This window comes from Neltuma alba, unplaced genomic scaffold, assembly GCF_004799145.2.
Source record: "Neltuma alba isolate B1F8T4 unplaced genomic scaffold, ASM479914v2 tig00003123_pilon, whole genome shotgun sequence".
In the NCBI taxonomy this organism is placed as follows: Eukaryota; Viridiplantae; Streptophyta; class Magnoliopsida; order Fabales; family Fabaceae; genus Neltuma; species Neltuma alba.
Genome location: NW_021633147.1, coordinates 211,910 through 470,169, shown reverse-complemented (window position 1 = coordinate 470,169; position 258,260 = coordinate 211,910). Strand labels below are relative to the sequence as shown.

Sequence of the window (258,260 nt, the reverse complement as noted above, 5' to 3'; positions counted from 1 at the left end):
GATAAAAAAAAAAGTAAAAAAAAATAAGGTGCTAAAAATCAGAGTCTGGTCTAAAGTTTAAAGATAAAATCGTAGTGAATTATTACAAGTGAATTAAAAATTAAAAGATTGATTTAAAAAAAATTAAAATTATTGTACTGTTCTGTGTTCTTTGATTGTGAGGTCCAGCATGCAAGTTTGATCCCGCATGATGAAATTTCCTTGTTCTTATTTCTCAGCTAATTAGTTGGAAGATTCGTTGTGAAGAATTTTCACTTCTTAATCTTATTACAATCTTTGGTGGGGATTCCCACACTAGTTTACTTGTGGTTTATTAGTACTATTAGCAAACGGTTTTAAACTTAAGGTCTACATCCTCACATTTTAGGTCATAATAATTTATCCAGTTGTGTTCAGAAATATTTAATCTATATTCCTATTTACATAGATAACTTTATATTTTGGTTTGAGATTGAGATTGGACTAATATAATTTTTGGTCGCTCAAATATGTTTTTATTTTGATTTTTGTTTCTCAAGTTTCAAATAATAGGTTTTGATCTTGAAGAGGCATAATGATCTAAATTTTTATTGGATTATAAGAACCAATATTTTAAATGAAAAGAAATTTGACGAATCAAAACTTATAGTGTGTAACTTAGAAAATCAAAATTAAAATGAAAATAAAATTGAAGGAACATAATTTATATTAACCTTTTGAGATTTCATCTTTACTACATGATTTTTCTCTATGCGTCAGTAGTGTCATTATAGTCTTTTTATTTTGAGCTCTTTTGCAATTCTATTTATACTTTTAACTTACTGTGGATCATAAAATTCTCTTTTTTAAATTTTATTTTGTCTTACTCCAAAAAGAAAAACCTAAATGGATGCATTGTAAAACTGAGACTTCATATCCTTCTCATAGCCCCTTCTGGCTCTGCTTATATAACTTTTTTTTTGTTTTCACCAGGCTATTCATCGGAGCGAGCCCAATAACTAATCCATTGGATACTATTGGGCCCAAGATGAGAGCAATCCTCCTAGGCACGCTTGTTCCATTCCCATCCCTCCAGGAATCGAACCCCAAAAGGGATGGTTAAGGGACACAACTCCTTTACCAGTTGTGCCAACGCGCGCTAGTTGCTTATATAACTTTCATTCTTCAAATTATGATAGAGGTTTTTTTCCCCAGAGTGGACCAAAAAAAGGCATGGACTGAGAACGGAATAAATGGGCCCAAAAGGACCACCTACTTAGTTTTCTTTGTTTTGGGCGATTTTTGCCCTCTTCTGTAACAAAAAAAAAAAAAACAGTTATATGAGCCGAATAAAGAAATTTGCACCGGCTATAAGAAGATGGTGGGTGGATTTTACGAAGTTTCTTCTTCTTCTTCCTTTTGGTCATCATTTCAGACTCATTGTGACCGAGGATCTTCTCTTCTGCTGCTCTCTTGTTCTGTGTTTTCTTATGCGTATTATGTCTAGCTTGGAGCTCTTTTTGGGCAAAATGATATACACAGAAAACAACATTACCAACATATTACATAATAAAACTTATTTACTTAAATACTACAGTCAAAATCGTTCTTACCTTTTTGGCAACCGTGAGTTTGAGATATTCTGAATTATTTAAAAAAAAATTTGAATTAAACAGTGGCAGAATACTCCTGCCACCTATTTCATAAGTTAAAAATCCTCCCCATTCCCTGAAAAGTGGGGGCAGGTTTAGGGAGGGGGTGAGGATTTCTAGCCTATAAAATAGATGGCATGCCACCTTTTTTATTAAAAAATTTCAAAAAAATAATAATGCAAAACCCATTGTAATAAATAACAAGTTGCATGTCATTTCAAAATCGTAATTGTCAAGAACAATTTACGATTTTGACTATAATATTTGGGTAACTAATTTTCGTTTTGTAGTATGTTGATAATATTGTTTATTGTGTATGGCATTTTGCTCGCAAAGACTTAGCTTGTCTTTTACTCTTCCGGTTCTTAATATAGGACTTAATTTTTGAGTTGGTTTTGGCCCTAAATATAAGACCCATTTTTCATATTATCAATTTTTTCTAAATTACTCTTATAGATACTCTCTCAACCATAATCAAGTAGAAAAAAGAGATATAGTAAAAAAAGATGATTATAGTGTTTTAGGAAAAATGTGTCACTTTTCTTATAATTAACTAACTTATCTAACTTCTTTAATCTAATCAAATTAGTTAAATGGCTCTTATATTAAGGACTGGAGGAGTACTATGTTTAGACCTATCAAATATAAATAAGGTTGGAAATTTTCATTAGAAATGACTCAATATTATTACATGATGTTGAAGGTGTTCTACTATCTAGCAATATTTTGTAGAACTCGTGACAAATGCTTCTTCCATTGAAAGATATGGCTTTTATGAAACAACATCAATTATCCTATAATTCCTTTTCTTTTTTTGGCCAACGATCCTATGATTCTTCTCACCATAATCGAACTGAGGTTGCCATTATTGCAGTGAAGAATTATTCTTGTCTTGACCTTATTAAGGCTATAATTGATGTTATTAATTGTCAATTAGGGTTAAGTAATGAGCCTTCATTTTCAAATACTTCAAGTTAAGTCATTCATCCACCATCTTCTCATTGTCGCCTCTACTTATATAATTTCAAACTATTTAACATCAAAAGAAAATTTATTAGTAGCATAAAATTTTAAAATTACCTGTATTAATAATGTTAAATGTATTGGGCCGTGGGTATTAGACATCTGCCCATATATTTGTGTGGCTCTGTACGGTTCAATATTATGTCAAGTGTGGTTGTATTTTGAGTAGCTTATAAATAGAAGATTTACTAATCAATAGTTGTTGACTAAGTTTAATATTTCATCTCTTAGTCTCTAGTTTTCATGATATCAGAGTCAGATTGCAATACTGGGACTTGTGATTTATGAGTTCATACTTGGAAAATAGTTGACTCCCCAAGAGTAAGCATGATTCCAATGATAATATTGATAGATACAAAGCAAGACTTGTGGCAAAGGATTATAATCAGAAGAAGGGATAGATTACTTTGAAACCCTTTCCCTGTTGTTAAAATGGCAACTATGCGGGCTATTCTGACACTTGCAATGATATATGGTGGGCATCTCTTTCAAATGGTTATCAACAATGTATTTCTACAAGGTGACTTGCATGAGGAAGTATTTATAAAAGTCCCACAAAGATTTGATTTTTTGAAGAAAAGAAAATAAAGTAAGCAGACTTAATAAATCCTTACATGGACTCAAACAAGCATCTCGTCAATGGAATGGAATGCTAAACTTATAATACTTTAATTCGATGGGGTTGAGATAAAGTAAATATGACTATTCTTTATTTATTAAACAAAACAATGATGAGATAACCTTGTCTTGGCTTATGTAAATGATTTAGTTTTTGCTAGAAATAATATGCAGTAAATAAATGAAGTAAAGGCACATTTGCATCATAGATTCAAAATCAAAGATCTAGGACAACTTAAATACTTCTTAGGTCTTGAGTTGGCCAGGTCATCCTAAAGAATCATTCTTGGTCAAAGCAAATGCACTCTGGACTTGATTTTTGATATGGGATAGAGTAGTACAAGGCCCTTAAAGGTGCCTATGGAACATAGTACCAGGTTGAGCCTTACAGGAATGGCAACAAGCAAGAATGTGCAAAGCCAAAATAAGAAGAAAAGGTCATTTAAACAAGAGGATCCTCTCATTCAAGAGTCGAGCATGTACAAGAGAATTATATATAGGTAAGTTGTGTTATCTTACGATTACAAGACCTGACATTTGTTTTACTGTGCAGGCTTTAAGTCAATATATAAGTGCTCCTAGAAAGTCCCACATGGCAACAGCTATTAGAGTAGTGAGATATCTTAAAGAAAATCTTGGCCTAGGTATTCTTTTGGGAAATTCCAAGCAAAATAGATTGGAATGCTATGTTGACTCGGATTGAGCTGCATGCCATGACACAAGGAGGTCTATTACTGGCTACATAATTAAATATGATGGGTCCTTATGTGCTAGAAATATAAGAAACAGCACACAATGTCAAAGTTTTCTGTAGAGGCTGAGTACAAAGCATTGAGCACAGCAACTTTAGAGCTTGTTTGTTGACTAGGATGCTTAAAGACCTTAATATGGGAGATCCGGGACATGTTAAAGTGTTTTTTTGTTATAGCAAAGGAACTATCCACATAGCAAGCAACCCAATCTTTCATAAAAGAACAAAGCACAGTGAGATAGACGGCCACTTCGTTAAAGAAAAGTTACAATAGGGTGTTATAAAGCTACATCACTTGTCCTCTAAAGAGCAATTGGCATATTTGCCTACAGAACCTCTTGGCAGAGAAGATTATGAAATATTACTGAGTAAGTTGGGTACCACAAATCTATATGGCATTCCACTTGAAGAGACGGTCAAGTGTATTGGGCTGTGGGTATTGGGCCACTGCCCATGTACTCCTGTGACTATGTACAGTAAGTATCATGTTAAATGTGGTTGTGTTTTGAGTAGCTTATAAATAGAAGATTTACCAGTCAACACTGGTTGAATGTGTTTTTGTCCCTTAAAATCTGATTTTCAAGCAGCACTAGCAATTATTTTAAAATTTATACAAACTACTGTTATATTGAAATTTTGGCCCCATAAAAAAAAAAAAAAGAGTAGGTAATGTGGCAGTTGACCAACTGTTATCGAATTCATGAGATCACGATGATATTTATGTGGTTGGTTTGAAAAAAAATTATTGAAGTTGACGGAGGGTGTGATAACTGATAAGCAATCTCAATTATTCATGTGCTATTGATTTGGCCAAAAAAAAAAAAAGTGCTATTGAGACAATCCTAAAATAACTTGTGCGTTATCAAATGACCAATAATCTGAAAAAAAAAAAAGGAATTGCAGCTAATTAGTCTAATCATTTTACTATTAAAAGATCAAAAAAAAAATCCAACAATCAGTTTTGCTTTTTTTTTTAAACAGCTTATAATAAAAAGTCTTATGCTTTTCACAATACACATTTTTTTAAACTACTCATAATAAGGGTAGGCACTGGAGGATCAGGTGACATCCAACTTAGACGAGAGCATTTTATGTCATTAAGTTACAATGAAATAAGCATTTTTCATGGTATGCCTTTGATTTTGATGAGAGAGAATAACCAAATTCTAGTTTTTTCCTTCTATTTTAGTTTTTAATGTATCTTTTTTTCTGTAAATTTTGCATATAATATATGCATCGAATGGTCTTAGTGTAATTTGTTGACAAATGAGTGGACTTTAAGGTATTTTTCCTTACCCACATTGGCCTTACAATTTTGAAAGATTTCCCTAAATATTGAATATTTATGAAAAGCTCCAATCCTAAATATGAGAACTAATTTTGTAGTTTATTTTAGTTCCAAATATAATACTACTTCTACTTCTTATGTCTTATTATAAGATCCAATTTTTTGAAATGGTTTGTCCTTATTTACAAGATTCTTGTTAGATCTGTCTAAATAATAAATGTATTTTTACCCACTTTATCTTCAATTAATATACTTTGTCTCATTATCTTTTTTTCCCCATACATTCTCTCCCATTTCCTCACTTACACCTACCCACTTATAAATAAGGGTATAATTGAGAAAAAAAAGTACATTTCTAACGTATTTATTATTTTTAACTAATTTTAACAGTTTTTTAAACCATATAATATAGTTAATTGGATTTTATAATGGCGGATGGAATGATTACTTCTTAATATCAAATTTAGTTTGTAGTTCAAATTCAAATTGAATTATAAATTACATCTTATATTAATGACCAAAGTTATTAATTAATACTTAATTTATTTCATCTTTCAAATTTATACTCCTCTAGTCCTATTTATAATGTATTTTCAACATATTTCACACAAACGAAGAAAAACCTTAATAACTCTCTATTAAAATATAACAACTTTTCAACTCTATCCCTATTTAATATATATATCTTAAAAAAAATATCTACACTATAATAAATAAAACATAATTTAATGAAATGATTTATAAATGGGACCAACAAAAAATTTCTTTCTCTCTATCCTATAAATAAAATCAGAAAAGTACTTTTTCTCAAACTATCCCTATGTAAATGGTAAAAGAGTTTTTATCAAGAGATGGTTTCAATATAAATGATAATTAAAGAGGGTATTTAAAAAAAAATAGCATACAACTTTGCCATATATATAACTAACTAAAACTTATTTTTTGATTTGCTTGCCCACTTCGGCCAAATATGAAATAAGGAAGTTCTATCACCTGACCTTTGAGAATCAGCTAGAAGCCATGGCTCCTCGATGTTTTGAATAGTTTGAAATTTTAATTATATTTTATTTTCTCGAAAAATATAAAAAAACTCATCTAAGTGTCCAAAATTTGAAAAGCCGTCCTTATCTTAGTGTATTTTTCATGCACCATACCTTTGTCTGTTTTTTTTAAGGAAAATTTGTGAATCATTACGTTGGAGCAAAAGAAGCCGTTTGAAATGAAAAGTGAAATGTTGCTTTCAGTGGTTCCAAATCGACATAAATGAGGGACATGTAAGAGCATTGTCGTATTTAAGAGGGGCAACAATTTAAAATACAAAGTCACTTTCTAAATAATTAAATATTAAAACTCCGAGAGAAGATGATAACCCGTGACTTCCATTATTAACGGCGTCCCCAGCCTATGGGCTTTCGCCCCCACGCTACTTACTTATTAATTTCTTATATATTCAAAATTAAATTACATGAGAAAAAATTAATTATTTTATAATATGATGGACTAAAGTTTGAATTCATATTGAGAAAAGTGCTCCCATTTAGTTTTAATAATACCTCAAATAGGAATACTTCTGATAAATTTCTATGATATGAATATTTATTGATAAAACATAATTTTTTAAATAAAATACCACCTCCACTTTTTAATATAAGATATACCACCTCTTGTCATAATTATAAGATCTTGTTTATAATCTACAAATAAGGTCTTATAATTAATAACATAGGCAGTACTTAACTAATTTAAACAGATTAAGAAAACTAGTTGAATTAGTTATTTTGTCAAAAATATGCGTTACTTTCTTTAAAATACCATATTAAATTATTTGCACTGAAATTGTCTCTTAATATAAACTCTCTTGACATGTGCAATCTATATGAACAATATGGAAAAAAAATATAAATATGAGAAACAAAATATATTAAAATTCTATATGTAAAACTAAATTTTACTTTTAACTAGTTTTTATATTAAGAATCAGAAGTAACAAAATATAAACATCTTAATTTAAATTGAAATTATCATCATTCATGGCATGTTACTTCATTAGGTCCTTAATATAATGGCTACTTAATTAATTTGGATAAATTAAATAAGTCAAATAAATAAGCTAATTATAACAAATGCAACATGATTTACATAAAATGATTTATATGTTAGCTTATAAGTTAAGAAAATTAGTTTGAAAAAAGATAATAAATATAAGAGATAAAATTAATTAATATATATTATATTTAAAACCAAATCAAACCTATTAACTAGTTTTTATGTTAGAAAATGAGGGGAATACTGTGCTACCTCATATTCACAATATAAGTCGTTTTTAAAAGAATGGATCAGCTCAAAATAAAAGTCATTTGAAGAATAATTGATACTTATTTGTCAATGCTGTCCCTGAAATTAATATTTAATGCGACTCCTTATATTTTTCCTTTTTCACATCCTCATCAGGTCATTTAATATGGGTAAAATTGAAAAAATATTTTAATTTGAGACAGATTTAATGAGTTAATTATTATTTATTGTTTCTAATGAATTTGTTAAAGTGAGTTATATTATTCACTAAAAAAAAGTCACTTCCATTATAAAAGAGAGTAAATAAAACTATAGTACCAATATAAAAACATTCACTGTTTAGTGGGTCTTTGCATATACTTTCTCTGTCACTTTTTATAAATAACTTTAGACTCTATTACGTAGGTAAAACAAATTAGTTAAAGATAATAAATAGATAAAAATTAGGAGTTTTTTTTCTTCCAAAATACTCTTATTTATGAGAAGAGAGAGCATAAAAAAGATGATAAAAAATTATTATAATAAAAATATTATGAAAGAGAGAGAATATATGATGGAGATAGATGATAATTTAAGAAATAAGATAATAAATATACTAGGTATTAAAATAAGTAATTAATTGGGATAAAATAGAAAATTTGCTACAAAAAATTTGCAAATGTTACTTATATTTAGAGATAAGAGGAGGATGGTAGTTATTGATTATAAAAAAAGATGGAGGGAGTAACTTCTAACTAAGAAATGCATTTACCATAAACCTCATTTGCCCAAATCACCGTTTGGTTATAAAGCACCATTTTCAAAGGTTGTTAAACGGACCTATAAGGCTAGGGGTTACTCTTGGACTTTTTTTTCGGGGTGGGGGGAAGAGAGTTACTCTTGAGTTTCTTTTAATAAAGAGACATATTTTATATATATATATATATATATATATATATTAAAAAAAGGTCATACGACTAAAGTAGGTATTCTGAATATAGACGATTGGGGAATGAATAAAACATCAATTTTGTAGATGAATGAGTGGAAAAGGGTTTAAGCAGAAAGTTGACATCCTTTCCTAGATGCTATTATACTTAGAATGGATAAGAAGGCTATAAAGCAAAATATTCTTGCACATAACGATATTGATGTAGTTCAGGGGTGCAGAGAATGTTAGAGCAACTTGAGTAATCTAGAACAGGATCAATCTCAAACAAGAGATGCATAGAGTATGAGAATTAGAAGGTTGTTTCATCCATATGAGTGTCTGAATTTTATCATGATCAAAGAAAATTGTAACAACACAAGATGTATGCCTTCGGATTTTAACATTTCTCATGTAAATAGTCAAGCCTTGTTCTGACGTAAGAATGTTGTGAATATCACATCTTGATTATATAGAGGTATAGATTGTATTTATTGAATTAGAATTGAAAGAAAACCTTTGCCATTGACAAATCTTTGCGAGGTATTTGTTTTGGTTTGTTGATGAATCTTGTGTGAAGAGCCTCATTTCGCTTAGTCCATGTGAGATTTAGTAAGATGATGATACCTTTTAATTTTTTTAAGTTGCCATTAGAACATGAACCCCATTGCAATAATTAATTCTTTTATCACATTTCATTTTGACAAATATACTTTCAATAAACAAACTTTTAACAAATTCAAAACTTAATACATTAGTCAGGGGTGCTGATGACATAAGATGAAATTGAGATAGGTCAGTCTTGGTCATGTCAGTGACGGGTGTGTCCCATCCTATTTTTATTTCGAGGGCGTCTTGATCCTGAACAAGATAAGATAAGACTAGACACCCGGTGTAGAATATTTTTTTAAGAAAAAATTGGACATGAAAACTTATTTGGATAGATAGTCACCGTATTCTCACTAATAAAATAAACCCACGCTAAACATACAATTAAAAAACGAATTTTCAACAAAATCAATTGTTGAAGGCAAATTGATAAGTTTCAAAATAAGATAATGCACAGATTTTAGCCACCATGTGAAGCACAAAAGTAAATTCACATATCCAAAGCTTTGCCTCTTTTTTTAATGCGAAACGAAACCAAAAACCCATAGAGGAAAATAAATAACGAGAAGCTTTGCTTTTTGCGGAATGCGAAAGAGGTAAAGATGAGAAGAGAAGAAAGAAATTAAGGAGAGTAATTAGAGTGAGGAGAGAAAGGTGTGAGGCAAAAAATGATTAATCAATCACCAGGAGACATTAAAGCCACCCATGGAGAGAGTCGCCTCTGCCTTTCGTTGAGGTGCCATATCATAAGCATAGAGGACTGAGACAGGAGCAAGATTGTGGGCATCCAGGAGGAAGAGTGATTAGCCTAAAAGAGGCGACTGCGAGCACAGTATAATGCATATCTGAGTTATTTTTGTGGGGCAATGTGTTTAAAAATAAATTAATAATTGTTTTTAAAAATAATACTCCTCCGGTCCTTAATATAGGACCCAATTTTTGGTCCTAAATATAAAACCCCTTTCTCATATTTATCAATTTTCTCTAAATTACCCTTATGAATACTCCCTCAACTACAATCAAGTAAAAGAAGGAGAGGGAGTATTAAAAAAGATGATTATGGTGTTTTAGGAAAAATGTGTCACTTTTCTTATAATTAACTAACTTACCTAACTTCCTTAATCTAATCAAATTAGTTAAATGGATATTATATTAAGGACTGGAGGAGTAATATTTAAGAGGAGATTGGGATGTATCATTAGTTGGCCATCCACTTCTTTTCTAATAATTTCAAATACTCTGACTTTTTTTTCAAAATCCTTTTTATCTTTTTCTTGTAGTATTCTTTTGGCTATCGGTCTCTCACTATTATTTAGTTTTAGATAAAATTTATCGCCAGATTGAAACTGCATTACCAAATAACCTAGTGCCTTAGAACACCCGTATGGGGTCTTTTTCTTCTCATCTCAACAAATTTTGAGATGACCTCATCCCGGTAGGACGGATCGGAGCGGGACCCACTAGAACAGTCCAAACATTAGTGACCAGCATACAACACTGGCAACAAAAATAGTAGTGTGGGCTCGTTTTATTGGGTTTTTAATAATGGCTCTTGAATTTTTTTCCATTTCCCTTTTTTTTTAATTATTACCTCTCTCTTCTTAAAACAAGGAAGATGAGTAGTTATTTAAATATTTAAATATTATTCAAAAGTTAACATTATTTATTGTGCTTTTATTGTTTAGGGTAAAGAATGGGATTGTACTTTATTTTTCTCTTTGACATTTGAATCCAGTGAATTTCAAAATTTTTTTTACCACCGCAAATGAAATTCAAATTTAAAATGAGCTAGGAAGATAAAAGTCACCCTCTACACCAATGAGCTTAATAAGATATTTTCTTTTTCCATTGAAAAATATTCAAGAGTGGGTCCACCAGCTAATGTTGCTGTTGTCTTCTTCTTTGTAGTCAAATTTCAGAAATTATTAAATTTTATAATATTGAAAGGTGACCTATAATTTCCTAAAATTAAATACGATTGATCAACTTATACTAATTGTTTGCTTTTCATTAATTTTTCTTAAAATATTAGATTAATTGAATATTTTCAGTTTTTTGAATTATTTTAAATTTATTGTTCTTTAATTAATTTCCCTTTTTTGAAAATCTAATATTAATGTAATATTAATCATTATTAACAATTTTATATAATATATTTTGAATCTCATTCTTATTTTCATTTTTTATTACAAAAAATTTATTATTTTTTAAGTGAAATTTTTTATTATCTATACTCTATGCTAATAAATAATTTTTATTTTAAAAAATATTTTATCATAAATTATAACATACTTATATTATTTTTAAAATTAAGATAAATCTGTATTAATAATTATATGTTATATATTTTCAATCTCATGATTATTTTTACTTTAAATTATAAATATTTATACCTTTTTTACTTCTTACTATCATTATCCTTATTTTTCATAATTAATTTTATAATTTTATTAATATTTTATTTTCTTATTTAATATATTTAATAGAGTACTGAATCACTAAAATATCAGATTCTAATCTATTTTCTGACCACACTTTTATATTTATTTATTATGCTTAGTTGAATATTAGACGGCATTAGAATGTGAATGCGGTGACTTGACTGAGTTTAATTTTAATACATAAACCTTGTTTTGAAGTTTGAACATAAAAAGCGCAAGCAGCCGTTTTTCTCTTTTATTTTCTCGAGAAAAGCCTCTCTCCTCCTTCTCCTCTTTCATACGCTCCCCTCTCTCTCTTCTCTCTCTTTAATTTGAAGTTCTTCTCCCACTCGGAACGCGCACTCGTGCCTGCTCTTATTAATTATTACAGTGTGTCCTCATCCAAAGGCCGCGGGGTCGTCTACCAACTTCGCTCCTTTCTTTTTCGTTGTCTCTCTTCACCCAATCTCCTGCGTTTCGTTTCATATTCTCTCTGCAATGGCCTTTTGATCAAGTCATCATTTTAGGTATTTGTCTCTTCTGCTTCTCTCGTATATTCCAGGCGCGCTTCTGTTCCCCACCTCGTTTTCCTGTCTTTGGTTCTTCATGAGCCTTGCTCTGATTTCCGGTGGTTACGAGTTTCCTTTTATTTTTCATTTTATTTTGTTTTTCTACCCCTGCTTGATTTGTTCCGGTTTTGACTTTCTATTTCGTAGATCTGTTGCTGGTTTGGTCGGAATTACTGTGCATTTTTGGCCACAAGGTTAGGGTTTAAGTCTGGCATGTGATTGGTTAGAACAGTTTGTTCTTTTGAAGCAGTTTAATCTACTTCATTGCTTCTATTTCGTTTTTTGTTTGCTTGGTAAATTGAACGTCTGGTGGAGCGCGATTCGGTCAATGTTCATCTATATGGCTGCTTTTGTCTTTGCCACTTCAATTTGACGGAACCGGTTGTGTTCATGCATTTTAGGACGATTGTGTGGTCTTCATTGTGTACGTGCTTTTTCATGAAATGGATTGCCACAGTGTTTTATTATTTGACTGGCTGCAATGATTTAAAGTGTGCGTTTTTTTTCCCCATAGCCATTGTGAAATTGATGAGTGCTGGTCGTTTCGCTCACTACTCCTTTGTCAGAATATCATGATTTGTAGTTTCGATTCCTAAACTTAGCTTGTTTGGGCTTTAGACTACAGTTTGAAATTTTCTATGCATCTGAGAGAGGGGTTCTTCTTGCTTTACACCTCTCCATGCAATATCTTTTCTGTAATTGCATAAGGACATGGATAGAGACCATGTCATGTTTTTCCAAACGGTATTTACATTGCTGTGATGGTGTCCACACCTGTTTTTGCTAATCTGCATGATAATGTGTTCCGATTCACATGTCTTGTTGTGTCATCACAATTAAAAAATTATCTCTTTTGTGCTGATTTATGGGAGATATGAAGTCACTAGTACACTACTAAATTTATTTCTGGCCTGTTTGTGTTTTTGTTGCACCCCTGGACCAAATACGTACTCTATGTTTACTCTGAGTTCTTTTTAGTATTCATACACTTTGGATTTGTAGTAATAGTTTGATGATGCTTTTCTGACCTGAAGAATGCTTTTTTGTATTGAACATGTATGCTAGGAATTTAGAATTTGAAATTGAAACTTGGCATGGGACTTGAGTTTTGATGGGTGTTGGACAACTTTTTGAAGTGCTTGTGTTTTGTGTGTGATTTAACTCCATTAATCACGCTTTTGGCAATAAATATTGGAAATTATAAAATTGAACTCTGACTTTCTTTTGTATGATTGCATTTTGAATTGGTACTGTTTGGTTGATTCCTCTTCCCCTGGAAGAAGGATATATTGCAATACACTGCCAAAATTCCTCAGGTTTGGTAGTAAAAGTTGAAAATTGTGGAGAACTTTTGAATGGCTGATAGAAGGAAAGACTGTTGAATAATGGAAAAAGTTATTAGTCTATACTAAGAGCTGGTTAAATGTGTTTCACAACTAGATCTAACGGTTATCGATGTCCCTAGTTAATGATGTATCCTTGGTTCCATTTCTGGGATAGCCTTAGGATTATTGATGGTTCAGGCTTTTCTTGTGAAAATAATTTTGCTTGGAGGCACAAAAATGTTGACAGAATATGCTACTGGCTTATGCCTTGTGATGAATGTTGTTTTGCTTATGAGTCATGGACCCAGCTTGTGTTAGGATATTAATTTTAACGAGGATGAGGATGAAGGTTATATGGATTTTGGTTGAATCACTAATTTCCTTTTACTTTTGTTTCTTTTTTTCAACGTAGGCCTGGTGGTTGCCTGTACTGGCATGGCTTCTAGCAATCCATTCTTTGATGATATACAAAGCAAATCTGATGTTGATCCTCCTTCAAATGAAGAGCCAATGGATATCATTGAGCTTGTGAATGATCCTGCACAAACTGCACTAAAATCTAATGTGGCTGTTACAAGCAGTGTTCATGAACTTTTAGAGTGTCCCGTGTGTTTGAATGCAATGTACCCTCCAATCCACCAGGTTGTCTATACAATTGATGTTCATTGTTGATATCTTGAATTCTATATATAGTATGTGATTGCAATTTAAAAATGTTGGTTCGAGAGAATTACTACATCCGTTCTTCTCAAATTTAAAAAATTAGGTACAAGAAAAAACCAGATTAAGAAGGGAATGCGTAGCCTAAACTAAACTCAAACTGTTTTTGAGGCATTTTATAATCATGAGCAACACATGATTGTAAAAGTATCCATTCTATAGTTCACTGGACAAAAGTGTTCTTTATTTTTCTAAATCAGAAATCCTGTTTTGTTGGGACTGCAGTATTGGCTGGATAAAATTATTTCTGAAAGGGGGATCGTACACGAATGAATGATCAGACTTGGGGTGGTCTTCATTTTGAAAAGTGGTATCTAATGCCTTTTAAATGTGCTAGTCATTGAAAGTAAAATACTTCCATTGTTTATATTTTAATATAGAACATGACTACTGTTGTATGTTGAATATTTTGGTCATGATAAAGAATCCTTACCTTCTTGAATGCAAACTTCTTTGTAATCATTTTCTTTGTTGGGGTTTGCGGATTGCTGGTTCACTGATGTCTCTATGAACATCTGAGTTTCCTAAACTTGAAGAGACTGAGCTTGTTTATTTTTCTGTTTACATGGTAGTTCTGCTAATTTTTGATTGTTGACAGCTTTCTGTCAAATACCTATGCCCAAGAAAAGATTTTCTTTTTAAGGAAGTTTACTAATAACTTGTAAAAAATCTTCCTTGTTGCAGTGTTCAAATGGCCATACTTTGTGTTCAGGTTGCAAACCCAGGGTCCACAACCGGTGTCCTACCTGTAGACATGAGCTCGGCAATATTAGATGCTTGGCATTGGAGAAGGTGGCTGCATCTTTGGAACTTCCCTGTAAATACCAGGCCTTTGGGTGCATGGGCATATATCCTTATTACTGCAAGCTGAAGCATGAATCTCAATGTGCATATAGACCATATAACTGTCCATATGCTGGTTCAGAATGCAGTGTCATTGGTGATATTCCTTTTCTGGTGGCCCATTTGAAAGATGATCACAAAGTGGACATGCATAATGGGAGCACTTTTAATCATCGTTATGTCAAATCAAACCCACAAGAAGTTGAAAACGCCACGTGGATGCTTACGGTACAGTATTCTTTCCCAACTCCAAGTCTGTTCTTCCCTAGCCCTGCCTTCTGTTGGCCTTGTAAGTTCACGAGCATAACGATGAGTTGTGTAATTTTCCTTTGTGGTTGGATGTGCACTTGTCTTAATTGGTGATAAAAAAAGAATTTGAGATAATTAGCCTTGCACCTTTCTAGCACTTGGTAAATTAACACCCATTATGTGGAATTGCCATAACATTGTAAAATTAAGGTGCAATAAATTTTAGCTTCCTAAAAAATTAAAATCCGAGGTTCCTGTACAAGTGCATTATTGATGCACTTTATAAATTGATACTTGGATTGGCGCATTTATTATTGTGTAAAGTTTGTGTTAATTGAATGTTGGATTTCACCTTGGTTTTATAGGTCTTCAGTTGCTTTGGTCAATATTTTTGTCTACACTTCGAAGCTTTTCAGCTGGGGATGGCTCCAGTCTACATAGCCTTCTTGCGATTTATGGGTGATGATAATGAGGCAAAGAACTATAGCTACAGTCTCGAGGTTGGTGGTAATGGGAGGAAGATGACATGGCAGGGCGTGCCTAGAAGCATCAGGGACAGCCACCGCAAAGTTCGTGACAGTTTTGACGGGCTTATCATCCAAAGGAACATGGCCCTCTTCTTTTCCGGGGGAGACAGGAAGGAATTGAAGCTAAGAGTTACGGGGAGAATTTGGAAAGAACAGTGATTGGGATATGGGTATTCTTTATGTTGCTAGCAGATCAAAGATAGTTTGTAGTGCAGCCTATTTCTCGTAGTAAGTGGTATGAATGAATGTTCTGCTCATGTACTGTCTTTTTTGGGTAAGTTAGGAGGCGAGGCAAAGACTCTTTGCTTTTCCTTTTGTCAAACACATGAACAGGATAGTGTCTGTAATATGGATCTCATTATGATGATATTCATGAATAGAGACGTAGATTTTAGCTGCTTTGGGTGTGTTTGGGATAGCGGTGGCAGGAGTAACTTTTTTCCAATATGATTTTTACAGAAGTCAGATTGAGTAAAAGTTAGATAGTGTAAAGTGATTTGTGTTTGGATTGGGTTTTGTAAAAAAGTCAGTTTGAGAAGCTAAAACTTGTTTGGATGATAAAAGTAATTTAGATATAAAATGACTTAAAAAGACATAAATTTTATTAAATAGTACATATCTAATATTAGATATATATAATGTGACTTTTTTAAGAAGTAAGGAAAATAAAATTATTAAAAGTAAAGAAATTTAATTTATTATTAGAAAGAAATTATATATATAATGTGATCATTTTTAAAGAAGTAATGAAAATAAAATTATTAAAAATAAGGAAATTTAATTTAGTTGCTTCTTTGGCCTTGCCTCCTCACCCTCAAAGACATTTGATATTTGTCGCAAAATTCATGAAGTTACGCCTGTAATATATTAGAGAAAGAGTCCACTAACATTAGTATGTTAATATTAAGATGTTGGGCTACGTGTGCCGCACAATTAATAAATTAACACCTAATCCTCTAACGGTATTCTGCAACGCACACCCTCACCGAAAAGTAGCTTCTTTCAACTTATGGCAGAAGTGCATTTGGGTGGCAGAAGTCAGATTGCGTGAACGTGCTCCCCAAACACCCATTTTCAGCTTGCCTGTTGCTTCTCCGTTGGGGATGCATGTTTGGAGGCCCAAACGTAATCCCAAACAGGCCTTTATGTGTTGCCTTCTGTTCTGTGACCTGTTTAGATGTCCTGTGATGGTAGGCCCCTGGGGACTTTATCCCCCCTGAGTGAATAGGAATTTCATTAATTAGAAAATATGTACTAAAGAGTCATTACAAAAAGAGTCAAAACAAAAGCGAAGAGAAACAGGGATCAGCCTATGCGTATCGTCCTGTACAGGACTCCTGTGCTCTAACAGTGGAGGGTTCGGGTTCCTGGAGCGAAGGTTCTTTTTGAGCCAAGTATCAAAGGGGCAATTATAGAAGTGCTCTTGGAGGTGGCTTGGCACTATGAGATTCCGGCCATTTCCATACAAGGTCCCAGTCTGGGTTTTCATCATAAGATGCCGAACACACCTATGTGCAGCATTCGAGGTCGTTGGGACTTGTGCAATCTATGGCGGTATGTTTTTTGTGGCAGCAATTGCTTTAACTCACCCCCTTTCCAATTCCCATATCCGTCAAGGAAGTTCTTCATCAGGAATTGGCCCGTATGGAAAGTTGTGCAGTGGCCCCAACTCTCCCGCCCAGTAGTCTGTCCAGAAACGGGCTTGCAATCCAGAGATTACGGGCACTCCTCCCAGTGAGAATTGAACTTTGATTCACCGTATTGAGAAGAATTATTCCACATCGACAGGAATTAAACCCTTCCGCTCTCCATCATCTCTATGTTATTCAGTTAAGTCATAATGACTTGGATGTATTTTTTTTTCCTCCTTTTTGTTTTTGGTACTTTCCTTTTGAAAAAAAAAATGGGAAAAGATGTGGTCTAATTGGATTGCTTGATTGGGTTCGGCATTGCTTTGGGTGTACTGGCCAGATTAGGTCGGTGGGCTGGACCAAAGACAAATGATCGAGCGTTGGTATTTTGTATTTCTAGTAAAATATAGGGAAAATGGTAATAAAAGACCCATCAGTTATTAAAATTACGAGACGCACACTTGAAGAAGTTAAATTGTATGGAGAGACCAGGTCTTAAATTGCAATTAGCAAATTATACCTAAGACTAAAATACCCCTCAGTTACTCAGATTCAATAATGAAGCTAGAGATTGGCGGGAGAGCTTTTAGAAAAAGAAGATTAGACAATATCTGCATTGCACAAACTTGAGAATCAAGTGAGTAGTGCTTCTAACTAAACTCTTCTTCTTCTCTACCTACAAAGATGAGGAATGTGATTTTGTTCTCAACGTGGTGAGTTGTATTGTGGGTTGCTGGGTTATGGGTATAGAATGAGTGAGAGGTGAAGTTGATGATGGAATATGGTAGTTTGAGGAGCTTTTGATTAGTTGGAGGTTGATATTTCTGATTTTGTAGTTAGATTGTTAAACTCCGATTTTGGTAGGGTTAGTTGCAATGGATAGGGGTGAGGTATGTCACGAATGACAGAGTGTAGGAGGAAAAATGGATGGATGTAATGGTTGTTACTTTGAGTGTGAAGCCTCAAGTGGTGTAGTGGAGGGAGGGAATCAGGATCTTATCATTTTGAATGTTAAAGTTGTAAAACACTAACGTCAAGGTAGAAAGAGAAGAGGTTGTTGGTGTTGATTTCTCTATGTAAATGATTCATTTGATTGAATAAAATTATATTGAAGCTGATTGCAAAATTTGGGTGTTGTCAAAGCACCTATGGTTTTTTTGTTATTTGGCTTACTATTATTGTAATTTTTCATGGTAATGTAATTGAAGATTGATTAGTTTGATCGCAGCAACATGACATGATGATATGAAAATATTGGTATTTTGTTTATGGGTAGAGCAATGTTAACATTCAGTATTTATCAGTTGTAAATAGCATCAATATAAATCCATTTAGTGTTCTGAAATTTATGACGAACCCATTCACAGACTTATGATTTCACTTACCATAGTTGTTATTTGGCTTTTTACTATTGTCAATTGCTTTTGATAACTTGTTATTTGGCTTACTCAACTTGTCATTGGCCAAAAAAATCTAGAAATATTATCATTTGAACACAAAAAAATGAACTTCATATACATTTTTTTCATAACTTATTATTTGACTTACTCAACTTGTCATTTAGCAATAAAATTTGAAAATAATGTCATTTGAACAAAAAAAAATAAATTTCATATAAATTACTTGTCATAACTTATTGTTTGGCTTACTCAACTTGTCATTTGCCAAAGAAATATGAAAATAATGTCATTTGAACACAAAAAATAAACTTCATATAAATTGCTTTTTATAACTTGTTATTTGGCTTACTCAACTTGTCAATCGCGAAAGAAATCTGAAACTAATGTCATTTGAACATAAAAAATAAGCTTCATATAAATTGCTTTTTATAACTTGTTGTTTGGCTGAATCAACTTGTCATTTGCCAATAAAATGTGGAAATAACGTCATTTAAGCACAAAAAATGAACTTCATATAAATTGCTTTTCATAACTTGTTATTTGGCCTAGTCAACTTGTCAATAAATTGGATGAGTGCATAATTAACAACTCAATGTGGACATGTACAAATTATATATTATTTATAATGTTTTCTCAATAGATTGGATACAAGGTTTCACATTGTGATTTTTTTTTGGGGGGAAAATTTATATAATTGTACACGTTATTATATAACATCCTTAAGTTATAAAATTATTAATAAAAAACAATTATGATGAATATTTAATTTGAAAACTGAACAATATATATTGTCAACAACTTGATCCCTCGCTCCTCTAGTTTCTTGCTGATTCCGCATTGTGCTCTTCGATTTTTGACATGATGGTCATGTTCATCATGAGTGGATCAAATTTTTTATCTCTCCTTTCGTCAAATATCTGACGAGAAGACATCTGTTCAAATGTTAATTTTCTTGCAAAATATCCTTTCCATTTTTAGAATTCTATAGCAAAATCCATAATTTCATGTGCATAAACATATAAAAACAAATATAATTAGGAAAAATTGTTCAAAAGTCTCTATTTAAAAGTTTTTTCCCCCTCAAGAAGATTTGAATTGAGACAATGTAACCGTTCTTTAATTGTGTGGAATATATATTCATCTATATTAAAATTCTTCTATTTTACATATAGTTGAATATAAGTTGCACATACAGTTGAAAAAGAGTTATACTTGTTGAAGTAGACACGAGCTCTTAGACAGATTTTAAGTACTTTTGAGCAATAAATATTTCAATAGGAGATTTCTCAAACCTCAAACAAAGAATTAATGGGAAAGAAATCGTTAACATATGTTATATTGTTAATTTTTAAATCACACATATTCCACGATTAAAAGTCTCAATAACCTTTTAATCTTATAAATAACAGCAAAAAGCAGTGTGAAAAAAGACGCAAAGGCAATTGAAGTGGTGTGAGACAAGTGAAGAAAAAAAGGATTATTATCCAAGGAAGAAGTGTGAAGAATTTTTAATTTTTAGCCTGAAATTAAACAAAATATAAAAACCCATAATATAAACATAAGATGCATACAACAAATTTGTGACATGCATCAAAACATATATGATATGTATATTAAAATCAAATAATGTATAGAAATATGTTCAAAAAATTTGGTGGTATCGATGTTATTGTTCAAGATTGTTGGGGGTAATTAATTAATTGTACACACACACACACGATATTGTGCGTGGACATAGTATTGGCCATAAAATAAAGATAGTTTTTGGGCGGGGGGGATTATCCTCATGATGCATGGCACATAGATTAGTCTTTGATCACTCTGTAAGAGTGAAGTGAAAAGTCATTTTCATTTGGTGTGGAAAATGACAGAGAAATGAAAAACATGTGCAAGACATTGATGTGAAAGAATGAAAGTGTGCATTGAATTTTTTTGCCTGGGTAGTTTTGGGACTCACATCGTACACCATTGAGCTAAAAAGACTTCTCAGGTGAGGAACAGAGCCATGAATTTTGAGATATTTAGATATGGTGGGCCCATTACAAAGCAAAGCATGGACTATAGTAATTGAAGGAAAATCTATTTATTCACCTAAATTATGAAGCAATAGTTTTTAATTATAACACTGGTAATCTGAAATAATATTTCGGGATAAGGTGCTTTTAAATATGCTGAAAGTATTAATGAAGGAGCACCTATCACCTGAAAGTTTTTTTAGCTCTTATATGTCCTAATTTTTTTTACCAAAAATATCCTGACCGTTATCCGCCTAACAGTTCTATCATTAGATTATGTGATTTGACTGGTGTTTTTAACAGTCAAACTTAAAGGTGGAGAACAGTTTAGGATATAAATGCTATGGAATAAAATTTTCAAGACATATAAGAGCAAAAAAAATTCTAGGTGTTGGGTGCTCCTTCATGAATATTTCTGGGATATTTAAACCCCTTGTCTCTATTTTTTTTTAATATCAGCCATTGTTATTTTCAAAAGTTAAACTTAACATGTTAGCATTTGATAATAATTTTTTTTCAATATTTAAAATTCAATGTTGATATTTTTTTTGTTTTATAAAACAATGTTACAAGAGTAAAGAACGTTTTGTGTGAAGTTGAACGTGATCAAAATGAAATTTTGTGTGAAGTTGAATGAATATTAAAGATGCACTTCTGCCAACAAATTGTATGTATGCATGTCTGTCTGTCTAAATTAAAACATACCATGCTATAGCTATGAGATATCCATATTCAATTTTTGAAATTATATAACTAAAAGAATATGTTCCTTTATTTTTTAAAGTTATATCTGTCAATGGCTCATTCTGTTAGTAAATTCTTCAACAATTTCTTATTCAACACAAACCTTGATCAAATCATTGATAAACTTATCTTCTACCTTATTGTGAAAATTTCAAACGAAATTTGAAAGAAAAAACTCGTAAGCAAATTTCCTTAGGATTAAAAGAAATTAATTAGAAAAAGCACATCTTTAGATCCTAAATATGCATTAAAGTCATTTAAAGTTAGAAATTTTACTTTTTAAATTCTTTCTAACCAAAAAAATCAATTATAATATAATATTTTTTTGGGGCCTGAATTAGAATATAATATGAATAACAACATTATGAACTTTATTTGTTCAAAAATTCAAAATTTTGAAGCTTGATGGCTATAGTCTAGACTCAAGAGGTAAATTATATAAAAATATTTGTAAGTGTTATAAAATCTAGATTTATTCATTCTTTGACATATTACTATACGTACATCTTGTATTGTTTCTTTTAATATTAATCACAACCACCAAGAAAAACTTTTTAAGCTAATGTAAAACTTTAATAAATTTTTTTGGGTGCGAAATGTATAATGGCATCATAATAATATTGAGAAAAATTAAAGTAACAAGTGTTTGAAAGTGATGGCGACAAACTTTAATTTGCCATAAAAAGGGGGACCATGTAGAGGAATATAAGAAGTATGCAAGGTTTCTGAACTTTGTTCATTGTGAAGTACTAAGAATCTCTTAATAATTGTTGAACCTTTAGCTTTCTCTCTCCCCCTATTAGTCTAGAGCGAGAATGAACTTGGCTTCAGTGTTGCACACGAATGGAGGCGTTGGAGAAACAAATTATGCTCACAATTCTGTTACAGGTAACACACACCCACACACCCACCCGCACACCCCTTAGCTTCATCGAACCATTTCTAGATTCAAATTACGTGCATATTTCCAAGAAGCTATTGAAAATTCATGCATTATATATACTACTAGTACACTCACTTGCAGCAAAAGGTGATTTCTTCAACAAAGGTCATAAGGGAGGAAGCCATGACTTGCTTTTACAAAGAAAGACATCCGAAAAAACTAGCAATTGCAGACTTGGGTTGTTCTTGTGGACCAAACACTTTGTTTGTGGTTTTTGATCTGACTGAAACTGTGGATGTACTTTGCAAAGCTCTAAACCATGAATCCCCTGAATACATCATCTTCTTGAATGATCTTCCTGGCAATGACTTCAACAACATCTTCAAGTCTCTTGATTGCTTCAAAAAGAAGCTAACATCAAATCCATTGGTTGATGGGATTGATCATCAATATTGCTGCATCACTGGGGTTCCTGGTTCTTTCTATGGCAGGATTCTTCCTACTAGTTCTCTATATTTTGTTCATTCCTCCTACAGCCTTCATTATACATCTCAAGTAAGTTTGCTTAGTCACTATATTTTAAAGATAACTACATGATATTTTTGCTACTATTAAGATTATTGATTTTACTTTTGGCCACATAACATGCCCCTATATATGTGGAAGAGTTGGCGTGACACTGAAGAGAAAATAGTATAAAATCATTGAAGTGATTTGGATATGTATAAAGAGTTTGTTGGATAAGGAGTCCTTTAAAAACTAGTAGAGAAAAATGAAAGAGAATGTTCAATAAAGTTATTGATTAGAACCGTTTGGCTAACATTAATGATATCGTATGATTTATATAACCAACTCTACCTAGAATGGTAAGACTTGTTATGCCTCCCTAAAATTTCCTTCCCCCTTTACTTTTAATTAGTTTTATTTAAAGTTGCTTGTTTTGCATTTGCACATAATGTAAAATTATTTGCATTATTCACAACAAGTCTCTAGACTTTTTGTTATATTTTATACTTATATTGATATAATATTGATTATTAAAATTTTATTTGTCGAGAAAATATTCATATATTATTATAGCTAGGTATAAATTTTTCCTGTTCTAAACTAAATTTTCTGGTCTCATTCCTACGTACAGGTTCCTGACTAGGAGCAATATTTGCATGGCAAGCACAAGCTCTTTAAATGTCCAAAAAGCATACTTCCACCAATTTCAAAGGGATTTCTCAATCCTACGTACTGTTGGTTTGGTGGGGACTCGTGAGAATCTCATCCCAGTGTTGCTCAAAAGCAAAAAAGTTCAACGGTTGAGGAGGGCCCATGTCTACTTTCAAGGAATTTATAAAATTCCCATTTAATTAATATCCTTTTTTATAAAGCAATTTTAATTATTAATTAATACTATCTTGAATATTTAATATATGAACTAGTTTGATATTCAATTTGGTTGTAAATATAAGACTTCAATTTACTCTATCTCTCATATTTATCTATTTTTCTCAAAATAGTCCTATAGTAGTTGCATATATTAAAAGTTTCATTAAATAGTAGTTTTAGCTAATACATATAATTAGTAAAGATATTTTAAAAAAATAACACTTATTAATTATAAATAACCAATTTAACAAATTTCTTAATCTAATCAAATTAATTAATTAATTGTTAAGTTAAGAATCGCAGTATCTAAAATGCGTGAAAAAGTGAGGGAAGGGGGCCGCCTTATTAGTTATGCGAAGAGAAGCTTGGTTAACACAAACATGGACTCGAAAATTGGAGCGACGACTTCGGCTGTTTGCTTTCACACCATGTTTAGTTTAGCATCGGATGATTAATTAACTGAGTCGGTTATTGCAAATACATGCTAGATGGAATGTAAACTTGAGTTTTAATCCATATTGTTATGAGCAAGGAGGGACCTGCGAGCTCATTTGATTTCTACATGGTCTCCGTCGTATATACATTATTATGCATATTTTAATTTCTACACCGGTTGTTAATTTAATCAGTGTTGAAAATCATTTTACTCTAATTAATTACTCCCTAAAAAAGAACGAATCCACTTTGGGTGCTTATCAAGGTAAAGAACACCGTAAACTTATCAAATCTGGACCATCTAGATCTGACTTGGATGGTTTGGGTTTAAAATTTTTAATTAATTATTTTTAAATAAATTTTTTTTGAAAACATAATTAAAAATTATTTTTATTTGAGATTTTATTCCAATTAAAACAATTATTTCAAAAAAATAAAAAAATAAAATATGGACCATCGAAATCAGATATGAAAACAATTTATTCTGATTATTTATTAATTACTAAATGATTATATTAATTATTTTGTCCAATTATATAATTATTAATTTAAAAATGAAATTAATTTTAAAGAATAAAGTTAATAAATAATTTTTCAAAAAATACAAAACACCTAATTAAAAAATAAGTGAAATTATAAGGACCTGATAAAAAGAAAAAAATAAGATAAAAGGACCTAATTAAAAACACACGAAAGTAAAAGGATCTGATAAAAAGAAAAAATTTTATAAGGACCTAACTAAAAATCATATGAAACTATAAGGACCTGGAAATTAATTATCCCAAATATCATCGTACACACTTTTTACACCAGTTTCTTTCTACACGGTGCAAGATCTCAGCGTAAAAAGCCTTCTGTTTTTGAGTGTTGACAATTTTCTTTGAAATATATACAAAAAATAAAGATTTATGACAAAAGATTTTGTTTTGGTATGGGGTGTATAGGGAATAATAAAGGAAGATCAGCTAGATTCATTCAACATTCCTATTTACACTCCATCATATCCCCGTCTGAACTGGAATTAGAGATTTTAAAGAAAGGATCGTTCACTTTGAATCATTTGGAAGTATTTGAAGTAAGTTGGAAGGCAGCATGTGGTGAAGAACTCAATGATCAGAGTGGATACAAAGTTTCACAGCTTGTAAGAGCTGCCATTGAACCTATGCTTGTGAGCCACTTCGGAGAAGCTATCATTGACGATGTTTTTCATCGTTACCAATATATTTTAGCAGATCGTATGTTCAAGCTATCAATATTGTCGTATCTTTAACCAAAACAATTTGAAGCTATCATTGACGATGTTTTTCATCGTTACCAATATATTTTAGCAGATCGTATGTTCAAGCTATCAATATTGTCGTATCTTTAACCAAAACAATTTGAAGATCAGAAGGCAGCCTATATTTTTCTAATATAAATATTGGGGAATGGGTATCGAATAATGCATTATATATCTCTCTCAGTTAGTGTTTATTGTTTTTCTTTCTTTTGAGAGAATTGTGTGTGCTTGATTTTAATTAATCTAGTGTTTAATTTAAGTAATGTTGTAATAAGTTGTGACATGTCTAGAATGTTAAAGGAGTTTTCTGTGTTACTGTGTGTATCAATGTAAGATTTTAAATAAAGAAGCACAAGAAATTAAAGTAGAAATAAATATGGTTTTGTTTCTTAATTAAAGAAAATAAATGAAAAATCAATTACTATCTCCAGTCTTAAATATAAGAGTTAATTTGTAGTGTAAATTGCGCTATAAACTAATTCTTATATTTATGACTAGAAAGATGGGATTAGAATTCCCCCCCTTAATGTTAAGGGTCATAGCCAAATCAAATTGTTCAGTCAATGTTAATTTCAAGCCAATATATCAAATTGTTGAATCAATCTGATTTTAATTAGTCCACCAAATTAATGCACGCCTCATAGATATTGACATAATAACAAAATAAAGAACCTAAATCCTGTGCTAGCCTCTTTCTAATTGTAAGGTTCAAAAATTAATCTGGACGCGGCAAATATGCACTTCACGGCGGCCAAATCAGCAAAATGGGAACAAAATAAAACTGATAAATTTTCCTAACTTGCAAGGTTCAAGTTCCTAAAATAAGATCTATCTATGGAGGCTGTAAGCAAATAATGGAAGGGGATTGAGAGAGAACGTACGTAGAGGGTGCAGATTTGGGAGTTTACACTACTAGGGTTTTGATGCAGATCCAGGGCTTTAGATTACTTGAAGCTAAATCAGAGTGAGATAAGATATGCACCACACAGAGAAAAGAGAGAGAGAGAGCAAAAGATAGTTGGGAAAAAAAAAAAACAAACTCTAACTATCTTTTTATTTTGCATTAATTACATAGACCTTTCTTTTATTTTAATAATATATTTTAGTCCAAACTATTAACACTGTTAAAGAATATTTTAAAAGGATTCTATGAGTATATTTTTAATTAAAAACATATTACAGTAAATCTTGTTTATTACTTTACCCTCATTATATTAAATCTCTAGTTTATCCTTTAATATTAATATTTATTGATAATCTATTTAATATTTTTACTAAATTTACTAAATTAACACATAACTTTATAATTTAATTAAAAAAATATATAATTACAAAATATTTTCAGATAATATATATTTAAAAAATTACATTACAAGTAAGTTTTAATAAATAAATGATATTAAACATTTAAATTTATTATAAAATAAAAATTGATATTTATAAACTTAATTAAGTTTATAATATGGTAATCGATTTAATAGTGTAGCAAAAAATTCTAAAATATGTATTAAAGTTATTTTTTAATTTGAAATAAAGATATATCATATGTGACTAAATAATAATTATTAAGTAATATTTGCTTTAAGAAGGGGTATTTTGGTCAAAATAATATATCAATATTATGATTTAATGGTTAACTAATAGTTCGGTAGACAGAATTTGAATCTCAAAACAAAAAGGAAGGTTTGTATAATATATATTTTGACGTATTTTAGTCTTGAAAAAATCAACGGTTGGGTTGGGGTGAGACACATCTTATTTATAGTGTTAGATGGACGATATTAAAAAGATGGAAACTCTCATATTATAGAAAACTTTGCCCATTCTATAATTTAGGAAATTGACATACTCCAAAGTTTAGGAAATATTTATTGCTTACCCCTTAATTAACAATCCTGCAATTAATATGATGTGATAGTAAATTAAATTCTGATTTCATTTATATATAATTAGGTAGAAAAACCTAATTAAATAGCCTGGGCCATTAAGGGTGAATTGAAGTCCAACCCAACCAATAACACCAGTTCCGCCCAAAATTCATGCTGTTTAGGCCTCCGAGGAGTGATGAAACTATATGCAACTACCACACCCTCAGCCCAAACCATTAAAATCCAACCAAGCTTTGGTATCCTAAAGCAAGAAGGAAAAACAAGTATCCAAGGATCAAATATGACTCTCCAAAACCTCGAATCTCAATATTAATTATTACCAACAATTCAAATATGAAATGATACCATTTGCAACATATGAGAGCATGCTATATTCGCACATTGCAGAAATATATGCTCTATTCAAATATTTCATGAACATGTAACTTAGCAAATGATGTCCTTTTGACACATGTGGGGAATGATTGTGTTTATATGGGGGTGTGTCAAAAGAAAAAAGTACTCTCACATTGGAAAAATAGCCTCATTTAACATGGAGCTATGTGCGGGTGTGAGATAAAGTCCTACATCAATTAATTCTCAAGAAATTTGAGTGACTACTGCCTATAAATAGGTAGCGCCTGGAGTTAGCCAAAAATGCACCAAGCTCTTGAATTTTTGAGCTCTTCTTTCCCCCTTCATTTAATCTTCTGCTTATTACATCTTTTTTATATTTTTGATGTGTTGTTCCCTTGCTGCTAGTAGGAAGGGCTTGTTCAATTATAAGGAGTTGCTGCTGTTTTGATGTGTGCTAGAATAACTCTTAAAAATAATGTTCAGGGGCATGACTCAACCAATTTTATTATTCTATTTGTATATTATCTTTCGTTAGGTGATTCCGACACTATTGAAATGTGAAATGAAGCTTGTGCAACATATGAGAGCATATGCTATATTCAAATATTTCATCATGCACATCGCAGAAATATTTGCGCGCTCTCTTGTTTGATCTACCACTCCCGTTCTCTCTTCAAATAAAGCATAAGTTACATAAGAGCGAGTGTATAGGTCCGTACACATATGTATATATGGATTTAAAAAATCAAGAGGATATATAACCACTGTTATGAATCCCACACGTCAGGAAGGTTGTTTTGAAAGAGGACCCATATAAGGCTTTCGGCTCTTCAACTTCAGAACTAACTTTTGGCCTGTGGTTCTCCTAAATACTTTTGCTCATTACAAGCTCTTTCACCTCATATCTCATCCACTCATTTCTCTCATCCCTTCTCCCTGTCATTTGTTTATCAAACTTTTTCTGCTAGCCTGGCAAATATCTTATATAAATTTCTTTTTCCTAATTGTTGTTGACCAGAACTAACAAGTAACCCCTTTTTAATGCTTCTTTGAGTTAAACAAATGGTGGTTGTGTTTATTGGTCGGATATTTGTTTCATTTTTTTTTGGTGACGTGATAATTGTTTCATTTTATTTTAATGAAATTGATTACATCCTACCAACAAATTAAAGAGGCTGCCAAAACCCATGCAAAACAATTAATGACACATGTATCAAACCAACGCTCGCGGACGCTGATTCATTGTCCCCAACACCAGATGCTTCCTAAAGGGTATGTCCGTAAGTTGTCAATTCCTCACATCAGCTACTACTCTCATCCTGTGTACAAAACAGAGAGATAAGATTTTTCTTGATCCTATTTATAAGTCACGTCATTAAATTTTTAGTATGAATATATTTTTTTTTTCATTTATTATAATATAGATTGTTATAGAAAGTGCATATATTAAATAGGGGTAAAGTTTAAAAAGTTAGATATTTTAAAATAAAGTTAATACAATTTAAGGTTTTTTTTAATGGGTATGAGATATACCAGAAATGCCAATAGGACCAGAGGAGTATACTGTTAATAGTATGAATATGACTACACCGCTTACTTTTCTATTACAAGTCACTTTCATCAACTAATTTTCACGAATTGAAAAAATAACAGTTAAATTATTAAATATATCTTAAATTGATGAAAGTTTTTGAGCTTGGTGTCATAAAAGAATGTGTACAGGAAAAATTTTTTAAACATATTATCTCACCTTTTTCCTTGCTCTTTATGTACAATCAGAATTTACAAATCATTTTCAGTCCTCTCTTTTTTCCCTCTTTTCAACGTGTCCAGCAAAGAGAGGAAAAATTGCGAAAGCATAACCATTAATAATAACCTGAATTAAATTATTTTTCAGGAAGAATTGAGAAAAATTTTTGCATCGAAAATTTTATTAATAAGAAGGATCTAAATTAAAGTAGTTGCACTCGATATGTACAAAATTTGCAAATCATTTTTACCACGCACTCTCTCTCTCTCCTTCAATTCTCCCTTTACAACCAATACATGCAAGAAAAAACAGTGAAAGGTTAACAATTGATAATAAAATGAAATAAATTATTTTTTGGGGAAAATTGAGAAAAAGTCCCCTCATTAAGATTTTGTAACTGACAAGACATGCCTAACCAAGTTTTGTCTACGTACGAAACCCAGAGAGTACCGGAACCTTCTATATCTAGAAATTTTTCCAAAAAAAAAAAAAGACAGTGGGTACAATTTTCACTTTTATTAAATATGATTAATTTATTCAATCTATTTTGTAATAAACTACTCCTCCGGTTCTTAATATAAGACCTATTTAACTAATTTGATTAGATTAAGAAAGTTAGGTAAGTTAGTTAATTATAAGAAATATGACATGCTTTTCATAAAACACCATAATTATCTTCCTTAATATCCTCTTTTTCTCTTCTACTTGATTATGGTTGAGGGAGTATCTATATGGTAAATTTAGGAAAAATTGATAAATATAAGAAATAAGTCTTATATTTAGGATCAAAATCAACTTAATAATTAGATCCTATATTAAGGATTGGAGGAGTACTTGATTCTTTTTATTTTCTAGTTGGTTAACTTTTGATTATTCTGAATAAAATAGACCTTAAAATCAAGAAAAATGTGCAGCCCATTTTTTCAGTTATTTCACATTTAAGGGTTTATAGCAGGATATGTGGATTCTTGGGCATAGAAACAAAAGAATGGCGGCAGCCAACAACTGTACGACTGATGTTATGCTCAATCACCGCCCTCCCTTATCGCAGAAGAAGAATTCGCAATGGGAAATAACAAGAACCACTCATTTTATGGACTCTCAATCACCGCTCTCCCTTATGTATATCTCCACCTGTTTTGGCGTAGTCACTACAAATAACATTGAAGATTGGAAGAATTATAAACAAGTCCTAAAGAAGAGAAATAATTACTAAAAAGTCCTAATAACAACTTGAGCAGCTTATAATGACAAATCTTATAGTGGAAATGACAACCTTTGAGACTTGTTTTTCAATTGTTTTCCTTGCTTGGAACCTCATTGTAATTCTCCCTTAACCATTTGACCCTGCGAGTAACATATATTATATAGTTATATATATACAGAAGCACATAAATCTGAGAAGAATATGGATGTGGGTTAAGTGTTGCGCATGAATGGAAGCACCGGAGATGCAAGTTATGCCAACAATTCCTTGTTACAGGTATGTGTGCGTAAGCTTCCACAAATGCATAAGAAGATTCATAAAATATACTATTCCCTTCTATCTTTAATACAATACCTTAATCTTTTTATCTCTCAAATTTGTAATTTTTTTCCTTAAATTATTCCTAGTAATTGTACATATTAAAGATGGGTTCTCATACATTGAGACATTTTTCATTTCAAATAATTAAAACGAAACTAGCATTTTTTTTTACACAAATAACTAAATCATCTTATTTCTTTAATTTTTGTAAATTAGTTATTTAGCTCTTAAATTTAATATTCAGCAGACTACCACATATACTACTGAAAATTGGTTTTCGTGATTGGTGTGGGAACAGCAAAAGGTGCTTTCCATAACAAAGCCCATTAGAGATGAAGCTGTAAGGAGTTTCTACAAAGAAAAGCTCCATAAAAGCCTAGCAATTGCAGACTTGGGATGCTCTTCAGGACCAAACACTTTGCTTATGACTTGTGAACTCATCGAAACTGTGAAGTTGCTTTGTAGAGAGCTAAGCCATGAATCTCCAGAATACATCATCTTCTTGAATGATCTTCCCGGAAATGACTTCAAAAACATTTTCAAGTCTCTTGACTGCTTCAAACAAAAGCTAAGCAGTCATGTTTTAAGTGGTGGGATTGGTCAGTGCTACATCACTGGCCACATCACTGGCCTTCCTGCTTCTTTTTATGGCAGGATTCTTCCTTCTAATTCTCTGCATTTTGTTCATTCCTCCTACAGTCTTCACGGGATTTCTCAAGTATGTATATCAAATCACTTTCTTTTCAATACCGGTTATTAATTTTTGTTACTGATTTTTATCATTTCATTCGCATATAGGTTCCCAAAGGTGTAGAAAACAATGAGGGAAATATTTGCATGGGAAGGACAAGCCCTTATAATGTTCATAAAGCTTACTACAACCAATTTCAAAGAGAATTTTCTTTGTTTCTGAAATGTCGTGCTAGAGAGCTTGTTGAAGGAGGTTGTATGGCTCTTACACTCCAAGGAAGAAGAAGCAGTGCTCCATCAAGCAACGTATGTTGCTACGCTTGGGAACTTTTAGCTCAGGCACTCAATGGCATGGTTTTGGAGGTACACACACATGTTTTCTATTTTGACCATTTATATTTTGGGGAAATTAATTTCTAGACCCCAATAAGCTCCCCATTGTTTTAAGGTCTTGCTGTTTTTTTTTCCTTTTTTTTTTTTTGAATCAAGTCCTTATATTCATCTAATTTTTAATAAGATCCTGTTACTTTTACATGATTAATAAAAATGGAAAAAAAATTACAAGTAACTAATTTAAAATTAGGTGAAGTTATGAGGATCTGATAAAAGGAAAACAATTAAAGAGAATTACAATAAAATCCCAATGAAAGAAAATAATTACCAGTAAGTCTTAATGACAAGTGTCATTTATTATTTTGAAACTTGTTATTACAAGCTATTCTGGTATCATTAAAACTTTTTAGTAATTACATTCCTTACTTAGAACTTCATTCCAACTCTCCCAAAAAAATTACAGGGACCTAATTAAAAATAGATTCAAGTATAAAGGCCTGATAAAAAAAATAAAAATTACAAAACTTAATTAAACATTAGATAAAATTACAGGGACTTATTGATTAATTTTTCCCTATATTTTTAAACATACACTTTTCCTCGAAATGCATGCAAAAAAAAATTCATGATAAAAGAATTTGTTTTGGTGAGTGGTGTAGGGAATCATAAAGGAAGATCAGATTGATTCATTCAACATTCCTATGTACTATCCATCCCCATCTGAATTGAAATTAGAGATTGAAAAAGAAGGCTCGCTCCTTCAGTTTGAATCACTTGGAGGTATTTGAAGTTTGAAGGCAGCTTGTGGTGAAGATGAACTCGACATTAATAGTGATGGATACAAAGTCGCACAATTAGTGAGAGCTGTGGCTGAACCACTTCTTGTGAGCCACTTTGGAGAAGCTATCATCGATGAAGTTTTTCATCGTTACCAACGTATATTAGCTGATCGTATGTCTAAGGAAAAACCCATTTTGCTCAATGTCGCAATATCTTTGACCAAAACGACGACTTGAAGCAACCAAGGGATAAATGTTTCCATGATATATTGGTGATTATATGTGAGTGAATAAATTACTCCCTCTATTCTGTAAGACCTATTTTATAATACAATTACGATATAAAATAAGTCTTGCATTTAAGATCGGAGGAATACTATTTTTTAGTCTTCTTGTGTGTTTTTGTTTTATCAGTAATCTTGAGTTTAAATTAATTTTGCATCCTTATAATTTTTGATGATAGTGCAGCGTCAAGAGATTTTTCCGGTGTGGGTCGATTGTAAGAGTTTAGATGAAGAAGCATGAAAAGGGCGAAATCATATCTGTGAGCCCCACATTTGAGATTTATGAGTATTTTGGGTTAAATTTAAATAGGCTCCAAAGAGGGGGTCATTTTCATGCAACCTTTTTTTTTTGGTGCAAATAAGAACAAAGGGTCGTCTAGCTTTTCATGTCCTTCAAGGGATATATTGTTTTTCCCTTCTTTTCAGTCCGTCAGTGGCATAAATCTTATATGTTGCCAATATTTAAATTTGGCACTTATCATCAATTTACACTCATTAATTATCCAATTTTTTATTTTTAGCTTTGTAAACTGAAATGATAATTATTTTTAATGATGATAATAATGAAAAAAGTAATATTAATAATCTAGTATTTTAATTATTATATATAAAATAAGTATTAAAATAAACTTTTATTAGATGCAAATGTACATATGAAATTTTTTGAAATGGTGCAAAAATATCATACGCATCAAGTTAAATCGTTTAACATTTGGCTTTAAAGGGGATGGGCCATGGAACCTGTCTCTCACAATGTCAAACACAACTACAATTTTCAAGCCTACATTCTGGCCCTTCGATGAAACAGACAAAGAAATTTTTAATTTTCTTCTAAATTAAAAAGAGAAAGCCACACTGCCAACAAATAGGAAATTAGTGATAAAATTGTACTCTGACACTAATTCATCATACACTTTGTTGTTAATATTAGTAATGGAATTTAGTAACAAAATATGATTAATGATGAAATTTTATTTTGTCACTAATTTGATGACAGATTTACTAAATTCTGTCACTAATTTGTAGGATTGGGAATGTAAATTAATGAAAAAAAAATTTTGTTACTAATTTTTATTGTTCATTTGTCACTAACTCCTACAGCAAAACATTTGGTGCTAGAATTAGTGACAGAATAATTCTGTCATTAACTTCCATCACTATTGTGTGACTAATTTGTCACACAAATTATAATATAAATATATAAAGATTGTTTTTAAGTATTTAATATTAAAATTAAAATATAATATATGATAACTTTTCAACAATATATTATTTATAAATAAAAATGCAAATATTATAAATACAAATAAAAAATAAGATACACAATATACCCACTAGTTTATTAAATTCTTTGAATAAAACATATTAATTATTGATAAGTTTTTTTCCTAAAATAAAAAATTAAATAGAAATATATAACAATATACCAACTTACATATATTTATCTGTGTTTTTTATTTGAAATATTATGTATATACACACTTTTGCATTAAAAGTTCAATTTGTACATATTTCTCAACTCAGTTAGCAAAAGCTTCTGTATGTGTGCTTGAGGTCAAGGATTTGAACTTGGCAATGACGCTGCAGCTCATGATGATGGGCACGCGGTGAACCAACAACTACCATGTGATATTTTAAATTTATAAAATAAAAAATTTACTGACAGTGAAATTAGTAATGCAAAAAATCCTGTCACTACAAAAAAAAGAGTACTTTGCAGCGGTTATTTTGATGCGTTTACAGCGGTTTTCAAAACCGCTACTAAAATGGGTGTCGCAAATGTAATTTGCAGCGGTTCTGGTAAACTGCCATAAATGAGGTCAAATCGTTGCAAAAATTTGCAGTGGTTTTGTCAGAACTGCGGCAAATATTTGCCGCAGTTGTTAGAACCGCTGCAACTATTTTTAGAAGTACGATTATTTGCCGCGGTTTTTTTAAATTTGGTGCGGTTCTTCACTGTAGCAAGTGTGGAGCCAAAAATTCCCCGGAAATAAAATTTTGCGGCGGTTTTGAAAACCGTCGCAAATTTAGGATGACTTCAAATTTGCAGCAGTTTTTCATAACTACTACAAATTCTTGCTGGTTTCAAATTTGCAGCGGTTTTTGATAACTACTGCAAATTCTTGCTAATTCGATTTTGCAGTGGTTATATAGAACCGCTGCAGATGTTTTTAATTTCAAATTTGTATAAATTATCAGTTAAGAAATATTAATTTATTTATTTTTGTAATTGATTTTTTCGTTTGCATAATTTAGATTTCCATTCACCAAATATTTAAAAATTATGACTAGTTTAAAAATATAAATAATATATAGCCTTTTTGTAATTTGTATATTTTATTAGAAATTTAGATCCTAATGTGCTATCATTAATTAATAAATATTATTTTCGTCTGTAATAAATAATTTATACTCCCTCCGTTCCTTATTATAAGAGACATTTGATGTTTATAGTATGTTCCTAAATATAAGAGACATTTAAAAGTTGTCTTTACTTTTTTATGTTGATTTCCTATTTTACCCATATTTATTGTCTCCAACTAACACTCTCACTCCTTTCCACTTCTCTTTCTTTTAAGAATTTACTATTGTTCTCTCTCATGCTCTCTCTCCTTATTAATGAGGGTATTTTTGGAAAAAAAATTATACTTTTTACATATTAATTGTTCTTAACTAATTTTAACTGTTTTTTTGATCAACGTAATTCAGTTATTTGTCTCTTATAATAAGGAACGGAGGGAGTATAAGATAAAAATATGTTATGATCTAAGCCTGCAAAGAAGAGGAAAAAAAGTTAAAAAAATGGATAAAATTGATAAAAGTAAAACAATAGAAATATATTAAATTAATATTTAATAATTTACCTGATGAAATGAGTGAAACAGAAAGCAAAGTGAAACAAGAAGGAGGGAAGTTGGAAGAAGAAGAGAAAAAGAAGGGAGCAAATGGCATGTAGATTGGGGTGTATTTATAAGAAAGATGTGAATTTTGCAGCGCTTACGGTAGTGGTTATGAAACCGCTACAAAAATTTTAAATTTGCCATGGTTAAGATGATAACCGCTGCAAAAGTTTTAAATTTGTGGTGGTTACAATAGCAGTTATCAAGAGCCGCTGCAAGTTTTAAACCTTTGTGCAACAGTTCAGGAAAAAAACCGCTGCAAAACTCATGCATTTGCAGCGATTGTGACAAAACCGCTGCAAATATTTAAATTTGCAGTGGTTTTTTGAACCGCTACAAAGGTCATTTTGAGTAATTTATTTTCTAATAATGTATAAAATAAATAAAATTTCATATACTTATATTTTAGCTGAAATACATTCATATTTATGGTAAGAAAATGACATATAAATATAAAGATTCTTGAACATTTCAGTCTTCATCATCATCCCTAAAAAAATAAATAAAAAGAAAGGGTAAAAACAAACTTATTTTAAACATATATAAGAAATATAGTTAATAAAAATTTAAGTTGAATAATATGTACCTGAGAAGGGTTAAATTCTCATCTCCATCAGCGAAATAATTATCCAAGTTAACTGGTTGGAACGGCTCACTGTCGTAGTTGATCTCATCACCATCACCCATATCATAAAGGTTTCGAGGCTTGAGATGAATGACCATATTCCAATCTTTATGTTTTCCATCTTCCACATAATAAACCTGACATGCCTCTGAAGCAAGTATATATGGCTCATCAGCCTCTGATTCACAAGTGTGAATAAGCCTTGAGAAATTGACAGATGTTATGCCCAATTCATCAGTCATGATACCACGTGAAGTTGTGGTGTTTGCCCAGGAGCACTTGAATAGAGTTACAGTGAAAGAGCCATTATAATTTAATTCAATAATGTCTACCAGCTTCCCATATTATGGGACACCCCCAAAAGTCATATTGTTATCACTGTTGCTTGCATAACTCCTAGTTCCAAAGGTGCCAAAAACTCCACAATTCTGGGCAAGCAAACCCTGATCACGTGCAATTATGCAAAACTTAAATCCGTTGACATTATACGGTGTAAACCTACGTGCATGATCAATTGGACAAAGTGTAAGAATAGAAAGATAAGATGGGTGGGAGATGTTGTCATTTGCTATTTGGCATGCAAACTAATCAGGAAATTCCCTATGGACTCGTTTGTCCACCTTTGCAGATATGTTCACACGACTTCGTATTTATCGCTTCACATGACTTCTGAACTCTTTATAAAAGATGAGTATAGAATGAATAATTTTACTTTATGTGTCAAAATTTGAAAGGTAAATATGAGATTATAATGATTATCTTACTGAATGAAAGGATCAACTTCACTGCAATTTATTAACATGTGTCTATGTGCCTGTAAATTTTTCCTTGGAGTAAGCTTTATATTTTCATATCCTCCAACAGGTTTACCAATAGAACAGAATAAAATGCTTGTTGTGGATGAAGCATGTTGAGGGTGTTCATCAACTCGAGGTGGACGATTGTACGATGTCTCGATATCATCAAAGTACCTTGAACAAAAATTGAGAACCTCATCCCATGAATATCCTTCCGCTATTGAACCCTCTGGCCAAGCTTTATTTCTAACATAGGATTTTAGTTTATCCAAAAACCTTAAAGAATAATTAAAAAATGAGTTATAAATTAAGTAAACATTATATAAATAAAAAATCCAATAAACTAAAGTATAAGATGATAAATAAAGCTAAAAAAATTTATACCTTTCCATAGGATACATCCAATGATATTGGACCAGGCCACCTAGTTTTACTTCATGAACAAGGTGAACAGTCAGGTGAACCATGACAGTAAAAAATGATGGAGGAAAAATCATTTCCATGTGACATAGGGTATGGATGATTTTTTGTTGCAGCTGATCCAACTCTTCAGTAGTCAAAACTTTTGAACATAACTTCCTAAAAAATGTGTAGAGCTCAACCAAGACTGTTGAAACATTCTGAGGCAATGTACTCTTTATTGCTAATGGCAAAAACTGTTGCATGAGAATGTATGAATCATGACTTTTCAACCCTGTAAGCTTTTGAGCTTGCAAATCAACACATCTTGAAATATTGCTTGAGTATCCATCAGGAACTTTGATATTCTTCAATATCATCAAGAAGATATCCTTATTCTGTTTTGTCAATGTGAATTTAACTGGCTGGAGTTTACCATTTTCATTTGGCCAATGATCCTCACGAATTCCCATTACTTGTAAATCTTTTCGTGCTTAAAGGTGATCCTTTGAATTTCCAGGATCGCTAAGCAATGTGTATATGACATTATCGCATACATTTTTTTTTCAATATGCATAACATCAAGACAATGCCATAACAAATTATCTTTCCAATAAGAAAGAGTGAAAAAAATGCTTCTCTTATGCCACTGCATAGGCTCAGCTGCTGTGAAAGTCCCCCGTGATCTTCTGCTAATTCCTTTAGCATCATCACTTTTTCCAAACTCAATATCAACACCATGTAGCTGTTGAAATATATCATCACCAGTCAAAATCAAAGGAGGACCTCTTTTTTCTTGTTTTCGGTCAAAGCGGTTATGTTGTAACCTAAATCTGTCTTTGATCAAGATATCGTTTATGTCCCATGAAGCTCCATTTCTAACTATACAGAAGTCGAATGGACTGCACGTCAAAGTTGCACACTGGACATGCGAGATCGGTATGAACATTCCAACCAGATAATGTTCCCAATCCAGGAAAGTCACTGATTGTTGACATAAGGGATGCACGCAAGTTGAAAAGTTTTTTTTTTTCATAAGAGTCATAAGTCTGTATTCCAGAAGTCCATAATTCTTGTAATTTCTCAATTAATGGCTGCAAGTACATGTCAATATCATTACCTAGTGCTCTCCTTCCTAGAATAATCATGGAAAATATGAAGGAACTCTGTTTCATGCACATCCAAGGTGGGAAGTTGTACGGAATCAAGACAACAGGGCAAATGCTATATCTGATACTAAGATTCCCGAATGGATTGAACTCATCAGTTGATAAAGCAGCACGAACATTTCTTGGGTCAGCTGCAAAATTTGGAAATTTCAAATCAAAAGCTTTCCACGCTTCTGAATCTTGTGGATGTCTTAACTTGCAGTTAGTGTTCTTTTTCACATTATGCCATCTCATGTGCTCTGCTGTCTTGGATGACATATATAGTCATTATAACTGCGGCTTTAGAGGGAAATATCTTAGAATCTTTGCAGGTTTCTCTTTTTGTTTTTTCCCTTTTTGTACTGACTTCCACCTAGAGGCTTAACATCGCTTACAAATCTCCTGGTCCGTATCATCTCCCCAATACAACATGCAATCATTTGGACATGCATGAATTTTACTATAATTCAACCCCAACTTGTTGATCATTTTTTTTGCCTCATAGAATGAATTCGGAATATCCGCATTGGTAAATGTATCACTCAATAATTCAAGCAACATTGACATTGCCTTATCAGTAATTCCACATAAACACTTGATGTGATACAATTTAATCAAGAAAGACAATTTAGAATATTTTGCACCTGTGAATAAATTTTTTTCATCATTTATAATCTAATTTATTAAAGTGAACACTTAATTAAAAAATATTCATACTTGGAAATAAAGGTTTTTTTCCATCATTCATGAGCTCAAAAAAACCTCCAGCGTTGTCATTTCTTATAAACTCTGGATCTGGACCTTAAACCTCATTGTCTTGTAAGTTGTCTGCATGTACCCCAAAAGCATCACTCACTACATCATTGATGGGATCAGGATCTTCTACATGCATTGCTGCCTGAGAATTTGCTGGAGGCAAATTATTATTGCTTCTTTCACCATGGATCGCCCAAAATGTATATCTTGAGGGGAAGGGTTTAACTATTAAGTGCTCCCTAACTACCGCCCTCACATGCCACTTCCTAAAGTTGCATTTAGGACATGGACAAATAATATTACCACTTGCACTTGCATGGGCTATAGCAAAATTGAGGAAAGAATCTAAGCCAGCTAAATATTATGGTGAAGTTCGAGGAATGCCTACCCATGATTTATCCATTGCTATGAAACTCTATGGAAGATGAAAATAAACTGAGTATGGGAGGGAATTCATAGAGCCTGGAGATTGTATTTTGTAGCGGTTACAAAAAAATCGCTACAAATTTTAATATTTTGTAGTGGTTTTTCTGAAAACCGCTGCAAAATTAAAACTTTTGCAATGGTTTGAAGAAATAATTGCTGCAAATAAAAAGCGATGCAAAATTTACAGCGGTTTTTGTTATAACCGCTACATATTCACTTATTTGCAGTGGTTTTTTAAAAACCGCTGCAAATGTGACGATGCAATATTTTTAATATTTGTGCCATGTTTATCTTCTTTTTTTCCAGAACTTATGTTAATTTCTTTTTTAACATAACTATTAAACTAGACATAAATAAATTGGACAGAATGAAACATTAAAGTTCTATGGAATAAAACTATAGTCATAATAAAATATTTAAATATAAGTCTGAAAATGCTAATACAATGAAGTCTATGAGTGGACTTCATCATCGTCGCCGTCATCATCACTACCATCATCATTGTCATCATCTTACCTTCCTGTTGACTTGCGTGTTGTCTGGCCTGGTCAACATTAAATGGGGGACGACGTGTAGGATCAAAAGGAATATTCATATGAGGCATCTGCATGTCTTGCATAGGGCCACCACGGTTATATGCACTAAACATCTTCTGAAATATTTTGGATGCAACCACCTCTATTTCTTCCCGTATCTCCTATCAGACCTCTTTCTTCAGTTCTTCTCTCAGCTCCTCTCTCAGCTGCTGCAATTCTAAATCATTACGGGCATTTGTGCCCACCCCTCGTGATGTCACTGATAGGGACTGGGATGATGAAGCCTCGCCTCTACACCTACCATAAATCTTACTAGGCTTGGCACCAAAACCAAGGCCACGAACTCAACCAGGATGCTCGTGTTGATTTAGAGCTGCCTTGAGGGAAGCCGTTGCATCCACTGAGCCCTGTGACTCACGATGCTCAGTCTGGTAATGCTTAATTTTACCCTACCAAATTATATAAAATACATTAGTAGTTAAAATGTTGATTCAGAAATCATACATAATAATAAGAAAATGTAATCTAATACTTACAATAACATTCTCAGCATCTTGCGAGCTGGGAGTGTCATCCCTGCGCCTGTGAATTTCAATATACAGATCACCAAAATTGACCTACCTCTCTTCCTTTCTAGCTCGTGCTTCCTGCATAGCAACACAAACAAAAATTCTATAATTATAGTACAATAATTAATTATTCAAACACTATATAATTATATTAACTATATTATGCATGCACCGTCTCACTCATGGTCACAGCAAAAGTCTTCGATCCATTAGTATGAAGGATCATCTGGCATGCCTAACTCCTCCTGTTTTTTCGAGAAACCGCCTATATCTCACATGCAAAATAACTAAAATAATTACTTGTAATTTCATACAAATTAATACAAAAATAAAAAATATACAGATTACCATCTGCTCAGGTGATCTCCTAAAGTATACAAATATTGCCCAATCCTCAGCCAGGACGTTCTTCAGCACATCCCTCATCACTTCATCTATAGGTCTTGTCCTGTCTGCATTTCTAGCAGTATACAGCCGCCCTCTCGTATTCTTCCACGCATCGCCCATTTTTTGAAGTGCATAATTCTTATGGTCATCCATCATAGCAAATCTTTTCTGTACCATCAAAATACGACAAAATTTACATTTACTTTTAAATTAAATATAATATTTAAACATGACAAATAATACTTGCAGTCACATTATTTACCTTTACAATGTTAGTCCAAATCAAGTTCTTCCTGTTCGTTTCCATCTTATGCCAGTTCTCATAATATCTGGGAAAATTAACATAATTGTGCCCCCATTCAGCAAGGTATCTGTTAAAATAGTGTCACCAGCACCAATTGACTGGTTCGTCCTTTCGTCTCACTCTACAAGTATTCTATGGTCTGGATCCAACACATATACTTGTCTCATGACCAATATGGCTTCATATATATGTCCTTCAGGGTCTGTAAAGTTAAAGACCACAATTACATTAAATAATTATTAAAAATATAATAAATTTGACATACGCATAATTCAAATGTGAAATCCCCTCCCCTATGTAGTAGAATGACAAGGGATAGTTCGGTCCCTCTCCACTTGTTGTATCATCTCCACATCAAAATCATCTAAATCTAAATTAATATCTATGCTCTGCTCGTCATCATCAACATGCAGGGGTGATGAAGGGCCCTCATCATGAGCTCAACCTCGACCTCGACCTCGACGAGGCGGCTCTGAATATTCCATTGGTGCCTTTTCATGATGTCGAGACATAATTATAACTATATATTAAAAAAATACGGAATTACAATTTAATTAATATCCAATTTAATCAATTAATTACATAATCCAAATTATTAAATAATTATGTAAAAAATACATTTTTATAAATTTTATATGAATAATTATTATTAGTACAAATCAATATGTAAAGTACAACAAACTCAAATTATTTATAAATAGTTAATGTTAAACAATTATTTAAATCAATATTGAAATAATTAAATGTTTATAAAATAAATATATAAATTATCACATTAACATAGAAAAACAAATGTATACAGTAATAAAAAAATAAATTATAACAATTACTAAAAAGGTTTATATGTTCAGTTCTTAAAACGCACGTAACAATCTTTATATATATAATAAATTAATTACAATTAATATTACATCAACAGTTAATTTAACCAGTTCAATTCGTATATGCACTACATTTATAATCTATAACTACACAAAAATAAAAACAAATTAATTATGCAGTAATAGTTAAAAATACAAAGATAAATAAATAAACATATTCAAATGCAAACAGATAATTTCTAAACATCAACATAAAATGCATTCTTAATTAAATAAATTTTATATACAAAATTTTAATAAGCTTATACTAAAAATACTAACCTGGAGAAAGATCTTCAGAGTGAGACTCCCCTTAAAACTTGTCAAGATAAGTACTAACGCAACAAAAAAAAAACTAAGCACATACAAATATATAAAGAGCCTCCCTTCCAAAGGTAGAAACCGTGCTTTTGCACCGGTTTCTGCCGTGGTCTGTGAACCACTGCAGATTTTGAAGATTTTGCAGCGGTTTGTCAGAACCGCTGCAAAATCTCATATTTTGTGGCGGTTCTATTAGAGCCGCTGCAAAATATGTTACCATTTTGCAGTGGTTATTCGGAACCAATAATGTTCCTAGCAGTTTTTACCTCCAAATCGCTGCCAAATTTCGCTGCAAATATCCCGGCCATGCGGTGCCAAATTTTGGCGCCATTCTTTTGTTGCAGTTTTATTATAACCGCGGCTAACGCATAATTAACCACTGCAAACTTAAATTTTTGAGTCAAACCATTGTATATTTGTAGCAATTTTTTTTAATCGCTGCAAATTTTTGGATTAGTAGCGGTTATTTATAATCACTGCAAAATAATCGCTACAAAACACTGTTTTTTTTGTAGTATGTTGTTAATTGAATTCTATCACTAATTCATTGCTAATAAAATTTTAATAAGCCCCACATAAAAAAGATATTATAAAACCTATCCTGTCTTTTTTCTGATCCTTAAAAATGGAACCCTACTTTCTTTATTTGACAGAAGCACCACCTTCTTAAATATCATATCATAACTTGTGTCTTTTCCGTAACTTACACATAAAAATTTATTTTCATAATAATCATTCAAATATTTTCAGTTTGATCAATATCACTTTTCAAAATACGTGATTCAAACATTATTACCAGTTTTATAACAAATTCTATATTCAAACGTCACTGCACGAGCTTTGGTTTTGGTTTCTGAGCTGCACTGTTGTTGGATCGTCCAGTAGCTTTTTCACTATCCGATGGAATGCCCATGTCCTTCGTAATGTACTCGAATGGTTTCTACTCTTGCCTTTTATTGGCATTATGAGTACTTGTGGTCATCTCTTTCTACCTTGCGATGGTCTTCCAAGCTCTCAGTATCTCCGCTAGTGTAACGACTTTGAATCATCAATGTCTTCAAGAAGCTCTTTGATTAGTTGTTAGATCGTGTTACTCTAAAAGGAGTTGCATTATTATATTGGCTTCATATGGTCGTAGTGCCATCTTTCTAGTTTCGGCGTTATGCTCTAATAGATGGCCTATCAACTTTTTTTTATATTGGTTTCATTATTATATTACCACTGTTATGAATCCCACACGTACGTCAGGAAGGTTGCTTTGAAAGAGGACCCATATAAGGCTTTTGGCTCTTCAACTTCAGTAACTAACTTTTGGCCTGTGGTTCTCCTTAATACTTTGCTCATTACAATCTCTTTCACCTCATATCTCATCCACTCATTTCTCTCACCCCTTCTCCCTGTCATTTGTTTATCAAACTTTTTCTGCTAGCCAGGCAAATATCTTATGTAAATTTCTTTTTCCTAATTGTTGTTGACCAAAAATAACAACTAACCCCTCTTTAATGCTTCTCTGAGTTAAACAAATGGTGGTTGTGTTTATTGGTCGGATATTTGTTTAATTTTCTTTTCGGTGACGTGATATTTGTTTCATTTTATTTTAATGAAATCGATTACATCCTACCAAAAAATTAAGGTTGCTGCCAAAACCTATGCAAAATAATTAATGACATTTAGGTGTCAAACCAACGTTCGTGGACACTGATTCATTGTCCCCAACACCAGATGCTACCTAAAGGGGATGTACCAGAGTTGTCAATTCCCCATATCAACTGCTACTCTCATCCTGCGTACATTAAATTTTTTTTATCCTATTTATAAATCACGTCATTAAAGTTTTAGTATGAATGTATTATTTTTGTTTTTCATTTATTATAATATACTCCTCCGGTCCTTAATATAAGACCCATCTAACTAATTTGATTAGATTAAAGAAGTTAGGTAAGTTAGTTAATTATAAGAAATGTGACACATTTTTCCTAAAACACCATAATCATCTTTCTTAATACCTCATCTCCCTCTTCTACTTGATTATGGTTGAGGGAATACCCATAGGGGTAATTTAGAGAAAAATGATAAATATAAGAAATAGGTCTTATATTTAGGACCAAAACCAACTCAACAATTGAGTCTTATATTAAGGACCGGAGGAGTAGATTGTTATAAAAAGTGTATATATTAAATAGGGGTAAAATTTGAAAAGTTGGTATATTTTAAAATAAAGTTAATGCAAGTTAAGATTTTTCTTAATGGGTTTGACATATGCCAGAAATGCCAATAGGACCAGAGGAGTATACTTTTAATAGTATGAATATGACTACACCGCTTACTTTTCTATTACAAGTCACTTTCATCAACTAATTTTCACGAATTGAAAAAATAACAGTTAAATTATTAAATATATCTTAAATTGATGAAAGTTGTTAAGCTTGGTGTCATAAAAGAATGTGTACAGAAAAAAATATTTTAAACATATTATCTCATTTCCTTTCTCTTTATATACAATCAGAATTTACAAATCATTTTCAGTCCTTCCTTTTTTTTCCTCTTTTCAACGGGTCCAACTAAGAGAGGAAAAATTGCAAAGGATAATCATTAATAATAACCTGAATTAAATTATTTTTCAGGAAAAATTGAGAAAATTTTTTGCATCGAGAATTTTATTAATAAGGAGGATCTAAATTAAAGTAGTGGCACTCCATATGTACAAAATTAGCAAATCATTTTTACCACGCACTCTCTCCCCTCTTCAATTCCCCCTTTACAACCAATACAAGAAAAAACAGTGAAAGGTTAACCATTAATAATAAAATGAAATAAATTATTTTTTCGGGAAAATTGAGAAAAAGTCCGCTCATTAAAAATTTTTATTGACAAGACATACGTAACCAAGATTTTGTAATTGAGAAGACATACCTAACCAGGTTTTGTACAAAATCTACAAAGTACCCGAATCTTCCATATCTAGAAATTTTTCAAATCTTTCTTACAAATAACATTTCTAATTGTGAACTTTATCCCAATTCTTTTTTGGTTATATTCAACAGGTACTGGAGTGGTGTGCTAAAAAAAAAAAAAGACAGTGGGTACAATTTTCACTTTTATTAAATATGATTAATTTATTCAATCTATTTTGTAATCAACTGCTCATACGGTTTTTAATATAAGACCTATTTAACAAATTTGATTATATTAAGAAAGTTAGATAAGTTAGCTAATTATAAGAAATATGACATGTTTTTCATAAAATACCATAACCATCTTCCTTAATATCATCTCTCCCTCTTTTACTTGATTATGGTTGAGGGAGCATCCATAAGATAAATTTAGAAAAAATTAATAAATATCAGAAATAAGTTTTATATTTAGGACTAAAATCAACTTAACAATTAAGGCCTACATTAAAGACTGGAGGGGTACTTAATTCTTTTTATTTTCTAGTTGGTTAACTATTGATTATTCTGAATAAGAAAAAACCTTAAAATCAAGAAAAACGTGCGACCCATTTTTTCAGTTATTTCACATTTAAGGGTTTATAGCAGGATGGCGGCATAGAAACAAAAGGATGGCGGCGATAGAAGAATTCACAATGGGAAATAACAAGAACCACTCATTTTATGGACTCTCAATCACCACTCTCCCCTATATATATCTCCACCTGTTTTGGTGTAGTCACTACAAATAAAATTAAAGATTTGACTCTACGAGTGAGTAACATATATACTATAGTTATATATATACAGAAGCACACAAATCTGAGAAGAATATGGATGTGGCTTCAGTGTTGCGCATGAATGGAGGCACCGGAGATGCAAGTTATGCTAACAATTCCTTGTTACAGGTATGTGTGCGTAAGCTTCCACAAATGTATAAGAAAATTCATAAAATATAATATTTTCTTCTATCTTTAATACAAGACCTTAATCTTTTTATCTCTCAAATTTGTAATTTTCTTAAATTATTCCTAGTAATTGCACATATTAAAGATGGGTTCTCATACATTGGGACATTTTTCATTTCAAATAATTAAAACGAAACTAGCATTTTTTTACACAAATAACTAAATCATCTTATTTATTTAATTTTCATAAATTAGTTATTTAGCTCTTAAATTTTGTACTCAATAGACTACTACATATATAATTGGTTTTGGTAATTGGTGTGGGGACAGCAAAAGGTGCTTTCCAGAACAAAGCCCATTAGAGATGAAGCTATAAGGAGTTTCTACAAAGAAAAGCTCCCTAAAAGCCTAGCAATTGCAGACTTGGGATGCTCTTCAGGACCAAACACTTTGTTTATGACCTGTGAACTCATCGAAACTGTGGAGATGCTTTGTAGAGAGCTAAGCCATGAATCTCTAGAATACATCATCTTCTTGAATGATCTTCCCGGAAATGACTTCAACAACATTTTCAAGACTCTTGACTGCTTCAAACAAAAGCTAAGCAGTCATGTTTTAGGTGGTGGGATTGGTCAGTGCTACATCACTGGCCTTCCTGCTTCTTTTTATGGCAGGATTCTTCCTGATAATTCTCTGCATTTTGTTCATTCCTCCTACGGTCTTCACTGGATTTCTCAAGTATGTATATCAAATCACTTTCTTTTCAATACCGGTTATTAATTTTTATTACTGATTTTTATCATTTCATTCCCATATAGGTTCCCAAAGGTGTAGAAAACAATAAGGGAAATATTTGCATGGGAAGGACAAGCCCTTATAATGTTCATAAAGCTTACTACAACCAATTTCAAAGAGATTTTTCTTTGTTTCTGAAATGTCGTGCTAGAGAGCTTGTTGAAGGAGGTCGTATGGTTCTTACACTCCAAGGAAGAAGAAGCAATGCTCCATCAAGCAATGTATGTTGCTACGCTTGGGAGCTTTTAGCTCAGGCACTCAATGGCATGGTTTTGGAGGTACACACACATGTTTTCTATTTTGACCATATATATTTTGGGGAAATTAATTTCTAAACCCCAATAAGCTCCCCATTGTTTTCAGGTCTTGCTGTTTTTTTTTTCCGTTTTTTTTTTGAATCAAGTCCTTATATTTTCATCTAATTTTTAATCGGATCCTATTACTTTTACATGACTAATAAAAATGGAAAAAAATTACAAGTAACTAATTTAAAATTAGGTGAAGCCATGAGGATCTGATTAAAGGAAAACAATTAAAGAGAATTACAACAAGATCCCAATAAAAGAAAATAATTACAAGTAATTCTTAATGACAAGTGTCATTTATTGCTTTGAAACTTGTTATTGCAAACTATTCTGGTGTCATTAAATCTTTTTAGTAATTACGTTCTTTACTTGGGATTTCATTCCAATTCTCCTAAAAAATTACAGGGACCTAATTAAAAATGGATTCAACTATAAAGACCTGATTAAAAAAAATAAAAACTACAAAAAATTAATTAAAAATTAGATAAAATTACAGGGATTTATTGATGATTTTTTCCATATATTTTTAAACATACACTTTTCTTCGAAATACATGCAAAAAAAAAAAATCATGATCAAAGAATTTGTTTTGGCGAATGGTGCAGGGAATCATAAAGGAAGATCAGATTGATTCATTCAACATTCCAATGTACCATCCATCCCCATCTGAATTGGAATTAGAGATTGAAAAAGAAGGCTCCTTCACTTTGAATCACTTGGAGGTATTTGAAGTAAGTTTGAAGGCAGCTTGTGGTGAAGATAAACTCGACATTAATAACAGTGATGGATACAAAGTCGCACAATTAGTGAGAGCTGTGGCTGAACCTCTTCTTGTGAGCCACTTTGGAGAAGCTATCATTGATGAAGTTTTTCATCGTTACCAACATGTGTTAGCTGATCGTATGTCTAAGGAAAAACCCATTTTGCTCAATTTCGCAATATCTTTGACCAAAACAACGACTTGAAGCAACCAAGGGATAAATGTTTCCATGATATATTGGTGATTATATGTGTATGAATAAATTACTCCCTTCAGTTTGTAAGACCCATTTTGCAGTGCAATTATAGTATAAAATAGGTCTTGCATTTAAGATCGGAGGAATACTATTTGTTAGTCTTCTTGTGTGTTTTTGTTTTATCATTAATCTTGAGTTTAAGTTAATTTTGCATCCTCATAATTTATGATGATAGTGCAGCGTCAAGAGATTTTTATGGTGTGGGTTGTCACATTCTGAATTTTGGGTCTAGAAGTACCCAAATTAACCTAAAATGAGTAGGCTACCAGAATTTTTTTTAGTAGAGGTCCCAGAAATTCCCTGGAAGGACAATATGATTCATAGGGACTAAATCGCAAAGGAAAAGTTTTTTGAGACGAGAAAAGAGGAAGTTAGAGACTCGGAAGAAGTCTCAAGGCCCAAGAATGAGAAATATAGATAAATGTAGGCCAAAGGTTATGTTAGAGGCTTCAATGAGGTGAATTTTGAGGTTAAGCCAAACTAGGGACAAAATTGTAATTTTGTAAAGTTTCAAGCTGGTAGGGGTAAAAATGGAAATTATGCCCGAAAATCCGAGAAAAATCTCAAAAAATGGGAAATGGTAGGTTAAGGCCTGAACACTTCAGAAAAATTCCAGAAAAATGAGAATAAGGTTCAGAGGCCTGTCTGATACTAAAAATGATGAAAATGTCCCTAAGGAATTTGTGGAATTCCCAGGGTTTTGATTGATTTTGAATATTATTAAAAATGAATTATTTAAAGTATAGGGAGGCCTTAGATAATTGGAAGGAAATAGGGGAAGATACTTGAGAAATTATCGCAGGTTTTCAAAATAGTTTCATCCCCAGAAAGTGAAGAGGTTGGTTTTAATAGAATTTAAAGCCTATTTACATACTATCCAGGAAAAGTCAAAGTCAAATGTCTAGAGGTTGACTTTGGACTTAAGAAAAAGTAGAGGAATTTCCTGTGATGAATAAATAGTATTGGTACCCGGAGATAGATTCTCGGAGTTGTGGACCGGTAGAAAGAATTTGGTTAAGATCACTCTGAAATAAATATTATTAATTATTTTAATTATTTTAATGGAAGAACAAGGGAAGAGTGTCACTTTATCTTTGGACATGTTATATAATGCCATATGGATTTAGTTGAGGTGAGAAAATGGTGCCATAACATGTCCCAGTAGTTCCGGGAAGGTCAGGACCCAAAAAAGTACCCTATACGATGCATGATAACAAGATAGGTGGAGAAATACCTAAGGGTTGTATTTTGCACGATTTTATATTAATTTTCTCCCTATTTTAATGCCCTAATGATGAAGGAAAATGGAAGAGACAAGTGTACGGTTAGATGACAAAAGAAGATATTACGTGTACGGCTAGACGCAAGATATGTGTATGGTCGAATGCAAGACACGTGTACAGTTAGATTAAAAGCAAGTTGATTGATGATGTAAGCATGATGTCATCATGATGAGGTAAGCATGATGTCATGGGACATTTGTTATCATAAGATTAAAAGAGAAAATGGACGGTCCAGATCAAGCCACATGTTTTTAAGATCAACGGCCCAAATTCAGTTTTATTTTCTATAAATAGCCCCTCCCCTCCATCATTTTCATCCAAGCTCATGGACCTATGGGACAACTCTTGCAAAATGGTTTCTAGAGAGAGAAAGAAGAGGGAGAAAGAAAGGCCAAGTGGTCATATACAAGATCAAGCTCTAAAACAAGGTATGTTCATGGTTTTTGATGTAGTTTTCACTATCCTTGTTGTTGTTGAGATTGGTTATGGATTTTAATGATTTTTGGGAGCTTGGAACCCTGAGGAGGTATTGTACAAAATTCTTAAGATTAGGGGAAGATGAAATTGATTTTAGAATAATGTTCAGGCTTTAATGGAACACGAAGTGAACACGAATTGGTTTTATGCTGAAATTGGTTGAATTTCATGATTGTGTAACTTGAGAAAATGTTTCAGCCAGACCTGGTTCTTATGCCTAGGATGTGATTTTGATGATTCCAATGGATTCTACATGCAAAATTGTGTAGGGATAAGATGAAAGAATGAAGTTGGAAGCATTAGAATCAAAACTGAAAATTAAGTGACAGATTTCGGTTTTGGCCTAGGACTATCTAAACTCATATTTGGATTCCTTGGGCAAAATTGTGTAGGATTGGCCTAAGGGAACAATTTTTACAAAGCTAGAACACTACATTATAAATTAAGGAAAAATGGATTAAGTTTGAGGACATAAGTCTTCCATGTTGTGTAATTCTTGGTCCTAATAAGTAATGTTACCCTTGTGCCTGTGATTAGGACCTTGATGCATCCAAGAGAAAGTTTGGATGTGGTTGAGAACCCAACCTTAATAGTTGGAAGCAAAAGGGAGTAAGAAGAAAGCTTAAGGATAAAAGGTAGCGAACTTATCTTTCTTGTGTGCTTGATGTGTATGCGTGTATGTGCTATGAATGCCATGATGTGACTAAGCTATGTTATTGAATTATGATTTCTATATTTATGTTAAGCATGCCTTGGCATTATGTTATGTGAATATGAATGAATTGGCTTACTTTCCATGACATTTCACTATGCATGAATGATGAAGTTATGTGCACAAAAGCATGTCATACACTTACATCCATCTTGCATGCATAAATGGTAATATTTGCTACTGAGATTCTCCCAAGTCTCACCTTCCTTAACCAACCATAGTAGGTCAAATGATAAAAAGAAGGCATGCATGACGAAGAGCAAGAAGATGGAAGCAAAGAAAGTGGAGAATTTACATGCGTTTCAATGTAATGATTGACACGCTAATTGTGTAATTAATTGTGGATATGTCAAGCATGAAATATGATGTAATGTTTGATGTATAATGTAATGGCATGCAACTCAAAGTATATGAATGATAGGAATCCATAAAGCTAGTTGTTGCATGTTTAAATGAGGGAGAATTAGAGTAAGAATTGTTTGATGGATAAAACGTAGGTCTTAGAGCAGTCAGTTTCTAGCTCCTGTTTGACCTATCAAATGAATGAGTTAAGGAATGAAATTTGGCATGATTAAGGTACACATCCTGAGCTTTAAAACAAGTGGTACATCACTTAAAAGATGTATGTGGTATGAGTTATGATTGCTCAAAGTTGGATTGAAAATCTGGAATTTAACTAGTAAACAGTAACCCGTGTAATTATGTTAAAATTTTCAATCTACGGGCTTGTTTCATGAATTGCTTAAATCATAACGCTTCCAAATGCGTACTCTAAGGGGTTAAATCTAGGATTTTTCATGGGTCAATTGTAAGAATTTAGATGAAGAAGCATGAAAAGGGCGAAATTCATATGTGTGAGCCCCACTTTTGAGATTTATGGTATTTTGGGTTAATTTTAAATAGGCTCAAAGAGAGGGTCATTTTCATCCCACTTTTTTCCCCCCCCCAAATAAGAACAAAGGGTCATCTAGCTTTTCATGTCCTTCAAGGGATATATTGTTTTTTCCCTTTTTTTCGATCCTTCAGTAGCACAACTCTCGTATGTTGCCAATATTAAATTTGCTGCTTATCATCAATTTACACTAATAAATTATCCAATTTTTTTATTTTTAGCTTTTTAAACTGACATGATAATTATTTTTAATGATGATAATGATGAAAAAAGTAATATTAATAATAATACAACAATAACAACAACAAAGCCTTATTCTACTAAGTGGGGTCGACTACATAGATCGCATGACGCCATTGAGCCCTATCCAAAGCCAAATCTTTGGATAGGTTGTTAATTGAAAGATCTCTCTCAATGACTTCCTTAAGCGTTATCTTCAGCCTTCCTCTACTCCTTTTTAGAGGACTCCATACTATTTAAACAACTCTTTTTACTAGTGCGTCCCAAGGCCTTCTTTGCACGTGACCAAACCATCTCAATCGGTTTTCTACCATTTTCTCATCAATATTAGCCACTCCAACTTTTCTTCTTATCTGTTCATTACGGATCTTGTCTTTTCTTGAATGACCACACATCCATCTCAACATTCTCATCTCAGCAACTGCCACTTTATGTTCATGTTGTCCCTTTAAAGCCCAACACTCACTGCCATATGGCATTATCGGTCTTATAGCAATGCTATAAAACTTTCCTTTGACCTTATTTGGTACTTTCTGATCACAAATAACTCCTATTACTTTTCTCCATTTAAACCACTCAGCTTGAATTCTATGATCAACATCTCCATCAATTTCCCTATCTTTTTGTATAATTGATCCCAAATATTTAACCTTTTCCACTTGTTGAATGACCTGGTCTCCCAATCTGACCTCCAACTCTGTACTAACTTGTCCCTTATCAAAACTACAATGCATATATTGTCTTGCTACTACTCAAACAGAAACCCTTTGATTCCAAGGTTCTTCTCCATGTCTCAAGTTTAGTGATAATCTCTTCTTTTGACTCAGGCGATAGAAATATCATCAGCAAAAAGCATGCACTTTGGGATTTATTCTTTGATATGCTTAGTTAGAACATCGAGAACTAGGTTAAATATAAGGGCTTAGAGATGATCCCTGATGTAGGCCAATCCTTATAGAAAGTCTTTTGTCTCGCCGCCTGGTGTTCTAACACTAGTTGTGATCCCCTCATACATGTCTTGTATGATTTTAATATAAGCGACACGCACCCCTTTCTTCTCCAAGGCTCTCTAGAGCACTTCTCTAGGCACATGGTCATAAGCTTTGTCCAAATCAATAAAAATCATATGCAAGTCTCTTTTATGACTTGGTACTTTTCCATTAAGTCCCTTAGTAAATAAATTGCTTCTGTTGTCGATCTTCCTGGCATATAAACCCAAATTGGTTTTTAGAAATACAAGTCTCCAATCTCAACTTATGTTCCATCACCTTCTCCCATAATTTTATGGTATGGCTCATGAGTTTAATCCCTTTGTAACTAGCATAGTTCTAAATATCCTTTTTAGTTTTATAAATAGGTACTAAAGTACTTCTCCTCCAATCATCAGGCATTCTCGGAACGCAAAATCTCATTGAATAACTTAGTAAGCTACAGCACCCCACCTTCACCCAAACATTTCTAAACTTTAATAGAAATACCATCAGGTCCAACTGCTTTATTATTTTCCATTTTCTTGAGAGCTTCCTTAACTTCACCAACTCAAATTCTTCGATAAAAAGCAAAATTATGTTCCTCTTCTCTAATTGTCAAATATTCACGCTCATAAGTCAATCCTTCACTCCCATCATTAAATAGCTTATAAAAGTAGGCTTCCCAATGATCTTTAATATCAAAATCAGTAACCAAAACTCTACCTTCTTCGTTCTTTATACATTTTACTTGATCCAAATCTCTTGTTTTTCTTTCTTTATTCTTTGTGATCTTGTAGATCTTGCGTTCCCCAGCCTTAGTCCCTAGATCCTTATAGAACTCCTCAAAAGCTTTAGCATGAGCTTCTCCCACTGCTCTCCTAGTCTCTTTTTTAGCTACACGGTACCTTTCCCAATTTTCAACATTATTACACAAATGTAATACTTTAAAACATTCTCGTTTATGCCTAATTTTCTCTTACACGTCTCATTCCACCACCACGTCTATTCATCTCGCCAACCTCAACTTTTCAATTCACCCAAGATTGTTTTCGCAACCTTCTGGACCTCTTTAGCCATTTCTATCCACATAAGATTAGCATTTCCTTATAGCACCTAAACCCTTTCATTTAAAAGTGTCCTTTTGAAAATCTCTCGCTTCTCTCCCCTTAACAGCCATCATTTGACCCTTTGGGTTAAGACTTGTTGGCGTTTTTGTTTTATACACTTAATATGCACATCAATAACTAGTATTTTATGTTATTGGGCCTCAAGACTTCTTCTGAGTTTCTAACTTTCTTTTTTTTCAGTTATAGAAAGCTTTCTCTTTACGATTTAGTCCATAGGAATCCCTCTATCTTTTTAGGAAATCTCTGAGACTCCTGCCATAAGGGGTCTAGTAGCCTCCCAATTCAGTTTAATTTTAGTACTTCTAGGCCTAAAATCTGGGATGTGACAATCTCTACTCACGTGGTCTATTGCATCTGAGTCTACAACGCATACATGATTAACTTCTGCTATAAAAGCAGTACTAGAAACATATTAAAAATGTGAAGGGTTTAAAGTTAATACCTTTTGCTCAGTGTAGTCTTTGGCAAAGTGTCCCTTCTTGCGGTAAGCATAACACTTGACTTTTGCCAAGTTCAAGTTTCTTTCTCGACAAGCCTATTGCCTTTCTTGAAGGTTTTATTGCCTTTTTGGGCCTTTAGACCCCATTTTCCTTCTTGTTGAGACCTCTTCTCTTTTGTGTCCGATGTTTGGAGGATAAATGCTCCTTCCTTCAATTAAGTACATCCAGTTGGTGGACCTTGCAATCTCCAGCTTTTCATCCTCAAGTTTGATGTGGTATGCCACATCCCCAAAATTCACTATGCTCTTGTTGTGTGTGAGGTTGACCTTCATATGCTCCTAGCTAGCTGGGAGTGATCTTATGATGGCCTGAACTTGTTGCTCATCAATAAGAGCATGCCCTACCCCTTTCAGCTCTTGAATCATGCTCTCAAGTATTGCCTAATTAGTGTGTTGGGCCTTAACTTGTAAGTGTCAAATTTGATGGTGAGCCTTCTTCGTTTGGTAGTGGAAGTGCTATCAAACTTATCCTTCAAGGCTATGTAAATGGTTTGGGCAGTGCACAATCTTTGAACTCACACATAATATTGGATTATTATATCTACAAAACACATCATCGTTGTGGTGAGAATTAACTAAAATCGTTGTGGTTTATGATACTTGAGGTATTTCGACGTAAGGCATCATGCAGATTTCTTACATATTTGTAGTCACAAGCATCCCTTGTCATACCCAAATCCTGGTCATCCCGTAAAAAAGAAAGAAAGAGGAGTTGCCACCAAAAATTTTAAAAGATTAATTTTGAAAACCTAAAAATATGTAATCTACAAAATCGGATAGGGTTCAGGAATTGATTGTGTGTAAAGAAGGTGTTAGGCACCCCAAACATCCTTTCAAGAGAACAGTTATTCTAAGTCAATACTCAAATTAATATGGCCTCTTTATTGTATTTTAATTACCCTAAAAAAATAAAGATGGAAACAAAGAAAAAAAATTTTATTTACAAAAAGGAAAAAAATAAATTATTTATAAAGCTAAACTTGACCTAGGATAAAAATATCAGGCCTATGTATCCTTTAAAGGGATCAAAGCCCACATGGTTTAGGGATAAAAATGCATGTTACTTGGTTGATATTTTTAAAAAAATATTTATTCAATTAAAAAAGTTGTTTTTTGTTGGGTTTTTACTATTTATAATATGTGAAAACAAATTTTGTATTTTTATTTAGAAAATATTTTTTGAAAGAAATGTTGGATTATCCTCCCTATAGAGATTCCATAACCTCACATGGGAGAATAATCGTTCGAGCCTGCAGAGGTTCTAAAAACCTCACATGGCTCTTAAAAAACATTTTGAGATTACATGTACATATTTTAAAAATATTTTCTATTCTATTATTTATTTATAAACTTGGTGCCAAAAATTTTTTTCTTTTTATTTCAAAAGAAAATTTTGCATAACCACATTGGTATTTCTGCGAAGACTCTGATAGTCTCACATAATTTACCAATGAATTTAGATACCTGCAAAGGTACTGAAAGCGTCACATGATATAGATTTTAAAAAGAGAAACACTTTCGAAAACAAAAAGAAAGAACACTAAAAAATAAATCCACATGAAACTCAAGTTAAACATAATAGATATGAATAAAAATTCGTACTTGATGCTCCACTTATCAATTGGCTAAAAAAGGAATACATTATATAATAAGCCAATAATAAAGAACTATATACACATATTAGTAAAAAGACATGAACCAAAAATAGAATAAATGAAATAAAATTAAAAAAAGAGAGAAGAAAGTAGATATATCAAAGTGAGTACATATGGGAGATAAATACATATGGGCATATTTCGAACAAATCAAAGAGAAGGGGAATAGTGAGAATTAATTAAAATCATGTTGGATTTAACCCTCTAGCCATTACTACTCAAGCTCAAGCTTACAAATGTGATAGCAATCACAAGAGCATAGGCTTTCCTTGGGTAGAAAAAAGAAGAAGATGAACAAAGAACTTTTCTCTAATTAGGCCTCCTCTCTCTTTTCCCAACCCAACTCATTGCCATGAAATAAGATGATAGAAAAGCTCTCTACCTTGCCTCCTTTTTTCACTGGGAAATTTTGAGTACCTTTCTCTAACCCTTATCTCTTATTTATAGGCTCTACCTACGGTTTTTCAATTTTCCTCTAATTTTTGTTTTTTAATTTTTCGTAATGATGACTTATAATACTTCCTATTTAAGCACCAAATCATCATCAAATTGCGATGTTTTATTTTAATTTTTTTTATAAAATTTTCACAATTATGACTCATAATATAACTTCCTATTTAATCACCAAATCATCATCAAATTGTGATTTTTTATTTTAATTTTTTTTTAAATTTTCACAACTATGACCCTAAAAGATATTTCTAAATTGAGGAGTCAATCATCTTAAATGAGAAATCTTTTTTTTATTTTTGATTTTTCTTATTTTCCTCCCTAATGTGTCCACCTTACATTTCTAAATTAGTTTTTAATTCTTATCCTTTATTTTATTGCCATTTATTGTAAGAGGGATATTCTTATTTAATTTTTTTATGTACCATATGGTGGACTTCTCAAACGTAGCCTCCAAGATTTTTTTTTTTTTAAAAAAAGCTATTGAGAACTCATTTTGAAGCGATGTATGACATATTTGCAATGGAGGCCTCTTTTTTTAAAAAAAAAAAGTTTCAAGTTTGCCCCACTGTGTGAAGTGGCTTCCAATGCGCATTAAGAAGGGTAATGATATTATTGATGCAAAACCCAGTATCACTTACTTAGGTGAATATTCATTGTATCATTTGCTTAAGTTAATATTCATTGTAACAAGTGTAAATTTTTCTAGGTTAAGTGCAATTGGACAAGATGTCTTTATCTTCAATGCTTGCATAGCCAATGAATAAAAGCTTGTTTTGACTTCATTTAACAATACCAATATTGTGACAAAGAAGAGGTAAAAAGAGGAAGAGAGCTCAATCTCCACATTGGTTTTATTTATTGAAAGGTGATTGGAGAGAAAGAAATGCCCTATAAGTAAAGTAGTAGGGTCGGAAAAAAGCTCACATCCTATTTTAGAAGTGGTAGATGCTTGGAATGGAAAAGTTCTTTAGATTCAACCACTCAAGAAAATAACTCTGACAAAAATGCCCAGGTTACAAGTATGAATGAATATATCAATGCCTCGTTATCCAACTCATATTACCACCTTAAATTGACTAGCATCAAGGTAAAAAGGTTTAATAAGAATGCAATGTCTAATGATTTTTCTCCCACCAGGTAAGTGTTTACACTCATCACTAAGTGTTTAGAGGTTAGTGTTTTCACTCTATATCCAAATTATCCAATTCCCTTCCCATAGGCTTGGCAATAATCTAAGTTCTCCATCATTCAAAGAGCCATATACTAACATAGATCACAAGGGCTTTTTATTTGGGTGTGATGTCAGAAGAGGGCATAACAAAAAGATAAAGGATGTTTAAGAACCAAAGTGGATACTCATGATAACTAAGAGCATACGAAGTAAATATGAAACAAGCAAGTGTACACCCCAAAAGACTTTTTACAGAAGGAGAACATAAGGAAGTTTTTCCTATATTCTCTTGGTATTTGTCCATCTTTCTTTTAATCTTTTTTTTTTTTCATCTTTCTCTGCAATTCTTTTTTTTTCTTTTTCTTTTTTCTCATTTTCTCTATTTCTTCAACTTTTTGTTCTATTTTTCTTTTCTTTCTTCAACTTTTCCCCAATAAGACTAAATTGACAGCATCAACAATTATTAAAGTGTACACACACTTCTCCTAACTAACAAAATGAATGCCTTGATCATCCTTACGTCGAGTAAATGATCGTATAACTTGACCTCAAACAAGATACATGCCAAGTTTTAGATTGGGTAAGGGATAAGGGGTACACACAATAAAATGTTAATAGGCTTAAATCCTGACATGGTTGCTATAATCAGTATTACATTGTGTCTAGGTTACACAATTTATCCTTCAACTAGCCTCACCAAGGTGTGATCAAGTCATTGTCAAAACCAACCATCCTTATATTATTACCTCTAAACAAGTAACTTGCAAAAAACAAGTTTTGAAACCCTTAGTTGTTTTCTTTGATCATGAATACTCCAAGATAGTAAAAAAAGAGAGAAAATTTTGCCTCGTGTTGGGAATAAGGAAAAAATGATTAAAGAATGTATATGAAGAAACTGGATAGATGATAGTTAAGGGTGGAAACAGGCTAGGCTTGTTTAGTAACAAGCTGGCTTGAGCTTGGCCTTACAAGCCTTTTTTTTCTAGCTTGAACCTAGCCTGTGTAAAGGCCTGGCTTGGCCTGAGCTTGTTAAAAAAGCCTATAATTTTAAAATTTTCAAAATGCATAGTAAACAAATACATAAGCTAATAAGAAAAATGTAAAATATACATACTACATAATAATTATTTTTTATTATTATCTTTTATTTAAATTTTAATGTCATGAGTAATATTTTAAATCTTAATTACTGTTAATATTATTGAAAACAAGTTATAATTATATATTAAAATTTAAAATAAGACTAGATATAAATGCAAAATAAAAATTAAAAATAAGATAAAAAAATAGGCTAGGCTAAGTCTGACAGGCCTAACAGGTTTCCAAAAAGCCTAGGCTTGGTCTATTAGGCTAAATAGGCTATCTAAAAGGCCTGAGTCTTTTTCTATTTTGAAAAAGACCAGGTCAGGCCACAGGCCACCTGGCCTATTTTCGCACCTAATGATAGTGCATGACATGGACACCACTAACTAAAGTCAATTTTAATAAAAAATGGTCTATGCCAGGATTATCTACTGAAGATAAGACTCGTTATGTCTTCTTTCATTTTTTTTAATCTTATTATTTTCTTCACTTTTGTTTTGTATTCTTATTTTGTGTTTTGGATTTTACCAACTAATGAGTTGTCCTTTTTAACACTTCTTAAATGGTGTCAATGATGAGACCTGAGAACATGCTTTTCTTTGGCCGTTAAGCTATTAAATTTCTTAGTGAAATATCAAAGACTTTATCTCCTCTAGATGCCCATTACATCATAGGGAAATAAAAGTCGCATTTAACCTACGAAGGATCAAAATCCCCACACAATCAAAGCAAAGAGCATGTAATCTTAACAGGCAGATGATGACAAGTTAGTTCTTTTTCTTTTTTTTAATTTCCTTTTTTCATACAAAATAGGAGATAAATTCTTTAGCCTTAGGATACATTCGTGAAGGGTTTAGAATCCAAGCACAACTAATACGAGATGGACATAATTTCAAAAAAAAAAATGCTAAAGGGTTGGCAATGATAGATGATTGGATGGAAAGAGTTGGCACTGATAGATGGTTAGATGGAATAATATTGAATCTCTTATTAAAAAGAATCAGTATTGAATCATTTAAGTTTATGCTTCAACTAGGCAGCAAGTCATCCAACGTCATATTGGCATAGGGATTTGTAGTCACCCTTTAGCCTCCTTCAAGAATATGTTATTCCATAAAGAGGTCTAGAGTTGATCGTTAGATGAGAAGGACCTTGAATCCTATTGTAACATCCTGAGGGTTATCGGGTTTTAATAACCTCTTTTGGTTGATTTTGAGGATAGATTAGCGATTTAATGTTGATCTTGGTGTTTAGGTTGGATTTGAGGTATGTTGGAGGAATAGGTGAACGTACCCCTCTCAGGGTACGTTCGTCGCGGCGAACTGGGAGTTCCAGGGGGGATTGTCTTTCAGGAAGGTTTTGCCGCGGCGAAGGTAGGGGTATGCCGCGGCGAAGATTTTTCTGGGCAAGCGAGAGTTTCCTCTCGGGAAGCTTTCACCACGGCGAAGATTGGAGTTCGCCGTGGCGAAGTCGGGTTTTCAGGCAAGTAATCCCTCTCGGGATTAGTTTGCCGCGACGAAGTTATGGGTTCACCGCGGCAAAGGAGTCCGAATCTATATAGTCGCGGGAGGGGTTCAGTTGTGCGAAATTAGAAAAATTTGAGGCAGAGAGAGAGGCTCTGCTAGGGTTTCGATATTTTGGCTTGGAGGGGGCATTTCTAAGGATCCATTACCTCAAGTAAGTAATTTTAACCTTTAATCTACTTTTCTTCTTGGAATTTTTGAGGATTTATGGTGGAACCTTAGAGTTTTCTATGTTGTGATGGAATTGAGGTTTTTGACCGATTGTTTTGAGTTTAATTGATTGCTTTGGGTTAGTCTAAGTTTTTAATCGGTGTAGTTTCCTTGGATTTGAAGAACTTAGAGTTTTTGAAGTTAGGGTTTATGGAAAAGGGAGTTTTGTGATTGAGGATGATAATGTAGAGGTTGATTTTGAGTTTTGTGAATTGGGTTATGTTAAGGAGGGTTAAATTGGATGTTTAATCAGTTTAGATTGTTGTTAGAACTTCAATTGTTCAAATGGGATATTTGGGTGTAGAATTCCTATAGTGGGTCCTTGAGGTTTGAACCCTAATTGATGCTTGGAAGGGGGTTTGATGTTTTAATGGACTTTTATGACTTTGGAGTGTTGTTTTGATGGTTATACCCTTTGAGTTGGGTAGAGTTTTGGTTGGAGCTAAGAATTTTGTGTCCCCAAATGTTGTTTTGGCCACATTATTAGTTTGAAAGCTAATATATGTTGGTTGTGTGTTTGTGTGCTTGTGTAGACCGGTTGTGAGCCTTGTTGGTGCACGGACCGTCTTGTTGGTTGTTATTGCTTGCTCAAGCGAGAGGTAACCACTTTCCAATCCTTAGTACATGTTTCTGTGGTATTGTGAGTAGATTTATGTTTTGTGCTCCGAGTAACAATTATGTTCAAAGTGTATGTTGTATATAAAAAGGAAAACCGTCTTGTGGGGTTTCGATTGATGATGAATGAATCTTGAAATTGTGAAAGATATGCCATTGAAAGAAGTTAATTATGAAATGTTCAATTACTATTTGATTATGGTTTGAGCATGATGCATGAATTGGGAATTGGTGAGAGTTTTTGATAGTTACTACCACGTGGTAAGGCCTCCATTAATGCATGATGGTTGGCTCAGTACGTCCCCCAGAGTGAGGGATAGGCCTCTTGACTCCCTACGTCCCCCAGAGTGAGGGATAGGCCTTTTATGGCTCCTTACGTCCCCCATAGTGAGAGATAGGCCGGGTTCGACTCTTGAAAGTCCCCCAAAGTGAGGGATATGGTTGATGGAAATTGCATCATTGCACTTGCATGAATTGTTGTGGTTATCATTTATAATATTACTTGTGAAATGCCCCACTTGACACCTCACGAGCACCTATTTAGTATTACCTTGAATTGAAAAGGTTAGTTACTGGGATGTTTGTCTCACCCCGTGGTTTACAATGTTTTCAGGTGAAGGTTCCGGGCGTGTGCCTTTGGGAAGAGACGCAGAGGCTTGAGCTGGGTTAGCTTTAGGCCTCTAGCCTTTGCATATATATAGCTAGTTGTATATTGCCACGTTTAGGCTCCCTTTTGAAATATTTTGATTACCCGGCCTTGTTGTAAACTGGAGAGAATGTTATCTCCTTATTTTGGTTGGCCGGAGGCCATTTCTAGTGTCTTATGAAACTCTGTTTTATTATGTTAGAAACCATTTAGATGTGCTGTTTGTGATGTATGTTGTTACCCGGGCTGGAGGCTCGGAGGCCCAGTAGATGTTAATGAATGATTTTAGTTGCATGCAATGGAGTTTGGGTTTGACCCGAGTTTGAAAGTCAATTTCTAAAATATGCAAATTTCTTTCTACTATGGTAGTTTATGTTAACAGATTTCCTTTTCTACCATAGTAGTGATTTTATGACGAGTTATAATGTTATGGGTTAAGGGTTTTACACCTATCACACCTAAGACCTTAGGGTTAATCATTGCTACTTAATAGCCTATAAAAGGCCTCTAGCCTCCTCCAAAAGTGCGTTACTTTATAGGGAGGCTTAGAGTTAATCATCAAGTACGAAGGGCCTTGAGTTCTATCCAGCTTAAGATCTCATGATTGATTATTATAGCTCATAGAAACCCTATAATCTCCTTCAAGAATGTGTTACTCTAAAAGGAGATTTAAAATTGATTATTAAATAGGAAGGATTTAAATCATGCATGGAAGTAAAAACCAAAGCATATACTGAAATATCAAAACTCATTACATTCTTTAATTCCTTCATGATTTAGTTAAATAAATTGAGAAATTAAGAGATGTCGACTAGTGAATTTAGTGTGCTAATCATGCCTTCTGTGTGATTGAAAGTTCTAACGAGTTATGAGATATTGACATTGACAAAATTAATCAACTCTCTGTATCTCTTCATTATATTAACTTGTTCGTGATAAAGGATCTCCTACTTTGCTAAAATCTCTCTTTGTTGATTTGACTTATTCAAGAGGTTTTGAATTGTCATAGCAGTGCTTCCTAGTACAGCAATCAATTCATTTATCTTGCTCTCTAAGGGTTGAGTGAGGTTATCGATGTCTTCTTATAACTCTTTAAGAGGGCCGTCATCTTTTAAGTGACTCTTTTTCCTTGGCTGTCTTCATTAACCAAACTCTATTATTCTTCATTTGCTTTTCATGGCTTTTCTCAAGATTTTATCTTCCTTTTCTAGATTCGTGACCCTTAAGCATTCCTCTAGATCTCTTCTCTTTGTCTTTTCTGCCATTTTTTTAAGTGTACTTCAACAATCTCTTCCAACTCTCTCTCTCTCTCTTGGTTTTCAGCAACCAGCCCTTTGCTTACCATTTGGGCACCATTTCCTAACAAAGGATCTTGAGGGGCATAAACAAGATTAGCTCCTTCAATTCATTTGGTGCCTATTTTTCGTTTTCTAAGCTCAACTTTTTCCTTACATATTACCTTACCCTAAGCTTTTATATCATCCTTCGCGTAGAGGAGATGTATGGCTTGCACTTCTTTTTCAAAGAAAACACTTTGCTGGAATGCCAGTTACCTTAACACTATTGAGGGGTTATAGATAATACGCCCTCTAGGTTCTATAATTAGCAATGCCCCATAGTAATTAATGACCTCTTCATCTTCTCACCAATCTAACTTCCGTAAGAGGGAATCTTCTTCTAACTGTAACAAGGCCATCTTCTACTCATTCTGATTCATTACATTGAATTTTTGGTAGATGTTTGAATGAAGTAAGTGGATTACTATTTTTTTCATCCTTGTTTCTAAAATACAAATCCTTTCTATACGAGTGGCTCAACATCCGTACATTAAGTATTGTGAGGCAACATCTTAGCCAACCACCTTTCTTCACATGACACTGTAGGTCTCATGAATAGCCAATGCAAAGATTCTGCAGAAACTTTCTCAATCTTACTATGCAACAAAGTACATCAAGCAAGTTTCCACATCGATTCTAGAGATCTTAATGACTTGCCCTAATAGTTTTGCTATCACTTCTCAAGAAAGTGAATGTCCTTGGTATTGATAAACTTGACTATCCTTCTAAATAGATATCCTGAGAATCTCTACATACTCCTCAATAGTTGGGGTTATTTGAAAATTGGAGAAGGTGAAGCATTTTAACAAGGTACCCTAATACTGGTCCAATTCTACTAAAGCATCCTTATGTATTGGTACTTGTAATAGATCAAGGGTGTTGCCGTATTTTTTTTAAATGTCTAGCTTAATTGAACCCTTAATGAAGTGGCTTAGGTGCACTAAACTTTCAAGCAGCTCAACTTTTGCAACTAGCTTAATCCCCTTTTCTTTGTACATCTTTCCTGTGGGAGCTTGATCTAAACTCAATTCTTATGCCATCAAACCCTATGCCAACTTTTTACAATCATGAATGACTTGGCAACCCTCCCTAGAAAAAGGAAAAGAGAGGAGAGAAAATAAAGTGTCAAGATATGCTTTGAACATGTTTAATAATATGCATGTGGTATGAATGATGACATTTACTTTAATTGGTTTATGGATATCAGGAAAAAGAACTTTATCTCCTCCAAAGGTCCAATACCTCATAGGGAGAATGAAGTGCACATTAGCTTGTGAATGGTCCAAACCAATAAACAACTAAAGGTTTTATAAATAGTTATTATGTCTAAGGCTCATATCAAATGATATTAAATGACTATTCATGCTATAATGATGCGTTATGGGCCTTAAAAGGTGATCCCTTTTGGGATATTTCTAAATTGATGAATGTGATGATCTCATGATCTTATAGGGTTAGAAACCCTTAGACTAAGGTTAGTTATCTAGTGTATACACTGTCATTGTGATGTATTTATATGTGGAATGATGTGAGATACATATTCAGATAGAGCGATAGTCAGCTGCTTAATCCTAGGGCTACATTAATTATGTATGGATGATGATTATGCATTAAAAGGAAAGAGAATATGCCCTCTATTATCCTATTGTAGGAAGAATCCTAGGCTAGAGATTTATCCTAAGAAAGGAATGTACTAACCAGTTGGGTAGGTCATTAAGTTTCCTTCAATACATGCATTGATTTTAGAGTTGTTCTAATCCTCATAAGCAAAGGTCTCCTAACTGCCCTTATCATAAAGATGAAGACCCTATTTAATGAAGTTGACCTTTTGAGAACTCAAAAGTTCCATAAGGATCAACTTTGTTAAATAAGTAACAGCTAAGATGAAGTCTTCATAGTAATCACTGAGGGTTTTGAAAACCTGACAGGGAAGCTATCAAAAACTTCCACTTATTACATTACTCATTTAAAACTTGAGAGTATAATAGAACAGGGCCTCTCTGTATTCCACAGGAATGTCTTCTAGGTGCATGCTTGTGACAGCTTTCCAAAAGCTTATGGGGAAATTGCTACCACGTCTAACAAGCACCTTACGATATTGGATTATTATATCTATATAAAACACAGCATCGTTGTGGTTTTTGATACTTGAGGTGTTTTGATGTAAGGCATCATGTAGATTTCCTATATATTTATAGTCACGAGCATCCCTCTTTGCCACTTTCTTGATTAACTCTTTGTTGGTTTCTCTGTCTATCTCTTCATTGATGGCCTTGACGGGCAAGGGTTTCTCATTATCACCTTCAATATCCTTAGGAATATTAGAGCCTTGAGCAGATAGAGCTTTCTCCTTTTTGTTAGTACTTCATGCTTCTCAACTTTTCGTATTGTCAGTTTCGTTATCAAACAATAGAGACTAAGAGAGAAAAATCTTAGAGTCATGACTAGCCATGACTTACCCATAACTCATTAATTACATTGAATTTTCAATTAGGAAACTTTTTTTTTAAGAGAAGAACCCCCTAAAATTGGTCAAAAGGCATGAAAAATGTAATAAAAACATGCACATTATTTGTAAAAAAGTACAAAATTCATATCAATATGAAGCTCATGAATTCAGGAAATTTTTGGATCAAATCATGCCAAATAGGACCTCCTATGTGTGCTCACATGTCCCAAGAAACCCTAGGATTCAAAAGTTCATGAAAAATGGAAAGCTGCAACAAATCCCACCCTTAAGGGTGGCGTGTAACGTCCATGTGTCGTCTTTTAGGCGTCTGTTGCCTTCGAGAAATATTCTGTTTAACTCCACATGTCATAATAAATGCATTAGTGTTTTTATGATGACCAATAGGCTTAGGGGTGGGCCCCATGAGCCACCTAAGTATTTGGACCCACCTTCTCTCTCTATTTTTTTAAACGAAATCAAGTCTAGCTTGACTAGATCCAAGCCCTTTCTTTTTTGGAATTTTTCTTTTCTTTTTTAAAAAAAAGGATGATTGGGCCGAGGGTGGGTCCGTCATGACTTGCCACATTCTTTCTTCCATTTCTCCCTCATCTGATGTTCGTTTGACACATTTTTGGTGTCATTGGAATTGTCTTTTCATGAACTACATGTCTATGCCCTTTGTTCACGCAAAAAGACTCGATTTCGAAGACCCAAAAACTCTCTTCCATGAACATTGTGGCCATTGATTCAAAAGCTCGAGGGGTAGCATTTTAGCTTATATAAAACGTTACTTTTGGCTTGAAAACTTCTTTCTTTTGAAAAAAGCAACCCAGTTTGAAAGGTTTGAAAAAAAATTTCTTCTTGTCAAGCTTTAAACTTTCTCTTGGGTAGCATATGATAAAATAAAAGAAACCCCTTTTTTTCAGTCACAACATGTAGGGCAAAAGAAAAAAAATATATTCAAGAGCATAAATAACACATATAAAATGCACATGCAGCAAAAAAAAATGCAAGAGAAACACATGTATCAATTAAAGATTATAACAAATTTTCATGGACATACTAAAAGTGTCTTTGAACCTCACTTTCGTTTTATTTTCACTTTCACTTTCAAAATATCATTTTATATCGCTATATAGAATGATTATTAAAACTGTATTTCTTAAAAAAAATTACTCACGAACTTTTCCCCCTTTAAAATAATCTTTAGTGTTTTTAATTCATTCCTATAGGTCCTTGAAGGCGCAGAGAACAATAAGGGTAATATTTGCATAACAAAGACAAGCCCTTTAAACGTCCAAAATGCATACTGCCATCAATTTCAAAGAGACTTCTCATTGTTTCTCAAGTGCCGTGCTGAGGAACTTGTTGAAGGGGGTCGTATGGTTATGACACTCTTAGGAAGAAGTAGTGCGGACCTATCATGCAATAAATCTTGCTACATATGGGAGCTTTTAGCTAAAGCACTCAATGAAATGGTCTTGAAGGTATACATACGTATATTCTAGTTTAATCACAATACTCCTTCGGTGATAGCATAACAGGAGACATTTCATACAAAGTCCTAAAGCCCAACAGGTTATCCAAAGTGTTTATAGATGTGACATATGAAAGGCCACTTCCAAAGCCACCATAGCATATGAGCCGTTGGAATATGAACACTTGGATGGTTTATTGGGCTTTAGGACCTCTGTATGGAATATCTGCTGATATGGTATCATCTAGTCCTTAACATAGGACCTAATTGAGGAGTATGTTGATGCTATATATAAGACCTATTACATATGCTATCATCCGGTCCTTTCTTTTTTGGAGTTTTTCTTTTCTTTTTTTAAAAAAGGACAACTGGGCTGGGGTTGGGTCTATCATGACCTGCCATTTGACACGTTTTTGGTGTCGTTGGAATTGTCTTTTCATGAACTATATGTCTTTGCCCTTTGTTCATACAAAAGGACCCAATTTTGATGACCCAAAAACTCTCTTCCATGAACATTGCGACCATTAATTCAAAAACTCGAGGGTAGCATTTCAACTTATATAAAACGTTACTTTTGGTTTGAAAACAACTTTTTTCTTTTGAAAAAAGCAACCCAGTTTGAAAGGTTTGAAAAAAAATTTCTTCTTGTCAAGTTTTAAACTTTCTCTTGGGTAGCACATGATAAAATAATCCTTTTTTTTAGTCACAACATGTAGTGTGAAAGGAAAACAAAATTCAAGCACATGAATAACACATATAAAATGTCACATGCAGCTGAAAAAAATGCAAGAGAAACATAGCCATAGGAACAGGCTAGCTTTGATACCAATAAAGGAAATACAAGAAATAATTAGAGAGAGGAGAGAGAAATGTACTGGGTTGATTCCAGGTCGTGATGCTGATAGTTCATGCAATATTGAGGCTACTAGAGCCTTGGTAAGAATGGTATAGCAGATGCACCAAAGACAGAAGAAGAGATAATCGAAAAGCTTAACAGTTGGGGTGAAGAGAGAAATCAACTGAGACACCTCCTATTTATAGGGTTAGGGTGACTCTGATTTTAAAAGGTGCAATCTCCGTTATTATTACGAGATAATATTCTGATTCCTCAATCAACAATTAATGTTTGATTAATTTCTCTCCAATTTATCAAGTCTTTAATGCTTGATTGAATACTCCCCAATCAACCAATTATTGCCTCTGATTTGTGACTAATTTTCTTGATCAGAGAGATTCTCTTCTCTTAGATTAAGTAGTCTAGCCCATTAAGGGCAAACTTGGACACAATGTCTAATAGTAAAGGCAATATTTGCATAGGAAAGACAAGCCCTTATAATGTTCATAAAACTTACTACAACCAATTTCAAAGAGGATTTTCTTTGTTTTTGGAATGTCGTTCTAGAGAGCTTGTTAAAGGAGGATGTATGGTTCTTACACTCCAAGGAAGAAGAACCAGTGCCCCATTAAGTAATGAATCTTATTATGTCTCGGAGCCTTTAGCTGAGGCACTCAATGGTATGGTTTTGGAGGTACATACATATTTTGGGGATATTAGTTTCTAAACCCCAATAAGCTCCCTATTGCTTAAAGTTTTTGGAGTTTTTTTTTCTTTTTATCAAGTCCTTATAGTTTCACCTTATTTTTAATCAGATCATTTTACATCACTAATAAAATCAAAGTTCAAAAGAGCTCTTATATTAAAGATTGGAGGTAGTACAAAAGTACCTAATTTAAAATCATTGAAAAAACTATGGGGATATGATAAAATGAAAAAAAAAAACAAAAGAGAAATACAATAAGGTCCAAAAGAAAAAAATAATTACTAATAAGTCTTAATCACATGTAAACAATTATTATTTACTACTCTGAAACTTGTCATTGCAAGCTGCTCTATTGTCACTGAAATTTTTAGTAACTATGTTCCTTGGGACTTCATTGCAATTTTTTTGAAAAAAAAAAAGGGACCTAATTAAAAATAGATTAAACTATAAAGGCCTGACAAAAAACAAAAAACTACAAAAACTTAATCAAAATTTAGATAAAATTACAGACTTATTGATTAATCTTTCCATATATTGTTTAACATACACTTTTCTTCGAAATACATGCAAAAAAAATTGATGATAAAAGAATTTGTTTTGGCTAGTGGTACGGTGTAGGGAATCATAAAGGAAGATCAGATTGATTCATTCAACATTCCTATGTACTGTCCATCCCCATCTAAATTGGAATTAAGAGATTGAAAAAGAAGGCTCCTTCATCTTGAATCACTTGGACGCACAACAAAAAAATTGACTTTCAGCGGTGACTTTTATAAGTCGTCACTGAAAAGTTGTTGCCGTAGCGACCGTGGTTGAAAATTTTTGTCACTGCTGAAAGACACTTTCATTGGTGATTTTTAGAAGTTTCATTGGCAACAAAAAGCTTGTTTCGGCGGCCACCTTATTATAGCCACTGAAAGAACTGCCAAAAGTGACTTTCAGCAGCGACTTTTTTGTCGTCACTGAAAGTGATGCTTGAGAAAAATTGGCTTTATTAACGCCATGTCATCATTGGCCACCTCCACCTTATCATTGCCGGTCACCACATCATCACCAACTAGATGCCACGTTACACTACCTCCATGTCATCGTTGGCCACCTTCACGTCGTTGCCACATCACCCCTCTCATGCCACGTCACCACTCAAATATTTTCACCTTAAATGTGTCTTCTTCAGGATTCGAACTTGTGACCACCTCCTTTTGTGTCCAATCGTCTTGCCGTTGAGCTGGATTGAATTTGTTTATTATTATTGTAAAATAAAATATATACTATTAGATTATACTTTTAGCGATGACATTAGAAAGTCGTCGCTAAAAGTCAGACCTTCAGCGGTGACACTAATAGTTGCCACTGAAAGTACACCTTTTAGTAATAGAAAAAAAACCATAAAAATTGGACTTTTAGTGGTGATAAAAAAAAGTCGCTGCTGAAAGTCTTACTTTTAGTGGCGACTTTTTAGTGTCATTGCTGAAAGTCCACTTTTAGCGGTGACTTTTTTGTTGCCGCTGAAAGTCTTACCTTTATTGGCGACTTTTTATTGTCCCCGCTGAAAGTGGATTTTCAGTGGTGACTTTTTTTGTCGATACTAAAAGTTGTCGTCTAAAGTCTATTTTTTTTATAGTGACGTATTTGAAGTAACTTGGAAGGCAGGTTGTGGTGATGACAAACTCGACATTAATTACAGTGATGGAAACATAGTTGCACAATTAGTGAGAGCTGTGGCTGAACCTCTTCTTGTGTGCCACTTTGGAGAACCTATAATTGACGATGTTTTTGATCGCTACCAACATATATTAGCTGATTGTATGTCTAAGGAAAAAAACCATCCTGTACATTTTCGCAATATCTTTGACGAAAACAACTGCTTGAAGCAACCAACGCATGCATGTTTGATTGACATGTGTGTGAATAAATTACTCCCCCGGTCTATAAGCCCCATTTTGTAGTGTAAATTACACTACAAAATGGGTCTTATATTTAGGACTGGAAGAGTACTATATATTTGTTAGTCTTGTGTTTTTGTTCTCTTAGCAATCTTGAGTTTAAGTTAACGTTGTATCCTTATAATTTGTGGTGATACTACAGTGTGAAGAGATTTTTCCGTGTGGGTCAATGTATGATTCTAGATAAAGAAGTTTTAAATAGGCTCAAAAGAGAGGGTCATTTTCATCTAACTTTCTTTTTTTGTTCAGGTAAGAAGAAAGGTCGTCTAGCTTTTCATGTCCTTCAAGAGATATGGTGTTTTTTTATTACTCTCATATGTTGCCAATATTTAAATTATTGGGTGCTCATTATCAATTTACCCTCATAAATTGTCCAAGTTCTTGTTTTTAGCTTTTTAAACTGAAATGAAAATTATTTTTAATGATGATAGTAATAAAAAAGTAATATTAATAATCTTATATTTAAATTATTTTATATAAAATAAGTATTAAATTAAATTTTTATTGGGTGTAAAGTTACTCATAAAGTTTTGGAAATGGTGCAAAAATACCATACCCATTGAGTTAAATCGTTTAACATTTGGGTTTAAAGGGGATGAACCATGAAACCTGTCTCTCATAAGGGAAAACACAACTGGAGATTGTAAGAGAAAGTTCCTTCACTTTGAATCACTTGGAGGCATTTGAAGTTAGTTGGAAGACAGCATGGGAGGATGAAGAACTCAACAATAATAACAGTCGTATGTCTAAGGAAAAAAACCGTCTTCCTCAATCTCGCTGTATCTTTTGCCCAAGACAACTTGAAGCACCCTACGAATACATGCTTCTACGACATATTATTGGTGATGATGATCGATATTTGTGTAATGAAGAAATTATTATTTGTCAGTTTTTTTCCAATATTGGTATGTTTAATTTTAGTGATCTTGAGTTTAATTAATGTGGTATCCTTATAGATTGTTATGACTCCAGTGTCAGGAGATTTTTCTGTGCGGGTCAATGTAAAATTCTTGAAAGCAAACGCGAGAACTGCGAAATATATGTGTTTGAGCAGACACTTTTCTTTTTCTTTTAAGAAGAGACTAAATGGATGAAACCTGGATTTATGCTCAAAAAGTTTTAGAAAGTTTGGATATATCAAGGCCTCAGCTCCACTTCTGAGATTTCTAAGTATTGGGTTAGCTTTATATAAACACGTTATTCCTTCCGTTCATTTTTATAAGAAGCAAGTATCATTTCTACTTTGTTTATATTTATAAGAAACATTTGTAAAATGTCTCAAATTTTTTAATTGGTTTCATATTTTGCCTCCTAATTACTTATTTTAATACTCAATATATCTTTATTTTAATAATTTCTTTATTCTCTCTCTTATAAGAGATCTTATATGTAGAATAAAATATAACTTTCAACTAGTTCTCATATTAATATGGTAGTATATGTTTTATTGATGACTGGACTGTGATTTGGGACAAAGTGCCCCCTAAGCTTATGCGCGGTTTCATGTTTATGAGCCTCAAGCGTTGTTTTAGTATTGTGAAGGATATAGGGTTCCGGAAGAGGGGTTACATAACATTCCCACATGGAGAATTATTTAACTCTCTAAATTCAATCCTTAGAAGTTCATTAACCTTTATGTTTTTTGTTCAAACTTTCAATATAACCTTAAACAAACATAAACAATACATTTAATGGGAACGTAATTACTATCTCAATCTCCATTTATTGTTTAGTTCTTGATTTGCAATAATTTTGACTTTTGTATTTATAATTGTGTAAATCATTATTTGCAGCTTATCTTTTACAAGTTTTTTTGAGACCTAGCCATCATTATTTTACAAATTAGCATGCAGCTGAGTAAAGCACTCTGGTGTCGAACCTAGCGAGCACGATAGGAAGGACAAGATAGAATAAAGCCCACGTAATATTACATGACGTTGTGACTACTATGAGAGAGTTAGTATTGTAGCATTATGAGTCTGTTTGAAATTTATGTCAAACATTTGTTAATTGACGTTCGAATAATTATTGACTAAGGTTGATTATTTTGCTTTGAGTTTGGTACTCTACAGGATGCACACATAGTCATTATTCAATTTTAAGGGTTGGTTTCTTATAGATTGTGTTGTCATGGTTGTCTATTAATTTAGGCTGGCTAGGCTAAGCGGTGTTGTCTTGACGTAGTCTATGTGCCGGTGATCGTTCAGATTTTGGATAGTGACACCTAACCCATACTAGTAAATAAAAAGCCGGCCTGGTACCAATGCCCAAATATAATGAACATACAACCTTTAGGACAAAAAATAGATCAAGAATATTGAAACCCAAAGGACTTGCTATAGAACGAGAGATCGTTGTGAACACAAGAATTACCATTTTGCTTGCAATCTTTCATCCTTAATTAGCATCGAATCCTTCATATATATATATATATATATATATATAGACACACACACACATACTTGTTGTCCCTGAACCCTCCTTCTCCATTGTTGCCACTACACAATTCCATCCCCACCATAACTCACACACCCAAAAAGAAACTCTAAGCTCCCACAGCACACACCCATGCCAGGCACACCCTTCCCAACTTGGTGCAATTACATAACATACCCACATGTGCAATTAATGCATATAATCACAGCCTAATCGGTGGGAAATGTCACAATCACCTCAATCTTCATTTAACTTTAATTAATTATTGATGTGCAATTTTGAATTTTGTATTTTTAACTGTTTAAATAATTATTTGCAACTTAGTTATCTTTTACCAAAATTTTCAGGCCTAGCTGTCATTAAACGAAAATTTTGGCCCGATCTGTCATTCTCCCTTTCAATAAACCCCATACACGAGAAGACATGCATGATAAATGCTCAACCCTCCCCAATAAGTACTGACAGGGACTTTTGATGCTCCTCCACTAACAACTTCAAATTTAAATTCTCTTGATTCTTTTTATAAGATGCCGGTTGTGATTGTTTAAACATTTAATATTTTTTCTACCGTTTTTTTCAATTAATTTTATATATTGCGCTAATTAAAAAGTTGATAATTTTATATAGTACATTCTCACTCATACTTTTTGTCTTTCACTTGCCCCTTATAAATAAAGACATGCTTGGAAAAAGTTTATGTCTTCCATATTTATTACTTTTTCCTGTTTTTATAGACCACATAATTTGATTATTAGGCTCTTATAAAAAGGATTAAATGAGTAAGTTGGAAGTATTGAATAAGCGGAGGGGGCATGCACGAGGGTGGTTGCACGTTACTACAGTGGGGCCAAAGTCAATTGAATGAGTAGTGGGGAGCCATTTAATATAATTTCAGTTCAAAATGATTTTTAAGAAAATGGAATGAAAGTAAAATATAACCAGTTGGAATAACATACATGAATCATTCCATATTTAGAAGGGTCACATTAATTGAATAAAAAGAAAATCTTTTTGTTTTGACCCTTCTATAGCATCCTACCATCCTGCACTGCAGAAAGAAAGCTCAAAAAAGAGGTAGCTGGTGTGATGATGCATTAGACCGGTCACCGGTCTAGGAGCCAAACACTTCATGCATATCAAAAAATGTATTAAATTAACAAAAAATTTTAATTTTATTTTTATTAACATTTTTTCTCTTACCTTTACAAATTAAATCATTTTTATATCTCTCATTTCTTTCTCACTCTTTAGTGAGTTAAATAAAAATAAAATTAAAAAAATGATTATAAGTGACCTGCATTTAAGAGCGAAGTGGTATATATCCATAATAAAGATCTACTCCTCTGGTCCTATTTATAAGGCACTTCCAACAAGTTTCACACAGACCAAGAAAAACCTTAAACTGCATTAACTCCTCATTAAAATATAACAACTTTCCAACTTTACCCCTATTTAATATATACCTTTTTCAAAAAAGTAACTATCTACATCATAATAAATGAAGGACAATATGGTAAAGTCATAGTAAAAAGTTAATGAGGTGACTTATAAATAGGATAAAAAAAAACCTTCTCTCTCTGTCCTATAAATAGGACCAGAGGAGTATTTAGATGTGTGATGGCATTTAGATCACGTGGAATTCAGGTGGCAACCATACTGAGCAATTTTGTTGTCCTCACTCCTCAAGCAAAAGTGTCAATGGTTTCAAAAATTTGATGAAATGAATAACAGATGAAATGGAAATTAGTACCCACAATCCATAATATAAGAGCTAGATAACTAATTTGAGAAGGCTAAAAAAATTAGTTAAATTGATTAATTGTATGTTGACTTCCCTAAACTATTCCCTCTAATCATGTGCATTGGAACCCACCTCTTGGCAAGAACCCCTTACAATCAATAGGGATATTTCAGAAAGAAAGCTATAAATTTAAAAGACAAAATGGATTGAAGTAATATATTTAGAATCCAGTCCAACCCTTCAACAAACTCTTATATTAATAACTGGAGGGTGGTAAGGGGGAATATTTATACTGCTACTTGAGGAGGATTATGCATGTAACAATCTCTTTGCGAAAAATAATAAAAATGGCAATGATCACCCACAAATCCACAAAAAAAAAAAAACAAGAAGACAGAAATCCAGCACAATTACAAATACAGCCTGTTTGAAACCAACAATAATAATAAAACAAAAACACTGAAGTTGAAGAGGAGAACGAATAGTCTTTGCTAACACTAACAATTTGCTCAAAGGCGATAGATTGAACATGAACACGAAAGTGAGATTGATCTCTGAACACAAAGTCTCAGATTGAAGACGCTGAGAGTTTCTGAAGACAAAGGTGCGAGCGCGAATGAACATGGTATGTGTACACGGCAACCAATGTTAAAAGTAATTGATTTAAACAGATCAAATAATTTAAATAACTACTATTTGTAAAGGTTGTCACTTTAATTGGTGGAAAATGTATTTCTTTTTACATTGGTTACTAATGGAATTAGTATAAAAAAGTCTTAACAGTCTGGCATTTTACTTATGAAAATACCACGATCACACTTCTTACACTATTCTCACAACAACCAGCCTAGAAGTCTCATTGTGGAAATGTCTTTTTTTGTTTTTGGTACTCGTGATTAATTATGAGACTTAACTGTCATTAATTTTTTATTCGCAATTAATTGTGACTTTTGTATTTGCAACTTCTCTTTTAACAAAATTTTATGGGGATAGCTATCATTCTCCCTTCAATAAATCCTATACGAAAAGACATGGTAAAGACTCCACCTTCCACTTCCCATGGCGTTGGGGACCCTTGTGAAAAAGCTGGAGCCTAGAGATAAGTGCTCAACCCTCCACAATAATTAAGCTCTGACAGGCACTTTTGATCCTCCTTCATTAAGATCTTCAAATTTAAGTTCTCCTGATTTTTTTTTAATAAAATCCAGTTGTATTTGCTTGAACATTTAATATTTTTTTTACCATTTTTCTCAATTAATTCTACATATTACGTTAATTAAAAAGTTGATAATTTTGTATACTATATTTTCTTTCATACTTTTTTTTCTGACTTGCCCTTTATAAATAAGGACATACTTAAGAAAAAATTCATGTCTTTCATATTTATTAGTTTTTATTATTTTTTTAAACCGCATAATTTAATTACTAAGCTTTTATGAAAAAGACTGAACAGAGTAAGTTGGAAATATGGAATAAGTGGAGGAGGCAAGAGCGTAGATGCAGGTTACTACGGTGGGGCCAAAGTCAATTGAATGAGTAGTGGAGCCATTTAATACATGACCTATCCTAATGATGACGTTTACTTTAATGATTACAAGAGGACGAAATAAACTACAGGACAAACCACTTTAATAAAGCTACTTTTATAAAGCTACTTTATTAAAGTAAAAGTAGATGACGATATAAAGTGGGAATCTGGCAGGTCCCACCTTATCTTCAGAGTATCTAAAAAGGAGATTTCCTGATGATGATGTCCCTTAGTCTTTATAGATAGGCTCATGGCTAGGGGATAGGTTCATGATGCCTTCTGGGTCAGGATCATCTGAGTCATAGTGTCTCCTTGAGTAGTAGTATTCTTCGAGCTCTGGATCAGGATCTTCTTGGTTGGGGTCCTGGGATTTTTAAGAAAATGGGATGAAAGTAAAATATAACCAGTTGGAATAACATACATGAAACATTCCATATTTAGAAGGGTCGTGTTAATTGAATAAAAAGAAAATCTTTTTTGTTTTGACCCTTCTATAGCATCCTAGCTACCATCCTGCACAGCAGAAAGAAAGCTCAAAAAAGGGTAGCTGGTGTGATGATGAATTAGACCGGCCACCGATCTACGAGCCAAACACTTCATGCATATCAAAAAAATCTATTAAATTAATAAAAAAATTTAATTTTACTTTTATTAAAGTTTTTTCTCTTACCTTTACAAATTAAATCATTCTATATCTCTTATTTTTTTCTCGTTTTTCAATAAATTAAATAAAATTAAAATTAAAAAAAAGCTGGAGCCTCGAGCAGAAGATGAATGAAGAGACAGCGACTCGCACTGTCTTTCCACTTATTGCGATCCAACGATCACAAAAATTTTTGACGCCACTAATGAAATGAGGAAGATGGTCGGAAAAGAACACTCCTTTTGGTCGTTTACATAACTCTACCTCATCAAATTTTTTTAAACAAAAAAAAAAACAAGAAGCTAAAATTGCGCATTTGATCTTCTAATTCTATATAAGATTTCAGTTAATTTGTTAAAATATATTTTATATCCTTTAATTCTAACATTGTTAGTCTCAAATAATGATTTTGTTTTTGTCAATCATTGTTATTTTAAAAAATCGAACTTAATATCTTAACTTTTGATAATGTTTAGCCAGCATTTAATATTCCAATGTCAGCATTTTTGGGTTAGAATGCTAAAAGATGCTTTATAAAATTAAGAGATCAAAATGAAATTTTGTGTAAAGTTAAAGAAACAAATACACATTTATTTATTTTTCAGACACTTTATTTTCAGACACTTTATAAAATATTGTATTTATTTATTCTTCAGACATTGAAAATGCTAAATGCTTCACTTAATGACTAAATATGCATAACTACTCTTCCACCCCCCCCCCCAAAAAAAACCTAGGTGCTTGATACCAAAAGGAGAAGGAGAATGTACAGCCTGTGAGACTCAACACCCAACCAAACACATTTTTCTCAATTAAATTTGGTGGGTTCCGCAATCGTTCGTGTATGAACAAGAGCCACAGAAAGAGTCTATTTAATGCTTCTGCCACAAGGGGTAGGAAGTAGCAAGAGGCCAGAGTCACTTTCTCCACCATTAATCACTATTCTCCAGTCTCTGGCCGTAAACTTTTTAGCCGCCATACAGAGAATTTGGTTTCCCATCAAGCTAAGTGCGTGAGGAACATAGTTGTAACAAGCATAAATCCCAGGATGGACATGGCTCGAGTGTTTCACATGAATGCTGGCACTGGAGAAACAAGTTATGCTAACAATTCCTTATTACAGGCACGTATATATCTTGCTTCATCGTTGAATCTGGTTTGGAGTTTCTAATTCTAATGTGCCTCCTTCTAATAGTTTTTAGTGTCTTTTGTAATTAAACGGCAACTTCCAAATGTTTTTATTCCTTTTGTTGGTTAGATTCTATATAAAATGAGCGATGTTTTGATATCTCATATATGGGCAAGAAATTTTGGAGTATTTTTTTCCTTTGTAAAATCATAAGAAAAATTCAGAACCGCATCATTTTGTGCACATAAGATATCCAAAAAAAAAGGAAAAAGAAAAACGGTATTTGAGAGGCTGGGGTATTACAAAAAATATTAGAGGAAGGCACATTAGAGGCTCTAAACCCAGTCAAAAAGACCATTTCTATAACATTCCTGCTGCATGCATATATGTTCATATAAAGGCGTAGGAAAATTCACAAATATGGTAATACATACTCCCTCCATCCCTTATTATAAGATTCAATTTTTTGAATTGGTTTGTTTCTTTTTATAAGATCCCTTTTGAGTTTGTTTAAACAATAAATGCGTCTTTACCCATTTTACTCTTAATTAATATACTCTCTCTCTCTCACTATCTTTTTTTCATACAATGTCTCCCATTTTTTTCCTCACTCACACCTACCCACTTATAATTAAGGGTATATTTGGAGGGAAAAAGTACATTTTCAACATATTTTTTACTTTTAACTAATTTTAACAGTTTTCTTAAACCACTTAATATAGTTAAGTGGATCTTATAATAACGGACAGAGGGAGTATGTAAGTACTAAAAATATTTTTAATTTACATACAAAATTGACATGGACAGAAAAAGGTGCTTTCTTTAGTGAAGCCAATAAGAGAGGAAGCCATATCCAGCTTCTATAGAGAAAAGCTCCCTCGAAGCCTAGCAATTGCAGATTTGGGTTGTTCTTGTGGACCAAACACACTGTTTGTGACTTATGAACTGATTGAAATTGTGGAGATGCTAAGTAGAGACCTAAACCATGAATCTCCAGAATACATCATCTTCTTGAACGACCTCCCAGGCAACGATTTTAACAACATCTTCAAGTCTCTTGAATGCTTCAAGCAAAAGCTAAGGGGCCAGGTGGCAGATGATGGGATTGATCAATGCTACATCACTGGGGTTCCAAGTTCTTTCTATGGCAGAATTCTTCCTGCTTGTTCATTGCATTTTGTTCATTCGTCCTCCAGTCTTCATTGGCTATCTCAAGTATGTGTACTTAATCACTCTCTATTTGCAAGATTAATCAGTACTCTTGTCCTATTTATTGGGGAAGAGAGAGTGTGTGTGTGTGTGTGTTTTCTGTCCTTAAAGCACAATTTTACCCCTAATTTGTTGTTCTGTAGACCTTTTTTTTTTTGGAATTAAACAAGGACAAAATTGAAAATTCGTTAAATTTTATGATAGAGTTAATATAATGATATATATCTAAGGTTTTTTCTGATTTTAATAAAACATGTTACATGTGCCTTATAAATAGGATGAGAGGAGTATGTTTTTCTACTTACGTACTATGATTATTGAATATTTACTTATTGTCAATTCGTAGGTAGCTGAGATACTTTTCATGCCCCTTTTTGTAAAATTATTGGACTGGAACTCCAAAATTTTGCCTGTTTGGGTTAGCATTGATGTTTCCAAGTATGGAAGCCACCAGTTCCACCAAAACCCATGCATGGAATTCCTTCACGTTTCTCATCATGAACATTGGAGAATTATATTTAAGGCTAATTCTTGGACCTTTTTGCGCTTTGCCATCTACTTCCATCTAACCAACAATGTCATCCTCTTCTCAGCCTCTAACCTAACTTTCCCCCCTCTTCCTCTTCCCACCCCTCTCAGCCTTTACAAGTTAAGCTAACCGATTTCTAGTTTAGGGCCACTACTTGACACCTCCTCAACTCCTTTTTTTTTTTTTTTTCATTTTTTGATTTTGGTTCCAAGGGTTCTGTTGATAGTGATTTCTGATTTATAGTTTCATTTTCACCAACCGTTTCTACTTTCTAATAATTTGCTAGGGTGCTCATGGTAGCCAGCTCTTGCCTTATGATTTCATCGAGATTTTATTGTCTCTTCTTATTAGGATTTTAATTCTGAAATGTGGCTTCCCATGGTTTCTGCATTTTCTGCTATTTCTTGGTTTCATGGCTTTGATTGCTTCTTCGTTTATGGTTTCAATTACTTCTGACTGGTAGATGCTTTGTGTTGAAGGATGTCTGGGGCCTATAATGTGCCTCTCCTTAATATACTTTGTAATTTCCTAATTAATAAATTATGCATTTTTATTTATTTTCTTTTAAAAATCATTAAAAACGGCATCATTTCATTGTCATAAGATATCAAAATATTACTGATTTTTTCTAGAATCTAATTATCAAAAGAAAAATTAAAAAAAACCATTTAGGAAGTTTGTACATTTTAAAAGGCATTAGAGAGCATTAAACAAAGACATATTAGAGGCTTCAAGCCTGTTTTTGGTAGGAGATCGAGAATGATTTTTTTTTTGTTGGAAGGACATTTTAGTGTTTCATGTAACTATAAACACATATATCAATTAAAGATTATAACAAATTTTCATGGACATACTAAAAGTGTCTTTAAACCTCACTTTCGTTTTATTTTCACTTTCACTTTCAAAATATCATTTTATATCAATATATATAATGATTATTAAAATTGTATTTCTTAAAAAAAAATTATTCACGAACTTTTCCCCCTTTAAAATAATCTTTTGTGTTTTTTAATTCATTCCTATAGGTTCCTGAGGGTGCAGAGAACAATAAGGGTAATATTTGCATAACAAAGACGAGTCCCTTAAACGTCCAAAATGCATACTGCCATCAATTTCAAAGAGACTTCTCGTTGTTTCTCAAGTGCCGTGCTGAGGAACTTGGTGAAGGGGGTCGTATGGTTATTACACTCTTAGGAAGAAGCAGTGAGGACCTATCATGCGATAAATCTTGCTACATATGGGAGCTTTTAGCCAAAGCACTCAATGAAATGGTCTTGGAGGTATGCATACGTATATTCTAATTTAATTATATATTCTAATTTAATCATAATACTCCTTCGGTGATAGCATAACAGGAGACATTTCATACAAAGGTCCTGAAACCCAAGAGGTTATCCAAAGTGTTTATAGATGTGACATATGAAAGGCTACTTCCAAAGCCACTATAGCATATGAGTTGTTGAAATATGAACACTTGGATGGATTGTTGGGCTTTAGGACCTCTGTATGGAATATCTCCCGATATGCTATCATCCAGTTCTTAACATAGGACCTAATTGAGGAGTATGTTGATGCTATATATAAGATCTATTTCATATGTTTATCAATTTTTTTTCACCCTATTAATATTTCTAACAGTAATCAAATAGGAGAGGGAGGAAGGGAATTAAGGATGATACTTAGAGTATTTTAGAGAAAAACATATCATATTAACTAATTTAAATAATATTTTAATATACTCAAATTAGTTAATTAGGTCTACATTAATAATTAAAGGAGTATAAATTAAAATCCAACCTAAATCAATCAGTCAAACTAGTGAATCCATGAAACCAGTCTCCCGTACCAGTACAATCAAGTGTTATGGATGGATTGATTAAGTTTGGATTTTGTTTTTTTCTCCTCTTCCTGAATCTGAAACGGCATTGTTTTGCAGCCAATCAAATTTATACTTTAGCAATGTTTTTTTTTGTTGAATTATCTATGGTTTATATATGAATTTTTAATTAACTTTTGGAGTAATTCATTTTTTATTTAAATATTATCCTTATCATGATTATATATGATTATTTTTTTATATTTTAATTAAATCATATTATGTTAATCATAATTAGATTAATTCCATTTCTATTACATTGAATCAGTCCAGTTAAATTTTCTTTGAAACAAATATATACATAAGTTACTTGTTATATGAGATAGTGGCATTTCTCAATCCCACCTCTATGGGTTTGCCTAATCCCATATAATAAGCAATTATTTATGCTAAATACTATTTTAATGATTTTTTTCAATTACAATCACAATCTCAATACCTCATTTTCAATGCTTCTTACCGAACGGGACTTAAGAGTTTATAAAGTGGAGGACTTGCAATTTTTCGACATTCTTTGACTTTCAAACTAGTTTGGATGACTTCTCTACTAGAGTATAATGTTTTGGAGGCTTGGGAGCTTGAGGCGTTGAGTTTTGAAGATATTTGGATCTCCAATATAATATTAGCTTCTTTTCTTTTGTTTTCTTCTCTTCTTCTCAATTTCATCAATGGCTGCAATGTATGTATATATCGTGGTTATCTGATGAACGCGAATAGCTAGTTAGGTTGTTCTAGGATTACTTTGAGCTATTGTATGAATTAAGACTTTATTTATCTCTCTTTAGTGTTAATAATAAGTATGTTATTTTTACCTTGAGTTAAATTTTTCTTTATTATCGGTCATTGCTTGGATTGATTTGTTTAGTTGATTTAAGCTTGAGAAAGATAAACGAATTGTAGAACTTGGATAAAATCATACTAGACCTAAAATTTATCTATTAAATAGATGGTTTGTTGATACAATAGAGGTATATCTATTGACCTAACATTATTCAAATGAGGTTTTGATTTTCAATAGTAATCTTTTCAACTAATACAAGAGATTGTAAAAGCTAATCAAAATTGCAAAGTTTGGTTATGACTTAAAAAAGCTTAATCAACTGTTTGTGAACCTTGGGATAACATTATCATTAAAACACTAATGGAGATTTTTTTAATCAAATTTAATTTTATAAAATACAAGACTAAGAGATAATCCTAGGTTTTAAATTGTCTTGAATTCAAGTGTCGAACTCTATTTTTCTATTTGTTTTCAAACCATTTCTGTGAAAATAAATCTTATTTCCAAATGTTTTCACTTCAGATTAGAGCACAATTGTGATTTTAACTCGTTTGGCTTTAATCTTTGAAGGAACAATACTTTTATACTATTTGCGACCCCGTGCACTTGTGATTTACATTACATGGTGAATAGATAGTTACAAAAAAGGTAACATTAAGTATTAAAATTACGATAAAACACAATTTAAACTATTTATTAAATTTATCATCAAGGTTTATAGGGTATTAGTATATATATGAAACCTGTCTCTGGTCATGGCAGACACAACTGCCATTTTGAATCCTCGATGCAGGCCCTTCAACAAAGGAGACAAAAAGTTTTCAATTTTCTTCTAAATAATAAACGAGCAAGCAACTTTGTCCGTTTATAAACAAACACGCATGTAGATTTTCAATAAGCCCCAAAAAAAAAAAACATCTTAGAAAACTTATCCCACACTAAAAGGAGTGATAGATTCTCTCATGGCCAGACTGTTGAAATAAAGGAGGGATGGGTGGAGTCATGGGGAGACTGACACCCTATCTCTTTCCCTATCCTCAATTAATGAAGGGGCCCTGATTTCTTTATTTGATAGAAGCACCAACTTCTTCCTAAAAATGCAACTATTTTGTGCATGTTTGAGATCTATATGTGAAAAATTAATTTTCTATGAAAACCTCGGTTTTGATATGCAATGGAACCAAGATTTGATTATTGAATTCTCACTACATGGTAACAACATAAGTGAGGCGAGTCATTTAAAACAGAGCAGAGGAATACTGGCGAGGAGACGTTCAATGTAGTCAGTGAACGAAATCCTTTGGTTAACAACCTATCTAAAAATTTGGTTATTGATAGAATATAATAGCATTGTGTGATTCACATAATTAATCCTACCTAGTGGGATATAAGGCTAGTTGTTGGTGTTGTTAGAACTTATGTATAAAAAAGTGATTCTAACAGCAATCTCGACATTTTAATATCACTTTCCAAAACCTTATATAACAAAATCTATTATACTCAGAATCATTATTTTTTATCAATTTTGTTCCTCTACTGCTAATCCTAACACACTGAAGGTGATTTCTGAATCCCCTTTGGTTATACAAGTAATGACCTTATAATGCGAAAAGGGGACCATGAGTACGACAACAGAAGGAATACAAAGTATTGTGAGGGAACGCTGGGTGTGGTGCGTAGCAAGAATTATTGACTTTTGGGATGCTTAAAAAATAGATAAATCTATAATTAAAAAATAAATGACTCATTTGGATGCTTAATTAGCAATACCATATATTGCTATCATAAATATAGGAAATAGATAATTCATTAGAAATATTATGAACAGTAGTTGAGTTAGCTATTTATAATATATGTGTATTAGTTTTTCTAAATCAAGGTACCTCATTTACTCATTATCTCCATTGATGAATATTTTAATATTACAATTAATAGAGATAATTAGGTAAACTAATCATAAATTTGAAACGCAAGTGGATTGGGGTTTTCCATTTAAAAGTGTTAAGGATAATTTTTTTCCTCATGAGTATTCGCAAAAATGCCATGAGTATCCAAAAGTATTTGTTTCCTCAATATCGCCCTAAAAATGTTTAAAAAGAAGCAATCTCCCTTTCCATTAAAAATATTAATGATTAGTGTTAATTTTTTTAATGGTTAAAGTTTGTTTTTTAAAGGAAAGAGCGACATTGCTTTTTTTTTTTAAAAAAAAAAACATTTCTAGAGTGACTTTGAGCCAGAAAGAAAAAAACCTCAAATACCCACATCTCCTCTTAAAGGTAAAAATGACCCTTTACCCTATTTAAAATTAAAACAAACCCCTCAACTAATAGTTCCTACATTTAGAACTAGAGGTAGTATATATAACTTTATAATATCCTTATGTTTCCATGAATGCATAAGAAAATCCATAAAATAAATATACTACTACAGATACTTACGGATAATAATTGGTATGGACAGCAAAAGGTGATTTCCAAAACAAAGCCGATCAGAGATGAAGCTATGAGGAGTATCGACGAAGAAATGCTCCCTAAAAGCCTAGCAATTGCAGACTTGGGCTGCTCTTTAAGACCAAACACTTTGTTATGACTTGCAAACTAATCTAAACTGTGGAGATGTTTTGGAGAGAGCTTATAAGCCATGAATCTTCAGAATATATATATATATATATATATATATAATCTTATTTAATGATCTTGCCGGCAATGACTTTAACAACATTTTCAAGTCTCTTGAAGGCTTCAAACAAAATTTATGCACCCAAGTTGTAGGTGGGATTGGTCAGTGCTTCATCACTGGCCTTCCTGCTTCTTTCTATGACAGGATTCTTTCAGCTAGTTTTGTGCATTCTGGTCATTCCTCCTAAAGTCTTCATTGGATGTCTCGAATATGGTTATTAAATCATTCTCTTGTAAATATTATTTACCAATTTTTTTGAGTAAGATTATTGAGTAATTTATGTATTCTCCATATATATAGGGGGTTAAGGATTATTTTTGCCAAGGATGTATTCGCGAAGGGGTGGTAAGTATTTGGAATATTTTTCCGGCTTAAAAATGTTTTCTTGGAAGTGTTAAAAAAAGAGCAATATCACATTTTTCATTAAAAAATTAAAGTTAACGGTTAATATATATATATATATATTTATTGATTGATTTTTTCACCAATTTGTGGGTGTGGTTATCATCAGTTCTAGGTATACTAGGCATGGTTTTTTTTTTTGTAACATCCTGAATTTTCAGATTTTAAGAGAACCAATAAAAAAATTATTAAATTATTTAATACGTAAAAAAATTATAAAAAATCATAGAATAATATTTTGAGGAATTAGAAATTTTATGAAAAATTTTATTCCCCAAAAAGTGACTTAAATAATTTTAAAATTAATTTCGGCAATTAAGAAGACCTATTTCTTGAAAATTCAAGAAAAAAATAGTTAGAGAATTATTTTTGAGTTGAAGTTTTTAGAATAACTATTTTATGAGTTAAAGAGGTTAATTGAGGTATAAAGTTCTTAAAATGAATTAACAATTAATTTGTGAAATTAAGCTCTATTTTCTTGGAAAATTCAACAAAAATAGTTAGGAGTTGACTTTTTATCCAAAATTTTTGGAGAAATTATTTTAAGAGTCAAAGAAGCCAATGCACAAAGAAAATCCATAAACAATATAAGGGATTAATTTTTGGAGTTGTTCGAAAATTTAAGAAAAATAGAGAAGGGTTAATTAGGGACAAGAATATAAGGGCAAATGATCCAGAAATTCTTAACCACATGCCACACGTGCCTTACCACTCAATAAACAGTTAGAATCCTCTCATTTTCGGTCTGAAGCAGAGGAAGAGAGTTGAGAGAATGTTGTGGGTGACGGAGGACCGAAGAAGAAGAACAAAGGTGGAAGAGGGTGATCGGTGAAGGCTACCTTGCTTGCAAACTTGGATTCCCATCCAACTGAGGTAAACCACCTAAACTCTTTCCCATCCAACTGAGGTTGATGATGATGTGAAAATCGGAGGTTGCGGGAGAAAAGGTAAGAGCAAGCATAGTGGAGTTCAATCTAAATTGTGCAGGTGGTAAATGATATTGCATGTGAGTTTGCTTGCTTTGCTTGGTGATGGACGAAATAGGGGCTGCTATTGCTACTTTGTGTCTTTGGGGTTCTATAAAATTATGGTCCATAACAGTGTGATTGTGTGGGCTATGTTTGAAGGCTTGCATGTACTGTTTGGTTATCGTGTGAGTATTTTTGAAAATCTGGAATTTCCAGATTTTAAAAGGGGCTGTGTAAGGTATAACAAAAGCAATTAGATAATTAAAAGATCGTAAATGTGAATATACGGATATATATGTGTGTGTTATTGCTGTTTATGTGCGGTTTGATTGATATAATGTTTAAAGTTGGCCCGTTCCGGCCATATCATCCCGTCCCGAAATTTTTTCGGATGGGATAAACCAAAACGAGACAAAATATGGGACCGTGATGTGACGCCGCTTGGAACCAAATTTCATAGGACAATTGTTAGCCCCATCTTTATTGGGCTCATATTGCATATGACAATTGTTAGCCCCATCTTTATTGGGCTATATATTTCAAAAAGTGCCATTGGTCCTTTTTGATAAACATCTAAAACCCAAACAAAACAAAAGCCAGTGGGAGGTCAAAATCGTGCATATTTCTCGACGGCAAAACTGAGTTGCAGACTCGTTCGCAAAGGATGGGTTATCTAAAACCATCCTCTTGGCTACTTGTCCTTCTCACCTGAGAAGTGTTGTGTCTGAAGAGTGTTTGGGATCGATATGTTTATCAGTTCTTAGGTATACTAGGCATGGTTTTTTTTTTTTTAACATCCTGAATTTTCAGATTTTAAGAGAACCAATAAAAAATTATTAAAATTATTTAATACGTAAAAAAATTATAAAAAATCATAGAATAATATTTTGAGGAATTAGAAATTTTATGAAAAATTTTATTCCCCAAAAAGTGACTTAAATAATTTTAAAATTAATTTCGGCAATTAAGAAGACCTATTTCTTGAAAATTCAAGAAAAAAAATAGTTAGAGAATTATTTTTGAGTTGAAGTTTTTAGAATAACTATTTTATGAGTTAAAGAGGTTAATTGAGGTATAAAGTTCTTAAAATGAATTATTAACAATTAATTTGTGAAATTAAGCTCTATTTTCTTGGAAAATTCAACAAAAATAGTTAGGAGTTGACTTTTTATCCAAAATTTTGGAGAAATTATTTTAAGAGTCAAAGAAGCCAATGCACAAAGAAAATCCATAAACAATATAAGGGATTAATTTTTGGAGTTGTTCGAAAATTTAAGAAAAATAGAGAAGGGTTAAATTAGGGACAAGAATATAAGGGCAAATGATCCAGAAATTCTTAACCACATGCCACACGTGCCTTACCACTCAATAAACAGTTAGAAGGTTCTCTCCCATCCTCATTTTCGGTCTGAAGCAGAGGAAGAGAGTTGAGAGAATGTTGTGGGTGACGGAGGACCGAAGAAGAAGAACAAAGGTGGAAGAGGGTGATCGGTGAAGGCTACCTTGCTTGCAAACTTGGATTCCCATCCAACTGAGGTAAACCACCTAAACTCTTTCCCATCCAACTGAGGTTGATGATGATGTGAAAATCGGAGGTTGCGGGAGAAAAGGTAAGAGCAAGCATAGTGGAGTTCAATCTAAATTGTGCAGGTGGTAAATGATATTGCATGTGAGTTTGCTTGCTTTGCTTGGTGATGGACGAAATAGGGGCTGCTATTGCTACTTTGTGTCTTTGGGGTTCTATAAAATTATGGTCCATAACAGTGTGATTGTGTGGGCTATGTTTGAAGGCTTGCATGTACTGTTTGGTTATCGTGTGAGTATTTTTGAAAATCTGGAATTTCCAGATTTTAAAAGGGGCTGTGTAAGGTATAACAAAAGCAATTAGATAATTAAAAGATCGTAAATGTGAATATACGGATATATATGTGTGTGTTATTGCTGTTTATGCGGTTTGATTGATAGTAATGTTTAAAGTTGGCCCGTTCCGGCCATATCATCCCGTCCCGAAATTTTTTCGGATGGGATAAACCAAAACGAGACAAAATATGGGACCGTGATGTGACGCCGCTTGGAACCAAATTTCATAGGACAATTGTTAGCCCCATCTTTATTGGGCTCATATTGCATATGACAATTGTTAGCCCCATCTTTATTGGGCTATATATTTCAAAAAGTGCCATTGGTCCTTTTTGATAAACATCTAAAACCCAAACAAAACAAAAGCCAGTGGGAGGTCAAAATCGTGCATATTTCTCGACGGCAAAACTGAGTTGCAGACTCGTTCGCAAAGGATGGGTTATCTAAAACCATCCTCTTGGCTACTTGTCCTTCTCACCTGAGAAGTGTTGTGTCTGAAGAGTGTTTGGGATCGATATCCCCCCTATTTAGTTTTGTATCTGTTTTGGCTTTTGCCTCCTCTGTAACCCAAAAAAAAACCCAAACAAAATTAATTTCGAAATAAAAAAGGATTTATAACTTGGCACAACAGCATATGGCGTCTCTCAAATTGGGACTAGGAAATTCGCTGCCTTCACATGCAGTGGTTTGCTCTCCATCTTCATTATGCAGCCTTTGTGTCTTGAAACTTGATTATCTCATGCGCGTACAATGTATTGGTTTTTTTTTTTTTGTTTCTTTCTTTCTTTTCTTTATATTATATCTTTACTGGACTCTTATTCGCAGCTCCTGTTTACTTCTTGTCATTTTTTATTTTTGGTTCACTGCCTTCATCTGGTTCTATTTTCTTCACTAAAAAAATTGGTCGGGACATCCACAATCAGAATGGGATGGGACACAAGACAGAAATCCTGTTCCAAGGATGGCTGATCTCGTCCCATCCTGTAAACACCTATAATTGATAGAACTCAACTGGTTTCAACAGAGCATTAAGCAAATGAATTTGAGAAGAATATATGCATATATAGGTGTGTCTCGTTCAAGTCTGTGGGAATTGATTTTTTTTACTTAGTTGAAATACAAGTAAATGAGTTTGAAGGTGTATACATGTGTGTGAGTGAATAAACTATGGGTAATGGGAAAGGATCAATTAAGAAATGGTGATTGTGGAAGTGAGTGTGAGTGTTTGGGTGTTGACCGTATATTTTTATATTTAAAAGGTTAAATAGGAAATATAATTTTAGGGGGATTTAAGGAGAAAAACTTAGGTGCTTTAAAGTGATCAAGGATTGTTAAGGATTAGCCTTGGGTATGTGTTGGAAATCTGGAAAATTTCCAGATTTGAAGTAAAAACATTTAAAAATTGATTTCAACATTTGTATGGGTATAAAATAATTTTAGGATTTTTGAGAAGGATCCCTATGTAAATGCTTGAGGTAGTTAAGCATGATTAAAGATTTCAAAAGGTTTTAAGAGAAGATTAAGAATCAAGTTATAAATTAAAGGAGAGATTAGAGACTTCCTAAATGAAGTTAGAAGGTCATCGGTTTTAAGTTATTGGAGAGTTTTAGAAGTTATTAAATTGTAATTGCTTAATTGGAATATAATGTCAAAGGATATTCAAAGTGTTTGGCGAAAGGATATAGGAAATAAAGGAAGCTAAGAATTGATACGAATGTTGAAGTTTGGGGTTTTGAATTGATGATAAGATTCATTGAGATTTCAAAGTGATAGCTCAAAAATATTTTGGGGTTATTGTAAAAAAGCATTGAGGAAAGGATTAAGAAAAAAGTAAGGAGTAGACTAAAAGTTATATGTAGAATGAAAACAACAAGAAGTTTTGGAGATTTAATAATTGAACTTAGAATTAAATATTATTTGGATCAAAGAAATTAAGCTAGGAATTGATTTGAAATTTATTGTTGAGCTTTGTTTGAGGTTTCCAAATGGCGGATGGAAATTGTAAGTGGACAAACTGGTAGTCATGGTGTTTGGAAATTATTTAAAAGTATGCATTTGGAAAATTCTCTATGGTCACAATTAATGGTTAAGGTATGGGTTAAAACTGGCAATTGATAGAAGTTATTAGAAAGATTGTTGGAGGAATGCTAGACCAAAAGTTTAAGAAGATTAATAAATGATTAGAAATTGAAATTGCTTGGGCTGGAAATGAGACAAAATCAATTGGTGCAATTATATATATAGATAACTATTTGTGTGTCTCGGCCATGGGAGCAAAATCAGTGAAGTTGGATTTTAATTAATTTCACGTCATTGGGATTCGATGATTGATGTATGAAGGGCACCTTATTGTCCTTAAAAGTGATATGTATAATATTTTTGACCGAGATGGCTAGTTACTAAGAAAGGTAATTGTTTGGAATAACAAAGGAAAGGAAAAGATTTCAAAGCTATATATTATGAATATGAAACATTGTCTAGGATGACCAACTATTAAGTAAGAGTAGAATCTAAAGAAATTTGGGATTCAAAGAAAGTATTTAACTTAAACTATAATTGAATTAAGTGTTAATCTACCCTTACAAATATTATAGGTTTTGATATTTGTGAAAGCCCACTAAAGAAGCATAAGGGAAGGAAGACAATAAGGTTTGATTAGGAGCAGGGAGACCTATGTGGTAGTTCCTTACTACCTTACAATTGTGTTGTGATTGCTGCATATCTTTTTATGCCATATTGCTATTTTCAAGTATGAGAACATGTAATTCTTATCCCCTTTCATGTATTATTTAGCTGTGATCACTTGTAACTAATGGACATAGGGCAATATCTGCCAATTGCTTGCATATTAATTATTCAATTTGTCTATCTGTCATTGCACATAAATGCTTAACATATATTATCGTACAAAGTTATATTCCACTTTGCTTGTTTTGCATGCTTTGTGTAATTTATATATTTGTTTGATGGAAATTACTACTACAGGAATTCTCCAAAATCTTACCCTTCCTTACATGTGATACAGCCAAGGCCGGTGGTAGCAAAGGCAAGAAAGTAGCAAGGTGGGCTGTGAGAAGAGTAGGAATGCTTACTTCTTTTTGTATAAATATGCTTATTATTTTATTATATTTATATTATAATTATTTTGGCAAGTAGCAAATGCTTGTTAATATATATATATATATATATATAAATACTTTTGTATCCTCCATATGGAGGCATGCACTCTGCCTAACGCTGGTAAGTGCCTTCAATCGAGATGGCCATTATATTTAAGCATATTAATATGGTGAGCCTATGTATATAAGTTTATTATCTGGGTAGGGACCTATTAGTAAAATATCATTCCAAGTCTCTTATTATTACTAAGTTGAAGACAGGGTTTGAATGTGCATCACTAGTCAATATTTTTGAAAACTATGAATTTTTAAACAGTGAATTCTAATGTTGTTTATAGGTTCAGCACGTGTATTGAAATTTGGTTTTGATAAGTTATTTTTTTAAAAAAAATGTTTCAGTTTTTCTCGAGTCACAAACCCAGCGGTAGTAATTTACAGTCTTTGTATTAACTCTATTAGTATATATTAAAGTTGGATGTTACGTTTTTCTTCCTCTAATTAATTTGTATCATTTCATTCCCATATAGGTTCCAAAAGGTGTAGAAAATAATAAGGGCAATATTTGCATGGCAAGCACAAGCCCTTCAAGTGTTCGTGATGCTTACTACCGCCAATTTCAAAGAGATTTTTCATTGTTCCTGAATTGTCGTGCTAAAGAACTTGTTGAAGGAGATCGTATATGTGATTCTTACATTACTGTCAAGAAGCATTAGTGACCCATCAAGCAATGAATCTTGCTCTATTTGGGAGCTTTTAGGCGAGGCACTCAATGATACGGTCTTGGAAGTATGTGCCTATTTTAATTTAACTACTATTCAATTATGTTTTATGACTCCTGTGCGGAGAGTAAAATCAACATTTTAATTGCTGGTAAAACAAAATCAACATTTTATTTTTCACATTAGTACTAAGGGAAAATCCCATTTACTTCCAAATGAAATGCTCAAATCAATTGGTCCATCAAATTCAACAAATCCCTAATAAGTATATGGGGTCTTTTTCCTTAAAATATTGTGTCTTTTGCCAAGTTTCCATCCTTTGATATTTTTTTAATCTAAAATCACATTTGTCGGTAACATGCTACTAAGCTCCGCGAGCGATCTGAGTTTCATCCACCACCTTGGCGCAGTGGCCGGTGCTTCGATTTTGGCGGCAACTTATTAGAAAATTTTGTTATGAATAGCTAATGGGGACTTGTGAATTGTTAAGTCGAACCTGTTAAATTCTAGACCTATATTGCGATTAGATAATGATTGAACCCAATTGTTCTATGTTATTTCATATCATTTTAAGGGTATTTATCATAGATTTTGGCTCCTTTTGATGATAATTGTACTTAATTTAGATTAAGAGTCCTTACTTTGAGTTAGTGTCTTTTTTAGGGTAAAATTGTTATAATTAGTTATTAATTGTATTCAATTGATTTCTAGGACAATCGATACTTCAAATTGTTGTTTTTCACTATAGGACACTTGAGAATTAGAGTCAAGATTGAAGACTAAAGCATTACACAACATGAGAAGTCAAAATATTGAATATGGAATAGTTGGTTGCAGACAACTATCAAAATTTTGCTGAAGTTCCTTTCTGGAATAGTTCGCCGCGGCAAACTCTCTAAATCTCACTAAAATTCCTTTCTGGAATAGTTCACCATAGCCAACTTTTGAGTTTGCCGCTCGTATCAATAATGTCAGATTCGGATCTAGAACACAAAAATAGACCATCTACTCATATGATCCGACCCAGATTGACCTCTAAAACCCTTAGAAACCCTATTTTCTTCTAAGAACTCCATTCTATCATTTCCAACACCTCTATTCTCTCATCTTCTTGCCTCTCCACCTCCATCTTCTTCCCCATCCATTTTCTTCACCTTTCCTTTACTCCATCTCATTTTCTTCCACTCCCAACTGTCATGGTTGACAGATTCACTTCGGTTGGAGTTTTTCTTGAAGCTATGGAGGGCTAGGGTTTAACAAATCTTGAAGAATGGTGGAGTGGCATGAGTTTCCAGATTTCAAAGAGGAGTTTAGTTTCAATTTTCAATTTTTAGCTATGATTTATGGCTTTTTAGGTCTAGGAGTTGTAAATTGTTAGTTAAAAACTTGGGATTGTTACTGTAATTATTGGTTAATGATTATATTTGTTGTTGGATTGGTTAATGTAGAATTTTATGCTTAAATATATGTGGTCACATATATATTTCTTGGTAATTCTCTTGATTCTCTCTCATCTTGCATGGTTGTGTATTGATACTGAGTTGATTGTGGGTTACATTGAACCAATTGCATTAATCATTCTTAAATTGCACATTAGGGGAGCTCAAAAATATTTTCGTTAATGAAGTTCATTGATTTAAACATTGGACTCAATGAGTTATTGAGGTTGTTATTAAGAATACCTAATGGATCTGTGAAACTCCCAATATCTTAAGAGAACTATGGTTGCCATCAAAATCATTCTTAAGAGATTTCTTGTCATTCATTTCCATTCCATCATCATTATCCAAAAAAACCAAAAATATAGTATCTTAGGTTTGTTTTCATTGCATTTAGTTTAGTCACCATTCATTTAAAATATTAAAAACCAAACCCCCTGTCATCGCATTGCATGGCATTTAGTCTAGCTTAGGTCATCAATAAAAGCTCCCAAAAGTGAAATAACCCGAGTTTGCACTATACTACATAACTTGGATTTATTTTTGATTGAGAACCTTAAGGCGAACGACAAAGGTCTTCATCAGATAACAGCAAAGTTTTATTGAATAATAAAATTTTATTGCAACAGTTTTATTATGAATCGTTAATAACTTGTAAATTTGTGAATTTTTGTTGTTATTCATACATAAACCTCGTTTAGAAATTAACAAGTTTAATTTAACAATTTAAAAGTCCCTGTTTAGTATTTATAAGAAAACTTTTGCAATAAAGTTGCTGCTCGTATTGGCATTGCGGTCTGGATTATATTATATTAATTCAAAACTAGGAAACATTCGGATTCAATAATACTATAATTCATTTTCTATTAAATTTTGAATTCCTAGTTATTTAATAATACTTCTATTAAATTCTAATGTCCCCTACATTGTACGGGAGGGAAGCATTTGATTTGGCGTTAAGAAGATCAGAAGGTTTCATTCAACATTCCTCTCTACACGCCATCCCCTTCTGAATCGAAATTAGAGATTGAAAAAGAAGGTTCCTTCACTTTGAATCAATTCGAGGTATTTGAAGTAAGTTGGAAGGCAGCTTGTTGTGGTGATGAGGAACTCAACAATAATAATAACAGTGATGGATACAAATTTGCACAATTAATGAGAGCCGTGGTTGAACATCTTCCTGTGAGCCACTCTGGAGAAGCCATCGTTGACGATGTTTTTGATCGTTACCAACATATATTAGCTGATCGTATGTCTAAGGAAAAAACATTCTTCCTCAATCTCGCTGTGTCTTTACCAAAACAACTTGAAGTACCCAACGAAAACATGTTTCTACGATATATTATTGGTGATCGATATGTCTGTAATGAATAAATTATTAGTAATTTTGCGTTTACATGCAATTTTGTATCCTTATAATTTGTGATGGGCTACAGTGTCAGGAGATTTTTCTGATTGGGTTAGTGTTTCAGAAACCTCCAAGATTACGCTGAAAAAGTTTCAGAAAATTTGGATGTCTAGCTAGGCTTTAACCAAACCTTTTAGATTTATGAGTATTACTTTGGGTTAATTTTAGACAAACATTATATGTTTTATTGACGACTGCGTTGTATTTATGACTTGCGACAAAGTCCGTAAGCTGATATGTATGCAGTTTCATGTTCTGCAATCTCTAAGCGTTGCAATTGTGACTTTTCTATTCATAACCATTTGAATCATTATTTACACGACTTATGTTTTAACAAATTTTTCTGGGACCTAACCGTCATTAAATAATGAAAATTTTGGTCCTATCTGTTATTCTCCCTTCAATAAACCCTGTACGAAAACACATGATAAGGACTCTTGTATAAGATGGAGCAAAGTAGGATGAAGAGACTGCCCTTATTATAGGATCCAACAATTACAATAATTTTTGACATCACTGTTCGCACTGTGGTGATGAATAATGCAATGATGATCAATCCCAGAGAGGGTTGTGTGAAATTCAAGACGAAGCGAAGTCAATTAAGTTGAACCAAAGAAATTTTTGACGGGTAGTGTGAATTTTGAAAACTAGTTTTAAAACTAAAACGAGATAAAAATAATTGATTCTTTAACTTCAAGGATTGTAAGGGACCTACACTACTAGAAAAAAGACTTTTAACGTCGCAAACTAACGGCGGTTCAGCAGAAAAACGAAGTGGAAAAAAACGCGGTGGCATTTTTGTAAATAATTTGGGGAGGGAATTACTTTCCACGGCGGTTTTCTTAAAAACCGCCGTGGAAAGTATTTTTAACGGCGGTTCTTTAAAGAACCGCCGTCGAAAGTATTTTTAACGGCAGTTCTTTAAAGAACCGCCGTTACAAATACTTTCCACGGCGGCTTAAAAACCGCCGTGGAAAGTGTGTCATCTTAATCCCGCGGCCGCTTTCTCTCTTCACTTTCTTTCTCATTTCTTCAGTGCACCGTGGTCCCCCTCTGCCCCACCACCGTAAAACTGCCATTACCAGCCATTCCCGCCACTATCCCACCGTTTAAACTCCTCCATTGAGCTCTTGGAGCCTTGCCGCCGTGCGCCGCAGTCCGCCGTGGTCGACCGCCTCCCATTTCCGTCCGTTCTTGCTCAGCCGTGGTCCACCACCGAAACCGGTCCTACCCCCCACTATCTAACCGAAAACCGGTGCGTTGCCGCCGTCCGCCGCCATTCGCCGCCGCCTCACTTCGCGTTTGAAGCTTCTCTGCTCTGTGAGTATCCTCTTCTTTCATTCTTTTCAATTTTTCTTGGTTTGTTGAATGTTTTAGCCATGAAAATCTGTTATATATGAAATGGGGTTGTTAGTTTTACATTATGGTTGGTATTATTGTTCATTTTGCATTTTTTATGTGGTTGAACCGTTGATTGGTGTTAATTGGTAGGCATTAGATGTGAGAAAACCTTAATTCCTTTTTATATACTGTATTAGAAATATGTTTAAATGTTTGGAGTTGATTAGTTGTGAAGTTTTTAAATTTTTTTATAATTTTTTGATATTTATTTCGAATTTTTGATAATTTTTTGTAATAAATATAAGAATTTAGTGATAAATAATCTGTTAGTTATTTTGTGTTTTTTTTTCCTTCGTTATGAATTTTGATTGATAGTAAAGTATTGTTTAAATAATCTGTAGAACAATGGATCGTAGTTGGATGAAAGCTAAGAGAATTAGCAAGGAATATGAGGATGGGGTTGAAAAGTTTCTTGAGTTTGCTCAGAGAAATGCCCCTAGTAAAGGAGATGGATTGTACTATTGTCCTTGTGTCAAATGTTTAAATAATAGTCGACGGAGTATTTCTGAGATAAAAGAGCATCTTATCTGTGATGGGATAAATTTGAGGTATACAAATTGGATATGGCATGGAGAAATTAGAAAGACTACACTGTCTGCAAATGAGAAGGTTGTGAATGAAGACTTTGGTGATAGAATTTCGGATATGTTTCGTGATATAAGGTCTGAATCCTCTACACAGTTTTCTTCCACCTTTGAAACTTTGTGTAGTGATGCAGAGACACCTTTATACCCGGGGTGCAAAGATGATTACACAAGATTGACAACCGTATTGAAACTGATGAATTTGAAGGCAAGAAATGGTTGGACCGATGCTAGTTTTACGGAATTGCTTGAATTGCTGAGTGATATTCTTCCCAAAGGGAATTCACTTCCGAAACGAATGTATGAGGCAAAAAAGATTTTGTGTCCGATGGGTTTGGAATATGAGAAGATACATGCGTGTCCTAATGACTGCATATTATTCAGAAATGATTATGAAGAGTTGAATAAGTGCCCTAAATGTGGGACTTCAAGATACAAAATGAAGAAAGATGATGGTGATTATAATGAGATGACCAAAGGTTCTCCTTTAAAGGTTCTGTGGTATCTTCCAATAATACCACGATTTAAGCGTCTATTTGCTAATGCCACAGATGCAAAGAACTTGAGATGGCATTTTGATGAGAAAATATGTGATGGAAAGCTTCGTCACCCAGCAGATTCTCCTCAATGGAAAACAATAGATCAAAAATTTCCTCAATTTGGTGGCGAGCCAAGAAACCTTCGGCTAGGGCTTTGTACGGATGGAATTAACCCATATGGTAATCTTAGTAGCACACACAGTGCTTGGCCAGTGCTCCTCGTAATTTACAACTTGCCTCCTTGGTTATGTATGAAAAGAAAGTATATCATGCTATCTTTGATGATCTCGGGGCCAAAACAACCGGGAAACGATATTGATGTGTATTTGGCACCTTTGATTGAGGATCTGAAGAAATTATGGGAGGAAGGTGTTGATGTGTTTGATGCATATAAACAAGAGACCTTCAATTTACGTGCCATGATCTTCACCACGATAAATGACTTTCCAGCATATGGAAATTTGTCTGGATACAGTGTTAAGGGGCATAAAGCATGCCCGATATGTGAAGAAGGCACCCACTATATGCAACTTAAACATGGCAGGAAGACAGTATACCTTGGTCACAGAAGGTTTCTTAGTCGGTATCACCCTTACCGTAGATTGAAAAAGGCATTTAATGGCTCACAAGAATATGAAATGGCTCCAAGACCATTAACTGGAGAAGAAGTTTATCAGCGGGTGGAGGGAATTAATGTGGTCTTCGGTAAGAAGAAGAAGAAGACTGCCAGTGAGAGAAATATATGGAAAAAAAGATCTGTCTTTTTTGATCTTCCATATTGGCAAAGTCTTGATGTGAGGCATAGTCTAGACGTGATGCATGTGGAGAAGAATGTATGTGAGAGTCTTGTTGGTACACTTTTGCATATAAGTGGAAAGACTAAAGATGGAATCAATACAAGACGAGACTTAGTCGAAATTGGAATAAGAAATGTCCTTCACCCACAAGAAAGAGATGGTAAGAGGGCTTATTTACATCCAGCTGCGCACACATTATCAAAAGAAGAGAAAAGAAGTTTCTGTGGTTTTGTCAATACTATTAAGGTGCCACAAGGTTATTCTTCTAATTTAAGCAAACTTGTTTCAATGCAAGATTTGAAATAACGGGAATGAAGTCTCATGATTGTCATGTGTTGATGCAACAATTACTTCCACTTGCTATTCGAGGCATTATGAAAACCGATGTGAGAAATACTATTACAAGACTTTGTATGTTTTTTAGTGCCATTTGCAGCAAAGTCATTGATCCTGCTGAGTTGGATGAATTAGAAAATGAAGGTTATGTGATCCTCTCTCAATTGGAAATGCATTTTCCTCCATCATTTTTTGATATTATGGTCCACTTGATAGCTCATCTTGTACGAGAGATAAGACTTTGTGGCCCTGTGTATTTAAGATGGATGTACCCTTTTGAGAGATACATGAAAATCCTAAAAGGGTACTCTAAGAATCCTTATCGGCCTGAGGCATCAATTGTTGAGAGATATGTAGCTGAGGAGGCAGTTGAGTTTTGTAACGCATATCTTGACAGGGTAAAGGCAGTTGGTCTTCCTCAATCTCGACATGATCAAGGGAGAAGAAGCAAGGGAACACGGGGTGTCATAGTGAGGTCTATGTCAAGAGAAGTTGTAATGCAGGCACATCTATACATTTTAAACAACACGGATGAAGTTTTGCCGTACTTAAATGCTCACAAGAATATGCTGAGGAACTTGAATCCAAGAAAGAGTGACATGCAACTAGCTAATGAACATAATAAGTCATTTGCAGAGTGGTTCAAGCGAGAAGTGTTAAAAGATGGCAATCCTTCTGAGACAATACAGAGGCTAGCTGCAGGGCCTTCTTTTGAGGTTTTGTGTTGGGGTGGATATGATATAAATGGTTATTCTTTTTACACAAAAACCCAAGACGATAAGAGTACTATGCAGAATAGTGGGGTGATGGTAGTAGCGGAAGCCATGCATTTTGCTAGTTCTAAAGACAGAAACCCAATGTTGGCGGCAATGTCCTATTATGGAATAATAGAAGAGATATGGGAGGTTAGTTATACCAAGTTTAAAGTTCCCGTCTTCAAATGTAAGTGGGTTAATAGTAATGTTGTGCAAGTGGATGAAGAATTTGGATTTGTTTCGGTCGATCTTGAGAGGTTTGGATACGGAGACGAGCCATTTATTTTGGCAAGTCAAGCAAAACAAGTGTTCTTCGTTCCCGATCTAGCAAAAAAGAAATTGTCTATCGTGCTTCAAGGTAAAAGGCAAGGAGTTGGTGGAGATGATGGTGACTTAGAGCTTAATCTTGATGAAACCCCGCCTTTCACAGCTACTCGACCTAAAGCAGTTGAATTAGATTTGGTAGATGATGACTATGCTGTTAGAGATGATCATTGTGAAGGAATTTGGGAGGATAATCGTTGTAAGCCTCAAATGAATTTTTGATATTTTTTTTGCTAAATATACTTAATAATATAATGTTTTATATTAACTTGATATTTTTTATTCTTACATTTATTAATTCCTTGTTCTTTAAACAGGAAATAGACGGATCCGGTCAACAGGGTTCTGGTGATGACAACTCTTTTACTAGCCGGAGAAAGGGTAGAGGGCCAACCCATATGAGGCATTTAGCTTTACGTGATGAGAGCACACAGCCTATGAGGATTACAGTGGAGTTTGATGATGATCTGAAGCCTATAGGAAAGGATGGGGCTCAATTTACTAGTTATGTGGGTTATCTCGCACGCAGTAAAATTAGCATTGACATTCCTAACTGGAAGAAGGTGGACAAAGATTTGAAGAAAAACCTTTGGGAGGATATATTGGTATATTGTGCATTGTTTTCTCTACTTGTTTCAATTATAGTTGTTTATTTACTTTATAACTCTATGCTATTATTGTATTGCATGTAGCTGACATTTGATATTCCTGCCACTAAACAAATGAGAGACCGTCTATTGAAGCAAATTGCTGAACGGTGGAGGGATTTTAAGTCCATGCTTACAACACATTATATTAATGGAAAAAGAAAGGGTGAGCATCCTAAGGAACGATATGTATTTATTAGTGAAGAGGCATGGGAGAATTTTGTGAAGCAACGTGAAGACCCTGCATTTCAGGTTTGGTTTCTTCAAACTTATTTTTTAATCAGGTCATATTTTATTTAACTAAACTAATTTTGTTGATTTGGTTTCATTGTCATAGGCATTGAGTCAGAAGAACAAACAAATATCTGAGCAGAATGTATACCCACATACCATGTCTCGTGCAGGGTATGGTGGGTTGGAAAGAAGTATGATGGAGGAACGACTGAAGAATGCACAGATGGCTGCTGCTTCAGATCCTACTGGCTACATGCCATCCATTGAGTGTCCTTCTCGCCAAGAAAAATGGAAGGCAGCGAGGATTAAAAAGGGTCAATACATTACTCCACAGTCTGCTGCTGTTGCTGAGAGGATTGTAAGTAATATTTAAGAATTATACTTCATTAATTGTTTTTTTCAATTATCTTAAATTGAATTTGTTGTTTTAATGATATAGGATACACTTGAGGAGCAATTATCTCAAGGTACATTCATCCCTCAAGGACGGATGGATATCTTGGCCACTGCTATTGGAAAGGCTGACCATCCCGGAAGAGTCCGAGGGGCCCCTAAAGGGATTGGTATTAAAGAATTTTTTGGCTCTGCTTGACGAAGAAGCACCAGATCATCCTCCGCTAACATGGTATCTAAAGAGGAGCTCGACCAACGACTACAAGAAGAAACAGAGAGAGTTCAAGCTGAACTAAGTCAACAACACATGGCAGAGATGCAAAAGATACGTGATGAATTCGATGCCAAGTTTCAACAGACTTTGATGATGATGGGTACGAGCGGATTCCAGATGCCCCGAGTATCTGAACCTTCCCAGGTAGTAATCACACATCTTTTTAAATCTTCTAAAGATTCATTTGATCCATTTAAACTTATTTAATGTTTCTTAACTAATTTCATATTATGTTTTAGGGTTCACCTGTGATAAAAAGCGGAAAGGGCAGTAATAATCAGACACAGCCACTGACAGTGTCTGACCCTGACCCTAGCCCTGACCCTGTCGAAGACAATGGGATGCCGTGTTCTCTCTATGTGGATTATGAAAATTCACCTGTTCATGTTGCTAGTGGTCGAGCATTCATGGGCACAACGATTCATGGCAACAAAATTCCGAGCAATCAAGCAAGGGTGACAGTGGAGAGGATTGTTCGTGGTCAGGGGGTACACCAGTGCCTAATCCTACTGATGAGGTTCGACTCTTGGCCCAAGCTAAAGGACATTTCATTTTGTGGCCAAAGAGACTTATTGCAAAGCCAATGGTGAAGAAGGCGGCAGCAAAGAAGGCCACAACGAGCGCATCATCTGATCCTGTACTCTTGCCTCTTGCTAGTGATGTTGCACTTATGTATTCCAGTTTGGAGGTTCTTCATTCCATGGTGCCAAACATGGATAAGCCTGTGACTTTCAAGATGCCGTTGGGGGTTGTGAGTTCAGATATAACATACGACTTCACCATTGATAAGAGGGACCTCGTTCAGTTCCTCAACTTTGAGGAGCTTGATATAGCCTTCATGCAGCTTGCTATTTTGTAAGTTACAATATCATTTTCTTATTACATATTATATTTCATGCATGTCCTAATGTTTTTTACTTGAACAATAGGCATTTTAATCAAATCTGTCGAAACAGAGGACTTGAAAGAACATATGGCTTTATGTGTCCTAAAAGGGTGCAGAAAGAATTTAATACTGTGGAAGCAAGGTCAATCTACATTATGACCGCAATGAGTCAGACCAAAAAGCTAATATATTTTGCACCTTACGTGGAAGGGTAAGTGTATTATTGTATTTGAGATATACAAGTTGTATGTGTCGGGTTATAATTAACATGGTTTGCCTTTTGCAGTTATCATTGGACTTTAATTGTTTGTGCCCCTTTTGACAACAAAGTTTACTGGTTCGATTCACTCTGTGGAAGTCCATCCGAAGAAACCAAAGATGTCATCGACACGTTAGTTTTTATTTATATATTTATTACTTGTGAAGTTTATACAAGCATGCTCTAATATCATTTTCTCTTATAATGTTGATAGGGCTTTTCATACTTTTAATGTCGTGGTGATTAAACAAAATAGACAAGCACCAACATGGATTCTTCCACAGGTATATGTTGTTTTGAACTAACTTTTAAACATTTTTGGATGAATTAAAGTTAATGTTTATAATCAATAATGTCTAATATTCAATTTTATATCTTATTTTTTTTAGTACCATTGTCAACAAGGACATGTTGAGTGTGGATATTATGTCATCCGCTACATGAATGACATAATTGAGACAGGAACGACTGAGAAATTAGACAAGGTAAAGATGAGTTACGTTGCATGACGTTCTTCAATCTATTTCACATTTTTGACTAAGTTTACTATGTTATTTTTGATTAACAGATATTTCAAAATACTGCGCCATATCTCATGGATGACATCAACTTGATGAGGGACACTTTGTCAACAACATTGGTAGAAAAAATTGAAATTTAGCTTTCAAATAGATAGGTTATTTCTCAAAAAATTCATTGTTAGATGCTTTCTCTCGGTTCTCTCTTATATTATCTTGTTCATGATTTCCATTGTATAGAGAAGTAGTTACTTCTATTTCAGAATTGTTGGACCTAGCCAATACGTGTTCATTGGTAACCACTTAGTTCTATTATATTGGCCGGTTTCCCTATTTTCGAATTGTGTACAAAAAAATTTCATTGCTGTATATTAACTAGCTAATTAATCTTGTTCTGCGTGATCTGCACTGCCTACATTTGTTTGGAACTGTAAACTGCAGGGTGGTAAACACGAAAATAAAGCAGAATTTAAAAAAAAAAAGAATTTTTAACGGCGGTTATAATTATAACCGCCGTTAAAATCATTTTCCACGGCGGTTTTATGTTTAACCGCCGTGGAAAGTCCACTTTTTCACGGCGGTTAAAACCGCCGTTGTTTTCCTTGCCTTTCAACGTCGCCTTTAACAACTTCGCCTTCAAAACCGCCGTTAAAAGCCACTTTTAACCGCCGTTAAAAGCCTTTTTTCTGGTAGTGTAGGATTTCATTTACCTTTAATTTATTTCCTCTCATAGATGTTTTTAGTGGATATAAGTGTTAGTCTAGAATTTTTAATTTTAAAAGTAGTTTCCTTTCACTCTTCTTATATTTTTGTCACTCAAACTAGGCAAAGGTGTGATAATCAATACTTGATCGGGTTTTGGAACCAAATTCTTGTAGGAATGATACTTTTCTCATCACTTTATTGCTTGTGATGACCTGTGCACTTACAGTGCAAACAACTAGTCTTCACCAATTCACCCCACTTTGACCGATTTGATGCCGGCTCAATTTATTGTCAATTCAGCACTTAAACCAAATTGGACTGCTGCTTGGTTCATCGATTTTTCGGTCGAACAGGCCGATTCGATTTGGTTTTTTGCTTAGTGCTTTAATCCCTTTTTACATTTATTTTTGTGAATATAAGAGATTCGGACAAACCATATTACATAGTTTAGTTTTGACTTTGTATTCGCTGTTTGATGAAGTACTTGGTGAACTTGAAATTGGGTCCAATAATAACTTGTACTGGTAGAAGACAGTTAAGTACAAGATGCATTTCACAATGTATTAACCTCTCTGCAAGGTAAATTCTATACAAAACTATGGATTTAAGCTTTGAAGCCGTTGAAGTATGCAATATTTTTTTATATGTAAGAAAATTATATTTAAATAAAATTCAAAAAACCAAACACAGAGCTCCTATTTATTTAGGGCCAGTCCGGTGCAAAACTAAAATGAGAAAGAAAATGAGATATATATATCGTCTTTAAAACATGAAGATCCCTTGTTGCCAAAAAAAAAAAAGTCATTTAGTTATCTATCAAACATAATGAACTACTTCCATTCACATTTGCCCTTAAATTCATGAAAGAAATTAATCTCAAATGCAAACTCAAATGAGTTTTCAATAAGTTCAGTATGAATTTCAATTCCCAATAGTAATCTTCATGCTAGGATACTAGCTGAACTCATTTCAGCAAGCAATAACAAACCGCTACCCCAAGGCAAACCCTGAGTATAATTCAGCATATGTTAGGCCATCTTTTAAGGTGGTGAAAATGTTTTTTATATTTGGATGGAGGGAACACTAGGAAGGAAAACTTCCAAAAATAGTAAAAAGATTTTATTATTTTAGAGAGCTTTCCTCCTAATATTTGTTCCTCCCTAATTTTGTTTCCCCATCCAAACATAGGATAAGTGTTATTGACCTTCAATTTCAATCCATCCACAATTGCAGGAACAGAAACAATGTGAGCATTTACTAACTGAGTTACCCTTTATATTGCGTAGTCAGCAAATTTATGATCCTCAAAGACTAAGAAGTTCCTCTGTAGTAATCTTCAGTTTGTGTGCCCCACTTTCATCTGTTATGGACCCTATTACATTTAATCCCTTTATTCTCACTCACGCACATCATTTACTTCCATTGTGGTTGCTTGACACTACATTTCTAAGCTGCGCACATTCTGTCTTCTGGAATATCTAAACAAGTCATTCTTGCTTATTGTTATTTGAATCATTTAAAGTTTTCTTATGCTTAATTAATCAGTCTTTTTCATCTCTTTGCTTGCCGGAAAAGCTCTGCACTTCCATCTTATTGGATTGTACAAAACTAGCTCAAGAACGATAGAATATTTTCAATTTCTTGCTTATTGATATCTGATTTATACTGCTCAGGATTTTATGAGGCAATGATTTGGGTGGTATAGTGTTAAGGGCAGAGTAGCTTGCTGCTGCTTTGATTTGAAGCACTTGATGGTATTTTTGCATTGTCACAGAGCGGTCCTATTCAAGTATAGCAACATCCATTTTTGCCTCTTTCTTTCATAATCTTATGGGATGATTGGTTGCCAACACAAAACAAAGAGGGAATGGCAAGGAAGACTCAAAATGCCAAATTGCCAATGATTACATAGAGTTTATTAGCCTTCTCCTTCTCACTCATTACTAAGAGCCATTAAGGAATTAATTGTTCAAACAGGATGAGAATTAAAGATCTAGGTTTCCAACTTTCCATATATATTCTGCAACATAAAAGGGATCACCATGTATTTCAGGCAAAAAACACAAATTGATTCCCTATCCAAGTTAAACTTTAAGTTTTCCTCAGGCCAAGAAAGTGTACAACCCTCTTATGGTGTATAGTGACAACCATTTAGTATCATTGAGCAAATCTAATTTCAGTATTCCAAGAAGTAAAGGTGGACCTTGATGACGAAGTGTTACACAATGCAATATGCCTGCCTTGTTAATGAACTTTGGGAGGCAAAGTGGTGGTTTAAGGGCCAGAAGATAAAGTGGTTGAATGCTACAGGCAGTAGAGTTTGGGAGCTACTTGATAAGAATCTCATTAAAGTCATTATTGATAATCCTCAATTTTGAATTGGATTCATAAACCCCTCCCACCTTCTCTATCTATCCTCAATTTTGAGGAATGATGTCTCTTAGGCACTTCTGATCACTTCTTTATTCTTTGTAAATTTGACTTGAGGTGATTGCTCCTGACGTAGGTTGTATCTGATTATCATAAAATATCCTTCAATTGAGCTTAGGGTAGTCTATCTTTGACTCCAGTTGTTTATGAATAACATTGGCACTTGGCTTTTTTGACTTGGTTTATCCTCAAATAGACTCAAGGTGTGTAAGGCATGATTGCACTTTAGTAAGATCGAGCTATTGTCAAATATTTGGAGTTCCAGTTGTGGCTACATTACCATCTAGCACTCAAGGCAACTTATTAGAACTCGGGTTGTAACTTAGCTTGCCCTACAAAATAACTCTTTTCTAGTTCTCACTACTACAAAAAAAAAAAAATAATTGATGGTTATTTTTGGTCATATTTGACGATTAAAAACCATCAAGTATACCACCATCATATATTTTTGTGGGGAATATTTGACAGTTGATAACCATCAAATATATTTGGTAATATTTGATGGTTCTCAAGTTAAAACCGTCAAGTATATGTTACAAATTTTACCATTACTGGTTGAGAATACTTGATAGTTGTTTGAGTAACCGTCAAGTATTCCAAGAATACTTGACAGTTACTCTTAAACCTATCAAGTATTCTCCTAATACTTGACGGTTACTACCAGAACCGTCAAGTATTAGGAGAATATTTGAAAATTTTAGAATAATAACCGTGAAGTATTTATTTATTTATTTTAAAAATACGGGTTCTGCTTTTCCAGCAACCCCTTGCTTTTTCATAAGGGATTATGTTAGAATTGTGCATAATTATTTTCTTCATGAATTTCATCACGCAATACCCTCAATCACAACTTAATAAAATCTTCTACCCCATCCTAATATTCCTTTGATAGACAATTGACGGACATCCATTCCTTGCCCATGGTCCCTAACTAAAATGAATCATTTAGAGGAAAATATGATCAGCGACTCAAAGATATTGTGAGAATATATTCTAACCCAAACCAAACTAATCCATCTTCTTTGAAAAATATTTTACGACTACTAATGTGCTACTCCATTTGGAAAAAATTTGACAACATAACAACTTATAACTTAGCATTTACCGGGTTTTATGCCCTCCATTTTACTTCAAATAAAGTATTTAGCAGTAAACCATAAGGCAATTTCACTAACAACATACAAATTAATTAAGATTCAATAATTTATAATTACATAAAACATATGGCGCTCGAGTTAATTTCAATAACAAAAACAAAATTTATGCCAAAAGAGCATGAGAAAAGCTATCTATTAGTGGCAATCTCACCTAAGAGGGGGTGAATTAGGTGAGTTATAAAAAATCTTGCAAATTAAAAGCAGTAAGCTAAACAGAAGCAGAGAGCGTAAATTAGAGTGATTTCACCGTAGAGAGTAGACACAGGATTTATACTGGTTTGATCTCAACTACTTAACCTACATCCAATCCTCAGAACACCTCTGAGTGTTTCACTAAGTTCTGAGATTAATCAGGCTCTTGGTGCCATAATACATCAATTGATTCGCTCAATCACTCGCCCTTACTACCTGTAAGGTTACAGACCCACTGAAGAGTCCATAATCTTGAGTTTCACTCAGAAACTAATTAAAGATGATATGTAGAGCTCTCTCAATAGATGAGAAACATTGAAGCTTAGTATAAACAAGAATAGAGTATTGAATGCAACAGTAAGTTATTTGCATAAGGTAGCTCATGTATTCAATCTATGCACTCAATGCTTCTTCACACATTTCATAGTTAAGGAAGTTTAATAATTGTTAGATGGAAGAGCTTCTAGCCCTTGAGAGTTCGGTTGCGTGTTTTCCCAATTGCAATGGTTTTCGCTATTAATACTTCTGACATGGTAGGTTACAAGCTACTAAACAACCGTTGGATAACTGTTGGGTTCTTCTTCATAATCTGTAGTAATGCTTCAATCTACTAAGTTTTTATTACAGAGTAAAGCTCAGGAGCATAACTGATCAAATGATAAAATATGAACATTTATCGATTGAAAGTGGAATCAATTAGTTGCTAAATGTATTGAACAAGAACTGGACATCGTTGATCGAAGTAATGATCGATGACTGGGTGATCAATCAAATTATCGATTAATCAAATAGAAAGAATTTGGAGCAGGCAAGTTTATTTATCGATCAAGTTATGGATTGATAATTTATCGATCAAGTAATCGATAAATGAAAACAGTGACTTTAGAAAAACATGCAGAGAAAAGTTTTGATTTTGAATCCCTTAAAATAGAGAATTAAGATAAACAAGAAGGGTGAGAAAAGCTCGAAGGGAAATAATCAACATATTTTGAGAATCACAGTAACTTGTTGATGTTGAACTGGAAAAAGTCAATGATCGATCAAATGATCGAAAACTGCTTGATCGATTGAGCTATCAATAAAGCAAAGTGAGATAGAAATAGATTTTCAAGGATCAATGATCGAGTACTTTATCGATAAATGAATGATGGAAGACTTGATTGATAAAAGAAATTTAACAAAGAGTTTTTCAAAGGGCACAAAACAAATGATGATCGATTAATGTTTGATCGAGTAAGTGATCGATAAAATATAACAGAGAGACTTAGTTCTGAAATACCAAGGAAATGTTTGATCGATCACGTTATGTGCAAACAAGACATTCAGATATATGGGTGTTTGATCATTTCATCAATAATTAGATTATCGATCAGGTGACCAGAAAAAAAATATAACTTAAAAAGTAGAGCGAGATAGCGATAATCGATCATTTGATCGATAAATCACTGATCAATCAAGTGATCGATAAATCAACCAGATAACAACCTTGAACAAAGACATATCGAGTGGGTTATTAAGCAATGTTTGATCATGTTATCAAAACATCTCTGATTGATAAAGTGATCGATAAATGATGACAGAAACAGAATATAACCAAAGTGAAAGAGCTTTACCATTTATCTGTCTTCTTATTGATGACCTATTTATCGATCAAGTGATTGGTAAACACTTACCAAAATTGTGTCCCATTATCTGATAGGTATTCGATCATTAGTTTGTTGATGAATTGATCGATAATTTTCTACAAACTTCTATACAAAACAGTGTTAACAATGATCGATCAATTGATTGATCAACACATATAAATTGATTTATCTGTCAAGTTATCGATTAACATTTCTGCTAAGTTACTCGTTTACACAGGGAATTTATCTGACAAGTGATTAATAAACCCTTGATCGATCAGGTGATCGATCAAATTACCAAAACACAGATTACCCAATTTGTTATCATCAAAACCTTAAATCTAACATTCTCCCCCTTTTTTGTCAGTATTAGAAGGTAGAGAAGGCAAGGTGATTGAGATGGGAAGAGGGGGAAGCTGAGTAAATAGAGAGATAGTTTGAGGAATGGATGGAAGTAGCATAGAGGGAGTAGACTGAGGGATTGAGATAAGGGCTAAGGTAGGAGGAGGATTAGGAGAGGTGGAAGGTACAGATGGTGAAGTAGAAATAGGAGAAATGGGTATATGTGAGGTAGGTGGTACAAGCTCATGGTGAGGAGGAGATGGTGGGGGAGAGAGTAGGTCTTCAAAATTGAAGGAAGTACTTGGTGCAGAAAAATTGTTACAGAGAGAGGCCACTATCCCTTTTAGATCTCTGATTTCTCTTTCAACATGATTAAACCTCTGTGAGACTTCCTTTTCCAAAACTATCATGGCTTGGTGATGAAGATCTAGAATTTTGGGAATGCCATCAAATTTCTGATCTGAAACTTCCCTATATTCTTTGGCTGCAGCATATAGTCTCTTCTCAAACTCTTATAGCTCATTTTGGAATAGATTCTGAATGGTGTTGCCATAGAATAAGGGGCCTGAGATTTGAGAGGGTTCTACAAAAGATTCAGCTTCATTTTGCCTTTTGAAGCACTGGTCATTGGCTGTCTTCCTTTCTCTTTTCTTGCCAACTTCTGTGAAGATTGAAAAGGCACAAGAATCTTCATCTTGTTGAGCTAGTTAATTCCAAATATAGGAACTTTTACTTTAACTTCCCCAGGCTCAAATGGTGCAATATTGTGTACTTGGAGGAAGTATGTTACTAGCTGAGGATAGGGGATGGGAGTGGATTTGGATTTGTTGGGGGTAAAATCCTTTATCTCATTCTAGATCAAGGCTCCAATATTGATCTTCTCCCCACTGATTATCCTGGCTAACAGAAGGTAGTCATCTTGATTTAGGTGGGAGAAACTGCCAGACTTATTCACCATGCTCCTTGAATAAATATAGTGGATTATTCTGTAATAATCACACATTTGTTTCGATAGGAAGTTCAGCTCTCCTGGATAACTATCACTCTACATCAAAACCTTATATGCTTTTATGTCATTTATATCCCCTCCTCTGATAGATTCAGGATTTCCCAGTAGCTCATTTGTCTTGGTGGAAGTGAGGATAAAGGTTCTGCCTCTGAGTTGTGTTGTGAGATAATTATTCACCAAATTATCTTTGTCATCATACTCTTCCACAGATTCCATATTGTAGTAAAATCTCTTAACCACTTCAGGGCAATATTCATCACCAATACTCAGCCAGTTAGAATAGTGTTCTAGAGGGTTACTCAAATGTAATATGATTTTCTTATTCTTTTTCAAACTATCCAAATCTACTAAGACCACAGGACAAAACTTCCAAGTTGCAAAATCAGCTTTGAATCTCTCTTGGTTTACGTCCTTTTCTAAATTTCCAGTAAGAAATTTAGATGGTTCAGAGGGGATACCTTGGCTAGGGGCTTGGTGTGACGCATCCTCACTTGCTTTCTGTTTCCTCTATCTTGGTTGCTTGGGGATAGGAACTCGTAATGCAGCCTTTGTAGCTTTCTGAACTAAAGCTTCCTCATCAGATTCTGTTTTAGACTCCTCTGTAACTATTGGTAGCTTGGATTTTGACTTTGACCATGGAGATTTTCTCTGAGGAGTGGGTTGCTCTTCAGTCTGACTTTCTCGAATCTTCAATACTCCTCTCTTTTTTGATGGTTCTTCCCTCACTTTTAGTCTGTATCTTTTCTTTATAGTGTCTCGGGATTGGGTTTATTTTTTGATGCTTTCCTCTTAGCCGATATTCGGTTGCTTAACTCTTACCATTCTTGTTGTACCGAAGGATTCTGAGGATTTGATCGATGAAAAGAGTGTCTAAAGGGTGTGGTGGAGAACAAGGATGCTTCAGGAGTGATTTTGAGTGGAAAGGGAACAGCAATTTAAGAGAATAGTGAGTTTTGGACCGTTGCGTAAGAACAGGGGAATGGTTTATCGAGTTAGGGCTGTGATAACTGATGAGGGGGGGTTTTCAAAATTGAACGTTATAACCACTAAAATTATTGATCAAGTTATCAATCAATGAATGATCAATCACGTGTTCGATAAATATGAAGAACACACAAGAACACTAAAGACAATTATCGATCATGCTATCAAGCAATGAATTATTGATCACGTTATCGATAAAAGTTAATGAGAGAAATGCGTACTTGGTCTGGTTTATCGATCATTTGATCGATTAAAAGTTTATCGATCAGCTTATCGATTTACCATTTGACTTTGATAACCTTATTGCTCTTGATTGATGTGTTGATCGATAATTGACTTATTAATCAGCTTATCGATAACATTCCTTCCAACTTCGTTCTTTTGCTCCATATACCTTACTTATCGATCAGTTGATCGATAAATCAATCCTTACTTACATTATGATTAGCATGTCCTCATCGATCATTCTATACTCTGTTTGCCTCTATTTTTCCTTAACAAAACAGAGCTTTCTCTAAAACAAATTTCTATATACTTTGATGCTTAAGTTAGTCTTTTAATCATCAAAACATTAAATCTAAAGACTCAAATTAGAGAGATAATATGGGATTTCTTATAGCTTATTGGGATTTACCATTCCCAATTCTCTTCTAAAGTAGTTGAACTTTTGTTGATCGAGAGGCTTCGTGAAAATGTCTGCTATTTGATATTCAGTGGGGATGAATTCTACTTTTACATCTTTCTTTTGAACATGATCCCGAATGAAATGATGTCAAACGTCAACGTGCTTAGTTCGAGCATGATGAACTGGATTCTTGGACAGGCTTATTTTACTTGTGTTATCACACAGAATTAGAATCTCTCTCAAGTTGATTCCCAAATCTTCTAGTTGTTGTTTTAACCATAGAATCTGAGCACAACAGCTAGCACTGGCAGCATATTCTGATTCTATGGAGAAAATTGCCACAGTATTCCGCTTTTCACTTGACCACGACACAAGGCATCCTCTGAGGAATTGACATTGACCACTGGTACTTTGTCTATCTTATAACCTCCATGATCTGTATCTGAGTATCCCATTAGATATTCTGCTCCCTTCTTCAAATACCAGATTCCCAAATTTTGTGTTCCAACAAGATATCTGAGGATTCTCTTGAAGGCTTCTTCATGTGATTCCTTGGGGGCTGATTGATATCTTTCGCACATTTTCACACTGAATTGAATATCTGGTCTGCTTGCTGTGAGATAGAGTAATGACCTAATCATTCCTCTATACTTGCTTAGATTCACGTCCTTGCCCTTCTCATCTGCGTCCAGTGAAATGGTTAAGCTCAAAGGAGTTTTTACACTTTTAGCATTTTCTAATCCATATTTCTTTAGTAATTCCTTGAGATACTTTGTCTGGGATATGAATATGCCATTTTTCTTTTACTTGATTTGCAATCCCAAAAAGAAGTTCAGTTCTCCCATTATCGATATTTCGAACTCACCCTGCATCAACTTGGCAAACTCTTGACAGAGATCCCCATTAGTAGCTCCGAATATAAAATCATCCATGTAAATTTGAATAATCAAAAAGTTCCTTTCTACTTCTTTTAATGAAAAGTTAGCATCCACTTTACCTCTTTCAAAACCTTTTTCTATCAGGAAATTGCTAAGGTGTTCATACCAAGCTCTAGGAGCTTGTTTTAAACCATATAAAGCCTTTTTTAGTTTGTAAACATGATCAAGGAAGTTTGAGTCTTCGAAACCAGGAGGCTGTTTGATAAAAACTTCTTCTAAAATACAACTGATCAAAAATGCACTTTTAACATCCATTTGATATAATTTGAAATCTTTTATGCAAGCAAAGGCTAAGAGTACTCGTATCGCCTCCAACCTAGCTACTGGAGCATATGTTTCCTCATAATCGATTTCTTCTTCCTGATTATAGCCTTTACCTACTAGTCTGGCTTTGTTCCTGATGATTTGTGCATACTCATCGAGCTTATTCTTGAATCCCATTTGGTGCCTATGACTAGATGGTCATTAGGTCTGGGTACCAATTTCCAAACTTGATTTCTTTCAAATTGGTTCAGCTCTTCTTACATTGTAACTATCCAGAATTCATCAAATAGAGCTTCGTCAACATTGATTGGTTCAATATGTGAGATAAATGCAGAGAAGCGCACTTCATTGAATACTTGTCTCTGGGTTTTGACCCCTTTATTGACTTGTTCCAGAGGATGGTTTCTATTATGCCTCCAAGCCTTAGGCTATTCTAAGTTTTCTTGTGAAAGAGGTTCATTTGAATCATCTTTGTTTTCTAAAAATTCTTCTGAAGGTACTTTATTTGAAGATTTGTTTAAATTCAATTTTTGGAAATTTTGAACAATCTCAGCATCATCATCTAGAGGTTTTAAAATCGGCTCAGTTTCAGCAAACACGACATGTATTGACTCTTCAATTGTGAAAATGTGTTTGTTGAAGACTCTATAAGCTTTACTGTGATTAGAGTAACCGAGAAATAAACCTTCATCAGTTTTAGGATCGAATTTATTGAGATTCTCTTTTTTGTTTTTGTGAATGTAACACTTACTCCTGAAGATCTTCATATGAGCCAGGTTAGGCTTTCTTCCTTTGTATAGCTCATATAGAGTTTTCCCAAGCTGTTCTGATATAAGCTCTATTGGAGATGTAGCAAACCGTGCTCATTGCTTCGGCCCAAAACATTTATGAAGTCCCTTTCTTATTCAGCATTGCTCTTGCCATTTTCGTGAGCACTCTATTCTTTCGTTCAACAACTCCATTTTGTTGAGGAATTCTTCGTGCTGAGAAGTTGTGATCAATCCTATGCTCGTCACAGTAGTCCACGAATTCGTTGTTCTTGAATTCTCCTCCGTGATCAGATCTGATTGACACAATAGAAATACCTTTCTTATTTTGGACCCTTTTGGCAAAAACAATAAATGCATTAAATGTCTCATCTTTAGAGGAAAGAAACAAAGTCTAGGTAAATCTCAAATAGTCATAAACTATCATAAAAGTATACATATTTCCACCCAAAATTTTGACTCTTGACCGATTAACCAAATCCATATGAAGCATTTAGAGTGGCCTTTCAGTTGAGACTGTCTTCTTTGATTTAAATGAGGACTTTGTTTGTTTACCTTCTGACAAGTATCGCAAATAATATCATGTTCGTACTAAATTTTCAGTAAACCGATAACCAAGTCCCTTTTTGTTAATTTTGGAAGCTGATTCATGTTAACATATACAAGACGTTTATGCCAAACCCCACTTTCCTCCTTTTTGCTAATAAAACAATTTTCAAAAAGTTTTGAATTAATTTGAAGAGTATAACAATTACCGTCCCTTGGAGCTCTCAACTTTACATTCAATTCTTCCTTCTTCAATGGCAAGTCATCTTTGCTTATTACTAAGCATTCTTGTGAATCGAAGATCACCTAGTTGTTTTTGTCGGTACTTTGACTGACACTGAGCAGATTGTGACACAAGCCTTCAATGTAGTACACATCTTCAACCTTCATCCCTTTATCACTTCCTATTTCTCCAATTCTAGCAATTCTTCTAGATTAATTGCCATCAAAGCTTACTTTTCCTCTTTCTCTTGGTTTGAGTGATGTGAATTTCTCGGTACCACCCGTCATATGTCTAGAGCATCCACTGTCGATGTATCATTTGTTCGTTCTGGATGCTTTGAGACATACCTGCAACAACATAATCATGTTTTAGGCACCCATACCTTTTTGACTCCTTTTTGGTTAGTATGGATTGTCCTAGGCATGTAAGTACCTTTGGGCACCCATTTTAATATACCATAAATTCCTTTCTTCTTGTGATAACAAGAAGAGGTTGTATGACCTTTACGGTTGCAATAAGAACATAATGCAAAAGGGTTAGAGGAATGAATAGTATTTCTAAAGAAGGTAAGATACGACTGACCACCACTTTTCTACTTTTCTTTTGTCTTATCTTGAACAGGATCATATCCTATTCCAGTTTTATCCATTGAATACTGTTGAGCTCCTAGAATCACTTTGAGCATTTCACTGTCCTTAGTGAATTTTTCCAAGGTTCTTGTGACATCCTTGGCCTTTCTTCTGTTCTGTTCATATTCTGTATATATTGGAGGTAGAACTGTGTTATCTTTCTACTTCTTTTGCTATTCCTCCAAAAGCTTTATTTTTTTCTTGAAGCTTACCAACTGCTTTGCAATTCTTACTAATTCTGAATGTAATGCATTGTATTTAGATTGTAATTCATCATAGGAGGGTTCAAAAGTGATTACCTCATCTGTCTCTGAATCTTCATCTTCCTGAGCCACAAGACAAATGATCACAGTTTCTTCATCATCACTTTCTTCTTCCTCTGAGGAACTATCTCCCCAGATTGACGTGACAAAGGCTTTCTTCTTTCTGAACTTTTCTTTCTTCTTTTTTTTGTCCTTTATCTTGGATAGCTGAGAACACTCTACTTTGATGTGCCCCGGCTTTCTGCATTTGAAGCAGATGATTGGTTCCTTTGGCTCATTCTGAGATGTGGAGATTTTGTGTTTTGATTGAAACCTCCTTCCGGCTTTGTTTTTGTAGATTTTCTTGAACCTTCTGATGATAAGACCCATTTCGTCATCTTACAGGTCCTCTTCATTGTCATATTCACTCTCTTGAGTTTTGAGAGCAATACGTTTGTGATTTTTCTCATTCATCTTCTTTTTATATTTTTGCTTGCTCTGATATTCTGCAAGACTTCCAAGTACTGCTGTGACCGAGCAAATTGATTCTCCCTTCGTTTCCTCAATGGCTGTTACTTTCAGCTCCCATTCTTTTATGAAATCGCTTAAAATTTTCCTCACTTGGTCTTCCTGACTATACTTCTTTCCGAGTGCAGTGAGGTGATTTATGAGGTGCAAGAATCTAACTCCCATGGCTCAGATGCTTTCTCCATCCTTCATTCTGAATAATTCAAACTTCGTGGTGAGAGTGTTGATTCTGCTCTGTTTGACACTCGTTGTTCCTTCGTGGGCAATCTCCAATACCTCCCACATTTCTTTTGCAGTTTCCAGACTAGAAACTCAGAAGTACTCCTTTTGGCTTAGCGCACAAGTTAGTATATTGATAGCTTTATCACTTAGTGGTACTAGCCTCTTGTCTTCATTGAACTCACTCGGACTCTTACGAACTTATTGACCGTTTACAATTTTTATTGGGATGTAGTTCCCATGTTCAATCACGTCCCATAATCCCTACTTTGCAGCTTTAATGAAGATCTTCATACTCATCTTCCAGAACGTGTAGTTTTCTCCATTGAAACCAGGTGGCTTTGACGTTAAACATCCTTCAGGTAGCACGCTATCTCTGAAACCTACCATCTCTTCAAACTGTTAGGTCTTTATTGAAGAGAGCTGCTCTGATACCAAATGTTAGTGGCAGTCTCACCCAAGAGGGGGACGAATTGGGTGAGTTATAAAAATCTTGCTAATTAAAAATAGTAAGCTAAACAGAAACATAGAGCGTAAGTTAGAGTGATTTCACCGTAGAGAGTAGACACAGAATTTATACTAGTTCGATCTCAACCACTTGACCTACGTCCAATGCTCAGAACACCTTTGAGTATTTCACTAAGTTCCAAGATTAATCAGGTTCTTAATTGGTGCCACGGTACAGCAATTGATTCGCTCAATCACTCTCCCTTACTACCCGTAAGGTTACAGACCTACTCAAGAGTCCACACTCTTGAGTTTCACTCAGAAACTAATTAAAGATTATATGTAAAGCTCTCTCACATAGTAAATAGATGAGAAACACTGAAGCTCAGTACAAACAAGAACAGAGTATTGAATACAACAATAAGTTATTTGCAGAAGGTAGCTCGCGTATTCAATCTGTGCATTCAATGCTTCTTCGTGCCTTTTATTGTTAAGGAAGTTTAATAACCGTTAGACAGAAGAGCTTCTAGCATTGAGAGTTTAGTTGCCTGTTTTTCCAGTTGCAACGGTTTTCACCATTAATGCTTCTGACATGGTAGGTTACAGGCTACTAAACAACCGTTGGACAACTGTTGAGTTCTTCTTCGTAATCTGTAATAATGCTTCAATCTAATAAGTTTTTTATTATAGAGTAAAGCTCAGGAGCATAACTGATCAAATGATAAAAAATGAACATTTATAGATTGAAAGTGGAATCAATCAATTGCTAAATGTATTGAACAAGAACTGGACATCCTTGATCGAAGTAATGATCGATGACTGGTTGATCGATCAAATTATCGATTAATCAAATAGAAAGAATTTGAAACAGGCAAGTTTATTTATTGATCAAGTTATGGATTGATAATTTATCGATCAAGTAATCGATAAATGAAAATAGTGACTTCAGAAAAACATGCAGAGAAAAGTTTTGATTTTGAATCCCTTCAAATAGAGAATTAAGATAAACAAGAAGGGTGAGAAAAGCTCGAAGGGAAATAATCAACATATTTTGAGAATCACGGTAACTTGTTGATGTTTAACTAGAAAGAGTCAATGATTGATCAAGTGATCGAAAACTGCTTGATCGATTGAGCTATCGATAAAGCAAAGTGAGATAGAAATAGATTTTCAAGGATCAATGATCGAGTACTTTATCGATAAATGAATGAAGGAAGACTTGATTGATAAAAGAGATTTAACAAAGAGTTTTTGAAAGGGCACAAAACAAATGATGATTGATTAAATGATCGATTAATGTTTGATCGAGTAAGTGATCGATAAAATATAACAGAGACACTTAGTTCTGAAATGCCAGGGAAATGTTTGATCGATCACGTTATGTGAAAACAAGACGTTCAAATATATGGGTGTTAAAAAGTAGAGCAAGATAGTGATGATCGATCATTTGATTGATAAATCACTTATTGATCAAGTGATCGATAAATCAACCAGATAACAACCTTGAATGAAGACATATCGAGTGGATTATTAAGTAATGTTTGATCATGCTATGGAAACATCTCTGATTGATAAAGTGATCGATAAATGATCACAGAAACAGAATATAACCAAGGTGAAAGAGCTTTACCATTTATCTATCTTCTTATCGATGACCTATTTATCCATCAAAGTGATCGATAAATACTTACCAAAATTGTGTCCCATTATTTGATAGATGTTCGATCATTAGATTATTAATGAATTGATCAATAATTTTATGCAAACTTCTATACAAAACAGTGTTAACAATGATCGATCAATTGATCGATCAACACATATAAACTGATTTATCTATCAAATTATGGATTAATATTTCTGCTAAGTTACGTGTTTACACAGTGAATTTATCTGACAAGTGATTGATAAACCCTTGATCGATCAAGTGATCGATCAACTTATCAAAACACAGATTACCCAATTTGTTATCATCAAAACCTTAAATCTAACACTATCAACTTGCATCTTAAATCAAATTTACCAACATAATTATCAAACACTTAAATTGATAAACGTGCTTCAAATACATCGACTAGGAACCTCCCTATTGAGCAATTCTCTCCACTTCCCTCCATTCCACTAATCGGCATCTTCTATCCCCCCCAACACTTAACGTAGCAACCAGGTTTTATGGGGTTCTAATTTTATCTAAAATAAAGGCAAACAAAAAAAAACTCAATCAAACATTCAAAAAAAAAGAAGAGATTTTATCAACTAAGTTGGCTTCTCATTGCAGTGATGCCATTTTCTCCATTACCCAAAACAAGCTTCCTACATTACCAAAAACATAGTCTTGGGGCTATTTGATTCAAATACAAAAACAAAAAACAAAAAAACAACCATATTCCTCTACCGAACAATACATAGAAGCAATACTGGAGCAAAAATAATGGATTGGAGTCTAATCATTCTATCATTTAGCCTGTCATTCACATTCAACTAAAACTATTTGGGAGGAACAACAACAACAGATTAGCGATTTAATGGAAGAGGCCAATATGAGGTTATAAACTCTGGAGAACAAGCTTAGGCGATGACGATGGTGGAGGACGACCACACCGTGTGATGATGATGCTGTAAGAACCACAAAAGCAAAAGGGAAAGACCGAAAATGAGGTGGAGATTGTGGATTATAGGTCTGCGAGGTCTGGGTAGAGCTTGGGAAGAAGAAGGGCACTTGATATTTCAAAATGAGGTTAAGCGAAATAAACAAATGTGGGGTTTTGAAATCAAATACTTGATAGTTTTTCAGTATAACTGACAAATATTCTTCCCAAATATTTGACGGTTTCACTAAAAAATTGTCAAGTATTATTAAACTTGACGGTTCTCTCATAAACTGTCAAATATTGTTGAGAATACTTGACGGTTCTAAAAGGAACCATCAAGTATTCTTAAAAAAATATTTGACGGTTCCTTTTAAAACTGTCAAGTTTTCCTCTAGCAAATTCGGCTCATCTTATTTGATGGTTTTTGTTATAACCATCAAGTATGATGCGTCAAATATTTGTAATTCTGTAGCAATGTCTGTTATTATTAAAACACTGAACATGTGAGATTGAAATTTGTTTAGCTGTTAATTAGCATGAAAAACTTACTTATTTGTTACGGACATCATTGAAATAGTTGTTAGAGCTGTAGTATATGATTATTTTCAAGTTATATTAATTTTTTTATGTTTGAGATTTAAATTTTGAACTTTTGGGATATTTTTTGGTTTGAGCAAAGGAAAAATTATTTGGGTAAGTTATTAACTTTAAGGAAACTTGCATGTGAAGATTTATGGTTAACCGACCTTATTTAAGTTGCCGTTTTGAACTTGAAACTTTTACAATAAAAAGGCTTTATTTAAAGGGGTAGAATACTGACCTTTATTCAAAGTGATACACAATTTGATTTTTCCTGAATAATAAAAGAGGAAGCCACTTGACTACATTTAGGAATGCATATGGATTTTTTGTAAACCCCACACAAAATGGGTCATTGTTTGGATCTGTTTATTTAGGTTTTACGTAAGCCAAAAAAAAAATTCTCTCATTTACTTACTTTATATTTTATAAATTACGATTTAAAAGTTACTTATAAGCTATTTTAAAGCTATTTTAAACAAGCTCTAAAGTGATAAGGATTTTAGCAAAGGATTGGCTTTTGGGTGAAAGAGTGGCCATCACTTCCCCTGCTATAGCCTAGCCGTTGTAGAATATTTGACTCCAGGACAGTGAGAAGTACAGTTGCAATGTGACACTATCCTCATCTCTTTGAATGGTGTGAAATGTTTATCTTATCTTTAATGAAAGTGACATATATAAAAATTTGAAATTTCTTTTATCAATATTAAATGAGCATGTTAAACTTTCTAACTTGTATATATGTAGATATATGTAATCATTATATTGAAAACCAGATCAAACTAGTCAGGTTAGATAGGAAATTGATAAACCAGTCACTTGGCTTGTTTAGTCAACCCCATGAACCGGGGGAAGCTTGACCCAGGGTGAATTGAACTAACCCGGGAGCAAACCAGTTAACCCGACCAGTTTGGTCAGTTAACCTAGTTGCTTTTGTTTTTTCAAGGTACTGATAATTATGAATTTAGTGATTAAAGAATTGTAGGTGAAAATATTTTTTTATTATATATTTATTTTGATATTTTGTTAGGATGAATATTTGGTTATTCTAGTAATATGAGACTATGATGTTATGAAAAATATTAAAAGTATATGATTATTTTGTTATTGATTCATGGTATTGAATTGATGTGATGAGAATTTAAATTATTTTTAACCTTTTATTTCTCATCGATTTGACTTCCGGATTGACTCTAGTCTAACCCATTAACCCTTAACTCATTGTCTTGATCAGTTCAATGACTAGTTCGATTTTTAATATCTTGTATGTAACATCTTATTTTTCAAAACTTGCATACTTCTACAATTTTCAATGTGAACTAGTAGAAAAATTTTGGAATCCCACCAACTTAGAAGTTTCCATACAAGTAGTGGGCTTAGAGCACTCTAAAGCCCAAATTATGCACACAATTAATCTCAAGCTCACAGTAACAGTTCATGATCCAAATCTATTGACCAAAGTATTCTGAAATGTGTAAAGGCATCCAAAGAGGCAAGATGGACGGTGACGAGAACATCTATCATAGAACACCTTAAGGCTCACTCCTCATGTTTCTTTTCCTGTATCTTACTAGATCCATCATTTGAAAATACTAAAATAACATGGGTACGATCTAATATTTCAATAACAATTGGCCATTCTAATATAGACAAACAAACCCTTTCAAAAACCATCATTGTAGCAAAAATGAAAATTCATATTTGATAACTTAAATCATTTCACAAACTAATTCTCACTACATTTCAAAATTCCAAATCACAGAACATAATTAACATGCTAAAAAACATGTGATGCACAATCTCTCTTATATCAGCCTCAATCCTGATCATCCTGTTTATTGGAGTTATAAGCTAACAGTCTAACACACATGATCTAATAGGATTCATCCACATGAGTGAATTTATTCAATTTCACCAATACATACATGAGATACACTGAGCCAAAGTTATATAATTCAAGGCTGGACAATGGCTCTCATCTATTAAAAAAAAAAGACAAACGCATGACGCATGTCGCATGTCACACCCCAAAGCAATCCTAATGAAAGGAAAGCATGGAAGATGGGGCGTTGACAATGTCATCCATTATGCACCATGTGATGACGTACGATGTAGTAAAAAAAATTCACCATACATATTGCAGCATCAACATCTGCAGCCCAACACAATGCGTCAATAACACGTGTAATCAACGGTGCCTGAAAGTTTCAAACCACAATATAGTTGATTCCAACACACTGTTCCAGATAAGCATGACATCAAGTCCAGTATATTCATTTGAAGTCATCGTTAGGAGCCAAATTGGAAGATTGGAAAATGGGCAATCTTGGAAAAAAAAAAGTTAAATATTAATGCTTCACTTAACGACTAATATATAAGAAAAACTCATTTCTCATAGAAGGTGCTTCATATAAAGCACTGGAGGGATTAATACATAAAATTCCCGTCACTATTTTTTTTTTTTTCCCCAGCGCCTAACCAAACCATAACACATAGTCTCATCATTTGGTGGTTAGGCTATCGTGCATGCACATGAGCCACAAAAAGAAGGGGAAGTGGGGCCAAACATCCTCTTATTTAACGCTTCTGCCACAAGCCAACCCATGCGTGGCAGGACGTAGCAAGAGTCCCTTTCCTCATCATTATTAATCACTATTCTCCTATCTCTCTATCCCTTAACTTTTCTAGCAGCTATACAGAGAATTTGATTTAAGATCGAGAGAGCCAGGAACAAAGTTCTAAAAGGCATAAATCCCGGAATGGACATGGCTCGAGTGTTTCACATGAACGCAGCACTGGAGGAAAATCAGATGTTTTCATTCGATTTTCCTTTCTATACTCCGTCCCCATCTGAATTGAAGTTAGAAATTGGAAAAGAAGGCTCATTCACTTTGAATCGCTTGGAGGTCTTTGAATTAAGTTGGACGGCAGCTTGTGGTGACGAACTCAATGATGATAATAGTGGATACAAAGTTGCAAAATTACCGAGAGCTGGAAGTGAATCTTTGCTTGTGAACTACTATAAAGAAGCCATTATCGACAACTTTTTTCATCGTTACCAACATATATTAACCGATTGTATGGCTAAGGAAAAAACCGCGTTTGTCTTTCTCACCATATCTTTGACCAGAACACAGCATATACGTTTCCATAATACTCTGGCAATGTGTATCCAATAAATTATCGATCGATCGGTCTTCATTTTTCATTCTCAGATTGTGTATGTTTGATTTTAATTGACCAAAAATGTGTGAGATAGAGTTATTGCCACTTTGCCAGATCCAAATCATGAGGAGAAAAAATTGTCTTATGAACTGTCCCATACTTTCCAAAAGATATAAAGTTAACATATCCCTATATATATATATATATATATATATGCAACAATTAACCAAATCATGTAAATCAAAATATTGGTTAAAATTAGTTAAAAGTAAAAAATATGCCAAAAATATACATAATTTATTTTTGGTTAAAGTATATGTTTGATTCCTTAACTTTACATCAAGTTTCGGTATAATTTCTTAAGTTCCTTAAACTAAATACCATTAACGTCACCGTTGATGAGGTTAACAGCATGAAGTTTAACTCACTATAAATTTATAGAGAATAGTTTAAATTTTCAAACAAAATATTGTTTATATTTAGGACTAACCCTATGTAAAAGGATATAATGTTTATAAGACTAGAGGTAGTACATACGTTAGGCTTACCTATAGGTAGGAAATGGAAAAAAATATTAGGTAGGTCTACCTCACATTGAAATTGTAGGCTCTTTGTCCACAAGGTTTTATTTGGCAAAGGGAAATCATGATTTGAATAATAGAATATTGGGTAAAAGTATATTCAATACTCTAATCTTATTTTCAAAGTGCATCCAGCACTCTGGTCTTATTTATGGTGGATTTAGCAATCTTATTTTTTGTGCATATAGCATCTCAATGTTATTTTTGCAGTTAGATCCAGTATTCTAATCTTGAAAGTGCCAAATACACTAGAAATAAGATTAAAGTGTTGTACACAACGAAATAAAATAAAATTAGGATGCTACATTCACCTCAGAAATAAGATCAAAGCATTGGATATATCTTTAGTCTAAAATGTTTTATAAAGCACTGCCTCACATTTAATATAATTGGTTGTCATGTCTATAATATGTGATATGCAATGCCATTGAATCAAAATAAAGTATTGTCGGCATCAAAAAGAAGAAAGATTACAAGGTAGCTCTCTCGTGAAGACGTTTTTTTTTTAAAAAAAAAAATTTCTTGCTTAGATATATTTAATTTGAATATAAGACTTCGTACTTAAAAGTACACCCCATTTCAAACTTATGCTCTCAAGGTTTTTTTTATAAAAGAAAAAATGCATTATAAATTATAAATAAAAATAAAGTACACAAAAAGGTTAAAAAAACCAAAAGATAAAAATTCTAAATCTAAAGTGGCAAAGCGTATAATTTTATCCTTGAGCAAAGAGTGAATATCTTGGAAAATCACATCATATTTTTCCACTTACTGAGAAGCTATATTAATAGGAGCTTTGTCAATACACCATAAGTGGAGATTTTCTTTGTTAATGCAATTGTGTGATGTATAACTATTTGTCTAAAGAAGAGCTGCTCTCAAACAATGGCCGTAGAATATAAATCCTGCTGAATGTCTCCTTTTTCAGAGGAATTGGTGCAATATCCCTCTATATAAGTAGATTGTAATATTGCAATGCAAGTCCCTATTCGTACCTTTAATTTCTGGAGAATGATTGTCCGCCCTTCTAACTCAAGACTATTGCTTTCAATAATACTATCTCTGATCCTTAATATAAGAGCTAGTTTGATATTTAATTTGGTCCTAATTATATAAGATCTCAATTTACTTTGTTCTCATATTTATTTTTTTCTAAGGTAGTCCTTGTAGTAATTGTACATGTTAAATGTTTCATGAAACGGTATTTCTAACTAATACAAATGATTAGTAAGGATATTAGAGGGAGGACAACACATGCTTATTATAAATAACTAACTTAATTAATTTGTTTAATTTATTCAAATTAGTCAAACTAGCTTTTGTATTAAGGATTAGAAATAGTACTTTGATTATGGATGTCAATATCCCTGCGGAAGCATTCCGTGAGCAAGCAATGTCCCAAAAAGCTATGGAGCCGTTTATTTTTTGAATGATTAAATCTATCCTCAAGGATAAATATAGTTTTTTTTTAATTAACATTATGGTTAAAAATGATTATTATGTCTTTAACATTAAACAATACTATATTTTTTAAAAAAAAGTGTACTTCATGAATAATAAAAAGTTAACAAGCAATCTTTTTGCGATGTTCAATTCCGAAAACAAAAAAAAAAAAACTTTCTAAGAAATTAACTTATCAACAAATTTGGTAAATTGCGATAAAGTCTGTTGTCTGCTTTCTCTAACGTGGTTGGTAACTGATTTTATTGGTTTTTGAGGTTCAAACTAGTTCGGTTTTGACTCGGGTTTGGACTAATTTAAGTTATCGGTTTGTAGGGAAAAAATTAAAAACAGAGCAAGCTATGTATTGATGATGATGATGATGATGATATAGATATTAATGTTTGCAACTTTTAAATTGACGAAATTTTTATTAAATCGAAATGAAAATTGTGAAAGGAAACTATCATTAGATATTGTAAAATTTAGAAAAATTAATTTGTTGTTCCTGTAATTTACATCAAATTTTAAGAAAGTTCCTACAGTTTAAAAATTTTTTAAACATATCCATATGGTTATGTTTGGTATGAAATATTGAAAATAAGGGATAAGGATTAGAATTGGGGTTGAAAATATATGTTAAAAGGATACTTAGCATGAGTGATTTCTTATCACATGGGATTAGGCAATCCTATATAGATAGGATTGGAAATAAGGGATAAGGATTGACATTGAACATGCTCACAAACATTAAAAGTGCCTGTATTTTCAATTGATATTATAAATATGCATTGACTATATGTAAGGTCTTGAATCATTTTTAGATTTTGCTTTTACGTACTGATCCACTGAAAATTTTGAAGTATTAGGGATAAAATTATATATCTATCTGTATCAATGATGAGCTTTGTCTTTAGGCTACCAAATAATTAAGTCTGTAAAGGTAGAATAGAGGGCAATTCAGATTATTTTCCCTTTGGTGAGTTCTAATTAGCTCGAAACTAATTAAATTAAGTGACACAAAAATTAAGTTCTCAAATGAGCATGTTCAATTATTTATCTTAAAAAATCTAAAACCTAAGCTAATATTTATATTACGTGTTCAAATGGAAGAGTATAATAGAGTGTAATAGGGAATAATAATGATGAACAACCCCCCAAAAGATAGCGTTTAGTGCTTTCCTTCCTTAGATCATGGAGTTCATTAGCCAAGTCAAATTATAAACTCCTAATAATTAAAGATACCAACTTAGAATCAAGTGGTATCTTAATTCTAGCCACCAAAACACTATTAAATGTCACCTGGTTTTCAATTAAGAATTGAACACTAACAATATAGTTGAAGAACGCGAGTTGATAGAATATGGCCAGCTTCTCCATTGTTGCATGCATCTTCAAGCTTTTCTTCAGAGCCAAGAAATGACAAGGCTAGTTCATCAGCAGAAGCTTCTAGTTTTGATAATGCTCATATTTCAAGTGGTCATGTTACAGGGGAAAAAAAAGGACATTACTAACAAAATTTGGTGTGGATGCTAAATTCTGTTACTAAAGTTAGCGATGGCATTTAGTGATAGAAAATTTTTATTGATAAATTAGTAACGAATTAGTGACAAAACTTTATGGATGGAATTTTACTCGTCACTAAATTCCACCACTAATCTGTCGCTGATTTTGCTGTAAAAGCATTAGTAACTGAATTTTTTTTCACTAATTTCCATTATTAATTCCATCTCTAATTTCAGTGACTAATCCATCATAAAAAATTACAATATAAATATATAACAATTATTTTTAATAATTATCATTAAAATTAAAATATAATATATAATAATTTTTCAATAATATATTATATAAATAAAAATAATAAAAATAATATACTTAATATTTTATTCAATATTTGAATAAAAATATTAATGGTTGGTTATTTTTTATTAAAATACAAAATTAAATTGAAATAAATAATAATATATTAAATTATATATCATATTTATTACTCCTCCGATTCTTAATATAAGATCCATTTAACTAATTTGATTAAATTAAAGAAGTTAGGTAAGTTAGTTAATTATAGGAAATGTGACACGTTTTTTCTAAAATACCATAATCATCTTTCTTAATACCCCATCTTCCTCTTCTATTTGATTATAGTTGAGGGAGTATCCATAGGGGTAATTTAGAGAAAACTAATAAATATGAGAAATATGTCTTATATTTAAGACCAAAATCAACTCAACAATTAGGTCTTATATTAAGAACCGGAGGAGTATATATATTTGTATTTGTAATTAGTTAGAAATATCATATATCTTTATTTTTGCAAGTGCGTCTCAGCTTAATTGGCAAAAGTTTTACCATACACGTAGGACTTCTTGAGTTCAAACCACCACTCATTCACAAATTGAGCATACTTGTGATGTGGCGAATGACATGGACAAGGTGATCACATGGAAGCTCATAACGATGGACACGTGGTGAAGATGTGGACGAGAGAATGACATAGTGATATTGGGGGGGGGGGACGGGTAATGAGGTGGAGGCTAGTGATGACATAGTGGTTGGAATGTGGATAAAAATTAGTGATGGAAAATTTCTATCACTAATTTGCGACGGAATTTCCATTACAAATCTGTCACAATTTTGTGACAGAATTTTTGTCAGATATCCTTCTCTCATTAGTAATAGATTAGTGAGAAAAATTTTTCGTCACTAATCCATCTGTCACTAATCCATTAGTAATCCGTTACTAATGAGCGACATAGTTTTGAATCCCGTCAGTAAATAATTAGTCACGATGGAATTATCGATGAAAAAATTTCTTCGCTAATTTTGTCGCTAACTAAATTTCCTGATCTGATAATAAATTAAATTCTGATTTCATTTATATATAATTAGGTAGAAAATCCTAACGAAATAGCCTGGGTTAAGAGTGAATTGAAGTCCAACCCAAGCAATAACACTGGTTCCGCTCAAAACTAAGGCTGTTTAGGCCTCCAAGGAATGTTGAAACTATGCAACTACCACACTCTCAGCCCAAACCATTAATATCCAACCAAGCTTTGGTACCTAATAAACTCATTTATTTTTATATATTTTGATATCTTTTTTATGGGTTTTTGTCAACTTAATTGGTCTGTTTTGCATTATTTGATTATTAATTGATTTAGTATGTTTTGTTTTGAATTATTATTTTATAGGGGCAAAATTATCATATTTTAGATCAATTGTGATTAATAATTTTTAAAACAATTTATGCTACATTAATTTTGATTTTCTTTTCATTGCAGGTTTTTGGGAGAATTAAAAAAATAATAAAGAAAAGGAAAGGAAAAAATAAAAAATAAAAAAAAGACCAGAGGTAGTAAAATGGTGCATTTTACTACATGCCCTAACCACACGTTCATAATCATCATCATCTTCTTCTGGATAGAACCAGATCAGAGGGGAGACAAGGGAGGCGATGGCGTGGGAACGAAGGAGAAGAGGATTGCGACAAAGGCAAACCAGAGGAGCTCAATGGCAGAAGCAGAGCCTTGAACCATTCTCTCTGTTCATCACCAATCTTCGTCTCCACCAAATCTTCCTTGTGGTAGAGAGGCACGACAAAGATGAGAGGAGCAGCAGAGAGTTGAATGGCAAAGTCACACACCTCCATCCTTATTCCCGCCAAAATCATCCTCTCTTGGCAATCTAGACCATTGTTTTCACCGTCGTCTTCTTCTTTTCCATCTCTACTCAATTTTATCATCACTGATGTCTTCTTCTTCGCGTGAGAGACCACAGAGTAGAGCACAGCAGAATCACCCTACGTCTATTCCTCCATACACCTCTGTTTCCTTCACCTTCTCAACGTTCCTCCATGACAGCCTGTAGTAGAGTGTTGATTATGGCATTCCTCATGGCAAATCATGGCTAGAACTTCATAATCTTCTAATTCAACAACAATGGCAGGAGCTTGGATCTTTATAGGGGAGTTTTAGTTACTTTAATTTCGTACCCAATAGTTGTTTAATAAATCCTAGGTCGTAGGATAGTTTTTCTAATTATTTGAAAATTTGTATTGTTTAATATGATTATGTTTGGATATTATTGTGGCTGGATTACTATTTAGCATTTGGCATTGGGCTGTTTATAGCTTTAATTTCAATTAAAATGTTGTGGTTATGACATTTGTCATATATTTTGGAGTAATATATTGTGATTTTCTAAGGTAGCTTGGAATCTTGGATCATATTATCTCGTGCTAGCTTTAATTCTGTTGTTTTGGATTTAAGAGTCATAATTAAGCATTGGTTTTTAGCATCCTCATTTCAATTTTACTATTCTGGTCACAGCTAGTAAATTGGAATTTTGTTCGGTTGTTGGATTAAAAGCTTAATTATAATTTTTAATTCATTGTTTTAACTTATGTGTCTGTTGAAAGGAGGATTGCCTACGCTGTTGAGTTGGAAGATTGATTACTATCATTGTCTACTCATGTGTTTTGTTTCAATTCCTTTACCATCATTTGCTTTAAAATCATTTTCATATAAAAGCATCAAAAGACAAGTCTTTTAATTTCAATTTAATTCATGGCATTTAGTTAACAATTCATTACATCAAAACCCTTTTTGTAATTTAGGTTACTTACATTTATTTACTAGGATTAATTTCATTTTCAGCTCTTCAAAGAGAAATGACCTCAATCATGTATTATATTGCATTAATTCAATTAATTTTGGGGATTAAGGGCATTATTTCAAGTAGCACTCTTGCCGGGAAGCCAGAGGTTGAGGGCGTCGCTGATGATGATGATGGTCACTCAGGTTCAAGGTTTCTGCTGCTCTGCCTCTTGTCTCCCTCCTCTGCGAAGATGATGATGAATGGAATGGAGGTTGTCGGCGATGATGGAAGGAACAGAGATGGTAGCCGATGGTTATGGGTGTAAGAGAGAGAGATGAAAGATGGTGATGGCGGAAGGGGGATGATGATAGCAAAAGTGAGAGATGAAAGGTGGAAGAGGACGACGGTGAAGGTGGAAAGGGATGGAGGTTGTGTTCTGCCTCTCCCTGGCCTTCCACTTTGAATAAATTGAAGAGGAAAAGAGAGAGCCCTAGTCAAAACGCAACACTTCATGTGGGCTCCTTCTTTGCGATTTGTGAAATTCTATGGTTCCTTTTGCTTTCATTTTCTTTGCTCCTTCAATATAATTTCCTGGGTCTTCTCTTATTATTTCACCCAAATTTCCTAAAATAAATCCAAGATATTGTAATATCATATTTTTTTCCAATATCAATCAATCAAGATAAATCATAAAAGTATGATATTTTTGTCAATTTAAGCTCTATTTTTATCCAACCACTTTAAATTCAAATTAATCATAATATATGTAATTAAGCCCAATTTAATTGATAAAAATCCCAAATAACATATCAAAAATCATCATAAAATTAGGATTTATCAGTATCCTAATTAAAGCAAGAAGGAAAAACATCTATCCAAGGATTAAATATGACTCGCCAAAGCCTCGAATCTCAATATTAATTATTACCAACTATTCAAATATGAAATGATACCATGTGCAATATATGAGAGCATGCTATATTCAAACCTTTCATTATGCACATTGCAGAAATATATGTTACTGTATATTCAAATATTTCATGAACACGTAGCTTAGCAAATGATGTTTTTTTTACACATGTGGGGAATGATTGTGTTTTGATGTGGACGCGTCAAAAGAAAAAAGTACTCTCACATTGGAAAAATCGCCTCCTTTAACATGGAGATCTGTACCGGTATGAGCTAATAAATTCCTACATCGGTTAATTCTTAAGAAATTCAAGTGACTACTGCCTATAAATAGTTAGTGCCTGGTGCCAGTAAAAAATGCATCAAGCTTCTGATTATTTTTTGAGCTCTTCTTTCCCCCTTCATTTTATCTTCTGCTTATTTACATCTTTTTTATATTTTTGATGTTCTGTTCCCTTCCTGCTAGTAGGAAGGGCTTGTTAATTCTGAGGAGTTGTTGCAATTTTGTTGTGTGCCAGAATAACTCTTAAGAAACAATGTTCAGAGGCACAACTCGAACCAAGTTTATTATTCTATTTTTATTTTATCTTTCGTTGGCTGACTTCTACAATATTGAACTATGAAATGAAGCTTGCGCAACATATGAGAGCATACGCTATATTCAAACATTTCATCATGCACAGTGCAGAAATAGATGCGCGCTCTCTTGTTTGATCTACCACTCCCATTCTCTCTTCAAATAAAGCATAAGCCACATAAGAGAGAGCGTCTGGGTCCACACACGTGTATATATGGATTTAAAAAATCAAGAGGATATATGACCACTGTTGTGAATGTCACGTCGGGAAGGTTAATTGTTTTGAAAGAGGGGCCATATAAGGCTTTCGGCTCCTCAACTTCAAGAAATAACTTTCGGCCTGCGGTTCTCATTGACACTGATGCCCATTACAATCTCTTTCACCTCATATCTCATCCACTCATTTCTCTCATCCCTCTTCCCCGTCATTTGTTTATCAAACTTTTTCCGCTAGCCAGGCAAATATCTTATATAAATTTCTTTTCCTAATTGTTTTTGCCCAGAAATAAAAAGTAACCGCTTTTTAATCCTTCTTTGAGTTAAACAAATGGTGGTTGTGTTTATTGGGCAGATATTTGTTTCATTTTTTTGGTGACAAGATTTGTTTCATTTTATTTTAATGAAATTGATTACACCCTACCAACAAATTATAGTTGCTGCCAAAACCTATCCAAAACAATTAATGACAGATATCTATCAAACCAACGTAGGTGTCCACTGATTCATTGTCCGCAACACCACTTGCTACCTAAAGGGCCTAAGTTATCAATTACCCATATCAACTACTACTCTCTTCCTATTTATTTAAAAGGCACAGAAAGAAGATTTTTCTTGATTCTAGTTTATAAATCACATTATTAAATTTTTCGTATGAATATATTATGTTGTTATTAATTTATTATAATATAGATTGTTATAAAAAAATATATATTAAATAGGAGTAAAATTTGAAAAGTTATTATATTTTAAAGTAAAGTTAATTCAATGTAAAATTTTCTTTAGTTGGTGTGAGATATACTAGAATTGCCAATAGGACCAGAGTAGCATAATATGACTTCACCGCTTACCTTTCTATTACAAGTCACTTTCATCAACTAATTTTCACGAATTGAAAACGTAACAGTTAAATTATTAATATATCATAAATTGATGAAAGTTTTTAAGTTTACTGTTATAAAAGAATGTGTAAAACATATTATCTCGCCTTTTTGCTTTCTCTTTATATGCAAATCATTTTCGGTCCTCTCTTCTTCTTTTTTTTTTTTACCTCTTTTCAACGTGTCCGACTAAAAGGAAAAAATGCGAAAGGATAACCGTTAATAATAACCTGAATTAAATTATTTTTCAGGAGAAAATGAGAAAAGGTTTTGTATCGAAAATTTTATTAGTAGGAAGGATCTAAATTAAAGTAGTGGCACTCCATATGTACAAAATTTGCAAATCATTTTTACCACGCACTCTCTCTCTCCTCTTCAATTCTCTCTGTACAACCAATACAAGAAAAAACGGTGAAAGGATAACGTTTAATAATAAAATGAATTAAATTATTTTTTAGGGAAAATTGAGAAAAACAACCCCCTCAAAATTTTTTTATTGATAAGACATGCCGAACCAAGTATTGTACGTGTACAAAATTTAGAAAGTACCAGAACTTTCTATGTCTAAAAATTTTTGAAATCCTTCTTACCAATAAAATTTCTAATTGTGAACTTTGTCCCATTTTTTTCCTATCTTTTGATATATTCAACAGGCACCGGAGTGGTGTACTAAAATAAAATAAAAAAGACAGTGGGTTCAATTTTTACTTTTATTAAATATGATTAATTTATTCAATCTATTTTGTAATAAACTACTTACTTCTTTTTATTTTCTAGTTGGTTAATCTTTTATTATTAAGAAAAACGTGCAGCCCATTTTTTCAATTATGTCACAGCTAAGGGTTTATAGCAGGGTGGACTCTTGGGCATAGAAACAAAAGGATGGCGACGGCCAACAACTGTCCAACTGATGTTATGCTCATCCTTATCGCAGAAGAAGAGTTCACAACGGAAAATAACAAGAACCATTCATTTTATGGACTCTCAATCACCACTCCCCCTTATATATATCTCCACATGTTTTGGTGTAGTCACCACAAATAAAATTAAAGATTTGATTCTACGAGTAACATATATACTATAGTTATATATATAGAATCACATAAATCTGAGAAGAATATGGATGTGGCTTCAGTGTTGCGCATGAATGGAGGAACCGGAGATGCAAGTTATGCTAACAATTCCCTGTTACAGGTATGTGTGCGTAAGCTTCCACAAATGTATAAGAAGATTCATCAAATATACTATTCCCTTCTATCTTTAATTCAAGACCTTAATCTTTTTATTTCTCAAATTTGTAATTTTCTTCCTTAAATTATTCCTAGTAATTTTACATATTAAAGATGGGTTCTTAGAGACATTTTTCATTGCAAATAATTAAAATGAAACCAGCACTTTTTTTTTTTTACAAATAACTAATCATCTTATTTCTTTAATTTTTGTAAATTAGTTATTTAGCTCTTATATTTAGTACTTGAGAGACTACTACATATGCTACTAGTTATGGTTTTGCTAATTGGTGTGGGGACAGCAAAAGGTGCTCTCCAGAACAAAGCCCATTAGAGATGAAGCTATAAGGAGTTTTTACAAAGAAAAGCTCCCTAAAAGCCTTGCAATTGCAGACTTGGGATGCTCTTCAGGACCAAACACTTTGCTTATGACTTGTGAACTCATCGAAACTGTGGAGATGCTTTGTAGAGAGCTAAGCCATGAATCTCCAGAATACATCATCTTCTTGAATGATCTTCCCCGAAATGACTTCAAAAACATTTTCAAGTCTCTTGACTGCTTCAAACAAAAGCTAAGCAGTCGTGTTTTAGGTGGTGGGATTGGTCACTGCTACATCACTGGCCTTCCTGCTTCTTTTTATGGCAGGATTCTTCCTTCTAATTCTCTGCATTTTGTTCATTCCTCCTACGGTCTTCACTGGATTTCTCAAGTATGTATATCAAATCACTCTCTTTTAAATATCGGTTATCAATTTTTATTACTGATTTTTATCATTTCATTCCCATATAGGTTCCCAAAGGTGTAGAAGACAATAAGGGAAATATTTGCATGGGAAGGACAAGCCCTTGTAATGTTCATAAAGCTTACTACAACCAATTTCAAAGAGATTTTTCATTGTTTCTGAAATGTCGTGCTACAGAGCTTGTTGAAGGAGGTCGTATGGTTGTTACACTCCGATCCAAGGAAGAAGAAGCAGTGCTCCATCAAGCAATGAATCTTGCTACATTTGGGAGCTTTTAGCTCAGCCACTCAATGGCATGGTTTTGGAGGTACAGACACGTTTTCTATTTTGACCATATATATTTTGGGGAAATTAATTTCTAAACCCCAATAAGCTCCCCATTGTTTTAAGGTCTTGTTTTTTTCCCCCCTTTTCTTTTGATCAAGTCCTTATATTTTCATCTAATTTTTCAATCAGATCCTGTTACTTTTACATGATTGATAAAAATGGAAAAAAAATTACAAATAACTAATTTAAAATTAGGTGAAGCTATGAGGATTTGATAAAAGGAAAATAATTAAAGAGAATTACAAGAAGATCCCAAAGAAAGAAAATAATTACTGGTAAGTCTCAATGACAAGTATCATTTATTATTTTGAAACTTGTGATTGCAGGCTGTTTTGGTGTCATTAAAACTTTTTAGTAATTACATTCCTTACTGGAGACTTCATTCCAATTCTCCCAAAAAATTACAGGGACCTAATTAAAAATAGATTCCACTATAAAGACCTGATAAAAAAAAATAAAAACTACAAAAAATGAATTAAAAATTAGATAAAATCCCCTTGATTAATTTTTCCATATATTTTTAAACATACACTTTTATACATGCAAAAAAAATTCATGATAAAAGAATTTGTTTTGGCGAGTGTTGTAGGGAATCATAAAGGAAGATCAAATTGATTCATTCAACATTCCTATGTACTATCCATCCCCATCTGAATTGGAATTAGAGATTGAAAAAGAAGGGTCCTTCACTTTGAACCACTTGGAGGTATTCGAAGTAAGGTTGAAGGAAGCTTGTGGTGAAGATGAACGCCACATTAATAACAGTGATGGATACAAAGTCGCACAATTTGTGAGAGCTGTGGCTGAACCTCTTCTTGTGAGCCACTTTGGAGAAGCTATCAGTGACGAAGTTTTTCATCGTTACCAACAAATATTAGCTGATCCTATATCCAAGGAAAAACCCATTTTGCTCAATTTAGCAATATCTTTGACCAAAACAACGACTTGAAGCAACCAAGGGATAAATGTTTCCATGATATATTGATGATTGTATCTGTGTGAATAAATTACTTCCTTCGGTTTGGAAGACTCATTTTGTAGTATAATTACACTATAAAATAGGTCTTGTATTTAAGATTGGAGGAATACTATTTGTTAGTCTTCTTGTGTTTTTGTTTTATTAGTAATCTTGAGTACAGCGTCAAGGGATTTTTCAGCGTGGGTCAATTGTAAGATTTTAGATAAAGAAGCATGAAAAGGGCGAATTTCATATGTGGGAGCCCCACTTTTGATATTTATGAGTATTTTGGGTTAATTTTAAATAGGCTCAAAAGAGAGGGTCATTTTCATCCAACTTTTTTACTTTTTTGTCCAAATAAGAACAAAGAGTCGTCTAGCTTTTCATGTTCTTCAAGGGATATATTGTTTCTTCCCTTCTTTTCAGTCCTTCAGTGGCATAAATCTTATATGTTGCCAATATCTAAATTTGGTACTTCTCATCAGTTTACGCTCATAAATTATCCAATTTTTTATTTTTAGCTTTCTAAACTGAAATGATAATTATTTTTAATGACAATAATAATGAAAAAAGTAATTAATCTTGTATTTAAATTATTTTATATAAAATAAGTATTAAAATAAATTTTTATTGGATTAAAAGTACATGTGAAATTTTCCCAATGGTGCAAAAATATCATACTCATTAAGTTAAATCGTTTAACATTTGGCTTTATAGGGGATGGGCCATGAAACCTATCTCTCATAAGGGCAAACACAACTGCAATTTTCAATGCTACGTTCTGGCCCTTCGATAAAACAGACAAAGAAATTTTTAATTTTCTTCTAAATAAAAAAGAGCAAGCCACGCTACCAAAAAATAGGAAATTGGTGATAAAATTGTATTCCGACACTAATTCATCATAGACTTTCTTGTTAATATTAGTAATGGAATTTAGTAACAAAATATGATTAGTGATGAAATTTTTATTTTATCACTAATTTGATGACAGGTTTACTAAATTCTATCACTAATTTGTAGGATTAAGAATTTAAATTAATGACAAAATTTTGTCACTAGTTTTTATTGTTCATCCGTCACTAACTCCTACCACAAAGCATTTGGTGATAGAATTTGTGACAGAATAATGATGTCACTAACTTCCATCACTATTTTATGACTAATTTGTCACAACAAGCATAATATAAATATATAAAGATTATTTTTAAGCATTTAATATTAAAATTAAAATATAATATATGATAACTTTTCAACAATATATTATTTATAAATAAAAATACAAATAAAATAAAATATATAATATACCTACCAGTTTATTAAATTCTTTGAATAAAACATATTAATTATTAATAATTTTTTCCTAAAATAAAAATAAATGGAAATATATAACAATATATTAAATTGCATATATTTATCTGTGTTTTTCATTTGAAATGTTATATATACACACAATTTTGCATTAAAAGTTTGTACATATTTCTCAACTCTTAGCAAAAGCTTCCGTATGTGTGCTTGAGATCAAGGACTCGAACCTGGCAATAACGTGACAGCTCATGATGATGGGCACATGGTGAGCCGATAATTACCATGTGATATTTTAACTTTATAAAATAAAAAATTACTAACGGCGAAATTGGTAATGCAAAAAATTCCGTCGTTAATTGAATTCTACTACTAATCCATTACTAATAAAAATTCAATAAGTCCCACATAAAAAAGATGTTATAAAACTTACCCCATCTTTTTTTTAGCCTTAATAATGGAACCCTATTCTTTATTTGATAGAAGCACCAACTTCTTAAAAATTTAATTATTTCCAAATTATAGTGGTTAGAGTTTATTTAAATATCATATCATAACTTGTGTCTCTTTGGTAACTTGCACATAAAAATTATTTTGATAATAACCATTCAAATGTTTTCAGTTTTATCAATATCACTTTTCAAAATACATGATTCAAACATTATTACCAATTTTATGACAAAATATATTCTACTCAAAATAATGATTTTTAATCAATTTTGTTCAAAATTTATCCTTATACTGCTATTCCTATTACACCTCAAGGTGATTTCCGAATCTCCTTTATTTACACCAGCGATGACCTTTATGTATACAGCACGAAAGGGGACAATGAGCATGACAAGAGAAGGAATAGGCAGCATTGTTGGAACTTTAGGTGTCGGGGAGTAGCAAAAATTATTGACTATTCTTGGATACTTAATAATAATTAGCGAGGTCTCCAATTATTGCGGTCTAGGTGGTCCAAAATATCTGAGACCAAGATGAAGCCAAGGGAGAATAATTGTAGTGATATGAATGAATCATGTGCCCTTGTACGGGTGTGTATGCCCCCAACTGAACCAAATTATTTGTGAATTTGAGGCTTGGTCTGAAAAATATCTCAGTTTGAACAAAAATATCTTATTTGAATGACACAGCTTCTCATCTAATTTGCTTCAGTTTCAACCCGAGATTGGGTTAGACCAAATAATCTGCCAGATTTTTTGGACTAAGTCCGGTACGTTAAGATAGACCTCAATTTGCTGTTTTTATTTTTATTTTTATTTTATGAGAGGTAAGATTTTAACCTGATCGATAAACATAACTTTTTTTTTTTTTTACCAACATGATAGACACAATGAAGACAATAAAAAAATACCTATAATTATATGAATCTCATCATAAAATACTAAAATTTAATTATAAATTCGTAGAAATCTCTGACAACATTAAACAACAATAAAAAGCAACATCCAAAGTTACAAAATCTATTAAAAAAGGGAAAATTACAAAAAAAGATTTTGAAAATAGAAAAAATTACAAATAGAAACATGTTATACGTTATTATTGGTTTTCACAATAATTGATAAGCAAATGATAATAATTTTTGTGAAAGGGTTCATGTATGCAATTTTTTAATTTTTAATCTTTTTTTGTGATTTTCTCTAAAAAAAATTTCTTGGACCAAACCTCACCAGACCATTTGGGTTTTCTTGAACAATAATGGCAATTTATTTTTCCGATGCTTCGAGTCTCTCTCTCTCTCTCTCTCTCTCTCTCTCTCTCTGTCAGACTTTTCCTCTGCGAAAACTCTTTTAAGCCCAATGAAAGCATGGAGTTTAACAAATTCCAGCCCGAACATTTTTTTTCAATCCAATACTTGATTTGATGTTATTAGTCTCCTCTAATACTTATTAAAGCATCAAATAATCATCCTAATCAATTTTAAAACTCTGGGCAGAATTTTCCTGGGGTTTAAGCCTCCCAAAATTCCAAAAACAACGACAAATCACCACATATAGCTTTGCTACTTATAAACTCTCAAGCTTGTTTTCCTTAATTTTTCTCTCTAGTTCCTCTCACCAACAACTACTTTGAGAGAGATTTAAGTATGAAAAGAAACTCCAAATGAGAAACCAAAGCTTGTATGGGGATTGAGGTGTAGAAAAGCATCTATTTTGTGTGAGTTTCCCTTTCTCCTCCCAAACTCTCACTCTCGTTCCTCTCTGTTTTCCGCAGGAAGTGATGAGAATGAAGAGAGAGATGGAGAGATGAGGAAGCTTTGGTAAAGTGACCCAAGATATGTAGTAATTTTTTTAATCTCAATAATTCTTAATCCAACCTTTTTCTGTTTGAATTTTTTTTTTTGTCAAAACAGTCAATTTTATTAATAAGCAAAAAGGATACAAACACCAATAGCCGAAGCCAAAAGAAAACACTAAAAAAAAAAAAGCCTAAGATACAACCTACCACACAGAAAGCTAACCAGAAAAGCAAATACAGCAAAGAACGAAATAAAACTAGAAAATTAGCCTATATCAGTCCTAAACTCCACTGCAAGCTCCCTAGGTTCCAAATCCTTCCTCAGCAACTCAGTCAGATAGGTTGGTGGTTTTGACAACCATCCTTGCGATACCAATCCCATCATAATTTGAGCTGTCAGCCAATCAGCAGCACAATTCCCACTCCTTGCTACCAGAGACACTTCCACATCCTCATAATGTGAAGTCTGTAGCAAGCTAATGCATTTCATCACCATATCCTCACAAGACCATTCACAACCCTTGGCATCTTTCCTTCGTACCCTATAGTATAAATCCTGGCAATCCATCTCAATAATTAGATTACCTCCCCACCACAGGTCTCTATTATCTACAGCCTCCAGTAAGCCCAAGCTTTCTACCATAAATGCAGAATTAGCATCCACCATCCTCCCAATTCCTCCCAAAAATCTACCAGCCCAATCCCTACTGATCAAACCAATGGCAGCCTTCCTTGTTTTTGCACAATAAGTGGCATCTATGTTCACTTTTACTGTCCCTGTCATTGGTCTTTTCAAAATTAGTTGACGATCAAAATCCTGTTTCACTGTTATAATACTTCTCTTCCTTTCTATCGCTTCCCAGTGATCTCTAACCAACCTCAAAGCTCCTGCAACACACAAAAAGGCATCAGTATCCACATGTTCAAACATGAACTTGCATCTAGCTTTCTATATTCCCCAGCAGATGCTACTAAAGATAGCTCTTTCATAATCTTGGGTTTTATCTCCTTTTTTAAACCAATCCTCCAGCCATCTATCAATTCTAAAGTTCCCCAGATTTTCAAACTTCAGAGTCAAAGGAGAGCCAAACCAGCATTGTACTGTCCATGGGCATAGAAAAAGAGCATGCTCAACCGTTTCTACACTCTCTTTACAGATTTCACATTTTGGATCCAAGGAGCATTTCTTCTTGAAAAGAGATTCCTTGGTTGCTATAGCTCCATTCACTACCCTCCATAAAAAATGCAAAACTTTAGGAGGCATTTTGACTTGCCAAATTCCATTCCACAAGGTTTTTGAAGGTTTATAAGAGCCACTAGGGTCAGAAATCTTCTTCCCCTCTTCCTGCTTCAAAGCCACCTTATAGCCCCATTTCACAGCATAAGTCCCATCCCTACTACTTTTCTAGATGAGTTTATCAGCAGCATTGATCACTGGCATTCTGGTTTTACTGATCTCATCCTTTTCCTCAACCGTAAACCAATCATCAACCCCAACAAAACACCACTGCCCATCTTTAATCAAATCCTTCACACGAAGATTCTTCATTTCTTCTGTTAAATCTCTACTTCTCAACCTTCCATCCACTGAATTCTGCAGCCAGCTATCAATAAAAACTTTTATTTTTTCACCACTTCCTAGTTTCCACCCCAGGTCTTTCCTCAACAGTTCCCTACCTTCTAAAATGCTGGTCCATCCCCAGGAGGCCTTGCTTCCTTTTTTAGCTTGCATGAAATCCGTTTCAGCAAAGTAAGCTCCTTTCAAAATCCTACACCAAAGATCATCAGGGTTTTGAATGATTCGCCAAGCAGTCTTGGCCAGTAAAGCTTTATTAAATGCCTTCAAACTTCTAAATCCCATGCCTCCCTCACTCTTCATCTTGCTCATGACTTTCCAGGCTTTCCAATGTATTCTACCCTCATGTTCTTTCTGTCCCCACCAGAATTTGGAGATCATGCTATCTAAATCACTACAAACTTTCTTTGGAAACATGAAGCAGGTCATAGGGTAGATTGGAATAGCGCTGGCCACTGCTTTAATGAGCACTTCTCTTCCTGTAAAGCTTAGTAACTTTTGCTTCCGTCCTTGTAGTTTTTTCCCCATTTTGCACTTCACAAAAGATAAAGCTTCCACCTTCGATTTGCCCCAGATCATAGGAAGTCCAAGATACTTACCAGGATCCACACAATCATTAATCCCTAGTTCCTCATAAACATCCAATTTTACAGCATCTCGGATGTTTTTTGAAAAGAAAACACAGGATTTTTCCAGATTTATCGCCTGACCAGAAGCCTTACAATAGCAGTCCAGAATTTTCTTCAGCATTCTACAATTTTGTCTTTTTGCATTGATAAAGAAGAGGGCATCATCTGTAAAGAAACAATGAGATAGCTCTGGACATCTGCTAGCTAACTTAATCCCTTTTAAACTTCCACTTTCCACATGCCTCTGAATCATAATAGATAATACATCAGCAGCTAAAATGAAAAGATAAGGAGATAATGGATCACCTTGTCTAATCCCTCTTCCCATCCTGATTCCTACTACCTGCTTCCCTGAAACAATCAAATTTAAGCTAGCAGAGGTCACACATTGCATTATCCAACCAATCCACTTTTCTCCAAACCCCATTCTTCTCATCACCTCTTTAATGAAGCACCATTCTAATCTATCATAGGCTTTCCTCATATCAATCTTCACTGCCATTTCAACCTTCCTTCCTTTTTTCTTGTTCTTCAAATAGTGGAAAGCTTCATGAGCAATAATCAGATTATCTTGTATCAACCGACCAGCCACAAAAGCTCTTTGATTTTCCGTAGTAGTTTTCATCAGCACCACCTTAATTCTATTAGACAGAATCTTTGAAATTATTTTGTAAGCAAAATTACAAAGTCCAATGGGTCTAAATTGACCCACACTATCAGCCTTTTCCACCTTTGGTATTAGTACCACATTTGTTTTATTCAGAGGCTTTAAGTTGGCATTATTCATAAAGAAATCTTGCACCATTTCTACTACTTCTTGATTAACCTCACCCCATGAAGCATGAAAAAATAAGCCAAAGTATCCGTCAGGGCCTGGTGCTTTCGAGCCATTTAATTGGAAAGCTGCTCCTTTAATCTCTTCGATTGTGACATTTCTTGCTAGCATTTCATTATCTTCTTCTGTCACATTCTTCTGAATGTATTGTAGTGCTTCTTCCATGTCTCTTACTCCTTCTGAAGCAAATAACTCAGAATAGAACTGAGCAAATGCAGAATTGAGCTCCTCCTCTTTTTCTATCCATTCACCATCTTCTCTTTTCAATCTGGTCACTTTATTTCTGGCTCTTCTTTGCAAAGTACTAGTGTGAAAGAACCTTGTGTTTCTATCTCCGGATTGCAACCAATTGACCCTAGATCGCTGCCACCAGAATTTTTCCTCTCTATCCCAAGCCTTTTCAATTTCTCTAATAATCTCTTCAGCCTCTATTTTTCCTACTTCAGTCATATAGCCCTTCTGGCAGGTCTCTAGCTTCTCGGTCAGCAACCTCACTATCTTCCTGGCATTGGGAAAAACTTCATTTCCCCATTTAGTAAGGATAAGGCTTAGTTTCTCCAATCTGCAAACCAGCTCTTCCACTTTAGTATCTTCAATCCTTCTTCTCCAATTCCAACCTCTTCTAACTACCGCTAGAAACTCCTCATGCTCTGCCCAAATTGCTTCAAATCTGAAAACCTTTGGGACAAAGTTCTGTCTATGATCACAATCCACAAGGAGTAAATGATGATTAGATCCAACAGGCTCTACAACGATAACCAAGGCATTTTGAAAGTTTTCTCTAAATTCACAATTTGCTACTGCTTTATCAAGCCTTTCTTTCACATGCTCCTCCCCAAGTCTCCTATTATTCCAAGTGAATTTAGATCCTTGATATCCTAAATCCATCAACTCACAATTTGCTAACATACACTGGAAGTTTAGAACTCTCCTGATATTGATAGGCAACCTTCCCAATTTTTCTGTTGCAGATATAACATCATTGAAGTCTCCCACACAGAGCCAACTATTCCTTATGTTTGCAACAAAACTCCTCAATTTGTTCCAAACCATCATTTTTCTCTCATCTGTTGGTGCACCATAAACAAAGGTAATGTAGTCAGGAACTTTGCTTGCATCAGATTTCACCGAAGCATGAATAAGATTCGTTGAGTTGAACCATATATTCAACTCTATTTCCTTTGTCCACCAAAGAGCCAAACCACCTCCTGTACCCCTAGGCTCAACATAGAATTCTTCTTCCATACCACATTGCTTCTTTAATTTTCTTAACCTTCCACCATCTCTCCTTGTTTCCATTAGGAAGATTACTGAGGGTTTTAATCTTAGACTTTCCTCCCTCAATTTTTTAACTGTCAAGGCTCTTGCCAGACCTTGACAGTTCCAAGAAAGTAGCTTCATGTTTCCTTGGTGGCTGTTTGAGGCCAGCCACCAAGACCTTCAACAGACATCACCTTCACATTGTCACCATTAGGAAGCCATTCCTCAGAGCCTTCAGCTTCTCCTTTATTGTTGCTCTCCTATGTACTCTTGAACTTCCATTCCCCCTACCACCTCTTCTTATTAATTTTTTTACAGCCTTAACACTTCTCCTTCCCTCATCTGTTGAAGCTTCAACCCTGGGCACTTCATCAGTTACCATCACGTGCTCAAAGTTCAGTTTTCTCCTCTTGATCATCTCGGTTCTCAGTATTTTCCTCAAAGGTTCTCTTCAGTTTCACCCTTTTCAGACCAGTTGTAACTTCTGACATTGGTGATTTTCGAACCATAAACCACTATCGCTTTAGACAAGTCTACTCTATCTTCCTTTATGACATTCTCCAACCTCTTTCTGTTTGGACTTTCCTTTATGGCCTTTCTACTATCTTCTGCCTCATAAAATACTTCCCCACCCACCTTTGCTTCACTTTGTTTCTCCTTTCCCTTACTGCACTCATTTTGATTCATTGCATTTTCCTTGCCTCCATCAGGATCTACAGAGGCATTCTTTGGTGGTATATTATTTTCTTTGCTGCATTTTCCATCATCTCTTAATAGCTTTCTACTTTCAACAGTTCTGAATCTTCCTTGCCCTGGTCCTTCATACTCCTCCCATTCATCAGTGCAATGAATTAATCCTTCCTCCAAGTTTTTAATTCCTGGAGTGCTCAACCATCCTCCAAATTTTCTCTCTGTGTTTTCCACATCTGTCTCTCTACTAGGACACATTCTCATATCATGTCCAATTCTACCGCAGACAAAGTAAAAATTCTGCAATCGTTCATATTTTGCTTTGATCCAAACCGGCTCCTTATTTGGTCTAGGCGTCCACATACCGGATATCAGCGGTTTCTGGATATCTACAACCTCTCTAGTCCGTAGAAAACTTCTAACCAGCAGTTCCTTCTTTCTCGGATTCTCTATTAGTTTTACATCACCAATCATCGAACCAATAATCTCAGCATTCTCTACATCCATTACTTCTAATGGCAGATCATGAAATTGAATCCAAAATGGAGATTTATTGAAATCAATTTCATTAAAAGTCATAGAGTCTTTCCACAATTGTACATTTAACAGAGTACCTTGTATCAACCAAGGACGGCCTCGTAGTATGCGATCGCGTTCCTCCTTCCTTCTAAATTCAAAGATGAAGGCATTTCGGTCTACTTCAGAAATCTCTAAACCCTCATTCCTCATTAGATTCCAGCCCTTCCTGATCATCTGAATCACCGTTTGCTTATTCATGTTTTTGTCTGTAATCAACTTACTAGCCAGACCTCCACCATAGAATTTCTTCTGTTCCTTCTTCTTCCATACCAAGTTCACCTCCAAACCTCCTCTCTGGCCGTTTCCTCCCTCCTTCGAACCTTCTTCCATTTTAGATCCTTACCTTTCTAAGTTATCGCAGTGTACAATACCTTAGAACACTCTTTCTTCCTCCGTCGCAGTGGGCGACAGATCACACTGATCACTATCGGCAAGATAACTGCTGTAACAAACTCTCACGGAGAGAGAGAAAAGCTCTCACAAGGAGAGAGACTTTGAACCATTTTTCCTTTTTCTGTTTGAATTTACGCCCAAATAATCTTTCGTCACTCCACAACACGATCAGATCTCTAGCCATGCCCTTACGCTTTTTGGGCTTGGGCTGGATTTATTTGAATTTTTGGGCTTATGCTAGGGTATTTTGGAAATGTCTTCGACATGTAACGGACTAAATTCCATAATAAATTCCTCTCACCAAAAATTCATCATGCTCAATATAATTTCCATAAAATTCTCAGGTCAAAATTTGGCCGCTAATTATTATTCTTCAATATTTGGGAATTATTCAAGCTCAAATTTTACATAAGAAAATGACTTTAAGCTTAAATATTCCAACTCTTGGAAAATATTTTTTCTCCATGAACTCTTATTTCCCAAAATAACTATTCCCCATTTTCTCTAACTAGTTGGAAACTTTAAATAGTTTTAAAAATTATGTGGCTTCGCTTACACTAGTTAATTAATTAGCTACAAATAAGCTTTTTAGTTCAATAAATTTTCCTTCATATATTCTTACCTTTAATGCCTCTTTTAGCCTTCAAAATTCATTAGGAACCATTCCTCTTTGTTTCTTGAATTTATGAAATTTTCTGAAATTTTGGTTAATTTTTCATAACTCCAAAATTTTCAGAAATTATATTTTTGATCCTGGCATACTTGGCCCTTCATGTAATCCTCTTTAATATTTCTTGGGGGTCATACTTCCAAGATTTTCTCCAAAATATTAGGCTTGTTGGTAAAATTTAGGATCTAGCCCTTAGCCCTAAGTCAGCCCAAGTATTTTTCAAAGGAGGTGACTATTCCTTTAGTCAGGCTCAAGGATTTATGATTGAACCTTGTGGTGACTCTTCAAGGTCTTCTTCAAGCAGAGTTTGTTTTGCAACGCTTTTGTCTCAGAGACAATCTTTCATTATGGATCTTAAAATCTTCTTCATTCAGTAATCAGCAAAGGCAAAATTAAAGGTGGAGATGTTATTTGCATTGGAAATAATTTTCTGCCTCCTTTTGAAGCCTATAAGACTATATATTCTGGATGTGCTCAATCAATATATTGGAACGCAACCGAATGTATAATTTTCTTTCCTCTTCCATTTATGTTGTGAATCATTTGCCCCCGCCCCTTACTACTTCTTTTTAACTCTTGTCCTATATTTTCTGGTTTTGTTTCTTAAGACTTATCTTGTAAGTTTTACTTTTCTTAATGCATTTTGATCTGTTGCCTAAAAAAAATGTTTGGTACTTTGCTAACTAACATATCGAGTAATATGTGGTAATTCTTTTTATTTTTGTTTTATTTTTTGATTTATATGTTTGTGGTGTCTCTGAACCTATTTTGAGTTAGTTGATTAATGTGGGCTTTTAATTTTTTTTTTTAATTTTATTTCATTGAAATTGACTTTCAGTCAATAATAATTGCTGCCGAAAGCCATGCAAAACCATCATCCATTCCTTTTCATGGCAATGGAAAACATGTCTAGCAATATGTGGCAATTCTTTTTATTGGAGTTATAAAAATATCATTTTTTTTTAATTTTCTGAAAAGCTTATTATTAACGGTAATACTGAACTTATTAATAACGTTCTTTAATTTTGTTAATTGCATGATAGGACTTGAAAAATTTTTCATTTATTATGCCATGACTAATCTCCCTGTGTAAAAAATTCTCAGGTCATGAGTTAAATAATGTCATGAGAGTTGTTAATGGCATTAATTGAGTTATTAATATTCACATCCAAATGTTCAAAAAAATCTCAGTTTAAAAATTCAGAAAACATGTGGCCTATGGCTTTAATGGAATTGTAAATACCGTTATAAGAGTTGTCAATATAAATGTTAGAAAAAAAACTTGGTTTAAAATTCTCAATCTTAGTTGAGAAAATTCTGTTGTTACTTTAAATTGGTTCAATTAACAGTTATTGTCATCAACAATACTAATTCATTCTCTATTAAATTTTGAATTCTTAGTACTATTAAAATTTATTTAACAATGCGTAACTTCTTCATCAAAATAATAATAATAATAATAATAATAATAATAATAATAATAATAATAATAATAATAATAATGCGTAACTTCTATTAATTTCTAATATCCCTCACATTGTGCGGGAGAGAAAAATGAGATGGTTTCATTCAACATTCCTCTCTACACGCCATCCCCATCTGAATCGAAACTAGTGATCGAAAAAGAAGGCTTATTTCACTTTGAATCACTTGGAGGCATTTGAAGTAAGGTGAAAGGCAGCTTGTGTTGATGATGATGAACTCAACAATAATAAGAGCGATGGATACAAAGTTGCACAATTGATGAAAGCTGTGGCCTCTTCTTGTAAGCCACTTTGGAGAAGCTATCATTGACGATGTTTTTTCATCATTACCAAACTATATTAGCTAATAACTATAATTACCTAAACATTTAATGTGTTTTTACTATTTTTGTTCTTAATTAATTCTATATATTGTATTAATTAGACACTATATTCTCTTTTATATTTTTATTTTTAACTTGTCGGTTATAAATAAAGAAATACTTACTATTATATTTAACTAATTTTAATTATTTTCTAAAATCGCATAATTCGGTTATTAGGTTTTTATGAAAAATAGAGTAAGTTGGAGGTACCAACTTGGTACTACCAAGACATGGGCAGTGAATGAGTGGAGGAAGCACGAGGGTATTTGCAGGTTGATAAAGTGGGGCCAACGTCAGTTGAATGGCTGGTGGAGCCCATTTAATATAATTTCAATTCAAAATGATTTTAAGAAAATGGGATGAAAGTAACATATAACTAGTTGGAATAACATGAATCCTTCCATATTTAGAAGGGTCGTATTAATTGAATAAAAAGAATCTTTTTCGTTTTGGCGCATCCACTCGTAGTATTTCTTTTCTTTAAAAAAAAATTAATAATGCCATCACAGTATATATAGTATCCTACCATCCTGCACACAGCAGAAAGAAAGCTAAAAAAAAAAGGAGCCACACCCTTCATGTATATTAATTAAGAAGGCATTAAATTGACAAAAATTTTTAATTTTACTTTTATTAAAATTTTCTCTCTTTCTACATTTAGGAATTAAATCATTCTCATATTTCTCATTTCTTTCTCTCTTATCAATAAGAATTAAATAAAAGTAAAATTAAAAACAAGCATTAAATATATTAAAAGTAACTTACATTTAGAACTAAAATTTCTCCTTACAGGTGACTTACATTTAGAATCGAAGTGGTATATATTGTAATAAAGATATATGGGTAAAATACACTTACAACCCTTCTATTTTATCTCAATTATAGAAACCTCCCTTCTATTTTAAAAACGTATATAAACCTTCCTTACAATTAAAATGTATGTTACACAAACTTCCCTCCTATATTTAATATTCAATTTCCATCCACCTAAACTATTAGTTGACCATTAAATTTGACTTTAAATTATTTTTTTGATCAAAATGTCCCTTTTTAACTTAATAATTATTTAGACATGTATATTTTCTAAAAAATATTTTTTTATAAAATCAAAAATAATTCTAATATATTTAAAAAATTTCTAATATCTTATAAAATTTATTAATTTTGATCTAAATCATAAAAATTTATAATTTTAATATTTTATCACATTCATTAGAAATTGTTTACTTTGATTTCTTTTAAATTGTAAAAACATATTTCAAATACATAGTTTTTGTTTATCATAGAGTTTAAATAATATAAGTTTAAAAGATTTTATAAATTATTTAAATTTATGATTCAAAATTTTTAAACACATCTTTATTACAAAAATTTATAAACATGTTTAGTCAAAGTATATATATTTATTAAAAAAATTAGTTAAATTTTTAATCAAGTATTTTATGTTTGCCTTAAATGAATAAAATTTATGTAACTGTAAAAATATAGTTTTGGAATTTATTAGAATGAAGGGTAAAATAGTAAGTAAAATTTATTTTAATATAAAGTTCAGTTAAAAATAATATTTTTAGAATTTTTTCAGAATATTCCTAACGGTGTTAACTTATTGGATTAAACTGTATATTTTTAAAATAGAAGGGAGGTTTGTGTAATTGATGCAAATTAGAAGGATAGTCAGAGTATTTTACTCAAGATATATTTAGATATATGATGGCATTTAGATCACGTGGAATTCAGGTGGCAGGTGGCAACCATACTGAGCAGTTTTAGGGTCCTCACTCCTCATGTAAAAGTGTGAATGGTTTCAAAAATTTGATGAAATGAATAACAAATGACATGGAATTACAACTTACGCTCTTTAATATAAGAGATAGATTACTAATTTGAGGAAACTAAAAAGATTAGTTAAGTTGTTTAATTATACTAAATGTATGTTAACTTTCCTAAAATTTTAATAATGTGTATTGGAACGACCTCTTAGTGAGAAACCCTCACATTCAATAGGATATTTTAGAGAAAAAGCTATAAATTTGGAAGATAGAGTGGGTTGAATTCTTATATTTGGGACCAAACGAAACCTTCTAACTTGTTTTTATATTAATGACAGGAGGTAGTAAGACAGGATATTTATACTACTACTCGAGGAGTATTATGCATGTAACAATCTCTTTGCAAAAAATAAAAAAACAAAAGTGGCAATGATCAACCACAAATCCAACACAGATCCACAAAAACAAGGGGAAAAAAAAAGGACAGAAATCCAGCACAACCCCAAATACAGTTTGTTTGAAACCAACAATATTAATTAAACAAAAAGGAAAAAACACTGAAATGGAAGCGGAGCAAGAGCAGCCTCTGCTAGCACTAACAGGTTGCTCTAGGGCGATAGATCGAACATGAACACGAAACTGAGATTGATTTCTGAACGCAAAGTCTGAGATAGCTGAAGACGTTGTGAATTTCTGAAAACAGATTAAATAATTCAAATAACTATTTGTGAAGGTTGTCACTTTAATTGGTGGAAAATGTATTTTTTCACATTGGTTGCTAATGGAATCAGTAATAAAAAGTCTATCGGTCTCACATTTTCTACACCATCCTAGCTACAACCTGAGTAAAAGCCTCATTATTGAAATGTTTTTTTGTACTACTTTCTTTGTTCTTTTTTATAAGCAACTTGAGACTAAATTATGTAGATAGAATGGTTAATTAAAAAATAATAAATTTGTAAAAATTAGAATTTTTCCCCTTCAAAATACCATTATCTAAGAAATGATGTTTTGGGAAATAAAAAATAAATACATTAACAATTAAAATAAGTCCTTAATAGGGGCATAATAAAAAATTTGCTATAAAAATTCAAGACAACTTGCAAATGTTAGTTAAATTTAGGGACAAGACAAATGGTGCTTGTTAAAGGGTAAAAGTGTCTTGTACATTATTTTATATTGTTTTGACCGTTGGCTCTGTTGTATATGAATAGAAGTCAGCATCTTGTCTCAGTGTGTGTACAGTATACACATCTCGTCGGCCTTCTGGCCCAACTTCAATAAAGAATTTCAAGTATTATCCACTTATTTGTTATGTTATCATGGAATCTAGGGCAAGGTTGTTTGGGCCGGCAAATCAAGAGACTAGTTCTCGGTAATCCAATCTTCATTGCAGCTATTGGAGGCGACTTGACGACGTCGTTGAGTGAACATTGCCTCCCCGATTACAGGTTGTTGAATGAATTTACTGTCACAAGAATACTCTGTCTCAGTCTTGCATGTTTCTATTCCAGGGCTCGGTCGCCCTCTTCCAATCGAACGGTAATCCCATTTTCAGAACTGTTCCCTTGTTGTCTTCTTTCTTTTCATCAATTTTGCCATGGGAAAGGACGATCAGACCTTTGTAGATGTGAAGTTGCCAATAGATTTTACACATCCTCTATTCCTACACCCATCCGACACTCAATCCATCAATTTGGTTTCTCAAGTGCTCCGAGGACAGGAGAACTATAAGATTTGGAGTCGGTCCATATGTCTAGCCCTCTTTGCCAAAAACAAACTTGGGTTTATTGATGGTACGTGCACCCGTGAAGATCAAGATCTTGCACTATGAGGACGATAGGATCACTGTAATGCAATTGTGCTATTCTAGTTAGTCAACTCAGTGGATAAACAGATAGCCACCGATATTGTTTTCTCAAATAGTGCAAGAGATGTTTGGCTCGATCTAAAAGAATGGTTTCACAAGGCAAATGGGCTACGAATTTTTGCCTTACACAAGGCTATCACTTCTTTGGTTCAAGGCACATTGAGTGTGTCGGAATATTTCACTACTCTTAGAGATCTCTGGGACGAGTTTGATGCACTCATACCCCTTTCGACTTGCAACACAATGCAAGAATACAACAAGAGGATACAGCAACAGTGCCTTCTTCAACTTCTTAGTGGTTTGAATGACAATTATCTTCAAGCTCGAACTCAAATTTTGCTACAATCTCCCCTTCCCACTGTTAATCAAGCATACCTGATGATTTGTCAAGGTGAAGCCCAACAGCATATGTTATTTCATTCTCCTCATTCCCCTCTTAGTAGGGTCACAATAACTGTTAGATGAGGAAGACAAGGAAGGGGGAGGGGACGAGGATGATCCCAAGATGAGTGTTCACATTGCCATCTGAAGGGTCATAAACAAGAGAATTGTTATCACCTTGTTGGGTTTCCTCTAAATTTTAGAGGAAGGCAATCACTACGCCCTCAGCCCAACCATTTCACTAATGCTTTCTCCACTTCTATGTCTCAGTCAACTCAAACACCTATTACACAGGAGCAATTTGATTAGATCTTGAAGCTTCTTAAAAAGGAGCAGGAAGACATAGCTGTCAGTGCCAATGACTATGTGGAAGAAACCATTTTAGGTTCTGTTAATGCCATCCCTAAATCATTTTGTGAGTCTCATTGGATTCTTGATTTTGGTGCTACATGTCATGTAGTGAATAATTTGAGCATGTTTGATACTATGGAAAAATATTCAGGACCGCTCAGATTAATTAAGGTTCCAAATGGAGACAGAATGTTAATCACTCATATGGGTGTAGTTAAAATACTTAACAATGCTATCCTCACAAATATTTATTATGTTATTGGTTGTTATAATTTAATGTTTGCATCTAAACTGATAGCCAACAAGTAATTTGTGGCTTCTTCCTATTCTAACCATTGCACCCTATAGGACATCACACTTCGAATGATAAGGAAGATTGGTAGTCTTCATAATGGACTGTATATCATTCAGAGAATTAACAAGCTAGATTTTGTCTTGAATGCTTCTGATAAACAAACACAATCTATATGGCATAGTAGATTAGGTCATGCTCCCTTAGATAAGCTATGGCATTTAGATTTGATTAAAAGGGAAATTTCAGTTTTCAATCTTGATAAGTGTGTTGTATGCTCGTGTGCTAAGAAAACACGTGTGCCTTTCCCTTCTAGCACCTTTAAGACCAATGCCTCATTTGAATGTTGCATGCAGAGGTGTAGGGACTATCTAAGATTCCTAGTTTTCAAGTTCATCATTATTTTTTGGCATTAGTTGATGATTTTCCCTGATGTACCTGGATTTTTCTTATGATCAATAAAATTGATATTTCTCACCATCTACAGAATTTCTTTGCTTAAGTGCATACTCAATTTTCTATCCCTATCAAGAAATTAAGAATTGATAATGGTTTGAGTTTGTCAACACTACCTTAAAAACTTACTTGTCTGCAAAAGGGATTATACATGAGACTTCCTGTCCTTATAGCCCACAGTAAAATGGCATTGTAAAGCGTAAACACTGACACCCTTTAGAGGTTGCCAGAAGCCTCATTTTTCAGTCTAACATTCCACTAAAATTCTGGGGGGAGGTCATTAAGACTGCTGCTTTTCTAATTAACAGAACGCCTTCCACTGTCTTGCACCACAAAACCCCATATGAAGTGATCTATGGTCATCAACCTGATTTAACACTTTTAAAAGTTTTTGGTTGTTTAGCCTTTGCTGCTAACCTTTATCCTCAAGATAAATTTCAAACTAGATCCTATCCTTGTGTCTTTCTAGGCTATCCGTGTACTCAAAAAAGCTACATATTATATAACATTCAAACTTAAGACATCCTAATCACAAGACATGTTATATTTGAAGAAACCAGATTCCCTTTTAAAGATGTTTCAGGTATCACTCAAGGGGGAAATAGTCACCATCAAGTGATTGATCCCTTCCAACAAGACTCTGAAGCTTACAAAATTGTGCTGCAACTGCCTACCACAGTTAGACAAGGCAACGACAACAATAACAATCATCCAGCAACATAGATAACTGGAGATGAAGTTGACGTAGAAAGTCATCAGAATATTGACAGACCAACTTGTGATAGAAGACCTCCTACATAGAGGAAGGATTATGTGGGCACTTTTGAAATTCACTTTAAATCATTGGTCGGATATGCTTATGCAGTCAGCACCCATAAAACAGCCCCAGCAAGTAAGAAAGAGGTAAAATACCCAATGTAATCCTATTTGTCTTACTCACATGTATAAAAAAAATTATAGGCATGTCTTCTCTAGTCTTGATTGTGCTGTTAAACCATCTAATTATGAAGAGGCAGCCCAAGACCCTCGATGGGTTGAGGCTATAAAGATAGAAATAAAAGCCTTAGAAGAAAATAGGACTTGAAAAATTGTTGACTTACCAAAGGTTAAGAGACCCATTAGCTACAAATGGGTCTATAAAATTAAATATAAATCATATGGTAACATTGATAGGTTTAAGGCTAATCGATTGGCAAAAGATATAGTCAAAGGGAAGGCATAGACTATTTTGAAACCTTTTTACCAATAGTCAAAATGGTTACAGTTCGAATCATCCTTAATATTTCTGTTATGAATGGCTCGGACTTGTTTCAAATAGATGTGCATAACACCTTCCTTCAAGGGGACTTAAGGGAAGAGGTTTACATGAAAATTCCTCAAGGATTTAGAGAATTTGGAGACAATAAAGTTTGCAAATTAACCAAGTCCTTATATAGACTTAAGCAAGCTTCAAGGCAATGGAATGCCAAGCTTATTGAAGCTTTAGCAGAAGCTGGTTTTATGCAAAGTATGTATGATTACTCTCTGTTCATAAGGAAATTTGATTCTGAAGTTACTTTGGTTTTAGTGCATGTGGATGACCTTGTGATTAATTACAGGCAACCAAATGGAAAGGATTAATGAGGTGAAAGGCTTTCTACATAACAAATTCAAGATCAAAGATCTTGGATAGCTCAAGTATTTTTTAGGATTGGAAGTGGCATGGTCCAAACAAGGAATAATCCTAAATCAAAGAAAATATACACTGGATATTTTATCTAACATGGGTTTAACTGTAGCAAAACCACTCAGCATACTTATGGAGCAAAATATGAGGCTGAGTAAGAATCCCAAATATGAGAGAGATGATCCTTTATTGACAGAACCAAAGAGATACAAACAATTAATTGGTGGTTATCTTATCTCACTATGACTAGGCTTGACATTAGTTTTGTATGCAGGCATTGGGACAATTCATGAAGTCTCTAAGGAGATCACACTTCACGACAGCAGTCAGATATCTGAAGGGCTGTCCAAGTCTCAATATTAAGCTTGGAGCGACAGGGAAATCAAATTTGGAATGTTGTGTTGACTGAGATTGGGGAACTTGCCCAGATACAAGAAGATCACTGAAAAGCTATGTGGATAAGCTTGGAGGATCCCCAATATGCTGGAAATCCAAGAAACAAAACACAGTCTCTAAATCTTCTACAGAGGCTTAGTATAGAGCTTTAGGAAGTGCCATATCAGAAGTTGTCTAGATCACAAGGCTGTTGGAGGACCTTGGCATACGAGATTTGAAACCAGTGCAAGTTTTCTGTGATAGTCAATCTGCTATACGCATATCCAACAACCTAGTTTTCTACGAAAGGACCAAACATATAGAGATTGACTGCCATTTTGTTACAGAGAAGTTGCAACAGGGAGTCATAGCACTAAAGCATGTTCGAAGCGAGGAACAACAAGTTGATATACTCACGAAAGGTCGGGGAAAACAAGATCATGATAGGATTCTGAACAAGTTTGGGACCTTAAACATTTATGCCCCCAAACTTGAGGGGGACTGTTAAAGGACAAAAGTATCTTGTATATTATTTTACATGGTTTTGACTGTTGGCTCTATTGTATATAAATAGGAGTTAGCATCTTGTATCAATGTGTACAGTTTACCCATCTCGTTGGCCTTATGGCCCAACTTCAATAAAGAATTTCGAGTATTATCTAGTTATTTGTTATGTTATCAGTGGTTGTTACTTATAAAAAGCAAGCAGTGATTATGAGACTCAACTGTCATTAATTTTGCATTTCCAACTAGTTGTGACTTTTATATTTGCAACTTCTTTCGAACAAAATTTTACTTAGCTATCATTCTCCCCTCAATCAACCCTATAGGCCTATACGAAAAGACATGATAAGGACTCAACCTTCCATATTGAGCATTGATAGGGACTCTTGTAAAAGCTAAAGCCCATAGCTAAAGAAGGATGAAGAGACAGCCACTCGCCCTATCTTTATTATGAATTAAAAAAGAGAATTAAGAGAATTTACATATGGGTTCATATAATTTTTTATCTTTTAACTTTGTTCTCATCTTGGTTTTAGTCCCTCCAATTTCAAACTATAAGTCTTGATCCCTCAAATTCCTTTTCATTTAAAATATTAGTCCCTATAATCTAATAAAAATATGGACTATTTTGCCCCTTTATAGATCAAAACTTATAGTTTAAAACTTGAAAGACTAAAACCAAAATGAAAGTAAATTTGAAAGACCAAAAATTATATTAACCCTTTATAAATTTATTCCCATTTGAAAGTATGAATTTTTTTTATAAAAAAAAGTCCTCTCACTCATAGAAAATTAGAAGATGAGCAATCTTAAATGTTGGACATTGAGTCTGGGTTTATCCTTGACAAGGCCGACCAGGCCATTTTAATTAAAATCTCCATACAATTAAAATATACAAATTAAGTAAGAATTTAATTTATTGCTGAATATCGTATTTGTTTTTTTTTCAGACATTGAAAAAAATAAATGCTTCGCTTAATGACCAAATATACAGAACCACTCTTTCTTTCTTTCTTTGTTTTTTTTAAGAAGCTAGATGCTTGACATAAAGTACTTTACATAGTAAATATAACAATATGCCAAAAGAAGAAAGAGAGTGTACAGCCTGTGAGACTCCCCACCCCACCCAACCAAACATATATTACATTTTTTATTTTTCTCATTTGGGGGATTCCGCAATCCTTCGTGTATGAACAAGAGCCACAGAAAGAGTCTATTTAATGCTTCGATCTGCCACAAGGGGGGAATCAATCTATTCGCAGTAGGAAGTAGCAAGAGGCAATTAGAGTCACTTTCTTCCCTATTACTAGTCACTATTCTCCAGTCTCTAGCCCTAAACTTTTCTAGCCGCCATACAGAGAATTTGGTTTACGATCAAGCTAACAGTGAGTCAGGAACAACATAGTTGTAACACAGCATAAATCCGGTCCAAAAAAAAAAAAACAGCATAAATCGCAGAATGGACATGGCTCGAGTGTTCCACGTGAATGCTGGCACCGGCGAAACAAGTTATGCTAACAATTCCTTAATACAGGTACCTACATTATATCTTGCTTCATCATCAAATCCGGTTTGGATGAGCTTCTAATAATGTGCCTCCTTCTAATAGTTTTTAATGTCTTTTGTAACTAAACGCCAACTTTCCAAATGCTTTTTTTCCCCCCCTTTTGTTGGTTAGATTTTATATAAAATGAGTGATATTTTGATATATTACATATGGGCAAGAAATTTTGGAATATTTTTTCCTTTGTAAAATCATAAGAAAAATTCAGAACTGTATTATTTTATACCTACAAGATATCAAAACAGAAGGAAAAAGGGAAAAAAAAACATTTGAGAGGTAGGAGTATTATGAAAGATATTAGAGGAAGGCGCATTTGAGGCTCTAAATGCAGTCAAAAAGACCGTTTCTGTAACATTCCAACTGTATACATATATGTTTACATGAAGGTGTAATAAAATTCACAAATATACTCCTACCTTAGATCCTTAATATAAGAGCTAGTTGACTAATTTGAGTATATTAAGAAAACTAGTTACATTAGTTATTTATAATAAAAAGGTATTGTTTTCCCTAAAAGACCCTTACTAATTATGTGTATTAGCTAGAACTATTATTTGATGGAATATTTAACATGTGTGACTATTATAAGGACTATTTGCAAAAAAATAGATAAATATGAGAGACAAAGTGAATTTAAGTCTTATATATATGACCAATATTAAGATCTCAAATTAGTTTTTATATTAAGGACCATAGATAGTACTACATACGTAAGTACTAAAAATCTTATCTTTTAACTTACATACAAAGTTGCCATGGGCAGGAAAACATGCTTTCTTTAGTGAAGCCAATAAGAGAGGAAGCCATATCCAGCTTCTATAGAGAAAAGCTCCCTCGAAGCTTAGCAATTGCAGATTTGGGTTGTTCTTGTGGACCAAACACATTTTTTGTGACTTATGAACTGATCGAAATTGTGGAGATGCTATGTAGAGACCTAAACCATGAATTTCCAGAATACATCATCTTCTTGAACGACCTCCCAGGCAACGATTTTAACAGCATCTTGAAGTCTCTTGAATGCTTCAAGCAAAAGCTAAGTAGCCAAGTGGTAGGTGGGATTATTGATCAATGCTACATCACTGGGGTTGCAAGTTCTTTCTATGGCAGAATTCTCCCTGCTTGTTCATTGCATTTTGTTCATTCCTCCTCCAGTCCTCATTGGCTCTCTCAGGTATGTATACTTAATCACGCTCTATTTGCAAGATTAATCGGTGCCTTTTGTCCTATTTATAGGGGAAGAAAGAGTGTGTATAATTTTGTTGTCCTTAAAGTACAATTTTATTTTTAATTTATTGTTCTGCATTCCCTATTCTCTTGGAATTAAACAGGGATAAAATTAAAAGTTGTTAAATTTTAAGATAGTGTTAATGATATTTAAGGTTTTTTATTTTAATAAAATAAGTCACATGTGCCTTATAAATAGAGGGAGGGGATTACTTCTTCTAACTACGTACTAAGATTATTGAAAATTTGGTTATTGTCAATATGGATAAATTAGTTAGTGAGTGTGATTTTCAATCCGTAGGTAGTTGAGATATTTTCATGCCCCATTTAGTAAAATTATTGGACTGGAACTCCAAATTTTGTCCGTTTGGGTTCGCATTGATGTTTCCAAATATGAAATGAAAGCCAACAGTTCCATCAAAACCCATGCATGGAATGCCTTAACGTTTCTCGTCATGAACTTTGGAGGATTATATTATATTTAAGGCCAATTCTTATTGGACCTTTTTGCCCTTTGCTTTCTACTTCCATCTCACCAACAATCTCATCCTCTTCTCAGCCTCTCACCAACCCTCTCAGCCTTTACAAGTTAAGCTAAGCGATTTCTAGTTTAGGGCCACTACTTAATTGACACCTCCTCAGCTCTTTTCTTTTCTTTTTTTTTTTTTAATTTTGATTCCAAAGGTTCTGTTGATTGTGATTTCTGATTTCTAGTTTCATTTTCACCAACCGTTTCTACTCTCTAACAATTAGCTAGGGTGCGCATGGTAGCCAGTTCTCGCCTTATGATTTCATCACGATTTTATTGTCGCTTCTTATTAGGATTTTAATTTTGACAAGCAGGTTCCCATGGTTTCTGTATTTTCTGTTACTTCTTGGTTCATGTCTTTGATTGCTTCTTCGTTTATGGTTTTAATTACTTCTGGCTGGTAGATGCTTTAATTTGTGTTGAAGGATGTTTGGGGACTCTAATGTGCCTCTCCTTAACATTCCTTGTAATTTCCTAATTCCCAATTGTTTTTTTATTATTAGATTCTAAATGAAATGAAATGACGTTTTGATGTCTTACCATGATGAAATGCTGCAGCTTTGAAAATTTTTCAAGAAAATACTTTAAATTATGCATTTTTATTTATTTTCTTTTAAAAATCATTAAAAAATTCAAAACAGTATCTTTTCATTGTCATAAGATATCCAAATGTCACTGATTTTATTTAGAATCTAATGATCAAAAGAAAAATAAAAAAACCATTTAGGAAGTTTGTACATTTTGGAAGGCAATTAGAGGGCTTTTTTTTTTTTTTTTTCCCATCAAGAGTCACTAGAGAGCATTAAACAAAGATATGTTAGAGGCCGGCTTCAAGCCTGTTTTTGGTGGGAGATTGAGAATGACTTTTTTTTTTGTTGTAAGGACATTTTGGTGTTTTCACGTAATTATAGACACATATATGAATTTAAGATTATAACATATTTTTATGCACATACTAAAAGTGTCTTTAAACCTCACTTTTTTTTTATTTTCACTTTCACTTTCAAAATATTATTTTATATCGATATATAATGATTATTAAAATTGTATTTCTTGAAAAAGAATTATTCATCAACCTGTCCCCCTTAACTTTTTTGTTCTTAATTCATTCCTGTATAGGCTCCGGAGGGTGCAGAGAACAATAGGGGCAATATTTGCATAACAAAGGCGGGCCCCTTGGAAGTCCAAAACGCATACTGCCATCAATTTCAAACAGGCTTCTCATTGTTTTTCAAGTGCCGTGCTGAGGAACTTGTTGCAGGGGGTCGCATGGTTCTTACACCCTTAGGAAGAAGCAGTACGGGCCTATCATACAATAAATCTTGCTACATATGGGTGCTTTTAGCTAAAGCACTCAATGAAATGGTCTTGGAGGAATATATACATATATTCTAATTTAATCATAGTACTCATCCGGTCTTTGATATAGGATCTAATTGGAAAGTATTTTAGTTTTATACATAAGACTTATTTCATATATTTATTAATTTTTTTTAAATACACCCAATTTATACTTCCTTAACAATAATGAAGTAGGAGAAGGAGGGAGGGAATAATTAAGAAGACATTTAGGGTATTTTAGAAAAAAACATATCATATTAACTAACTTAAATAACATCTTTAATTTACTTAAATTAGTTAATTAGATCTTACAGTAAGGATTGGAGGAGTATTAAATTAAAATTCAACCTAAGTCAATCTGTCAAACTAGTAAATTGATGAACCAGTCTCCGGACCAGTAGAATCAAGTATTTTGGATGGATTGATTAGGTTGGATTTCATATTGTTTTAATTTCTCCTCTTCCTGAATCTAAACGGCATTGTTTTTCAGCCCATCAAATTTATACTATAATAACGTTTTGTTTTGTTGAATTATCTGTGGTTTATTTATGAATATTTAATTAACTTGTGGAGTAATGCTTTTTCTTTATTTAAATATTATCCTTTTCATGATTATATACGATTATTTGTGTATATTTTAATTAAATTCTATTATGTTAATCATAATTAGATTAATCCCATTTCTATTATATTTAAACACCATTGACTCTCGAACTACTATATGGACTGATAAGCATCAGTCTACTTCAATTTTCTTGGAAACACATATATACATAAGAAAACAAGAAGGGATATAAAATTTTATGAGATCAAAGAACTTGCCTTCGCGTGCGGTGTAGGGGTGTAGGGAATAATAGAGGAAAATCAGATGAATTCTTTCAACTTTCCTTTCTACACTCCATCCTCATCTGAATTGAAACTAGAGATTGAAAAAGAAGGCTCATTCACTTTGAATCACTTGGAAATCTTTGAATTAAGTTGGAAGGCAGCTTGTGGTGATGATGAGGAACTCAACAATAACACTACAAGAAAATGTTACGTTAGCAGCGGAACATTTCTAACGATTAAAATAGACCGCTAGAATTTGACCTTTCTAGCGGTTTTAAGAAAAACCGCTACAAATTAGCGACGCTTTGACCATTTAGACGGTGGGGCCCGCACATTTCTAGCGGTTATAACCTAACCGCTAGAAATTCATAGCTAGAACCTTTCCCGGGTTTTGGCGGGAACTTGGCGCCAAAATTGTAGCGTTTATTTTCTAGCAGTTCAGGCCAACAAACCGCTAGAATCTGAGAATTTCTAGCAGTTTCCACTTAAACTGCTAAAAAATATTTAATTTCCCGAAGAGATTTATATGACCATTGCACTTTCTAGCGGTTATTGTAAAAACCACTAGAAATTTCTAGTGGTTATTCTAGAAACCGCTAGAAAAGGTGTAAATTCCCAAGGTGCCCTAAATGCGGTGTGTAACCGTTAGCAATTTGTAGCGGTTTTGTCGAGAACCGCTAGCTTTTTCTAGCGGTTATTCCTAGAACCGCTAGAAATGCGCGGCCTATATATACCCCCCTTCACTTTCACTTCTTCAGTCGTTCAGGAAGCGAAGCTCTGCTAAATTTTCTCCACAAAATATATCCGAGTTCTGATTCAGTTGCAGATCCTTATTTTCAGGTAGAAGTAGTAATTTATTTATAAATAATTTTTATTTTTATGTTTTATTTAATTTATTATATTTTGGCTTATAAATAATCTTTCTTTTTATTTTATTTATAAATAATTACTATTTGTTGTTATTAGGATGAGTCATCGACCAGGGAAGGAGCCAGTTGATCCTGAGAGAGCTGGACCCAGTGAGGATCGTCATAATGCTGTGAGCCATTCCCCAGCATTCATGACTACGATCTCAGCGAGGAGGATATCCTCAACTTTATGGAGCAGGATGATATCGAGCGGACTGAGGAGGCTCATTTTACTGGGGATGAACAACCCCATGCTGATGCTGATGCTGATGCTGATGCTGATGCTGCTGACGAAGAGGAGGAGGAGGAGCAGGTTCAAGGGAATGAGAATCCCCAGACTGCGCAGCGTCCTGCTCCCAGACGTCAGGTCGGTTTTGAGGTGGAATTTGTGGGTAAGTATTTATTTAACTTTTTTAAGTTTGATAAGTATTTAATTTATATAGAAATTGTATTAATTCATTAATATATAATTTATTTCTTAATTAAATTTTGCAGACTCTGAGGGGAACAGGTCCTATAGGAGGCTGACAGCCAGAGAGCTGTCTATGATGACGAGCGGATGAGTGGCTGTGCCGCTCAATGAGTTGGGCCAACCAATGAAGAAAGATGGCCAGTTGTACTTGGTCAGCAGTAGACGCTGTTCCCCATCTACATGCAAGACTGGAAGAAGATCACCTCAAAGAAGAAACATCAAGGTTAGGAAATGATGAAGGTAATATAAAATTGTTATTTATAATTTTTTTAATTTAAATAAATGATTATATATTTTGTTTTCAAATAATTTAATTGTTTGATTATAATTTTTTATTTATTTAATTTGTTTGTTATTTATAATATTTTTAAAAGTAGTTAAATGAATATATATTTTTTTATTTAAATTATTTTATTATTTGAAAATAATTTGTTATTGATTTCATTAATTTATTACTTATAATAATTTTAAATTTAGTTGAGTAAAAATATTTTTTCATTTAAATTACTTAATTGTTTAATTATTATTTGTTATTGATATAATTTATATTTTATTTATAATATTTTTAAATCAGTTAAAAACTAAATATTTTTATTGAAATTGCTTAATTGTTTATTTATAATTTGTTATTTAGTTAATTTATTATTTTAATCATAGAGTAAATTTATTCTGGGGGAGGAGTTGAGGGTTGATACGATCAAGAGGCTTGGGATGGCATGTAAGAACAGGAGGGCCGACCTGTGGAGGGAGAAGAAAGGTGACGGGGCAAGGCCCCTGCAGGAGATACTGGCAGATGTACCTGGTGGAGTCCTGGAGCAAGACTGGTCCAGTTACGTCTATTTTAGGATGACGGCTGACTAGATGGTATGATAATATGTATTAATTATAATTTCTTTATTTTTTATCCGACTTGACTAATTTAATTTAATTTTTTACATTTTGCTTCAGGCTCTTTCTAGGAGAAATGCTGGGAGTGTCAAGCATCAGACGATACGTCATAGGGCTGGATTCAGGAGCTTTACGATCACTTATGACGAGATTGTGAGTACTTGAAATAAATTTTTAAATATGTATATGTATTTAATTTGTAACTAATTATTTCTTTCATTTCATTTACAGAGGGAAAAGATACAGCAGGAGCGGGGATACACAACCACTTATGGCGAGATGTGGCCGATGGTGTATAGACCTCGAGACGGGCGTGAGCAGATGAGGTTGAGGAGATAACGGTAAGTAATAAATTAAATATTAATTTAATATCACAATGTAAATATCATTTTATTATAATTAACTTCTTTACATTAATTTTGGTAGGCACGGATGACTCAGGTCGATACCGAGTTGCGTGTGTCTCAGGGGTCTACCTTGGATCCCACTGCCTCACTTTTAGCGGGTCGTGGCCAGCCGCAGCACCCTGGTCGAGTTAGCGGGCTTGGACTTGGACCTACACTGACTAGGTTGCCCCGCTCAAGTGGCGCTGGCCCTTTATATACTGCCGGGAGCTCTCAGGCGAGTACGAGAGCAAAGTGGTCGGGTTCCTCATCCTCAGAGGAGTTGCAAGAGGAGCTCAGACAAGAGTTAGAGGCCAGCATCGAGGCCAGGGTGGAGGCCGGGATCAAGGAGCGTGATCGTCAGTTGCAGGAGCGTGATGCTCAATTCCAAGCGCAGCTTGACCAGCTCTTGGCAGCTGCTACGGCTATGCGTCATGTGGTGATCCGTATGGCTCCAAACATTTCGATTCCTGATATCCCCGACCTACGCCTGCCACCAATCCTGCCCCTACCTCCCCATCCGCCAGTCCAGTCCCAGCACGTTGAGCAGCCTGCCCACCCCCAGCAGGAGGATCCAATAGAGGACGATCACGATGATGCTGCTTCTGCCCCTCACCCATGATTTATCCTGCTTTCATTGTATAGGATTTTATTAGAATTTTGATTTTATGATTTTATATTATATTTAGATATTTATTTAAATTTTATATTTACTTGTTTACTTTATTTATTTATTTCTATAATTTTATTTATGTAAAGTATTAATTAATATTGAAATATTTATTAATTTATTACTATATGAACATTAAAATTTATTAAACACGTTAAACATGTTAATTAATTAAAATATTTCTATAAATTAAATATTTCTATAACTACTTATTAATTTAATAAATATTTATAATTTGTTAATAATTTTGTTTATATCACGTGTTAATTAATACATTATACTAAAAATGTTATTAATTTATTATGCAATATTTAAAATACTTTTGCAATATTTAATATTTAAAAATATTATCATTTCTAGCGGTTAATAAACCACTACAAAATGAATGGGGGAAAAATTTTCTAGCGGTTATAGAAAATTCAACCGAAATTCAAATTCCCTAACCAGCGGAATGAATTTGTAGTGATTACAAACCGCTAGAAATTTTATAACTGTTGGAGATTGCATTTCTAGCGGTTATTAATCGCTGGAAAATGAAAATTTCCATTAAAACCGCTAGAAATTTCTATCGGTTTGTAACCGCTACAAAAAATTGACCGTTGCACCTCCGTTGGCAGCCTCCTTTATAAGCTAAAACACTTCAACTAAAATTTATTTTAACTTCTCTTTGAGCTTCCTATGTCATATGTTTACGAAATTTGAGCAATATTAGTGATGGATAAGTCGTGGATCAACTTGCACCGGTCGACTCCGCAATACTTGGCTGGTCTAAACTATTTCTTGGGTTTTGCTTTCTCCAATACTACCGTAAATGGTAAGATTCAGTGTCCATGTCCTAAATGTAATTTCAAGAAGTGGCATCCCAAAGATATTGTTAGAGAACATTTAATCTTTAAGCCCTTTCCGCAAGAGTACGTATTTTGGCAACTACATGGGGAACGGCTAGATATGGGTGCTGAGTCAGTTCCAGTAGTTTCACGGATGGGAGTTCGAGTGGATGAAGCCGATGCCGTGAATGATGCTGTGTGTGATGCTTTTGGTGTTCACGAAAGCCCAAATCCCAACGAAAATGAAGTAGAGGGGCCTCAACCGGAGTTTCTAAGAAACGAAACTGCTCGGGAATGTTTTAACCTCATGACCGAAGCTGACAAGCCTCTTTATTTTGGGTGCACAAAGTATTCGAAATTGTCATTCTTGGTGAGGCTATATCATATCAAATGCTTGTGTGGTATGACTGACAAGGCGATGTCCATGTTGTTGGAATTACTGGGAGATGCTTTCCCCCAAGCTGAATTCCCTCCATCTTTTTACGAAGCAAAAAAGATTATTAACAAGCTTGGCTTGAACTATAAGAAGATAGATGCATGCCCAAGCGACTGTATGCTATACTGGGGAGATGATGCAAACAAAGAGATTTGTACGAGATGCAAGACGTCACGCTATAAGTCGAAGGGCAAAAAGTAAAAGAAGAAACTGGCCAAAATTCTCAGGTACAAATTATTACAATGTGTTACTTGTTCCGTCTCTAAATATTTGATATTTGAAATTCTTAATACAATTGATTATGATGTGTTACTTGTTTAGTATTTAAATATTCGGTATTTTAAATTTTTAATATATTATTTTCTTAGATACTTTCCTTTGAAACCACGGTTGTAAAGAATGTATATGTTATCAAAAATGGCTCAGCACATGAGGTGGCATGCGATTGAGGAAAATCTAGATGGTAGGTTAAGGCACCCACGAGACTCGGAGGCGTGGAAAGCATTTGATGTGAAATTTCTAGACTTTGCCAATGATCTTAGAAATGTACGTCTTGCATTGGCAACCGATGGTTTCAATCCCTTCGGAAACATGAGCACAAGTTACAGTATCTGACCGATGGTGTTAATTCCATACAATCTACCACCTTGGATGTGCATGAAGCAGAGCTCTTTTTTGCTTTCCATGATCATTCCTGGCAAGAAAGCATTGGGAAATGATATAGACGTATACCTGCAACTGTTGATACACGAATTGATCGACCTATGGACAAATGGTGTTGAGGCATATAACTCACATGACAAGCAACTATTCAATCTCCGTGCAGCCTTGATGTGGACAATAAGTGATTTTTCCGGTTTGGGAATTTTGTCTAGCTGGAACGTGCATACTGGGTTGGCCTGTCCTGAGTGCAATTTTGATTCTGTGCCATGTCGCCTTCCACACAGTCGCAAGTGGTGCTTCATAGGACATCGACAGTTCCTTGATTCCAAGCACAGACTTAGATTGCAACGGATTCGCTTTGATGGGAAACAGGAGAAGAGAGATCCTCCTGTTACTTTGTCTAGTATGGATATTTTGCGGCAGTTAGAAGATGTTAATGTCGAGTTTGATAAGAGTGTGGATCCCGAACAATTGGGACGACGATCTTGTGGGACATCTGATACGCAACCTATGCAATGGCAGAAGAGAAGCATATTTTTTACTCTTCCTTATTGGGAATCTAATTTGCTATGACACAGTTTGGATGTTATGCACATTGAAAAAAATATGTGCGATAATGTGCTATATACGTTGCTCAATGAAGCTGGAAAGTCCAAAGACCATCTCACAGCTAGAAAAGATTTACGGGCCTGGGGAATTCGTGAAGAGGCTTGGCCTGATGAAAACGACAAGTTTCAACCAGCTAAATTCACCTTGACAAAGCAGAACAAGGATATCTTCCTCTCAACATTGAAGAACATAAAAGTACCAGATGGATATTCTAGCAACATCTCAAGGTGTATCGATCTGTAGGCTGAAAGGTTACTGGGTTAAAAGTCATGACTCTCATGTTCTTATGCAACAGTTACTTCCATTGGCCTTGAAAAACACACTTCCTTCTGATATATCAGTGGTTTTGGTAGAATTATGTTCATTTTTCAAGAAGTTGTGTACGAAGGTCTTGATAGCGGAAGAGCTTGATCAGCTGCAAAATAAAATTATTCTTACACTTTGTCACTTAGAGATGATATTTCCTCCATCATTCTTTACTGTTATGGTTCACTTGACTGTCCACCTTGTTCGAGAAGCAAAGGTTGCTGGCCCAATTCACTATCGATGGATGTACCTTATAGAAAGGTACTAGATTATCTTTTATTCCTGCCTCTTTAAATTTCACATTGTTCTTTCATTTACTCGTAATTATTAATGCAATTTTAACTTACAGGTACTTGGGAAAATTAAAATCATATGTTAGAAATAAGGCATGGCCTGAGGGGTCAATAGCAGAAGGTTATTCCAGAGATGAGGTCCTAACTTTCTGTTCAAGGTACTTTGATGACATGGAGACATCTTTTAACCGCCCGCATCGTGTAGATGATTCTCCTCCTGGTCCTTCCATGTCAACTTTATTTCCTCCTGTTGGGAAACCAGTTGGAGGATATGAATTCTTCAGACTCACTCCTACAGAGAAACTCCAGGCACACAGACACGTTTTGATAAATTGCAGCCAAGTTGAACCCTTCATGCAGTAAGTATATCATATAAACTCACTAGCTTTTACACTTTATATTTGTTTCTCATGACTCTTCTAACAAATTACACTTTACTGTAGTGAGTTTAGGAGTTACCTCAGGCGTCAACTACGGGGGCGTGCGCGTTCTGCTGACATTGATAAAAGAGTCCACAAAAGAGTTTTCCAGTTGGTTTACACGTCGAATACGTAATGACAACAGCCCATACACAGATGAATTCAAAGCTCTTTCTCTCGGTCCGTTAGACCATGCACAAAGGTTTACCGCGTATAATGTCAACGGCTTCAAGTTTGTATGGTTGGACGTGATCAGGGATTGCTCACACAAAACTCTGGAGTTTGCGGGACATTCAGAACAAGATGTTATGCTAGCAGCAGTGATGGCGATATGCGCTTTGGAGGCGTCACTTACTATGGAAAGCTAATTGACATTATTGAGTTGAGTTACCAGCTTTTCACCGTGACACTGTTCAAGTGCTCCTGGGCAAATACGACAACTTCACAGGGACCCGCTACTAACCATTTGGGCATCACCTCAGTTAATTTCTCTAGACTTATTCATACGAGGGCATCTGAAGATGATGAGCCATATATCCTTGCTTCTGAGGCACACTAAGTTTACTATGTTGAGGACAAGAAACATAAAGACTGGAATATGGTCGTTCACCTCAAGCCACGGGATCTTTATGATATGGGTGATGGTGACATTATTTACGACAGTGAACCCTTCCAACCCCCAATTTTGAAGACTTCTTTCCTCAAGGAGATGATAATTTGCCAATTATCAGGTATACGTCTTTTCTTAAATTATTTAAATAATTAACTACTAATTACTAATTTTTTCTAAATACATTATAATTCTCACAAATTTTTTTTAAAATGTGTCCTTTCAGGCCGGATGATGATGGAGAATAGCAGCATCCAAAAATTTTTTTATTAAAAAAAAATTTCCGTCCATAAATACATATGTATAAATTAAAATTGGTACAGCTTTTTAAAAAATAATAAATAATAAATTTGTAGCGGTTATATAGCCGCTACAAATTTATTATAAAAAATTATAATTTGTAGCGGTTATGTAACCGCTACAAATTATAACCGCTACAAAATACTAGCGGTTATGTGTACGCTAGAAAATGACTAACAGCTACAAAATGCAATAAAACGCTACAAAAAAACCGCTACAAATGTGTCACTTATCTCTATAAATATCATATCTTCTCTACATTCATTTACTCCATCTCTTTTCTTTCCTCTCCTATTCTTCCTCATAATTTCTCTCTTTTTTTTTTACTCTCTCATATGGTGGTTTCTTTCTCTTTACTGTATGGTAAGTGAATTTTATTTTATAAGTCATTGTATCTTTTATTTGTTTTTACTTAAAATTTACTAACATATTTATTTCTCCTTTTCTTTTAGATTTTTCTTCTTCACACTTGTCATGCACTGCTCAACTGATTCAAATACTCCTCAACCTAACACTATAGGTTCAATATTACAAACTATCTCATCTTCAATTCAACTATCTTATTAAATATTCAATTCAATTATCTTATTAAATTAAATTCACTTCTTTTGACACACTCATAATTTAATTACATATTGTTTATTACAAAATTTAAATATATAAAATGTAATACATAACTAATTATACAAATTAACAAAAATTCTTCAACATAATCTATTTAGTGGTTTTTAAAATTATAATATTATATTTTCTAATAATGAAAAACCACAAATTTTTTTCTGGCACGGAAAACATTTCTAACGGTTCAAAACCGCTACAAATATTTCGTGAAATTTAAATTTTGTGCCAAAATTTCTAGCGGTTCAAACCGCTAGAAATTTTTTTGGCGACATTCCAAAAATTTAATTACCGGCAAAATTTGATTTCCTCGAGATTTCTAGCGGTTCTTTAACCATTAGAAATGTTGGCGCCCTAATGAAAATTTTTAATTCCCGACAAAATGAGATTTGATTCAGAATTTTCTAGCGGTTATAAAACCGCTAGAATTGTTTTTCCTTTTCAGCATTTTCTAGTGGTTGGTTAACCGCTAGAAATTGTCTAGCGTTTTGACCATGCTGTGTAGCGGTTGCCATAACTGCTAGAAATTTTTTTTACACGCTTGGTTTTCTAGCGGTTTTGTTAACCACTACAAATGTTATTTGTTGCGGTTAAAACGGCTAGAAATGTCTCATTTTAACCGTTACAATTGACAAATTTTTTTGTAGCGTAATAATAATAACAATGATGGATACAAAGTTGCACAACTCATGAGGGCTGGAACTGAATCTATGCTTGTGAACCACTTTGGAGAAGCTATTATCGACAATGTTTTTCATCGTTACCAACATATATTAGCGGATCGTATGTCTAAGGAAAAAACTATGTTCTTCTATATCACCCTATCTTCGACCAAAACAACTTGACGAAGACAGCATTAATTATATGTTTCTATAATAGTACATTAGCAATGTGCATCGGATATATCATCATCTATTGTTCGAACTCTTATTAAAATATTGTAATATTAAATTGATATATTATTATATTATTGGCAAAAAAAATTAAATTGATATCTTTTTAATTTTAAGAAAAATTAACACATGGATCCTCATAGTTTCAACTGATTTTTAATCAAAACCCTGTATTTTTTTTCCTCCTTTTTATTGGGTTTTTACAGTTTTCTCAATTATAGGCATTAGCTCCTATATGTTCATAATCTATTAACCAGGGCTAATGTGAATGCTATCCAAGTATAACATGTAATACAAATAAAAAATAAAGGATAGTTTTTTAAAAAAAATAAAACGATAGAATAACATTTATTTATTGTTAACATAATAAAAAAATATTATTTTCATAATCGTCTTTCTTCATCACATCCATATAATCTGATTGATTTTGACCTTATTTAGAATGAGAGCTACGCCATGAGCTATACTAACCCCATTTCTCTAGCAAATTAACAAATTATGAGTATAGCTAGGGGCCAATATCTATAATTGAGGAAACTATAATAAGGATTTAATAAAAAGAATAAAAATTATAAGGACTTATTTGAATATGAGATAACATTATAGGGAATTTCATATTAATTTTTTTCTTAATTTTATATGTTAAAATATGTGATATAGAGTTATTACCAAATCCAAAAAATGTCTATTGGACTCTCCTCCATATTTTTTAAAAGATGAAGTTAACATACATTAATGTTAGTTCGGTTTACCTAAAAAAATGTAAGGCATGTAATGAAGACAAAAAATTGTTAGGCAGGTCTACCCTCTCATAGGAGTTGGAGGATCTTGGTCCCCGAGGTTTTTTTTTTTTTTTTTTTTTTTGTGGTAAAGGGAAATCTTCTTTTGAATAATAGACTGTTTAAATGCACTACCTCACATTATGTCACTTGGTTGGATGTCAGGTCTGCGTGATGATATTCAATGCCATTGAATCAAAATATATTGTTGGCATGAAAAAGAAGATAGCTCTCTCATGAAGAGGTTTTTTGTATTGATATTTGACTACGTGTTTAGACAGGCATAACCCGTTGCACTAGAGTTATCACATCTATTGATAAAACTCAAATAAATATTTGTTACATATTTTTAAACTTCTACTCTCAAGCTTAAATATAGTACTTTTTGGTATCATGATTAAAAATTGAACTTCGTGAATATTATAAAGTGATGAAACAAGCAATATGTATGCGTCGTTCAATTTCTAAAACAAAAGGAAATACTACCTTCGACTTAGAGGTGGGAATCAGGGCTGGCCTTTCATGGCTGGCGGGTTTAAAAAGGCCGGTCCTCCAGAGTCGAAATTTCAAAAATACTCTAATTTGCTAGGGTCGGCCCTTATGCTAACAGGCTCATGACCGCCCCGCGGGCTTTTGACCCATTTAAAAAAAATACTATTTTTTATATTTCTCATATTTTTTATTAAAACAATAAAAATAAACCATTAAATTGTTAATAAAAGACATAAATATGAATAAAATTCAGTCATAAATACAAAATATCATCATATATAAATATCTATCAACATCCAAGAACATCTAAAACATTCATTAATAAGATAACAACATCCAAAAGTTTTATCTATAGTGTAATTATATAATAAATAAACACTATCATTAATCTTTTAAAACTTCATCATCACTATAATCAATTACTCTTCTTCATAAGTATGCTTTTCTTTCGTAACGAAAATATCAAGTTTTTCTTCTTTATAGGAATTTTACTTTTAAATTTTGCAATCTAGCTATTATTTTACTTTAATGTGAGAAACATTGTTGTTGAAACTTATGAATTTCTAATTCAAACTATAGAATCACAAGTTATATAAGTATAAAAATACTCTATTATCATCTTACCCAAAAAAAAAGTCTATTATCAAATATATATAGTTTAAAAATATCAACACATATAATATAAATCAAATCATTATTAAAGTCCAAATTAATCATTTTTTAAAAATTTAATTGGATAAATTATTGTCTAAAACTAAATAAATCAAATCATTCTGTAAAATTTAATTTTAAAATGATAATAATAACTAGATATTTGAAATATTATTAACAATATAAAAATTTAATAATATTAGAATTATATAAAAAATTAAAAAAAAAACAATTATAAAAAGGCCTAAACAGGGTAGCCTTCAACCCTCCAAGGCTTATTTCTCATTTGAGGGAAAAATTTCAAGCCTGGCCTGACGAGCTCAGCCCGTTTTTCTGGATCTACTACGACTCTTAATATAAGAGTTAGATATCCAATTTGTAGATATTAAAGAAATTAGTTAAGTTAATTATTTGTAATAAATAAGTGTTGTGTTCTCTAAAATATCCTCATTAATCACGTATATTAGAATAGAAACCATTTAACATGTATAATTATTATAGAAACTATTTTAAAAATATATAAATAAATATAATAGACAAAATGAACTAAGATCTTTATTAATTAGAATCAAATTGAATTTCTAACTAGCTCTCACATTTAATTAGGATTAGGATGGGAGCTAGTACTCTCTAAAAAATTGACCGGTCAAGAAATTTGATAAATTGAAATAAACAATCCCTTATTATCTTTTTTTTTTTTTGGGCCAGTAAGCCCTTACTGATTTTATTGGTTTTTGCTTGGTTCAAACTAGGTCGGTTTTGACTAAGGTTTGGACTAAAAAGTATCAGATTGTAGGAAAAGAATTAACAAAAAAGCAAGTACTGACATTGATGATCCCGATATTGACATTAATGTTAGCGACTTTTAAATTGACGAATTTCTTATTAAAATATTTGATATTGTGAAATTTAAGAAAAATTAATTTGTTGGTCCCTATAATTTACATTAATTTTTAAGAAAGTTCTTACAGTTTAAAATTTTTAAGCATATCCCTATGCTTTGACTATTTTTAAGCATATCCCTATCCCGTGGTCACAAATTCCCTGTATTTTCAATCGCTATTATAGCTATGCCTTGACTATCTGGAAGTCTTAAATCATTTATGGATTTTGCTTCTATCGGTCGGCTAAAAATCTGAAATAAGGGGAAATTACTTAGCCGTATCAAAATGGAATTTTAACAAATGGCACGTGAGAAACAATTTAATAGTTTAATTGGTTTTAGAAGGTTATGCATTTTGGTTGATGCATAGGATATTACATTTCTAATATAGTGATAAATGTTGGGCTTTAGAAGGACAACTTGAGTGTGAATTAAAATTGGGGAGCAAAGGTGAGAATGCTCAAACAAAAGTGTGGTAAGATGAGAGAGGTAACTAATATTCGTAATGAACATTATATAAAGAAGAGTTAGTGTTTTGTGCGTCTTGAAGAGAAAATAGTAGAAAACCACGTGAGATAGTTTATACATGTACAAGCCATTGAAAGCGGCAGTGTGAGAAGGGTGAATCAGATTATACTGAGTCTTTTAAAAAGGGATTAAAGAGGACTAACAAGAACGCTTGATGAAATTATTGATTAAGCCTTTTGGTTAACTTTACCAAAAGTTCTGTTATTGATAAAGTACAATGATAACGTATGATTCATGTAGCCAACTCTATCTAGTGAGATAAGACTTGTTATTATTATTATATAGGATAATTCATTTTGGATGATACAAGGATTGAGTCAAATCAAGGCTAAAATTTGCTCAGCTTATTTAAAACTCAATGAAAAATGGCTATTTATTATTTTCTTCTTTAAATCAACAATGTATCAGAATATAAATACCATTTTTTTTCACCTGAAATACCAATACAAAAATCAGAATACCATACCTTTCATCATACTCCACGTCTCTAATATTCATGGTAACGATTGATTAAAGGTACAAAAATAATCTAGGCTATAATGCAATAAATTAGCTAAGTCCTTGATCCGAGCTACTTTCAATCTGGTCAAAACCTATCTTTAATTCAAGGAACAAAATATTGGAGCGGATACTAAAATGGTTAAATTGGTTGAGGTAGTGGTTCAATAGTTAGTGAGTCAAACCCGAGTTAACTCAAGATCAAGCTAGTCATATTAAAATAATATAATTTAATTGAAAGTAACAAAATACAATATTAATAATCACTAATAATAAAATACAATAATAGTTTGATCATAACAATAACAAAATACAATAATGTTGAAAATTTTGATCTTTACAATTTCTCAATAACTAAAATTAATAATTATTGATACTAAACCATTATTAAAATTCATTCAAATATATAGTAATTGAGATATTATGAGTTGAATGAGAAAAAATAGAACCAATAGCAACATAATCATCCAAACCTATTTATTAAAAGTTTACAACAATTTTCACTGATTCACCCCAATTTAACCAATTCTATACTGGCTATATTTATTGCCAATTCAGCACTTAAACTGAACTAGACCACTAGCCGGTTCATCAGTTTTTACAGTTGAACCGGCCGGTTTAGTCTAATTTTTTATTCATTGCTTTAATCCCTTTCTACATTTATTTTTGTGAATATAAGAGATTCGGACAAACTATATTACCTAGTTTAGTTTTGACTTTGTATTCGCTGTTTGATGACGTACATGATCAACTTGAAAATTCTGTTAGGGATTTTATGAACATTTGAAATTAAGTCCAATAATAACTTGTACTGGTAGAAGAGAGTCAAGTACGAGATGCATTTCACAGTGTATTAACCTCTCTGCAAGGTAAATTCAACACAAAACTATGGATTTAAGCTTTGGAATCATTGAAGTATGCAATACTTTTTTCTATGTAAGAAAATTATATTTAAATAAAATTCAAAAAAAAACGCAGAGCTCCTATTTATTTAGGGCCAGTCCGGTGCAAAACTGAAATGAGAATATAGAACAGCCATCGTCTTTAAAACATGAAAAGCCCTTGTTACCAAAAAAAAAAAGGGGGTCATTTAGTCATCTACCAAACACAATAAACTTACTCTCATTCACATTTTCCCTTAAATCCATGAAAGAAATTAATCTCAAGTGCAAACTAAAATGAGCTTTCAATAACTTCAGTATGAATTTCAATTCCCAATAGTAACCTTCATGCTAGTTTACTGGCTAAACGCATTTCAGCAAGCAATAACAAACCCCTACCCGAAGGCAAACCCTGAGTATAATTCAGCATATGTTAGCCCATCTTTTGAGGTCATGAAAATGTTTTTTTATGTTTGGATGGAGGAAAAAGTGGGAGGAAAATAGCGGGGGAGGGAATGCTGGGAAGGAAAGCTTCCAAAACTAGTAAAAAGATTTTATTATTTTAGCGAGTTTTTCCTTCTAATATTCGTTCCTCCCTTATTTTTTTCGATCCAAACATAGGATAAGTGTTAGTGACCTTCAATTTCAATCCATCCAAATTGCAGGAACAGAAATAATGTGAGCATTTACTAACTGAGTTACCCTTCATATTGCATAGTCAGCAAATTTATGATTCTCAAAGACTAAGAAATTAAGTTCCTCTGCAATAATCTTCAGTTTGTTTGCCCCACTTTCATCTGATAAGGACCCTATTACATATAATCCCTTTATTCTCACTCACGGAAGTCATTTACTTCCATTGCTGTTGCTTGATGCTACAGTTCTAAGCTGTCCTCATTCTGTCTTCTGGAATATCTAACCATGTTTGATTTCTTGCTTATTGTTATTTGAATCATTTAGGGTTTTATTATGCTTAATTAATCCGTCTTTTTCATGCCTTTGCTTGCCGGAAAAGCTTTGTACTTCCATCTTATTGGATTGCACAAAAGTAGCTCATGACCGATATATAGAATTTTTTCCTGATTCATATTGCTCAGGATTTTACGAGGCAATGAGTTGGGTGGTATAGTGGAGGGCAGAGTAGCTTGCTGCGGCTTTATTTGAGTAGTTAGTGGTATTTTTGCATTGCTCCAAAGCGGTTCTATTCAAGTATAGCACCATCCATTTTGCCTCTTTGATAATCTTATGGGATGATTGGTTACCAACACAAAACAGAGAGGGAATGGGATTTGGAAATTTTGAAATTTTGGGAAATTAAGGTTTATGAAAATGGAGGTTTATGGTTGAGGCTGATAATGTAGAGGTTGGAATTGAATTTTGTGATTTGGGTTATGTTAAGGAAGGTTGAATTGAATGTTTAGTCGGTTTAGAATGTTGTAAGGGCTTAAATTGTCTTATAAGGGTATTTGGATGTAGAATTCCTAAAGTGGGTCCTTGATATTTTGAATCCAATTGATGTTTTGGAAGGGGGGCTAAGCTAATAATAAACTCTTGTGGCTTTTGGGAGTGTTGCTATGATGTTTGGCCCTTTGGAGTTGGATAGAGGTTTTGGTTGAGGTTAGGAATTTTGTGTCCCCAAGTGTTGCTCTGACAATCTTATTAGTTTGATAACTAATACTTGGTGGTTGTATGTTTATGTGATTGTCTAGACTATTGTAAGTTTTGTTGGTGCACGGGGCATTATTGGTTGTTTGTTATTCCTTGCTGAGGCAAGAGGTAACCACTTTCTAATTCTTTATACATACTATTATGGTACTGTGAGTAGATTTATGTTTTCATACTCCAAGTAATAAATAGTGTCCTAAATGTATTTTGTATATTGAAAAAGAAAATTTGTCTTTGTGGGGTTTTGTATGATACTGGATGTATCAAGAATTTTCAAAAGATATGCCACTGATTGAAGTTACTTGTGAAATGTGTATTTACTATTTGATAGAGATGTTTAAGCACGATGCATTTGTTGGGAATTAGTGAGAGACATGGTGGTTACTACCACATGATAAGGCCTCTATTAATACATTATGGTTGCTCTTTACATCCCCCCATAGTGAGGGATAGACCGTTTTGGCTCATTACGTCTCCCATAGTGAGGGATAGGCTGTTTTGGCTCATTACGTCTGTCATAGTAAGGGATAGGCCGGGTTCGGCTCTTAAAAATCCCCCAACGTGAGAGATACGGTTAATGGGTTGCATCGTTGCACATGCATGACTGTTGTGGCTATCATTTATTGTGTTACATGTAACTGCCCCCCACTTGACACCTCACGAGCACCTATTTAGTTAGTACCCTAAATTAGAAGTGTGGTTACTAAGACTTTTGTCTCACATGCAGTTTATATTGTTTTCAAGTGAAGGTTCCAAGCGTGCGCCATTAGGGAGGGACGAGGAGGCTTGAGCTTGGTTAGCTGTAATGACTCTAGTCTATGTAGTATGTATGACAGGTTGTATATTGCCACACATATAGGGTTATTATGAAATATTTGGATTGGCATTGTATTATTATAAACTAGAGAAAGTTTTAACCTATTATGTTGTTGGCCGAAGGCCATTCCATTTGATATTTTATAAATCTCTAGTTTATGTTACTTGGATAGCTGGATGGGCTTTTGTGTGATCCTTTTGTTACCTGAGCCTGAGGCTCAAAGGCCCGATGAAATGAAATGAATGAATGAATAAAAGGAATGATATTGGTTGCATGCAACTAGTTTGGGTCTCAGCCCACAAGCTTGAAAGTCGGTTTTAAATATATAGGCAAATTTCTTTTCTACTATAGTAATTTGTTGTAACCCTTTTTCTTTTTTACCATAGTAGTGATTAGTGACAAGTTTTATATGCATTATGTCACGCCTTACTTATATAATATCTTAGAATCCATTTAGAATCCTTTTTGACCACATTGGATGGTCTTGAGCTCAAGATCTCCTTTAGGACGTTACTTTCTGAAATTACTGTTCACTGTGCAAATTTCAGATTACAGGTCCAACTTTGAAAAATCATAACTAATTCTATAAAAATCATATGGAGGTGTTCCAAAATTCTACGAAAAGATATTTCAATGCTCTCTAAGGGAAAAATACCCAATTGTACTTATTCTTACCCAATTGTACTTATTCTTACCCAATTCATACAGTTTATTGGATAACGATTACTGTTTAATTGGTAAAATCTAGACTTCCCAGATTCTGTGCCTAAACTTTGGAAATTCATATCTCCTTGTGTACACATCCAAAAGAGGTGAATTATCTCTAATTTTAAAGCTTGGAATATGTACTATGAGTCTACTAAAACTCGTGACTTAACTCATTTGTTTGATAGGTCAAACTAAAGTCCAAAACTAATTGCTGCAGGACCAACGTTTTATCTCTTAACTAACTTTTGCATTAAACCTTTTAATTTCTTTGACATACATAATATGGGCTTACTTTTTCCCATTCATACTCATGCACTTTTATTCATGCCATAAACATTATAAACACATACATTAAATTGATGGCATTCATAACATAAATTTACAACATAGGAGAATTATACATTGAACATAATCTCAATCATTAACATCAATAATTGTCCGCTTTCTTCTCCTTGCTTCTCATGCCACTAGTGCCCATCGTTGATTGACCTAAATGGTTGGTTAGGGAGGGGTGAGATTCGGGGGAATCTCAGTAGCAAATAATACCATATTAATCATGCTAGATGGATGCTAATACACTACACGTAACTTGTTTATTCTCTTGTTAATTAGTGATATATTAGCATGCTTAAAGCTAACTTCTTGATGCATGGACATGGAGACATAGTCTACACATCATGAATAGCAATTATAGCAGCTAAAACATGTCACAGTAACATTCAATAACATGTACACAGCAACACACAAGCATACAACATCAAGTAATGACAAATAGATAAGTTCACTACCTTGCATCTCAAGCTTTCCTCTTGCTTTTCCTTTGACTCCCTTGACTTTCCAACCATGTGGGCATTCGGTTAACATCAACAAACATCTCCTTGGATGTTCCAAAGGTCCTAAACATAACCATAATGATCATACAATCCATTAGGACTGCTAGATTACATAAAGTTCAAGACTAGCTCTCTTGAACCTCAACCATTTCTCTTAGTCTTAGGGTTTTCTTTCTAACTTTTCTAACACAAATCTCATCATTTTCCATCCTTAAGATCTATTTCTTGTCAATTAGAACCACTTTAAATGGCCTTAGATTCAAGAATATCAAATCTGAAAATTTTGGTTCGCGGGTACTGTTCATGCAGAAACTCTAGAATTTTTGCTCAACTTTGAAAATTCATAATTAATTCTAGAAAAATCAAAATTGAGTGGTTCCAACTCCCACTGAAAGATCCTTAAGTTAAATTTAAAATAAAAATAGTTTCAAGAACCAATTCTATACTGAACAGTACCGGAATTGTACAGAACTCGACACTCTTCCAAAAGTTCAACATTGTTTCCAGATTTCCAACCATAACTTTGAAAAATCACCATAAATCGTACACATATCCAAATGAAGTTTTCTACTCATGGATTTAAAGTTTACAGAGTGTACTTTAAGCATGCCAAATTTCAGAATTAGATATAAAGAGTAACTTACTCAAAACAGGCATCAAATCATCACATAATTCTTCCAATTTCCACATAGATCCACTTGAAACAACCTTCAATCAATGTGTTCTAACCAAGTTTAACATCAAAATCATCCTCCCTTAACTCTTATTAATTTCAGCCAGCACCTTGCCCTAAGGGAAACCAAACTTTTCAACCATAAAAACCAAAGATTCAAAACAAGAAACAAGAGGAAACAACTTACTAACCTTAGATCTAAACTTGGTTTATCAAAGTAGGTGTCTTCCTCTTGACTTAAGCTTCAAGAATCAAAATTGCAAGAGTTTCCCCTAGTATTCTTCAGCTTGGCCAAAAATGTGAAGGAGGGAGGGTCTATTTATAGCCAAAAATTTGGCTTGAATGGATCAAAATGCCCTTGGTAGCTAGAAGGAGGAGTAAGGGCAATTTTGGAAGTTTAAGTGGACTTTTGCATCATCATTGCATCACTTTCTTGTATCATGCTTACCTCATTCTTCTAGAAGATGCCAAGTGTCACAAATGTGGTGGAGGAGAAGGGAGATTAGATCCTAGCCGTTGGATCAAACTTGTTTCCTAAGTTTCCTCCGAATTTAGTTGGCCCACATTTCTCCGGCTTTCTTTATGGTCTTCCGAAGCTCAGAAAATTCTTCTATCTACTCCATAAATTCCCTTTAATTTTAGATAATATCTATGAATTTTTTTAGGTCATAACACTTCCTTTAAGCCTTGCATAAAAATTCATTTACTAAAATGCCCTTTTATCGGCAAAACCGGCTTTTTAATTTATTAAAGCCACTCCACTGGCCTTTTGGTTGCGGGACTAATTTTATAAATTATTACAACCTTTCAACCATTTAATCTCATTTTTTATACATTTTTAGGTCTCTTGCTATTTTAAATAATTACCTCAAACAATGTACTTTTTACTGGCCATAACCTTATAAATTCCATTTAAGCTACCTTAGGGGTATTTTCGTCTTTTCTCTTCACAGAAGAGCCTTAGAATATTATTTCCCATTTTCTGGGATTTTCTTGGAATTCTCTGTATACTCTTCCATTTTTACCCCTGTTGGTCATAACTTTTTGAATTTACGGTTTAGTCGCTGCTTGGACTTAACTTCATACAATCCTCTCTTTGAGATTTCTAACTTAACTTTTAGCCTCTATCTAGCCTCTTTTCTCTCTCTGGGCCTTCGAGACTTTACTAGAGCCTCTAGCTTTAATCATACTTGAGCCCCTGAAAACTTTTACTTTGCAGTTTAGTCCCTAAAACTACTTTGACTTCTTTTTTCATCTTTGGGACTTCTACTCAAAAGGGGTCTAATAGCTTATCCAATTTAGGCTATTTCTGGTACTTCTAGGCTCAAAAGTCTGGATGTTACACATTATGGGAAAGGAGTTTACATGACCACCCTAACTATAAATAGCACTCAGTGTGGCGCCAAAACCGAGTCCCCTAACTCGTCCCGGGTGCTCAAATCTGGCTAAGCCTGCCCTGAGTGAGGCGGTGGAATCCACAACTGACCCTTGAGACTCTCAGAGTTCTGCAGCACTCTGGGTCATCCTTTCCTACCAAAACAATTTAATCAATTTAGATAAAATTAACATAATATTAACAACAAAAATGTGAACATTAAATTTAAACACTAAGTAAACAATAAAATTGTAATTAAATACTAACAGTAACTTCCTCAACCTACTCAGATATAGGAATGCCGGCTACGGCCACATCTTGCCATAGGTGGGCGTTCGTCCCTCCTCCTCCGTCATCTTCCTCCCCTGCCAATTTATAATAAAACAAAAAATTATTTTTATAATTTAAATTCACATATATATATGTAAACGTATATATAGTTTGATTAAATTTGCAGTATTATTCACAGTCTCATTATAAGTCACAGCAAATGCCTTTGAACTGGCCATATGCTGGATATCTTGATGGCTGCTACTCACTGTGTTTCTCTGAGAAAGCTGCTGCAACAAAAATATAACAAATTTAGTTAACTTGTATGGCAATAACATAACAATAATGCAATAAATTATACTCATACCCTCTACTCAAGTGTCACTTTAAGCTGGACAAATGATGCCCAATCATTGGCAGGGCTATCATCTGGCACATCTGTCTACATCTCCTCCAGGGGTCTCATCTTGTCACCTTTCTTTGCATTGTACAGGTAGACCCTCCTATTCTTCCAACCCTCCCTTGACTTCTTTCCTGCATATGTCTTCATGTTATCCCTAACGACAAATTTTTTCTACAATTAAAAAATAAAATTATCATTTAATTACTAAGAAATCAAATTCATAATGTAACTCATAATTATTTTAAGCAAAATATTTAATCCTAAATTTCAAATACTAATTAATTACCTTTAACAGCTCCCAAGCATCGTTCTTATTTCTCCGTGCCATCCTCCTCCAAGTGGGCTCATAGATGGGAAACAACGTGTACTACCCATCTAGATAAGTCAAATACTAGTTGAACATATGTCCTCCCAGCTCAATCGATTAACTGTGCTCATTCAGAGGAACTGTGACACGTGCATCCTGTATGTAATGCATATCCTTCACGTTCAATTTCCTCGTGGACCTATTGCCAATGTGGTCTGCACAATTAAATTGATAATCAGATAATATCAATAACATTTAATTATTAATATTAAATAACTTATTTCACCTACCCACAACCTCCATCTCCTAACTGCTTAACTATCTACCAGGTCGACGTGGCTGATTCTGCTGCTGCTGCTGGTCCACCTCCTCCAAGCCCCATATCTCTCCCTCCACATCACCCTCTATAATCCGCCCTCATCTACCTCCAAGTTGAGATCGAAATGCTCATCGATCTCATAACCTTCCATGCTGATCATAGGCCCCTCATCCTCCTCTATCGGCTCCTCAGAAGGCCCAAGCTGCTCAAGATGCGGGGGTCTCGTAGGCTCAACAGGATCTTTACCGTGTCAACGAGCTATATTATTTAAACTGCAAATAATTAATTAAACAATACAAAAATGCATAACTATTTGAACATGACTTTAATACATTATAAACATCTTACAATTACATTTGAAACCATAAATAAAAATTTAAAAATAGAAACCAACTTCAAGTTTATGAAATTAAATAAAATACTGCAAAATGTAATTAAAATCATATCCCTCCTAATGTCTAATAAAATTAATTACTAAATAAACAAATTTTATCATTAAATAATTATAAATAACATGCAAACTAAAACAATTGAAGACAATAACATATATAATCATCACAATTAACTAATTCAACAATCTAAATCACATATAACTAATTAAATAAAATACAAAATACAAAAATGTTTAAATATGAATTTAATAAATAACAAACATTTTACAATTATATTTGAAACCATAAATAAAAATTTAAAAATAGAAACCAACTTCAAGTTTATGAAATTAAATAAAATACTACAAAATGTGATTAAAATAATATCACTCCTAATGTCTGATAAAATTAATTACTAAATAAACAAATTTTATCATCAAACAATTATAACTAAGATGCAAACTAAAACTATTGAAGACAATAACATATATAACCATCACAATTAACAAATTAAACTAAATGCAAAATAAAAAACTGTTTAAATATAAATTTAATCAATTCTAAACATTTAATTATTATCTTCCAACTCGTAATTAATAATTAAAAAAATCAGTAAATTCAAGTTTTTCGAATTAAATAAAATACAAATAAATTGTAATTAAAATAGTATTACTCCTAATGTCATTTTAATTAATTACTAAATAAGTATATTTTATTATTAAGTAATCATAATTAACATGCAAACTATAAAAATTTAAAACAATACCATATATAATTACGAAGTCAAATAATATTAATGTCAATAAAATAAATTAACTAAAATAAATATTAAATTAATATAACACTAATTAAATATTTAAATACTGTAACTATTAGACAAATTAACTAATAAATGAACATATATTTGTACTTGGGTAGCTGAAATTGGATTTGGAGTTTTATTGGCAGAATCTCCATACACGCATGTGCAAAAGTGAAAGAATGGAAAGGGGGCAGCGCTTATATAGGCACTGAACATTTGTAGCGATTCAGCTTGAACTGCTACAAATATGAACTTTGTAGAGGTTAAAAGGGAAACTGCTACAAAATTTTGCTACATGTGTCCTGGCAACGTCAAACTACTCAACCTGCTGTCACGGTTTTAGCAACAACCGCTACAAAATTGGAAAATTTGTAGCGATTACACGTTAACCGGTACTGAAAATAGGGTTCATCTTCTAGCTCTTCGTAAACTGCTACAAATTTTGTATAACTGCAACTAATAAAACGCTACAAATTTGGCACAAAGCTCCCGTCTTTTGGCGGGAAGGTCATGCCAAATTAGTAGCGGTTATTTGTGAGTAAAACCGCTACAATGTGTGACACAAAGAGAATTGGCAAAAAAACAATGCAAATTAGTAGTGGTTTCACGTCAAACTGCTAAAAATTCCATACTTTGTAGCGCTTTCTAGTAACCGCTACAAAAAAACCACTGCTATGTTTAGTTTTTTTTTTTGTAGTGATACTGCTTTGGTAATGATCACTTCTAGCAAGGTATTGAATAGCTGTAAAAATACCAAGCTGCACTCCCATAAGTTTTATCGTTGTAAGGATCGCAGCAGCACACTTATCACGAAGCATAATAGTGACTTCATTTCTGACCCTAATCAGGAATAATTTAATTTTAATTCCAATCATTTCATTTTAATTCAATACATCCATGCGCTCCTCCAAGCATTGCAAAGAAGAAGAAAAATCAAAACCTCTCAACATAATTTTTGAACTACATTTAATTAACATCTTATATCCCTTTCATTGCATCATATTATTTACATTTTCCAGCAGTGGATGACACAATTGCACTCTTATGTTAATAACTCGACAGCGATTTCCCTCTCTACTATGTTAGCAGGTGGTTGATCTAAGTTAACATGACCCACAATTCAAATCTACTTACAGAACCTTAATTTGACATTCTCACAATCTCACTGCCCAATGAGGATGAACAAAATATTAAATTTTTTGTTCAATATATTATTACAATGCAAGGAGTAACATGTATGATGAAACTGTTCTTATACTAATTAATTAATTTATAATGAAGGCCTTATATCAACAATGATGAGTCTCGCGTTATTTAAATTGTACCATTACTTCTCTCAATAAATTTCAATAATGTATTAATGAACTATACTTTTTTTTAAAAAATGAAATATAAAATTTTACATTACACATCATGCACGACAATATTGTCAATGAATACCATAAGTAAAGATGAAAATATCTGAAACTAATTAAAAGCAGATTTAGTCGTTTGGTGTATGACTTTCAGTACTTATCTGATTATTAAATATTTATTATTAATTATAACTAATTTCTAAAATTGTCCCTATATAAATTATATATGATTATGATTATAATAATATCTAGAGAGAAAACAAAATATCTCGGGTTTCTCAAAATAAAGTAAATTAAAAAACATGGAATGTTTACATCTACATAAATCCTGATGAAATTCTCACTTGGTAGTTGGTAGGATGACTTGTAGATAGCCAAAATTCTCCTCATGTTATTATATTTCTAATTAAAAAATTATAATATTAAAATATAAAATCTGTCCAAATTTCTTCTACCATCAATAAACTTTATGATACCATTTTATATCTACACACGTTAATATGACTTTAACCAAAAATTGCATATTAATATATTGCATAATAAGGGTCATTTTTTGTCCTTTATGATTCATAATCAGATATACAACAAAAACATAAAAACTTTGTGTCAGTTATGACCTTTAAAACAAGGGGTGTGGTAGAAAAACATGACTCGACCGTCCAAATTACAGCTATGATCTTTACAAAGTAGTCCTCAACTTTAACTTTCTCACGTATGACTAAAAAAAGAAAAGACGCAAAATGAATTGATAATCAACTTATAGGTCTGAGTTGGAGAAACTGCAACACAATTAAACAGGCCAAATAAAGAATGTACAAATATAAAAACATATATGCTCAAAACATGAGGTATTTGCAAATAGCTGAGATGCTTAAGACAAAAGGATGAAAGAAACTTTCCACTCCCATCAGCATGTTTATCTCCAGACCAGCCATTTGTGAACGAACCTTCTGCAAGCCAGCCTTGAGTTCCTCACTTGCTAAAGATGCAAGTTCTTATACTCTCAAATTTAATATTCCAGTAGAAGAAAACTGCTAAAAGAATAAAGAGTACCCGAGAATCACAAACAAAGAAGTTATATAGAAACCATCTCATGGCCTAATGGGATAATTTTTAAGCCGAAGGAAGAAGAACATAACAGCCCAAGTGTCAATGTGGTCAAGTGACCGTGAATTTTTTTAAATAAAATTTTAAAAGAATAAATTCAATCATAAGTCTTTTATCAAGAAAACAAACTGATAATCACAAAGTGAGCAGCATATTTTACAAAGTGAATGGACCTGGCGCATATTACCTATTACTTTATTAGTTAAGCCTCTTCTATGGCCATTATGCTGTCCAATTTCTCCACCAGGATGATGCCAACATGCTGCCCCGAACTCAACCACTCATTCCTTCTCTCTCTCATATCCTCTATTGCCCCCAGGCTTTAGCCCCTCCCGCCTTCCCCATTTCTACCTCATTTAGTTCTTCAAAATATACTGTCGTCATAATAAAAGCACAGTAAAATAATAACTTCAAGGAAAATCATATAGGCAGCAAAAAAATATAGAGTAACCTTCGTTCTGGAAAGCCTTGGTCTCTTTAAGGGAGTCAAGGGAACCAAGCATGTACTCTAGTAGCCATGTTTAGCTGAAAAAGTCATATTCCAACATGAGCCTATCAAGCAATTGAATAGCAAGGCTCGATAAAGACAGAACAATTGAAGGTCAGGAGAAGTTGCAATCAACAATGATATTCTGACTTTGAACTAACAAAAGAGACATCTGCAAACCTGCAATTTGTGACCCCTCTTTACTATCTCTCTGTTTAAGATCTCATGTTTTGCACAAAATGAAGAAATCTGCTTTATTATTGTCGAGTCACAACAGGTTCAAATATGGAAATAATGCAGTGTTTCTGGTCTTATTTGACCAACTATGCCCACGACCTTTTCCCTCTCACACATCTCAATGCTCCACCTCACACCACCGTTCACGACCCCCAATTCCTTCTTGCAATAGTTACGCTTTTATATTGACTAAAGGAAGAGATCGGATGTTTAATTTAAATTTACAACATTTATAGCATGATTAGATAAGAAGTTTACTCTATTTCAAAGACAAATATTTTTACTTTAAGAATGCTTTTATCTAGAAAATAGGTCATATTCTGTTGCAATAATATAGTATATGGAATTACATTAAATGCACACCAACCCGAAGAAGGCGATGACACCAGCATCTAGAATAAATAACCCTTTTAGAATTTCTTGATATATTCAGCCCAATGGCTCTTTGCATTATATTTTTTCGGAGTAAATTTTTTTTTTAAATAGTGGTCAAAATAATTTTTGTGAAACCATTTTTCATCCCAGAAGCACATCCCGTGTTCCAACTTTTTCTGGACTATACTACATGGAAGCATATATATGAAACTAAGACATCTCCTTGATCATGTTTATACTTTCTCAGCTTGCAGTTTGAGATTTGCCTCTGCAACCTTAAGGATCGCTCTCGGTTGCAATATGATAGACAAAGAAGCTCTTAATTTTTTATTCAATACAGTCAAACACTGCAAACCTTACTTGACATTGATTTTTAGGACCGTTTGCCTCTCATTAATTTCTTAAAAAAGCTTAGATGATTCTAGTTGTTGAACTTGGTCCTGAATTAATATCAAAGCCCCTACTCTATTCCACTCAGTTCTAAGGTTAACCTACCTGATGAGATACTCAACAGCTGCTTCTTATCTCTGAAGTATCCTTACCAGTTGCCATGGTTTCCTCCATGGCTTTATGAAAGGCTATCTCTTTCTCGTTCAGGATTTTTTCACTTAGAACACATTAAAGGATTTCCGCTACAATGCTTTTCACTATTTAAAAACCATTAGTTCCAGTAGTCTTGTGTTGAGATATGCATATTCGTCTCCCGTTCCTAAAATAAAAGTTCTATATTTTTGCTAATGGTTTGGTCATTCACATGGGTCGAAGAATTGCAAACTATTCTCTCGAGGTAAAATACTTCCGCACCTACAGCTTCGAATTTCCAGAAAAACTTGCATAATAAGTAAGGCATAAGTGTTATTCAATGCTCCCCCACCCCTTTGACCTTCACAGTTGGTTTACTGTGACTAAAGGCCCCACATTTAAGGATACTGCACTTTAAAGCAATAGACAAATATCCACCTATCGGATGTTTACATCAACTGAAAATGGATTTAGGGCGGTCGACTATGGCAGGAGGATGTTCTAATCGTGTTTGATTTTTCAAGTTTCTGAGCTTGCCTCTGTATTAAAAAACAAAACAAAGAAAGAAACAGACAAATAATAATGCAGACAAAGAAACATTTATGTGGCCTTAAAATAATGATTTTAGAAGCTGTTGCCATTGAGAAAAATGTTTGAAGTACAATAAACAAATCCGGACCAACATTATGAAGGCCATGATAGCCAAAAACTTAAGATTCCAGTGTCAAAGTATATTCTATGCCATTGAACAGCTTTGTAGGATGTGGACCAATCCTTGAAGCTATCTAGAATGGGAACTTTTTTGGCAAGAACAATTGAGCGACATATAAGTCGTTCAATATGATTAAATAATCACTGCATAGGTCCTGCAGCCATGCCTTTAGGTTCAGCTATATTTCCCATCTCGGCGTATGAGGACATCTGCTTCACTTATGTAGCAAAGCTTAGTTAAAAAGCGATATATAAGCTATTCAATGATTTGCTCTGCGATGTGTCACAATTATATAAGGTCAGTACACATGTATTATAGTCCAGAAATTATAATGCAAGACATCATGCTAAACAGTAAAATTATATTAGATATTTTCATTCATTTGTTCACATTTCTTGGCATAGACGATTTTAAGGGTCCATTTGGTATGAGGAAAATGGAGGGAAAGGGAAGAGAGGAAAATTTTTGATGAGCTCGTTTTAAAAAAATAAAGAAGTGGGGTTAAAATTTTTTGATTTATTAATTATTCTTTTATATTACATGTTCTACTTATCAAAATTTTATAACCCAACTTCTTTAATTTTTTAAAACAAGCTTATCAAAATTTTCCCTCCCCTCCCTTTCCCTTCATTTCCCTCATACATACCCTAAGGGAGCGGTTTTACACCTTGAACTAATCTCATATTTTGACATTAATACTGCTTTAACCAGCGAAATTAAGGACCACATTAGCCAAAATTATTATTACCTCTGGTCTTGATGATATTCAATCATCAACACAATGGTGGCATGAACCTTATTTTGACAAAAAAGCCAAGGAAAAAGCAATCAATTTCTATGTCTCAAGCCACATGGAAATCACTATTGCAATCAAACCAAGCATATCTTATAAGAAGCAAAATGGCAAGGTGAAAAAAGTAATTAGAAGCAATTGAACAAAAGTAAGATAGACAGTCAAGAAAAAACCAACGGATGATGATAGAATATCTCAAAAAAAGAAAATAATTATAAAATAAGTCACAGAAGTTATCATTTTCTAGTCTGAAACTTGTCAGGTTGCTTAAGTTTTTATTAGCATTTTTTAGTTATTATTTTATTTTCTTGGGACTTGATTATAATTCTCCCAAATACAAATCAGTTTGAAATTTGTAGTTTGTACAATGATCAAAGCAAACTTTTTTTAAAAAAATCACAACAAATTAAAATACCTATTAAATTTTAAAATAATTAATATATGATTTTCACATGAAATTGAAGAGTTTTTTTTTTTTTTACCTAATTTCACTAACTTTTATCATAAAAAAAGTAAGTTTTTTTTAATAAAATCATAGATATCCACAAGATTCTCATTTGAGCGGAGTTTTACATAAAGTACATATCCTAGGAACAGTGGAGTCCAGGGTTGAAGTCGAAGTGTTCTGATCTCCGTCATGCGGCTCAGTCTGCTTCGTTCCAATAACCGGCTCTCCATCTCTCCATGGCTTGAAAGGAGTGTACTTTCCTTCTTCTTCAACCAAACGGCTTCTTACGGCAGCAGCAGAAGAGCTGGTCGGGAAAACGAGAGAGCTCCTGACGTATTCGACAGATCCGAGTTGTTGGGAAACCATCTACTTATGGATGTAAAATTAGATGAATGCAGGTTGGTTTCACCAAAATTAGATGAATGCAGGGTGGTTTCACCTTTGTCTTTACAAGTGGTGCTCAGCCTCCTTGCCGCCGGCTCCCGCGGTTGGACCCGCCGTCAGCTTGTCAACTTCTTCAACGCCGATTCCGTCGATCATCTCAATTCCTTGGCCTCTCAACTCTCCGACGTCATCTTGGCTGATGGTGATCCCGTCGTTGGCCCTTGTGTGCGTTGCTCCAATGCCTTATGGCTTGATCAGTCCCTTACTCTCAAGCCCTATTTTAAACACATTCTGGACTCTGATTACAGAGCCGCTGTGAACCCAGTGAACTTTCAGACCGACGTAATGTTCCGTCCCAAAATATCTTTAATTAAATGTAATTTAAATTTGGCTAAAGAATATATTTGGTCCTTTAACTTTATATAAAGTTTTAATTTGATCCCTTAACTTTTAAAAAAATATATTTGGTCACTTAACCCTAAAATCAGTAGGCTTTAATGATAATTTTTTGTGACAATCATAAATATTTTGAGAATTAAACTTAATATATTAGCATTTGAGAATATTTTTTGAACATTTAATATCTTAATGTCGTCATTTTTTAAAAAAATTTCAAGTTTGAAGGATCAAAAGTATACTTTTTAAAATTAAGAGACTACACTGAAACCTCGTACATAATTAAAGGACCAAATACATATTTTAACCTTTAAATTTTATATTGCTCATTACATTTTCAGCTGTGTGCCATACCCTCTTTCTCTCTTATAATGATGTTTTAAAGATGAAGACTCCAGAAGGCATGCCGGAACTTCAAAAATGAAAGCATATTGCTTTTCGTGATGTCTTTCTATGGAATCGTTGGTCTCTTTATTAGCTCTTATTTGTGGTGTACAATTTTGGTGGAATGTAGGTAGTGGAAGTTTGAATTTATCCCCTCTTTTTTTTGGTCTCCTAAAAATCATCTCATTAATTGTTATATTAATTGATGCATGATATGTATATACACACACAACCCGATTATTTTCTTCTTCGCCTTTGTAAATTTTAAATGCAAAGTCGTTGAGTTTGAGAGAATACAACGATTTCAATTTTGTGTGAGGAAATTAATTAAGGGAATCAAGAACAACAATTTGTTGTCTTGATGAGAGGCTTTATGAAATGGCTATATATAATTTGTGCAGGCTGCTCATGTGGGGCAACAAATTAATTCGTGGGTGGAAAATGAGGCAAGTGTCCAAGTTAAAGACCTTATTGGTGAGGGGTCTCTCAACAACTTAGTCAAGCTCGTCTTTACAAATGCCCTATACTTCAGAGGAGCATGACATGAGAAAGCAAATGCATATGGCAACAAAGAGAGAGAGAGAACAAATCCAATCATACTAAGAAAACAGTGTGGTGAGAACGAATACAAAGTGAGTGCTCCCTTCATTGCTGCCAAGATGGGAGTAATTGATAGCAATGGCATTTTAGGTAGAATGCATAAGCTTGGACACACATATAAAAAGCGACGTGAAGAAAAGCGTGCTTTCTCTATGCATTTCTATTATCCGCATTCATTTAAATATGAATTTTATCATGAACCTGAGGTAGATCTAATGGAAGTTAATGGCGTACTGACCCCAGAATTTAATATGTCTTCTGAGGTGAAAACTTCCAAGGTGCTGAGGGGACTAGGGATAAGACTGCCATTCTCTGGAGGAAAGTTGACAGAGATGGTAACTTCATGTGATGGTGGACAGTTATATGTTTTTAACATAATTCAAAAGACATTCATCAAAGTAAATAAACAGGGACTGAAGCTGCAACAGCCACGGCTGCAATAGTAATGTCTGGGTGTCCACCGGCTTTGACGCCTGTACGTCGAATAGTTGCACTTCAGCTGCCATATCTCCTTCCTGATGGAAAAGATGACTGTGTTGGCTATGTTAAAACAGAGTTGAAGGTTCATCAAATATTCCGTCGTCTTCCAACGTACTAGTCTCCTCCTATATTATGTGTCATCATTAAATATTTTACTCTTCTTAGTATTTTTATTTTTATTTATCCCAAACTTTGGGACTTTCTCTGCAGATTGATATGACTTACTAGACATTTTCTGATATGTTTATTTGACTGGATCAGATAATTGCATTGCCAAGTCCAATGGGGAGTCGATCCCCCAAGTACCGGTACTAAAAGGGTCAAAAACCCTTTCACTGAAAGGGCGTTTGGACTTGTGAAAAAATGATTTTAAAAATACTTTTTCGTAAATCAGAACAAATTTGTAAAATTATTTTTAAAATTATATTTTGGTTTCCATCTAAACTTCTTTTTTTTCTGTTTTTTTGGTACAAAAAAGTTTAGGTGAGTTAGGTCCCGAGGGCTTACTAGGGCCAGGACATTACTCCAGGCTCAGAGAACACTTACAGAGGTACTTACAAATCGCCCACCAACAAAGTTCTCATATTGGTAGCAGGATTCGAACTCACGACCTTGTGAGTTATAAGCTAACTCCTTACCAACTGAACTAACTCTTATTGATCATCTAGACATCTTCTAAATCTAAAGACTGTTGATAATATCATTAGGTATAACTATATCTTATTCTTATATAAGTATCATCTAGCCCATGGACCTTAAAAAGTAGGGGAATAGCCCATTTTCCTCACGCATTAGGCCTTTCTTAATTAGGATCGTCATAATCATATAGAGGTTGATAAAATTATTTTATATTTTATTTTGACATAAATAGATAGTAAAACAATCAATCTAAATTATGACTAATTATAAATGATGCCTCATAACATTTCCTTTTTCCCTTTAGTTTTGTCTTTTGAATGCCTCATAATTAAAAAATAATACTTAAGAGATTATATTTATTTTAGATTTTATAAGTATTAAAATAATTATTTAAAAAATAAAAATAAAAATCTAGTGCCCACGCATTAGCTTACTTTGCGCTGATCTACTGCGTACGTGCTCTGGTTGAGTATATAATAAAATGTCCTAACCAAAAGGAATGGTCTGTCAAAAAGGGACTGAATAGAATTCTAATATCAAAAATTAAAACTAGACTGTTCCACAAACATAATTGTTTTCTCTAGGAGTGCAAAGGTTAAGTATGAGAAAATTGATAAAGCTTAATTTTTATATATTTTGTCACACATTAATCTTGGATTTGGATGATATATTAAGCTTAAATGGATGTTTTATGTATTATTGGATTAATTGATTGATTTTAGAATTTTTCATAGAAATTCAAATTTGGATTGAAAATATGAATTTGTGGTGATTTCTTATTTTTGACTTGAAATTAATATTTCCTATTTCTATCAAGTCAATTCTCATACTTTTAGAAAGTTTTTCAACTTGCCTAATTTTTTGTGCATATCTAATCTACTTAATCTACTAAACTAGATTAAGTATTTCTTTAAAGTCATTTCTCATATCACGTTTGATTTAAATCATTTTTTTTGCCATTTTTACTGTTATGTTTTTGGGCCTATTCCAATGGGACTTTGTTTTTTGTTTTCTGTGCTTAATTATTTGGGCATAACTCTCCACAATATTCAAGACCAATAGAAAAGTATTGCAATGTTTTTTTTATTTATAAAAAACAGAAGCACACAACATTATTCACAGTTGCTGGACAAAAAATTACATATCAATATTTTTTGACCAACAAATTGCATATCAATATATCAAATAAAAATGATAATAATGTACATCATCAGCACTACTCATAGCCTCACTTTAACTCACGATATGATATAAAAAAAAAGAAAAAACATAATACTAATGGGAGGGGACGGCCCTGTAGCTCATCCCGTCCCGTCCTCTGTTATGAATAGGGATTTTAAGCAAGAGATGTTGGTGGAGAAGCAAGATGGATTTTCCAAGCCCCATGAACTTAATTGTTGCTTGTTCTACTAAGCCAAGTTTCTTTGACAGCTAATCTAAATTGGTTCATCTGGTTCTGAATTCGTAAAGTGAGATGATCAATACATTTTGTTGAAGCTTTTGTGCAATTTGAAGCACAAGACGTGACAATGGAACTTCTAATCCTTTGAATTTATTAATATTAAAAAGTTAACCATAATAGAAAACATGCTTTGTAAAACGTTTAAAAATGCTGTCATGGTTATATAATCAACATAAATCATAAGAAAAATTAATCATAATAGAAAAGAGTTAAATCAATCCTTAAATATGTGTATCATAGTTAAAAGAGCTTTTCTAAGTTAACTGCAGGCAAGATTCAAAATAAATGGGGCTTTGGGTATCATGAAACCCAGAATGTCATATTCAACTATAAACCCATAACAAAATACTATTGAATAATGTCTTTCATAACTTTCTAAAATTAAAAGTCATCTAGCATCAGAGATCATTGTGAATCCACAACTCGCAACAAAATATGCAGATGTAGAAATTCATCTTATCAACAATTACACCTGTTTTCCCCAGTTGAAAATGCTAATTAAGGAGGATCAAAAGAAGATGCTTAAAGCTAATTGAGAAGTTGCCTAAAACGCATCTTATCAAGAGTTTCGAATATGATGTTATTTCTTCCTGCTTCCTTGCTATGACCATATGCTTCCATTTTGTTTTTAAAATGACATTTTAGTATCTCTAATTGATGAGGCATTCGTAACTTTTGAAGAACTTGCAGGTTAAAGTGAAAGATGATTTTGATGCTTCTGCTGCTGAGAGTAAGACAGCTTTGAACAACCTTCCTGCCAATGGCGCAGAGTGGGTTGACCTTTTTGTGAGAGAAATGGCTGGTGCTACTAGCATTGATGATGCTAAAGCTCGTGCTGCTAGGATTCTGGAGTCTCTAGAAAAATCAATCAATGAACGTATTCATGTGTAAGCAACCCATGTCAATCAAAAGGTGCATTGCCTGCTACAATGACAAATGATACATGCACATAAAATTAGGTAGTCTGGAAAATTTTGGGAAGCAATTATTTGATAACAAACTTGTGGATGCAATATTTATAAAAAAAAAATTATAGACCTCTTTATTTTATGTTAAGAGAAATCATTGGAAGGATACGTAGTAGATCAAGCTATCAAATAAACGAAAAATTCATTAAAATAAGTAAACTAAAGCACATGTGTACTAGATCAAACATAACCTACACCACACGCTGTGGATTAGAAATAGGCAAGTTGAACAACTTTGTAAAAATCAAATTTTCAAAATATGAGAATTGACTTTAAAGAAATGAGAAATATTAATTTCAAACCGATTAAGATCACAAAATATTATTTTTTCAGTCCAAAATACCAATTTCTATGAAAAATTCTAAAATCAATCAATTAATCCAAGAATACATAATACATCCATTTAAACTTAAGATATCAATTAAATCTAAGATTAATGTGGTACAAAACATTTCAGCAATTAAACAATGATCTTTCATTGTTGGTTTTGTGTGAAATTATGTCAAAAGAAATTAAATTATATCAGTTTAAAGAAAAATTCCCCCAGTGACGACAGAACCTAAAACAATAGGAGAAGAAAAGCCAACTATTGTGGGTATGCTCGTTCTCCTCCTTCCTTCTGCTTCAACGTCTCGTCCTTTTGTGCAGAGCTCTTCAAACTTGCACTTCTTAAACACAGCTTTTGCACCATTTCATTTCACTACTGCGGACTCCTCCACAATGCTACAAAGGTTAGATGAATGGAGTTCAACATGCCATTTCATTTCACAAATATAAAACTTCCTAGGTGGTGAAAATGAAGAGGATGATTAGGTGCCTACATCCATCGCCTATCATAATCCTTCGCTCCCATTCATCTTACAAAGAGAATAGAGATATTAGAACGGAACAAATGAAGAACCTTGTCACATTACTAATCTGATCATAATATAAAAATTAGGGGGGAAAATCATCAAAGGACCATAAGAAAAGCACCAGCTACTTCACTTCATCCATCATATCCTCGCTGGTCCCTCTCCACCATCGCATTCACTCTTGAAAAAGCTAATTGCTAGTTCTTCTCTTGATCGACAAAGGCAGCAACTCCCTGCTATCGCAACCTTGCCTCAAGTCAAATTGAGCAGCCCACACCATGAACATGTCGTCTCTGCCCCCGCAACATGATAACCATTCGCATCAGAGCCTCTCCGCCATCGTCATGCTTAGGGGTGCTCAAGGCCGGCCCTTCCCGGTCGGCTTGTTCCGGTCCTGGTCTTATTAGGACGAAACGGACCCGTCTCGAAATTTTTTGGGATGGGACAGGACGCAGGACGGGGTCGTCCCATCCCAGTTCTTTTTTTTTTTTCCTTAATTTTTTTAATTTTTTATCTTATTTATATAATATCATTTTTTTTCATTTTTTTTAAAGATTTGAGATTATTGTATAGAACTATTGATATATTTATTTAGAGTTTTTATATTTGTTAATGATTTGAGATTATTGATGATTAGAATTTGGGTTAATTAATCTGCAAGTCCTTATAGTTTCAACGAATTTTGAATCAAATCCCTATAGTTTTTTTTCTTTTTATTAGGTCCTTATACTTTTACCTTTTTTTAATTAGGTCTTTGTATTTATTTTTCTTTTAATTAAATCCTTATAATTTCACTAAATTTTTAATCAGGTCCATGTAGTTTTAATTTTTATTTATTAATTAAATATAAGCTTAATTAAATAGATTAATACTGAAATATAAAATATTAATAATTAAATTAAATTAATAATTATGTAATAAAAAAGTAGTAGAATTAATTAATTCAGGAAAATTTTTTAGAACAATTAATTTTTTGCTGAAAAAATTAAAATCATTATAATAATTCAATATCTTTAGAATATTATTGTTTATAAACTAATATTAAATAATATATACTATTTTATGTTTATATAATAGTACTATTAGAATTTATAAAATAAAGAAAAAAAATTCAGGGACTTAATTAAAAATAAGGTGAACTTATAAGGACTTGATAAAAAGAAAAATAAATACAAGGACCTAATTAAAAACAGGTGAAAATATAAGGACCTGATAAAAGAAAAAAAACACTATAAGGACCTGATTCAAAATTAGTTGAAACTATAAGGAACTGTGGATTAATTATCCCTTAGAATTTTTAGCAAGTTTTTGTTGTGTTCAAAGCTTTTGTTTAGAGTTTTTAATGACTATTATATGTAATATTTTGGGCTTTTGTTTAAGAGTGCCCAAACAAATAAAAAAGAAAATAAAAAGATGTTTTATAAGGTTTAAGCCCAAAAAAATATAATTAAAAAAATCAGATTTATTAAAAAAATTAAAAAATTAAAAAAAAACTTTGGGACCTCCCGGTCCTGTCCCGACCGAGACTGGGACAACCCCGAGACGAGCTGGGACAAGGGACAGATTTTCTGTCCCGTTACTATTCATTGAAACGAAACCGGGACAGGCCTGTCCTTGTCTGATCTGTCCTGTGAACAGCCCTAATGCTCACCAAATTTCCCAATCATCTTCAATGTTTAGCTCCTTATCAATGAAGATGAAGATTGAAGAAGAAACTAATGAAGATCTCACACAGAGAGAGAGAGAGAGAGAGTAGGGGAGGAAGAAATATTGGGCTTGTTTGGATTGAGTTATAAGTAGTTTTTCAAACGTGATTTACAGAATACGAGATAAGTATATAATGAGAGTTTTGTCTCGGCTTGTGTGAACTTATTTAAAAGTCCGTTTTCAATGGAACTCCAAACAAGCCCTTAATGGTTGGAGGCTGCGAGGAAGGAGATTTCAAAGAAGGAGCTGAGAACTGACCTGTCAGATATGAGGAAGAGAATGATAATAGGAGATAGAAAGCATAGGATGTGATAGGAAGAAATTACTAAAGATTAAGAAAAAGGAAGTAAATGGCGGGAGATTTTAAAATTTAAAAATTGTAGGGGAGAAAGTGCATCGACGCACACAAAACCCCAAGTTTCATTAGTGCAAAACTTGGCTAAAACAAAGCTTGATGTAATTTTTTTTATTTGTCCATCAAGCCATATTTTTCTTATGAATAGTGATTTGTGTCTAGGGGTAAATAAAAAAAAAAAATTTAAATGTTAAATCTTTGTGCTCTGCATATTTTTCATAAAACAAAGCCATATTTTTTTATTAGTTATATTGATTTATGTAGAACACATCACCTCACGTGGTATTTGTCAAAGTCTCTTTTCACACATAATCAATTATATGTTACATTATGCAGAGTGTATGGGTTGTTTTAAAATAGTTGCTATTGAGAGTGAAAATGAAAGTAAGAAGACCAGAGCCAAAGTTGTGTATGAAGTGAAGGTTATTATAAATTTAGTTTATGTTTCTTGATTATATTGTGAGCTGATGCCATTTGAAATAAAAGTTATATTATGTTGTATTCATTTTATTTAAGTAAAGATAATTCTAAAAAGATAAGCTTTCTGCGCGACTTTAATAAGAAAATACATATGCCTAACCCAAAAAAAAATGTCAATGTAAATACTAAATAGGCTGTGCATCTGTTTCGGGGATCCAGCCTCTACCTCTAGAGTCCAAAAGCGGCACATTGGGCCCAAGATGCTTGCTTCAAGATCCAAAAAAAGAAAAACAAAAAGCCGTTTGCTGTGCGAGTCGCTCGAGACTTCGCTTCGGAGTCTTTCAGCTTGCCTAATGGACGACGGCACCCGATTCAGAGGCAGAGAAACCATGGGTGTCCAAGCAGTGACTCGATCGTCTCCTCCGCCCAGATTGAAGACTTTAAGCCACAAGTTTATGGAAAATCCTAAGGTACCCTTTGCTGTTGCTCTGGTCTTTGCGGATGCCATCCTTGCCTTCCTCATCATCTCATTTGTCCCATGTAAGTTCAACACGGATGTGGATTTTCTACTGTCAGCTAAATGAATGTGGGCTGTGCAGTCAATAAAAAGCCATTTAACTGATCTAATGGGAAATCGCATGCCATGTTAGACACTTTTAATTATGAAGAAACCGTAAAGTGCATTATTTGAGCTTTAATATTCAAAATAGTCATTGTAAATATCCCCTCAGAATATATCAGTGAACCAATTCAAAGCATGAGTTTAATTTGAGGTATGATTCTCTTCAACCAAAAAATAGATATGGCATATAATCCCCAAACGAATGATTGTAATGGCTTAATTTTAGTAACTACACATGCTACAGTCATTTAGCCAACTGCAGAGAATCCACATCCATTCAACATTCTGTCCATTTTTCTCATGCATCCGGACCTCTTGGGGAAGGGGGTTTTGGTACCAATTTGACAGCTGGTGTTTGTCTATATCCTTCATTGCAGATACAAAGATAGATTGGGACGCTTACATGTCACAGGTAAGCATCTTTTTGGGCTATTGGCCAAACACATGAAAAAGAATCTTTTTTGGGCTTGTCTGTCTCTGTCTATATCCCTATACATGAAACTAGGCGGTCAATACGCCATCCAGATGGATTTTAAATAGCATGACTATGTTTTTATTGAGTTCTCGATTGACTTAAATTTGTTCAGTTCTTTTTAAGGGACAATGTAGGCCTAAAATTTTCAATTTCTTGCCCTGAGTCCCTAACATTTACGGGCTATCTCCAGATGTTTTAATTTGATTACCGAGTTTACCGGATCCGTATTATCAATTTGTAGTCCAATGTTGCTCATGAAACAGGTTACTGGGTTTCTTGGAGGGGAAAGAGATTACAAGAACCTGAAAGGTGATACTGGGCCTCTGGTCTACCCAGCCGGATTTCTATACATCTATTCTGCATTCCAGTATCTAACTGGAGGAGAAATTTATCCAGCTCAGGTTATTGGATATGCCTAATACTTTCAGGATTACATTTCTTGTTAATTATAGATTTACTTATTTCATATTTCTTCGCTGATGCACTGTTGCATCAAAAGTGATGTGTTGGTCAAATATGGACAGCTGGGTGCTTGCTTCATAGGCTTTCCCTCTTCCCCCCCACCCCTCTCAGTGATGGCGAGGGGTTTTCCTCACTCAAAATGCACCTATAACATTTTCACAAGAAAAAAATTTACTATACCAAGAGCATTTCCTGCGTTTTGCTAGAAAAGCCAATCAAACAAGTCATTATGTTTCTCGGGTCTACCCAGTTTTACTGGGCATGATACTGAAATTGGTAAAGAAAACATTTCGTTTCTTGTGCAGAGCCTTTTTATGTGGTTTAGTCGTCAAGAATGCTACTATGTTGCTGATGCAAAACTCTTTCCTTGTTACTGGCTTCAAGAAAAACCAGATTTAAGGAAGTTCAACTCTTAATTATAATGCTCCGGTCAAAAAAAAAAAAATCCTTAATTATAATGATTTTCATATATGATTAATGAGAGCATGAAAGAATCATTGAAGGAATCATCACACGTTTCTCTTCTCTCGTTGCAGATTTTGTTTGCATTTTTGTATACTCTCAATCTGGCAATCATTCTCCTGGTATATGTGAAGACTGATGTGGTAAGGAACTCTATCTGAGGACTCATTTTTGTCATTGTGTTTTCTTAAAATGTGGCTATATTTAGGAGACGTGTGTTTAACAAATGAAATCTTCAACCTATTCTTATTTTCAGCTATTTAGTGAAAACTATAATGCCTTACATTGGTTCATGTCTTGCACAAATTATTGTAATTGTACATTGTCTTTGTCCATGCATGTTGGCTAATTTTATAACTCAACATGTATAATAACTTTGGTGGATTTTAGAATGACCTTTGCTGCTAGTCCCTCCTGACCATCATTGCTTTTCTTTTGCATGGCATTGACGACAGTTTTCATTGTTCTTGAAATGTCTAACAGGTTCCCTGGTGGGCCCTTTGCTTGCTTTCTTTGTCAAAAAGATTGCACTCTATTTTCATGCTTCGTCTCTTCAATGATTGTGTGGCCATGACACTTCTTCATGCTGCTTTGCTCTTAGTCATACACCAAAGGTGGCATCTTGGTTTAATTATGTTCAGGTAATGGTTCCTTTCCTGGGCGTGTCTTCCTATCTGTTAAAATTTTTACAGGGCTTTTCATGTTTATTTTTTAGTGGGGCTGTTTCGGTGAAGATGAATGTGCTTCTTTATGCTCCGCCCTTATTGCTGCTGATGCTAAAGGTGAACTATATATAGTTGAGTGTGTTGTATCATTCACTTGGAATTGGGATGCAGAATGTTTTAATTAACGTCCTTATCTTCAAACACGTGCAGGCCATGGATATCAGCAGGTTGTTATTGGCGTTAGCTGGTGCAGCATTGGTTCAGGTGTTTGACTCTGTTGTTTGATTCGCCCTGTATGTTTTATTGTGTCATGATCTTTAAGATGTTACTCATCTGGTCTTATTTCTGAGGCACTTCCAGCATATTTCACGCAGACCAAGAAAAACATTAAAATGCATTAAATCTTCATTAAAATATAATAATTTTTCAACCTTACCCATATTTAACATATACACCTGTTAAAGAGATAACTACCTATATTATAATAAATGAAAGACAAAATAGTACATTCATGCTGAAAATTTAATGAAGTGGCTTATAAATAGGATAAAAAAAAAAAATTCTCTTTCTACCCTATAAATAGGACCAGAGGAGTATGTGGCAACAAACTTCCTCTTTTCATGCTACTAGTTGTTGCTTCTTTCCTTGAATATCATGCTTTACAGAGTGAAAAGACTTTTATGAGGATAGGTGTATGTCTTTCTTTAACATGTTTTTTCACATTATTAATTGAGTAGGACTTATTGGAGGTGTGCAATTGGTGCGGAAGAGTGATCTCTTCCCAATATTAGTGTAATTTGTTAACCACCTAAGTGATGAAATGCTGCTGCAGATATTGTTGGGACTTCCTTTCCTGGTTTCACATCCAGTTGCATATATATCGAGAGCCTTCAATCTTGGCCGTGTCTTCATTCATTTCTGGTACTTGTTTCTGGAGTTTGTGCTTTGATGTATGCTTAATAACTGTGAGCCCCTCTGGCAAATTTAACCTTGAACTGTAATTAAGAAAGCCATCTGAGTTTATTGTTGATTGATTGTTAATGAGTGGAAGAAGGGAATCAAGTTTACTCAAATTTTCATTTTATACAGAGATTGTTACCAATTATTTCGCACAATGGAATATATTTGCATAAGTGCACCCTGATTTTCGCCAAAACAATACACTAGCAAATAGGCTGAGAAGTTTGGTGTCTTGAATGACTAATGAATTGATGCTCTGGTCAGTTTTTTACCATCAATCTTATGGAAAGTGCCAAACTCCTCAATGTAAAAGGGACCCTTAAAAATTGTTTGCATGTTTTCCTTCAGGCTGCATAATCGAATATCTGTTCATCTGTGCCTTTACATTTACATGCATTTCTTTCATGGGTTAAGGTGTAAATTTGCTTCAAAAGTTTTTGGTCAGGAGTGCTGGGTACTTGATAGTTTTTTTGGTGTAATTTTGCTCTAAAAATATAAAATCATATTAATATTACCCTTTACTGTTAAAAAAAGTAACCGTTAAAATAGTGATATTAATCGTTAATATTTTTAATAGTTGGAGGCAATTTTGCTATGATTTAAACTTCCGAACCAAAATTGCACCCAAAAAAACTTTCAGGGCAAATTTGCATCTTAACCCTTCTTTCGTTGATCCAAATTGGTTTTTCTCTGATGTATAATTTTGATTGCATGTTATCAGGTCCGTTAACTTCAAGTTCATGCCTGAACCAGTCTTTATATCCAAAGGATTTGCAATCTTTTTGCTGGCTGCTCACCTCATATTACTTACTTTGTTTGCGCACTATAGATGGTGCAAGTAGGTATAAAGTCCCCACCCCAATGGGGGGAAGAAAACGGGGTTGTTGCATTTATATTTGAACAACATACTTGTAAGCTTTGAAAAGGGCGGGCTGCAATTTTGATATTGTAATCGAGCTATGCATTTTATTAGTTTTTATACTTCTGTTTTAGGGCAACAAGTAGATGTCCCCATGACCTACTCATGAGGTTTATCCGTATCACTAGTCACTATATCAGTTGCAATAAGTAAATCTTGCTTCGTTGGAATAAGTAGGTTTCTAGTTTAGTTGAGTTTAGCATGTTGATGTGGGTTACTGTTTTATATTATGTTTACGTATTTGTTTTCTTGCAGACATGAAGGAGGACTTATCACTTTTCTGCACTCCAGATATGTCTCTATGAGGCATGGCAAGGCCAGTTCATCTTCCGTGAAGGTTCTTACTAAAGAACGTAAGTAATGAATCGCATAAAATTTCGTGAGGACTAGATTAATTCTTACTTTTTACTAAAGCTCAAATTCCCATTTCTCTTCTTCATGCTCTTCTTTAAAATCCTAAACTTGCCTTATACTCAGATATTGTGACGACTATGTTTGTTGGAAATTTCATTGGCATTGTTTGTGCAAGGTCGTTGCATTATCAATTTTATTCATGGTAAGTTCTGCTGAGCATAGTCCTTGCCTAATTTTTGCTATAAGGTCTCATTGCAAAAGTTGCTTGCCTTGTTCCTTACTTGTTGTAGCTCGATAATTTTCGTATCAGTTTTTCCCCCATAATAAAACTTCTTGTAACTGGATCTGCTTTATTATACTACTGATTTGGAGTGAGATGGTGGAACTTCTAAATCCTTGCATGAAAAAATATATCATTCCTGTTTATAATATTCTGAAGACGTTTCTTGGGAAATTATTGTGGTCTAATCCTTATTATTTACGCAATGATTGCTTATATTTCTCGGTGGATCTTTTTGGTGAATAAAAAATGTCTTTGGGTGTGAACTCTTGTCTGCGAGCTTTCTTCTTTTATTGGTTTCGGAGTTAAGCTCATATTTCATCTGAGAGTTATTTCGTTTATCATGCTGATATATGTGAACTATCTTTTTCACAGTCAATTAGAAATCATCCAATAACATAGATCATGTCAAAGCAATAACCCCTAGTTTCCTTTATTTTGCTGAACCGAGTAGACAAAATATTATGAAACGTGTTGCCGAGCAAAATATTATCTATCGAATGCAATGGTGCCAATGAACATAACTTGGGCAATGGTATGTGGTACAGGTATTTCCATAGCTTACCTTACCTTCTGTGGAGAACAAATTATTCGACATTGATGCGGTAAATTATTCTAAATCTGCAGCCTTGTCTTTTTTTTCTTTTCTTTTTTTAAGTTGGAAAAATCACTGGGTTCCAAGGAAATAATATAATCACCGAAAACTCAGTCACAAGACCTTGTTGCCATTTCTTGCCTTGAAACTCGTTATTCACTTGTTATGGGATTTTTTGGTAATTATTTTCCTTCCTTGGGATCACAGAATGATTTTTCTTTTTCAATTTATGTGCTACATGGAATTCATAACAAGATCAATTTATGTTTATGGAGCAGGTTAATTTTGTTCATGGGAGTGGAGATGTGTTGGAATATCTATCCTTCAAGCAGCCTTTCTTCAGGGCTGCTTCTCTGCCTCCACTTAATTATACTCTGGGGTTTGTGGTCTGCTCAACCGGATTATCCCTATGTACAAGATAAATCATCCACACAAAAAGATAGATAGAAGTTCTGGAGCCTCCTTTTTCTTCTATTTCTGTGGAGGAAAGGGACAAACTATTTCTCCCTCACCTCCCTTTTTTTGGTGTTTTTTTTTTTTTAATGTGAGTCCTAGTGTTCTATTTTATTTAGAAATTCTTGTGTGAAATACTCTCATACTCTCAAATACTCTTTATATCCGTTTTTTTTTTTAATAATAAATAGTTTTTGAGTATGACTTGTTCATATTTATAAAAGACACTTAAAAGCTATTTGTATTTTTTTTTAAATTTCTTATTTTACTCCCATTTAATTACTTGTTAATAGTGTATTTATCATCAAGGTAAATTCTCTATCTCACACTCTCTTCGCATAAATACGGGTTTTTTTTTTTTTTGTGGGAATGTTTATTTTGTACATATTCATTATCACTAACTTTAATAAACTGCTTTCATCAACGCGATTGGTTTATTGTCTATTATTAAAAAAAAATAAATGGAGTATATCTTACTGTTAGTAAACGTGTTCCAGTGACATTTTATTAATAGAACCTCTCATTTCAGAATTTTAGTGAAACCACACAAGAAACATTGGCAAACTAAAGTTAAGGTCAAAGGAGTCAATGAAGGAAATATCTCTTGGATTCAATTTCTTTCCATAGCAGAGAATTGTCTTTGAAGGATCATGGCAATGATGAGAATTAAAATAAGATTACAAATTACATAGGGGTTAATGTATGATTTTTAACAGATGCTGCCCCAATTATGTAAATTTCATTGAGTTCAACTTGCCCACCTACTTGAGTTCCGAGAAAAACTTACCAATCCAACGCTTTATGTTAAAAGCTATATTTATTTGTATGTTTAACCGATTTAAGCATGAAATGCTCTCTCTCAAAAGAACCACCTTGTAATTTATCAAACACAATAAACTTACATTTTCTCACATTTCTAACTTACATTTCTTTCTTAAGCACATGTACCTTCTTATTGGTCTTACTGGAGACAAAGTTGTACAAAACCATGAATTTCTGCTTTTAAGTATGCAACTCTCTTTTGTGCAGAGAGAAAATTAACTTTGTTAAAACTAATGAAAGCTATCTTTTCATTAAAAAAAAAAATAAGTTTTTCATCCACCAAGCACAATAAAAATACTCTCTCACACATTTTCCCTTTTCTTAAATCCATTTTTCATGTTCCAACCACAGCCTTGCACTAGCACAAAAAAAAAGAGGACTTTTTACAGAGGTTAAAAATGACTTTTTACTGCAATTTTGGAACTGGCGTAGAAAACCCCTGGTAAAAAGCCCTTTTTATACTAATGTTAAATTATAAAATAGAAGTCTCAAGTGCACTTGTCCATATAAGCTTTCCATCCTTCAAGTCGATATTCATGAGCTGCCTTGGCTGGATTTGGTGCCTTTATGATCCCACGACCCACAATTATTATGTCACTTCCATTATTATATATCACCTGCAACAACATTTTTTTTTTAATTGTCATTTGTCAAGAACACCACCTATAATATAAAAACATGTATCAATCATGTGATAGAAGCAGACTGAAAAATATTAAGATAAAAAAAAAAAGAATTACACATTTATTTCTCTGCAATTATTAAACTTCTGTATTTTCAAAGCCTAAGAATGAACAATGATGGATTGAGGAGAGTGGGGATAAAAAAAGATAAATTTTCTTTGATTTATAATTTAATAAATTTAATAGATTTTCTTTGATTTATAATTGCATAAGGGGGTGTTTAGATCAAGGAAGAGAAAATTTGATTGAGACATTCTCTTTTATTTACATTCAAACAGAAACGGATATTTTGTACAGTTAAGTTAAATTATGACCAATGAAAACAACTAAATTAGCTGGCCAAGGGGAAATGCTAATCAGTTAATCATATTTTTTTCTATTATTGTTAAATCGGGCATTTCTCTCAACAAATTCACATTTTTCTACTCACTATAACATGGGTTCAAACAACTGTGTCGTCTCTAGTTACCCAGCAGAGAAATTCAACAATTTTGATTACCTAAATTTGGATTCTCTGAAGTAAAAGTAATAAGAGAGTGATGCAAAAAATAAGATTATGTCTTGGTTCTACTTTCTCTCTTTCCTCTTCTCTCTTACGTCAGAGACACTTTACAAACTTCTAACTTCAGAGAATCCGAATCCATACCTACCTCATGAAGGTGATCAACTTCTATTTACGAGTAATTTAACCACACACTAAGATATAAAAATTAGAAGCAGATGTGAAACAGAAAACAAGAAACTTACAGAATATGGAGTGCTATATTGCTGCCCTAGTGCATCACCACCAGTGACCATTTGAACTCCGGGAGTTGCATGAATGAAAGAAGGATTGACTGGTTGCCCTGGCCATGATGCTGGATTGACTGAAATGAAGCCAATGACAAAATCCGAATGATCCTCGGCAACTCTCACCGCTGCAGCTGTATAATCTCCTGTGGCAAGGTTACCGGCTGAACTCATTTCAGCAAGCAACAACAAGCCCCTACCCCGAGGCAAACCCTGAGTGTAACTCAGCATATGTTAGGCTGTCGTTTGAGGTCTTTCTGTAGTGAAAATGATTTTATAATAAGTATTACTCACCTTCAACTTCAATCCATCAACAATTCCTGGACCAGAAATAATGTGAGCGTTTACCATATCAGCCCACTCCAGAATGTGATAAATCCCCCTTCAAACATCAGAATATGTTGATGTCACAATAAAGAATAAACTAATGGAAGAGAAATGCAAAGGAGTCAAGAGTAGGTCAAAGTGTCACCCTGCATATTGCATAGTAACTGTGTTACCGATATCAGCAAATTTACGATCCTCAAAGACTAAGAAATTATGTTTCTCTGCAATCTTAATTAGAATATATAATAGGTTAGGATTATAGGGAAGAAAAATGAGTGCTTCCTTAAATACAATCACATGATGCCCATATTCACATACAACACTTCTACCATAGGCAAGGAGCAGAACGCAAAATAACGTAACATTGGACATATACAATAATTCATCAGATTCCTCAAAATTTATCAGACATGATGCACCAAATTATGCATGGCACTCCACCAAAGGAAATAGGAAAATCAATACAATTTCCTTAATGAATGCCAACAGACCCCCTATAGTCTGGCAAAGCATGCACACAATAAACTTGGAATTAGGAATTTTACCATGCGAAGCTTAGAGCCAAAATCAGGAGTAAAATCGGGCAAAATATCCACGTGAGTTTTCAGCAAGCATATCTCAGGCCCAACCTAATAGGAAAATGCCACAGAAAACTAGTTAGAAAGAGTTAGCAGGGCTTTACTTTTAATCACAAACTAGCTTTTGAATAGAGAGGCATGACTCTTTACCCATTCAAGCTTCAACTTTCTTTCATTTGAAAACCCTTAAATTTTCAACATATATGAGAAATCAAGCCAAATGAGAGGCCTCTAGAAATAGCTAAAATAAAATTAAAAAATAAATAAATACAGAACTTAGGCTGAAAGTGAACACCTAAGTCTCAAGTGAAAAAATTAGTGCTAGTTTGTTCAAAGTATTTCTCTTTACCACTATCTCAGGAAACTTCCTCCAAAAGAAAATATCAAGTTCTTACCTTTTCTGCAATTTCAAGCAATTCAGCTGCAGTTCCAACATCTGCAGCCAAACAAAGATTACTCTCCTTCTCGGCCATAATCTCAAACAACCTCTTCCCAGTTGGGTTCTTAGACAACTTTGCCCTTTCCCCAAAAGACAAAGCCTTGACCCTTTTAGGCTTCATTGACTTTGCTAATGCAGCAACCCTCTGATTCTCTTCCAAGAATTTCATAACAACCTCTACCATATCCTTCTCAAGCTTTCCCTTTTCCCTCAAAATGTTTACCATTTCAGTCAACTTAACAATTGAATGTAGCCTGATCCCATTCTCCTCCAAATTCTCTCTCCCACCTTGCTCTCTATCAATCAAAACAACAGCATCGCTAACCTTCAACCCTGCAGCACGCAGGGGCGCAGCAGTTTCTAATACTGAAGTGCCACTGGTAACTAAATCCTCAATGATCAAGCAACTTTGGCCAGCCTTGAAATCACCTTCAATGGCTTTAGCAGTGCCATAGTCTTTGATTTCCTTGCGGCGCATGACCATGGGAATATTCTGAGTGACTGAGACACAAGTGGCAATGGGTAGAGCAGTGTAAGGGACACCGCATACAAGGTCAAAGGAAGAGGAGGAGACAGAGGATATCAGTGTTTGGGAGACTTGGCGGAGAAGGGAAGGGTATGATATAATGAGTCGGAGGTCCAAGTATATTGGTGAGGAAATGCCAGATTTGAGCTTGAAGTTGCCAAATTTGACAGCAGAGATCTCATGGAGATTAAGAACAAGGGATTCCATCAACAACGGTGTTAACATTCCCTCACAGATAGTGTGTCCTTCAGAGAGTGTTATAAGTATAACAATTGGTCGAAGATCAAATCTTGAGACTGCCTGTCACATTTAGTAAGCAATACGATCAGCTAAAAATTTTAAGGTAGATGTAAGAACGCACAAGATGTACAAGATTTTATCCCGAAACCTTAAGCGTGAGAATTGGAACTAATAGCAAAAAATTCACCACACTGCTCTCATATTGTGGAAACAAAACTTGTAACTTTAGAACGCACAGCACAAACAACAGTATACATGCCTCAGCATAGCCGAAAAAGCACGGAGAAACCAAATAGCATTGTGGACTCCACAAATTTTCTGTCGTTTCATCATCAAAATTAATTAAACCCAAGTCCAGCCACAATGCAGCAACCAATAAAAAAAATATGGACTAATATATAATTAAACAATGCAAGATTCGTAAAAGAATGTCTCAAAATTGGGTCATAACTCATAACAGAGTCAATAAAAAATAACATTGGGATAATTCGGTAAAGAAACGTGAGCTGTGAGGGCAATTCTCACAGAAGATTACCGGAAAATGGTTATTCTCAGTGTGCGCTGGACCAGAGAGTGCTACACCGGCAAAAGGCGCGAGAAAACGCAAAGGGATAAAAGGGCGGGACCCCAAAAGAAACTAAGAGAGACCCACTTTTTGGTTGGTCGCCGCCGGCAATGCTATCGACGGTATAGGGAATGGCAATTTCTCACATCATACTGCTGTACTGCCTCATTGCTTCGTGCTATCCGAGATTATAAAGTTTGCGGCTTTCTGGTGTCGTTTGTGATAAATTCAGGTATTCTTCGGCTTCTATCCGCATCACCTCAAGTTAATACATATTCCCTCGAATTAAAAATATACTACGTCTGCTCCTAATTATAAACTTATAATTATAAGAGCTAGTTGACTAATTTAAGAAGATTAAGAAAATAAGTTAAGTTAGTTATTTGTTCTAAATAGGTGTTGTCTTTTCTAAAATATCCTTGTTAATCAAGTGTATTGGCTAGAACTACCATTGTTAGAAGGACTACTTTAAAAAATATATATAAATATGAAAGACAAAATGGATTTGGGTCTTATATTTAGGATCAAAATAAAATTCAAACAAGGTCTTATATTAAATACCGGAAGTAATATATATCTATATATCAGTAAATTTATATAAATATAAATTACAGGAGTATGAGATAACCTAGTTAACATTAACAATAATAATTTTAAAGATATATAAATATTCAAATGCGCTAGTAAAGATATTAATATAGAGAAATTATACTTTTTTTTAAAGATACCCTCAATAAGAGAGTTAAATGATTAAAATGGTTTAACAAATGAAATAACTTTCCCAATTTATTGTTATGAACAGGTGTAAAACAAGAAGTTCCTATTATCGCAACAAGATTTATTGTTATGAAGGGGGATCAATTGATTTTCACCACAGAGAAGAACATTTATAGATATGAATTGAGGCAAGAAAATTACATGAACTTCGAAGAAATTTATTAACATGGATTTGGACGTGATGCAACAAATTTTGCTGCTTGGCTTGTTTGGAATGGTGATTGAAACTTTCAAAAACTGTGTTTTTAAATCGTGATTTATAAAACACGAAGTAAATATATGAAAAAAAAATTTATTCCAACTTATATAAACAGTGTTTATAAATGATTTCAAATGAACACTTCGACCTTATGGAAACCACATTGCAACATTGCCGTTATTATTGCTAAAATACCAATCTTCTTTGTTTTAATTTTACTGTTTTGTTTATGCATACAAATGTAGTTGAAACTAGTGGTCTGTTCTTGTGTTGAAAAAAATTATTTTTGCCTTAATAATATCATCTGGTATATATTTAATTATGGTTTCTTCTAGTTTTTGTGCTATTATTATTACAATATTTTAACATGGCAATACATTTTCTCCTTTACTTAATATAAGACTTAATTTGTAATATAATTATGGATATCTTGTGAATCAACTCTGCATCAATGATACCTGTAAAGTCTAGAAGGAAGGGTAATATTACCTCCGGTCTTTAATATAAAACCCTTTTTTACTTTTTGTTTGGTCCTAATTATAAGACCCCAATCTATTTTGTCTCTCATATTTATACATTTTTTTCCAAGATAGTTCTTCTAATAATGATAATTCTAGCTAATACACTTAACTAACAAGGATATTTTAGGAATGATGACATTTATTTATTACAAATAACTAACTTAACTTACTTCCTTAATCTCTTCAAATAAGTCAACTGGGTCTTATAATTAGAACCGAAGGTAGTAAAATAAATTTAATAAAGAATTTTTAAATTTATATTTGGTTTAAAAAATGAGTTGCCTTTTTCATACATTCCTCTTTAATTCTTTAGATATGTGAATTAAAATCGTCACTTATTGCCCCATAAAAATACACCAGCAAGACTAAAAAAAAAAAAAACTAAAAAATGAACAGTAATTGTTTATTATCATCATATTTTAGCGATAATTATATCATTATATTTTATAAAAGCTGAGAGTCAGGCGCAAAAAAATAAATTAAAGCTATGAGACATGTATAATTTATAATGTTATTCTCATTTTTTCAATTTTCGACAACAAAAATCATGGATGTCAGCACAAAAATGATTAGTCTTGTAATTATGATTCTATTTTGATTCGTAATCATCAATTTTTTAAAATCTTAATAATTTTATACTTATAACCTTAATATGCCTGCTTTACCTGCGCTCTTAAATTGATCCATCTCATTTTCTAGCAAATAGTAATATTTAATAGTGAAATCATTTATGCTTGTTTTCCAAGCAAGTGATTAACTCGTTTTTTAAATTGTAGCAGACAAACCAAGAGACTGCCACTGGATGCTTAACTCTAGACATAAAAAATTCATAAATTGGATTTTAATCAAAGAACAATAAGATTAAACTATGAGGAGCATTGTGCGAATGATTTAAATTCTAGTATCATATTAATAACTACCTTAATCCTAAATATAAAAGCTAGACAGGAGTTTACTTTAATTTTAAATATAAGACATTAATTTAATTTGGCTCTCAAATTTATAATCTTTTTTTTAAAATATTCTTATTAATTACACATAATAACAAAAGTTTCAATCATAGGATAGTTATGCATGAGAGTAGAAATGATATTCAATAATAACAACAACAATAAATCTTATCCCACTAAATAAGGTCAGTTACATAGATTTCACGATACTATTGTACTCAATCAACAATCAAGTTTTTAGATATGTTGTCGCATATAATTAGAAATGATATTCATGGTTACATGTAATTAAATCAATTTTCTTAACATTCACAAATTAATTATCTTTTTTTTGTTGATGTAGAAATTAATTATCTAACTTTTATATTAAAAACCAGAAGGAATATCTTTTTTTTTTTTTTGCTAAAGCATTGGTATCCTCCTATTAAAGGCAATCCTATTCGAAACACTATCGGACACTGAATGTGGACACTTATCCTAACAGGGATTTGAACCTTGATTTACCATGTTGTGAGGGACTAGCCCCTTCTACTAGTATATCTTTTAATTGTAGACCAAGGGCATAAATGAAATAAAATAATTAACGCAACGGACATCTCCCAAAGTGACTTGTATTTGAGACGAAAAAATTCCTTCCGAAATATGACTAGTATTAAGGAGCACGAGTAGTTTTTTATTGTGATCTTATCTTTAAAGAAAAAGTCGACCAATTCTGTTGACATTGATACCAAAAGTCCAAATTATAATTTGACTCAACAATACTGTTTTGCTTCGAAAGTTTAAAACATTAACACAGGGCAAAAAATAATTAGCCCAAAACAAAAACACATCTCAAACCAGCCAAACAGCTAAATAAAACAACTATTATATGTCTGAATAGAAAATTATTTACCCCATAAAAAAGGTAACATTACTGAGTATCTGTTATATTGCATTACCAGAAGTCAGAGCAACGGCATGTTTCACCATAAAGGACATGGCAGGAATAAAAACTTAAAGTGTAATTCTTAAATTGTTTGCTATCAAAGTTCTTTATGCATATTTGATTTCAAAATGGAAATCATAAAACCATGTTTTTGGGGAAGTAAAAACGTGATTTTGATGGTTTTCAACGTGAAATTAAACATAAGTTTAATATGACATGTGAAGGATCTCTAAAAGTCAATAATATTATGGAAAATTGTAAAAATTGTCAGCATGAAATGCTTTCATTAGAAAGAACTTTCCCTAGGTCTTGTTCTAATGAATTATATTCTTGAATAGCTGCACTATCAAATTCCAGCTCAAATTCATAAATGAGCACAAATGGTTAAATTTGTCAACCTAGTATCCCTGAGAAAACTCTAGGAAATGTGGGGGTAACGAAAAACACATTTCAATAGCTCTCCAACAAGACAATGTGCATCGGTTTACCTTCATTCCATGACAACCTTCGCACCAAGAGCTTTCATTTTCTCCATAATCTGTTCTCCTTCTTCCTTAGAAACTCCTTTCTTTATAATGGATGGTGTTTTCTCCACTAAATCCTTTGCTTCCTTCAGACCCAAATCTGTAAAACCCCTGACTTCTTTGATGATCTTAATTTTTGAAGCTGCTTCATAGGATTCCAATTTTAATTCAAATACAGTCTTCTCTTGCTTCTTCTCCTCTTTGGCTGCAGTAGGTGCCTTCATTGCCATCCCAGCCAAATTAGCAGCAGCTCCAGGTTTCATATATCCCACAGTAGGCATTTCCTTTAGTCCCATTTTTCTCATCAGAATGGGACCCAATTCTGCAGATTCAGCTAGTGTTAGAGACGCCAATTCATCAACAAGCCTGAAAACTTTCTCCGATGGAGGACTCCTATGCTCAGTAGGATCAAATGTTGCAGGATCAAAATCAGCTGGGAGCCTTCTTTGGTCAATTTCCACTTCCTCTACATCATCATCCCCCTCTTTCCTCGCAGCTTGACCAAAATATCTTGGACCGACATTCAAATTACTCAGATTAAGCCCTATGGCAGTCAAACCAAGAGCTTGTCTATAGAACCCCTTGGGTAAATGACCCCTTAATCTTAATAGCAAGCTCATTCTAAGCTAGTAGGATTGCTATCTGTCTCAAAATGTCTAATCAGACTAGTAAAGTATACATTGGGAACTCTTATTCCAGCAAACAAACACCTGAAAGGAGAAGGAAACAGAACATCGATATCAATGCATATCATTTAGTCTTCAGTAAAAAAATAGTTTAATAGAATCCAGATCCAGAGAACTTGATAGACTACAAACTAACGAATGAAAAAGAAAAAAGATACCAAATTAAAAACCCCAAACTTCGCAAGTGACTTGACTATATGAAAGCATAACATCCTGAAGTGATGGACTCAAGTTCAGGCAAACGATCCAATCAGATAAGCTCGAAAGCGCAAACCTCATATAACACTTCAACCCAAAAAGGAGGGAGAAAACTACAAATGATAATGTTACTAGATCTTTAGGTGCAAATGCCATAGTTAGTCACGGATAATCTTTGCAGGCCATAAGACAAAAGCACGCCCAGAAAATTCAAACATTCACGTCCAAAATCGAAATCTAGAAAGTCCAAATAAGAATGTTAAAAAGTGCAGGGAATGGGATCGTTCATCTTCTTAAAACCTCCAAAGCATTTAATTTTAAAGACAAAGAAAATCAAAAAGTTAACTCTCACCTGGAGAACACGCAGGAGAGATCGACAGCCACCCTGGGCGATGGCCGTTGAATCGGTTCCGCCGAACGCACCAGAGAACAAGGTGCGATTTCCTTTGCGGGCGGGCGAGTGCCAAAGGGCACAAGGGGTTTAGCGTTTTGAGTATTACCTTATTTGGGTTATTGTTATTTGTTATGCGGATGGGGAATAGACTACCGTAGTATCTGCCAAACATTCGTTAATATTCTTTTTTTTTATTATTATTAAAAAAAAAGTTTATGATGAGTTCAGTCCCGAATATAGGTATTTATGATTTTCAAAGTATTTATTTCAATTTAAGTTTATTTTTTTAATGAGATAAGTAAAATCACATATTCACCAGCTCTTTTTTTTTTTTTTAACCAGCCATATTCAGCAGCTCACTGCTCACTAATAGCTTAATGTAACTTGTTTCATTAACTACTCTGAATCAAATTTACATCTTAATTTTAAAAAGAAAATAAAAAACCTAACTATTATTAATTCATTTTTTGTATTTAAATATTATTTTTCCTTTATCAGATTCAAATTTGCAAATAAAAAAAAACTCACATATATTGCTGGAGACGTGCTTATGTTATTATGTTTACTTAAAAAAGAGATTCATATGTCAGAGAAACTTATTAGTGACGAAATTACAACAATAATTAGCATATGTTTTATGAAAAAAACAATGGAAACAATAAGGGAAAAGTTATCTAGAATGGGCTGAAGGCCCACACCTAAAGCTCCCAATGACGGAAAGCAAACATAATTTGCACTCTTTTCATTTTACCCAAAAGAAATAACAAAGCAAATATTACTTGGGGAATGGACTTAAAGCCCACACCTAAAAATACAAATAATAAAAATAATAAAGTATATATTTGCTCGTTTAACTTTGCATGAAATTTTAATTTAATCCGTTAATTTTAAAAAATATACATTTAGTTTTTTAACTGTAAAATAACTAGACTTAAATGATATATTTTTTAACAATCATGATTGTCTTATAATTTAAATTTAATATGTTAGCATTTGAATATATTTTATTAACATTTAACATTTTAAAATTATCATTTTTATTAAATTATACTTTTTTAAGTTAAAAAATCAAATTAAAATTTTTTATAAAGTTAAACGGTTAAATATATATATTTTAAGGTAATGGAAACAAGCATAATGTCCACCTTTAGAAGCATACATGATTTGCATCTCTTTATTAGTTCTCACAAGACTTGGAGTCCTTTTGTTATGAGGACAAATTATTTGAAAGTATTTGTTTGAAAATGTTTACCTGAATTTATTTGAGAATTTAGGTACAACACATCTTCTGCAAATGCAACTCTTTTTTAACTGTGTGTAACTTATGTTCAACTCTATGTGAAAAAAAATTTTAAAATGCAATTGTATATACATAAATATAGGTTGTACATAACTGAATTGCATCCACTCAAGTTCAAGTGCTCCTTTTTTTGGCCAACCAAGTTCAAGAGCTCTCACCTATCGATAATTGAAAGCAAACACCATTTTTTATCCTTGAAGTTCCGCCAAAATTTAAATCCTGTCTCTGTATTTTATTTTTTTTGGGTGAAAGTGCATCTAGCATTTTTGAAGTATTTTTACATGTACATTCAGTATCTTAAAATATTCTGAGGTGTATTTAGTATTTTGAAGCACTTTTTTCATATGTATCTGGCACTTTAAAATATTTTTTTAGTACAATTTTACACTTAGCAATTTAAGATACTTAATGCACCAAAAAATAATCTAACGTGCTGGACATGCCAAAATATAATTTAGTGCACAGGATATACCTAAAAAAATTTCATGGTGATGAATGCACCACAATATACTTTAGAACATTAAATACATCTAAAAAAGTACTTCAAGATGTTGGATGTATTTTCACTCTTTTTTATTGAATTTGTATGATTTCACTTAATTTTTAATTAGGTTTCTGAAAAAAAAAAAGAACCTAATTAAAAATCAAGTGAAACTATGAAGACCTAATAAAAATGGCCAAAAAAAAATTACAGTAAGTTGATTGAAACTTAGGCGGAATTATAGGAATATGATTAAAAATTATGTAAACCTGGTTAAAAATTAATAAAATTATGGACTCAGATTTTTTTTTAAAAAAAAAAGCAAACATAATTTGCATCTCTCTTTTGGAAAGGTTTATCAATGGAAATAATGAATATAGGGAACTAATTATGTAGGATGGGCTTAACGGCCCACGTAAAGTTACCAAATAATGGAAAACAAACTCCTTTAAAGAACTCTAATCAAGAAGTTCAATGGCGAGATCACCAATAAGGGACCATGGGGCTATTAGTAGCAAAGGTGTTCAAATTTTCCCATTCTATTGGGTCCGTCCTAGTTCCAATCACCTTGGGACGGGATAGGACAAAAAAATTTTCAAGATCGGACAATTTCGAAATGAGACAAAATGCTGATCGGGACAGGACGAGACACGGGACGAGATTGTCCCATCCTGCGATATGTAATTTTAAAATTTTTTTGCAAACGTTAAAATAGAAAGAAAAACATATGCCCCAATTATTTCTAATACCATTCCTGATTCCATCTCCCTCTCGGCCTCCAAACTCCAACCTCCAGTTCTTACTCTCAGCACGGAACAGACCTTTCTCCTTCTTGCCTTTGTTCTTCTCTGTTACTCTCTGTTGCCGTGTAATCTCACCATTTATAAATCCCTCCGCGTCGCGTGATATTCGCTTCTCCCCCTGTTGTCGCAGCTCAGCTCATTCCTTCTTACCTTTGCTCTGTTGTCTTTGAAGTCTTTGATTGCGTCGCTGATTCTCACCTTGTCTCTCCCCGTAATCACCAGCTCTAACCTCGTGAACCCGTCATCGTGATTCCAAATGCCTTCACCAGAATTCGAGGATGGACATATGCTTACTTTTAGCATTTTCTTTACGTCTAAATTCCAAAATCAGGTTGATTGGCAGCAAAATTATTTTTCTAATACCATTCGGCCATTCCTAAATTTTCCTGTCCAGATCTCGGCCTCTTGTGATTTCCAGCCTCCATATTAGCTTGTCACTGTCCAAGTCCTTAGTCATCAGCTCGTGACTCTCCCCCCCCCCCCCACCAAGACGCCATGGGCCCTGGTCTGCCATTTTCTTAGGCCAGCTCAATGACTGAGGACTGAAGTCGTCGTGTCCCTCCTTCCCTGCAAACCCGTGATCCGGTCTCTCTCCCCTTGGGTTGCGTCAAAACTCATAGTGGAAAAATTCCTTCTTGCGGCTTCACTCCCTGATTGCTTCATAATTTGGCTCAAAGCAAAATTTCAAGGCCTAAAAAAAAAAAAGGAATGAAGAAAATGAGTCTCAAGCCCAATTAAAAAAAAGTCCAAAACCAAAAAGGAAAAAAAAAAGAAAGGGACATGACAAGACAGGACATGGGACAAAAGTTCTATCTTATCCTTGTTTACTGGGATGGAATGGGAACGGGCTTGTCCTGATCACGTCCCGTCCATGAACACCCCTAATTAGCAGTAGCTAGTGTGTCAATTCCAAATAATCTATAATTGAAGGGTTAAAGGGAATTTTTTTAAGAAATTACTATGAAATTATAAGAAAAGATTATTACTAAAAAAAATCTTGATGATAAGTGAATAGTATAGATTTCGTTCTTACTTTTTACACTAAAATTTGTTATTCACTTATTATGAAAATTTTTAATAATTTCCTTTTTTTGAGACTGCATATTAATTTTCTCTGTTTTTTATCATGTCAACATGAGTTGATAATGGTAGATGCTTTTCTGTTTTAAATAATTTCACTTTGTGAACATTAAAGAGTACATCCTCTTAAGTTGATATATATATATATATATATATATTATAATCTTTATATAAACCCATGTTATTTATAAATTATGAACAATACAACTTATCATCTCCACCGATTACAAAGCCCATGGTTTACTTTAAAATTTAGAAAAAATACTAAATTTTGAAACATGTCATGAAATCTGAGTACAACTCTCGAACGCAACGTGTCTTGGAGTATTGTTAAAGTCATTTACGCAATGCTCCCTCCGTCCTTTTTTATAATCAAGGACCCTCTTACGTAGATCAAACAGTTAGTTATAGATAAAAATTAGAAGTTGTTTTTTCAAAATACTCTTATTTATGGGGGGAGAATGTGTAAAAAAAGAGAATAAAAAATTATTATAATAAAAAAATTATGAAAGAGAGAATGTGTGATGGAGAGAGATAATGGTTTGGAAAATAAGATAATAAATATATTGAATATTAAAATAAGTAATTAATGGGGTAAAATAAAAAATTTGCTACAAAAATTTAAGACAATTTGCAAATATTGCTTATATTTAGAGATAAGAAAGAGATGGTAGTTGTTGTTTATAAAAAAAGACAGAGGGAGTATTTAATACACAGAAAAATTATATTTGGATTATTGGGAAAGCTTTTTAGGATTATGCGAATGATAATTTAGTTTTTTTGTTTTGGTGAAAGATACAGTACTAGTTTTAGTTTGACTTAAAAACTTCTAATCATTCAAATAAATGATATCAATTTGTTAAAATGTTATTAAATTGGCATAGGTCTGATAATATTACCTCCAATCTTAATTATAAAATCTTATTTGTAGTCTACAAATGAGGTTATATAATTAGGACTAGAGGTAGTATATCAAATTGGCTCTCTTATGAACTACCGCATTTCCAATTAAAAATTAATAATAAAAGCATTATTAAGAATAAATAATTTTCCAGACGTTGGAAATCATAGTAAGAAAATTTGGATTGAAAACCCCACCAAGCGATTGATGTTTTTTACCCCCCAAAAAGGTAAAAGTTTTCATTACCTTCGTGAGAACAAGACATATATTTTACCAACAGTACTAAATATCGTTAGACATAATAATTTATGACATTATATTTAATATAATTTTTAACAACAATAAATGTTAGGAAAAAATATAATTAAGTTTTAATAATTATATATATAGTTAACTGAATACTATGGAATAAGGCATTTTAAAGTGTTCTTACTTATATTATTTCATACTATGTATCCTGTGAGCAAAAACTTCTATGTATACTTATTCAACAGCATTTGTCCTTTAAAATCTTGATCTTTAAGTGATCCAACATGTTCTAAAATATTATCCTCATATGCATTGTATGTGTATTAAGACCTTCTCAAAGGCTTGATCTATAATCCTACATTGTAATATCTATCATTATTCTCATTTATTCAAACTTGGACTAATAACTACTACCTCTAAGTCTGAATATTAGATCTAGCTAGATATTAAATTTGGTCCTAAATATAATATCATAATCTCTTTTGTCTCTCAAATTTCTAATAATTTCTCTAAAATATTCGTATTAATTACAAGGGATTTCCAAGAGATAATTCCAATAAATACTATTAATTTGAGAAATTCAACACAACTAACCAATTTAATTAACTTTTTTTTATTTTTTCAAATTATTTATTCAGGTCTTATATTATAGACCAGAGCAGTCCTTAATTTTAAGTTGTTCAAGAAAAATGAAGAGTAAACATGAAATTGAAGAAAGAGAATATTCTTTCCTTCTTGGCATGTTGCACTCAAAGGGATGAAGAACATAAAAATGAAGAGAGGAGTGTAAAAAGATGAACTTAGAACTTACAAGCTTTGATACATTGAACTCTTGGTCTTATCATAGGTAAAATCACATTGTAGGCTAGAATATCTATGCTAAACTCTCTGATATAGAAATGTATTATTGACTTAAGGTAATTCAAAATTAAAAACATTCATTTCAGCTTTTAACGAAAAGTAGTGATATTTTTTTTTTCTGAAAATTATAGTTCAACTCTTGGTCATTTATCATATCATATCTCACTGGTTTTGAAATGTCTTTACAAGAAGTTAATCATATTTAAAAGCTAACTCCACATACAGATCATACAAGAAATAAAATCTAAAAAATATGGATCAGTAAAAGCTCCATAATATTTAATAATATTGCTGAAAAATCTCATCGTAGACTTTATTGTCCAAATATATGTAAAGGCTTCGCTCCTTGAGAAAGTGCATACTACCTCTAATTTTTAATATAAGATTTCGTTTGATTTTTATTTTAATATTAAATATAAGACCCTAATCTACTCTATCTCTTATATTTATGTATTTTTTTTCAAGGTAGTTCTCCTAATAATTGTAGTTTTAGCTAATATACTTGACTAGTAAGGATATTTTAGGAAAGACAATACCTATTTATTACAAATAACTAATTTAACTTATTTCTTTAATTTTCTCAAATTAATCAACTAGTTTTTATAATTAGAATCAGGAGTAGTATTATTTTCGACCAGTATGACTCTTTTTAAGCCGTCTGCAAATCTATCTTTGATTTTATATATAATGGGAGATAAGTTGTACACAATTCAAGAAAATTCTCATATATTAAAGATAGATTGCACATAGATCCTAATCAAATTATAGGTATCTTTAAATAATAAATTTTGTTATAGGAGATTCTTTAGCAACTTTTCCTATTTAATAAATATTGTCTTTTATCGTCATCTCATATGTCAGCAAATATGCCATGGCTAAAATTAATTCTGTTTACTAAGGGAAGTCAATATTTAATTAAGCAAAAAGTTGAAAAATAATAGTGATAAAGATTAGAAAGAAAAATAGTTAGGGGAGATGAATAGATGATGGTTCACATCTTATTGTGGCTGTGGGTATGCAGTGCCACTCTCATTATAAGACACCTCTCACCATTTTACCTGAACAGAGCTGATTACGTCCTTAAATTTATGTTAAAATGAAATAAAGTTTAATATTTATCCTTATTTATAATCATAAATTACATCTTTTAGCAAAAAAAGAAAATTGTATCTAATTTGGTAATTTACACTCCCTCCGTCCCTTGTTGCAAGCAACCTTGAAGAATCACGAAGATTAAAAAGTTAATTCAAATTAGTTAGAGCCAATAAATATGTAAAAATTAAAAATATTTTCCTTCAAAATACTCTTATTTATGAGGAAAATATAAAAAAAAGAATAAAAAATTATTATAATAAAGAGAGTTATGAATGAAAGAAAATGTGCTATGGAGAAATATTATATTAAAATACAATATTGAGAACATTTATTATCTAGGAAATAATGTTTTAGGGGGGAAAAGATATTAACTAGGAAAAATTTCCGAAACAAACCCTGAAATTATTATTTTCCAATTCAAGTACTTAAGAGTTGGGAAAGATAGAAAAGAAAGTGGGGATTGATCTAGTATTTTGTAAACGTAACTAAATAACTAAAATGCCTTTGTATCAGATTAAAAAAAAAAAAGCCATCAAACTTGTCATTGCAATAGTTTTTTGTTATTGGTTGTTTAATATTTGTCACTGTGTTCACAACTTATTAATAAAATTTTTAATATAAGGGCAATTTAATCATTTAACTATGTTTATAAATTACTATATTAGGTACCATTTTCTCACCTAGAATCTTGAAGTATTAGGTGCCTAATTTAAAATATGATAATATTTAACTTCTTTATTTGTCATTTTCCCTATTACCTATTAAAATGAAACTTTAATATTGGTAACATAGAAAATTTGCTATAAAAATTTAAAACAACTTATAACTGTTATTTATACTAGTATTTAGAAACAAGAACGGTGGTTGTTAAATCACTATCAATTACTTTCATTAAGTGTCTTGTTCATTTTTTTGCCAGAATTATTAAAAAAATTAATTTATTTTATACTTTTTTCCGACAGCCAACAAACTTAATTTTTTTTTCTATATTTTTAATTTTTATCAAATAAAGTAAGAAGCCCATCCACTATAGTACTCCTCTAATGCTATTAATAAGATAGAGAGATAATATTTTTCTTAGTCCCATTTATAACTCATTTCATTAAATTTTTAATATAAATATAATATTTTATTTTTTATTTATTATAATATAAATAATTAATTTTCTGGAAGGTTTACACATTAAACAAAACATGTTAAAAATTACCCCATAAGTAGGATAAGAAAAGCAAAGCAGACTGTTAGGCCTTGGCAAAGTGACCCCGGGGGGGATAATGTGGACAAAACACAGCGGCAGAATCGTGTGGTGATAACCACCGGCCTGTTGGCCCAGTGGTGTGGGTGTGTGCGTGGGTGTGTGTAATGCGGGTTCGATCCCGCCCTCCTGTAATAAAAAAAAAAGAATCGTGTGGTGATAGAAACGAGGAACATCCTTTTTCTCGGTGGTCGGCAGATAAAATAAAAATCTCACGATATCATAAAATCACATCCTCTTCATTCAATGCCCCCATCATCATATTCTACCTTCATTTAATTCTGTTTAATTAATTATTTCATAACACACATAGTAGGCCGGAAAGTTGTCAATTAAAATATAATTAATTGAAATTATCACTGTTACAATAATGGACCGACCAAGTAATTGGATTGCAAAATCTATGTCTTTTTTCTCCTAAATTTTAGACCCTAAACTCGTAAACAATTATCACAATTTCCAACTTTAAAAAAAAATCATCTTCATAGCAAGTAAATTTTAAATTTTGTTTTTTTTTAAATATTAGATTAGGTTGCAAAGTCTTATTCATGTTCATAAAATTGGCTTTGGACGTCTGAGCTGAGAGATACCTTGAGTCCGTGGCAAGATATTAAAAATAAAATAATTTTACTAATTCATATTTTTAAAAATAGCATAAATAAAAAACTTGTTTTCTCTCCAAAAATTTTGCACAAGTGAAAAAAGCTTATATAATGTTAAAATGATCAAGTGCATATTTTCACTTATTTTTTTCAGTCATATATTTTAGGCCAATATTATAAATCAAGATAATACTTTTCAAATTTTTGGATCAAAGTTCAAAAGAATGAAATTAAAAAATATATACTATTCTAAATAGAAATTAGTAATATATGTAAATAAAAAATTCTCAAAAAATACCTCTTTGAATTTCAAAATTTAAATCAGTCTTATTTACCACACTTTAATAAAAATTAACCATACTTCAAAAATAAAAGACAACATAATTTTATAGTAATTCTTGATTTGAGATTTTAAAATTCAAGAAGTATTTTTTGGGATTTTTCTAATGTTACTAATCTTGGGTGAGAATATAATTAGAAATTAGGAATTATTAATGGTAATACGAGGTATTAAGTCAAATATCAGGAGAGGAGCATCTAATATGACGGAAACCAAGGACAAATCCTTGGACAACATCGAACTATAAAAAGAAGGAAAAACATTCACTTGAAGATCAATCTCCAGAAACATCAAGATTTGTGCCTATTATTGTTATTATTAATATTTAAGAACTTTGCCAACATAACACGTCAGCCAAATTGCTATTGGAATTACCAGAATCTTCCTTACATCATGTCATGCGCAAGAACATGAATAATGCCTCTGAAAAATGAACCCTTTTGTCTTTAAAATTAGAGTATGTGAGGGAAAATTAGAAAACTTTCTCTAATTAAAAATTTTATTAGTAAGAAGACCTGGTAAATTTTTATATACATAAAATATTGATACTTAGCAAAATTTGTACTGACTTAGAATTTTCTTACCAATAAATTTTTCAATGAGAATTTTTTTTTTCTAATTTTCTTTTAATAATATTTATAATGTTTAGTATTTTGTTTCATATTTTATCATTGTATACATTTAAATATTATAAATAATTAATCCCTCTGCCTTTAAACATAAATAAGTCTTAATTGTATTTGTCTCACATAGTTTGAAAAGTTAGTTTTATTTTAATAGTTATGTGCCAAATTAAATTTTTGGAACTAAAATATTCTCATTATTGGCGCTTAATTTATTTCAAGAAACAATTCTGAAAATGGTATTCAAATGTATCTAAATTTTGATCGCTTTTACTTACTATTTATTTCAATTCTACATATAAGCTTTATCTAAATATTTTTTATTTATTATTCATTTTCAATCATAAATATAAGTTCTATTTGAATGTTTTGATTTGACTCTAAATATAAGGTAGTATCTTATCAAGTTCTTTTTTACCGTCATATACCTATTTGTTGGAATATCTTTTGTCTTTGTGCTGTTGTGCATTAAACTTCCATCATTAAATGGCTGGATTAACTTTCAAAAATTATTATAAATTTTTTCCATATTAACTACAAACATTCAACATACTATTTTGGAACTCTGAGTTAATTTAAAAAACCTTATATTTAGGATCGGGAGGTTAAGGTTTGGTTATAATAGAAAAAAGAGGTAGTGATTTATTATAATAAATGTCGCCTTAAGATTAAGTCAGACAATTACTACAAATTTCTTTTACTTTTTTAACTCTATAACTTTCATTTATGGGGTTTTTTTTTAATATCTAAAACAAAAAGTAGAATGAATAAGGAATTGCAACAAACAAAATGACAATAAAAGGAAATTAGTAGGCATGTCAATGACCTCGTGTTAATGGTATGAACACTACCCATAAATGAGAGCTAGCAAATTGGATCTTATTTGTAATTTCAAACCGTTGAAACTTACCCCCATTAATTCCAACAAAGAAAAAAAGAAGTTACAGGACAAGATTTCTTAAAGAAATGATGATATTCCTAAAGAGTTAATTATTGACAGCAAGAATAAAATGTGATCCACAAAACCGATCACACTTGGAGGGATGAAATGAAACTTGTTATTGTCATTTTACTAATAAGCCATATGAATAATGAAACTCACAACCTCCCTTAGTATTCTCTAAATTTACAAATTTAAAAGTTAAAACATCATTTTCAACATCCAGATCAAAATCAAGATTTATAACTCTGATAAGCACCAATTAATACTTAAAAAAACATTAACCCTCTGAGGAATGTAAAGTCTGAAACTTTTCAAGTTAGGATAGAAAGCTAAAAGAGAAACCCATTCTCATTATAAATTGTGAATGGACAATGGACCATGGCCATTGGCCAGAGTCTACAAATCCCTCCATAGGACTAAATATTTACACTGCTTCAAGGAGAAACACTCTCCTCTCTGTGAAATTACAATAAGCACACACATACTCAAACCCAAACTTCCCATTTTCTGACTGAGCTGAATCCCATCAGCTCATAAAAATAATTTTAAAAAACACAAACTCAAATTCAAAGAGAATTTGAATCACAGACCTTAAGACTCAAACCCATATATCATTCATTACCAACAATAAAACTCCCTTGCTGATTATTTATCTTTCAGCAACCAAAATTCATGCTAAGCTAATGAAGAACTTACACTTAACTGATATATATGACAGACACATGAACACCACCAATATGATCCTCTTTTCAGAAACCAAACTGACCTCTCCTGTATGAAATTTGATCTGTTGGCTTCATCTAATGGCTAAGAGAGAGACTTAACCCAGAATTGTGCAAGACATTACAAACATTAGCCGTTGAATCAAGCCCGTCTCCTAGTTGGGATCAAGGAAACAGACTAGAGTTCAGACAGTAGCGGTTAGCAGCTGTTGGAAAATAAAGATCCAAATCTAACATTCCATGTTGTGTTCAGTGTCATGTTGTGATAGAAAGTGAGGTCAAGAACCACAATCTGGACAACGAATTAGTCCATTCTCATTGCATTCCAAGCATCTCTTGAGAATCCCTTCATCTTCATCAAAGATTTTCCTGCTTCCACTGCAATTCATGCAAGGCATAAACCTCACATCTCCACAACTCTCACACGCAAACCCAGGTTTCCTCTTTGGGAATCCTTCAAGAATCTTAGCCAATTCGCCAACTTCAAAGAGATTGTTTATCACATCAGCGCCTCCCATGTACTTCCCTCTGATGAACACTTGTGGGAGTGTCACATTCTTCTCTCCCAGCACTCTCTGCAACTCCTTCTTGTATGCTGAATCCATTGATATGTCTCTCTCATCCACCCACACGCCGAATCCCCTGAAGATCATTCGAACAGAATAGCAATCCTCATAAGTCCTTCGAATTCCTCGGAGACTAGTGAAGTATATCACAATTCGATCCTCAGTACCAGGCAATCTAATACCAGAGTCGTTGCTGAAACTTGACGAAACCCCGGAATCAGAATCAATTGATTTCGTCGGTTTCAGCTTACTGGGTGATGGGAGAGAAGCTTCATCATAGCTTTTTGATGTATCTCTCCTAGATTCAAAGAAACTACAGAGTTTCTTGACTTTCCCTTTCAGAGAATTTCCCGCAGACTTCACCGATTCCACGGAATTGTAAAATTTGTTCCCAGAACCAGAGCGATCAAGAGTGGGTTCAAGATAGGGTTTCTGAAACGATTCTGTTGGGGTCGAGTTTAAATTCATCCTTAGCGAACGACTGAACAACGAAAACCTCGTCTTCCCCGAGGAGAATCCAACGTTGTTTTCAAGTTCAGCCATCGACCCTGATCACAAAGAAGAATCCCAAATTTCCATTTATTCAACATAATTCCCACTTCTAACAGAAAAAAATTACAACAGAGCTCAATTCAGAGGACATAAAAAGAAAAAATATCAGAAACAAGTCAAATGACAGCTCCCTTTACTATCCACACTTTACATGTTAGAAGTAAGGGTTTCTCTCTTACCTGCAGAAGGTTGGGAAGAAAACCTCGCCTTCAAAAAATAGATAAAAGAATCCTCAAACGGAGAAGAAAGTCGGCGGGCCCGGGACGCGGCGGCTGAGGACGGCGAAACAAAGAGCTAAAAATCAAGTTTTTGGGGTCTGTAAGAGCAATTGAAGACGATTTTGAAAGCGTTAAGTTCTGGATTAAGGTTTGTTGAGGCAATTGTGGATGAAAAGGAAGAAGGAAACTGGGTTTGGATGCTTTCGTTGGCCTCGGGTAGAGACGTAGAAACAAAGGCAGGAATTTTTCACTTTTTAGAGAGAGAAAGTAAAAGACGAAATGGAAATTTAGTGCTTTTCGGGCTATGGAGAGGGAACACAATGTGTGTGTCTCGGTGATTATAGGAAGGTGGATGAAAGCTTCGGCCCACCCCTTGCTTTTGAAATTTTGAACGCGGTCAAGCTTTTTATTATTATTATTTCAGTTTTAAATTTATAAAATATATTTTTAGCCTCTCGATTTATAAAATGATTATATTAATAAATTAAGACTTAGAGCATGTTTCTTCAACATTTAATTACATAGTTAACATTTAAATTTGTTGAGTCAGCAAGCAGACGGTATTAAAAACATACTTTATAAACTTAAAAAATTAAAGTGAAAATTGATCGAAATTTAGAAGACCAAACATATAATTTGTCCTAAATACTTCTATTAAAAATTGCCTTTTTTTTTACCATGTATTAAAAATCGCCTTGATATATATAGGGAAATGAAAAATAATAAATGACGAATCATTAGAATAAATAATACTACTTTCTATTTTACTTACATACTGTATAATAAACACTAAGAAATTTATAAGTAGCCTAAAATTTTTCAAATAAGCAGTGGTATCTTGATTTTTATCCAAAAAAAAATCCGTACTTATAGTGTTGTCTGGACTTAAAACCAGCCGGAAAAAAAAAACCAGAGAACCGGTCAAATTATTTTTTCAAAAAAACATTTCAACAATCCAAAACTATGTTGTTTTATGTTTTTATTTTTGGTTTTTCTTTCGTGTTATATATATGGGCAATATTTATAATAAGTTTCACATATCTATTATGTCAAGTTTTCAATCTTACATGATCAAATGTCTCATTTTTTAAATATTAGAATTTAAATTCAAATCCATATGAAATTAAAAAAAAAAAAACACAACTACGTATGATTGGATAACTTAACATAAACATATAAGAAATTTAACCTAAGTTTTTTCTCGTGTATATCTATTGCTTTTAGTTGACTAAAAAATCTTGCGCTGACTTATAAAAAATAATTTTTATGAGTTAAAGGACTCTTAATTTATTTTCTCAAGAGTAACAAATATTCTCAAATTATGTTTGACCAAAACCCTACACTTGACATCCACGTGGCGCTCAACCTTCACAAGAACCCCTCACGATGATTCGTGGGGCGAACAGGCGATCCCATCTCATCATCGTCTTCAATATCGGCGCCCCTCCCATGATCAGAACTTTCAGTAATAATATCACTTAAAATATGCCCAAAAAAATATTTTAATACTTTTTTAATAAAATAATGGTTTGAAAAAAAGAAGAAGGACAAAACATTATGTGGTTATAAGAAAGAAACATAATTGCCACAAAGTTTCATGACAAATAAATAGCAAGTTTCAATGGAGAAAATCATAATAATGTTCATACTGTTTACTTGTTATTATTAATATTTTTTTGTGAATATATTTTTTTTCTAGAGATCTCATAATGATTTTTCTTATAAAAAGTTATTGATGCAACTTCCTACATTCATTTGTCATGACCATATGATATGGGGTGCATATAAGGCTTGATTGGAGTAACACTTGTTAAAATGACCTTTGTTTTGATTAATTTTTGCAAATTGAAATTGCTTTAACTTTAAAATTGCCTTTTGGGTAAAAATTTTTACCCCCTAAATTTATGCCAATAATCATTTTATACTTAAATAAAATTTTTATGTTGAAAAAGTCAATTTTGCCATTGTTTTGTTCGTGCTGCATTTTTATACCTCATTATTTTTAGGCGTAATTATACTTTTCCTCAGTTTTTAATTTGATATATGTGTGTGTTTTCTTTTAATTAAAATTTTAATTTTACTCTTACCACTGTTGGTACTTTTACAGGGGGTTAGCCAAAAAAAAAAACTTTTATAGGGGCCAAAGATACCAACAGAGTAAAATTACAAGACTAATAATGCTAACGAGCGAAATTAAGAGCTTTGATTAAGAGAAAAAATATATAGATATCTAATTAAAAATTAAAAAATGATTTTTTTCCCTTTAATATTTACATAGAACGGCTGTTAAAGTTATAAATTCTACTATTATATTAATAAAAATAGATTATATGTCCCATTATCAATCTCTTTTTTTGGCCACCCCGTGTCACATGATCATTCAAATGAATGCATAAAATCAAGCTAACATTAATGATTGTTGGCAAAAATAATTTACATTAATGATTAAGGGGATTCACGTTGTTGGCAGGAAAAAAAACAAAAAGGATTGACACTAATAAGGCTCTCTTTGTGAAAGAGTTTATATGCCCGCATAGTGAGGTTGAATGATCAAATAGGTGGCATATAAAATTTGTGGTGGTTGGATTCATGATTTGATAATGTGACTTTTATATTAAAAGCCACTTTAAGTCAAAAGTAGAAGTTGGGTACTTATGGCTTTTGGTTTTTGAAAAGTTAAAAAAATTAGTTTTCACTTTTAAGAAATTTACTAGTGTATCTGATTCTTGCTATAAGATTCAAATAACTAATTTGTGAATAATAAAAAATTAGTCAAAATTAATTAAAAGTGATAAACAAGTTATAAATATATTCCTTCCGATCTATAATATATGTCATTTTAACTTATTCGTCAATGTCAAAAAATGATAGTTGATTCATTAAATATGATTGAAATTGAAATTGCAAATTTTTTTTCCAGTTTTACCCATATTAAATGAAATTGTGAATAAGAGAGAAAAATACAAAGAGTCATGTTTAAGCATTAATTGTAGGGATAAAATTGATAAATGAGCATTAATTACTACTTAGGTGACTTATATTTTAGACTAAGTCATTCTTCTAGAAGTGACTTTAATAATGGACCAAAGGGAGTACTTTTGATTTCAAATATTTTTATAACAAATGAGATAAATGATTAAACAAAAAGAAAATATAACTAGAGAGTATAGCATAAGAGAGAGAATAAAATATATATTGTTTCGTTAATTTTTTTTTTTGTTATTTTACAACCAAACTTATTTTTTTAATAATAATCTAAACAACTCTATTTTTATAAACTGATTTATTTATAAAATTCAATCCAAACACAAATTACATCAATCAATTTAGCTTTTTCAAAAACCAAATTATGAATAAGCTACTTTTTCTGTTGTTAGTACAAACGGATGCTAAGACATGGCATAATGTGGGTGGCCTAATAAAAAAAAAAAAGATATGACATAATGTGGGGCGTAGTGTGGTTAGTTGTTAATTTCCATTATCTACATGATCTTAACATTGTTCCACACCTAATTAACTTCAAATTATTCTTTTAATGAGACAAAGTGAGAATAAACAAATCATGGCGATAATTATGTCCCCTAAAGTAATTATGGAACATGATGAATGTGCTTAAAAGAAATCATATTTTTATTATGATATCCAAGTTCCTAATCCATTATAGGGTTTGGATTCTCTCCTACCATTGAATAAAAAAAATGAATGGTTGAGATTTAATATTTTATAAGATCATTTTTTCTGTTTTTCAAATGCAACCATTTCCAACATTTGCAGCTCTTTTTTAATTATATATAACCTAATATCAATTATATGTAAAAATCTAAAAATCTTCAAGAGGAAAGTCATTTGTATATGTATATTTGAAAAAAATTGCACTTGCTCAAATTGATGAAATCAATTTTTTTGGGTATAATTTTAAGTATTTTCAAGTTACTTTGAATTTGAGATTAATTTCTGTCGGACTAAGAGTGTTAAAGTTAAAGTCCTTCTAACAAGTACGCTTCTTGATATTCGAATTTCTGTTTTTCTCTTTAAAAGGTAAAACTGCTTACCATCTGAATCAGTAACTTATTGGTATTGATTGGTATTGATGAAGTCATATTTAAAATCAAGAAAATAGTATAAATTCAAATGTTGAAAATCATATCTCATTATGGAAATCTACTTCTCCATTCAAAATCGAGTTGGTTTTATTTCTCTGCTTTCTTGATCGGCAACAAAACTACTCCCTTGTGAATATATGAGTGTGTGTGTGTTAGGGAGTGAACTTGAAACAAAGCTTCTACACTTGTGTTGAATCTAAACTCATTTGTACATTTCTCTCAGCAGAAAAAATATGCTTCCTTTTCGTCCTCAATATAAGGTGAGTTCTTCCAGTATGTTTCGAACTTCTTATCAAACATGAAAGTGACAGGCTCATTATTCTCTGATATTACAGTCCTGTATCTTTCAAAGCTGTTCCCCAGTATGGCTAGGTTCCTTAATAGACTCAAATTCCTTAAAATTACCAAGCATTTGAGAAATCGTTCGCTGATATTAATTTATGATCCCAAAGAGCCAAAATGAATAATAACCCAAGAGATTATTAAGGGCGAATTTATTTGATTTTTCTTTTGGAAAAAGTGATTTTAGTTACAGGTGCTCTCCTACAAATTATAGTAGATAACGACGCGCACAAAAAAAAAAGAGAGAGAGAGGGAGAGAGAACAGAGAGAGATAGTCAGAAAGTGGTTGAGTTGCAACTAATAGTCTGTTTAACTAGTAGTCTCTTTGTATAGAGATGAGCAGGGCTCTTTTGGTTTCTTGTCTTGAGAGCAACCTTTTTTCTTTTTCAATAGAAACAATGAAACAAAAACTGTTGTTTGAAATTTGTTTTTAGTTGATTGCTTTTGGGGAAAAAAATACAATAATATGCTCTTAAAAATTAAAAAATCAAAACTACTTTTAAATATTTTCTTATTTTTTTGTATTTTTATAATTTTTGTTTTGAAAAATTAGGAAAACTTTTTTTCTCTTCTTGCCTATCACTCACCACATATCATAAGGTGACCGCAACCACTAGCCAAATGTGATTTTTTTATATTTTCTTAAATGTGATTTTTAAATAATTATCCAAACATTTTTTTTTAATTCTCAAGACCTGTTTTTTCAGGTCCCTATTTCACCTAATTTTTAATCAAATCTTTATAGCATGTAATCATTTTTTTAAATCAGTCACATGAAACTACAAAGGCTTAAAAATTAGGTAAAACTAAAGTAAAATGGTTATAAAACAGGGTTAAAAAAAACAATGATGATCTGATTATAAATAGGTAAATCTATAGAAACCTTACAAAAAGAAAAAAATTATTGGGATTAGATTAAAAATCAGTTGGACTTGCAAATTAATTATTTCTATATATAGTTTTACCACATAGCCAATCGGCCACTTAATCACAATGACACAGTAAAACGTTTTGCGATTATTCTTCGTTCGCAGCATTCATGTAGTCAATAAAGCCATGAAGCCATAATGTTGTGTATTTGCCTGATTCACCAACTTCTATGAATTTACAAACTTATACCACTTATGTATACAATTAAAACAAGAATAATGATTCTAAACGTAATTCCTACACCATTTTTAAAGCAAGGAATCGGATATCAAAATTGGATTACGAAGATCTATCTGAAGGTGGAATGAGATATCACTCTCTACACAGTCCCATCTTCGGACGCATTCACATCTTTCCAACTGCCCAATCTGACAATGTCTTCTACAAAAATTTTCCCATCTGCATCAACACAAAATGAATGCAGTTATGCTTTACTAATGAGCTAGTTTATGAATCAGTTTTAGTTCTGGTCAAACGACTCAACAACACAGCTGTCATATACACGTTGGACTGAGCCTCAGAATGGCTCATGTGTAAGTACCCTCATCATATACTCAACAAGATTCAGAAAGCATCTATTTCATTATATCATGGTCTTCTGGCACCCAAGACCCTATCCAGAGATAATTAGTGAAGAAAGAAAAAGATAATTAAAATGTGTTAAAGAAATTAGTCTCATGTCCTTGCTAAAATAAACTATTGAATAATAACAAGAACTTAACAGATGTGATCTCATCTCATTGCTTGTGCAATAAAGAGATTCGTTTTTCATTCCCATACCAAAGAGGCCAGAAGGCAAGGTGATGCAGGAGCCCAGTGCTTTGGGTGGCCTAAGGCAAGTGGGGTGAATGGCGGGGGTGTTTTTCGTCCCAATTTAGGAGTTAATAGACATGTATTAGTTTTAAAGGTCAAAATGTAAGAACAATATTTATTTAGTTCAGAGCCCCACCCCCGCGTAGATAGTTTTAAGATCTTTTTATTATTTTATTGCTATTTTTTATTAGGGCCAATAGTAATACTCCATTGGTCCTTACAGTTTGACATTAACCTATTTATGTATACTCCTGCCAAGTGAATAAACAAGAATTTCCCGCATATTCTTCCTCACCTGGTCTCGAACACCGGGTTGGGGTGGAGGGAGTTCATCTTTCTTCATTTTTTCTGTGTTGTGAGAGTGAAATCTGTCTATGAGCTTCGTTAAAGTGTTTCTTTAGTTTCATCGTTTCCCGTAGCTTATTTTCCGAGTCAGTTTTATTTCTGCTGTGAGTCTCTCTATTTCAACTATCAGGATATTTAATATAAATTCAGAATTAGATTATTATCATTTAGCTTGGGCTCCATTATAATGAAAGAACTCAAGTCTCTCCAAATTATGGCAAATCCTATGCCCCAAAATGCAAACAGAGGAAGACTATAGTTGAGCCCCTGGGGATAGCGAGACTGGCCACTAGATGGCCACCTCTCTCGTACAGGGGAAATTTCATGATATATCCATGACAATCTATTCCTAGTAAATGCAGAAAGAGCAGCATTTTTCCCCTTTCCTTTTTTTTCTTTTCGGCTTTTGGTCTTTAACTTCTAAAAATGCATGAGAACAGACAACGGATGGAATCAGTGAACAATACAAGAACAAGATGACAGACCTCTATCTTTAGAAAGATTGCTTATGAGTTCTTGAATTCCCTCTTTGCCCAAAGTATCCTTCAAGTAAATTGCAGCTGCGGCTACCTCATCAGGAGTCACTTTCCCATCATAATCTCTGCCAAATAGTCAAATAATAATACTGACGATAATCACCGCATTGAAACCATTCAACTATTAACAATAAAAGATTGGAGAGCAAAATCATTAACACGTAGTTCAAAAAGTCCATTTTCCAGCCAATTTTAAACTTATTTGTCTTCAACGATGGACCTTAAAACCAGCCTTGCCCCAAAATAAAAGAAGGGTTAGCCAAATCAAAATATTGTTCACCAACCATGAACAATGCATCATTTCAGGCTCTGAGCAAATGCCCGAGACCTTTAGTTTATAAGGATCCTATTAAAATGGTTGAAAATCCTAAGAACTTCTGTAGTAGAATTGTGGAATTCAGGTTAAAAAATAAACCTAAAAAAAAAAAAAAGAAACTAAAAAGAATCACGGAAGAATTTAAGCTCTTCTGCACTTTCAAAACAAGGCATTTTCTATGAGAACGTGAGAGAGGCAGAGAGTACACATAGAGCCGACTTTTTCTTTTTCTGCTTACCTCTCTGTTCGCTAATTTCTTTCACATAAAATGAAAAATTCAATTTAACGCTTAATTTGAAAGGATCTGCTCCCTACTTAGTGAGGTCAAAGGGCCAGATGGCTCAAAATATGACAAGTTTGGAAGATGACAACCTTATCAAGAGGGGTGAAACCATTCTCTCTCGAGAAATAGATACCCTCAACATTAACAAGGCCTTATTATCGTAATGAGAACAGAAATTTTATTGTTGTGAAAGGGGAATAACATCCTGTTATGAAATGACAGAAATTATTGGATGAACTAGGTAAGAGGATATAAATAATTCTTTTCTAGTACGATAAAGAGAACTTGTCGCAAAATGCAAATCAACTTATTAAAGGTTTCTAATTTTTCTATAAATAGAAGCTAAAAATTCTTGTTAAAGGGGCGGAAAAATTCTACCAGAAGCCTAAAGAATCCAAGAACCATTACATGTTCCCACAAGCACAGAAAATCAGTGCCAGCCGTGATTATGGCCTTAGAGAAGGCAACACAACTTGGAGGATTATGTCAATAAAAGAAGAAAGAAGAAATACAGTATACACATGGTATCAGGGCCTTTATGACCATGAGATCAAAAGTTTCTTACTTGCAACTTCCACTATTTTAAACAAATTAATTTCCATGCAACAAATATTCCTTAATTTTAAACAAATTAAGTTTCATATTTGCAAGATTAATAAGCTTAACATCCAACTTTCGAGCTCACAGCTTGTTAAGAGTTTGAATACGGCTCATCTTATTTGTAAATAAATCAGCTTGATCAACATGTGAGAGCTCCCATGGTTAAACAGTGAGAGTTAAATAGTTCATAAACAAATCAATCCAGTCACACTTCTAAGCATACGGTTAGCCTGTGTGTTATCCACACTTCAAGCAAAGGAATATTACAAATATTAACAGAGACATTCATGAATGGGTAAACCTTCTCTTAACAATTCAAGATTTTGGGTTAGACAAAAGCAACCAATAGAAGGCGCACGATTAAAGGGCAGTACAAACCTATCAAGCAGTCTCCAACGATCACCTATTTTTGCATCAACATCATCTATTTCCTTCTCAAGATTTTGGAGCATAGCATCAACCTGAAAGGAATTTTGTCGATTACAAAATCATGACCCATTGGTTTTAACAATTTTTCAGGACAAAAAATGATATGTGGACATTACTCTCTCTATGAGTGCCGAGGACACCTTGTCCTGTTCATCCAACTCTGTAGTATGCTCATTTTCCTCTCTTGCGGCCTTATATGCCTTAAAGGCATCTCTTCCATCAGTTGCACCATCTTTTCCTACCATGCTGTTATAAAGTTCTATCTGGAATCATACAAATCAAAAGTACGGACTAAGTTCAGTAAGGTCCCATATGGATTGAGATACAAATTTTCAAATGGACCATATTTAATTACAAATTTTCAAGTAGAGAGGTTGCCATCCAACTTAACCAAAGAATTCCCAAAAGACATCATGATAATACAATTGTTGAACATAATCTATCAAAGTCCATTCCAAGGCTTGACAAGTGTCTTGTGAATGAAAAGGATAGGGGGAGAATTGAACTCAAAGGGATGAATGATGGAGGCATTTACAAGATTCGGAATCAGTCACATGCAACTTTGGTGGCTTCACTGGTGAATAAAACTTGCAACACAACTTCAGCCAAGCAACTATGGCATAGAAGATTGGTTCATCCTGCTTCTACGATCATAAATGTTGTATTGAAATAGTGTAAATAGAAATTTGATGAAAATGAGTTAAATTTTCTCACTCTTATCATTCCAGGTAATGGTGATAAGGGTATTCTTCAACTCAACCAGAAATTGTTCCACTCTTTTCAACCCACGGATATCAAAAAAATGATGGGAATTAAAGTTGCTCAATCTTGAACAAAGGTCGCTATATCACAAAGAAAATATGCCTTAGACATACTGGTTGAAACAGAATTGTTATCATGTAAACTAGTCGATGCTTCCATGGACAATACCAAATAGGGGTTGCCTCTTGCAAATCCAGGAAGATACCGATGATTCATTCAAAAACTCAACTACCTTAGCATTACTGATCCAAATATCTCCTTTACTATAAATGTAGTAAGTCAATTCTTACAATCTCCATATGATGCCCACTGGGATGTCATAGTTCATATCCAGAGACATCAAATGGACTGTAGGGCAAGGTTTGTTATATGAAGATAAGGGTAACATTCAGGTTGTTGGTTGTAGTTCTGCACACTAGGCTGACTCTCCTATTGATTAACATACAGTGCCTTCGTCAGGGGTAACCTAATTGCAAAAGTAGGAAACAAAATGTCATCAAATCTAATGCTGTAGCATAATATCATGCCATGGATCTCACAACATGTGAACTTATAAGGCTGAAACAACTTCAAGATTTGAGATTCGGAAGTATCAAACAGATAAGATTGATTTGTGAAAATCAAGTAGCCATGCATATCTCTTCTAATCCAATATTACATGAAAGAACCAAACATGTTGAGAATGATTGCCATTTGTGAGAGAGAAGATTCAATTTGGGTCCATTCCTACCAAGTTTGTCAATTCAAATGATTAACTAATACACAAAGTCAATAAGTCTCTCCAGGACCCTCAAATCAACTAGATATATAATAAATTGGATGCATATGATTTATATGCTCGAGCTTAAGGGCAGATTTTCCTTGGTGAGGGACAACATTTACTATAAAGTTGATATATCCTTTACGACTTATATAGAAAGAACCACTATACGACTCATGCTTTTCCTGAAACTCTGAACTCGCAAGTTTTCTCTCTCGAACTTGCTACTCAAAATCATGTGGAAACTCCAGCATACCCCAACAAAAAAAAAAACCAAAAAAAAAAAAACACACAAAAAAAGAAGAAAGACAGAATATTGAGGGCAGGGTGTGAAAGATGTAAAAACATACTAAATAATAGAGGTTCCACCATACCTCTTTATTAACAAGCCTCAAAAACTCTTCACGCTCTCTGCTTACTGACTGCCATCAGAACACAAGAAAAACACACAAATATAAGTAGGTATCATAAATGAGAAAATGCAGTTAATCATGTTGAGACAATCAAAAGCTTTTGAACACATTCTCACAGATGCTGAAGCTAAAACAGCCAATGCACGACTGAGTTCACAGAGCTGCTCCTGCTTTTCCGATGCCCTAGCTCTAGCAAGTTGATGTGCTTCTGAAGCTGTGGAAACATTTATCTCTTTCAAGGCCATATTGTCTTGACCAGAATTGGACTCCATTTTTGCTTGCTCCACCTCTTCTCTTTCTTCCTCCTCCTACATTGTTGGAAACTCATATTTGTTCAAAGCTGAGTCACTTAAATGTTCATTACTACCAAGATTTTAAAGCTAGAAAAAAACCTTGAGGGGAACTCTTTTCACCTCAAATGGTCAAACTGAGGCTTTAACCTAATTAATTAGTGTAAGACAATGCTTCTGCACCTTAAATGCTCGATATTTATTGACAGATTAATTTGAGCCGTTTTTTTTTTTTTTGCCAGAATCATTTGAGCAATATTGGAAACTAAAGGTGTCAAAATATTATTGACTGTTAATTATTGAACAACAATTGATTGGAATCAAAGAATAATTCAGTATATTGAAAGAATTTTATATCTTTTGGATATCAGCGCATGCTAACTATTTTTTTTAATAACTACTGATGGGCAAATTAATGCAATATCAGTAACTGAGCAAACAGAGAAACGCTGATATTTTAATGCAACAATCGAAGCTTCAAATCAAGCAAGTGAAGGGACCAAAAAAAAAGTCTTATATACACCTTAATAAGTTCTTCCTGCATTTCAAGGAACTCCAATTTCCTCCTCCTTTCTGAGACTGAATCCCCAGAGGGTAAAGAGGTAACACCAACAGTATCTACCACTTCATCAGGAAGAGAAGAAAGTGTAGCCTGAACAGCTTCTTCTGGCTTCAACCTTCCAGACACAGTAAATGCCCTGTGAAGAGTATAATGCAAGACTTCAGGATGCATATGCTTTGTAGGGTTTTACTAATTATCATTTCTTTTCAGTGGAGAAGCCTTAAAATTACCTAGAAAGTAACAAAAGAGATGACGGTACAGAGTGATTCAGTGATAAATCCAACCAATCCCGAAGCTACATGAGAACAATAACAACTTAATAGTGAGGTTTATACTCAATCGAAAAGGAAGCACAAATTTTTCATGACAAAAAACCTGCTGGCGCATTTCTTCAACAGAAAGCAAACCAAGCATGCCTCGCTCTCTACAATCTTCACGGAGTTCAGCTTCTGAAAGGGAATCCACACCTTCTGCTTGAATCAACATATCATCTTCCTTAATCCTAAACCAAAACAAAAAGAAAAGAACATGTTGCATGTAATACATACTATCATGGAGTCTCATGGGCTTTTACTCAGACTTAACATCGACACTAAAGAAGGTAAAATAGTGAACTATTCAGATGCATTATTGTCACTTGAAATTGTAAGAATAATCTTAAACTACCAGAAAATAAATATTGTGAAGTAGACATTTCGCAGCAATATATTCCTAATCAAACATGACCACGCTCATAGCATATCAATTCCCATTTGATCTACCATGTTTGAAGAGGCCACGTAAGCTATTATGGGAGAGACCACGCACATATACATGCACAAGTTGCTCACAATATGAGTGGATGCTTATTACCTCTGTAGGCGTTTTCGTAGCATGAAACGCAAGTATGCGTCAGTTCCAAAAGGGCTGATTCCCATGTACTTGCACATGTTGACCAACCGTGGCCTAAGAACAGTAGAAAGCCAATAGATTTCATCATAACACCTCACAACTTAAAAATATGGTATGTTAAAATCAAACATAAGTTATGAAATCCACCTGCTGATATTATCCAGAGTAAGTTCATCATTAAACAACTTAGCAAAGCCCAGAATTTCATCATTAGAGACACGGCCACCTCTTCTAACCTGCTCAAAAATATAAATTGGACTAGGGTTATAGAGAAAAGGGAAATATGTGGACAGAATAGCCCATGAATTATTCTTCGAACTGCATTTTTTACCTTGTTCAGAAACTCATCAAGATCTTCTGCTGTTTGCTTTATTTCTCCACTACGTGAGTTTTGAACTTCTTTTGCCATTTCTTTGACCGTGTCTTGGAGGAACTTTGCATACTCTATTCTAGCTTGGAGTCTTCTCTTTAATGCTTCCTACACATTGAGCACGAAAATTGACCAAACACTGTAAAACTGATCATGCAAAATCCAAAGTCATAAAGCCAAAAAACAATAATGTAAACTCCAAATACAGGCGCAAAATATATGTATTGATACAAACTAGTAAAACTCAATATACATATTGTTACTTGTAAACATTATTGCACTTAGGGAAAAAATTTCAAACAGGGTCATCATCATCAGTGGCTACCATTTTTACAGACAATGTGGAGCATATATTGGCAGTGATCATGCAAACTGATAAGCAGAGATGCAGATTGGTGCAATATAGAAGTCAGTAAGAAATATGTCCTCCTAACTATCCTCTACATGTGGTACTTCAAAGCTGTGGCAGTACAGGCCTCAGTTACAGTGGCATGGATAAAGAATTTGTACTTCCATTAGTCATGTATTGAAGAAAAGGTCAAGATAACAAACCAACTTCAACACTGAAATAGGGTTGAGAAAACAATTAGCATACATGGCCAAATATTATCTCATCATATATACTAACTCACGTATTTTGCAATGAGAACTTTGCTACAGGAAACAACAAATCAAGAAACCTCCTTAAAAAATTGCAAAAATCATACAAATGCCATACAGAATTTATTATACCCAGCACTATCAGCACCTGTTCTTTCATTTTGTCTTGAAATGTTGATGGCAACATGTTAGGGAATAACTTCAGAAATACTGGAAGCAAAAATTCCATAAATGGAACTATGATGAAAACTGCAAAGGGAACTAGCCTAAAAATGTCAGCAGTAGTCCTTGTCAGTTGTTGCCTCTCCCTTCTAGAAAGACTCTTCCCACCAGCAAGTTTCAACAACAATCTTGAGCTGATTCTCACATCCGCCCACAACAGCTTGAAACCCAACCAGTAGTGTTGCAACGTTGATACAAACTCCCCTTTCCAATGAACAAGTTTCTTGGCCCAGTCCTCCCTGCAGTACGGATTGACAGATCATATATCTACGTTATCACATATTAACGGATGATAATTATGCTAAAGATGACACATAAAAGAAGGATCCCCACCTGCTCATAGATGCTACAGCTCTAACAGCAGGACCAATCCCCAAAATCACAGACCACAATCGCTTTAAAAAAGTTCGAACAAAGTTTTGAGGCTCTTGTAACCGTTTTGCCTTTGCCTTAGCTTTTACAGTGCTTAAGCCTTCAACAGCTTGATCACACTCCTCTGGAGATGCTTCTTTCCTCTTCTTGGCAGCCATTTCATCACTTTTCTCATCGTCATTACCGAGTTCAGGTTGTTTAGCAGCCGCCGTGGAAAAACTATGCAAGGATTGTGACAAGCATCTGGTGCCTATCGGAGCATTCGACACCAATCTACGATCAGAGGGAACAGATGTTGTTATTTCATAGCATCTTCTTCTATATTGTCCCAGTGCAGAGAGGTTGAAGGATTCTTCTTGAGGCAATGATATTCTTTCATAACCTCTTATGTGCTTGAAATTTGTAGGCGCATTCAAAGAAGAGGTTTGAAGAAGATTTGAATTCAAATTTTCTGCTGCAATCACATGCCACTGAGAATTTACAATAGAACGCGCGCAGCTATTGACATAGTGATCAATAAACCTCCTTCTCTTCAAAATAGCTCTAGAAGCCATTATTCAGGTAAGCTCTCTTCCGAGGGGAAAACACATCTAAATCTGTCAAAGAACCAATCAGTTAAGCTTCTCCAGACGATATTCACCCAGGCGACAATCAGAATAGGAGAAATAGAAAGATGTAAAATGAATCAGAAATCCACTTCATAGAACCAGAAGTTCACGTGCCTTGTTGGTTCATACAAACTAGGGTTCTTGTACTTTGACCGAGAAAATGGAGACTTCGTTCGGTGCACAATGCTCATCCCCAGAACGTCATCGTTTCCTTAGGGAGTGTTTGGTTAGAGCCCCTCTCTTTTTTGCTTAAAAATTTTGAAAGGGAGGTCCCTCTCCTCCCTCTCTTCCCATTTTAGCTCTCCTCTAAATTAGAAGTTTTTAGAAGGGAATTAAATTTTTGAACCATTATACCCTTATGATTTTATCCTAAGTACAAAATAAAAAATATAAATTATTAATTAAAAAATATATTATAATAAAATTAATATAAATTATTATAAAAATAAAAAACATTATTTAAATTAAAAAATTATAATATTATAAACTAATTATTTTTTTATAAATATATTATTTATTAAATATATTTTAAAGCTGAAAAAAGGCATAGCTTAAAGAGAATAAAATTTCAATTTTTTAGAGCATATAAAATTTGTTAATTTGATTATTTCAAATATATTATTATATTAATTAGAATTAAAAAAATACTGTACCAATTTTTTAATGCATGTATTAACATGATAAGACTAAATTTTTATTAAATTATATGATTTAAATTGAGATGTAAATTAATTTATATAATCTATCAATAAAAAAATATACACTAATATGTAAGGGTAAAATAGTAAATTAATTATTATTATCCCTCCCCTCTCCTTCTTGAACCAAACAAGGGATCATTAAATATCCCTCCCTCCCTTTCTTTTTAATCAAACCAAACAAGGTGAGGATTAAACCTCCCCTCCCCTTCTCTACCCCACCCTCCCCGACCCTCCTCTCAAACCAAACAGGCCTTTAGTTGTACGAGCATGGGCTGAACTTGGAAAAATTCACTCAAAAAAAAAAAGAAATTGAAAAAATTACAGTTAATATATTATAATACTCTATTTCAAAATCATTTTTATGTACTACATGCGGTACTTAATATAAGAGCTCATTTAATTTTTATCTTGATCCTAAATATATAAGACCCCAGTCTATTTTGTCTCTTATATTTATTCATTTTTTAATATTGTCCTTGTAATAACATAGTTCTAACTAATATATTTGATTAGCAAGAATATTTTAAAAAAGACAACACTTATTTATTACAAATAACTAACTTAACTAATTCATTAATCTACTCAAATCAGTCAATTAGCTATTATATTAAAAACCGGGATAGCATGTAATAACTTAGGCTAAACCCAACAAATTCTAGAATTAAATTGTATCTAACACTTTAAAATATATTTTGTAATAATACTCAATATTATTAATTAATTTTTAGTGCATTCTATATCTTAAGACATATTTTTTTAGTAGTATTCAGTATCATAAATTTAGGATGGTTAATATATTGAGAAAATATTTTAAGAGTATGATCATACCAAAAATTGCCCTTATTTAAGGCTTATATCTCAGCTGGACTAAGGATTTTAAGAAGGCTTACCTCATTTCAGGTGGTGTGGAGGCTGTTAATCTAGCTATTACAAGATGTGACAATAGCCACCCTTATCAGAATGTGGTGGAGGAAGCAACAATGTTGTTATGCAAAGATTGGCAAATCATCATCGGCCATCGGGAGCGCAAAGAGATGTCCATAGCAGACCATTTAGCAAAAGCTGCGCGCAACTTAGAAGGAAATTACAAAGTGTTTGACCAACCTCCATCTTGTGGATTACAGGGAGGGAGATGGAGGATGATGGAAGTTCCTTTGCTCATTTAAGTCTCTGCGGGTTGTTTCATTGTGTAGGGGTTAGACTTTGTAAGTTTTTCATTCCCAAAAAAAAATATATTGAGTGATACTGACAAAGTAGTAAAAATGATAAAAATGATTTCTCAATTTCAAAATTCACAAACGGTCACTTAAATAAGCAAAATTTTATTTTAGATATAGGTGACCAAATTAATATTTACAAATTTACTGAAATGATCATATTGCCCTTTGTTATTATTTTTCAAAATGTTAAGCACCCTCACTGGCCATCAAGTCACAAGAGCCTTGGTACCAGTGGTGGCTGCAAGACTTCAAGTGGGCCACCATCATCAGAGCTCCGACAGTCGGTTGACAACTTGTCGCCAAAGCTCCAATGACTAGTAACTTTTTTTTTTGGAGGATTTTTATAACTTTAATAATGCAGTTAACAAGTTCTTTAATGCTATTAATAAATTTGATATAGTAGTTAACAATAAATTTTTCAAGAAATTTAAAAAATGACATTTTTACAACTTCAGTAACAAGATTGACAAATTTTATAACACTATTAACAACTTCGATAAAACGGTTAACAACAGGTTTTTTAAAAATTCAAAAAAAAGCATTTTTACAACTTCAATAACGGAGTTAACAAGTCATTAACAACTTTTCTAACGCCATTAACAAAATTTTCCTATGAAAGTTGGCATTTTTAATAGTAACTCCTCATAAAGATTATACATCAAAATTTTGCATTTATCAAGCAATCATTATGGTTGTGAGAATTATTAATATCATTACATGACTTGTTATTAGAGTTGTTAATAGGCATTATGAAAGTTATTAATATCGTTATATGACTTGTTAACCAGGTTATTAAAATAGTGTAAATGTCATTTTTTGAATTTTCCGGAAAACTTGTTGTTAACTAATATATCGAACTTGTTAATAGCATTACAAAACTTGTTAACTGCGTTATTAACATTGTAAAAATGCTACTTTTTGAATTTTTAATTGTTATACCAAACTTGTTAACCATATTACTAAGTTGTAAAAATTTCCCCTTAAAAAAATAGTTACTGACTGTCAAAGCTCCAGTGACTGGTCGTTGACTGGCTCTCAGAGCTCTGGTGACAATGACACACTTGAATTCTGGCGGCTGCCGCCATGAACAAAGCTTCGGCCACTGACAGGCTAATAAGGGTGCTTAGTTTTTTTTTTAAAAAAAATAAAAGACAATTTGGTCATTTCAATAAATTTGTAAATCCCAATTTGGTCACCTATATCTAAACTGGGATTTTATTTATTTAAGTGACCATTTGGGAATTTTGAAATTCATGAATCATTTTTCCAAAAAAATATTTCAGAGTATTTGATACATCAGAGGCTACTTAAGAATACTGAGTACTATTAAAAAATATATTTTGGGTGCTAGATGAAACATAACCTTAAATTCTAATCTAAAATTTTATACCAACTATATCCAAACATTTACTTCAAAAAATCCATCATGCGGAGATACTAATATAAGTTTTAAGCAAACAATGATATTTTAATCTGCTGAAAAAATATTTTGACATGCTTAAGGCAACTAAACTTTAGAATTTATTAAGTTTAGGTTAAGATATTATATATTTGAAGATGGCCTTGAAGTTTAGGAGAACCCCTCCACTTCCGTCCATTTCTTTATTCTTATCATTAGATCAACTTTAAACGGTTGAGATTTAACATTTTATAGAAATGTTATTTTAATATCCAATAGCAAAATATATACATAAATAAACAAATTTAAATGATTAAAATTTGATCTAAATAGTTCACAAATTTATATCTTTATTAAAATATTTTTCATTTTTTATTTTTTATAAGATATTAAATTTCAATAGTTTAAAGTTGATTTAATAATGAGAATAAAGAAGTGGAGAAGTTCTCTTTCATTCTTAAGTATGGGTTCGTGAATTCCAATATCTCTAAAAGATATAATAAGCGTGTGTCTTAGATCAAATTTAAATGTACACAATACATGTATAAAACTAGGTGAGGATTTAACCTTTATACTTTGCACAAAGTCTGAAACACAACTATATAAATAGTGTTGTTTCTTGTATAAGGATATAAGATCAGAATTATTTATCTTAATAATTTATTAGGATATTTTGTACAGTTATTATTATCCAATATTTTCTAATACTTACTTACCATTTCAAATTCAATTTAAATTTTGATTACCATTGTCCTCTATATCGATCAAGGCCAATTTCTTTTTTAAAAATTTCATTACGTTCATTAAAAAAATATTATAAAAGTGTGTGTTTTAATCCATAGGTCTATTTTCTAGTGCAGGAAAAAATAAACCTTAAACTAACATTTTTGTCAATACCTTGGCAACAAAAATGTGAATAATAAGCTCTGCATCTTATGAATATTTTACACTTAATTGAGTGACATGTTAAATTATTATTACTATTATTATTATAAGAACATAAGTTGAGAATAAAATACTCAGGTCAAAAGGAAAAAAAAGAATAAAAAATAAAGATAACTAGGTCGCTAGAGTAATTATGGAACTGGACGAATGTGCTTAAAAGAAATAATTTTTTATTATTCCAAATTACTCCATGAAAATAGTTTTTAATATATGCAATGAAAAGAAATTAAATTCGCAATTCTATACTGAATTTTCTATAATTTAAAATCTTACCTTACAAGGTCCACTTGAAAATAAGGAAAAAATGTCATCATAATTATATGACTTTCTAAACTTTTAAAACTTAGAAAGTCATATAATTAATAACTGATGAATAATAGTCACGATCAAACATCGCTTACCTGGACCTAAAAGATGGTATCGTCCCATTCACTTTAGGTGATATGACCACCACCTGCAATGTATTTTTGTTGACTCCCAAACTATCAACAAGTGCATATATACTTTTACAACAAACTATATCATGCATGTATTTAATCAGGTTTATTGTGAGGATGATATTAAAATATATTACAGTTCAAAATATAAAGCCCTTGAACTTTGCCGTTAAATTGGGATAAAGCACCTGTTTCATAGACTAAAATTTCAATTCAATCATATTTACATAAGCTTAAAAATGTCAGGCGCAGCGAAAAAGCTGCACTAGATATACACATCCAAATGATTAATATTTATGAAAACGAATCCTAGACACAATCACACAAGCACCGGTCATGGAAAGAGAACGATCCAAAATAATATTTCTTTCAAGAGAGAGGCACACAGAAATGTTTATCGTGTTTTCTTAGCTAGTTAAAGGTCAAAATGGCTCAAAACCAAACTACAGTACAATCCCTTCACATGCCTACCAAGTACCAATAATCTCCATCAAGAATTCATAAATTGCAGCTCAGTCTCTAAAAAAGGGCTGAAAAAATGCCAACTTGAATCATGAAAAGCATTAAAATAGTCATCAGAAATTGTTTTTATGCTAAACTCATTTGTAAATTTTCGAGCCGCCAAAATATGTCCCATTGAGTTCAAAACGGGTGAGTTAAACTCTGAAACTTGCTTGTATGTTTCAAAGCTATTCCCAAACAAGACCATGTTACCTATTAGATTCAGTTCCCAATTAGCTTGCAAGAGGTTGTTGTATAACTCAGCCTCACAATGGGGCATGAAGAACAGAGTTGGCTTTAGAGCCTGTCTCCTTCCATGTTCATTGAATGGTAAGACAGAACAGCCTAGAGTTTCCAAAATCCGAGACTCAGTTGCAGATAGAACAGGATCAAATACGTCAATATCTTCAATCCATCTAAAATCTCTTTTCATTAATATTGCCAGACTAAGCTGCAATCTGGGGGGCTCATATGATTCAAGGCTGCCAATACCATAAATTACCATTGGCATCTTTGACTCCAATCCCAAGACCTTGTGCAAGTGTTCAGAAATTGGTGGGGTTTGTAATTGGTCTCGAAGACTATGATAGAATTGAGAGCTCTCAACTTTATTTATGCTCCTTTCAATTTTTTGCATCAAGGCTTTTTCTGTGGATGGATCAATTTGTACGTCTGTTGGAGTCCATGGTTCTTCTGTTTCTTTCAAAGTTTCAACTTTGTTAGATCTTCTCCTTTGTCTTCCACGGCGGGGTAAAACAACTGTCCAGCCTCCATTCAAAGCGCAATCATCAACGGCAATAGTTTCTGTTGATCCTTCCATTTAATGATAGCTATTAATCTAATTTGTTTGAGTTGATTCTGATATGCTATTATTTCACACTTCAGGATGAGATGGCAAATTCTGAATAAAAGAAGAAAGTGTAAGAGATGGGGAACGTTCCACGGCATTAGAAACAATGAGTTACATGCTGAGCATACCAATATTTGACATCTTATTTCAGAAAAACAGTAAATACCTTCAAGAATTGAAATAAGCAAAGAAGGTTCTAGAATATGATATTATTCATTATGCCGTAAAACACCCTGTGAGAGCAAAATTGCTAAAAACTAGGTGGTTCGGGTAATGCCCATATAAAAACAAAATCAGAGCATATAAATCCGTCTAGTCAGGCATATAAATCTGAATCTGATCTAAACCACACAAACCAACCCCAGCATTCTTGGAATTCAAGCATGACAAGAGATCTCAAGAATGAAAATATTGGAAGTAACCATGGTGTTTTCATCCAGCATCTTTCCATATTCCTGTATTCTTAGTGTAAGTCAAGAAAACTCCCATATCAACCAGGAGGGGGACAAAAAAAGTGAGCTCCCACACCTAGTCACTGATACAAGAAAAATTTACAGGACATGATAAATTAACTACGAGGCAACTTTTCAAAGACCTAAAGTCTAGACTGGTGAACATAATTCATTTAGGACATAATCAGGTAGGTTTCAAAAGCTGCAAGGAAAACTATGCATATAGATAGGCCATTGTGTTTCAGGGACATCAAGCAATGAGGCATCTTTTCCTCATTTCTCACAAAAATGTTAGCTAGCGAATAAATATTGAGGTTTCAGATTTATATATCTTACCACCCTTTGACATTAGCATTCAATGAATAAACCCCATGATCAAAAGTTTTCAACTTGCGTACAAGCAGCCAAAGGTGCCATCAGTGGATAATAATGCAATCAGGTTGAATTTCTTAAAGCATATCAGTATCCAAATTCTGAAAACCAATGCCTTTGAGACCAACCAGAAATCCACAATATACTGGCAAGTGAAGAATTTAATTAGAGGCTTTCTTTTCATGTAGTGGGACAAAAGCAAACCCATATCATTTATATATAAGTGGTTATTTCAGGCAGATAAATTATATGTGTTTCAAATACAGCTTATTGAGTTCAAAGAGATGGTATTCAATATTAAACTCTGGAACACATGAAAAATGTACTTCCTCATTTCTATGTAAATGGTTCAAATGACTAAACGTAACAAATCAAATCCCTTCCCAGTTTATGTTTGGGCTTGTCAAAATGTATCATACTGATGTATTATTGTAAGGACAATAGGGAAAGGATGAGAAAATAGGAAGAGTAAAGGAAAGGAGAAGAGAGATGAGAGAGAGTTTCACTAAATGATACCTTGACAATCAGATTAAGCATAAGACAATTGATTACACACTCCACTGTTTATAAAGGATCTGTGTAATGATTTCCCACATCCAACTCATACTTAACTAACTGCCTAAACTTCCTAAGAGACTTGTATGCATAACAGACTCCTAACCACCTATCTATAACTCTCTTCTTATGTATTTTACATTTGATACAACACATGCATTGATACATTTTGACAAGTCAAAACACCACCCATTAAAGTGGGACAAAGCAATGCATTTAATGAATCGTGATATGGCAGAGCCTTTTCTCTTGGTTGAAGCAATGACTGAGGTGAAGAATGAAATCCTCCAGCACTAAAACACAGCGTCGGAAGCTATCTTCTGATTGATATGTTCTTCACCTGAAGACGGTTTTCAGTGTTCTATTCCTCTTCAAGTAATCCAACTTATCCTTATTTTTGTCTATTTTTGCTTGATACGCAGTGTTGCAAGATCTTACAATCTCTACAATGCCAAGGTTATTGCACAGAATTGCCCATGCACCAATCCTCACTCAACACTAAAAGGTCTGCGCGTTTTATAAAGTAATGTTCCTTTGCAAAGCGTACTCAAGCATAACTACAAGATGAAACTATTGTACTGAAGTAGGCCAGGATGGGGGACAAAGGAATGTCAAAATTCTGGCTTGTTATTGTAATCTACAAATGATTCATAAATATGGTCATCAAGGTCACGTTTTGGTTGTGTTTGTGGCCTCTGATTATTCCATTCTTTCTTTCTTCCTTTTTTTCCTCCTTTTTTCTATTCTGGCTATTTGCAACCATGGAGGGAAATTCCAAGCTGTAAATTTTGCTCCATAGAATGAAAATCTTTATATATTTCCCAAAATGTTATCTTAAACCATTTCACATATGCCATCAATATTGCCCAACCTGTTTAGGAGATTTTTCCCATATAACCATTTACCAGATACAATAAAACACAGAATTGATGCTACTGCAAAATTCATATATGATAATCAAAACTAATTATATCGATAATAGATAAACTAGCAATCCGAACTCAAAATTTAAAATTCATATCAGAGAATTAAACCTCATAATACTCATCACAGAATTAATACTGTTGGCATTTCGTCACGAAATTGAAATTTCAGCTACCGGCATCACAACCCCATTCTCAAAATTACAGCATTATTATTTTTAACCAAACTAAGTGCATTTTTCAACCATCAATATTATTAGGATGATAGGCGGGAAAGCCAAGAAAAAAATAATTACCTTTAATGGCTGCGTTCTGAATCCCTCTTTATCTTCGTAGCAAAGCAAGGAAAAAAAAAATCATTATCTTACTTAAAGGTGCAAGAAGAAAACACCACTGATATGAAAAGCGCGAGAGCAACAAAGTGAAGAGAGAGCATCTAGTTCATGTGCGCTGAAGAAATCCCTCAGCTTCTTTTTCTCACCCAAATCCTGTGCCCCCTTTTGTTGCTCGACAAGGTCGACGGAATCTCACCGTAGTAAATGGATTCTCGGCGGCAGAAGCTCAACAGATTTCAAGGAAAAAGCTTCAACGGAATCAGTGGAGGCGGCTTCGACGGCGAGGCACAACGAAGCCATGAAAATATTTGTTTTTCCTTTCTGTTTTTTGGCATGGCCCGAAATACTAGTAGGTCGTGTGAAAATTTCTACCGGGGCTTTTAATAGAACCCAGTTTTCACTTTAAAAAAAAAATACTGGGCAAGTGGATAAATTATCGGCTAATGCGCTTTCATTGGATCAGGATCCATTTCTTTTTCCGGAAACATGTTTATTTTCATTAAAAAACCAAAAAGAATTCATCTAGTAGATAAGAAATTAAATAACTCATAAAGTCATCAGTTTGATGCGGTTCTTGGAGTCTAGAGATATGTTATGGCTTGACGAGCTCTCGGGACCACCTAAACTTTTTTATAACCAAAAATGAAAAATAAAGAAAAATTGCTATAAAATCACTTGTTTAAGAAACTAGCTGGACACGTCTCTAAAATTGGTTTAAGCAACTATATCTATGACAAGAATAGAGAATTTCTTTTTTTTTTTTTTAATTCACCAAAAAAGGAGAACTCCCCTGAGTGATTTTAATTAGCAACCCCGGAAAATTACTGGAGAAGAACCTTGTTTATTTCCTTCCCATTCTCTTCCCTCCTCTTCCCTTTTTATAACCATAAGATTAATATTTGAATGGTCCATATTTAATTCTTTATAAAATTATGATCAAAATGTTAAATTATGAGTTAAAAAATAATTAGTTTAATTTAAATGGCAAAGATTGATATGAGTAATGTAATACTATAATAAAAAAATAAAAAAATATTTTTTATAAAATCAAATCTGGATCATTTAAATATTGATCTTATAGTTAGAAGAGAAAGGAGAAGGGAATAGAATGAGAAGGGACTAAGAGAGGTTCTAATCTAGGAAAATTATTGCACGTGATTGAAGCTTTCTGCATATAATTAAAAATATAGCGCTTTCGTGGAAGAAAACTTACACTCAGTTATTTTAGTAAATACTCATGGAAGAAAATTATGCATGGCTGAATCTACACAACCAATCTTACAATTATTTAAGTTAGTATAAAATACATTCAACCAACTAAAATTGGTCTAATTATTAAGAATGCAACTTTTACTTAACCTTTTAGGCAGTTGCCTGGTTGGCATCTTCAGGAGAAGACGATGTTGTTTTGAATCTCATTACTTCGATAATAGGCAATTTACAAACAATTTGCCATTGAGACGTGACATAATCATGCTAGGAAAAACCCTAAAAGCCTGTTTGATTTGAAGGAGGGTACTAGAGGTTTTAAGTTTTAACTTTATCTTGTTTGGTGTGATTAAAAGGAAAGGAAGAGAGAAATATTTAATTATTCCTTATTTGGTTCAAGAGAAGAAGGGAAGGAATAACAATAATCAATTTATCATATTACTCTTACATGTTAGAATAAAATGGGAGTAGGAGAGATTTTGGCTTCTTTTTCCTTCAAAAGTTCTAACCAAATGAGAGGAGGACTTATTTTTCCTACCCTCCCCTTCGTGGTATTAAGGAAAATAAAGAGAAGGAGAGAGAAAAAAATTTGAATGAACTTGGTTTAAAAAAAATTTAAAAAGTGGGCTTCTAAAAGTTTAATAGAGAAAAATTATAAGATAAAACAACAATAAAAATTAATTAAAGGTTTTTAACCGAAATTCTTTAATTTTTTAAATTGAACTCATTAAAATTTTATCTTCTCTCCCCTCTCTTCCGTTTCCCTGGTGTCAAAATATTAGGTGAATGACCAGAAAGATGTGATAAAGTTCATAAAAAAAGAAAAAGAAAGATTAATCTGTCTTTAACTCCTAACTCATTTATAATTTAATCCCTCAAATATGAGTCAACACTTCTTGAACTTTTGACTTCCCTGAAACTTATTACATGCCTTTTTCTTCTTTTAACCATTATTAGTCCAACTCATACTTGAGTCATCGTAATAAGTGCTTACGTTGTTGTCAGGTCACCATTCCCATCATCTTCAACCTCCTTGCCTTCTCTCACTCACTTACCACTGTTGACAAGAATCCTTTCCATTCCACTCTAGGTTGGTCTCCATACCCTCCTAAATTCCTTCTCAATCATCATAATGAAAGAGGAAGATGAATATTAAGATGAAGAACACACACCCTACAACTTGGCGACCCCTTCATCATATTTTAAGGTTATTGATTAAAGTTTCTAAGACCATCGTGATAGCCACCATAGCCGTTATGTAAGCTATATATGCTCAGAGAGGAACACCTGCTGTTGCCGAAATTGCCTCGTCCATTTTGTTAGCTGATTTTTCTAAGAATTAAGAAAGGCGTGATGACGATCTGTTTCTTTCTAAAAATGTTATTATGGTATGCAGATTTTTCTTTCCAGTTGCAAGAGATTTCTTGAGGCCAAAAATATGGTGAGTTTGACTTCTCATGGTGGTAGGCATTTGCAGCGATATGATAATAAAGTTGATAGAGGAGGAGTTTAGAAAACAGAGTATAAAATGATGATTATGGATAAAGATGAAAAATAATATAAAAAAAAAGGGATAATGAAAGAAGAGGGCATGAAGACTCGATCAGAGTGGAATGGAAAGAATTATTGTCAATACCAATACCAATAAGTGAGCGAGAGATGGTAGGCAGGTTGATAAGAATCATTTTCTTAGAAAGAAAAAATAAATAAATATTGAGTTTTAAGCAAATCAAAATTTAAAAATTGAGTTACGTCTAGTCATACTTAAAAGACTAAATTATAAGTAAGTTAAAAATTAAAAAAATTAAAAATTAATTTTAAAAGAACAAAGAAAGAAAGATGTCATAAAAGGAGGTGAGGGGAGGGAAGCCAATAATTTTGCTCGGTTTTTATTAATTCTGCCTGTAACTATTCAGAATATTAGTATTTATCCTTTGATTTTAAAACAGAATTGTGGCGAGGACGGAAAAATAAACTCAACTAGAATTCAAGTTAACTGAAAAACAGATAAAATGAAAACGTTGTACTAGAAAATTAGATAGAGTTTATTACAAAGTTTCTTGCTAATTACCAATAAAAAAAGGCATAGAAACACTTGAAAAAAAAGCTTTTACAAATACAAAAATAAGGCTCTAGAAGATACGAGCTATGGCAGAAGCCAGCGAAAAGCAGAAAGAGACCCATTTTGAGAGAACAATCCAACAATTGTGTGCTAAGCGAAGAGCCATCTTCGATCTCATCTCCATCTTCTGCTTCAGTCAAGCAAATTAGGGTTTAACTGTGTGAGCACATTTTGATATTTTTATAGTCAATTAGGAGTTTAATTCAGTAAATACGTTAATTGAGGGAAAATATCAACGTATTTATGATGCTAATCTCTTCATTAATTGTGGTTTATCTGTGTGGATATGCCATGGATCTGGATGTACTCTACATTCAATTGTGAATATTCATTATTCGAATTAGGAGATGAATTTCTGGGGGGAAAAAACAGAATGAGGAGATGAATATGTGCAGGAATTTATGAGCAAAATTTATATTTTAAAATTAAATTTTAGTTGTTAATTAGAATCATTAGCATTATCTTAGCGTGAAGTAGCATCAGCATTATAATATTATTTTCTAATTGCAATTAGAGCTGACAGGTTCAGTTGAAATAAATAGAAACCGTTTGGATGTAGTTCTTTTCATCCCACCAATTAGCAAGCTATCCCACTTTCTTTTTTTAAAAAAATTCTTTTTACAATTTTTAGTTTAATTTTAATAATTTTTCTTATCATTTTCACTCAATTTACACATATTTTTATATTTTATTAAAGACTTTGATTCTAAATTTAATTTTTTATTTTCTTCATTGTTTTACTATTTTTATACTAAAATAACTACTAAAAATGAATTATATGTTCATGGTTCAAGTTTTGAGATTAATTTAAATATAAAAATAAGAAGAATTTAGTCTATAAAAGTTGTAATTTAATTTAAAAATTTGCATGTCAAAATGTTAAAAAAACAAAAATTGAGATTAGTAAGTTGGCTCCCCAAGAAGAACGGGTTAGCTAAATGTTAATCCGCCAAAATACGGTTCTTTTAGGACTAGCTCACATGGGTTTTAGCCCACTTTGCCACCTTTACTTGCAATCTTAATCTTATTTATAGTAATTCAACATTTTAATATTATCTTTTTGATGCTCTTAGTATTCTAATTTTATTTATAATGCATACAACATTTTATCGTATTGAATAAATAAAGGAAAAGGGGCAAAAAAAGAAGTTGAAAATTACTAAATTCTAAATCAGGTTTGGTAACAACACTTTATTTAATATGGACACCACTGAATTTGTAAATAATAACAAATTTTTGTTGACATGTTTTATTTGACATTTAGTAATTTTTAGCTTTTTTTTTTGTCATTTTCTCATAAATAAATGCAGAATATCTTTACTAGTATAAGTGCTCATATTTAATTCTTAGTAATGCCTCGAATATGATTTTCTTTAATAAGAGTATAACAATACATAGCAAAAAAAAAATTTAATGCTACCATATGTTGTGCATGAGAGTGGAAGATTACCACATGGTAACCGGTAAGATTGAACTAGTTTTCTTTGGGAAAATTTCACTGTAGGACCGCACAAGACAATTAATCTCAAAGAGCCCCCAAAACTTTCTGAAATCTCACTGCAGGACCAAGGGGCCAATTTGATATTAATTCCACAAACGAAATGACGCCACTACCCTTAGCATCAGGTGAACCAGTCCACATGTGAACGGACTGATTCCACGTGTGAATATATGTATTTATTCTGCAAATTGGCTAGTTCCCTTTGCAAATGCGCTCTCTCGCACTTGTTTCCTCATGAACGCATGCATCAGGTGAACCAATCCACATGTGAACGGACTGATTTCCCGTGTGAATATATGTATTTCATCTGCAAATTAGCTAGTTTCCCTTGCAAATGCGCTCTCCCGCACTTGTTCCCTCACGGACGCATTCATCAGGTGAACCAGTCCACATATGAACGGACTGATTCCACGTGTGAACATATGTATTTATTCTGTAAATTGGCTAGTTCCCTTTGCAAATGCACTCTCCCGCACTTGTTCCCTTCTACTAGGGGCAGTGTCGTCATTTCGTTTGTGGAATTAATATCAGATTGGCCCCTTGGTCCTGCAGTGAAGTTTCAGAAAGTTTTGGGGGCTCTTTGAGATTAATTGTCTTGTGCGGTCCTATAATGAAATTTTCCCTTTTTCTTTGGCCAAGTCACGCAAGGTTTTGGTAACTTTATATAAATAACCTCACTAGTAGAAATAGCCAATCTGAACTGATTTTTTTAAGGAAAAATTGTAATTAGGTCCCATCCAAGGGAATTAAATAAAAAAAAGTCTCTTGAAATCATAAAATTATTCTGAAATCCCAAGGGATCTTTTTACAATAAATTTTATTTGTTTAATTACCAAATTATCCTTCTTCTTTTTTTTAAGTTTGTATTGACAACTGAAAGAGCAGTGTTTGATAACTCAGGGTGTAAGGATTGACAACTATAGCGGCTGGTTTGACAATACATTTTCTCAGTATATCACAAAATGTAACGCATGAGTTGTCAAACCAGCCGCGATAGTTGTCAATCCTTATACTGAGAAAATGTATTGTCAAACCAGTCGCGATAGTTGTCAATCTTTACACCCTGAGTTATCAACCACTGCTCTTTCAGTTGTCAATACAAACTTAAAAAAAAGAAGAAGGATAATTTGGTAATTAAACAAATAAAATTTATTGTAAAAAGATCCCTTGGGATTTCAGAATAATTTTATGATTTCAAGAGACTTTTTTTTATTTAATTCTTTTAGGTGAGACCTAATTGCAATTCTTCCTTTTTTTAAACCGGTTGTAGATTATGAGATTTAAGAAATATAACTGGTTGGTAATTTTGTTTGTTTTTCTTTCACCCCAACTAGCTCCTCTGAAGTTGTTGAACATGATGATCCAGTAAAAAGATAAAATGAAAATGTTCTTTGGTTCAGTCTTGGCTTCATCCTGCTTTTGCCACCCAAAATGATTACGGCGCTCAGAAATAATTTCTTCTGAAAGAATCAAAATCTGCCTACTGACCGGATGGTTGTAGCTTTTCTTCAATTCCTTTGATCCTCCCAATGTCCAATGCAGATAGATAACTTATTTGGTATTATATACTATAATACTCATCATTAGTATAAGAGTTAGTTGGGAGATTAGATTTTATTTTAAATATAAAATCTCAATCTTTTTTTTTCACATCTTTTCTTAAAATATCTCCATTGATCATGAGAAATTCTCCATCAAAAAATAATTCCAATTATCCAATACATATAATTGAAGATAATAATTTAAGAAGATTAACATATATTTATGACAAATATTAACTAATCTTTTTAATATCTTTAATAGTCTATCTCTTATAATCGCGTAAATTTGATAGGACTCATCTGTGTCCACTTTACTTGGGGCCTGGTTATTGGATAATCTAACCCCTAGAATTTTGGTATCATGCAATTCTGAGACAATTCAAACATCAGGCCAGACATTTTTGTGAGATTGTCCATGTTCCCTTTTTGCTTACTCAATGAGGATATAGTCCTCATAACTCAGTTCAGATCGTGACCGAATATTCCTGCAAGTTCTCAGACCTTTTTGTGATATCTGCCAACTTTGTAGGAACTACTTTGGAAAGAGATTTATTGGTCTCATTATGCAAAAAAAAAAAAAAAAAAGGATATGATCAAGATATCTGCCAACTTTGTAAAACAATTTTTTGTTTTTAACAACATAAAAAAAACTTGTTTGGTAATTTATTCTTAGTTAATTGTTTTAAAAACAAAAAAACAGTAATTTGTTTTTAAAAACTAAAAAACCAAAATAACTTTTAGGAAAAAAGACAGAAAAATGACAAATGAACTTCATAATACCAAA

General features: G+C 33.2%; 10 protein-coding genes and 2 pseudogenes across 13 annotated transcripts; 8 read left to right on the top strand and 4 right to left on the bottom strand.

Annotated features, from left to right (window-relative positions):
- Nucleotides 1-11,857: 11,857 nt before the first annotated feature.
- On the top strand, nt 11,858-16,142 carry LOC114740351 (E3 ubiquitin-protein ligase DIS1). Of its 2 annotated transcripts, none has more exons than XM_028928492.1 (4): nt 11,858-12,048; nt 13,828-14,057; nt 14,820-15,206; nt 15,593-16,142. In XM_028928492.1, the coding sequence occupies exons 2-4, from the start codon at nt 13,851-13,853 to the stop codon at nt 15,911-15,913; spliced, it is 915 nt and encodes a 304-aa protein (XP_028784325.1). In that variant the 5' UTR covers nt 11,858-12,048; nt 13,828-13,850; the 3' UTR covers nt 15,914-16,142. The 2 variants fall into 2 exon arrangements, with proteins under 2 accessions (XP_028784325.1, XP_028784324.1); XM_028928491.1 differs by lacking the exon at nt 11,858-12,048 and adding an exon at nt 12,372-12,514.
- A 6,468-nt stretch (nt 16,143-22,610) lies between these two features.
- LOC114740339 (salicylate carboxymethyltransferase-like) lies at nt 22,611-23,577 on the top strand. The gene is made up of 2 exons (XM_028928467.1): nt 22,611-22,982; nt 23,566-23,577. Exons 1-2 carry the CDS (start codon nt 22,611-22,613, stop codon nt 23,575-23,577), a joined length of 384 nt encoding a protein of 127 aa, XP_028784300.1.
- Nucleotides 23,578-30,901: 7,324 nt separating this feature from the next.
- LOC114740338 (salicylate carboxymethyltransferase-like) lies at nt 30,902-33,060 on the top strand (annotated as a pseudogene).
- A 13,838-nt stretch (nt 33,061-46,898) lies between these two features.
- LOC114740337 (salicylate carboxymethyltransferase-like) lies at nt 46,899-49,038 on the top strand. The gene is made up of 4 exons (XM_028928466.1): nt 46,899-46,973; nt 47,304-47,711; nt 47,792-48,046; nt 48,679-49,038. The coding sequence occupies exons 1-4, from the start codon at nt 46,899-46,901 to the stop codon at nt 49,036-49,038; spliced, it is 1,098 nt and encodes a 365-aa protein (XP_028784299.1).
- A 29,655-nt stretch (nt 49,039-78,693) lies between these two features.
- On the top strand, nt 78,694-170,969 carry LOC114740348 (salicylate carboxymethyltransferase-like). Its single transcript, XM_028928490.1, has 5 exons — nt 78,694-78,867; nt 79,681-80,088; nt 81,637-81,891; nt 161,670-161,836; nt 170,702-170,969. Exons 1-5 carry the CDS (start codon nt 78,793-78,795, stop codon nt 170,895-170,897), a joined length of 1,101 nt encoding a protein of 366 aa, XP_028784323.1. The 5' UTR covers nt 78,694-78,792; the 3' UTR covers nt 170,898-170,969.
- On the top strand, nt 134,316-136,515 carry LOC114740349 (salicylate carboxymethyltransferase-like; annotated as a pseudogene).
- Nucleotides 170,970-190,562: 19,593 nt separating the features above from the next.
- Nucleotides 190,563-191,856, top strand: LOC114740333 (serpin-ZX-like). The gene is made up of 2 exons (XM_028928463.1): nt 190,563-190,962; nt 191,358-191,856. The coding sequence occupies exons 1-2, from the start codon at nt 190,609-190,611 to the stop codon at nt 191,397-191,399; spliced, it is 396 nt and encodes a 131-aa protein (XP_028784296.1). The 5' UTR covers nt 190,563-190,608; the 3' UTR covers nt 191,400-191,856.
- Nucleotides 191,857-199,199: 7,343 nt separating this feature from the next.
- Nucleotides 199,200-205,333, top strand: LOC114740344 (dol-P-Man:Man(5)GlcNAc(2)-PP-Dol alpha-1,3-mannosyltransferase-like). Its single transcript, XM_028928475.1, has 13 exons — nt 199,200-199,425; nt 199,885-199,919; nt 200,246-200,383; nt 200,981-201,049; nt 201,390-201,547; nt 201,622-201,688; nt 201,782-201,835; nt 202,404-202,492; nt 203,253-203,369; nt 203,706-203,803; nt 203,928-204,006; nt 204,633-204,689; nt 204,958-205,333. The coding sequence occupies exons 1-13, from the start codon at nt 199,239-199,241 to the stop codon at nt 205,124-205,126; spliced, it is 1,317 nt and encodes a 438-aa protein (XP_028784308.1). The 5' UTR covers nt 199,200-199,238; the 3' UTR covers nt 205,127-205,333.
- Nucleotides 205,334-206,199: 866 nt separating this feature from the next.
- LOC114740345 (uridine 5'-monophosphate synthase-like) lies at nt 206,200-210,263 on the bottom strand. Of its 3 annotated transcripts, none has more exons than XM_028928476.1 (7): nt 210,072-210,263; nt 208,727-209,596; nt 208,299-208,382; nt 207,899-207,981; nt 207,721-207,808; nt 207,385-207,639; nt 206,200-206,571 (listed from the first exon to the last, which is right to left on the bottom strand). In XM_028928476.1, the coding sequence occupies exons 2-7, from the start codon at nt 209,519-209,521 to the stop codon at nt 206,443-206,445; spliced, it is 1,434 nt and encodes a 477-aa protein (XP_028784309.1). In that variant the 5' UTR covers nt 209,522-209,596; nt 210,072-210,263; the 3' UTR covers nt 206,200-206,442. The 3 variants fall into 3 exon arrangements, with proteins under 3 accessions (XP_028784309.1, XP_028784310.1, XP_028784311.1); XM_028928477.1 differs by having other exon boundaries at nt 208,727-209,592; XM_028928478.1 differs by lacking the exon at nt 210,072-210,263 and adding an exon at nt 209,685-209,749.
- Nucleotides 210,264-213,713: 3,450 nt separating this feature from the next.
- On the bottom strand, nt 213,714-215,251 carry LOC114740363 (50S ribosomal protein L7/L12-like). The gene is made up of 2 exons (XM_028928509.1): nt 215,234-215,251; nt 213,714-214,707 (listed from the first exon to the last, which is right to left on the bottom strand). The coding sequence occupies exon 2, from the start codon at nt 214,615-214,617 to the stop codon at nt 213,964-213,966; it is 654 nt and encodes a 217-aa protein (XP_028784342.1). The 5' UTR covers nt 214,618-214,707; nt 215,234-215,251; the 3' UTR covers nt 213,714-213,963.
- Nucleotides 215,252-226,130: 10,879 nt separating this feature from the next.
- LOC114740353 (uncharacterized protein At5g39865) lies at nt 226,131-235,654 on the bottom strand. The gene is made up of 3 exons (XM_028928495.1): nt 235,644-235,654; nt 227,828-228,116; nt 226,131-227,644 (listed from the first exon to the last, which is right to left on the bottom strand). The coding sequence occupies exon 3, from the start codon at nt 227,637-227,639 to the stop codon at nt 226,809-226,811; it is 831 nt and encodes a 276-aa protein (XP_028784328.1). The 5' UTR covers nt 227,640-227,644; nt 227,828-228,116; nt 235,644-235,654; the 3' UTR covers nt 226,131-226,808.
- Nucleotides 233,227-242,537, bottom strand: LOC114740352 (mitochondrial proton/calcium exchanger protein). Its single transcript, XM_028928493.1, has 14 exons — nt 241,767-242,537; nt 241,360-241,672; nt 240,573-240,719; nt 240,389-240,477; nt 240,203-240,295; nt 239,726-239,852; nt 239,581-239,645; nt 239,312-239,486; nt 238,615-238,806; nt 238,460-238,507; nt 236,680-236,826; nt 236,513-236,595; nt 234,885-235,000; nt 233,227-233,640 (listed from the first exon to the last, which is right to left on the bottom strand). The coding sequence occupies exons 1-14, from the start codon at nt 242,357-242,359 to the stop codon at nt 233,561-233,563; spliced, it is 2,268 nt and encodes a 755-aa protein (XP_028784326.1). The 5' UTR covers nt 242,360-242,537; the 3' UTR covers nt 233,227-233,560.
- Between the last annotated feature and the right edge of the window lie 15,723 nt (nt 242,538-258,260).

What these genes read in the sequence shown, in the direction of transcription:
- LOC114740339 (XM_028928467.1), top strand. Translation starts at nt 22,611, where the DNA reads ATGACTTGCTTTTACAAAGAAAGACATCCGAAAAAACTAGCAATTGCA.
- LOC114740333 (XM_028928463.1), top strand. Translation starts at nt 190,609, where the DNA reads ATGGATGTAAAATTAGATGAATGCAGGTTGGTTTCACCAAAATTAGAT. An exon ending in CAGTGAACTTTCAGACCGAC is followed by an intron (nt 190,963 to 191,357) that starts GTAATGTTCCGT and finishes TTACATTTTCAG; the next exon opens with CTGTGTGCCATACCCTCTTT.
- LOC114740353 (XM_028928495.1), bottom strand. Translation starts at nt 227,639, where the DNA reads ATGGCTGAACTTGAAAACAACGTTGGATTCTCCTCGGGGAAGACGAGG.
- LOC114740363 (XM_028928509.1), bottom strand. Translation starts at nt 214,617, where the DNA reads ATGAGCTTGCTATTAAGATTAAGGGGTCATTTACCCAAGGGGTTCTAT.
- LOC114740351 (XM_028928491.1), top strand. Translation starts at nt 12,481, where the DNA reads ATGCATTTTAGGACGATTGTGTGGTCTTCATTGT. An exon ending in GATTGTGTGGTCTTCATTGT is followed by an intron (nt 12,515 to 13,827) that starts GTACGTGCTTTT and finishes TTTTCAACGTAG; the next exon opens with GCCTGGTGGTTGCCTGTACT. An exon ending in ACGCCACGTGGATGCTTACG is followed by an intron (nt 15,207 to 15,592) that starts GTACAGTATTCT and finishes TTGGTTTTATAG; the next exon opens with GTCTTCAGTTGCTTTGGTCA.
- LOC114740348 (XM_028928490.1), top strand. Translation starts at nt 78,793, where the DNA reads ATGGACATGGCTCGAGTGTTTCACATGAATGCTGGCACTGGAGAAACA. An exon ending in TCAATGAAATGGTCTTGGAG is followed by an intron (nt 81,892 to 161,669) that starts GTATGCATACGT and finishes GTAGGGGTGTAG; the next exon opens with GGAATAATAGAGGAAAATCA. An exon ending in GGTGATGATGAGGAACTCAA is followed by an intron (nt 161,837 to 170,701) that starts CAATAACACTAC and finishes TTTTTTGTAGCG; the next exon opens with TAATAATAATAACAATGATG.
- LOC114740344 (XM_028928475.1), top strand. Translation starts at nt 199,239, where the DNA reads ATGGACGACGGCACCCGATTCAGAGGCAGAGAAACCATGGGTGTCCAA. An exon ending in CATCATCTCATTTGTCCCAT is followed by an intron (nt 199,426 to 199,884) that starts GTAAGTTCAACA and finishes CCTTCATTGCAG; the next exon opens with ATACAAAGATAGATTGGGAC. An exon ending in GAAGGTTCTTACTAAAGAAC is followed by an intron (nt 203,804 to 203,927) that starts GTAAGTAATGAA and finishes CCTTATACTCAG; the next exon opens with ATATTGTGACGACTATGTTT.
- LOC114740352 (XM_028928493.1), bottom strand. Translation starts at nt 242,359, where the DNA reads ATGGCTTCTAGAGCTATTTTGAAGAGAAGGAGGTTTATTGATCACTAT. An exon ending in ACTCTGGATAATATCAGCAG is followed by an intron (nt 240,296 to 240,388) that starts GTGGATTTCATA and finishes TACTGTTCTTAG; the next exon opens with GCCACGGTTGGTCAACATGT. An exon ending in TCTCTTTTGTTACTTTCTAG is followed by an intron (nt 239,487 to 239,580) that starts GTAATTTTAAGG and finishes TACTCTTCACAG; the next exon opens with GGCATTTACTGTGTCTGGAA.
- LOC114740345 (XM_028928476.1), bottom strand. Translation starts at nt 209,521, where the DNA reads ATGTTAACACCGTTGTTGATGGAATCCCTTGTTCTTAATCTCCATGAG. An exon ending in TTGGCTCTAAGCTTCGCATG is followed by an intron (nt 207,982 to 208,298) that starts GTAAAATTCCTA and finishes ATTCTAATTAAG; the next exon opens with ATTGCAGAGAAACATAATTT. An exon ending in TTGATGGATTGAAGTTGAAG is followed by an intron (nt 207,640 to 207,720) that starts GTGAGTAATACT and finishes AGTTACACTCAG; the next exon opens with GGTTTGCCTCGGGGTAGGGG.
- LOC114740337 (XM_028928466.1), top strand. Translation starts at nt 46,899, where the DNA reads ATGGATGTGGCTTCAGTGTTGCGCATGAATGGAGGCACCGGAGATGCA. An exon ending in CTAACAATTCCTTGTTACAG is followed by an intron (nt 46,974 to 47,303) that starts GTATGTGTGCGT and finishes GTGTGGGGACAG; the next exon opens with CAAAAGGTGCTTTCCAGAAC. An exon ending in TCAATGGCATGGTTTTGGAG is followed by an intron (nt 48,047 to 48,678) that starts GTACACACACAT and finishes CGAATGGTGCAG; the next exon opens with GGAATCATAAAGGAAGATCA.